Source organism: Armigeres subalbatus, chromosome 1, assembly GCF_024139115.2.
Source record: "Armigeres subalbatus isolate Guangzhou_Male chromosome 1, GZ_Asu_2, whole genome shotgun sequence".
In the NCBI taxonomy this organism is placed as follows: Eukaryota; Metazoa; Arthropoda; class Insecta; order Diptera; family Culicidae; genus Armigeres; species Armigeres subalbatus.
In genome coordinates, this window is record NC_085139.1 from 33,164,941 (window position 1) to 33,369,456 (window position 204,516).

General features: G+C 39.9%; 3 protein-coding genes and 2 long non-coding RNA genes across 7 annotated transcripts; 2 read left to right on the plus strand and 3 right to left on the minus strand.

Moving 5' to 3' along the window:
* The first annotated feature begins 957 nt into the window (after positions 1-957).
* Positions 958-165,341, plus strand: LOC134223652 (equilibrative nucleoside transporter 1). Of its 3 annotated transcripts, none has more exons than XM_062702849.1 (8): positions 958-1,311; positions 73,815-74,430; positions 108,055-108,165; positions 135,941-136,071; positions 136,148-136,287; positions 162,779-162,924; positions 162,989-163,221; positions 163,285-165,341. In XM_062702849.1, exons 2-8 carry the CDS (start codon positions 74,358-74,360, stop codon positions 163,927-163,929), a joined length of 1,479 nt encoding a protein of 492 aa, XP_062558833.1. In that variant the 5' UTR covers positions 958-1,311; positions 73,815-74,357; the 3' UTR covers positions 163,930-165,341. The 3 variants fall into 3 exon arrangements, with proteins under 3 accessions (XP_062558833.1, XP_062558827.1, XP_062558837.1); XM_062702843.1 differs by lacking the exon at positions 958-1,311 and adding an exon at positions 30,138-30,484; XM_062702853.1 differs by lacking the exon at positions 958-1,311 and adding an exon at positions 30,139-30,484 and having other exon boundaries at positions 108,058-108,165.
* LOC134206084 (uncharacterized protein K02A2.6-like) lies at positions 3,262-5,035 on the plus strand. Its single transcript, XM_062681780.1, has one exon. It carries the CDS (start codon positions 3,262-3,264, stop codon positions 4,999-5,001), a length of 1,740 nt encoding a protein of 579 aa, XP_062537764.1. The 3' UTR covers positions 5,002-5,035.
* LOC134208256 (uncharacterized) lies at positions 16,291-22,652 on the minus strand. Its single transcript, XR_009978578.1, has 4 exons — positions 22,211-22,652; positions 21,753-21,985; positions 21,497-21,693; positions 16,291-16,723 (listed from the first exon to the last, which is right to left on the minus strand). It is a non-coding gene; the product is annotated as an uncharacterized LOC134208256 (long non-coding RNA).
* On the minus strand, positions 47,142-51,202 carry LOC134206086 (uncharacterized). The gene is made up of 5 exons (XM_062681781.1): positions 50,221-51,202; positions 49,572-50,112; positions 49,328-49,452; positions 47,756-48,598; positions 47,142-47,686 (listed from the first exon to the last, which is right to left on the minus strand). Exons 1-5 carry the CDS (start codon positions 51,200-51,202, stop codon positions 47,142-47,144), a joined length of 3,036 nt encoding a protein of 1,011 aa, XP_062537765.1.
* Positions 165,342-189,772: 24,431 nt separating the features above from the next.
* On the minus strand, positions 189,773-191,423 carry LOC134208257 (uncharacterized). Its single transcript, XR_009978579.1, has 3 exons — positions 190,866-191,423; positions 190,508-190,802; positions 189,773-190,438 (listed from the first exon to the last, which is right to left on the minus strand). It is a non-coding gene; the product is annotated as an uncharacterized LOC134208257 (long non-coding RNA).
* Positions 191,424-204,516: the final 13,093 nt, after the last annotated feature.

Genomic DNA, 204,516 nt, shown 5'->3' on the forward strand with positions numbered 1-204,516 from the left:
GATAAGAAATACACTTATATCGCCTCCACTTTTGTACGTAAAAAGTGTTTTCGCGACTGGTAAGCGATGAAATTTGTGCGCATAGGCATCGCATAACAGAAAAACAATTCTATTATGCATGCATTCTGGTTGTCTGGGACGTTCTTGGGTTCCTTGCTGCATCCTCATCTAGAATTTGTCTGCACTCTCGAACCAATCTTATGTCGACTTCGTCCCACATATTCCAAACACTGCTCTCCACTTTTTTCGCTAATGGTTGCTTCAACTGCAGCCCTTAAGAGGGGCCTCAATGAGTTCACCCTCTTCCGGCAACGTTGTATGGATTGACGGCATCAGCACAGACAAACAGACATAACACATTGAACATTCACTCATCAAATTCATCGTCATTCAAACACTAACGACATCTGTTGATTTCAGTTAGTTGGGCAAATCACGAACCAGGTGGCGGTAGTGAGCAAACGTCAGACTCGAGCAAATCCGATGGGAGCGCCACGAGTGATCGATTGGCCAACTAATGATTATTTGAATCGACCAGTAAATCATTGAACGATGGAAAATTGTCGAGTGTTATGTCTGTTTGTCTGTGGCATCAGGTTACTTCCGCCGTTCTAGGTAGTATTGGAGCGGCCGTCGGTCCGAACATTGTTGATAACGGATTGTTTTATACGTAGTTCAACCATCAGCAGAAAGTGGTCACTGTCGATGTTAGCGTCTCGATAAAATAATGCCGGGGAGTGCCCTCCATAAATCAGGACGTGGTCGTTTTGTGATTCTGTCTGCAATGGGGGTCTCTAGTTTCCTCTATCATTTGTATGATTCTCTTCCACTGTGCAATGTATTACGAACGAATATCACGTCGCATGCACAATGTCGCACTACACTCATCAATTTTGCCGGCATTTGTATATACGTATCTTAGAGCGCATGTGCGCTCATTACGAGCACATTTTTAGTCTTGATGTTTTAGGTTTTTGCTCGGAGCACATTTTCGCATTGATACTACATACATTTTAAGAAAAAAAAGCCCAAAGCAATAATCTGGTCCATATTGTAAGAATTCGGTACTTCGCAGTAGCGTTTCGAGTGCGGTTACTTTGTGATTAATATCATGGTGAAACGATGATGTTGTTATATCTTCGGTGACGTTAGCAATAATAGTTGTGAATGTGATGTTCTTATCAGTGTCTGGCAAAAAGTGCCCGTTGGTTGTCTCGTGTCTCTTCCGTCTCTTCTCTTCAACGATCAAGCGGCTCATCGTTGCGTTGCCTGCGTAAATGCCCAGCAGATTATGCGGTCTACAATAAAGAGGTATGTGTGATGTACTGACGAGGGAGCCAGTATAAAATGCACCTTTCAATGGATTTTCGATAAGCGCAGAAATAAGATTCGATAATGCTGAGGGGAACATTTTGGCAGGTATTTACATGAACATTCATATAAATTTACAATGTTCTGAAAACTGGAAGATTTTGATTAAAAAATGTATTGGAGGTAACCTCTTTCCCTTCGATGGGACTCGAACCCACGACCCTCAGTACGCTAGACTGGTGCTTTAACCAACTAAGCAACGAAGGAACTCCGTCAGCCTTTTCGCACCTTAGCGGCTCGTCAAGCCCTTGGACGTAATCTCTGCTGTCCTTATACAATCGAGGCCTCTACACGTAAAAAAATTTAATGTTGTTTATTATTAATATTTCTAATACTTTTTGGCCAAAGCAGGCGCTTAATGACATGTATAAGAAAAAACTTATACATCGCATTAGTCACATACATTTGGAAACTTATACTTTTCATTAACTTATGAATGTTATTAGCTTTTTGATATGGGATCATTCATTAGGTGGCGTAATGAAGAGTATAAGTATTTTTGAATGTTTTTTTTTGCCATAACATATAAGGTTATTTTTTACGTGTACAAATCTTCCAATCCCACATATTTAATTCATCTTTGTCCTACCCTACTACCTGTTTCTTAAGTGATTGCTGAGTTGGCTACTCATGGATAAGAACGATAAGAACGAAATCATAATAATCATATTATCAAACTCTCTATTTTCCGTAAGGAGTGCATTTTACATCATTCTTTCCTTAGTATAAAAAACTAAGTCATCGTCAACAAGTTCATTCAGAAAGAAGAGCATTTAGCAGTGGGATTGGAATGGTGAATCACTATGACAGGCGTAATAACAACCAACCATGTGCCGAGATTTTCGCGCTCTCTGCTTCTATTAGGGGAATTGGGGGTAAGACGCCCACGTTAAGGAAAATGCCGTTTTTATCCATGAAAACCACCAACAAATCTTGTGTGGAGTTCGAGTTGTCCAAACTAACAGAGGAGCAGTTCAAATGTCTGAAGGAGCAGTTCAAATGAACTGAATGAAGCGCTGCAACCTCACCAGTACCCATTACCTCTTCCGCAAGATATTTTCGCCAATCTAGCAAATTGCACCGTTTTCAGCCAGATTGATCTGACGGATGCTTTTCTTCAAGTGGAGGTAGACGAAGACTCCCGTGATCTTTTGACCATCAACACGCATCGTGGTCTGTATCGCTACAACCGTCTTCCGCCAGGCGTAAAGGCAGCGCCTGGAGCATTTCAACAGCTGATTGACACAATGTTGGTCGGGTTGAAGGGAGTGAGTGGATACCTGGACGACATAGTTATTGGTGGCATAGACGAAGAGGATCACAATAAAAATCTCCGGGCTGTACTGCAGAGGATACAGGAGTTCGGGTTCACTATTCGAGCAGACAAGTGTTCTTTTGGGAAGACCCAAATTCGCTATTTGGGACATCTGTGTGATCAACACGGATTACGGCCTGATCCAGCAAAAATCGAGGCCATTAAGAAGCTGCCTGCACCGACAGACGTTACTGGTGTCCGTTCTTTCCTGGGAGCCATTAATTATTACGGCAAGTTTGTACCAAACATGCGTACGCTACGCTTTCCGCTTGACGAGCTGCTAAAGAACAAGGGAGAGTTTCGTTGGACAGCTGAATGTCAGCATTCTTTCGATTGTTTCAAGAAGATTCTTGGCTCTGACCTTCTGTTGACGCATTACGATCCGCGACGCGAAATCATCGTTTCGGCGGATGCTTCATCGATCGGTGTCGGCGCTACTATAAGCCATAGGTTCCCTGATGGTTCAGTAAAGGTGATTCAACATGCAGCGCGAGCACTTACGAAGACAGATGGGTTACAGTCAGCCGGATCGAGAAGGATTGGCAATTGTATTCGCCGTGACGAAATTTCATAAAATGATATTCGGCAGGAAGTTTCGTTTGCAGACCGACCACGCACCTCTGGTTCGGATCTTTGGATCTCGGAAAGGTATTCCGGTTTATACGGCGAGTCGTTTACAGCGGTATGCACTGACTCTTCTGTTGTACGACTTTATAATCGAGCATGTGCCAACCGATAAATTTGGAAATGCAGACGTTCTATCAAGACTGATCAATAATCACGCCAAACCAGAGGAGGATTATGTGATTGCGAGCGTGATTTTGGAAGAAGATATGCGGTTCGTAGCGGACGAAGCAATTAGAGGCCTTCCCCTCAGTTTCAAGATAGTGGAACAGGCGACACAAGTCGATAAGCAGCTACGCAGAGTCTATCGGTATCTTCGAGAAGGCTGGCCGGAAGAGGCCAAGATCGACGATTCAGAGATACGGCGATTCTTTGGTCGGAAAGATTCTTTGTGTACCATTGGAGAGTGCATTATGTTCGGGGAACGATTAGTGATTCCAGAAAAGTATAGGCAGCAATGTTTACGCCAGTTGCATCGTGGACACCCTGGCATACTGCGAATGAAGGCGCTAGCTAGGAGTTATGTGTATTGGCCGTCGATTGATGACGAGATCGCCCAGTACGTCAAGGCCTGTAAGCATTGTGCTTCCGTAGCAAAATGTCCACCAAAAGCAGCACCGGTTCCGTGGCCAAGACCGATGGGTCCATGGAAGCGTGTTCACGTGGATTTTGCTGGTCCAATCGACGGAGTTTATTATTTGTTAGCCGTGGACGCACACTCGAAGTGGCCTGAAGTTGTGGCAACGCAACGAATAACATCGACTGCCACCATCAACATCCTGCGTAGCATCTTTGCCCGGCTGGGAATGCCTGAAACTCTCGTCAGTGATAATGGCACACAGTTCACGAGCAGCGAGTTCAAGAAGTTCTGCAGTGATAATGGCATAGATCACGTAACCACGGCTCCTTTCCACCCACAGTCAAATGGTCAAGCAGAAAGGTTCGTGGACACGTTCAAGCGTGCTCTGAAGAAAATACAGGAGGGGGAAGGCAGAGTTGGTGAAGCATTGGATGTTTTTCTTCTAACATACCGTACAACGCCAAATAGGCAGGTCGAAGAAGGGAAATCACCGTCCGAAGCAATGTTTGGCCGGCAAATTAGAACGAGTTTAGACCTGCTCCGCCCTCCACCAGTGCTCCCACAGAGTGAAGACGACAACGGTAATCAGAATCGAAGGACCTTTTCTGCGCACGATTTAGTCTACGTGAAAGTGTATAGTAACAACAAGTGGCGTTGGGCACCTGGTACCGTTTGTGAGAGAATTGGCAACGTGATGTACACCATTTGGGTCGAAGGTCAACGGATGATACGATCGCACGTTAATCAGCTGCGCACTCGTGGCGGTACACAACAAGGCAGCCGTTCGCTACAATCTTCTGCGTTGCCTCTTAACGTTCTTTTGGATGCGTGGAACATCCCAAGACCCACACCGACAGTTTCAGCACAACCATCGTCTCTGTTGGCCTCCGATGACTTTTCCAACCAACTGGAGTCCTCTGTTGATTTTCAACCGTTGCTACCAACTTCTTCTTCGTCCTCGTCAACGTCTCAATCATCGTCTTCAATATCTGCATCATCAGCAGAGTTCGTATCAGCAGATAGCGAACCAATTACACCGGTACAGCTTCCACGTCGCTCTTCGCGAAATCGAAGACCGCCGCAGTGGTTTGATCCGTACCACCTCTATTGAGAAGGGGGGATGTTGGGGACAACTGGAATGCGAATAGTCCTATTTATTTCGCCGCCGCTGGACTCGCAGGCGACTGTTTTGTATTGGTCACCCTATGATGTCGACACAGCGCATAAATGTGAATGAATGTTGTCTATGTAGTTAATGTAAATAAAGTCAGTTGTTATTGTTTGTTTTAAAAAGTACAACGCGTTTGAATTCGGGGTCCGAGTTTTATTAGCTAAATTGTTTTCTCGCGCTAATGATCGCGGCATGCGAGTTCGGTCACCACCTACGGGCGCGGGATACAAAAGAGAGCATTATCAATATCACTTTTGGTATCGAGAGGAATATCAACATCAAAATTCCTATCGATATACGTTTTATATAAATCCCAATCAGCTCTATGATATTTAAAAGTAAAGCTGATGGGATTGTTAATGGCTTCTTGTGAGATTTCAAACGTCACAGGAAGATGATCAGAGTCAAAGTCAGCATGAGTTACCAATTGGCCACACAGCTGACTTGAATCCGTTAAAACCAAATCGATTGTCGAAGGATTTCGAGTGGATGAAAAACAAGTTGGGCCATTGGGATATTGAATAGTATAATATCCCGCAGAACAATCTTCAAATAAAATTTTGCCGTTGGAATTGCTTTGAGCATTATTCCATGAACGGTGTTTGGCATTGAAGTCACCAATTATGAAAAATTTAGATTTGTTGCGAGTTAGAATTTGAAGATCAGCTTTCAACAAATTCTTTTGCTGCCCATTGCATTGAAAAGGCAAGTAGGCTGCAATGAAGGAAAATTGTCCAAAATTTGTTTCAACAGAAACTCCCAAGGTTTCAAAAACTTTGGTTTCGAACGAAGAAAATAATTTATGTTTGATACGTCTATTAATGACAATGGCGACCCCACCACAGGCGCTGTCAAGACGATCATTTCTGTAGATAAAATATTTTGGATCTCTTTTAATGGAGAGTCCTGGTTTTAAATACGTTTCAGTTGGCAATCCAATTTCTGGGAATGCCCTTCACGCAAAAAAGTTTTGACTTCCCGTGCAAAATTGATGACGGGAAATTCCAATAGAATCCCAGATTCGCCGGGTAAAGATATTTCAAACGCTCAAAATCCGCAATCATTTGCCGGTCGAGCAATTCATACCCACCACAATCAACGAACAAATTTTGCTCTTACACCGGGTAACGAGCAGTTCGTCGAATTCAAATTTTTCAAACATGTGCATATTGCCATTATAACAGAGACTTATTTAAAGCCCGGACTCTCCATTAAAAGAGATCCAAATTATTTTATCTACAGAAATGATCGTCTTGACAGCGCCTGTGGTGGGGTCGCCATTGTCATTAATAGACGTATCAAACATAAATTATTTTCTTCGTTTGAAACCAAAGTTTTTGAAACCTTGGGAGTTTCTATTGAAATAAATTTTGGTCAATTTTCCTTCATTGCAGCCTATTTGCCTTTTCAATGCAATGGGCAGCAAAAGAATTTGTTGAAAGCTGATCTTCAAATTCTGACTCGCAACAAATCAAAATTCTTCGTAATTGGTGACTTCAATGCCAAACACCGTTCATGGAATAATGCTCAAAGCAATTCCAATGGCAACATTTTATTTGAAGATTGTTCTGCGGGATATTATACTATTCAATATCCCAATGGCCCTACTTGTTTTTCTTCCAGTCGAAATCCTTCTACAATTGATTTAGTTTTAACGGATTCAAGTCAGCTGTGTGGCCAATTGGTAACTCATGCTGACTTTGACTCTGATCACCTTCCTGTGACATTTGAAATCTCACAAGAAGCCATTTATAATCCAATCAGCTCTACTTTAAATTATCATAGGGCTGATTGGGATTTATATAAAACGTATATCGATAGGAATTTTGATGTTGATATTCCTCTCGATACCAAAAGTGATATTGATAATGCTCTCGTATCTTTGACAAATTTAATTGTCGAGGCCAGAGGCATTGCAATTCCTAAATGTGAAATTGAATTCAACTCCATTATTATTGACGACGATCTTCAGCTTCTGATCCGTCTTAAAAATGTGAGGCGAAGGCAATACCAAAGAACTCACGATCCCACATTGAAAGTTATTTGGCGAGATTTGCAAAATGAAATTAAAAAACGTTTCGCTATTCTGAGAAATACCAACTTTGAGAATAATGTCTCGAAGTTGGATCCCAGTTCGAAACCCTTTTGGAAATTAACGAAAATTCTTAAAAAACCTCAAAAGCCAATTCCAGCGCTTAAAGAGGGAAATAAAATTTTATTAACAAATTGCGAAAAGGCTCAAAAACTTGCTCAGCAGTTCGAGAGTGCCCATAATTTTAGTCTAGGTCTCACTAGTCCAATTGAGGATCAGGTTACACGAAGCTTCGAAGACATTCTCAACCAAGATAATGTTTTTGACCCTTCGTTGGGAACTAATTTGGATGAAGTGAGATCTATTACTAGAAAATTTAAAAATACGAAAGCCCCGGGTGATGATGGTATTTTCTACATACTCATCAAAAAACTTCCTGAGAGCTCTTTATTAGGGTGGTTCAAAAAATCGATTTTGCTCCACAGTGCTCATCTGATTCTTTACCATGTTCTGAGTGTCCTCTGAAAATTTGAGCTCATTTGGATTAAAACTGATTTAGCACAAGCCGTTTCAAGTTTGCATGCAAATTAGTATGGGGACATTTATCTTTTCATTATACTGTTAATGGCGCTTCCCCATCAAGCGCAGGTAAAAAGAAAACCTACATAGCTAAAAGGAATACTCAACAGCTTTCACTCAGTGAAAACCGCATCTCAATTAATCGTTCCAATAATTAGTAATCGAATTTAATCTATACCGTGGTTCTCTGGAGCTAATTGCATAACTCATCAACAGGCAACATTGCTGCTCGTGGCGCGAAAGATAGCACACACAAATTCAGGCTACTATGTTGCCCTGCACATTTCAGTGATGCCCTCAAAGAAGTTTAACGATCATGACTAAAGATTCGCAACCTGTCTTAAAATCGATTACTAATTATTGGGGCGGTTAATCAACATGCCATTTTCGTTGGGTGAAAGCTGTTGAGTATCCCTTTTAGCTATGTAGGTTTTCTTTTAACCTCCGCTTAATAGAAAAACGTCATTAACAGTATAATGAAAAAATAAATTTCCCCATACTAATTTGCATGCAAACTTGAAACGGCTTGTGCTAAATCAGTCTAAATCCAAATGAGCTCAAATTTTCAAAGGACACTCAGAACATGGTAAAGAAACAGATGAGCACTGTGGAGCAAAATCGATTTTTTGAACCACCCTACTCTTTATCCTTCTTGGTTTATTTATTTAACAAATGTTTTCAATTGGCATACTTCCCAGATAAATGGAAAAATGCCAAAGTTGTTCCAATTTTGAAGCCGGACAAAAATCCAGCTGAGGCTTCTAGTTATCGCCCAATCAGTTTGCTTTCTTCAATAAGCAAACTGTTTGAAAAGATTATTTTAAATAGAATGATGGTTCATATTAATGACAATTCTATTTTTGCTGATGAGCAATTTGGTTTTCGCCATGGGCATTCAACCACTCATCAGTTATTAAGAGTTACGAACTTAATTCGGCTCAACAAATCTGAAGGATGTTCGACTGGAGTTGCTCTTCTTGATATAGAGAAAGCATTTGACAGTGTTTGGCATGAAGGTTTGATTGTAAAATTGATGAATTTTAATTTTCCTCTGTACATCATTAAACTGATCCAAAATTATTTATCAGATCGCTCACTGCAGGTAAACTATCAGAATTCTAAATCTGATAGATTACCTGTATGAGCTGGTGTTCCCCAAGGCAGCATACTGGGGCCCATTTTGTATAACATTTTTACTTCTGACTTACCTGATTTACCACCAGGGTGTCAAAAATCTTTGTTTGCAGATGACACTGGTCTCTCTGCCAAAGGGCGAAGCCTTCGTGTCATTTGTACTAGATTGCAAAAAAGTTTGGATATTTTCTCCACTTACTTGCAAAAATGGAAAATTTCTCCGAATGCTTCCAAAACTCAGCTTATAATTTTCCCACATAAGTCGAGAGCTTCTTATTTGAAACCTTCTAGCAAACATATTGTTACTATGAACGGGGTTCCAATTAATTGGTCTAGCGAAGCCAAATATTTAGGACTTCTGGTAGGCCATAAATTAACTTTTAAAAATCAAATTGAAGGCCTTCAAGCCAAATGTAACAAATATATTAAGTGGATATCCACTTATAAACAGAAAATCAAAACTTTGTCTTAAGAACAAACTTTTGATTTACAAACAAATTTTCAGACCTGAACCCCTGAACCCCCCCCCCTCCCCCCTCCGGTGGGGTAAGAGTGCGCATCGGGTGGGGTAAGAGTACGCATTTATCCAATCATGTGCTTTAAGTATATATTAACACAAATAAGAGTTAATAACATTTAATTGATTTAATTGATGTTTCATACGAAAAACCATTGTTTTTTTATATACAAAAAAATACAGAGGTAAAAATATATCAGGTTTCGCGTGGCGTGTAAACAAAGGAATTTTATTAAAAGAAAGTTCACCAATCACGTAGTGTAAAATTTGGTTATTTCATCCCCCCTCCCTCTTATCTTATACTTTTTGTATGAATCCTCTAAAAATTATATGGTTCGTCAATCGTCATACATCTTGCAACCCCTGCCAGCTAAGCGTTGCGTAATTTATTGATGTTTCTTTTGATTAAATGAAATTATCATTTAGATGCAATTGTGTGTTCGAACTATGTTTAGGTGTACCACAAGTCCTAATACAATTTCATTATTTCGCTTCAGTGCTCTGTTCGCTAAGTCCTTTCCAACACTAAATTACTTCAACTCATCCTCAAAACTTGTGATAATTTTCGGTCCCTTTTTCTTAGTTGTGGATCTTTACGCTTTGGAAGTAGTCTTATTTCGGCCGGGGATACGAGTTTGACACCAGAACTTGAAGATTCACATGCGTACTCTTGCCCCACCCGTTCCTGCGTACTTTTACCCCACAGTCCCAAAATTTATTCAAGTAATGTTTTTGACTTTTTCAAAAACCAATTGGATTGGTGTTCTGCACTTTTTTTTTACTAGTTTTATTTGCTAATTATCTAATACACGCATTCATCTCTTAGACTAGGTGTTCCGTGTTTTCTTAACACTATCATCCTTATTTGCTATGTTACAGTTTTAGTTATTTATACATTTCAATTGCTTCTGACAGTTAGAATTTTTCCTCTGGTTTGATTGAACCATGTAGGAATTACAATGTTTTCTACTTAAACTAAACTCAACCTAATGTATACTACGGGTACAAGGAGCCAATCGTTGCAATAGAAGATTGCAACGATTTTTGTCTAAAATTGGAAATTATTTTGTTGGACATTTGTTGCAATGTCTCAATATTAGAATTTCTATGAAGTTCATTGGTACTATACCACGGAGGCAACTTCAGAATCATTTTCAAAATTTTATTTTGAATTCTCTGAAGTGCCTTCTTTCTGGTATTGCAGCAACTAGTCCATATTGGCACAGCATACAACGCCATGTTCAGGTCTGAAAATTTGTTTGTAAATCAAAAGTTTGTTCTTAAGACAAAGTTTTGATTTTCTGTTTATAAGTGGATATCCACTTAATATATTTGTTACATTTGGCTTGAAGGCCTTCAATGTGATTTTTAAAAGTTAATTTTTGATCTAGCAGAAGTCCTAAATATTTAGCTTCGCTAGACCAATTAATTGGAACCCCATTCATAGTGACAATATGTCTGCTAGAAGGTTTCAAATAAGAAGCTCTCGGCTTACGTGGGAAAATTATAAGCTGAGTTTTGGAAGCATTCGGAGAAATTTTCCATTTTTGCAAGTAAGTGGAGAAAATATCCAAACTTTTTTGCAATCTACTACAAATGACACGAAGGCTTCGCCCTTTGGCTGAGAGGCCCGTGTCATCTGCAAACAAAGATTTTTGACACCCTGGTGGTAAATCAGGTAAGTCAGAAGTAAAAATGTTATACAAAATGGGCCCCAGTATGCTGCCTTGGGGAACACCAGCTTTTACAGGTAATCTATCAGATTTAGAATTCTGATAGTTTACCTGCAGTGAGCGATCTGATAAATAATTTTGGATCAGTTTAATGATGTACAGAGGAAAATTAAAATTCATCAATTTTACAATCAAACCTTCATGCCAAACACTGTCAAATGCTTTCTCTATATCAAGAAGAGCAACTCCAGTCGAATATCCTTCAGATTTGTTGACGAGTTGACGAATCAAACTCGTAACTCTTAATAACTGATTGGTGGTTGAATGCCCATGGCGAAAACCAAATTGCTCATCAGCAAAAATAGAATTGTCATTAATATGAACCATCATTCTATTTAAAATAATCTTTTCAAACAGTTTGCTTATTGAAGAAAGCAAACTGATTGGGCGATAACTAGAAGCCTCAGCAGGATTTTTGTCCGGCTTCAAAATAGGAACAACTTTGGCGTTTTTCCATTTATCGGGAAAGTATGCCAATTGAAAACATTTGTTAAATAAATTAACCAAAAATGACGAAGAGCTCTCAGGAAGTTTGTTGATAAGTATGTAGAAAATACCATCATCACCCGGGGCTTTCATATTTTTAAATTTTCTAGTAATAGATCTCACTTCATCCAAATTAGTTCCCAACGAAGGGTCAAAAACATTCTCTTGATTGAGAATGTCTTCGAAGCTCCGTGTAACCTGATCCTCAATTGGACTAGTGAGACCTAGACTAAAATTATGGGCACTCTCGAACTGCTGAGCAAGTTTTTGAGCCTTTTCGCCATTTGTTAATAAAATTGTATTTCCCTCTTTAAGCGCTGGAATTGGCTTTTGAGGTTTTTTTAAAAGAATTTTCGTTAATTTCCAAAAGGTTAATTTCTCAAAGTTGGTATTTCTCAGAATAGCGAAACGTTTTTTAATTTCATTTTGCAAATCCCGCCAAATAACTTTCAACGCGGGATCGCGAGTTCTTTGGTATTACCTTCGCCTCACATTTTTAAGACGGATCAGTAGCTGAAGATCATCGTCAATAATAATGGAGTTGAATTTAATTTTACATTTAGGAATTGCAATGCCTCTGGCTTCGACAATTAAATTTGTCAAAGATACGAGAGCATTATCAATATCACTTTTGGTATCGAGAGGAATATCAACATCAAAATTCCTATCGATATACGTTTTATATAAATCCCAATCAGCTCTATGATATTTAAAAGTAGAGCTGATGGGATTGTTAATGGCTTCTTGTGAGATTTCAAACGTCACAGGAAGATGATCAGAGTCAAAGTCAGCATGAGTTACCAATTGGCCACACAGCTGACTTGAATCCGTTAAAACCAAATCGATTGTCGAAGGATTTCGAGTGGATGAAAAACAAGTTGGGCCATTGGGATATTGAATAGTATAATATCCCGCAGAACAATCTTCAAATAGAATTTTGCCGTTGGAATTGCTTTGAGCATAATTCCATGAACGGTGTTTGGCATTGAAGTCACCAATTATGAAAAATTTAGATTTGTTGCGAGTTAGAATTTGAAGATCAGCTTTCAACAAATTATTTTGCTGCCCATTGCATTGAAAAGGCAAGTAGGCTGCAATGAAGGAAAATTGTCCAAAATTTGTTTCAACAGAAACTCCCAAAGTTTCAAAAACTTTGGTTTCGAACGAAGAAAATAATTTATGTTTGATACGTCTATTAATGACAATGGCGACCCCACCACAGGCGCTGTCAAGACGATCATTTCTGTAGATAAAATATTTTGGATCTCTTTTAATGGAGAGTCCTGGTTTTAAATACGTTTCAGTTGGCAATCCAATTTCTGGGAATGCCCTTCACGCAAAAAAGTTTTGACTTCCCGTGCAAAATTGATGACGGGAAATTCCAATAGGATCCCAGATTCGCCGGGTAAAGATATTTCAAACGCTCAAAATCCGCAATCATTTGCCGGTCGAGCAATTCATACCCACCACAATCAACGAACAAATTTTGCTCTTACACCGGGTAACGAGCAGTTCGTCGAATTCAAATTTTTCAAACATACTTACCTATGCAAGCATCGCTGCAGGCTGGCTAAATTATCGTTTCTGAAAATTTACCGACGATGAATGATTTTCATACTCATTCTTCAATGGAAAATAACGGTCGTTCTGACGATTCAGGTAGCATGTCTGCTTCCAATTTTGATTTTCCAACTGAACAATTGCATCGCATGATTGATGAAATGTTCAAAACAAATACCAAAACTGAAGCTGTTCAGGTTGGTTTCAAATTTACTCAAAGAATTGTTATTGGACTTCGTTTTAATGGATCCAAATAATTCTTTGAAAACTTGTCCTTGCCCGCTTGGAATGCCCGCTCTCTAAAGGGTAAGGAAGATGAATTATTCAACTTCCTTTCAGTTCATAATGTGCATATTGCCATTATAACTGAAACCTATTTAAAACCTGGACTCTTCATCAAAAGAGATTCAAATTATTTTATTTACAAAAATGATCGTCTTGACAGCGCCTGTGGTGGGGTCGCCATTGTCATTTATAAACGTAGCAAACATAAATTATATTCTTCGTTTGAAACCAAAGTTTTCGAAACCTTGGGAGTTTCTGTTGAAACAAATTTTAGACAATTTATTCTCTTTTATGGCTGCCTACTTGCCTTTCCAGTGCAATGGGCAGTAAAGGACTTTGTTGAGAGCTGATCTTCAAATTCTAACTCGCAACAAATCCAAATTTTTCATAATTGGTGCCTTCAATGCCAAACACCGTTCATGGAATAATGCTCAAAGCAATTCCAATGGTAAAATTCTATTTGAAGATTGTTCTGCGGGATGTTATACTATTCAATATCCCAATAGACCAACCAGTTTTTCTTCCAGTCGAAATCCTTCAACAGTTGATTTAGTTTCAACGGATTCAACGGATTGGTAACTCACGATGACTTTGACTCTGATCATCTTCCTGTGACGTTTTAAATCTCACAAGAAGCCTTTAATAATCCAATCAGCTCTACTTTTAATTATCATAGAGCTGATTGGGATTTATATAAAACTAGCAGAAAATACCCAGCTTCGCCCGGGTTGCAATACATACTAAACTATTTCAGGTACCGCACTATAAATTAATTTCCTTGCGGTTGTTTTGTTTTCCTCACCAGCAGACTAAAAATATTCTATACTAATAATTTTTAGAATTATCCCCATTAAATTCACCAACTTTTTGTATATATACAAACCTTGCGGATCCCAAAACGAATCATTTTAGCAGAAAACGAAAAAAAAATTAGCGGAAAATCTTGTGGGCGTCGTGGCCGTGCGGTTAGCGATGTCAATCGTCTAGACGCATGTGCTGTGGAGTGTGGGTTCGATTCCCGCCCCGGTAAGGAGAAAACTTTTCGTAAAGCGAAAAGTTCTCCACTAGTCCACTGGGTGTTGTGTAAATGTCCTCTCCGTTGTCTCATTATTTATTTTTTTATTTATGGATCCTGTACACCTCCGGTGGTGCAAAGGGCCAACTTGAAAGATCTCCAGCCTGAGCGATGCCCGGCTATCGCTTCAACCTGTTGCCAGGTTAGATTTCGGTCGACTTCTTTTATTTCTTTATTGAGGCTTCGCCGCCATGAGCCTCTGGGTCTGCCTCTGCTGCGATGTCCCGCTGGGTTCCAGTCTAATGCTTGCTTACAGATTTCGTTTCCGCCCCTACGTAGAGTGTGGCCGACCCAGCCCCACTTCCGGTCCCGAATTTCTGTTGCTATCGGCCTCTGGTGACAACGACGATGGAGCTCATTGTTTGAGATCCAGTTGTGAGGCCACCAGGCCCGAATTATATACCGCAGGCATCTGTTAATGAACACCTGCAGCCGTTGAGTGTTCTCCACTGTGTAACCGTTCGGCTACAAAATCCTTGCATTTATTTAAAATTAGGTGTGTGTTGAAATGTTTCCAAACTGTTGTGTTCTTTTTATTATAATTGTGTTGGGTTAGTAGGATTAGGGAAAGACGAATTGTATTATTAGTAATAAAATCCAGTTCGAAAATGTATGCAAAATTTATAAATGGGTGAGGTTGATCAACTGTGGTAGAAAGTGGGAGAAGGATTCGTGTTGGATGGGTGGAAACAGTCGACATGGAAGACATGTGGAAGGAAAATGGAAGGAGGAAAAATTGCGCGGGAAACTGTATGAAAAGGGGAGCTAGCATACCTTTGGGGAGTAGTTGGCTCACTAGTAAATCGGCGTTCGTGCGACACATTTGTGAGTGCGTGATTATCCAAAGTGCTTTAGTAGTACGAAAGTGAAATTGGCTTTAGTGAACGACCTCTTCTGTTCCCAAAAACTCGTTCAGGACCTTTTTTTCCGTTTGTTAAACCAACAGATCGGTAACCGCACAGTGCACGATCGGTCAATTCAACAATCTAAGTTGAGTTGGCCTAACAGTAAAGGAGCGAAACTCCAGACACCACTTCCGCCGGAGCAACCCTTCTCGGCGTGACCAATACGATCTCGTCCGTGGTCCGTCGATAGCGTCAAAGAAGGGAACGCCGTTGACCCCCAGCTACGAAGCTAGCGTCTCTGGCGCGCCGCCATCGCGCCAGGCCCAGAAAACGTTCGATTCCGCCATTGGATCGTGCTGATCAAGCCAGTAACCCGCCATCCCAACGGACCCAGTCGTCAAACCTCCTCTCCGCAACAAATACGAGCGCTCGTCAACGTCGTCGAACATCACCAACGGTACGTACCTACAACGGATGCCACCTACCCAGATTGACCCCATTTTGCAATAGTATAATAAAACTAAACTCCCAATCCATAATTGTTTCTAATAAACCCATAGACCCACACATAGAGTACAGTTCATCCCCATTTAAAGAATTCCACAGTTTGCGTACCCGTTGTTCCGCGAAGCCCCTCCAGATTACCCAGTAGCATGCCGGCCCTGCGACACAGTTCAGGGGTCTCATGCTACTGAGCTAGTTATCCGGGAGTCGTTGTCGTCGTGAGGCTTGAGAGCACGCCGTATAAGTCTAAGATAGTCTCAATTGGCGACCAACGTTAAAGTCGTGAACGGTAATCGGAGGATCGATTAGTATTTTTAAAAAAAATCAGGGATTTTTTTTATCCGGACAGCAGGTGAGTGCGCAATCAATTAGTAATAACTTGATTGTGCAGTTCGACACTTGATAACCGCTAATCATAATTTGCGAGTTGATGAACTGAAGCGTGAATACATTGGCTACAATCGGTTCGTGAAAATTGAAGAAAGCAGTGCAGGTTGGTTGGTTTCTGGAACGTACACAAGTTTGAAATTGGTGCGGGTGACTAACCTAAGTTGAATTAAATCTATAAATATTTGCATTGAAATAAATTTTCGAAGGTCCTGAATGAGCGAAACAAAGACAGCAAAATATAGCACGGTTTATTGAATTATTTCCTTATTTTGCATTTTTTTAAGTACTTGAACTAAATTTTATTATTATTATTACTTACAGTCAATTTTTTTTTTTATTACATACATTGAATTTTTGAACTTTATTTTACTTTATTGAATTTCTTAACCTAGTATTTAGACTTATTTATAATGGATTCGGAGTATGTGCGAATGTATCGTTCGATGAATGTAAACCATCTGCTCGATGATGAGTTAGAATACGAGATCGCGTTACGCAAAGTTGCATTTTCTAGTGGTGAATCTAGGGATATAAAACGAAGAAAGTTACGTGCAACGTTAAAAGAGGAGAGAGAATCTAACAGCTTTGTGTCGCGAAGAATAGCAGAAGAAGCCCGAGAACCGGAAGCACGACAGGTAGAAGAGAAACTGACATTAATAAGGGATTCTTTGGAGAATCGGAAGGTAAAGAAAGCAGATTTTCCGCAGTTGGGAACGCGCTTAGTCCATTTGTACTTTCGATTACTAAGGTTGAAACAAGTTTTCAACACAAATGGTGTGGAAGAAATAGCGCTGAGACTTTTGAACGAATACTTTTCCGTAAATAGTAGGGACCCAGAGATAGTAGGAGAGTGCTCTAAGAGGTTAAATGAGAAGCCAGGTCATTTGAGTACCCAAGATTCAGATTCAGATGAAAATGAAGAAGTGGAGAAAGAATCGGAACAGCAAAATGAAGATGAAAGTGAGGAAGAATACGAGTTTACCATGAAAAACACGCGCAGTAGGCGATCTAGTACTCCGATTAAGAAGAGTGACAAATTAATTGATACTGATGAATTAGTTGAGAAGATCATGTCTCGAGTAGATAAGGCCATCACAGCTAAGCTGGAGGCTTTGAACATTGCAGTTAGAGAAGAGGAGCCACATAAAGGCGCAAAGAAAAAGAGTAATCCACTGAATAAGTTAAATACAGGGGAGATTAAGGAACAGACGAGATCGAAATTAAGAGGAAAGCAGCAGTTTATTATTAAGGGTGAAGGAAGAAATCAAAAAGAGAAGTTAAATACAAGAAAAAGGACGGGTGTTGAGTCATCTGAATATAACAGTGATTCAGACATCGAAAGTGAGAGGGCTAGTGTACCGTCCGACACAGATAGTGAAACTGAGCAGGATAGGACCAGAAAAACATTCAAGCGAAGGCCTAGGCCAGTCTGCGACTGGAAGTTGAAGTATGATGGAAGAGATGAAGGGAGAGGTTTAAATAAATTTGTGTCAGAGGTAGAAAATATCAGTAAGCGTAGCTTGTTCAACGAAGCAATTCACTTGTTTTCCGGTGACGCCAGGGCATGGTACATAGAAGGTCGGAAGAACAGGGAGTTTCGTAATTGGAATGAGCTGGTAGTTGAATTAAAATTGGAATATCAACCCCCAGATCTTGACTACCATTACGAGCAGCAAGCATCATCACGGAGACAGAAAAGAGGAGAAAAATTCCAGGATTATTATCATGCGATTAAGGAAATTTTCGAGCAGATGGCTGTTCCTCCTACGGAGCAGCGAAAGTTCGATATTATTTTCCGAAATCTCCGTTCGGATTATAAAAATTCGCTTTTGGTGAAGGGAGTTCGAACGTTGAGAATGTTGAAGGTGTGGGGTAGAAAGTTGGATTCGGCAAATTGGTTTTTGTATCGTAAACAGGAGGGAGATCAAATGTCTAGATCAGCGCAGGTGCATGAACTTAACACAAGTCCAGCTCAAAAGGGACAAAGGTTTGTACGGAGAGACTGGAAGGATTCGAACTATAACAACCGAACAGAATGGAAAAATAGAAATTCTATCGGTTTCCAGGGACCCAGGTCTGATAATACAGGCTACAAGAAACCTACACAACTACCATTCAAAACGGATCAGTTAAAATCAAAACCGATGACGACAACCCCAGAACCTATGGAAGGAAATAGCAGGGAACTTTTACAGAGAAGAGTAGATACTTATCGCATTCCGGAGAGAACCATTTGCTTCAATTGTCGAGGTAATTACCATCATTCTAGTGCCTGTTTAAAACCTAAGGAAATTTTTTGTACGACCTGTGGATTTCAAGGATTTTCTCGGCTGAATTGCCCATTCTGCGAAAAAAACATGAAACGGTCGATGTGAGAGGTCGTCGACGCAGATATAAAAAGCCTCTAACAAAATTTGTCACTGCCACCCGTGAAATAGGGGAGTTTATTGTTCAGGTAGAAGGGGACAACCGACCTTTCGCAAGAGTTGATATTATGGGCATACAAGTAACTGGTTTGTTGGATTGCGGAGCGCAGATGGCAGTATTAGGAATTGGTGGGAGAAAACTAATTCATGATTTGAAGTTGAAGCTACAACCAACAAGTTTAAAGCTGACTACTGCTGGGGGTAGCAAATTAGTGGTAGAGGGATATGTCAATATGCCCATGACATTTAACGGAAAAACAAAGCTAGTCACTACCATCGTGGCACCAAATCTCAAGCGTCGTCTCATATTGGGAATGAATTTTTGGAAACTCTTTGATATAGAACCTAAAGTAAACCAATCAATTGGTATTATAGAGGAATTAGAAACCACACCAGAAGAGGATCTCGCTTTGACAGTTGGAGAGAAAAAGGCTTTGGAGGTGGTTAAAAAGGACTTCAAGGTATTCAAGGAGGGAGATCAATTGGAAGCAACCCACCTAATTTCTCATAAAATTACATTCGAGGACCAGTTTAAGAATGATAGCCCAATCCGTTTGAACCCGTATCCCTGGTCCCCAGAAATTCAGAAGTGCGTCAACGTAGAACTAGATAAATGGATTGCATCCGGAGTAGTAGAAAGATCTAATAGTGATTGGGCATTATTGATAGTACCAGTAACGAAAAAGGCAGATTCCGGAGAACAGGGGCGCATAAAAGTTAGGATGTGCTTGGACGCACGTAAGCTCAACGAAAGGACCCGAAGAGATGCCTACCCCTTCCACATCAGGACCGTATACTTGGAAGATTGGGAGCCTCTAAATATTTGTCAACAATCGACTTATCCAAAGCTTTTTGGCAAATTCCTTTGGATCCCGAATCTCGTAAATATACGGCCTTTCAGGTGTTCGGAAGAGGATTGTTCCAGTTCACCAGACTACCATTTGGGTTGGTCAATAGCCCAGCAACATTATCGCGATTAATGGACCAAGTGCTGGGGTACGGTGAACTGGAACCAAACGTGTTTGTGTATCTTGACGATATAGTTATTGTCAGCAACTCGTTCGAAGAACATCTTCGGAGTTTGCAAGAAGTAGCCAAGCGTCTGAAAATGGCAAATTTATCAATCAACATGGAAAAATCTAAGTTTTGCGTGTCAGAACTTCCATATCTAGGATTTATCTTATCGCAGTATGGTATTCGACCGAACCCAGACAAAATAGAGGCGATAGTTAACTTTAATCGGCCCACGTCAATAAGATCGTTGCGACGTTTTTTGGGCATGGTTAACTATTACCGGCGCTTTATAAAGGATTTCAGTAAGCTGACGGCTCCCTTAACAAATTTACTAAAGGGGAAGCCTAAAATAGTTCAGTGGGATGATGAAGCCGAAAATTCATTCATAGCACTGAAAGAAAAACTGATAACAGCGCCAATCCTATCTTGTCCAGATTTTAGTGAGCCGTTTACCATCCAAACTGATGCAAGTGACATCGCCATAGCAGGAATTCTTACACAGGATATTCAAGGGGAAGAGCACGTAATTGCTTATTTTTCAAGAAAGCTAACAGTGTCTCAACGTTCCTGGAAAGCTGCAGAAAAGGAAGGCGTAGCAGCACTAGAAGCTATTGAGAAATTTAGACCTTATGTTGAGGGAGCACGATTTACCTTAATTACAGATTCATCGGCTCTCTCTTTTATCATGAATTCCAAATGGAAACCCTCTTCCAAATTAAGCCGATGGAGCATGCTTCTCCAGCAGTATGATATGGTGGTCAAACATCGAAAGGGTGCCGAAAACGTCGTCCCGGATGCACTTTCGCGAGCTATTGAGGTGGTAGAATTGGAAAAGAATGAATGGTATTCCATTACGTACAAAAAGGTTTTGAAGGATCCTGATAACTTTCCTGACTTCAAAATTGAACAGGAAAAGTTGTATAAGTTAGTTTCATCGCCCACCGACGCGATGGATTACTGCTTTGAATGGAAACTGTGTTTGCCGGAGGATTTAAGACCTGAGGTGTTGAAACAGGAACATAATGAATCTTTACACCCAGGATACGAAAAAACCATTCATCGGTTGAAATTAAGATATTATTGGCCGAAAATGGCCGAACACACAAGAAAATACGTTCAGTCCTGTAGCGTGTGTAAACAGTGCAAGCCGTCTACATTACCAACAGCTCCAGTTATGGGAGCCCAACGCTTGAGTAACAAGCCCTTCCAGATATTGGCGCTGGACTTCATTCAAAATCTTCCGCGAAGCAGAAACGGAAAGTGCCATTTGCTAGTTCTTATGGACGTATTCTCCAAATGGGTTCTGCTTATGCCGGTAAGAAAAATCGAAAGCAAGGAGGTGTGCCGACTAGTGGAGGATTGCTGGATTAGACGTTTTGGAACGCCAGAAGTCATTATTTCCGACAATGCAACCACTTTTGTTGGGAAGGAGTTCCAGGCACTACTGACTCGAAGAATGATCCAACATTGGCCGAGCGCACGGCATCATAGTCAGGCAAATCCGGTCGAAAGAATCAACCGGACTATCAATGCGTGCCTGCGGACCTACATGGATAAAGATCAGCGCTTATGGGATTCTAAAATATCTGAGGTTGAGGAAATGGTTAACACAACCATCCATTCATCAACTGGTTTGACACCTTACCGTATACTTTATGGACATGAAAAAATAATAAGAGGAGATGAGCATAGACTAGAGCGAGAAGATAAAGAAATCTCAACAGAAGCAAGGGACGACTTGCGTCGACAATTGAATGGAATAATTTTCAAAATCGTGACAGATAATTTGAGAAAGAGTCATGAAAAGAGCCGAAAGGCTTATAATCTTAGACATAGAAAATTTTGTCCGACTTACCGAGTAGGACAGAAGGTTTATAAACGCAATTTTAAGCATTCCTCCGCCGCCGAGCGCTACAATGCAAAATACGGGCCGGTGTATTTGCCATGCGTTATTGTTGCAAAGCGTGGTACCAGCTCGTATGAAGTAGCTGACAGCTCTGGAAAAGTGTTAGGTATATTTTCTGCGGCAGATCTTCGTCCGGGAGAGGAGTCCTAAAAGAGATTATATAGTCATTAAAGGGATCGAAGCATAGATGTTAACATGATTGTACAACGCATTTTATTATCCACGTTTAATGGTTGTAAACAAAACGAAGTCATCGTCCAACCAAGGGTGTGCACCCCTCTCATAGAGAAGACGGCGCTCTTGAAGTGCAGTGCTCACGAGGCGTTGAGACGTCGGAGAAGTGTAGAGAGCATGAGAGCAGCGTCGCTCGCCAGGAAGAGGAATGGTCTCAGTTGAACTCATTCCTGAGTATCATCAATGGACGAATATGATCGTAAGCTATACATAGGGAAAATAATATAGGCTTATATAGTACACTGAAGGTACAATGCTTTAATGTTAGGAAGTAATTAGTTTTAGAAGGTAGTATAAGAAGAAAAAGTAATGTTCTTTTGTATAGGCGCCTTACAAAAGAACCGAGCTAGCACGAAGAGGTTTCAGGAAGTATAAACAAAAAAACAGTAGAAATCTAAACGATCGCAGGCAGGTAGACAGAGCACTTACCCTGTACCATAGAATCGGCTTTTCATACTTCATTATATGTTATAGGCTCGTTCCGAGCATTGTTTGTTCCAAATCGGGTGGCCAACCGATTGAATAATGCTAGGAATAACCCTCATAATTTTGTTAGGAGCTGCACCATACAGGTGCAGGATATTCAATTGATTCACCACTATTTTAATTCGTTTTGTGTTCCGTTTGATATTTTTAACTTGTCTGGCAGAAAACGTTTTATCCATCTTCAACGTAACAACGTACAATATACAAGATTACTATTTAGTCTTCTCTTTTTCATTCGTTATCGTTGGTAGCATTGGATGAGAGAGAGTAATGACATATTGATCGTTTCACCATAAAGTGGTCGTGCTTAGTTTCATGTATACCTACAGGATAAATCACATGTGAGTGATTATGGCAAGTTCCTTAGGGGAATTTGGCCGTTAGTTGCCAGCTGGTTTTGAATTGTTGTGTAATGCCCCATGTAAATTTTAACTATTCTTATACTGCTTCGCGATTCGTTGGAAAGAAAAAAAAAATAATTAAAAAAATAATTAAAAAAAAAAAAAAAAAAAACAGGAAAATTTAGCCGATGTCTTCATGTTTTAGTTTGTTGATGAGTATTTTGTGTAGGTAAAAAAAAAAAAAATAAAAAAAAATAAAAAAAAAATAAAAATAAATAATTGAAGATCTTCAATTATTTACCGTGGCGGGAGGATAGTGTAACCGTTCGGCTACAAAATCCTTGCATTTATTTAAAATTAGGTGTGTGTTGAAATGTTTCCAAACTGTTGTGTTCTTTTTATTATAATTGTGTTGGGTTAGTAGGATTAGGGAAAGACGAATTGTATTATTAGTAATAAAATCCAGTTCGAAAATGTATGCAAAATTTATAAATGGGTGAGGTTGATCAACTGTGGTAGAAAGTGGGAGAAGGATTCGTGTTGGATGGGTGGAAACAGTCGACATGGAAGACATGTGGAAGGAAAATGGAAGGAGGAAAAATTGCGCGGGAAACTGTATGAAAAGGGGAGCTAGCATACCTTTGGGGAGTAGTTGGCTCACTAGTAAATCGGCGTTCGTGCGACACATTTGTGAGTGCGTGATTATCCAAAGTGCTTTAGTAGTACGAAAGTGAAATTGGCTTTAGTGAACGACCTCTTCTGTTCCCAAAAACTCGTTCAGGACCTTTTTTTCCGTTTGTTAAACCAACAGATCGGTAACCGCACAGTGCACGATCGGTCAATTCAACAATCTAAGTTGAGTTGGCCTAACAGTAAAGGAGCGAAACTCCAGACACCACTTCCGCCGGAGCAACCCTTCTCGGCGTGACCAATACGATCTCGTCCGTGGTCCGTCGATAGCGTCAAAGAAGGGAACGCCGTTGACCCCAGCTACGAAGCTAGCGTCTCTGGCGCGCCGCCATCGCGCCAGGCCCAGAAAACGTTCGATTCCGCCATTGGATCGTGCTGATCAAGCCAGTAACCCGCCATCCCAACGGACCCAGTCGTCAAACCTCCTCTCCGCAACAAATACGAGCGCTCGTCAACGTCGTCGAACATCACCAACGGTACGTACCTACAACGGATGCCACCTACCCAGATTGACCCCATTTTGCAATAGTATAATAAAACTAAACTCCCAATCCATAATTGTTTCTAATAAACCCATAGACCCACACATAGAGTACAGTTCATCCCCATTTAAAGAATTCCACAGTTTGCGTACCCGTTGTTCCGCGAAGCCCCTCCGAATTACCCAGTAGCATGCCGGCCCTGCGACACAGTTCAGGGGTCTCATGCTACTGAGCTAGTTATCCGGGAGTCGTTGTCGTCGTGAGGCTTGAGAGCACGCCGTATAAGTCTAAGATAGTCTCAACTGATACACACCATGTTTCGCTAGCATATAACAGCACAGATTTCACGTTAGAGTTGAAAATTCGTATTTTGGTGCGTTCACTTATCTGCCTGTTTTTCCAGATGTTTCTTAAACTCGCAAAGGCAGCTTTCTTGATCCGTGCGCCTATGTCGATCTTGGTACCGCCGTCCGACGCCATTTGGCTACCAAGATATTGGAAGCTTTCAACATTCTCCACTGGTTGCCCGGCTACTGTGAAACTGGAAGGAGTCACCGTGTTTACATTCAACGATTTGGTTTTGTTGACGTTGATGACTAAACCTGCCGAAGAGGAGCGCTCGGCAAGGTCGTTGAGCTTACTCTGCATATCAGAGCGCCGTTGCGCGAGGAGTGCAACGTCATCAGCCAATTCGAAGTCGTTTAGGTGCTCCATGGTTATAGGCTGCCATAACAGCCCGCGGTTTGGTTCACGGTCAATCGCACCTACCAGAATCTCATCGATTACGATGAGGAACAGTAACAGTGATAGGATACATCCTTGCCTCACACCAGCTACGACCCGGATAGGGTCGGACAGGACCCCATTGTGCAGCACTCTACACGAAAAGGCCTCGTACTGTGCTTCGATGAGGCCGATGATTTTCTCAGGAACTCCCTTGCGTCTTAGGGCGCCCCACATATTCTCGTGATTGAGACGGTCGAAAGCTTTTTCGTAGTCAATGAATACCAAGTAAAGGGACTCTTGGAATTCGTTGACCTGCTCCGTTGTCTCATGCTAGATGTTAAGTGTTCAGTCTGTGCGACCTCTGGTCGAAGACGGTGGCCCTGTCTTTTTTTTAGAATCGGTCAACCTGTTCGCGAGTCAAATCTTCAGAAAGGATATCTCAACTAATTTTTATTTAAATAGAAGATGTATTCGATAGGAATTTTCATGTTGATATTCCTCTCGATACCAAAAGTGATATTGATAATGCTCTCGTATCTTTGACAAATTTAATTGTCGAAGCCAGAGGCATTGCATTTCCTAAATGAAAAATTAAATTTAATTCCATTATTATTGCCGATGATCGCTTCATGAGCATTTTCTTCGTTTCGACCGGCTCGTCAGAGAGTATCGAGGAACTGGAGCTGAGATGGAGGAGCTCGACATTATCTGCCACCTGCTGCTCACACTGGGGCCAGCATTTTCTACAGTGGTAACGGCTATAGAAACCATGCCGGAGGAGAACTTGAGCATGGAGTTTGTTAAATGTAGATTGCTGGATGAAGAAGTCAAGCGGAAGGGAATGGATATCGAGAAAGTGGGCACGTCAAAAAGCAATTCGGCGGCGTTTTCAAGCAGTAAGCAAGAAAAGAAGAAACGGGTTTTCAAGTGTTTTGGCTGCAAGCAAGACGGGCACAAGCTGGTTGATTGTCCGATGAAAAAGGAAAGTGGAAGGAATCAGAAACAAAAATCTAAAGCATACCTGGCTGAGGACGGTGGTGTTTGTTTTGTTGGTGTGGGTGGTAATGTCGAACCCTCTGATGATCTAAATCGGTTACAATGGTTCATCGATTCCGGATGTTCGGACCATCTCGTGAACGACAAGGAGCTTTTCGAAAAGCTGAGAAAGCTAGAATCCCCAGTAGAGATTGCCGTTGCCAAGAACGGAGAGACGATTTTGGTAAAGCATTCCGGAACGGTGAAGGTGAAAGCTTTAGTGAATGGTAAATACGTTGATTGTTTCGTGCACGATGTTCTCTATGTACCTGTTTTGCGGTGCAATCTTTTTTCTGTTATGAGAGTGGATCAGATCGGAATGCAAGTAACGTACAGTACCGGAAAAGTGTGGATCCATCGTGGATCGAAGCTTGTCGCGTGTGGCTCGCGTTATGGTAAACTTTATCGTATGGATTTTTTTTACGGAAAAGCGAGGCGTGAGTAAATCTCTGTTATCTTGTGGACGTATTACAAAAGATCTCGAACTATGGCACCGTCGGTTTGGCCATCTCAATATGAACAGTATCGTTAGATTGATTCGAGAGCATATGGTGGTCGGTTTGAAAGCGAATATTGATAACGTGAAAACAGAAACCATCGTGTGTGAACCTTGTGTAACAAGTAAACAAACACGAAAACCGTTCGTGGTGCGAAACGCGAGACGATCGTCGCGAATTCTAGAGCTCATACACTCCGATGTATGTGGGCCGGTATCGCCAGTGGGTCTAGGAGGCGTATTTTGTTACTTTTATTGACGATTTAAGTCATTTCACCATGACATTCCTGATCGAGGCGAAAGAAGAAGTTTTCGAATGTTTTCGCCAGTACGAAGCCCATGTTACAGCAAAGTTCGGTCAGAAGGTGTGTCGTCTCCGCTGCGATAACGGCGGTGAATATAGGAGCAAGGTTTTCGAGCGTTTCTGTACGGATAAAGGTATCCAGGTGGAATGGACGGTTCCTTACACCCCGGAACAAAATGGGGTAAGCGAGCGGATGAACCGTACATTGGTCGAGAAGGCAAGGTCTATGCTAGAGGATTCGCAGATAGACAGGCGGTTCTGGGGACAAGCAGTTCAGACAGCAGCTTTCTTGGTGAACCGTAGTCCTTCGAATGCTTTGGATTCCACCGTAACACCTTTTGAGCTCTGGGAGAGGCGAAAGCCTGATGTTAGCAAGCTACGCGTATTTGGTTGTTCCATGTTTGTGCATATTCCGAAAGAGCAACGCAAAAAGCTCGACGCTAAAGCCTGGAAGGGGATCTTTGTGGGATACACGCACAATGGTTACCGTGTTTGGAATCCTGTAGCGAAGAAGATTGTTCATGCTCGTGACGTTGATTGCGTTGAAGTTGATTTCGTATCGGACAAGCAGAAGCATCGTAGTAGTGGCGGTTTTATCGATATTCCAAAAGTTTGTGATTCGGAATCGGTAGTTGAGGAGCTGGAGGAAATTGAAGATATCGTGTATGACGATGCTAGTGATGAGTTCGGAAGTGCTGAAGAGGATGAGTTAGTTGATACGGTAGCAGAAGTACAATGTGAAATTTCATCTGAGAACAACACGGAGGCGAGACCAAGACGACAACGATCTACTCCGGCGTGGCATGAGGCTTTTGAATTCGAATATGCTGGCTATGCTTTAAACGCGATGGATTATATTGATAATTTTCCAAGGACTGTTGCAGAGGCAATGAAACGGGATGACTGGAGTAAATGGGAAACAGCAATGCAAGATGAGATGAATTCCCTGGCGCAAAACAAAACGTGGCTTTTGACGAAGCTGCCGGAAGGACGTACTGCTGTGAGCAGCAAATGGATTTTCCGGATAAAGCGTGGACTGAACGGTCAGCCGGATCGCTATAAGGCTCGACTTGTGGCGAGGGGTTTCAGTCAGAGATTCGGTTTTGATTATTCTGAAACATACTCGCCTGTGGCTAAACTCGATACCTTGCGGACAGTATTGGCCCTGGCCAACCACAGCAAGATGGTGGTTCACCAGATGGACGTGGCGACGGCTTTCCTCAACGGAAAGCTCAACGAGGAAATTTACATGCTACAACCTGAAGGTTTCCAGCGAGGAAAAGACCTAGTATGTCGACTGAAGAGGTCCCTCTACGGGCTCAAACAGGCATCCAAGTCTTGGAATGACCGATTTGACAGCTTTATAGTGCAGCAGCTTGGATTTAAGGACACTCCTGACGGAATCCAAGTTTAAAAGTGCTCGCGTTTTCGGGGGCACACCATTCGATTCAGAGGCGGCGCTCAACTGTCATTTTTGTTGATTTAGCTTTGCTGCGTCTCAGCATGCGTGAAATAATAAAAATGACAGTTGTGCGTTGCTTCTGTATCGAGTGGTGTGCCCCCGAAAACGCGAGCACTTTTAAACTTGGATTCCGTCAGGAGTGACCTTAAGAGGAGTGCAAACGATCAATGTTTATACTGGAAGAAGACTGAACGAGGTACCGTGTATTTAGTGATATATGTGGACGATGTGGTAATCGCTGGTTCAACGCTAAAACTAGCACAAACTGTAAAACAATGTTTGGCAGCGGAGTTCCAGATGACTGACGGAGGTGACATACAGTGCTTTCTTGGAATGTGTATTGAACGTGATGTGGAAAGAAGAGTAATGAAGATCAGCCAGAAGCGGTTTTTAGAGGATTTGCTCCGGAGGTTCGGGATGGACGAATGCAAAGCTGTATCGACTCCCATGGAAGTTCGACTTAAGTTGGAGAAAGGCACCGAAGAGAAACTCACGAAACAACCGTACAGAGAGCTGATTGGTTGTCTTACATACGTGTCGTTGACAACTAGACCAGATATTGCAGCAGCTGTCAACTATTTTAGTCAGTATCAAAGCTGCCCTACTGATGATCATTGGGTACACCTAAAGAGGATCTTACGGTATATAAAAGGGACTCTTGACTTGTGTCTTGTGTATGAAGCAGACGATGCGGCATCATCTATTGAAGTATATACCGATGCAGATTGGGCGAACGACATTCTCGGACCGTCGTTCAATAAGCGGTTGTGTTTTCAAGGTGCTGGGGTGTACTGTTGGATGGATTACGCGAAAACAAAAGACAGTTTCACTGTCGTCCACTGAAGCAGAGCTTAACGCTCTTTGCAATGCTGCTTGCCATCAAATGTGGATGTCTCGACTTCTGAAGGATTTGGGATTTAAATTGCTAGAAGGAACTGTTTTCTTCGAGGACAACCAGTCAACAATTCGAATCGTGGAGAACATGAAGGAGTTCGGACGTTTGAAGCATGTAGATGTAAAGCTACATTTCCTGAAGGACCTGGTGCGTGAAGGACGAATTCGACTGGAGTATCTATGCTCGGAAAATCAAACAGCAGATATTATGACAAAGAGTTTACCGGTTCAAGCATTTCAACGTCATCGCAGGAATATAGGTCTAATAGACAGCAGCGCTTGAAGGAGGGTGTTAAGTGTACAACACTGCTGACCATTCCGCCAGTCTATGAGTGGCGATATCATTATAATGTTTCCTTTTCTTTGACATTTCATTCGACACTGTGAAGTTACAGAATAAACACGCTTTTGTTATTCTCGCATAAAAACGTTTCTCGAGTTTTACTTCTGCGGCAATTCCATAACTCTGTTAAAGGCAAACTCGCGATCCCGCGTTGAAAATTATTTGGCGAGATTTGCAAAAGAAATTAAAAAAAAACTTTTCGCTATTCTAAAAAATACCAACTTTCAGAATAATGTCTCAAATTTGGAAAAAAGTTTGAAATTAACGAAAATTCTTAAAAACCTCAAAAGCCAATTTCAGCGCTTAAAGAGGGAAATAAAATTTTATTATCGACATTCATACAAGATATTCTCAATCCAGAGAATGTTTTTGACCCTTCGTTGGGAACTAATTTGGATGAAGTGAGATTATTTTTTAATTTTCAAAACTTCACAAAAATGGAGAAACTACCCAAAATGCATGGTTTTAGAGATCAATCTAAACCATTCAAAGCTGAGAAAATAAATATTCTAAATAGCAGTTCAGCTCAATTTCCTCACCTCAAATACCAATGTGCGATGAGCAGTTGTGTTGTAAACACATGATCTGTATTTATGCAGACGAAGTCCATGCAAGCAATATCTCATCGTCTGTTTATGGTTGTTGCATGCGTATTTACAACGCTCTCTTCTTATGTCGTGAGAAATTCACAAGCGACATCACATCCTTTATAGCACATACACAGCGTGGATAGATCGCATCCGACTTGTATTCCTGCGATGATGTTCTCTCACATTGGCGGTTTTTTGGTCTCTGCAGCCGTTCGCTGATGCAGCAATAACGAGAACCAATGCTGTCTATTTTACAAAGGTTCGAACGAGAGTGCACACACGTGTTCGTGAAATGGCGAAATTCCCAGTTGTGCTTGTGACATAGGCAGTGGCTGGTTTGCTCTAGTTTCACGTCGCCAATCAGCTGATCGGACTGAGTTTCCAACACGAACAAGCATCACGCCCAACCAGACCTATGAACAAATTTAAAGCATTGATAAACAACCCCCATCGGAGCTAGACCAACAAACAATCATAATATGAGCAGTTTCTGTTTGTCGCTGCTGTCGCCGCTGTAGTCTTCGATCAAACAAGACTCGCTCGCTCGCTGCTGCTTGTTCTCATATTATAGTCCTATACCGCACGCAGAACAGTATAGGTCAAGTGAGCCGTACGGTCGTATGACATCGTCTCCGTCGGGTGTGCGACTGCGGCAGCTCAGTTAATTTTCCTCAGCGGGGAAAAGCGGTGAAACTTTTCCAAGCCAGTCTGTCGGCAAATCACGTGCTCATCGCCCATCATCGCGAAAGACATTTCCGAGCGCCGCGTGCTATTGTTTTCGGATTTGTGGAGTGCTCGACGGTTGTGCTGCAGTTTTGATGTGCCTACTGCGATTGGTGTTGCATTCAAACAAGGTATCATAATTTGTTGTAATGGAGTTAAAGTTGTGTTCACCAAATTAGGCGATAAGTTCGGTTCCGCTCTGCGTCCGCTTGCAATGAGGGAATTTGGGTTTCCCGATGTTACACAACTAGTTTCACAGATCGAACACCCCAAAAGTGCGATAGTTCTATATTTAAACCGGTGCTCAGAATGGGTGATAATGAACGAACTTCGGTGGCTTTCAGTGTCGCACAGTGAGAAGCAAAAAACTGGTTCAAAACAAAACTAAAAGAATATGGGTACTGAAACCATCGTAGAGGAACGCAGCGTTGATTACCTTTCAAAACAAAACCGCACTCTGAGTCTGACGTTGTTTATAGTGGGATGAGGTTTTGAATAAATTTCATCGGAGGAGTGCACAGAATGTGGCACAGTGCCTTATAGGAGGTATCCGCCTGTCGTCTTATTTCAACCCGGTTGCACATTTTGTCAGCATTTGCATTCTGGCTTGAGTGTGGAGTCAACCCTCCGCACATGTATTTATATGGCAGGTAGTTGCACTCCATTTTCGACGGGTTGTCTTGGCCATTAGTGTTGAGCATAGAATGAAGTGTGTATGGAAACAACGAATTGGGGAAAATAGGTATGAGCATAAGATTGGAAAAGTTATGAGCGGTTTTCTGTTTGAAGGTTGATTATTTTTTGTATTTTCGTATCTGAAATTTTACATGCTAGGAAACATAATTTACATAATTTATTTGCCATTTTGATTCGAAGCTATCCTTAGCTTAGCTTTAGCTTTGACTGACTACACATATCTATGGTTGCTACTCCGTGATTGACCAGAATCAGTGAAATTGCACAAAGAATCAAAGAATCAATCAATTTTGATTCAAAGCTATCCTCTAAAAAAAGGGCTTAAGCTAAGATGTTCAGAAAGTCATAACTTAAAAACGGTAAGTCCGATCGTTTCGGTGTTTTAGACAATGTTTTAGGTAATAACAAATATATTATATTAACAATATAGGTCACTTCGCTCTTCCCCATACATCGAATTAGAGACAGCCTTACTAGTGAATACAGCACCATCTGTTATCTGAAATGGTCAATAAACTTGTTTTGGCCATTATATTTTAAGCGTGTAGATATGACGTTTCTCCTGAAAATGTTTGTTGACACTGGTACAGGCTATTCTCATTCTACCCATTTTTGAGTAAAAAGTCACCCAGTCCAAAAAAACAGTCATCTATTTTATGGTAAACATGCTTCTACGGATCTTTAAGTCAGACTTAGGTAAAGTTTATAGATAGTCTTATATATAATGCTTTTCTCACCGAATAATAGACTACCGTGCAAATTTGTCGAAACACCAAAACAAATGCTCACACGTCCAATTGTATAGAAATTAGCGAAAGCTCACTCCAAAATATCATTCTTTGCATCTTTTTTCACACCCCAAAAAGCTCTTTTCTGTAGTGGGGACGTCATCCATATATGAAGAAACTGGTGGGAGAATATTTTGGTAGGTCAATATTTTTTGCATGGGAGTCGAATACGGCGCAAAATTTCCAATAGATGAACGAAGATAAATCCTCTGTCTCTAAACGAACTGTCAACCATGTTTCCAAACTAGCATAACGTCACGATTTCAATGATTATATAAAGCGGTGTGATGTCATATGCGTTTGGTACACGGTTAAAAAACGAACCCAACCATGCTTTCGCTCATCTATAGATTCTACTATCTATAGTAAAAGTTGTTGGCGTTGTAAAATGGTTAGAAATTGAAAAATAAATCCATTTTTTCTGATGGCATTTTATCCATTGAACGCAGTAGGCTTCCATGAAGTATTTCACTATTTTTAACTTACTTATGCTTTCGTGAAGCATGTTGTTAAATCCGAAAATGATGAAGTTCAATTTACCCAGATTTGGGTTCAAATGGCACAGATTCATTTTGACGTATACCCAGATTTCGACAACTTTCTAGTGGTCGCAGAAATGGGATAAATCTACCCTGTCACTGGGAATCTCAGAATAGCGTGTACTGTGTAGGCACGAATCTACTTAGCCCAGGTAAAATAATCAAATTTCAAGCTCACTAATTCCTAGAATAATTTAATTTATACAATTGCTTGACATGGTGTATTGTTATGATTCGCAATGAACCCCGCGCCAGGAGGAACTGGTCGCAGTGGTACACCTCAACAGAAATAAAAAAGACCATCTGCTGGATGGAAGTGTCCAAACTCCAGAAATCGATGGGCCATGTTTATGGTAAGCTAACTCGCCGAAAAATGATCGATAAAAATCTCAAACAAGATAAACTAGCTAGTAAAAATTTGTATCGATTCCACAGTTTTGCCATTGCGTCCTTTTCATGAAGGACTCTTGCTATTTAGATTTGACACCACTTGCGTCAATTAGCGTTGCGCGAAATTTTAGTGTGTAGTAGTTGCATTTCTGCCACGGGTGGCGCCACATACGCTAAAGCATGGGTCGCCAGTATTTCATGAGAGTGAGCTATATTGTTAATATAATATATTTGGTAATAAATAGAGCTTTAAAAAAACTACAATTTAAAAAAATCGGTTTTTATAGTTAACTTATAAATAAAACTTAACAATCAATTTCCTAAAATAAAAAGAATTTTTTGATATTGCATATCAACGCTGTAACGGACATCATATGTATATTTTGCATGAATCAAGATACATAAATGACAAATAATGGACAAAATAGTTATATTTTAAAAATAAGATGATTTTCTAGATCGTTTTCGATTTTTTTCAAGTTTATAACACTTTCGACTTTTTAAGGAATAAATGCATAAATTGGTGGTTTGCTTATCGCAAACAATAAAGTTGTTCCAGAAGCTATCGTTTCATTCCAAAAACCAACTTTTTATAGAAAGCTTATATACCGTGTTCTTGTGTAGCTAGTAAAAAACATTAGCCAAATTTTCCGTTAGTAACACCATTTATACTATGTATCGACTCTATTTTTTACGGAATGTTCGTTTTAGTCTACTTTCCCATTAGAAAAGCCGCAGCGAACGCACACCAGTTCCGTTTTAGAACCACGCACGTTTCTTACCTTTCATGAATGGCTCCGAACGAATACAAGAACAATCGTAAATCAAGAATATCAATGTTTTTTACCTGACCACTTATTAGCTATGAGGCTGCATGTTACTTTCTCTGTGTTCAACGAACTCAGGAAGTAGAAGCAAAAATCAAGACTTACCAACCTAGCAGTGACGGTGCCTTTCTTGAGGACAAAGATAAAAATAGCCCTTTAAGGTTCCATTATTTCAATTTGTTTATTTTTATCTCATATCACCACTTTTACTTGAACTAAAAAAATAATATATTCTTTATTTTTTTCTTGAGTAGTTACACTATCAAAAGTTTGAATTTACATTGATTCCATAGCCTTTTGGTACACTTAATGAACGAGAAAGGCAAAACACCTGAATGTCGTCACAGAAAGAATTTGCACAACAGGCTGCGTATGACTTATGCATATCGTGATGTCGCATACAGACGTTCCTCAGGAATGTTCAGATCCCCGCGAAAGTTGAGGAGTTATAGTTGAGCAGCTGTTAAGTGTGATCGATTCGAACGGTTGACGAGTCGTGATCAAACAAGTAAATTTGAATTACGGTCGAGTTTGCGGGAGGACGTATTCAGTCTGCAAAGCCTGTCCAGGATGTCGACAGTTGATGGCTTCGGTGGTGATTGATTGCCCATATTCTCAGAACTGTTGCTGTAACCTGATGCTAATCATTACTAGCGGAAGATAGGCTAAACTCCATTAGTTATGTTTTCAATACTATTCCAAGAATGACTACATACACCATCTCTATCAGCAGCAGTTTTAGCCATTTTCTAATCTTTACGGTGCTTAATGTTTTACAACCACCGTACTGCCGCGATTCGCATAAGAGTCCCATGTCGATTTTGACGATTTTGATTTTCTTTCAGGAATAAGCTTAAAATAACCTCATATTTAAGAAAAACTGATAAAATAAAAGACTTTGTTCTAGAAATTTGAAAATCAAAACCCACTTGTGTTGTCCCATCTTGCTATTTATTCGCATAACAGTCACATTCCAGACATTGATACACTTTTGCACAAAAAATAAATACGATTATGGTCCATTTAATAGTTCCATAGCAATTTATACAGATAAAGAATATTATGCAAAATTTGCAGGAAGATTGCAGGTTTTATCAATTTACTAGATTTTTTGTAAAACGAGTTTGTAAAATTCAACGGCATATTACTCAAGTTGAACGGGGGTTGCTAAATGAATTTGAGCCATCTTTTATTGGCCCAGATATAAGCAGATGTGGGGCCCTCCTTAGCCGTGCGGTAAGACGCGTGGCTACAAAGCAAGACCATGCTGAGGGTGGCTGGGTTCGATTCCCGGTGCCGGTCTAGGCAATTTTCGGTTTGGAAATTGTCTCGACTTCCCTGGGCATAAAAGTATCATCGTGTTAGCCTCATGATATACGAATGCAAAAATGGTAACCTGGCTTAGAAACCTCGCAGTTAATAACTGTGGAAGTGCTTAATGAACACTAAGCTGCGAGGCGGCTCTGTCCCAGTGTGGGAATGTAATGCCAATAAGAAGAAGAAGATAAGCAGATATATCGTACAATATAATTATTTAATTCTGCAACATATTACTTCAAAACAAAATTTCATTCCGATTTATGAAATTCACTAATTTTACGGTTGGCTTACGGTTGACTTTTGAAAAATCAAGTTATCAAGCAAATAATGGCTTGATAACTTGATATTTCAAAAGTCAGAATTATCATCTGCCCTATTTATTATGGATTGAATGAGCTTGAACTGACTGTACATAGTTGATTCGAACTGTTTTACATTGCACTTCTACACCCAACCGGCGATTGTTTGATTTTCTAACATTTCTGTATAAGAATCAACCAAAACCTGTATAAGAACTGGGCATATGCGAAATTGTTAGATTCTTATACAAAAAATGTAAGAAAAGCTTACAAAATTGTTTGTATAAAAATCAAGCAATTTCGCATATGCCCAGTTCTTATACAGGTTTTGGTAGATTCTTATACACAATTGTTAGAAAATCTAACAACCGCCGGTTGGGTGTATCCAGTTTTCCGCGAGCGGTAATGGCCGCCAGCTTGCCTACGGGTTGGTCTCTGATTTAACATTTGTGGAGGTCAACTGCACCCACCGCTCCGAGCATTCTGACCAATGTCGCATATAAGAAGGTGCTGATTCAGTGAATTCAAGCCTTCTTATATACAACATTGATCAAAATGCTCGAATGGTGGGTGCAGTTGACCTCCAGAAACGTCAAATCAGAGACTAACCCGCAGGCAGGCTGGCGGCCATTACCGCTCGCGGAAAACTGGATACAAAAGAAAGAGCGTTAAAATTCAATTATCGAAAAGCACGTTTCAATAGCTCTTAAGTGTTGATCAAGATGTTCACAGCTTAGCGTTTTTAGCTGTTTCTCAACAGATCTGATTCATTTTAGCTCTTGCTTTTAAATGCATCATAATAATCATTAGGCGATAACAATACTTTCGCCTTACCAACAAACATTTGTTTACTTTGCTCGATAGGCAGACGTGTTGACAGTTCAATAGGTGGATTTGGCTTCACTCTTTGTGCAACTTTATGTAACACACTCTGCTGCGCAGTAGTAACCATCGATATCAAAAATGCATTTAACAGTGCACAAAATGTGGGTCCCTGGCTACTTGTGTAGAATCCTCAAGAGCTACTTCCAGAACCGGATTCTGGATAACAAAACGAATTCGGGGCAGACGTCGATTGGGATTATGGCGGGCACTCCGCATGGCTCCATAAACGGCCCAACGCTGTGGAACGCTATGCACATACAACAGGCTGCTAACGCTGAAGGTCCCCAAAGGTGTGAAGATCTTCGGATTCGCGGATGACGTCGTCCTAACGATAACCAGAGAGCCAGTGGAAGAAGTAGAAATGCTAGTGGCGAAAACGACCGACTCTGTTGAAAACTGGATGAATGGAGTCATGCTGCAGCTGGCTCACCACAAAACAGAAGTGATGCTGGTCAGACTTCCGAATCATCCAGCAAATGCTCAGACCGCATCGTGCTTTCGTGCTGTGCGGTTCTTTCTCTCTTTGCGGAAGGAAGTTTTAATACTACCCGAAGCTATTTTAATTTCAACAGTGCTTCTCAACGCTATTTGCACCCACTGATCCCATTACGATCTTTGCAAGGACCCGTGCCTTCGTTTTACGTTGGACCCGTTTGCGGAAGTAAAATTCCGACAAGCGGTGGTAATCCTGCAGGGACACCGTTCTGGGAAAAAACCTCTTAGAAGGTCACGTCTCCACGCTCAGCAATGAGTATTAATAAAAACAAGAGGAAGGGGGAGTCTCTGAATTCTCCACTTCCTTCAAAGAAACAAGGTTCCAAGACCGTCCTGCCCAAGCGCGGAAAAAATAGAAGGAAGCTGGAGACTTCAGATATTCCTTCTAAATCTAATGTTGACATTGTTTCTTCTCCTATCGAACTGAGCAATCAGTTCGATTTGATTAATGGTGAAATTGAGCAAATCGAATCTACCTTTAGCCCAGGTGATTCGATTCATGCGAAGAAACAAAGGATTCCGCCAATTGTGGTATCTGTTACCGGGTTTTCTGGCTTTCGGAATGAAATCTTGAGTAACCTTCAGGGGATCAAGGTTTCATTTCAGATTGCAAGGAAGGGTGACTGCCGCGTTTTGCCAGGATCCTTTGACGATCGCAAACGTCTTCTAGAGTATTTAACTGAGAAGCGCCATAAATTCTTCACATACGACGACAAAACTGAGCGATTGTTCAAAGTCGTCTTGAAAGGTCTCCCCAGTGATGATAAATCACTGGATGAGATTAAAATTGAAATTTCTCAATTACTTGGATTTTCACCAGTCCAAGTAATTAAGATGAAAAAGAAATCCCACTCTGGTACTTCCCAGAGGGGCATTTCTCAAGAATTTTATTTAGTTCATTTTAACAAAAGTGAACTAAATAATATGAAAAGTTTGGAAAAGGCCTGTATTATGTCCCATGTCCGTGTTACATGGGAACATTTCCGCAGGCCTGGGGTAAATTTCCAAAACCCCACCCAGTGCCGTAAGTGTCAAAAGTGGGGTCATGGAACCAAACATTGTCACATGAATGCTAAATGCATGATTTGTGGTGGAACCTCTCACGCCAAGGACGCATGTCCTGTGAGAGAAGATTCCAATAAATTTAAATGTGCAAATTGTGGGGGCAATCATAAATCCAATTTCTGGGAATGCCCTTCACGCAAAAAAGTTGTGAATTCCCGTGCAAAATTGATGACGGGAAATTCCAATCGGATCCCAGATTCGACGGGTAGAAATTTTTCAAACGCTCAAATTTCGAAACCAGTTACCGGTCGAGCAATTCATACCCACCACAATTCACAAACAAATTTTGCCGCTCGTCAACGGGTAGCAAGCACTTCAGTAAATTCCAATTTTTCGAATGTACCCACGTATGCAAACATCGCTGCTGGTAGACAAAATTTCTCTTCTCAAAATGAGGTTTATACCCATGTCCCAACGGAAAATAACGGTCATGTTGCCGATTCAGGTAGCATGACTGCTTCCGATTTTGATTTTCTAACTGAACAATTGCATCACATGATTGATGCAATGTTCAAAGCAAATACCGTTCCTGAAGCTGTTCAGGTTGGTATAAAGTACACACAAAAAATTGTTATCGGACTCCGTTTCAATGGATCCAAATAATTGTGTGAAAGTTCTAAATTGGAATGCCCGCTCTCTAAAGGGTAAGGAAGATGAATTATTCAACTTCCTTTCAGTTCATAATGTGCATATTGCCATTATAACTGAAACGTATTTAAAACCAGGACTCTCCATCAGGCTTGTAAAATGTCGTCTACATGTCATTTGATTAATTTGTTAATAACTTTCTTCAGAAGTTAAATTCACATCATAATTTTAGATGTACTCATAACGCCTGAGTAGGCCTATATTTTTGTTCAAGGGTACATTGCTCTAAATATAACATCTAAGGCTGGAGAGTGAAAACTCTTCAAAATGTCACGTGTCATTTAACATAATGTCATTTGAATGACATTTGGCCTCCCACGCCCCAGATTACATATTTGCAGCAATGTCTTGTTAGACAAAGTTGTAGGTACATTTAAGCGCTATAAGTTCGTCATTCATCAAGAATCAATTGCAGAGATCTGAAAAAAGTTCCGGGAAAGTTATGCAAACGAATGCAAATGACATTTTACAACACTGCTCTCCATTAAAAGAAATCCAAACTATTTTATCTACAGAAATGATCGTCTTGACAGCGCCTGTGGTGGGGTCGCCATTGTCATTAATAGACGTATCAAACATAAATTATTTTCTTCGTTTGAAACCAAAGTTTTTGAAACCTTGGGAGTTTCTGTTGAAACAAATTTTGGACAATTTTCCTTCATTGCAGCCTACTTGCCTTTTCAATGCAATGGGCAGCAAAAGAATTTGTTGAAAGCTGATCTTCAAATTCTGACTCGCAACAAATCAAAATTCTTCGTAATTGGTGACTTCAATGCCAAACACCGTTCATGGAATAATGCTCAAAGCAATTCCAACGGCAAAATTTTATTTGAAGATTGTTCTGCGGGATATTATACTATTCAATATCCCAATGGCCCTACTTGTTTTTCTTCCAGTCGAAATCCTTCTACAATTGATTTAGTTTTAACGGATTCAAGTCAGCTGTGTGGCCAATTGGTAACTCATGCTGACTTTGATCATCTTCCTGTGACATTTGAAATCTCACAAGAAGCCATTTATAATCCAATCAGCTCTACTTTTAATTATCATAGAGCTGATTGGGATTTATATAAAACGTATATCGATAGGAATTTTGATGTTGATATTCCTCTCGATACCAAAAGTGATATTGATAATGCTCTCGTATCTTTGACAAATTTAATTGTCGAAGCCAGAGGCATTGCAATTCCTAAATGTGAAATTAAATTCAACTCCATTATTATTGACGACGATCTTCAGCTACTGATCCGTCTTAAAAATGTGAGAAGAAGGCAATACCAAAGAACTCGCGATCCCGCGTTGAAAGTTATTTGGCGAGATTTGCAAAATGATATTAAAAAACGTTTCGCTATTCTGAGAAATATCAACTTTGAGAATAATGTCTCGAAGTTGGATCCCAGTTCGAAACCCTTTTGGAAATTAACAAAAATTCTTTTAAAAAAACTCAAAAGCCAATTCCAGCGCTTAAAGAGGGAAATAAAATTTTATTAACAAATGGCGAAAAGGCTCAAAAACTTGCTCAGCAGTTCGAGAGTGCCCATAATTTTAGTCTAGGTCTCACTAGTCCAATTGAGGATCAGGTTACACGGAGCTTCGAAGACATTCTCAATCAAGAGAATGTTTTTGACCCTTCGTTGGGAACTAATTTGGATGAAGTGAGATCTATTACTAGAAAATTTAAAAATATGAAAGCCCCGGGTGATGATGGTATTTTCTACATACTTATCAAAAAACTTCCTGAGAGCTCTTTATCCTTTTTGGTTAATTTATTTAACAAATGTTTTCAATTGGCATACTTTCCAGATAAATGGAAAAACGCCAAAGTTGTTCCAATTTTGAAGCCGGACAAAAATCCAGCTGAGGCTTCTAGTTATCGCCCAATCAGTTTGCTTTCTTCATTAAGGAAACTGTTTGAAAAGATTATTTTAAATAGAATGATGGTTCATATTAATGACAATTCTATTTTTGCTGATGAGCAATTTGGTTTTCGCCATGGGCATTCAACCACCCATCAGTTATTAAGAGTTACGAACTTAATTCGGCTCAACAAATCTGAAGGATATTCGACTGGAGTTGCTCTTCTTGATATAGAGAAAGCATTTGACAGTGTTTGGCATGAAGGTTTGATTGTAAAATTGATGAATTTTAATTTTCCTCTGTACATCATTAAACTGATCCAAAATTATTTATCAGATCGCTCACTGCAGGTAAACTATCAGAATTCTAAATCTGATAGATTACCTGTAAGGGCTAGTGTCCCCAAGGCAGCATACTGGGGCCCATATTGTATAACATTTTACTTCTGACTTACCTGATTTACCACCAGGGTGTCAAAAATCTTTGTTTGCAGATGACACGGGCCTTTCAGCCAAAGGGCGAAGCCTTCGTGTCATTTGTAGTAGACTGCAAAAAAGTTTGGATATTTTCTCCACTTACTTGCAAAAATGGAAAATTTCCTGAATGCTTCCAAAACTCAGCTTATAATTTTCCCACATAAGCCGAGAGCTTCTTATTTGAAACCTTCTAGCAGACATATTGTCACTATGAATGGGGTTCCAATTAATTGGTCTAGCGAAGCTAAATATTTAGGACTTCTGCTAGATCAAAAATTAACTTTTAAAAATCACATTGAAGGCCTTCAAGCCAAATGTAACAAATATATTAAGTGTCCACTTATAAACAGAAAATCAAAACTTTGTCTTAAGAACAAACTTTTGATTTACAAACAAATTTTTAGACCTGCCATGTTGTATGCTGTGCCAATATGGACTAGTTGCTGCAATACCAGAAAGAAGGCACTCCAGAGGATTCAAAATAAAATTTTGAAAATGATTCTGAAGTTGCCTCCGTGGTATAGTACCAATGAACTTCATAGAATTTCTAATATTGAGACATTGCAACAAATGTCCAACAAAATAATTTCCAATTTTAGACAAAAATCGTTGCAATCTTCTATTGCAACGATTAACTTCTTGTACCCTTAGTATAAATTAGGTTAAGTTTAGTTTAAGTTGAAAACATTGTAATTCCTACATGGTTCAATTCAACCAGAGGAAAAATTCTAACTGCCAGAGGCAATTGAAATGTAGTAATAATAACTAAAAAGTAACATAGCAAATAAGGATGATAGTGTTAAGAAAACACGGAACACCTAGTCTAAGAGATGAATGCATGTATTAGATAATTAGCAAATAAAATTAGTAAAAAAAAAAAAAAAAAAAAAAATCGCGCTCGGCCCAAAACCTATTCTCACAGCCTCAGTTCTCAGCCTAAGCACACAGTCTGAGCACACAGCATGCTGGATGAGCACACAGCCCACGTTTTGAACTTGAGCTCGAGCCTAAGCTGAGCCGCACCGCGTTCATTTTTCGCACCCATGTTCGATGCTGATGGTGAACACGAGCTTGAAGGAGAACGCGCGCTCGGGATGAACATGAACTTGCAAAAACTGCACTCAAGCTCAGCGCCGCTCATGTTTTCGTGAAGACTGATCTACACGAATCGTAATTCCAGTTATTCACAGTTTACTCAACTAGTTTTTTGCATGGGGAAATATCATACAAGCCCGTCGGAAAGTATATCGAACATATCTGCTGAAGGAATGAATAAAGTCCATCTAGCCGTTTTCGAGTTATGCAAATACGATCACAGACCATTTCATTTTTATATATACAGACAGATGGGTCAAAAGCAGGGGGAGAAGGTGGAGCACTAAATCCCTACCCCAACATGTGCGACATCTGGATTTGGTTCTAAACTGTAAACAACAGTGTTAATTCTCTACCACCTTTTTGTTATGGCGAGGCAATTTTTATGCACACTTTTGTTTTCGATATTTAATCAAAATTAAACACTCAATCATGCAGCAATATAACGATGTGGTATGCTTGAGATACCTACTTGATTATAGGGACTCGAAATGAATTTAGTTGCAGTAACTAACCGAATATAAAAATGTTCACAATTCACATTAACGATTGCGCCCTAACACCGGTTCTAAGCTTCGATGCAGAGTACACGAGCTTTGTTCGCCAGTGACAGGCGTATGAGGCCCTTGGTCAAAAGTTCGTTTTTTACGCTTAGCACTCTGAAAAAAATGTAATTGTTATGTTATTAATTGGTTATTGAGTTCTTCTGGGAACGATCATACTGTGAAGACCCTCCTCATTTCTGTTGATCATGTAGATAAAGTGGCGGTTTTTCGATAAGAATAATGAATAAGTTTTTGATAAGAACGATGTTTGTTTTTCAGCACATGTGTTTTCGAATGAGTAATACTGAGGTAGTAAGTTGCGGTGTATATTTACTACTGCGTATGTACATGACAAATATTTACTGAGAGTATCAATAGCAAAACTATTTGTTTCTGCTTTTCCTAGAATTTTCAAAGTACTTGTCGCTATCAGATTTACTATGCTAGAAAGGTTTGAGTTTGTGCGACATTTAGAAAACGTGTCAGTACAGTTGCTATTTGACCCTTATCTCGAATAACTTCAAATCGTTCGCAGAAGGGAATCTGTTATGTTACCATGTGCGTGGTTGTAGGGGAGATATGTATAAAATGCGCCGGTAGGGTAAAATGCGCAACCACATTTTCTTGGTTTATATCCCAAATTTTGTCTCAAAATCATAAACGAAAAAACGGAAAATATTTTTTATTAGGGAGACTTTCAGCCCAAGGCTGGTTCGTCTCGTAATAAAATATTATTTTGGCTGATTCCAACGCAATTTTGGCGTTTCTGTCCTCAAAGCTTTTTCTTCAGATACAAAACATATTTTCTCCGTATTACCATCAGTCTGAGACAATGACTAACTGAAAGAATAGAGTTGACACTAATCTTGTACAGAATAGTTTGAAAATTTTGGTGTTAAATATTGGAATATTTTGATTATCATTTTTGGGTGGGCATTTCTGCAGAGGATAAAGACAATTTTGCGTTCCATTTTATTTGCAACAAACATGGAGAGATTATTGTTTTCAAACTGCGATAACTTGTATATTTCAGAAGTAAAGTACAAATCATGTTAACAGATGGTTAAGTTTATGTCTAAACATTGATAACTGATACTTATTTAGCCAAAAATATCATCGAAAGCCGATTATTTCTCGAAATGCGCGGCAGGTGATCATTCTTCTATTCTGTTGCAATTTGGGACAAACGCTTATTGCGAATTGAGTTTGTCCCAACATTTACAAGTGAGGACAATGTTGTTGTCATTGGCAATGTTGTTGTTTTACATTCCCTGCTCATCATATGTAGGACATCGTTGAAGTCTTTTCTCCCAAGCTATAACGATAATGATCGATTTCGATGGGGGTGGTCACATGGGTTATGCTCCAGGATAAATTCTTTTTAAGTTTTAATTTGATTTGGGGGGTTCTCCGGTGGAGATGATATATTTTAACTTGTTTTATACAACTGTTCAAAAACATCGTGGTCCCCAGCATTAAATGAGCGACAACGAATCGTTTTACCATAGCTTGACGCTGGTGTATTATGTTTCGATAAACTTGTTTTCGTGGTTTGTAATGATTGGGAGATGTTTATGCCTCTCGTTTGTCGTCGTTCGTTATTAATTGGGTTCGACGTTCGCTATCCAAGGGAGCGAATTCTGGAATTCCTGCTGTAGTAACATTTGTCTTGTCTTGTTTTGTCTTGGCACATGCACAACGATTATTGAAAAGCTTGGTAGGGTTTGGGTCACCGTGAACTTTTATATCGTTAATTTGTTGATATTTTTCGGTGAAAACTAAACACACACTTTGCATAATTTTGCATAACGTTTCGGCCTACTGCTTTTCAGCCATCATCAGATTTGCAATTAATCAAACGTTCACCACCAGTGTGGTTTTCACCGAAAAATATCAACAAATTAACGATATGATTATTGAAAAGGATCTTGGAAATGTTGGTTGTATTTCTAAACATTATCTTGTGAGCATCAATATTTGCAGCGTATCACAAATATGACTCACCAGCCCATCGCGTGCAAGCTTGAAATTGGGAGATAATTCATAACTACTCGATCATCAGATTATACAGTAATGAGAAACATGATCAACGACGAATTTTGTATTCACGAAAGGAAGAAACGGGGCCAGCCGTATCAACCGTTCCACATTCAGATGGTATATAAAAAGATGACGTTGGGGGTAATAATGCTAAGAAGATTAGAGTCTTTTCTTGCTGATCGAACTTCCAGGGAAGGGACATAGGTATTTCTCCCATATGGTCGGGGTTCAGCCAAACCGCACCAAGCGGCCTTTCGACTGACTTGTGATATTTTGTTCGTACAAGGACAACGGAAATAGTTTCATATCAATTTAAGCATACATTTGCAGTAGGATATCCTCAGTTATTGTTGGGGGATATGCGATGCGATTTGCGATCAATAAAATCTGCTAAACGAAAGTTTGGGCAGAAAAATCGGTAATTTTTCGATGGCGCTTGGTGTGATTTGGCAGAACCCCGACCATATGACCTGTTAAAACGCCATCACTCGCTATCTGAATGGAGATAAAATAAAATAAAAAGTAGAAGGTTGTATCCGAGACACGACCGCCAATTGGACGTAGGATTACGTGAAGTGTAGAAGATTTTATTTTGAAATTCTGAATATATTCCTTGGTGCTGATTTTCGAAGATGGGGCTGTAAATTCAATCTGGGTTGGAATATCTTCGGCATGTCTTATATCCTGGAAATCCAATGTCAGCCACTCGATAAGTTAGCGCTAAAACGCGATAGACACCATCCATGCGAATCAATTTTCGCAGCATCCCCCTCCGAAGAGCGCTTGCGCTGCTGCCGACGCCAAGCGATAATAATTTAGTAAATAGTAGTAAAATTCTTCTTTATTGTTTCATTTTCTGATCTACAATTATTTTTTTTTTTTACATGTACAGTGCTCGGCCGGCTTGGCCCTCCAACTTCAATTTGATTTTTTTTTCTGTTTATATTGTTATTCAAGTTTTAAGATATGATATATCATGACGGCCTTTAGGAGGCGCTAGTGTGTTTTTATAATTTGATAACCTAACTACTATGTACACTAATATTTACAATAAAAATTTGTTATCCTAGATTGAAACTAGCGCCCTAATTGGAGCCTGATCCGAATGCAAGCAACGGACCCTAAACTTTTCTTTACACTCACCAAAGCGTTCATGTAAGGTTTTTATTCCGGCCAGACGGTGGACCTCGGATGTTCTTGTCCTGGGAGGGGTGTTGAGGATCATCCTCAGGAATTTGTTTTGAACCCGTTGAAGTTTGAGGTGGTGGGTTTTAGCGCAGCTCTCCAAGACCGGCATGCCATATTCGATCACAGGGAGGATGATTTGCTTGTAGACAGCAAGCTTATTTTTCAGGGACAATGACGACCGGCGGTTGATCAAAGGGTACAGTAGTTTCAACAAGACGTTACACTTTGTCACCGTTTTGTCAACCTGTTGCCTGAAAATAAGCTTGCTGTCGAGGTCAAGCCAAGGTAGCCGGCCTCATTGGCCCATTCCACAGTCGTGCCATTGAGGATGATTTTACAGTTCCCAGGCGGAACAAGTTTAGGGGATTTGGAGTGGGAAAAATGATGACCTGGGTCTTCGCCGCGTTGATACAGATCTTCCAGCTGGTGAGGTACTCTGTCAGGGCATCCAGGCCTCGTTGGAGTTTTGCCACTAGCGCTCTGATCACTCTACCGTTGTAGACGATGGATGTGTCATCTGCGAACAGAGACAGAATGCCGCCTTCTGGAGGTTCTGGCATGTCGGAGGTGAACAGATTGAAAAGTAGGGGCCCGAGGATACTGCCCTGGGGGACGCCTGCGATGATGTTGTGTACATTGGATCTCGCTCCGCTGATTGAGACCCGGAATGTCCTTGCCGACAGGTAATTTTTGATGATTTTTGCCAGGTAGCTGGGAAGATTGTAGCGTTGTGGTTTGTACACCAGGCCATCATGACATACATTGTTGATTGCCTTCTCGACATCGAGTAAGGCCATGGCGGGTGTTATAGAGATAGACTTGTTCCGTCTGAGGACGTTGGTAACTCGGGTCAGTTGGTGTACGATTGATCGACCGCGTCGAAAACCAAACTGTTCCTCGAGCAAGATGTTGAGATTCCCGGCAGACTCCAGGAACCGGTGATGAATAGCTTTTCGAATAGCTTGGATAACCCTGAGAGAAGGCTGATGGGTCGATAACTTTTGGGGAGGAAGGATCCTTCCCAGGCTTCCGGATGGGGATGACTTTCGCTGACTTCCAGGACGATGGGAAGTAGCTAAGCCGGAGACACTGATTAAAGATCAGCGAGAGGTGCTCAAAGAACGGAGCACTCATGTGTTTGAGCTCGAGATTCAGGATGCTGTCGAAGCCTGGGGCCTTCATGTTCTTCGACGATTTGATATAGGCCGTCAATTCGTCAGCTGAGATCTCCAACTCCTCCGAGAAGTCGTTGGGAATCAAATGGATGTTGTTAGCATGCTCGTTGACGGCTGCTTCGTGTGGACTGACGATGTTCTGCCCAAGATTGTGTGAGCTGACGAAGTGACGACCTATTTCAGCGACCTTCTCTGCAGGAGTTATCAAGCGATCCTTAGAGCCATTATTGTCTAGTGGGATCTGTCGGATCATCAATAAAAACAATAACTCAGAAATAGTCGTACACTTTCTAAAGACATTTATTTTCCGACCGTCGAACTTGACACCATCTTTTATTCTAACCTTTTTGCATCTCGATCTCACTCTCGTCGTCTCTCGGTGTTTCCACGTTCATTCGCTAGGGTTACCAGTGCTGATCTACTTTAGCATTTGGCCTATCCCCGACATCCCCCCTTTACTTTAAACGTCGTATACTGTGTCAGTGTGGTAATCCTTCAGATATCCTGGTCTCCGTAACATCCGCAAACCTCGATTCGATCTCATATCCTTTCGTATTCCACTAAATTCGGCTCCCGCTTCATTTCTGTTATTTTGTTTCGAAGAAAGGAACTCAGTTGGTACATTGCCAGATAAATCATTGTTTGATGAATTTTCCGGTACAGGGAGTGGCTTCAGATGCGCCACATTTCTTTGCAGCACTCGTCCCGAAGTATTAGATTTAACCGTTGCTTCTGATCCTACTAGTTTTGTCACTGTATACTCTTCGGGTGCAAATGTTGTCGAGAGTTTATTCTCTTTCACAACTCGTTTCACCACAACAGTATCCCCCTCTGAAATATCTGAGGTCTTTGCATGACGTTTGCCATCCGCATAATCAGCATCTTTCTGTTTCCTTTCCCTGTCTCTATCTAATATCTCCTCCTCCTCCCCATTGGGTTGTTCACTGTAGCTGGGTAGCTTATCTCGGAACAATCGCTTGAACATCAACATTGAAGGTGCCACCCCTGTTGTTGCGTGTGGAGTTGAGTTATACATTAATAAAAATGATCTTAGGTCCCACATCCAATCCGAACTTGCTGTCTGTTGACTTATCTTAAGGTGTTTCAATATTGTTTTGTTCGCCCGTTCCACTTCACCGTTAGCTTGTGGCCAGTACGGCGTTGTTTTCCTCAGTGTTATACCATATTCATTACAATATAAACGCATTTCCTCGCTCACAAACTGTGGTCCATTATCCGACCTAATAGTTTCAGGCACTCCAAATCTGCTAAAAGTCTCATGCAGAGCCTGTACTGTGCGTTTCGCCGTTATTTGTTTCATAACAATTGTTTCTGTGAATCTACTGTAGTAGTCCACTAGCACGAACAGTGTATGGCCCGAAGGGAGTGGTCCCATGAAATCAACCGCTATATCAACCCATGGTTTCTCAGGCATTTTAGTACTCTTTAAAGGCTCCGGTGGCCCAAGAGAAGAAACAAGTATACACTGCTTACATTTCTTCACAATTTGCTCAACCTGCTTGTCGATGCACGGCCACCAAACTTTTTGACGCAGGCGACGCTTCATAGCCGCAATCCCCGGATGCGCCTCGTGAGCCACACTTAAAACTTCTTCGCGTAGTTTAAAAGGAACCACCAGTCGACTACCTCTTAGCAAAACACCATCGAAACTACAAAGCTCATCTGCATACGGTTTGTATTCTTTTTGCAGTCCTTCTATTGACCCTGATTGAAGACACCTTAGTACCTGTTGAAGCTCCTCATCACTAGCCGTTTCTTCCTTAACTTTTTGTAATGTGACTGCGATGGGGACTGATTGTGCCACCACATTCCGAATGTACTCCTCTCCTTTTTCATCAAAAGGCTCGGGAGATTGTTCGCACAGTCTCGAAAAAACGTCAGCAAGGTTGGCAGACCCTGGAATGTGCTCAACATCATACGAATAGTTTTGTAGTTTTAGAACCCATCTCTCTATTCGAGCACAAGGCCGAGATTTTGGACTAAATAGGAACTTGAGAGCCTTGCAATCGGTTAACAGTGTGAATTTTACTCCCAGCAGGTACAAGCGAAACTTCTCTACGCCCCAAGCAAGAGATAATGCTTCTCGCTCTGTTTGGAAATACTTCTTCTCCAGGTCAGTCAAAGCTTTGCTGGCGTATGAAATCACACGACTTGACCCTTTAGAATCTTCTTGAAGAAGTACAGCTCCTAGTCCTGTTGCGCTAGCGTCCGTCATAAGCTTGGTTCGGTCTTTAGGATTGAAAAACCCGAGATGATGTATTTGTGATATAGCTGTTTTGATTGAGTCAAACGCTAGGCTTTCTTTTTGTGTCCATCTGTACGGAACTCCTGACCGGAGCAGGTGCCTCAATGGTTCAGTTTTCGATGCGAGATTTGGAATGAATCGGCCAACATAACAAATCATCCCCAGGAAACTACGAAGCTCTGATATATTCTGTGGTTCCCGAAAATTTTGAATTACGGAAAGTCTATCTTCAGTCGGTCGAACTCCGGAGATTGATAATTCGTGACCAAGAAATTCTAAGCATTCTACACCGTATATGCATTTTCCCTCGTTGAGTAGAATGTCATATTCCGAGAACCGCTTTAACACCGCTGCCAATCGTTTATCATGTTCCTCTTTACTAGAGCCGAACACGATAGTGTCGTCCAGGTATACGATAACTCCTTCGAGGCCAGCTGTAATTGTCTCCATTGTTTTCTGAAATATTTCAGGGGCACAGCTGACCCCGAACATCAAGCGTTTATACCTAAATGTGCAAATAATAAACATTTTTTTATGCATACAAATTCAACTTTATTGGAAATCAATAAAAAACGAGAAAAACGGGTGTTTTAAAATACGCATGTCTACCTGTATAGTCCATACTTGGTGATAAATGTTGTAATCGGTCTTGACCTTTCGGACAGCTCCACCTGATAATAGGCATCCTTGATATCAAGTCTGGAAAACAGTACTGCCCCCGATACTGACGACAACAACTCATCTACAAGCGGTAAAGGGTGTGTTTCCCGGAGGACCGCTTGATTAGCCCGTCGCATGTCGACACAGAGGCGAACTTCTCCGGAATCTTTAAGCACGGGCACCACAGGTGACACCCATGGTGATGGCCCTGGAGCAGGCTCGATGATGTTGAGCTCTAGCAGTGTTCGAAGTTTCTCCTCAATCTTTTCTTCCATCGCAATTGGTGGACGTCGATACGGCTGTTGCACTGGCTGTACTTGGTCGTTGATCGGTATTTCTACCTCCACACCTCGCAGTTTTGGAAACGGGCTGCAGCGTTGTGTGTCGATTGCTTCAATGTCATATCCAACTTTAAGAACTTGTAGGTCCTTGGCTGTTTGGTCACCGAACAAGCAACGTAGGCCATCCTCAAGAACATAAAATTTCGCTCCTACTTTGTAGTTGCCTGCTTGGATGTCGGAGGTGAATGAATGAATGATCCAGCAACCTTTAACGACTACTTGGCCCCGTATGCCATAAGTGATCTGTCAATCTTAGCAGTAGCATCGCTAACATTCTCCCGCTTCCTTCATTTGCTCCCAAACACTCCTTTTGATAATGTTAGCATCTGCGCCGGAGTCAATCGTCATGGGAATATAGACTCCGCCTACATAAAAATTGAAAACAATTCGTCCCATCGCATAAAACACAAAGTCTTTCGGTTGACCGTCTTCAATTTCCTCCTGGACCGCACGAATACGTTTGGCTTGTGGTTCTGAGGAATTGTCATTGGCACGGCGCTTAAACCCTTGCCTTGCAGCATAGCATCTCTTTGCCCAGTGACCGAGTTTGCCACATGCCGCACATTTAGTCTGCTTTGCCGGACACTCGATGCTTCCTTGAACATGACCTCGCCGACCGCAACCGTAGCAATTGAAATTGTTCTGTTGGCGATCAGACTGCTTCCGATATTGAAAACCAGGTGAGTTGGTTGCTCTTCGATGAGTAAACGAACGGAAAGGCGGTTTTGCTACAGAATGAACTTCGAATTCAGGTCTTGTTTGTGTATTGGGTTTTACCAGCTTCTTTGACTGATCCCACGATTCAGCCATACTGGTTCCTAACGCAACGATCTCCTCAAGCGATCGATCTCTCTGAAGAAGTTTTGTCCGAAGTTCCTGCGACTTGCATCCTTGCGTGATGCGATCAGCAATTAGTTCGTCCACAACGCACGCATTGTAATTGCACCTCGAAATTTGCTTTCGCAAACGCATAACGAAATCCGTAAATCTTTCTTCAGGGTTTTGTACAATCTGATGAAAGATGTGCCGCTCATACGTCTTGCGACGGAACGGTTCAAAATAATCATTCAGGCTTTTAATTGCAACGTCGTAATATGGTGGATCATTCGATACATGTGGGACTTGATTAACCCCGGGCAAATGGCGTAACAATTCCTGAAGTCCTGGCCCACCAAGATACGCTAATTGCGCACGCTTATCGCGCTGTGTTTCGACATTTTGAGCAAGGAAGAACGACTCCAAATCATTTTCCATAATTCCCATTCACCAGGAAGACTGCTAGCTTCGAAGAGACATCGAAAGGCTTAATGCGGCTGTATGATGACATCCTGTGAAACATGTTTTTTTTTGCAATCAAAGTGGAATACGCCATTTAGAAAAATATAATTCTAAAAATTGTGAGTCAATATGGTCCCAATGTTTTTCATCACATGTATATATATATATATATAAATAACAATACTACCAAGTAAAAAGGGTAATAAAACCCAAGGTTTTTTTTTATTTGTTTATTTGTACGTCCTTTATATAAATATTAGCAGCAGAAGCTATTTTATTGACCGCGAATTTATTCCTTTTCACATGGAAAACCCATCAGTTTTATTAATATAATACGCTTCCTGTATTTCATTATTCCATATGCTCTACTGACCATCTTTCGGTACACAACCAGCAATATATCACATGGTACACAACCAACTTTCATGTGGTACACAACCATAACGTGGTACATAACCATGACGAGGTACACAACCATCTCAAAGGTATATCACAATTCAGATACCAAATCGCTAGGTACACAACCTCTATTTAGGTACACAACCTTTCAAATTTCGTTTATCCTTCCAACGTCAAAGCAACATTTAGGTACATAACCATCGACGCGAAAACAACATTACACCATTTTATGTGATAGACAATTTTCAGCTAATTCGACGGTTACTTCCGTTTTCCGTTCCGGTACACAACCTTCCACCAGTTCTTTCTCAGTAAAATAAAAATTCTTTAGTGAACTACAAGTATAGTTACTCACCTGCACTGCCGTTCAAATACTGGTTTAAAACTGTGATCAATATTATTATATCATCCTGCTAAAATACTCATTTCACCGTGCCAGATTACACCCAACAATAATACAATTTTATATATGTATTTGATGTTTGGCAATGAAAAAAACATTGGGAACCACCACTCACTGTATTCTTTCGTTCATTTCTATTCTTCTATTCATGTACTCACATTGCTTCCAAGGCAAACCTAACCTCTCTGGGCCTCCGCCCTTTGATGATTTCTGAACGTCGAAACTCGATTATCTCTTGTAGCACAGAATAAAAACTGAGCTGCCGAAGCAATTATAACCTCACTTTATTTTTATGGGCTTGGGTGTTCCGCCCTTCCAAAACCGACGCGAGTGAATTTACGAATCGTTTTCCTTTTTTCGTCCTACTAATGCACTTTTCACAGGTGAAACAATTTTCTCACTGCACTCCTTTTTCTTCCTCGTCGCCAATTATGTCGGATCATCAATAAAAACAATAACTCAGAAATAGTCGTACACTTTCTAAAGACATTTATTTTCCGACCGTCGAACTTGACACCATCTTTTATTCTAACCTTTTTGCATCTCGATCTCACTCTCGTCGTCTCTCGGTGTTTCCACGTTCATTCGCTAGGGTTACCAGTGCTGATCTACTTTAGCATTTGGCCTATCCCCGACAGGATCAAAGGTGGAATGGGCCGAGGCTTGGATTTTAGAATTTTGGTCATTTTCCAGAACGGTAATAATGCGATAATAATTTACATTTTGAAGAAGTAAAAGAAGAAGAAGAGCCGGCATCGAACGAACGAAAGGCGGAGCAAGCAAGCCGATGCCAAGCGATTCTAATTTGCACTTTGAAGAAGTAAATGAAGAAGAAGAAGAAGAAGAAGAATGAGAAGAAGAGGCCCTGGTTATGTACGAAAGCACTAGCATCGAACGAAAGAAAGGCGGGGCAAGCAAGCCGATGCCAAGCGATTATAATTTGCACTTTGAAGAAGTAAAAGAAGAAGAAGAAGAGGCCCTGGTTATGTACAAAAGCACTGGCATCGAACGAAACAAAGGCGGAGCAAGCAAGCCGATGCCAATGATACGGCTCCCAAAGGGGCGGAGCCTCGGACTCCATGCAAACGTATTCTGACCAGCCGTAGTCTGGTTTCTCGGAAAATCGGCAAGACAATTGCATCGCAGTACCAACCAGACATCACCGGCGGTGGAAAGGCTGCGGAGAAGGCAATGATGGTTGCTACGGGCGATGGCAGCGACGATAGTTGCTACGAGCGGCGGCAGCAAGGCTCAGAGAAACATCATCAAGGGCATCTCATCGTAGGCGTCGAGCATTATAAACAACCTCGTAAACGACATCTTCGTGCGTGTCGAGCTGGCCAAGCCCGCCGTTTCGGAGTCACTAGTAAGTCAGCTCCTAGTGACTGAACGAGGAAGTAGCTTCACATAAAACGGCCCTTTTCAGGGCCACAGTCCCACTCAAAGAGGAGAGGAATTTTCGTACCGCGCACGGCGGAAATCAAAATTTTGAAATGAATTTGCACTACTTGCACTACTTTAATAATCTTGCGCGTGCAAGAGCGCACGGAAATGATAGGATTTAATCCTATCATTTCCGTGCGCTCTTGCACGCGCAAGATTATTAAACGTCAGATAGACTTATACCGAAGTCAGAATCTTGGGAAATCTCATTTGACTGCTAACGCAACTCAATGATGTGAGACATCATCATTGTTTACTTCCCGCACTTTTACTGCTACCTATTCCAACTTTCTACCGTCACCAAGCGGTTATGATGTGCACTTTGAAGAAAATATTTCGGCTCTACCTTCTCTTGTGTACAATGGTAGATTTGACATAAATCGACTTTGATCCACAATGCGCCTTTCTAATCATTCATAGCAAACAAACGATAGTCCGTACCTTGCGTAAAAATTTGACTGCTAAATAGCCACTATTAAGAAAACATTTTCTGTGGCGCCACTGGTATCCAGGGACCGTAATCAATGCCATTTTTGCAATCAACTCTTTCTTCTCATAAAATTTTGGTCCTGAGAAGAACCGATTTTCTTTCCACAATGCGCCACTAACAGTAACTAAACGATAGTCCGAAGATTGTTGCTTTTGGCGATGGCCTCTCCTTGTTCCACTTTCTGCTGAGACTGCTGCAACGAGCGTCATCGTTGTGCCCGATCTCCGAGAAAATTTAATTGAACTGAGGATTGGAGTCGAGCCTGTAAGCACGATTTTGATGTCTGTGCTTGCGATGCACATACGCGATTGGTTGGCTTACCGATTTTTCAGTGCCTAGTAAAATTCAATTTTTCAATAGTTTAGCACCTTGAATGCATTTTTCGATAGTTGAGCAAAATCTTAAAGAGTTCGTCAATCGATTAACACCAAAATCTTAAAAAAAAGGTTGAAAGACGGCTGAGTTATTAGCCCATACTTCCTGACCACTTTTCGTGACGGTCTCAGATTTGGAACTGCAGAATGCCCTATGTTCCGGAAAGACGTAATCCTACGTCAAAACAAAAACAATCTTACAACTCTAGGACAGCGGTGACTATGTCCAAGGGCTTGACGATTCCTCCCAGGCCACTGTGAGTTGTGCCTTGGATGTGGCGGGGTTTAACAGTGGGCTCTGTTCTTCTAGCTGTATGTATCCGCAAGCACGCTTCGTCAAAGCCAAGTGCTGGTGTTTAATGGGACACAAAACATATTTGACACGACGGCCCTCCGGCGGCTACATTGAACAATAGACTGACCCAGGAAAGAAAATGTTGTCGAATTCCACGGGGCACCCCCCAGAATTGTGTCTTTGGGTGAGAAAATCAATCTCTGAAAATTTCAGCTCAATCGCTTGTTGCATAAGCTGCGCATTTGATTTGAAGTTTGTATGGGGATTTCGGCCAAAATGTATAGGAAAATACACCTCCGTCACTTATTCGATCTGGAAATTGGTTCTGATTGCTCGATTGACCTCAGAATTGCAAAAACGGCAGTTGGTATGCTACAGAACAATTCCACAGAACATTGTATGATGATTAAATGAACTTTTATATAGGTTTCGGCTGATGCGATTCGATCAAAAAACCCAAAAATACACAAATCAGCTCCTAATAAATCAGCCGAAAATCATATAAAAGTTCATTTAATCATCATGCAATGTTCTGTGAAATTGTTCTGTAGCATACCAACTGCCGTTTTTGCAATTCTGAGGTCAATTGAGCAAACAGAACGAATTTCCAGATCGAATGAGTGACGGAGGTGTATTTTTCTATACATTTTGGCTGAAATCCCCATACAAACTTCAAATCAAATGCGCCAACTTATGCAACAAGCGATTGAGCTGAAATTTTCAGAGATTGATTTTCTCACCCAAAGACACAATTCTGGGAGGTGCCCCGTGGAATTCGACAACATTTTTTTTTCCCCATAGTAATCTGGGCCAGTCTATTGAACAAGTTCAAACAACATTCACGACCTATGAGTGTTACTATATATAAATTTACATTTCTTTTGAAAAACTATAACTCGGTGTTCTCTCTAATCTATTCGTCTTGTCAATTGGCTCGGCTGTGTTTATATAATATTATTCGATTACTAATTATTAGAACGATTATTTAAGATGCGGTTTTCGCTGAGTGAAAGCTCTTGAGTATTCCTTTTAGCTATTTAGGTTTTCTTTTAACCTGCGCTTAATGACGAAGCGTCATTATCAGTATAATGAAAAAAAAAAATTCCCCATACTAATTTGCATTCAAACCTGAAACGGCTTGTGCTAAATCAGTTCTCATCCAAATGAGCTCAAATTTTCAGAGGACACTCAGAACATGATACAGAATCAGATGAGCGCTGTGGAGCAAAATCGATTGTTTGAACCACCCTATTATATATAAAGAAAGACAGATAGTTCCCCATGCCATGGGGCCCAGGGATATTTCGAACGAACACCACGAAAATGCGTAAAAGTTGATTAGGCTGTGAGGAAATATTTATATAAACCGATCTAGGGTGCGGCGTTGCAAAAAGTTGAAAAGCAAATGTTCCGAACCCAATTGTTTTTCCAAAACAATCCAAAACTAAATGAACCGTTTGTTTGAGAAACTGCATATGTAACATTTTTGGCCAAAATGAGATTTTTATATATTCTGAATCCTCGTCCAAAAATACGTATTCTGGCAAAAAATACGAAAAAAAAATTTTTGTTCAGGAATATATGAAAAAAATTTCGTTTGTTTGAGAAACTACATATGTCCACGTACTTTGAAGAGCAATTGTGGAGTACTGCTTACATTTTTTTGCACCGAAAGTGCCCCAGGGTGTTGAGTTTTGCCAAAAACTATTGATCTGTATCGAAGAAATCGAAAGATTCGTTGCAAATTTGTTCAAAAACAGTTTTTTGTTGTTTTCTCGAAAAAGTGTAAAATGGACTTATGCAGTTTCTCAAACAAATGATTCAAATGTACTCGCGTTTTGAAGAGCACTCCATTCAAAACGGAAGCCACGCACAACTGCCATATGTATTATTCCAACTTTGCTGCATCGTAGCATGCATGGATTAATAAAAATCACAGTTGTGTGTGGCTTCCGTTTGAATGGAGTGCTCTTGAAAACGCGAGTTTGGATTCCGAAAGGCTTGTCCTTAACACCTAGCATTACATCGACAACGGACAGGACATTCAGACAACAAACACCCAGTAGACCAGTGGAGAATTTCCCGCTTTGCGAAAAGTTACCGGGGAGGGAATCGAACCCACACTCCTTCTTATTCTTATCTTCTTCTTCTTATCGGCATTACATCCCCACACTGGGACAGAGCCGCCTCGCAGCTTAGTGTTCATTAAGCACTTCCACAGTTATTAACTGCGAGGTTTCTAAGCCAGGTTACCATTTTTGCATTCGTATATCATGAGGCTAGCATGATGATACTTTTATGCCCAGGAAAGTCGAGACAATTTCCAATCCGAAAATGGCCTAGACTGGCACCGAACCCACACTCCACGGCACGCAAATACGCTTAGACGACTAACGCCGCTAACCGCACAGCCAAGAAGCCCACAATTTGTTGATAATTGATGAGACTGAATTTGGAGATTACATTTGAAGATTGAACTGAGACATTTTATTTGGGAATTGGCTTTTCATACTAATTATGGTGTTTGCAATTCAATAGTTGAAGATTGAATTTCTTTATTCCGAAAAAAACTAGATTTAAAGATTAAAAATTAGATATAAAAATCGGGTTTAGGAATCGGATTCAATTTATACATTGAATTCGGATATGGTTTGGAGATTGTGGAATAGTATCTTCCAAAGCTATTATGATCGAAATAAATAAATAACAATAGTAATAATAAATACATAAATGATGTCAAAACTATATATTGTTCCCTTTCATTTCCCAAGTAACAATTTCCATGCTTCTTGGATTTATTTAATTCTTATAGCGGATTTATAATAGCAATCACCATAGCTAATTGCTCAGTTTTATTGTCGATCTTATTGCTATCAATAAACCTCTCATAAATATGCTGAAAAGGCTTCAAATGTCACAAGCTTATTGACCTTATGAGCGACTCTACAGTTGTGATGGAGAGCGTGATAAATCCTATTTCCACAGCTCGATCAAAACCAAAATTTTTGGTCGTAATGTGGTGAAATGAGTAACTCCAATAAGAATATTTGCATTGCAAAGAGTTTATAAAGGTGTTTAATAAGAGCAACTTTTTTCTAATCGAAATTTATGATAGCCATATTGAAAATGGAGAAGCATTTTTAAGTCGATAAAATTTATCGCTGACATGCATGATTAGGTAATGTTTGCACCGCGTAAAACCCTTTTTTGATCATTGATTTTCATAAGAAATATATTGGGGAGAAATATCAATATATTCAAGGGAAATTGTTACTCCTCCTGCTGTTACAATTGTTACTCCTGAAAATGATACTTCTTCACAGAACGTGCCCCAGCTAAAAATAATATAATAAAATATATGTTCTGTTAACGCACTCAAAGTTGTGTAGAAATCTGGAAATAGTTCGTTCAAGAACGAGATGAAAGAGACTATGATCCACTCGAAAATCCTCGGCTGTTTGGAGAGTTTGGAAAAATTCGATAGCGAGGACAAAAATCAAATCAGTCTTACAAGCACAGCTGGTAGCAACGGACGCATCATGGAGTTCAATCCAAGCGATTCCGCCGGTGGAGTTTCCGCCGAAATAGTCGGTCATGATTCGGCCGATGCTCTTGAGCATTCGGCTGATCATGGGCCCACACTGGGAATTGTATATTCCGCTGGTAACGATTCATCCGGAGCGCTTCTGCTCTCGGATGAACATATAGAGGAAGAATTTGATGAAGGAGAAGAACTGCACAGTTCTCCATCCGTTTACGACAGAGATGAGCTTGGATATAAGTTTTGAAAAAAATGGTGATAAAATTTAAATAAATTGAAATTGTAGTTGAAATAAAGTAATTGAAAAGATTTGATATGGACAGCGCCGCAGCGTGTGGTTGGCCAGGTTGGCCCCCGCCAAGGGCGCCAGCTCTCAGGGGGGCGCCGAAATCAAGAATTGACCTTTCTCGTCAATAATTTTTATTCGCTCAATCGATTCTTTATTTTATTTCAGATGAACTTTCCCAAAGAACCCATGTTTTTGACGCCTCTAAGTATTTTTAAAAATTAAAGCAAGATTGGCCTATCATTTGCCCGATTTTGAAAGAATATTGGGAGAATTTTCCAGGCCGGTTCACACGAGCAGCACTTTTTCGGTTTTTGTTTTCGATTTTTCAAAAAGTTAGATGCTTTAAAAAATATGAGTTCTTCGGGAAAGTTGACATTAAAAAGTCAAAGAATCAACTGAGACAAAAAAAATCGTTTTCAAAACAAAAACCAAAAAAAGGGCTGCGCGTCTGAACCAGCCTGAAAAATTCATCATTCGTTGAAAGTCGGGCAAATGTTAGGCCAAACTTAAAAAACAGCATCTTTCCAATTTTTTGTTTTAAATTTTAAAAATACATAGAGGCGTCAAAACTATGGGGTCTTCGAGAAAGTTCACCTTAAATAAAATAAAGAATTGATCGAGCGAATAAAAATTTTCGACAGGAAAGGTCAATTACGGCTTGTCATTAAGGTCACTCCTGACGGAGTCCAAGTTCCAAAGTACTCGCGTTTTCGTGGGCACATCACTCGATTCAGAGGCGGCACACGACTGTTATTTTTGTTGATTTAGCTTTGCTGCGTCGCAGCATGCGTGAAATAATAAAAATGACAGTTGTGCGTTGCTTCCGAATCGAGTGGTGTGCCCTCGAAAACGCGAGCACTTTTAAACTTGGATTCCGTCAGGAGTGACCTTAAACGAGTTTGTACTACTCCATTTACTTCCACCACTTCAAATGGAATAGTACAAACTCGTCTTATGACAAGTGACAAAATTCCTCTAGAAGCACAAAATAATTATTTATCAAGAATTACGGCATGAAACAAAGAACAGTTTTATTAGTTACAAGGCCAATTAATAACAAACCGGCTACAAAATCTGAAGATTTATGGTACGAAGACTTCTAAAACCGTTTTTAAGGGACCAAGAAAAAAATTAAAAATTTCATATCCAAAAAGTTATTTGGAAGTTATGGATTGGATTATTTCCACTTTTGAATACTTTTACTGTCACCAGTGGAGAAAAATGCGAAACTGTCTAATATGCGCCAGGCAGTGATAATGTACTTTGCCAAAATAACTAGTTCGGTTATTTTTTCTCAAAGTTTTTATAGATTGTGATTGGCAATACATATAAGCAGCACGTGCAATCAAAGCATTCGCCACCTCACTTTACCACGAAGCTTTTCTTGCTTCCAATGGTGAATCCGACCAGTTCATAGTTGGATTTTATTGACCTAACGAAGTACAACCGTACCTCCAAACTACCGACAAACCCATTCAAAAGTTGTATTTTTCTTGATCCGAATAGATCCAATAGTGATTTGCACCTTCCACCGGTCCATTCAGAGTTCAGAGAGTGGGATCTCAATAGATTATTTAATTTATTTAAGCACAACTTCCTCAGCTAATTCATATGAGTGAATTATAACTATTTTGAAAATTTAGAAAAGGAATTAAAAAGGCTCTGTTTTTCAAGCTTAGCTCAACATTCTTTCGATTTTTAACCAAAGCCAATCCTTTTGGCCAATTCACACATGCAGCACTTTTTCAGATTTTGTTTTCGATTTTCTAAACAGTTTTTATTTATCATCAGACTAAGGCCGGAGTGGCCTGTGCTGCACATAAAAGACTTCTCCATTCAGCTCGGTTCATGGCTGCACTTCGCCAACCACGCAGTCTGCGGAGGGTCCGCAAGTCATCCTCCACCTGATCGATCCACCTTGCCCGCTGTGCACCTCGCCTTCTTGTTCCCGTCGGATCGTTGTCGAGAACCATTTTCACCGGATTACTGTCCGACATTCTGGCTACGTGCCCGGCCCACCGCAGTCTTCCGATTTTCGCGGTGTGAACGATGGGTGGTTCTCCCAACAGCTGATGCAACTCGTGGTTCATTCGCCTCCTCCACGTACCGTCCGCCATCTGCAACCCACCATTGATGGTACGCAACACTTTCCTTTCGAAAACTCCCAGTGCGCGTTGGTCCTCCACGAGCATCGTCCAGGTCTCGTGTCCGTAGAGAACTACCGGTCTTATAAGCGTTTTGTAGATAGTCAGTTTGGTACGGCGGCGAACTCTATTTGATCGAAGCGTCTTGCGGAGTCCAAAGTACGTACGATTTCCAGCCACTATGCGTCTCCGAATTTCTCTGCTGGTATCGTTATCGGCGGTCACCAGTGAGCCCAAATACACGAATTCTTCAACCACCTCGATTTTGTCACCATCGATAGAAACTCGTGGTGGGTGGCTCACATTGACCTCTCTTGAGCCTCTTCTAAACAGTTAGAGACTTCAAAAATATGTCTTATTTGGGAAAGTTGACCTTGAACGAATGAAAGAATTGACTGAGGCAATAAAATGAGATACAATTTTTGACGGGGAAGGTCAATTGAATACAAGAAATAGTCGCTGTGGACAGTATGAGCTGAAAGGAATCATAGACAAAAAACTTTCAGCAATTTAAATGATCTTTCAGTCCGTTCTGGACATTTTTAAGATTCCGTACTTCCGTTTTGCAAATACTAAAACAATGACACAAAATTTCAAAACTTGTTTAAGGCATACAACCGAGCACTGCTCGCTATCGGAAGCATCTTAAATCCACCAAATTTTTTAATCTTTCTTTTCGATGAGATTCAAAATGTTGATTGAATGTAGAATATTGCTTTTTTTTCCCTCAGTAAAAGAGGGGCGCCCTAAAAATATTTCGCCAAGGGCGCCGGGTATCCACGCTACGTCTCTGGATATGGATTTGAAGTTTGATTTTAGTATTTGGATTTGATCAAAATATTAGAATCGGGGATTAGACTCAGACACTTGATGCAGAATTTGTATTTCAATATTTAGTATGGCGTCAAACTGAATATTTCGTAAACCAATCAGTCCAATTTGCAAATTAGAGATATTGAGATTGAGATTGATTGACTGCCCATAGTTGTTACTCCATTATGACCAGATCAGCAGGCTGTTCTTGCACAGAGAACCAACAGATGTTTGCTTGGGACTAGCACTCATCTTCAATGTATAAGTACTGGTGATCTCATTTGTTAGGTCTTACTGGCGCCTGCCACGTCAGAATGCAAGTCAATGTAGAGAAGGAGGAGGAAATGATGATGTAATCACTCGCCCACTGCAAGCCGAATATACATCTGCACTTGCCACGAATTCATATGGAATTTTATAGGAATTTTTGGGTTAGGTTCAAGAGGCAGAGGTTCGTCTTGGTTAACGAGCTGCCAATGTTATACATAGAAGAAAGCAACTGATGGAATTTTATAATTGGATGTAGGAAACGAACATTTTGCCTTTCTCGTATACAAAGTATACGTAAAGGCTATAGGACCACTCCAAAACCGAAATTTTGATAGAAGGCTCGGAGACCCATAGTGTTATATATCAATCGACTCAGCTCGACGAATTGAGGTGATGTCTGTATGTGTGTGTGTGTGTACAAAAATGTGAGACACACTTTTTGGTACTTAGCATTATTCGATTTGCTCGCAACAAGTTGAAGTCGACGCGGATTGCGGTCTAGTTGTTTCCTATTGAAAAATGGCCCGATCGGTCATTGCGTTCCAAAGTTATTGAAAAAACGCTGTTTTTCTGCCAAGGGTCCCCCCTTGGGAAAAAAAATTTCAAGAACGAAAAACAAATTTTTTTTTCAAGGATTGCAGCAATGCATTCAAATGACCGCAAATGCATATGAGTTGATGGAAAAAGCAAAATCTATCTCCCCAAAGTGCTATTTCGACCTCTCTTATGTGATTTCTTATTTTTTTTAATGCGCGAGAAAGGCACCACCACCGCTAGGTGGATTGATCTGGGTTTTTTAGTTTATTTCCAATTCTAGCAACTCAATAGAATAGTCAAGTTGAAGGTGTAGGATAGAAATGGAAACGGTATGGAAGCGATTGCTAGAACATGAGAAATAAAGAGATAGATACAAAGTAGGAGCATGGAACGGACATGGGATTGAATCCATGACCTCCTGCGTATGAGGCAGAAGCTGTAGCCATATGACTACCAAGCCCGTTTTCAGCCAGTCCAATTTGCGAATTAGATTAGATGAAGTTGAAAAATTTGGAAATGGAGATTCGGTTTGGAGATTGAAAATAGGGTTAGATTGTGGATATAGATAAAACATTTGGAAATTCTAAATTAATGATTTTGTGTGTGTTACTTCTACGTGAAGTTAAACGATTTACAATGATATGGAAATGCTAATATCATCTTGCAAACTTAGACGTACATGTTCATGATAGAATTAGAGGCGAAAGTATAGAATTGATAGTTCCGTTACGATACGGCAGGCATGAAGAATGTTAAATATCTTGGCTGTGCATATGCACAGCATGTGTTTCAAAACGGACAAATTGATATGAAATTTGCGAAAAAGAATCCACGTGTATTGGAGGGACTCGAACCCTCAACCTCCTACTCTCTAGATAGGCGTGATAACCCCTACACAACAAGACCACTTAAAGGTCACTTTTGCGGAAAAACCATCAGAATCCGAGTACCAACCTCCTCCGCGGTTAGCTTTTTTTTGCAAATTGTATATCTTTCGGATGCTTGATTTGTCAATCTTCACATGTGCTTTACTGTTGTATATCCACAATCAACCGCTAACCGCGGTGGAGGTTGGTACTCGGATTCTGATGGTTTTTCCGCAAACGTGACCTTTAAGTGGTCTTGTTGTGTAGGGGTTATCACGCCTATCTAGAGAGAAGGAGGTTGAGGGTTCGAGTCCCTCCAAGACACGTGGATTCTTTTTCGCAAATTTCATATCAATTTGTCCATTTCGAAACATATGGTGTGCATATGCACAGCCAAGATATTTAACAAAAAAATGGTTTTCGTACGGCCGAGTTGCCGAATAATATGCAATTATTTATGAAGAATGTTTTTATAGAAGTCGATTTGAAAGCGAGCGGAGGGCAATATTTGTGATGGCACATATCGCACGACCTTCCTTCTGCCAAGCTCCCGTATAAAGGGGGAGGAAAGAATATTTAGATATTTAGAAATGTAAATTGAAATTGAAAATTGGATTTGATAATTAAACTGATTGGATGTAGACCGTTTGTTTCGACAGTGCGAAATATAAAATCAATGCAATGTGGAAAATGCTTCCTTCTTTTTCAATGGCCGATTTGCAACTAGACCTAGATCGCATTTTCAACACAGTGTTCTATAAGCATTTCTACAGTTGGACGGAATTTTGCCAAATCGCACCACGCGGCTTTTTGATTCACTTGTGATATTTTGTTCATAAAGGGAAAACGGAAATCATTTCATTTATATTCATACCTACATTTTAAGCAGGATATCTTAAGTTAAGGGATAAGAGATAGTTGATACGATTTTTGATCAATAAAATCTGCTAAATGCCCCGGCCAGTTATTGATTGAAAGCTTTTTTATGCCTGCCTGCTATGTAGTCTCATCATCTGACCAAAGGCTTACTTCAAAACATGCAAAATCTGATATTTGCTACCACTTCTTCCATCGCTTCGAGGGACCTGGGAACGGTGGCTTCTAAATCGAATATTGGCGATCATGTGCGTTTGTCCATCCCCCGTAGCGTTTCCTTATCAACAGCTGACATATGGGTCATATGTTGTGTGATTGGCAGTTTTAAACTAAACTTAAACTCCGTTACCATGTAGTTCTGCTAAAGACCAATCAAAAGCAATTTCTGTAATGAACAATGCAATCGATCTATCTTCATTCAGATTAAGCGGCGCGGTGATAACATTTGACTTCGCCTTGGCTTCGCTCAACAATAGACGCTGATAAGGCGGTTATTACAGCAATAAAAGCGGTAATATAAGTACCAGTAGTTGAATACGTAATGTTTACTCTGGACTGTTCGCGTATTATGACATATTCGAATCAGGTTGTACGACCGTGAGAATATGCTTTTCTTGTAAATTGTGAATACATCCTTCGACATGGACTCTAACCTACACGCAGCACTTGGGGAGATTTTTCTGATCAGGGATGATCACCTTAGTGATATTTAGAAAACAAAAATTATAGTTTCCGCAAAATAGACGAGAGAAGCTACTGGACAAATGTTATGTTCCTACAGATGTACACATGACGCATTTAATAAATACCAACCGATAAGACATGCATCAAGATGAAGTAATCAGACGCCGCCGACCTCAACCTTGGTTGATTTCCAGCATAAACAAAACCTCACCATTAACAGATGGCCTTCGCATCGCACACTTCACATTTGATGGTTTTCCTCAGAGATAACCGAACCATAGCATTTTTGATTTTTTCATTACCATTCACATTTTTTTTTCTTGAACTTCGCTGTAGAAGAATGTTTCCCAAGTACTAGGGACACGGCAGGTATTCCCGTCCATCGTCGTAGGAACTAAAACCAACGAAAGCAACGTTCATTTGCTTGAACTCCACTACAGCAGAACGTTTCGATTTGGTACGGATTAGTCTTGTCAAAAAGTGTCTCATTTATTGGTTTTCAAACTATGCCGAAAAGACGAAAATGCCTGCCCTAACCCTACCTCGACTTATTTGTGACTCGCTTTCGCTTTCGTTATGAAAGAGAAGAGGTTATATGGGTTCAGAAGCTGATAGCCAATTTGATTGCCCGGAGCCAACCGACGGGAGTCCATCATAATCGGTCCAGCCGTTTTTCCTCGAATTCCTAACCTAACACTGCTGGACTGGCTGAATGCGAAGAAGCCACAGGAATTTGGATGTGATTGATTGGATTGATCGCAGCGGTCGTTTTCGGTTCGTTAATGGATACTTGGGTACAAAAGGAATGCAATGCGGGTTGATTTGATTCAATTAGTAATAAATAGTTCATCATTCCTGGTGATGGTATTAGTTATGTGGGCAAATGGTGGGAAATAGAATAGGCTAGCTTAAGCTTGATTAAGATAACAACGTTTTGAGTATAAACCTTTCTCTTCGTCACTGGCGGAGTTCAACTGGGGAATACACTCGTGAAAATTGTTCTAAAGCAAAAACTGAATTTCCGCCAATTTAGCAGAGATTTTTTTTATTTGCTTAGTGATATCATTTCAGACCAAACATCAATTACTCATCACTCGAATGGAACATAATACAACTTTCCAATAGCTCGCTCTCATTTTAAATTCCATGTGCATTTTGTATTTTTAAAAGCATTTGGAATTCCAAGTTAGAACGCGACATTACGTATTTATTTTAGGGACAAGCTATTACAATAAAATTATTTTACAAACATACTTATATTCCTGTCATAAGACGAGTTTATACAATCCCATTGAATTCCACCACTTAATTGTATCTTGACAGATACGTATTTCGACCTCAAAAGTAAGGCCGTCTTCAGTGTCTCGTACTTGACTCGACTTGTACTCGACAGGTGAAAACATTCCACTAAAAAAGCTCAACATAATTTTCTTATCAAAATACTTATATAAACAGTTTACACACATTTAACAAATAAAATGACTGACGACCTATCTGTGCCCAGAGAGAAACGTTCAATGTGTCAATTGCGAGATCAGATATGACGAGGTTTCCTTATAAGATTTTGGTGCATCAGTCAAATCCCGCAAATGTGTTTTATTGCGTTTTGTATTTTGTCTACAGCAGCCCGTTGTATACATAACTCTATTTTGTGTAGGATTCCGATCCTATTTGGGCACCTTAATTAATCTGTGCCATGTGACACCAGCAATATAAAGTTTGTGTCTGGGAATTTTGTCTATTTATAATTTTCATTGCCTACCTTCAGCACCAAACACAGAACATTAAGAAATGGTACGAGCACAATTCAATTCAAACATTTGCCACTTACAGGCAGTGGTGGAAATCTGTGAAGCTTACTCACAAAACGAGAAGTAGGCAATGCAAAATACTCGCGAACATTTGTTTTGCCTTTTTCTTGCCTACCTACTACTCGCAGAGAAAACAAAAAACGAACCCCGAAAAATGTTCGTGAAGCTTCGCGAGTCATTCGGGTTAATTTGCAAAAAGTCATAAAACAACCTCGGAACATGTTTATCACGGATGTTCGAGCAAGAACACGGTTATTTATTGTTATTGTGTTTATGTCGAATCAAATTTATCCATTGTATTCGAAGTAACCACAAATACTCGCGACCGTGATTTTTACTCCCGAACAAAATACTGCCCTGCTTCTTGTCTTTGCTCTGCCCGTACTCGCGAACAAAGCAAGCGCCAGAAAAATGCAGGCAGTTGGTTCGCGCGAGTGTGGCAATTTTGGTAGGCCCAATTACACTCTTTTCTTACTCGTGAAGCGAGTATTTCCACCACTGCTTACAGGTAAGATAAAACAAACCGTAACAAAGCCTTCCGGAATCCAATACAAATTTCACGCATGCTGCGTCGCAGCAAAACTGGAATAATAAAAATGACAGTTTTGCGTTGCTTCAGTATTGAATGGGGTGCCCTTGAAAACGCGAGTGAAATTTGTTTTGGATTCCGTGAGGCTTGTCCTTAAAATTGTTCAATATCTAGGAGTCAATTCTGTGGAACATACTGCCTAGTGGCCCTAGCCGAGAAAATGATATTTAGGAATTGAGTTTAGAGATTAGTTTTGATAAATTGTTTTGGAGATTAGATTTTGTTATGATTTAAAACGGATTTTTGGAGATATGAGCTGGAAAATAGTTTTACCGGCTAAATTGATGGGAGGCCCGGAGACCCAAACGGAAGAAAAAAGTACCTAGCGTTGAATATTTTTAAACTTACTTTGTAGTTTATTGCCGAAATAGAGTGAATTAAACATCTAGTTGAGCAAATAGCACCACTGGCGGCGCCAGAGCTCGGATAATGGTGGGATATCAGCATTTTTGGCGTAATTGATTCATTCATAGTTTGGCTTCAGTAGTAAGAACTATATTTGAACCGTTTGTTTGAGAAAATGCATACGTAACCATTTTGGCCAAAATAAGATTTTTATATATTCTGAATCCTCGTCCAAAAATAGTAGTCTGGCAAAAAATATGAAAAAAAAAATAGAAAGTCAAGTGAGAAGTGGAAAAGTGGAAAGAGAAAGGAGAACTGAGAACTGAGAATAGAGTACTACTTCTCCCTACTCTCTTCTTCCTCCTCCCTTCTTCCTTCCGCATGCTTTCTTCTTTCTTCTTTCTTTATTCCTAATCCCTTCTTCCTCCATCCTTCTTTATTCTTCATTATTTCTTCTTCCTTCTTCATTCTTCCTTCTTCCTTCACGCAGAAGAATCCTGTACGATTGAAACAACAAGGGGAACGGTTCGCACTTCATCCCATAGCTCCTATTTCCACCCCATCAAAAACAAAGCAATGGAAAGGAATTTGGTTGGTTTCTTATTTTCGCGACAAGATTGGTGCTGTATTTCTTTGTTTTGCGATGAGATGAATATATGTTCAGTGGAGATGGAAAATGGAACAGTTTCCCTATTTCGATTGTTGCATCAAACAACGTGGATATATTTGTTTCAATCTTCAAAATTGTTGCTTCAACGCTGATTCACTGCTTAGTTCCATGGAACATTATTGTTGCTTCCTTTGTTTCCTGCGATGCAGGATTGAAACAAAAATAAAATCGTTCTTTTGACAACCATTACGACAACCTGTATAAACTGATCAACATAAATCATCCTATCTACAAAAAGTAAGCATGGAGCAGAGGTAAGGTGAATGACTCTCACGCCCCATGCAAATAGTTCGATTCTATTTCTGTCACAATTTTTCTCTTTTGTTGATGTCATCGTAGTGTCGATAAAGTAGTCTCGCAGCATTTTCGAATGTAACAACAACCATGAATATTTTTGTTTTCTGATGTATTATTTGACAGCGATAGCTGAATAGCATGGTTGAAACAAATATATACGAGAGTTGAATCATCTATCGCGTATGGTTGATTCAAACCCCATTTGTGGTTGTATCAACCAAAAATTTTGTTATTCATAAATCAATGCAAAAATATTGTTGATTTGAAGCCGAATCTGGTTGATTCTATTACATTTTTTCTCCGTGTTCTTCCTGCTTCTTTTTTTCGACTTCCTTCTTCTTTCTTCCTTTTTTCTTCTTCCTTCTTTTTTTCTTCCTTCTTCCCTCTTTTTTCTTCCTTCTTCCTTCTCCCTTATCTTTCTTCCTTCTTTCTTATTCTTTCTTCCTTTTCTCTCTTCTTTCTTCCTTCTTCATGCTTTTTTCTTCCTTGATCCTTCTTCCCTCCTCATGCTTCTTTCTTCCTTTTTCCTTCATCCTTCTCCTTTCTACCTCTTCTACCTCCTTTTTTCCACCCTCTTCCTGCTTCCTTCTTCCCTCTTCCCTCTTCCATCTTCCTCCTTCTTTCTTCTTTCTTCTTTCTTCCTTCTTCTTTCTTCTTTCTTCTTTCTTCTTTCTTCCTTCTTCATTCTTCCTTCTTCCTTCTTTTCTGTTTATTCTTCATTCAGATATGATTTTGCTTCGTATTACTTGCTACTCACTATCTCATTTCACACCCTTAATAAGGAAACGTATTTCAACTATTCGGCCAAACGGCATTCGGCCAAATGACCCTTTCGGACAATTGTTTTTTTTTTCAAAACTTTGTCTTTGACATGGCGATTAATAAATCAAAGCCTATTGAATTCTGGCCTCCAAAACCAGCACAGTGTATGAAGGGCTGTGCGACATAAGATCAAAAGGACAAAACGAAGGTTTTTTTTTTTTTGAAAAGCTCAGTTGCTTCGTTGCAAGAGAATTGGAAACATTCTTCTACGCTACTCGGAACCCTCCATCCAAGTAGCTCGAAGCCTCCTTTCAAAAGGCTCGGAAGCCTCTTTTCAAGAGACGTGGAATCCTACTTTAAAGAGGCGTGGAATCCTACTCTCAAGAAGCTCGGAAGCCTCCTTTCAAGAGGCTCGGAACTCGGAAGCCTCCTTTCAAGAGGCTCGGAAGCCTCCTTTCAAGAGGCTCGGAACTCGGAAGCCTCCTTTCAAGAGGCTCGGAAGCCTCCTTTCAAGAGGCTCGGAACTCGGAAGCCTCCTTTCAAGAGGCTCGGAAGCCTCCTTTCAAGAGGCTCGGAAGCCTCCTTTCAAGAGGCTCGGAAGCCTCCTTTCAAGAGGCTCGGAAGCCTCCTTTCAAGAGGCTCGGAGCCTCCTTTCAAGAGGCTCAGGCCTCCCTTTCAAGAGGCTCAGGAAGCCTCCTTTCAAGAGGCTCAGAGCCTCCTTTCAAGAGGCTCAGGAAGCCTCCTTTCAAGAGGCTCAGAAGCCTCCTTTCAAAAGGCTCAGAAGCCTCCTTTCAAGAGGCTCAGAGCCTCCTTTCAAGAGGCTCAGGCCTCCTTTCAAGAGGCTCAGAAGCCTCCTTTCAAGAGGCTCAGGAAGCCTCCTTTCAAGAGGCTCAGAAGCCTCCTTTCAAGAGGCTCAGAAGCCTCCTTTCAGAGGCTCAGAGCCTCCTTTCAAGAGGCTCAGAAGCCTCCTTTCAAGAGGCTCAAGCCTCCTTTCAAGAGCTCAGAAGCCTCCTTTCAAGAGGCTCAGAAGCCTCCTTTCAAGAGGCTCAGAGCCTCCTTTCAAGAGCTGGAAGCCTCCTTTCAAGAGGCTCAGGAAGCCTCCTTTCAAGAGGCTCAGAAGCCTCCTTTCAAGAGGCTCAGAAGCCTCCTTTCAAGAGCTCAGAAGCCTCCTTTCAAGAGGCTCAGGAAGCCTCCTTTCAAGAGGCTCAGAAGCCTCCTTTCAAGAAGCTCAGAAGCCTCCTTTCAAGAGGCTCAGGAAGCCTCCTTTCAAGAGGCTCAGGAAGCCTCCTTTCAAGAGGCTCAGAAGCCTCCTTTCAAGAGGCTCAGGAAGCCTCCTTTCAAGAGGCTCAGAAGCCTCATTTCAAGAGGCTCAGAAGCCTCCTTTCAAGAGCTCAGAAGCCTCCTTTCAAGAGGCTCGAAGCCTCCTTTCAAGAGGCTCAAGCCTCCTTTCAAGAGCTCGGAAGCCTCCTTTCAAGAGGCTCGGAAGCCTCCTTCCAAGAGGCTCGGAAGCCTCCTTTCAAGAGGATCGAAAACCTTTTTTAAGAGGCTCGGAAACCTCCTTTCAATAGGCTGAGAAACCTCCTTTCAATAGGCTGAGAAACCTCCTTTCAAGAGGCTCGGAAGCCTCCTTTCAAGAGGCTCGGAAGCCTCCTTTTAAGAGGCTCGGAAGCCTCATTTCAAGAGGCTCAGGAAGCCTCCTTTCAAGAGGCTCAGGCCTCCTTTCAAGAGGCTCAGAAGCCTCCTTTCAAGAGGCTCAGAAGCCTCCTTTCAAGAGGCTCAGAGCCTCCTTTCAAGAGGTTCAGGAAGACTCCTTTCAAGAGGCTCAGGAAGCCTCCTTTCAAGAGGCTCAGGAAGCCTCCTTTCAAGAGCTCAGAGCCTCCTTTCAAGAGGCTCGGAGGCCTCCTTTCAAGAGGCTCGGAGGCCTCCTTTCAAGAGGCTCGGAAGCCTCCTTTCAAGAGGCTCGGAAGCCTCCTTTCAAGAGGCTCGGAGACCTCCTTTCAAGAGGCTCGGAGGCCTCCTTTCAAGAGGCTCGGACGCCTCCTTTCAAGAGGCTCAGAAGCCTCCTTTCAAGAGGCTCGGAAGCCTCCTTTCAAGAGGCCCGGAAGCCTCCTTTCAAGAGGCTCGGAAGCCTCCTTTCAAGAGGCTCGGAAGCCTCCTTTCAAGAGGCTCGGAAGCCTCCTTTCAAGAGGCTCGGAAGCCTCCTTTCAAGTTGCTCGGAGGCCTCCTTTCAAGAGGCTCGGAAGCCTCCTTTCAAGAGGCTAGGAAGCCTCCTTTCAAGAGGCTCGGAAGCCTCATCTCAAGAGGCTTGGAAGCCTCCTTTCAAGAGGCTCGGTAGACTCCTTTCAAGAGGCTCGGAAGCCTCCTTTCAAGTTTTCTCAGCTTCTTGAGCTTGATCCGTAGTTGCTACTCCATTATAGCAAGGCCAAAAGATGTTTGCTTGGAACCAACAGAACAAGCTTTTTCCGTTCATTCCCAATTCTAGCAGTTATCGCTAGAATGGTCTTGTAGAAGTCATAGATGATGGAAGCCGTATGGAAGAACATATGCGATTGATAGAACATGAGAAATATAGGAAAAGATACAAATTAAAATAATGGAATGGACCTGGGATTGAACACACAACCTCCTGCGTAGCCATATGACTACCAAGCCCATTTTATAAGTTTTCTCAGCTTATTTCTAGAAAGTAAAATAACACGCCATAGACCGTGTTTCATTTTTCACTAATATGTACCTATTTAAAGTTCAGCAAATACACTTGTTCGAACCGATATCAATCATCGCTGTTTCATTAAAATGCCATATAAAATTAAAAATAAATAATTTAATATACTCTCCTTTTGTTTTGAAGAATGGGACATTGTTTTTATTGTTGTACATATTAAATTATTTATTTAAGGAATTGCAATTACCCATTTTTGAAATGTTTTGCAAGGAATCAAACAATATGTCATAAATTCTTTTGATTTCATCGATTTTACCCACCACTGTTTAAAAATATTTGAAACATGAAAGTAAAGGTAAAACCAAAGTTCAGCAGGCCAATTTCCAGTTGGAATGTAGAGCCATAGAAGAAAAATAAGAAGTAGAAGTAGAAAAAGAAGAAGAAGAAAAATAAGGTTGATGAAACAAGACTTTTATCGGGTTTTCAGGGTGAATGCGTGCGTTGAAAGATCGCTTCTGAAAATGCTAATTTTCTATTCATTTTCTTCTTCATTGGCATTACATCCTCCACTGGGATCTAGTGGCTACCGCTACTGCCTTATAAGCAGGAGGTCGTGAGTTGAGTTTCAGGCTCGTCCCTTTCCTACTTTGTATTTCTATCATAGTTCTTTCCGAGATATAGAGAGAGAGATGTAATGGTGATTAGTCCCAAATCAATATCTGTGGTAACGGATGGAAGTGATGCTACACTCATACAATTGTCCAGGCTTGTACCACCTACGAATTTGTGCGAATTGTTCAATGCTAATGCTAATGCCAAGGAAAATCGAGACAATTTCCAAACCGATAGTTGCCTAGACCGGCACCGGGAATCGAACCCAACCACCCTCAGCATGGTCTTGCTGTGTAGCCGCGCATCTTACCGAGCGGTTAAGGAGGGCTCCTAATTTTCTATTCATATTGTAATGTATTTGAAATGGCGATAAACCTAAGAAACCTAGAAATATATTTTTTGTTCAGGAGTTTGATATTTTCGGGCAAGCGCGCTTTCGTATTTTGTACAACACAACACAACGTGGAAAACACGTTGTTTGCACTAACAGAATGAACGAGGCTGCCTGCCACGCGTGTTAAGTGTTCTATGACATATAGATGAATCATTGATTTTTGCGATAAATCTCTATCCAAAATACTCTGTTTACTAACATTGGTTTTCACAAGATCTAGTGAAAAATAAATCTTATTTAGGTATTAGTCATGCATGGTTTGGTCCCTGTTTGTACTATTCGTTCAAATATATTCCAATCGATAAATCGTTTATGTGATGCAATTGAAAAATATGTTGAACGGAGACTTCCTGCGCGCATTCTCGAAGATATGAGATTGTATTTAGTACACAAAAGTTTTGCTCTCGCATCCCCATTGTCGAATCGCATTTTGACGTCACGTCCGAATACAATCAGTTCACGCGCTGTTTGCCTTGACGACACAAAAGCACAACGTGGTCGTCGGGTCGGGCGGCAACATTTCAATCAATAACATCTTTACCAAAGCAACCATGCTTTCCTAATGGAATGACACGCGACTCGTGAAACGTACAGTGAGACACGCTTCCTGAGTTGTTTTTTTTGCGCGCGCTCCTCGCGTCGCCCAATATATCGTTGCCATGTGAGTTAGTTCAGCGCATGACACGGTATGCCGTCACTTACATGTAGCTAGGATGAATGGCCTATCGTGGACCCAGTAGAAGCAAAATGTTTGTTTAAAATTTCGTATTCTAGGATGAAATACTAATATACGAGAATAAAGAAATATCTGAGTACGGCTAGGCATTCTGATTAACTCTCAGAGTGAGATAAATAAAGTGCATTTACAAATATATAATCGCATTCATCCCTGATCCTCTTATATCGTACGGCATTTTCCTTACCCTGAATGCGCTAATTTCACTTGTCATATTTTCTGAAATCTACACACTTGTATGACCCATATCTTTCTTTTTCTCCAATGTCTCACTTATTTTTAGATCTGACGCTCCCCCAGCGCTCCCAGAGTAACGGCCGCACCGCGTGCCTTGAGTATGTACAACATTAAATTCGGTGGATCATCCAAAAGGACAACGCCGCAGTCGCACAGTGTGTCTCGAGATGCATAGTGTTATCCCGCGCGAAATATCAACGCGACGAAGAAGTTAATAAACCGCGAAGCCAATTGTACCGAAGCAGAGCGTCATCCGAAAATCTAATAATCGCGCGTGCGTTCGAGTGCCGAAATTGGAACATGTGTGCTGGTGCCTAGAATCAATAATCGGAAGTTTTATTGCTGCAACCGAACGTTTTGAACGTTCGTCACATTGGCCACGTGCGTGATCGGTTTACGTTATAGAGAGAGGCTCTGCCGATGGTGAACGAATCGTCCAAACCTTCTGCTACCAAAGTGTGTACGGTTGAATGTGAATAAAAGTGTGTGGCTTTTAGGTGGTTTTTTGACCCAAGAAAATAGGAAGTTAGTGTTTTGTTTTCGTTGTTGATGATTGGCTTGTTGGACGCGTACATCTCTATCAGGAAACATGGCTGCAAACGATAATCAGAATCTGTTGGATTCCAAAAAGAACGGTTCCATTAGCATTGTTGGAGGAAGAGGTGAGTAGCATTCTAACTACTAGTATGAACCATGTGTAGATTGTCTACTTTGACATAAAATATCAGCTAAAAATCTACGACTGAATATACCATCGGACTATTTTTTTGTCGGAAACTTGTATTCTTCGAACAAGAATATCTTCAAACTATGTAGTTTATAATTGCTCAATATCCGGAATAAGAGCATTTTAAATTCAGATGACTGCACGATGCATGGTTGATGCACATTTCTATCTCCATATAATTCAGCGTCTGTGCTGATACCGCCCGTTCCACACCGTAGACGGCGGGAAGTGCTCAAATGATAGCAATTTCCCGTGCCATGCTGTAATAGTTGGTAGACCCCGTTAGGCCCCACCACCATTGCACGTTTATATCCATACACACTATCATCAGGTATTTGATGGAAGAGAGTTTTGCGTTACTATAACGAACGAACGTGATATCGGCTGACACTTCAACATTTATGGTTTACAGCGATTCACCTGGGCAAGATTAATGAAGTGCTATGATTATAAAATCAATATTATCCACTTCGTAGTTTTACAACGTTTGAAATGGTTACTGATATGAAAATATGTGTTTGCAGGTCTAGGAACAACGTATCATCAAATTGCGAAAAAATGATAATCTATATTTGATGGTGGTCTATAAGAGTAAATGTTACTATAATTTAGAACAAATCTTCAACTGATTTGATTTTTGAACTGTTCACCATGTAATAGTCTTAAAATTATTTATCATTTTTTGTAATTGATTAAAAAAATCCCCCTCGAAGTACCAACCTGGTATACATACTTCACTCTGTTCTAGCGGTCTTCGTGGTCATTGACCTGTATGTATATTTTTGTTACGCGTAAAAATAAACGTCTAATGGATTTGAAATGGGTTTTCAATGTGAACCTAAATATAGGAAGTACAGCCTAACGACGAGTGCTAGAGTAAAATATTTCTGTATAAAAAATGTTGGCAAAGAGTGGCATTCGCAGTCATTTTCGGCGGACTTGTGGAGAATCGTTCAAGAAATTCAGAGATTTCTTCAAGAATTTCTCCGAAACTTCCACAGAAAGTCCAGCAGAAGCTTCTCCAGGCATTCTTTGGGAAAGTTTATTGAGAAACGACTTTAGGTATTTATTCAGGACATTGTTCAGGAACTTCTTTCAGAATATCTCCAGAAGGGGGCTTGATTTGGAACTAGAATCATCATGATATACGAATACAAAATAATAACTTGCTTTAGAAATCTCGCAGGAAGTGTTTAATGAACACAAAGTTACGATTCGACAGCATTCCAGAGTGAAATGTCAATCAACAAAAGGAGAAAATAAAATCTCTGCAGTGCATCCTGCTAGGATTTTGCAGAACTTATCAGTGAATTTTTCAAAATTCCTTTCAAGAGATCTAGGAAATTGCTTCAGGATTTCCGAGGAATTTATCCAAAAAAAAATTGGTGAATTTTCCATCCAGAATTCTGGAACATTTTATTACCGAGAAATCATTGCGGAATTTTCCAGAACTTCTGTTGGAGGAATTTTCAAGAATCTTTTGAGAAGGAATTCTTCAGAATTCTTTGAGGAGGATTCTAAAATTTTTGAAGACAGAATTTGGAATTTTTGGATAAACAGGCTTGGTGATCATATGGCTACTATTTATGCACAGTGGTTAAAATCCCGAAAAACGTGATCGTCAGCTTTTTCGGTATGAAATCGTGTTTTAAATGGCATAGTATGTTCAGCAAGTATGTTGCATACATCAAGGGGTATCATTTGATAAATTTTTATTTTTTATTAAGTCACTTAAAAGTAAGAAAGAAATTTTATTTTTTTCAAATTTTGAAGGAACAAAATGACGTCTTTGGGAAAGTTGACAGAAATAATGTACAGACAAACTTAGTCACAGACACTAGGGGTCTATCTATTGAAAAGAACAAAATATGACTCAATTTTAGATAATAGGTCATTTAACCCTATAAAAACTGGTATTCAATTCATAATTTTGCATGGTCGAATTTTTGAGTTTTACAATGTTCTAGAAGCTTATTCAGCACATAAAAATACAGCATTCAGCTACTTAATCATAACAATATTTTCTATTGTTAGAAGGAAATTCGAGATTTACGAACAAAATTACACATTTTTCACACCAAAATATCTCGCATGGTTGCAAAAAGTGGCAGCCAAATTAATGCACATTCATAAGATAAGCTTCAAAGCTCTCTATTACAAGTGGTTTTATTTGTATCTCGTTGTATCATCGTCAGATATTTGTTATTGAAAAATAACAATTATTCTACATGTTCGAGTAATTCTTTTATATGAGATAAATATTTATGGTTAAAACATCAACTGGTCTTAATTACTAAGTCTGAAACTTGATTCCTGCTTATGCACAACATGTGATAGATTTCTCGCTTAATTTTCCAAAAGAGCCTAAGTAACATTTTTCATGAATTAATTTGAGTACTGCAACCAAAAGCCTCCATATTGAACTGTTGATTGCACTATTCAAATCAATTCTTTAAAAAAATTGCTTAGGTCTTTTTAAAAAGTTAAGCGAGATTTAGTTCGAAAAATGTATTGAAGGGTCCTTCGGTGGGGTGTCATCCCACGAAACCAGTACGCTAGACAGGTGCTTTCCCTACTAAGGTACGAAGAGTTATTTCTGAAAAATAGATTGCGATTCGGCTATACGTACCTGATGCTGAACATTTTGGTTACATTAGTAGGGTAAAACGTCCTATCGTTGTGGTATGCCCTAATGTTGCGGTAGTGTTTAAATCCAGCTTTTTACGCTAGCCATAAATTATCGAGGGGTGAATTAAATTTGACGTATGCCGTGAAATGATTTTGAAGAATGGTATCTTGGTAGCCATGAATTAGAGTCTAAAAATCTGTCATGTTTGCCTCCATCAAAAAATGTTATGAAAATCGCGTTCAGATTTGTATTTCATATATGTTTCAAAATATGAAACTAATTTCTAGGGCTTTGACTGTGCAATTGCAGAGCTGAAATTAGAACACAAAGGTTGCAACCTGAAAACTGCATTAGGAGTACGAGGAAATCGGAGAAAGGAAGACGGAAACATTGTATCTATTCGACCAGCTCGTATTGAATGACCAATTCAACAGATGAAAACCGTAAACCACCACTTTTTACGATGGTGAATTGAATTTAGATTATTTTGTGGGTAATATATGATCAATAGGGGAGCAACCCCGTGAAACAAGCACTAGTTCTTGAAGCCACCGTTTGTTGGTGTGGCGCTAGTGCTGTTCTTGAAATTTAAAGCTCCGTTCATATTGTACCGTACATTTCGCGCGGGTATTTAATTATGTATCGCAAAATGATTTTCGATCCTGGAAATTTTAAATTTCAATAACTTAAGTTATATTGTTCTGTTTTCGTCATTTACCCAGCATTTTACGTGCGGTAATAGCTGCCACAATATAATTATCATCAAAATCAGCCGAAATTATCACCGAAAAAAAAAATAATTTCGATAGCCGCCACAATTTAACATGTTCTGGAAAGGTGAAATCTATTTGACATTTGTCTTGTGTCATTTGCCATCGCAGCGATCATCATCATCCTCATGAATTTATCATTTTTGGCGAATAAAGGTTGCATGAAGAAGAAGAAGAAGTCGAAGGATAATATTTGAAAAAAATTGCACGGGGAAACATACGGGAAGTTTTTTAAAACTCTTCTCAAACGTTTTAGGAGCAATTTAATTAAAAACGGTTGGCAGTACGGGGCTAGACTTTCCTTCTACTGCATAATAAACGCAATTTTTAGATTTCAAATTTTATTTTGTGATATCACACTTGATACATAGTATGAGAAAAGTCCAAACCAGTACTGCTTTCCGTTTTTAATCAAATTACTTCTAGACATTCCACTAACAGAGCTAAGGTCCTTCGAGAAATAAGTTTATCAGAATCCGAGTCAAAGTCCATCTCATTTACCGAAAAATTAGGGTCGACATTTTCTTGATATCTGAACTAAAATTAATGCCGCTGCTGAATCCCGCATGGTCTTTATGCAAATAAGATTGCTGCGAATGTGTTTTGAAAATTGGATGAAATGTTAATGAAATGTCAATGAAATCAAGAAGGCAAGCGTTACAATGCGTTACGCTTCAAATTGCATACATCATTGAATATCTCAGAACGAACACAATTAGTTAATGTTGAAATTGCAAATTTAAATCGCTGCAATCTTCTCATTGATGCATGTCAATCGAATGATAAGACTTTACTTTAGCTCAAATGACCTGTGCATACTGAAAATTCATTTTTGAACAGACTAAAAGGGGGTGTCCAAAATGTGTACATTTGGGGGTCCAAAGATGTTGCACTGTCCAGAACGAAGAATATTTTCATTTCAGATACAGTAGCCGTTCGATAACTGCAAAATGTTTACTTTGCAGTTAACGAATATCGTTCGATAACTGCAACGCATTCTAGACGTCAAACTGTTGTCAATCGACGTCAGATGCAATAAAAGTGCATCTAAATGTGCAGCGCAATGCAGCTGTCATTGAGTCTGACATCAGTTTGAAGTTTAGCGGTCCGATAACTGCAAAACTGTTGCAACTATCGAATTGCAGGTCAAAAGCATTGTACAAGTACTTTGCAATTGCACTGCATTTCTGAGCAGCAAAATAAATAAATTCAAACATGAACAGAAAACAGCTGGAGATACCAGCGTTTTTGTTTTACTTTGCTTTAGATTCCAACGAAAATAGTGTTCTAAAATTTGGAGGAAAAATAAATCACTGCTGATCAATCAGTTAATTGGTTTGCCGTCTATTTTTTTCTACTTGAAAAAAATTGTTTTTTTTACAGAACAGTACATTTACAGAACGATGCATTAGAAATTAAAGGCTCACTCTTTATCACAATGCCAAATATTTGCCAAATTCCTTCAGACATCTATCACAACTGTTCAGATATCGACATGGGTATCAGGCAAACTTGACAAATTTGTTATTATTAATAATTTGGTATTTTTTATTGTAACAAATACAGTGCTGATAACTTTTGCGCTATAGCGAAACATGTGTATCTGAAATGAACGATTCAGCTATCCAGCTTTCCACGCTCACCATAATGGCGGATGCTATAATAAGTTTGACAAGAACTGCTTCCCGACACTGAACTGAAATTTTCGTCTCAGCAAACCCTGATTTTTCCGATTTTCCCGTTACCAACGATACACAATAATTTGTTTATTATTCCATCAACAAAAGCATTTGCGCAAGGCTCCAAATCTTATAATTTTTTATTTACTATATTTTCTAACTCTCCTATTATTTCAGGTATTATCGGATAATTAAGTATGCGAGGAAATATGCATACAATTAAGATTCCATTGGCTTTAATTTATCTTCAATTCTAACATGGCCGTGCAGCGTGCAGTTTGAGAAGCATGTGATCAACAGCAGTGTACCTACATATTATGTATACATAATTGTCGTGGCCGAGCGAGTTGGGCATATAATGTGTAGGTATACAGCACAGCTTCATAAAGTCTGATAAAAGCGATTTAGGGTCTTTGAAACCAACATTCTGAAACAATCGATCATCGTTGCATGCATTTGTGTTGACTTGTAGTTGCGTTGGGTAGAAATTATTTGGGCTAGATCTAGAATATCGTGTTGTGATGTTATTCGAATGAGGAGAAAATTATCGAATGTTTCAGTTTGAATTGTCGGTATCAGGAATTTATGTGAGAGTTGTCCTGAATTGATGACTTTCATGGTTCTTTACTCATACTGTACGACCAAAGGAAAAAAGTACATAAAGGACATATCTGACAATTTAGCAAGGTGATACGATCCTACGATGCGCAGCTCAACTCCCCGCGATCATATTGCGGAAGCGTGGAGCATTGTTAGCTAGAGTTTTCGCGGTTTACATATGTCTTATATCATATCTTGATACAAATGTTTTAGACACGAGTTCTACGTTCCTAAGCTATGGCAGATAACATCCAGATCCAGACGGTTTTTCGTGAAACCGGCGTTTGAGCATTTTGAAAACACCGGATTACATTCCAAAAACTGTAAATCTCTGGCAAAGTGTTCGATAATACGAAAATTTTAAATAAACGCTATTTCAAATTGATATTGATGAGGATGTTCAATATCTCATTGTTTTCAGAGAGACCGATAAGGCTTCTTTACACCTTCTAGCAACAGATTGCGCTACCCTTAGGCATATTTTATGACAATTGAGGGAACCGTTAAATTACAAAACTCTTCATTTATGACTGTTTACTCCGGGATCATTTTATCATATCTGAAATAAGAAAAACATTAGAAAATGTTCGCATAATTAATAATTAGAAATTTAGAAATCTTGCATGGATTTTCTTGTTGATAGAAAAATAAACAATTCGATAGGTGTCATTGGTAACGGGAACAATCAGCGTTTGCTTAGATAGGAATTTCAGTTCAGTGTCGGGAAACAGTTCTTGTCAAACTTTTTATAGCATCCGCCATTATGGTGAGCGTGGAAAGCTGGATAGAGATAATTGCAATAAATTTATGAAACATATGTTAGACGGTGCGCTTTTTCTTTTAACAACAGCCTAAAATCGAGCCTAAAATATTTACTGTTTATTTATTTTTTATTCGAATTAAATCTTTCCTCGAGCGATATTGTCGCATGCGTCACTGTGTTCCGTGCTTAAAGCCGAAGCTTGACAGCTAGCACCAAGTTTAGCACCAAGTTTTCGGCTTCAATCATATTGTATGCAGATGACAGCCGTTTCAGGGGGCTGTAGGGGAGGAGAAGACCACCAGCTGTCATCGAGAGAAAAAGTAGAATCATTGAAATTTTGATGATGGTGTGGTATAGGAAATGAAGTATATTTTTGTTATAAAACAAAAATTAAGAACGTTTCTCTAAAAATTCCTGGTTTATGGGGTTAGAATTTCAAAAACACACTAAATAAAGCCTGTCTACGTTAAATTTCGGACACTGAGACAATGTCCAATTGATTTGTAGCCATTTCATCACTTTGACAAGAATGAAAATATGCTCAAAGAATCACATAAAGCGGAGGGATTCAGCTGTCATGTAAATTAATCTTCTCAGTGGTTTGTAAAAATTTAAAAAAATACCATTGGATGGGTGTCCGAAATTTAACGTGGACAGGCTTTAGACATGATATCTCGATTTTTATATTTTTTTCGAATAAGCAGTTGATGCTTAAGATTGTTGAATTTCTAACCCCACAAACTAAAAATTGATCGACAAAAAAATTTCTTTAACGTTCTAGAGACATTTTAATTCTCATTTTCTATATCATGCCATGTCAAATTTCCATGGTTCTACTTTTTCTCTAAACTTTTCCAGGTGGCAGCACTGATGAAGGAACCTCCCCCATACTCGCAAGCACTAGACAAATGAAGGTCCAAATGCTTCGCATTGGCCAATACACTATATATGAGAGCACAGAAATTTCCCTGTTTGAAATGCGGAGTAGCGATGTAGTCGTTTCTGCGTTAGTTCTTAGAATCACGGATCAGGTGATGAGCCATGCCTCAAGAAATATGCCCCAACAATCTGCTCTGGGTGGATGACTAGTATCCCCATGTGACGTTATCCTTGGTAATCCTTTTTTAATATTGGCATTAATTAATACCTAACAATAATTATTTCTTGTGGGTAATTGTTGCCGCATTAATGGTCGTAAATAAACATCGAACCGCATTCGAACGAGTTTTGGTCGTCGGTAAACTTGAATAAAGGTGAATTTCAGACGGTTTTGTTTTCCCTAAGCCCTTTCGCGATCAGTGCATATTGTGCTTCACTTAAGAATTCAACAGATGGGGCATTTGCACTAGTTCAACCAATTATATCCCGGTAATAGAAAGATCTTTGCAATTTGTTGCTATTTGTATCGATGACCAGTCGATAATCAACAAAGGCAAATGATAGATATTTGTGGTGATTGTCTCCCAGTACATGATTGAATAGATAAAGGAAATTGAAGGCTGTGTAAATGTACATAAATGTTTATCAGTAATACCACTTTGAAAATCAGTTACACGTCTGTTAAATTAGCATTATTTTCCCCTTACGATTTAGGTGAGAACATCATGTGGTCATACAATAGAAAACAGCATTGGTTTTGCATTACAATCACTAGGTTAGTGAAAACGCCATGCTGTACCCTGAAAAACTTGGAATTAAATTGCTACAAGATTTGCAGTCATCGTAGAATTACACAATGAAAGAAAAAAACATATTAAATACGTTGCGCAAATGATATTGCAGCAATAGAATGTCATGGTGTTGTATTATTGGATTTGCCGAGATGATAAATAATTGAAAAACGTGGAAAACATCATGATTCGTATCCCATAAGCGTGCCTAGCTGTTTTATGGACACCTAAAACGAGTAGAGCCCTCCTTAGCCGTGCGGTAAGATGCGCGGCTACAAAGCAAGACCATGCTGAGGGTGGCTGGGTTCGATTCCCGGTGCCGGTCTAGATAATTTTCGGCTTGGAAATTGTCTCGACTTCCCTGGGCATAAAAGTATCATCGTGCTAGCCTCATGATATACGTATGCAGAAATGGTAACTTGGCTTAGAAACCTCGCGGTTAATAACTGTGGAAGTGCTTAATGAACACTAAGCTGCGAGGCGGCAATGTCCCAGTGGGGGATGTAATGCCAACGAAGAAGAAGAAGTAAAACGAGTAGAAGAAATGAAAATATTATGTTTTAGTGGAACACTTGATTGAAATAATAAACCATTGCTCCATTTAAAGCGCCATGCTAGAATTTTGAACAAAATTATGACAGTTGAATATTTTCATTAAAAACATCACTAGTCACAGATTGCTAAGATCCATTTATAAAAATTATAGTGGACACAGCCATGGTATACAGAAAACAAGGTAGGCTCGTTAGAAAAATGACACTGCAAATGTGACGCCAATTTTATCGCCATATGTTGGAGTACAAAAGTAAGCATGCTGCGACCGTACACGGAAGCCTCCATTTACCCATTAATGGGTACTTTCGTACCCATTTCGAAGAAAAGCGGCATAACTCATTTAATGGGTAAACCGCATTTACTCATTAATGGGTACTTCCATTGAACTTCAAAAAATGGGGAAATTTTACACCTTGTTTCGCTGCAGAAAATGTATGAAATTTACCCATTTTTTTCAAAACAATCCTTCTGAAATTTCAATTTATTGTTAATTGAAGGAGGGAATTTGAAGAAATACGAAACATTAAAATTTGTCGGAATATGGCTGTTTATTTAACAAAAATATTATTGATTTATTACCGCGGCATCCGGATCAAAATCCTTCCACTATTCTTCATAGAATGTTGGATTTATTTTGCTTCCAAGTAACTGAAACCTAGCTGAAAGCGGTGTACCAAACACTATGGATAGTTCATCTCTCCGGTTGACCGCTCCTAACATGTTTGCAGCAGGGGAGCTAGAGCAAGGGAGATTAGAACAATCCGCCACCGCCATCCGTATACTGAATGTCTGTAATAGAAACATATGCCAATCTTTTTCAGTAGCCACTTCCCAGTAATCACCACTTACCTTGTCCTGATAGTCCAGCGTTGCAGCTGCATCATAATTTTGCATGAAATTAGTTTTTTCATGCGATTTTTTTTAAATTTTTTCCTTCTGGTGCAGAAGACAGGTAAAATGACTGCTTTTCTTTTCAAACTTCTGGGAGGGTACGATTTACCCATTATTTTTTACCAGAAGTCATTCTCTATAATGGGGTGAAAATACTCTTTTTGTGTTGATAAAAATTTACCCATTATTTGACATATCGGTATTGATGCCAAAAATGGGTACATAAAATCCATTAAATGGGTATTTGCCAGCTTCCGTGTAGAGCATCGTCTCGGTCCAGCTTGTGCGAAGATAGCAGTGACGTCACATGTTTACATTCAAACTGAGTGTTTACATACGTGATGAGCCTGCCTTGTTTTTTGTATGCCGTGGGACACAGCATGTGTCAAAAGAGGTGATTCAGAGCATTATGGCACTTTCGCGTAAAAAGCTGGATAGTCCATTATGGATATAATTGCATACAAAACAATTGTGAATCCGCTAAAACTCTTCGAATCTACCGCTAGAACACTTTTTTTTTGACAAAATTCCGTTCAAAATGATGTAAAATCAACATTTTTCATTAAAAAATGCTTCCTTTGAGCCTTTTTTTGCGGTAGTGCTAAGGTCCTATTGTTGTGGTATCGTTCTCCATAAAAAATACAAGCAATACAGCAACAATAGGAATGACCTTCAAAAAATATCGCAACGATAGGCAACTACGTCCTATTATTGCGGTTTTTATTGTGATAAAAACAAAACAACATAAGTTTAGCACAATCGACGTAATATACACTGGCCAGTGGAGTGGAGATATATCAGCTTCCCCACTGATATTCTTCCCTCCCCCTTCATACGGGAGCTTGGCAGAAGGAAGGTCGTGTGATATGTGCCATCACAAATATTGCCCTCCGCTCGCTTTCAAATCGACTTCTATAAAAGCATTCTTCATGCCTGCCGTATCCTAACGGAACTATCAATTCTATACTTTCGCCTCTAATTCTATCATGAACATGTGCGTCTAAATTTGGAAGATGATATTAGCATTTCCATATCATTGAGATAGGGGGAATGTCGGCTTTGGCAGGTTTTGTTCTATTATTGGCAGGGGGGTTTTTTATGACTGACTAGGCTCAAATTTGGCCTGAATATTCTTTGCATATCAAAGAATATTGTGGCCAAATTTCATAAAATTTGGTCGACAAAAACCCCCCTGCCAATAATAGAACAAAACCTGCCAAAGCCGTCTTTCCCCCTACATTCATTCCGTTGCGTTCTGTTCCGAAAGAGAATGAGAGATTAAATGAAATATTGCATATGCCAAGAATTGTGAAGTGTGTCGGAAAAGCAATTGCTGGAACTGAAATAGTACTGCACCTCGGTAGCTTAAATTATTGAAAATCTTTTTCTAACATTATTGTGCGAAGACAGTTTTTTCGAAGCAGAAATAAACTTTTTTTTTAATCTTTATTATTGAGGTTTTTAGCCCTAGGTTAGTTCACCTCAGAACAAAAATAAACTTCTTCTAAACATTATACGGCCTACAAAATTCAGGGAAAGATGCTTCCTGTAATTAAAATCAACTAATTATGCAGTTGTAAGCATGGTATGCCGGGAATGAGGTAAATAACCCTTATTATAACAATTCCGTATTATTTTGTTGATTCAAGCAACAGGGCGTGTGACGTCAAACACAAACTCTTTCGTCGGTAATTTATTCGAAATATCTTCGGAATTTGCTCGGGAATTTTTTTAGATTTCTTCAGGAAATTATTCGCAATATCCTCGAAACATTCTTCGGTGTTCACTAAAAAAAAAATCTTCAGAATTTCTTCGGGAATTGCTCGGCAATTTCTACGGGATCTCCTCGACGAATTCTTCAAAATTACGTCGGCAAATGCTTCGAAATTTTGATCGTAATTTTTCCGAGAAATTCTTCGGAAGTTTCTCGGAATTTTTTCGGTAATTTTTTTGGGAAGCTAAAATATTCTCGGCAATTTATTCGGTAAATTCTTCGAAAATTCGTTAGGATATTCTTCAAAAGTTTCCTTGGGAGGTTTTTTAAAATCCATTTGGCATTTTTTTCCGAATGGGAATATAAATTTTAATGGAAAATTCTTCCGAACTTCCTCGAAAAATTCTTCGAAACTTCACCAGGAAATTTCTCGAGATATCCTCGGGAAATCATTCGAAATGTCCTTTAGAAAATTTTCAAAATTTGATCGGAAAATTCTCCGGAATGTTCTCGGCTAATTTTTCAAAATTTCCTCGAAAACTCTCTGTAATTTACTCGTCAGGAAAATATTAGAAATTACTTCGGTAAATTCTAGAAAAATTACTCTGGACATTGTTCGAAAGTTCGGCGGGAGTTTTATTTAACTTCTTTTTCGGGTAATTATCCGGAAATTTTGCGGTAGAATATTCATTGGAATCTCTTTCTTGGAATATTCACGCGAGATTCTTTGGAGGTTTTCACGGAAGATTAATCGAAATTTCCTCGAAATTTTTACAAGGTTAACCGGCGTGAGAAATTTTAGATTAGCGGCGTGACCGATTTTGAATAGCGGCGAGCCGATGCAAAAATGACGGCGGCAGTGGCGCACATCTCTGGAAATTATTTCTGTCGCAAAAGTCCTCCATAGCCGTTGTAAAACGGATAATTTTTGGAGGTGGTGGGGCATAGTTTTATTAGAAACAGGAAGAAATGGCTAAGATAGAGATAAAACGTTAAGACAATCTGTTGAAAAGCCACAGCAAATGTACCACTGATCAAGCTCCAACGAATTTTATCAACAATCATGACAATTTATGATTGGATTTTTACTTCATTCGATGGTCGCATGGAATATTAGTTTATATTCTCCTAAAATGGGGAGGTATTGTAAGTTTTCTACTCAAAAGTGAAAATTAATCAAAACACGAGAATCAAAGCCAATATGTAACTCACTATCTAAGCTTATTTGTGACAGTACCACTTAGTCAAAATCAACAAGGTACTAGAAGCGACTTATTGATAAATTATATCAATGTAAGCTTACTGTGCTGAATGACATCCTCTTAACTTGAACCTCTCAATGCCATCAACCACCAACGGTGTGCTATACGGTCTTCACGTTCGTAAAGACGATGGTGGTGGAGACGACAGCCACTTATAGTTCACGCGGATCGGAAGTTCGAGCTATTTATGAGCCTGTAGCCTCTATATAGATGTGGCTAAATAAGTGGGCTCATGATGGTATAGTGATACTCACCGTAAGTACCGTGTCATCAGTGCAACACAACCTTCAATATAGGCATTTAGGGCCCGGTTCGAAACCACGTGATGATTGTAGATGTGGGTGAGCCACCACCTCCCCGATTTTGGCGTGTGGTCCTGCTCGATGTAAATGAATAAAAGAAAATGGAAATCACGTAGTTTATGGATGACTCTCTAAACAACATTGATTATTTTAAAAGTGTGAGGTGGCTCTTCAACTACCACCTCTTACAATGACGTATGTACATTGTACAGTTAGGTTACCATTTATTGCAAATAACACCTCATTTGGTATAAATCTCAGAGCTTATAAGATTACAACTTATTGTAGGATTCTTCGTTCATTTAGATATTTTAAGGCATTGGACGAACCGTCAGTTGTAGGGATCATGTGATATTAGGTGTGTAATACGAGACTCGACTGTATCTTGATACCAATGCCCTCACTTTATCATGTCGAAAGGGGATGAATCGATGCAAAGAATTGAATTAAAAATAGAAAATTTTCATCGTACATCTTTAACACGGTCTATCACTCATTCTCATTCCATCCATTTGCGGCTGGCATGTTGGGAGGATAGATGGATAGCCGATGTAAGACGTCTGAGTTATTTTATAGCTTTTCACTTGATAGCACGCGACATCGCCGCTGCTTTAAACCCGGTCCACGCTCGGTACCCAAGTTGTGATCGTTTAACGACAACAGACATGTTGACTGGCCTTCTTGGCCGGGTTAATGATTTAATTGTACTTGAAATTGAAATTGAATTTTATTCTCTTCAACACTACACGTTTCTCTCAAAAGCGACAGTATAAAATTGCAAAAATTAAACGATTCTATGCACTTAACAAATATTATTTACATCTTCATTGGATTGCGCAGATGGTTCACCAGTAATATCCTCGCCGGTAGTATCTGGGCCTGTAGTAATAACCGGGATAGTAATACTTCTTGTAGTAATACGGCTTGTAATAGCCGTACGGTTTGTAGTGGTAGTATCCAACGCCCGCTTCCGTTTGCCTTGGGCCGGCAACCAGGGCCATCAGCGCAGCCACAAGCGTGAGGAAAATTACCGAAATGTTCATTTCCGCTTCTAATATGCAAACAAAAGTATTCTACGCCAACTGTTGATATTGTGGGCACGATCCGCAAATGTTTGCTTAGTCCCTCTCGCTTTCCACCAGATCGGAACGGTTCCCTCGAACGGTGCACTGAAACTGGTCCGCTATCGATCCAGCGCACCCGTAGTAATAGCCAACGATTCTGGCAATTTCCGTTGGGCACAATTCGCATCATTATACTATTGCGTCATTTATTGTGCATATTGCAGTTCGGAATGCCGCGCAAATGTGAATCGTGATAAATATCGCCGGCTTACAAAATATGCATGCACTACATTTAGGATGGGATGCCGGTACGGCTATGAGGCCAATATTTACGGAAGCTGGGTGGTGGGAAATTCAGGAGAACTGTTTATGATTTCACACACTCGATAAGTGTGGGCGTCGGATACATGAGTATTTATTGTTTTGCGAGCGTAATAAACTGAATGAAGACATGGTTTGCAATTGCTCGACGGAAAAATATATGTGGGAATGTAATAAATTTGTAATAAATACACTATGAAGGTTGACTAAGGATGTTTGGAATTGGAGCTCTGCACTACTTAATACTATCAGAAGTTTATTTATAGAACAGAAAGAATTAAAAAAATCCCTAGTGCAACATTCCGTACCGTTGGTTCAACTCAATTGTTTCAGCCTGGCCACATCATATTTTATTCCAATGGTAAGACAAGACAATTCTCCAACCGAACATTTCCTTGGCTAGACTCCATATATTGTGATAAGCTTTATATTGGTTTGAACAAAATTGTAGAAGTTCAGTCGATATCGCCCAAGTCAAATTTGAAAAGAAGATCGTTTCATGAGAAATGCTTTCTTTTTCTAGAATGTGGCGTTTGGCGCCTTTTCGCCAAAAGAGCTCAAAATAGATATTCATGATCCCAAAAACTTAAAAGCAGTAGTAGCAACCAATCTGTCAAAACCATCCAATTACACGAATATCGTGTAAAATTACGAGCAATGTGTAAAATATTTCTGCCATTTAAAATAAAAATTTACAAAATAAGCTGAAAGTTAATTCAACTTTGGAGGAAAACTTTATGAGCGCAATTTTAAGTTTAAATTTTCGCAAGAAATTTACAACTAATTTTATTCCATTGTCTATTATCTTTTGTTAATATCACTAATTTTCTTCTGTGTATACTATACAAGATTTCTGACTTTAGAACTATGCAATGAGTGTTTCTAAATGGTTGATATGAAAATGATAATACCTAACCAATTTGTGTTTTATATCGGTATTGACCTTTCCCGTCAAAAATTTTTAATCGCTTTATCGATTCTTTGGCTTATTTAAGGTCAACTATCCCAAAGAACCCATATTTTTACGGGCATCGAAGTATTTTTAAAATTGAAAACAAAAATCGAAAAAGTGCTGTTTTTTTAGATTGACTCGATTTTGAACGAACATCGGGTGAATTTTTCAGGCCGGTTCACACGTGCAGCACTTTTTCGGTTTTTGTTTTCGATTTTAAAAATAGTTAGAGGCTTCAAAAAATATGGGTTCTTTGGGAAAGTTGACCTTAAATAAGCCAAAGAATTGACTGAGACAATAAAACGAGATACAATTTTTTTTTAACCAAGAGGCCAAATTTCTATGAACTCCCAAATTTAGGTCTTAAATATGTAAAATTTGATATCTATGAAAAGAATCATATTTTCACCATTACTCTGAAATTAAAATTTAGTTGTATGGGTTGGGTGGTTTCAATTATTTTATATACAGACTGACAAAGGCTTAGTTTAGGATTTTGTTTAAATTTCTAAAATTTTCATCAAAACCTAATCTTGTTAAAGTTTTATTAGGAAAACAATTATGAAACACATTATTGAAACTAAGTAATATCAAATGTTGCTATAAATACCCGCGGGAGTGGGAGGTGACAAAATTGGGCTCCGTGTAATACGTGTAATACTAATACGTGATAAAATCGGGGACAGAAAACAACGGGACCTGATAAAATCCGGTCATTACTGTATTTAATTGAACAGATTATCAATGAACATGTTCCGAAGCGCATCGGAAATCTGAAATGAGTTAACAATAGAATGATGCAATTAACAAACATAGTTGAATAAGCTCCGTTTACAATCAGTTTGCGATAGTAGTAACGTTTTTTTTAAATATTCGAACAAGAGGATGAACATTGAAGGAATGTGTAGCGAAATGTTTGAAATCAATTAGGATACAACACGGCATTGGCAGTATGCGATTATTGGTAGCAGCCCTGACAATATTTGCGTTATCCAACAAAAATATACCTCTTCTGCACATAATTTATATTAAAACACAATATTTAAAGTTTGGGCATCCATTTGAATATGTTTTAGCGTAAAAGTAGAAGTTCAGACCCCATTCGATATTGGCAACACGTTCGGAGTATTTATGTTGCCAAAATCGCATGTTTTTGTCTTTCACGTACACAAAGTCCAAAAACGAACTTTTTATAGGAAGCCCGGAGACCCATAGTGTTATATACCGATCGATTCAGCTCGACGAATTGAGGTGATGTCTGTGTGTGTATACAAAAATTCTCACTCATTTTTCAGGCACTCTTCCCTAATCGATTTGTTCGCAACAAGTTGTATTCGACGTGGAATCCTGTCCCATTGTTCCTATTGAAAATTGGCCATATCGGACTATTGGCTCAGATGTTATGGCCAAAATACACAAGCGCGTAAAAATTTCTCACTCATTTTTAGGCACTTATCTTTAACCGATTTGCTCTAAACAAGTTGCATTCGACGCGGAATCCTGTCCCATTGTTCCTATTGAAAATTGGCCATATCAGACTATGGGCTCATTTTTCAGGCACTTATCCTCACGAGAAACTCACGAGAAAGGCTCCATCGCCCCTAGGTGGATTAATCTAGTTTTTTTCATGATACTTTACATTTTTTCACTTTTTGTAACACATTGAAATCTAGGCATTTTTCCTGGAATTTTTACACGCGATTTTTTTTTACGGGGGTCTAACCATTTTTTACGCCAATTTTAAAATCTAAACGTTTTTCCTGGAAAAAATTTTCACGCGATATTTCATACGATGTTTTACGGCAGTTTAAGGGTCTACCCAGCTCTTTTGCGCTGATTTTGAGTTTCACGCGGTTTACAAGCCATTTCAAAAATTAAAAAGGATTAAATGTTTGTGTTGGCAAAATCGAACGTTGTCTAAATTGAATGGTCTGTATTCAGGGCCGGATTTATGGGGGGGCCGGGGAGGCCGTGGCCCCGGGCCCCCACAAATCTTATGTATCAAAACCAACCTTTTTTGTACATTTTGGGGCCCCCACATACCGTCGGCCCCGGGGCCCCCTTCCGGCTAAATCCGGCCCTGTCTGTATTTGAAAAAATATTAGCCGGAACAAATGTGCACCTGCGAGTACCTTGATCTTATTCTTCTTCTTCTCCTTCTTCTTCTTCTTCTTCTTCTTCTTCTTCTTCTTCTTCTTCTAATTGGCATTACATCCCCACACTGGGACAGAGCCGCCTCGCAGCTTACCCGGGCAGAAGCCATAAACAGAATAACAAAACATGATATAGATTTGATTGATATAAGAGATGAAATAACAGACAACAATATCAAAAATTTGCACCGAAATATCTATTAAATATCAATATATGCTATGGATATTAGACCTCTTCATGTTTTCAAAAAGTATCAAAAATTCAACCGGTCAACCCAGCATCACAATTCTTATGCTAAAATAAGTCTCCTGTCAAATTTTCAGCTAATTCGGCTAAAATTTCGAGGTGGCTCAAGTCGATTTAGTATTTTTGGGCTATTTTTAATTTTGGAAAAAATCTAACAAGAGATATAAACGTCGAAAACTATCGCAACAACCTCTATACGGAAGCTTTTGGTGTGCTCTACAAGTCTTGTGAATATTGCGATTCGTTCCGTTCACGTTTTGTCCATGTTAAAGTGATTTTCAAGCTTTTAAGTGCATAAAAATACTGTTTCCCCCAAAAGTCGTTGTTCTACAAAATTCTTGAGTTTATGACAAATGATTGTTAATTTATTATATTATAGTTCCTCTTTTTTCCCTGGAAATTTGAGTAATATAAATGCCCATGTGCGATTTACCGTTAAATTCTTAAAAATCAGAAGCTGAATATTTATCATAAATTTGCACGCTGAGATTTCTTCAAACAAGTTGTTCAAACAAAGAAGCTTCGATTTCACTTGTTACTACAATGCACTCAATGTTAAAAGCATGCAGACATATAATGGATTAAACAAAATTTGGAAATCGATTGTTATAAGCATCAAATATCATATGATTTAATTTATGTTTTGTTCGAACAACTTGCTTGAAGAAATCCTAACGTGCAAATTTATTACAAATGTTCAGCTTCTGATTTTTAAGAATTTAACGGTAAATCGTACATAGGCATTCATATTACTCAAATTTCCAGGAAAAAAAGAGGAATAATAATATAATAAATTAACAATCATTTATCATAAACTCAAGAAATTTGTAGAACAACGACTTTTGGGGGAAACAATATTTGTGTGCACTTAAAAGCTTGAAAATCACTTTAACATGGACAAAACGTGAACGGAACGAATCGCAATGTTCACAAGACTTGTAGAGCACACCAAAAGCTTCCGTATAGAGGTTGTTGCGATAGTTTTCGGCTTTTATATCTCTTGTTAGATTTTTTCCAAAATTAAAAATAGCCCAAAAACACTAAATCGACTTGAGCCACCTCGAAATATTATCCGAATTAGCTGAAAATTTGACAGGAGACTTATTTTAGCATAAGAATTGTGATGCTGGGTTGACCGATTTAATTTTTGATACTTTTTGAAAACATGAAGAGGTCTAATGGATATGAACAAACTAATGGCACATGATATTGATCACTTCTTACAAATAGCATAACTTCATCTTCTCATGATATTTTAGTGCAAATTATTGATATTGTCGTCTGATCTTTTATCTCTTATATCAATCATGTCCATATCTTATTTTGCTATCTTATCAACATTTGATATCATAGCGCTATTTTCGTCTACTCGGGTAGTGTTCATTCAGCACTTCCACAGTTATTAACTGCGAGGTTTCTAAGCCAGGTTACCATTTTTGCATTCGTATGATGATACTTTTATGCCCAGGGAAGTCGAGACAATTTCCAATCCGAAAATTGCCTAGACCGGCACCGGGAATCGAACCCAGCCACCCTCAGTATGGTCTTGCTTTGTAGCCGCGCGTCTTACCGCACGGCTAAGGAGGGCCCCATCGGCGAGATCCTTGATGTTTTTGCTCAAATCGTGTTTTCCTTTTCATTATATATGACGCGACAAATATCAAATATTGCCTACTCTATACACTTGTTTATTGCTTGATTATCTCTAAAAAGAACAGCTATTTGAAATGGAGAACGGTCGTTTAGCTGAAACCCATTTTGCCGAATTTCCTTAGGCCAAACAAACCATAAGGCCGAATAGGTCATCTGGCCAAATGGGTCCTCTGGCCGAATAGGTTATTTGGTCGAATAGGTCATTTGGTCGAACAAGTCTTTCGGCCGAAAAGGGTAAATCCGGGTGAGATGCCACACCTTTTTAAAAATCGATATTTCTCCAAAACAATACGTTAAATTGAAACTCTTCTTATTGTTTTTGATAGTTTAGGGATCCTACTACATTGTGTAGAAGTCATTTGCAAAACAAATAAAATCGGACTGTACTATTTATATTTTAATAAAAAATGACAAATCCGGGGGAGACGCCACACCTCCGGGGAATATCCCGCACGTGGGAAATGTTGGAGAGATGAGATTACAATTTGTTTTTGTCGTTGAACGTACTTTTTCAGAAAAGCATAATGATTTATATTTATATTTCAATCCTAAAATAAATAAAAACAAGAATATAACATACGATTTAGACATATCTAGATCGTAAATCAAGCGCATGCCCTCTAACGGCCTGTATGAACACCATGGGTTGCTATTGGCTTTGTATTGAGCCCGGTTGACATGGTAGATCAGTAGGTCTGTACTTCAGAATGATTTGTAAAACTTAGAATATCCGGTTTGGACATATCTAGATCGTAATTTATACGCATGACCCTAAAGAGCGTGTATGGACTCTATGGGTTGCTATTGGCTTTGTATTGAGCCCAGTTGACGTGGTAAACCAAATAGTCTGTGCTCCAGAATGATTTGGAGAACTTAGAACATCCGAGTTGAAAATATGTGGATCGTGAATCATGCCTGTATGAACCGCATGAGTTGCTATTGGATTTGTATCGAACCCAGTTGTCGTGGTAGATTAATATGCCATTCTGGAGTTGATTTGGAGAACTTAGAACATCCGATTTGGACATATCTAAATCGTAAATTATGCGCATGGCCTCTAAGGGCCTATATGGGCACCATGGGTTGCTTTTGGATTCGTATCAAGCGTAATTGACTTGGTAGACCAAGGCTATTGTCTGCATTCACGATTCATCATCACTGAAATAGTATTAAATTCATTTCTGAGGAAAAACAGCAATAAAATCGTTCATTCGCGATATTAGTGTGCAATTTTCGTCCATATAAAAGTGGCAAACTGACGATCCTTCTTCCGACGATTACAGGATGTAGGTGTGGTCGATCAACAATCTGGTCAGTTTCGGAAAATATATGAGCTGACAATTATTTCGGTATATGAACATGTGAATTTGGCTGAGAAATGCCTGAAATATTGTTAAGTCAAATCCGGGTCAATATGACCCGAACACCGTAAGTGTGAGTTTTTTTATAAGTGTAGGAAGGTTTATAAAGAAACAATAGGATGCTCCTCCCGATCTTTTGCAATATCTTGGTCTTCGTATTTTACATGATTTTCCCACTTAATAATATTATCTCATTAGAGTGCTGATCACCCCGATTTTTTCGCGGGATTTTTTCGATTGTAAGGGATAGATGCCACATCACTATAATTTTTACTCAAAACGTATATTGCTTACAAACATAATCTACAAGATTTTTAGCGGATTCAAATAATGAAATAAACATGTGGATTCGTAAGAATTTTCGCCAAACCGTACAAAAAATGTTTACTTATTATTTTATATATTAAATAGCATAGAAATGTAACGGCCTCCGCGGCATAAGTAAAAATGTTTAACTGTCCTATTACTTTTTTGGCTGATTCTACTTACGTTTTTGTTTTTGCTACAAAAGAGACCCTTTCACATACATTTCCGCCAATAAATCAAGTCTGTTCTACCAGATCTCTAAAGCGCGGCATCTATACCGATGCGGCATCTCACCCGGATTTACCCTATGTCATTTGGCCAAATAGGTTATTTGACGTCTCACTTCTCAATCATCATTTCTTACTTCTCAGTGAAAAACCTCGTTTTGTATACTTTTGTTACATACGTCCTTATGAAACATTATGCTTGAAATGATTTGTTTGTATGATATTACAGGTTTGTTCTATTTCTGAATGTACGATGCCTGCTATGATCTGTCAAGTGACTGAGGTACAGAGCAAAGTGTATATAATTAAGAGTGGCGACATGTGCCGCATTTGACAGGTCTCCTGCACGTTTGGAACACGATTTTGTTTGGGAATGTCAGGTGAATTTTGTTCCAATTCTGACAGTTTCGCCACTCTTAATTACATATATGTACTCTGGTACAGAGGTATGTTAGGCTTGTTCATGTTTATAGTTCAATACCACATATCTCTCCTCTTCTGTAAAAAAAGGCTGACACGACACCTTATACTTAATAAGAAAATATAAAAATTCCTTCATTTGTCATAAGACGAGTTGGTACAATCCCATTTAACTCCACTACTTAATTGTACCTTGACAGATACGTATTTTGACCTCAACAGTAAGTTCGCCTTCAATGTCTCGTACTTGACTGAGTTTCCACGGAGAAGAGACTTGATGTTGCTGAGAGCTTGGAATCTACCGACAGGTACAAACTCGGTTGTTGAATAAAGATCAAAGAAATGGTAGCTCCTGGCTCTTCAAGTTTATACCTAAGCATTCAGCGCAACAAGCGAGTAGTAAATGTACCTAGCTAAATTATTATATCTACGCATAATATAAATAGTGTAAGCTGCGATCATTTTCTTCAAGTCGAGTCAAGTACGAGACACCGAAGACGACCTTACTGTTGAGGTCGAAATACGTATCTGTCAAAGTACAATTAACTGGTGGAATTAAATGGGATTGTACAAACTCGTCTTATGACAAGTGAAGACATTCCACTAAAAAGCTCAACATATTTTTTTTAACTTCCTTCATATTATCTATAATAGCATTACTCTCGTACTATGATGCAAGGGCATCTTGCCAACAAACAATCACTTCAGGCACATCATTGTACTGCGAACGTATTTCGTAATTAAAGAACATTTTGGATACATCATTGTGGAAGCCAAACCTAAATATGGAGAATTATTTTCAATAACATTTTAGCTTGTAATACTGTGTGACTGTGACATTTAGTCAAACAAACAGCAACCAAAACTAGAAACCATATCCGGAATATTGTCGATAAACAGATTATAATCATGGATACTGTCACCGAAATAAAATATTCAGAGCACTTGTGACCTTTGAGATCCACGATAACACCATATTTATTGTGGGCGTTCTACTATCGTGGAGGAATAAAAATCTTTCATGCCAACGTTCCATAACCCATAATTTTGATCATTACGAACCACAATTACACCTTTCTTCTTTCGAGCGTCTCACCAACGCAGAGGAAGAATCTATTGAGTGCAAGCGTCCCACCACGCATAATGGTGATCATTACGATCCAAAATAAATAATTTCTTCTTTCGAGCGTCCCACAAACGCAGAGGAAGAAATTCTCGAATGCAGGCGTCTCACCACGCAGAATTGTGATCATTCCGATCCACAATAACACTGTTCTTCTTGCGGGCGTTCCACCAACCCAAAGGAAGAAACTCTTGAATGTGGGCCACCATGCAGAATTGTGAATATTCCGATCCACATTTACACCATTCTTCTTGCTGCCGTCCCACCAACGCAGAGGAAGAATCTATTGAGAGCGGGCTTCGTCTTATCCATAAAATTTCCAAATTATAGATCAAAAACATTCAAAAAGTACTCAATTTTTTACCAAGTTTAGCAACACTAGCGATCATAAGAACTCACCTAATCGACTTATTGCATTTTAATTACAATTCACCTAATCCACGCGGTGTTGTAGAAAATTTTCTGTCATTCCATTTCACTACACTTAGAGAGAGAGAAATTATAACACATAGTTTTGAATATGAGTCTTGCAAATTATCAATCAACAACAATTTTCATTGGTAAATTCTAGAGTTTCATACTGCTTACTGAATACCACTCCTATATTCTTTAATGATTCTCTCGATTTTACCAAATATTTCACTTTGTGTATATTGGTTATTGCACTTTTATTTAAAAATATTTACTCAAGCTGAATGTTATCATCTTTAATTAAGCATAAATTAGTTTTAGCCAAAAAAAATCAAAAAAAGCACTGGAGTTTTTAGCTAAATGCCAATTTTGCAAACCAACGAAGCAGACTTGGTAGTCATATGGCTACTGCTTCAGCCTCATACGCAGGAGGTCGTGGGTTCATTCCCAGGTCCGTTCCATTCTCCTACTTTATATCTTTCTCTTTATTTCTCATGTTCTAGCAATCGCTAGAACTGGAAATGGACTTCCATACCGTTTCCATTACTATTCCTATACCTTCAACTTGAGTATTCTAACAGTAATCTGATAGAATTGGAAATGAACTATAGAGCTCGTTTCCTACATCCAATTAGAAATTCCATCAGTTACCTTCTCCTATCTATCACATTGGCAGCTCGTTAACCAAGACGGACCTCTGCCTCTCCAACCTTACCCAGAAAATCCAACAAATTCCGCATGAACTCGTGGCAAGTGCAGAGGTATATTCGGCTTGCAGTGGGCGAGTGATTGCATCATCATTTCCTCCCCATTCCCTACATTGACTTGCATTCTGACGTGGCAGGCGCCAGTATGACCTAACAAATGAGATCACCAGTGCTTGTACATTGAAGATGTGTGCTAGTCCCAAGCAAACATCTGTTGGTTCCCTGTGCAAGAACAGCTGATCTGGTCATAATGGAGTAGCAACTACGAGCAGTCAATCAAGCTCAAGCTCAAGCTCAAATGCCAATTTTGCAAACCAACAACACGACCATACTAACAACAGTTTTGATGACTAATTGGCACCCTAGCGTTTAACCAACGAGGCTTACCGAGTTCAATTAATGCTATGAATGCAGAAAAAATGTAGGTTTGCAACGAGTTGCAGACACTGGTTTTGTAATTACGAAAAATGAGCTTTTATATCATAAGTCGCCACCAAAATAGTCCAATGTACTTCACATGATCGTTCTTCTTCTTCTTCTTTTTGGCATTACATCCCCACACTGGGACAGAGCCGCCTCGCAGCTTAGTGTTCATTAAGCACTTCCACAGCTATTAACTGCAAGGTTTCTAAGCCAAGTTACCATTTTGGCATTCGTAAATCATGAGGCTAACACGATGATACTTTTATGCCCACGAAAGTCGAGACAATTTCCAATCCGAAAATAGCCTAGACCGGCACCGGGAATCGAACCCAGGTCTTGCTTTGTAGTCGCGCGTCTTACCGCACAGCTAAGAAGGGCCCCAAAATCACATGATCGTTATTGCCATTAAATCATGTGAATGCCCAACAAACATTAGAAGTTGAAAAAGGGCTTATTTTGCCAAAAATTGACTTCTTCAGCTTGAATACTAGCTTACTCAGCTTAAATTGTTTGTTGGGTGCAGAAAACAATAAGTTTCTTTGTCATAGTTCCCTCGTGAGTGTCAACAATTGCAACTGAATGCCCGAGCCCATAAATCCAATGTGCGTTCCTGAGCGCTAATGTCTCCTCGTAAGGGCCAATCAGTGTCAATAGCTGCCAATAAGTGTGCGTGCGTTCTCCAGAGTATCAGTGAAGGCAACTCATTAGCATTTGCGTAGCATTTGCGGACACTAAGAGGAACTTAGTAAAACTCATTGGCACTCACAAGAACGCAAGAGCCACAAAGGCTCTTGGACAGCCATGTGCACCAAATAAAAAACAAATCACACCGTCGAGTCAAGTAAGAGACACTGAAGACGGCCTTACTGTTGAGGTCGAAATACGTATCTGCCAAAGATACAATAAAGTAGTGGAAATAAATGGAATAGTACAAACTCGTCTTATGACAAGTAAATCTAACAGTCCTGCATAAAATCTTTGTTATAAAGATTCTGCAAAATTTTAATACATAAAGAGTAAACATTTTATACAGATATTATATTAAACTAATACAGAATTGTAAGATTTTTTAACAATTGTATTAACATCTTCCAAATTTATATTTGTATACAGATTTTACAAGTTTCCAATACAGAACATATTAAAATCTGCTATTTGATGGTTGGGTGTGCAAATACGGAAACTAATTAGGTTCCTTATTCACACTCACCGTCAGTTATTTGCACTTACGAGGAAACCAACTAAATCTAACAAGCACTCATTGGGATCCCGAGAACATTTCCAATCAGGATTCTCAAATGTATTAAAATAAATTCACGAGAACTCATTCACACTAATTTTAACTCACTCTCGCGTGGACTCGTGGGCCCTTCTTTGCTCTCACGGATACCCATCATAAGAACTCATGAGCGTACGTACGATGGTAATCACAGAACTTGGGTCCATTACTTACGGGAACTCGTTGGTGCTTATTAACGTTTACGGGAATCAATAAAAGTGTCACAAGCAATGTTGTAACATGTGATCTGAAAGTCATTTGTGATATTAGTGCGTAGTTCGGAAATTTAGACAAGTATTATAATGACATTTTATAACACTGGTCAAAAGCAAGCAAAGAAAATACTGAGCGTATTAGTTTTGGTTAACGATATTTTCATGATTTGAGCGTACAAATTTGTTTGTTATGAAACACAAACAATTCAGGTTAATAAAAGTTGAAAAATAACTAACACACTAATCGATACTAATTATTCCAAAACAACAATCGACACATAACATGATCGTTACTTTGCAATAATTATCGCATAGTTCGAGCTAATGAACTCGAAGCATTCAATGATTAAGGCTTTGCGACTTGAAGTTAACTTCGCTATCATTATACGGATCGCGTAGCAAAACATGTGAATGAAAACAACAGCGCCCGTGCCAGTGCTTGTACTCACAGTAATGAGGTGCTCACATGCTACATGACAATTAAAAATCTATAGTTCCCATCAAGCTGCTATTAGAATCCGAAAGTTTTAAGGACATTTAGTTTTTTTTTTCTATATGAAAACTTTGAAGAACGACTAAATTTTAAACAGAATATTAAAATTTTCACATAAAAAACTATTATGATGAAAACAAATGAAGTCGATCTTGCAAGCAAATGAAACCTGAATCTAGCTTTGTGAAACCGTAGGTTCATAAATTGCCCGGAAACAACGTTGAAAGTTTGGATGTAAAGTACGTGTTGTTTGTACAACTTTCATAAAAAAATAAATGCTCACCACCCATATTGCTTTTATATGCATGTATCATCTATCTTGGTTGTGCAGTGCATTTTACCAGAATCAGAAAGCAACAACACTGCACACACAACATCAAACAGAAATGTGCACTTGGGTTGGGTATTTATTATCGTACGGTTTTCAATTTCACAAACTTGTTTGGCGCACGGGTGGCTTTTTTCCAAGAACTTTTCACCAATTCTGTTTTATACTCTTCATATTTGATTGATAAACGGATTACATTACCCCTGTAGTAAGCAGAACACTGACCTACAACAGTTGTCAAAACTTTGTAATGTTATATATGCGTTTCATCGATATTTTTTTGTTTTGAACGAATTAAATTTATCAATTGAATACTAATTCACTTTATTACTTCTACTAGAATTTCTATTCTAAACTAGAAGGAAGTACTTTTCGAGGTATCTTTCAGATCACATCAACCAACAACTAGTCGGATCTATTTCCCTGCACGGTATATCAGCGGATCGCAATGAAAAATCGCCTGCCTTCTGTTCCGTAACGTAAATTATCCGTTGCTTATTTCGAAGGATGTGTCAGTAGTAATTATGGCGATGATTCTGATTCGTGCCAAAACGAGCCGGAGCGATTCGCTCAACACGACGGCAATGCTAAACATTTCAAATTTAATTAGTCCAATTCATCATAGAGCCAATTTTCATCTTTTCGATTCGAGCGGATGCGAAACTACAGTTTGTTCTGTTTTCATTGAGTGGAACGTCCAATGCTCCCCGAAGTTGCTTGAGTACCCGAGCAGGAGAAAATAACTCAATGATAACTAATTCTGTTATTGATACCTTACTCTGTTGTGAATTTGCCTTGCATTAGAGGTAAAATATCGAACAATAATACCTAAAATTTATATGTAAAATACTTTAGGTTTAGGCATAACTATAGATAGTCGAATATATAGATGAGCGAAGATTAGAAATACTACAATAAGAGATCGGCGAAGACGCCATCTTGTTTCCAATCGAACCGTCAAAAGCGGTTCCAATTCGACTTGTTTACTTTTTGCATCCATAAGAAGCAAGCAAAAAGTTCAAGTGATGCCAGTATTATTTTCACGATTTCATGCATTTTCATACGTTGCCATTTCGCCAGTTTTTCACTCCGCCGGTCTCTGGTTATAGGGTGGCTAGCGAAGATAAATCCTCTGTCTCCAAACGAACTGTCAAACGTGTCTCCAAACGAGCATGACGTCACGATTTCAATGGAAACGTTATAAGGGCTGTGACGTCATATGCACGTGTTCACGGGCAAAAAAATCGACTCAGCCATACTTTCGCTCATCTATAGATTCTACTTTCTATAGGCATAACATGCTTCGATATTTCAATACCAAACGCATCCCAAATTATTATTCGTTTGGTTTTAAAATACCTAAGCATGTTATGCCTAGTAGAGTATTTTACATATTATTTTTTGGTATTATTTTTTCTTGGCATTTTACCTTTTATGCAAGGCAAGTTCATATCAACTTCTGTTATCGAGGTTGACGCTCCTGCTCGGGTCGCTATAAAAAGTGGGGTGGAGCGTGGGACAAAACTGTATGCGAATGCTGGCTGGTTGGGAAATGGATTACAAATTCGAGCTCAATTGGATGGAAATCAACACTCGAGTTTGATGGTCGCCTTTGTATGCTTTATATTTGTGATTTATTGGATTTATTTGGCAGCCGGTGCGGTGTATTTTTGGCAAACGATGAATCAAAACATGAGACGTGCGTTTTGAAAAGTTGTTCAAATAAATTTATGATTGTTTTTCTTTTCGACGTCGATTTTCTTCTAAGTTCTGAGTCGCTGCTTCGCTAGAGGAAATCTCACAACAAATTGTCACTACGAAGGTTTGTAATGTGAGTTGAAGATACATATTATGAATTTGCCTAAATGCCTCGCATTGCAATATCATCTGAGCACAGGATATTATCTGTGCTTGAGCAAAGATATTATCGATATTATCATATTATTGCTAACCAAAAAGCACTCTGAAAAGATATTATCGTTTTTAACGCGCAGTTCGGCGTTCGTTCACGTTACGAAGGCATTGCTACCAGGGGGAGAATCCCTGAACCCCTACCCCGACATGTGCGACATCTGGATTTGGTTCTAAAATGTAAACAACAGTGTTAATTCTCTACCACCTTTTTGTTATGGCGAGGCAATTTTTATGCACACTTTTGTTTTAGATATTTTATCAAAATTAAACACTTAATCATGCAGCAATATAACGATGTGGTATGCTTGAGATACCTGCTTGGTTATAGGGACTCGAAAAAGAATTTATTTGCAGTAAGTAACCGAATAGAAAAATGTTCGCATTAACGATTGCGCCCTAACACCGGTTCTAAGCTTCGACGCAGACTACACGAGCTTTGTTCGCCAGTGACAGGCGTATGAGGCCCTTGGTTGCTACAACAAAAGCAGTTAAAATCTGAGAGTGGAAATGTTTCTCCATACCGAATATTGCAGTTTGTTTACGGAGCAGATGAATAACTATATAAGATCGATATCCCTTAACGTCACTCCTCACGGAATCCAAGTTTCAAAGTGCTCGCGTTTTCAGGGGCACACCACTCGCTACGGAAGCAACTGTCATTTTTATTATTTCACGCATGCTGCGACGAAAACGCGAGCACTTTAAAACTTGGATTCCGTGAGGAGTGACCTTAAATGTCCATTTCCTGAAAAAAAAAATCGTCTGACATATCGTTGATCTAGTTGGCTTTGCAATCACAGATGGAAAGAATGGGAACACCATTTTTTCGGCCTTTGGATTTGTTTTAAATTACCTTCAAAGGATTAGTTATTTGAATCTTCTCATGATGATCAGCTTTTTAAACTTCAAAATATATTGTAAAAGATCTTTTCTCGAGTATTCTGTTATTATTCTTGACTCGTTGTCAATGGATCTTTTTTAACGAATGCGTCCTGAAAAACTTTACCTAATTTTTCAACAATGCTTTCGCCGCAGGACTCTCAATGCAGATATTAAACAAATGATAATTTTCAATTAACTTTGTGGAACATGAAGCCATCTACCTTCCCCTCGCACTCATACAACAGCGATGGTCAATGATCATAACTTCGTATGAATTGATTACCCCTAGATGTAAATTAAAATAATTCGATTTGCAACCACTATTCAATTACTTCGTCATTTATACCCCATCATGAACAACTGCAATAGGTTCTAGTGGTCCTGATGCGAAATACAATTCAATTACACTTCATTGCCCGCATATAGGGGTACGTAAGCCACCCAACGAAAATCGCACATTGCACTTACGAGCAGCACGATTCACATTGGTACGATAAATGTTTGCTCATTGGAACTCGTTTGTTTGCTTGAACTGCATTTGGTCACCGTTAGTTGCACTTGTATAGGCGCTGTGGCAGCCTTTGTAAGGTGCGGATCAGTGTTGAGAAATGTCATTTCGATATTATATATTATAACACTAGTTTCTCCAAAATGTATTTACAATTTCTGATTTTTGATGAACTTAAAACGTTTGAATGATCTTAAAACATTCTAAATACAAAGTATTGAACATGAGAGTGATTTCCCAACACGGTACTTACTTAACAAGAGGCTACCGACTTAGCGACACCCTCATAAGTACCATGGAGTTAGATATTGAGGAGGGTATTCACTGGTTCATGATTTGCCTAAAACTGGCAGTGTGACCATGACCATGGTAAATTTTACGACGTAACAACACGTGAAGGTGTTTACCCGAGTGATGTAGGGGAAGATATTTTCGTTTGGTCAATGGCGTTGTGCTTACTGTCTCATGACGATCACAATCTTCAATACGACATTAATGCCATTTAAAAAAAAATTGGCTCTCAAACTGTCAAAATTACATTTTTCAATACTGACTAGTGCGGATACATTTATTGGAAGTGTTTGCAATTTTGCAGTGCGCGCTAAGGAGAACAAAATATATATGTGGCATACAGAATAAGTTATGTTTAATATAAATAATCAAATACACTTATTAGGTTTGACTTAGTCAACGTGTTGACTTTTTAGTAGAGTTCGGTACCTTGCTGTTAAAATTACGTATCTGTTAAAATTACAATCAAGTGGTTGAATTAAATGGGATAGTACGAACTCGTCTTTTATGGCAAGTCTCTGTTGTGTTTAGTGTCTGTTGGGATTACCTGAGGAACAACCAGCAGGAATTCGTAATATTGGTGTTTTTCTCAAGACGCATAATAACATTCTGGCCCTTATAACCGTTTCGACCATATGGAATTTGGCGTGTTATTCAGTCAAGTGGCCCTCGAACAAATGGCTCTCCGCCGAAAGACTTTCGGCCAATCGACGAAGAGCGCCGTTTGGTCGAAAACCATTTCCCGAAGGCCGCATAGCCGTTTATGTCATTCAGCCGAAGATGCCGTTCGAAAGAAGTGGGCCATTTGGCAGAAAATTTGATTTGACCGAAAGGGACATACGACCGCAAATGTAGTTTGGCCGAATGAGTAATTTCACAGAAAATGATGAAAAGTGGGAGATAAAGCTCACCAATTCCGCTGATTGCTACTAGTTGCGATAACCAAAGCTTTAGCAAATGGAGTTTTGCATACAGTGCAGCCAATATCAAATTTCGACGGGGTGCAGAATCCAATAAACAAAGGACTTTTCCGCAGGTTTCCGTGAGGCCCGATCCACGACGGATCATATGTTTACCCTGAGATAAATCCTTGATAAATTCCGGGAGTACAACTGGCAGACAATCTGTTTATTGATTTCAGGGCGGCGTGCGGTTGAGTTAAACGGAATGAATTATGGCAAATTATGCTAGAACATGGTTTTCCGGCGAAACTGATATGTACGCCTAATTCGTACAACGTTGGACGGATCGAAATCAAGTGTAAGCGTTGTGGATAAAATATCGACATCAATTGTTACCTTAGATGACTTGAAGCAGGGTGATGCACTCTCGAATCTACTGTCCAAAATAGCGCTCGAGGAAGCGATTAGCTGGTGTGCAAAGAAGCGGTACCATTATCACATGATCGGGATTGATCGCCGTGGCGTGGAAGAGAATTGGACTAACGTCCCGTAGTCTACAAACGAAAACAAAACTCGCGCTGTATACTACTCTGATTCTTCCGGTGGCTTTATACAGCCATGAAACATGGACGTTAAAGGAAGCTGATCGGAGGGCTTTCGGAGTGTTTGAGCGTAAGGTGCTGCGAATAATATGCGAACAGGTATATGAATTGCTGGATATTATTAAGCTTATACAACGCGTTAGACTACGGTGGGATGGACACGTTGTTCGTATGCCGGAAGAACGTCAAGCGAAGATAATATTTAGTAGAGAACCCGGAAGAGGCCGCAGGCTTCGTGGAAAGCCGCGTACGCGATGGCTTTTTGCAGATGAAGAGGACCTGAGGGCGCTCAATGTTCAGGGCGACTGGAAGCGATTGGCCCTGGATCGAGTCCGGTGAAGAAGGATACTCTATTCGGCGAAGGTTCATCGAAGAGCTGTACTCCATCAAGTATCAAGTATATTATAAGGCTAACACGATTATAATTTTATGCCCAGGGAAATCGAGACAATTTCCAATTCGACCGGCATCGAACCCTACCACTCTCAGCATGGTCTTGCTTTGTAGCCGCGCGTTTTACCGCTAGGCTAAGGAGGAACTCAACGTATATTTTAGGTAAATTACCAAAAAATTGTCTTACCTCATATCTCCGCTGCTGATTATTCGAATATTTTACCTTTACACATGACAATAGTTGGTCAGAATTAGCAACCCTATAACTGGAGACCGACGGAGTGAAAAACTGTCGAAATGGCAACATCTGAAAATGCATGAAATCAAGAAAATAATACTGGCAGCACTTGAAATTTTTGCTTCTTATGGATGCAAAATGCAAACAAGTCAAATTGGAACCGCTTTTGACGGTTCGATTAGAAACAAGATGGCGTCTTCGCCGATCTTATTCTAGTATTTCTATTCAGAATAGCTGTCAAACTAATGCAGTGCTGCTAGTTTATCTTTTGTTATCACTCGAAAACGCACTCTTGCCCTACTCTAAGCTACTGTAAATGGGATTTTATTCCGAAACTTATCCCCTAATTGATGATTATTTTTGTACGTTTGTGCAGCCGCCTCACCGATGAGAGGGCGCGAGAATTTCATTCGGTTCAGCATTATAAATCATAACTGAATTTATGGAATCTAATTTAATAATTGAACTTGAACCTTGCGATACCGGCCATTCCATTCCAACCGGCGGTGCGCCGGCATTTTTTGGTTTGAGCAAAGAATGCATTAGCTAGCCCCATAATATAGATCAGCTTGCACAATGGGTCAGCGGCAGAGTGGGAAACAGTCAGCGATGTTTGTTGTTGGGTGTCGAGCAATCTGATAAAGTTTTTAAAAAGCGAAAGGTCTGAGCACTTTTGTTATATTTGAAAGGAAGAGTCAAGCTGAATATGATATGTAGATTAGTCGAAGCAAATAGCTGTATCATGTCGCGTCATAGCTATTGTTGATTGATTCAATGAGCTGTCTCACGTGTCTTTGAGACGCTGGGAATATTTACTTTCAGCCTGAATAACTGTGCGATGTGGGAATGTGTTAATCGCGGATAATTATGAACTGGCACAGATCGGATATGGGGTCTTACGTAGCACAGCGGTAAGATGCGCGGCCACAATGAGGACCATGCTGAAGATGATCGAGTTCGAATTCCGATGCAGTTTAAAAAGTTTTATTGATTTCTCTTGAGTATGAAGAATTTGTCATACAGTCCGCATGTTGTACGATCAAATGATAACTTGGCTTAGAAAACTCACAGTTCATTACTGTGGAAGTGCCTAATTAATACGAAATAGCAAGGCTGCAGTTATGGGATGTGGTGCAGTCATCTTGGATGAAACGTAAATGCAAACCGCATTGGAAACTTCTACGAAATATAACCACAGCCTTTAAAAACAGCTGAAATACGATTACGGGTTTCAATCCAACAAATGATATTATTTATTCCAATAAACACAACTAATTCATCTTTTATTTTTCTCAATTTCTGTTTCCCCACCAGGCCCGAATAATGACACAGAAAAATCACCGTTCCTCCCCACGCAGCCGGTTCGGCTTACACCGGCGTGGGAGGAGAACAATCTGCCCAACGATGAGCTCAACTTCAAAGGTAAGTGTAATCCGAGTGCTGATTGATGAGCTCTCCCTATCACACATTTTCACATATACCCGTCTATCATGGGGATGGTGAGGTAGATATCAGTGAAGATGGGAATTTTATTGATTGACTATTTAAGATAAATGAGTTATGATATTTCAAATAGGTTATGGAATTTGATATAGGAAAAATGATGGCTTCTATTATTCTCATATCTGTTTATATTAGTGATGAACTTAATTATTTATATATAATTTATAAAATCACTTTAAAAAGAATAAAAAAATATATAAAAATGAAATGGCCTGTGTTCGTATATTAGATACGTTTTCGACGAGTTTATATGATATTTTCCAATGCGAAAATCACGAATAAAGTGGAGTAAATCACTAAAACCTGAAATTTTGCATAGGCAGTTCACAACGCGCATTTTCGCCTATTGTGCAGACATCATCTGCTGGGTCAACTAGTTGAATATTAGTTATTATTGTCGGCGTAGCACCAACTTAGAATTCGGAAGTCCGGACTTCCGAACCGAACTTTCTTCCGAAGTTTTATCTGTCAAACTAATGGATGCGTTGTTTAGCGCATCTTTAGGGGAATCCAGCGCACTACTTCCGAAGTTGGGAAAGTTGCCTATATCTGGAGAAAAATCCAACTTCGGTATAAAAAGCGGTATAGATTTATTCCGGATACACAATATTCCCGTAAGGAGCTGACTCAGTTTTGTTATTGAATTATTACTGGATTATTTATCAAAACATTTTTGTTTTGATGTGAGTAATTCATGAAATCTTCCGTGTGGTTTGTCCAGTGTAGCATTGCTAGTACTTGTATTACAAGCAAAATCGCTTTGTTCTATAGCTTTGATATTTGATTTAAATTTGTTTTAGAATGAATTTGTAGCAGACTTGGATTTGAATTTAATTCGGATCAAAATTGCATTGATTTATATCGAATTTCGTACGGAATCGAATTGTATTAAGTTTGGAATGCGATTAAATATGGGTTATATTATTTATATTTTGAATCAATTCGAATTGGAGTTGAAATTAATTGGATTGAATCCAAACATAGATTAGATTTAATATTATTTTGCTTATGATTTCCTTTCTGGATAAGATTTAAATTGAATTTGTATCAGCTTAAATTCAATCTGGGTAAGTTTTCAAGGGGATTTTTATTGACACTAGGCTTAGAATAAATGTATACCGAATTTTGAATGGTTTTGGGTTTGATTGGATAAGATTTTGGTTCGATTGGATTTCGATTGAATTTAATTTAAATTGCTGTTTGACACGGTTTGGATTCAAACTGTATTTGTATTGGAAATGAGATTGATTAGAATTAGGTTTGGATTGGATTCGGATAAAATTATAAATTGTATTGAATTGGACATAGATTAAATATACTTTGGCTTTGAATAATATTTGAATGAATTGGTATCATATTTGAATTACGATTCTATTTGGATCGGTTTTTGATTGGAGTTGGCTTGATCTCTTATAGAGTTCGGACTGAATTGAATATGGATTGGATTAGGTTTGAGTTGGATTGAGTTAGAATTGGATATGTTTTGGGTTCGGATTAATTTTAATTTTTTATTATATTTTGTATAGTACATCACTAAACGGATTTGCACTGGATTTGACTTGGACTCAAATAGTATTTGGATTTGTTTCGTATTGGATTTGTTGGATTGGTTTTAGATTGCACAAAGATGAAATTGGGAATGGATTTGAATTGGATTTTTATTGAATTTGTATTGGATATGGATTAATTTTGGATTGGATTGTTTTGGATTTGCATTGGATTTGGCTTGGACTAGAATTGGGTTCGGATTGATTTGAATTTGGATTTGATTCAGATTAGATTTCAATTTAAATTGGGCTTGGAATTGGAATCAATCTGAAATCGATTAGGATTTAATTTTGATGGAACTGGATTTGGATTCCATTTGAATTAATTTAGCATTGGATTAGAGTTGGATTAGTTTTTGTTTGGATTTTGGATTCGATTCTAACTGAATGTGAGTTATATTGGATTTGATAAACAATTTAAATTCACAAACAGAAGCATTAATCTCAAACCTAGACGTAACGAATATGTTTTTGGCGTGACATCAAATGAACCGTTTGTTTGAGAAACTGCATATGTAACATTTTTGGCCAAAATGAGATTTTTATATATTCTGAATCGTCGTCCAAAAATACGTATTGTGGCAAAAAATACGAAAAAAAAAAATTTTGTTCAGGAATGTATGAATTTTTTTTTCGTTTGTTTGAGAAACTACATATGTCCATGTACTTTGAAGAGCAATTGTGGAGTACTACTTACATTTTTTGCACTGAAAGTGCGCCAGGGTGTTGAGTTTTGCCAAAAACTATTGATCTGTATCGAAGAAATCGAAAGATTCGGTGCCAATTTGTTCAAAAACAGGGGTGGCATTGCGCATCTCGATTCGAACGAAATTCTATCGAGTCGAACATGTTTGGCATTACGGCTTTCGATTCGATCTCGAAAACGACTCATCGTTCGAGTATGCTCGAGAAGGTACAAGAATAACGAGATGTTTTGGCATTATCGATGCTCGATAGCACACTGGAAAACGACTCAAGTCGAATGAAAAACACTCGTCACCTTTATAGCTTTCGAATGTTGTTCGAAAGTCATTTTTTGCTGAAAGTTTTTTAATTATATTTAATATTGTTTCTCTACGGGAAGAGAATAAATGTTTCATTATTGAATTTTAAAGGAAAGAATGTCATTAGTAGACCTACTTTTATAGTTTCCAGACAATATACAATCTCTAATTATCCCGAAATCCGCGTAAAAAAGACCTCAACTCAACAAAAACGATTTTTTTTACCATTATCACGTATTTCTTGACGCTTTCGATAAACTGCGTGAAAAAGCTATGGGGAAAATTTACGTAAAAATAGTTGCGTTAAATAAATAAAACGTGCAAGAGATGACTCAAGTGCATTTAAGAAAAACACATGGAAACATCAAAGCAATTTATCATCGAATCCTTCTTTAGCATTAAATTATTTAGCTCAAAATTGGATGTGTGGCATAAACTCGAATAAACATAAAACTTATAGTTTGTGTCGAAACAATATCTCAAAAACATATCGTGTCGGCATAATGTTTAAATCGGTTGCAACTGCTCAATAAATAATCTTGCTCTTTATAGTCATTGAGTCATTAGTCATTACTTATTGATAAATTAACTGCCAATTCATGCCCTGAAAGATGCCTTTCCAACAGGCAACATGCTACACAGAGATGTAATTATCTCTTATTCTCTCTGATTACTCACATTCGCCATGCGCTAGAGGTTGTCTCTCCAGCGGGCGGCATACTAAACACGGAGACAGCTATCTCTTATTCTCTCTGTTTACATTTCGTTTGACAGAACATACTCGATTGAGCTAGTACACCACCATTCGAAATCTTGTACTGCGACTGAATGAAGTCGAACGAAATACATAATGCCGCAATTTTTTCGAAACGAATGCAAAAACGTACGAATCGAGTGATTCGATTCGAGATGCGCAATGCCACCCAAGTTTTTTGTTGTTTTCTCGAAATAGTGTAAAATGGACTTATGCAGTTTCTCAAACAAATGATTCAAATATACCTCTATTACCAAAATAGTCCACTCTATGGGTGTTTTGAAGAGACAACGCAGTAGTGCCGCGGTGTCACAAGAGGCAAGCAATGTATAGTAGGGTACACACTTAAAATAGATTTCGCTGTTCGGTATTTTTTTCGACGAAAAACTACGGTAAACCAATAAAATTACAGTAAGTTCGGTTAACAAGATTAATTTTACCGAATATCAGTAAAATTTTACCGAACGAATTGTAATTCCAAAATGATTTGACAGAGTTCGGTAGTTGAAATTGCAGTTTGTTCTGTAAAATCGTATTTTCGCCGTACATTGTAGAATAATTACCGAACAAACTGCAAAACAAATTATGTATTACAAATCTACGGTAAAGCGATAAACTGTCAAAGCCATTTTTTTTTTGACACTTTGTTGTTTCGAATTTTCCAACAGTTTCAGTAGGATTTCTAAAAAACTTGTTAATATGTTAAGAGGCAAATAATAACAGGTATGTTTACTACCGCTAACCGCAAGTCGAGCACATCTGTATAAGGACGCCATATACAGATGTGCTCGACTTGCGGTTAGCGGCAGTTTAGTTCTTCGACACTTCACTTTTTTTCAGCTTTCTGCGTCTTTTATTTCAGTTCGATGCGGTATCTTCTGATGCGTAGATTCCTCTAAATTTCGATGATGGAGGATTGATAAAAGTTTAAAAACAGCCTAAAAAGATGGCACATTCCGCAATGAAACGACAAAACACACGATTAGCCGTGTTTTCCGGATCTTTCGGTTCGGAAAAACTTGTGTCTATCCACCCTATTGATGGAAGAAAACAAATAAATAAAAATCATGTTTTAAATCCGTATTCTCAAATTTTTTGTTATGATTACTACTGAAAGCATTAAGCATTAATATTTTCATTTAAAACGGAAAAGGTACCGTGCGTTCGGTAATTTTGATTTTCAAATTACTGAACGGTACGGTAGATTTTGACAGATCATCACAAAATAAAACTACCGAACGTTCAGTATTTTTTTTCGTTTACCGAACTGATTACCGTACGTTCAGCTGTTGAAAGTTCGGTAAAAAATTACCGTATACTGTAAAATATTCTAAGTGTGTAGTGAGCTAATTCCCGTCGTAGTATGCACTGCATGGTTTTCAAATCCAATGTAAACGCTAACCTAACTACTGACTCAAATTAATTTACATGTAAAATGTATTTTAGAGTTCCTGTTCACGTCCATGATAGTTTTTATTCGTCCAAACCAATATTCGGTGGATTGCTGTCAAATGAATCTGATGAATCTGTTGGTATTGGTGTGTGATTTCAACAAGTACACCTAGAACTATTTTTTATGCGGTGCATATGCACCGTGTTAAATCAAAATGACATAAATGTATTTAATATTGGCATGTACTGAGTATGTTTTGTGTCCATTGTGAAAAACAGAATAGAATATGTGAATGGACGATGTTCTTGGTTATCCAAGAAATCCCTGAAGTGAGGGCTACAGATCTACATGCGTAACCAATCATCTACAGGCCTGCTTTGAATATGTAATATGCCCATTGTGGTACATATGATAGAATATGCGTAAGGAAGATGTTCGCGGTTACCAAAAAAAACCCTGAAGATACGCGTGTAGGTTGGAAGGCCATACTCCAGGAATTTTCTTGAATGACCAAGATCATATGCCTTACTCCAAGATCGAAAGGCCTTACTCCATGGATTCCTAGGATGACTAGAACTTATACTGTCTACAATATATTTTCTCTGTACCACAAGAAGCGGGTACCATATTTAAATCAGCACTACAGATCTTTGTTCACGAGTGTAGTACTCAAGCATTTTATTCCAGAAAATTCTTGAATAACTGGACGAACTATTTGCGACCTCTTGCATAATAACTATCATGTCCGTCAATTTCTAAAGTCGTAAACAAGTTTGCTTTTTGTTCCAGTTCAAAAAATTTCCCAGTACAATCCCATTAAATTCGCATAAAAAAGGTTTGGTTGTACTTCTTCTAAAAAATAAAATCTCCAAAGTTTGGAAAAAAAAAGTTTCTTTAAACGTCTTTCGGGAGTTTGTTTTCGAATAATCTTACCATTCAGTGAAAGATATTCCTTTAATTTAGTGCATAGCGGAGGGTGAGAAAGTGTTGTGAAAGTTTTTGAAATACATCGATTTTGATAACGATGTTACGCGGGCTTGCTTGGAGTGGAAGCGGTTGGATTTTCCTTCGTCGCACGGAAAAGGTAGGTAATGTTGCAAATATACTGAATCGTGAAGTTTGTTTGAAGAGTTTTTCAATGAAAGTAACACCGGAATGTGGCTGGAATGATAGTGTACACTTCTTTCTATCTCACCAGGTGATAATTTCGTAGATTTAAATGATCAATCGCGAATATTCAGTGAATTAGAATTTAATATGACGGGAATTAGCGCCATGGACGAATTAGCGCATGACCTTAAAGAGACATTTTGAGGGGTGCTTAAACGTATGATTCATTATGCATGGTCGGGGTTCTGTCATACCGCACCAAGCGGCTTTTTGACTGTTATTATTTATTCAGACTAAGGCCGAAGTGGCCTGTGCGGTATATAAGAGTCTTCTCCATTCGGCTCGGTCCATGGCTACACGTCGCCAACCACGCAGTCTACGGAGGGTCCGCAAGTCATCTTCCACCTGATCGATCCACCTTGCCCACTGTGCACTTCGCCTTCTTGTGCCCGTCGGATCGTTGTCGTGAACCATTTTCACCGGGTTACTGTCCGACATTCTGGCTACGTGCCCGGCCCACCGCAGTCGTCCGATTTTCGCGGTGTGAACGATGGATGGTTCTCCCAACAGCTGATGCAATTCGTGGTTCATTCGCCTCCTCCACGTACCGTCCGCCATCTGCACTCCACCATAGATGGTACGCAGCACTTTCCTTTCGAAAACTCCAAGTGCGCGTTGGTCCTCCACGAGCATCGTCCAGGTCTCGTGTCCGTAGAGGACTACCGGTCTAATTAGCGTTTTGTAGATTGTCAGTTTGGTACGGCGGCGAACTCTATTCGATCGGAGCGTCTTGCGGAGTCCAAAGTACGTACGATTTCCAGCCACTATGCGTCTCCGAATTTCTCTGCTGGTGTCATTTTCGGCAGTCACCAGTGAGCCCAAGTACACAAATTCTTCTACCACCTCGATTTCGTCACCACCTCGCGGTGGGTGGCTCACATTGTCTTCTCTTGAACCTCTGCCTATCATGTACTTCGTCTTCGACGTGTTGATGACTAGTCCGATCCGCTTAGCTTCCCTCTTCAGTCTGATGTAGGCTTCCTCCATCTTCTCAAAGTTACGTGCCATAATATCTATGTCGTCGGCGAAACCAAATAGCTGGACGGACTTATTGAAAATTGTACCACTCGTGTTAATCCCTGCTCTTCGTATTACCCCTTCCAAAGCGATGTTGAATAGCAAACACGAAAGACCAGCACCTTGCCGTAACCCTCTGCGGGTTTCGAAGGGACTCCATCGTCGCTTTGATCAACCGTGTCAGTTTACCCGGAAAACCGTGTTCGTGCATTAGCTGCCATAGCTGGTCCCGATCGATTGTATCATATGCGGCTTTGAAGTCGATGAATAGATGATGTGTGGGCACGTTGTATTCGCGGCATTTCTGCAGTACTTGGCGAATGGCGAACACCTGGTCCGTGGTGGAGCGTTCGCCCATAAAACCCGCCTGGTACTGCCCCACGAACTCCCTTGCAGTTGGTGCTAGTCGACGGCATAAAATTTGGGAGAGTACCTTGTAGGCAGCGTTCAGCAATGTGATTGCGCGGTAGTTGCTACAATCCAGCTTATCGCCCTTTTTGTAGATGGGACACACGACACCTTCCATCCACTCCTGCGGCAAAACTTCCTCCTCCCAAATCTTGGTAATGACCCAGTGCAGCGCTCTAGCCAGTGCCTCACCACCGTGTTAAAATAGCTCTCCTGGTAGTTGGTCAACCCCAGGGGCTTTGTTGTTCTTCAGCCGGCCAATCTCCTCCTGGATTTCCTGGAGATCCGGAGCCGGTAGAATTATGTCCTGCGCGCGTTCTCCCAGGTCCATCACCATACCGCCATCTTCGTCTGCCACATCGCCATTCAGGTGTTCTTCGTAGTGCTGCCGCCACCTTTGGATCACCTCACGCTCGTTCGTAAGAAGGTTCCCGTTTATGCCCTTACACATATCAGGCTGTGGCACGTGGCCCTTACGTGAACGGTTTAACTTCTCATAGAACTTTCGTGTGTTATTAGCGCGGTACAGTTGCTCCGTTTCTTCACGGTCTCGATCTTCCTGCTGGCGCTTTTTCCTCCGGAAAATCGAGTTTTGTCTGTTCCGCGCCTGTTTATATCGTGCCTCGTTCGCCCTCGTGCGGTGTTGCAGCAATCTCGCCCATGCTGCATTCTTCTCTTCCACTAACTGCTCACATTCGCCGTCATACCAGTCGTTTCTCTGATCCGGGGCACCGTGCCAAGTGCAGCGGTTGCGGTGCTACCAATGGCGGATCGAATATCTCTCCAGCCATCTTCAAGAGACGCTGCGCCTAGCTGCTCTTCCGTTGGAAGTGCCACTTCCAGCTGCTGCGCGTATTCTTGGGCTAGTCTACCGTCTTGTAGCCGCCCAATGTTAAGCCGCGGCGTCCGACTTCGACGCGTGTTGTACACCGTCGAGAGTTTTGAGCGCAGGCATACTGCAACGAGGTAGTGGTCGGATGCAATATTCGCACTGCGGTAAGTGCGGACATTCGTGATGTCGGAGAAGAATTTACCGTCGGTTAGAACGTGATCGATTTGGTTTTCCGTTTCTTGGTTAGGTGATCTCCATGTGGCCTTGTGGATATTTTTGCGGGGAAAGAAGGTGCTTCGGACTACCATTCCGCGGGAGGCTGCAAAGTTTATGCATCGTTGGCCGTTGTCATTCGATACGGTGTGCAGACTATGCGGTCCGATGACCGGTCTATACATTTCCTCCCTTCCTACCTGAGCGTTCATGTCACCGATGACGATTTTAACGTCCCGCAGTGGGCATCCATCGTATGTCTGCTCCAGTTGTGCGTAGAACGCTTCTTTCTCGTCGTCGGGTCTCCCTTCGTGTGGGCAGTGCACGTTGATGATGCTATAGTTGAAGAAACGGCCTTTAATCCTCAGCTTGCACATCCTTGCGTTGATTGGCTGCCACCCAATCACGCGTTGGCGCATCTTACCCAGCACTATGAAGCCGGTTCCCAGCTCGTTGGTGGTGCCACAGCTTTGGTAGAAGGTAGCCGCTCGATGCCCGCTTTTCCACACTTTCTGTCCTGTCCAGCAAATCTCCTGCAGCGCCACGACGTCGAAGTTGCGGGGATGTAATTCATCGTAGATCATCCTGTCGCAACCTGCGAAACCTAGCGACTTGCAATTCCATGTTCCAAGCTTCCAATCGTGATCCTGTATTCGTCGCCTAGGTCTTTGCCGATTATATCGAGTCGTATTATCTCTTATATTGTTCGTAATGATTGGTTTTCTAGGCGGCTTATTGGGCCTGCGCAAACCTCCTGTCTCGTCGGAGGGCCGTCGTGTCAGGGCTGTTTAGCGTCCCACCTAACACCAGGACTTGGGCTTGTGCGCTTTGAGCGGCACACGGTCGCTTTGGTGGGGCCTACTTGCAGATACATGCAGCTTTTTATAGAGGTTTAACAGGGCCCACTGTCAAACCCCAACACATTCTAGGCAAGCCCCACAACTCGCAGATGGCCTGGGGAGGGATCGTCAAGCCCTTGGACATAGTCCCTGCTGCCCGAGGCTTTTTGACTGACTTGTGCCATTTTGTTCGTAAAAGTAATACGAAAATCATTTCATATCAATTGAAACGTACATTGATTGAAGGATATTCTCAGTTATGGAGTCGAGGGATATATCCGATTCGATTTCATTTGTGATCAATTAAATAATCTACTAAACAAAAGATTGTGCTGAAAAATGAATGAAAAAATGGAAACATGGCCACATGTCGAAATAATATGCTAGAAATCATTCCATGATCCCATTTTGGTATCTGAGCATGAGCATGATTAACCACACACGGTTGCTACTCCGTTATTACCAGGTCAACTGGTATTACACAGAGAACCAACAGATGAAGTTTGGGACCAACATCATCTTCAATGTGTAAGAACTAGTGACCCAAAAATAAGCAATACCAGTGCCGGCCGTGTCCGAATGCATGTCAATTAAGGAATAGGTAGAAAATTGTTGACGTGATACTCGCTTTGAAAGAAGCCGACGAGTCTTCTGCACTTTCACGAGAAATCACTGGGATGTTGGACATATGGGATAGCGTGTGACAGGGTTCGTTTTGGTAAACGGTCTGTCGTGTATAGCATGCAGTTTGATTTAAAACAAAAACAATCGAACGAACATTAATTATTTTAATTATCGACCGCACTACACAACTGGATGCGAGTTAAATTTTCACTTTCTGATTAATTTACTCACCCGCAAAATGCAGAACAAAATTTCGGTAACTGGCCGATCGTTTTGCTTTCCGAACAAAGCAGAACTAAATTTCGATTCTGATTAATTTACTCACCCGCAAAATTCAGAACAAAATTTCGGTGACCGGCTTTCCGAACAAAGCAGAACTCGGAACTATTTGCTTACTGAGCAGAAACACGACAAAACAAGCACTGATTGATTTTCATTTCGACCGCACAGAAACACGACAAAATAGGTACTCCATAACCACATTTTGGTATCTGAGTATAAATATAAAATTTTGTAAAATGTAATATATTTTCAAAAATTAAAAAAATAGTGTAATTTATGCAATTAGCGCACTTGGCTATCGTTTTCAGACATTAGCCACCTCTTGCGACGCAATATGGTGTCTACTAGGGATCTTATAACGAGAGATAAGCGAAAGCGGCCATTTTGAGCCAATCGAGTATTGAGAGAGAACTGTCAAAATGTGAGCCAAATGAACATTGTTATTGTTGCAGATTAGGAGGTGTGAAATAGATTTTGAGATATTTCACCGAATACAAAATTTGTTTTACTTACGCGATCGTTTTTCTTTCATTTGTATAGTACTTTTATTCTAAACAATTTCGTTCAAATCAGTTGAATGAAAAGAAAGTTGAACATGTTTAACTTTTTGGCAAGGCAATTGAATTCAACTGAGTTGTTCAATTCACTTGCCCTGTCAAAACGTAGCATTAGTGGATAGACAAACATATTCCAGATTGTCTTCAAATGCAAGGTCATATACAAGCTTCAACATTTTGCGGCAAGTGCAAAAGTAGCAGCGTTGCTAAATCGTCTGGAAAAGTATTTGCATATCTTGTCTACGAAGTCTACAAAGGAAAGCCTTATTGTTTATTGTTAATATACTATATTTGGTGACATTAAATATAAGGTTTGCTAACTAAACACAGTGTTTAACACAAAATGTTTAATACAAAATAAACACAATGTTTAACACAACATAATAAGTTTGATGCATTTTTTGGATGCATTTTTAAGGTTGTATTCTGCTCGTACCACTAGTTGAAGCAGGTTGGTGGTACACCCTATCCCACATTCTAATTATTTGCATAACATTGCATAAAAACATTCATCATAACTGCACACGAAAAAGCACATTTGGAACCTAAGACCTTGGCGAGCCCGCTGGTGCCCGTCCGTACCTTTGCCAACGAACGGCCACCTTAGTGGCAAACTCACTCGGAAACGTGTTCGACTCTATCACGCGTCGCGTCCATAATTCGTCGCCGGGCGCGAATCCGTTCCTTGACCGACTCTCAGCGGGGGCTTGGAATTTGGCCGCCGTTGCATTTCCAAGAATTTTCTGCTTTATTGAGAACGAGGAACGAGAAATTGAACACGTGCGGGGCTGCGGTAAGGTGAGGCGTGCGTCTGATCAGATGGTGCGAAGGGGTGGATCGCGGATGCACCAATCAAAAAAATGGAATTACAACGGAACAGGAAAGTGAAGTAAAATCCACAGATGTATCCATCTAGTTGGTATTGTGTCCTGCTGGTAAACAGCAAATTGTTATCTTAATCAATAAGTCGCACAAAAACTAAACCAAGATTATGATTCATTTGGGTAAGAAACCCTAATTTTCCTCATTTTTTGTATCACTGCATATTATGTGCTGCTATTTGATACCTAAGAAATTTTTTTGCTTTGACTAGGTGCTTGATAGTATAGATAAAGAGGAAAACATAATACTTGTCATCGCGTGTTGATGCAAACGCTCTATACACACAGTACAATTGAAAATGTAAACCAAAGGCAATCAATCGATTTTCGAACATCAATAAAAACGCAACGACATTTCCTTCGGTTTCTATCGGCATTCGGCATTCATCTATGCGGAACGTTGAAGATAAAAAAGAAACGAAATAGGAAGGCTCAGGCTCATAAATCGAAATAACTACACTTTTTTCGGAATCAATTTCTTCTGGTCTGGCGTTGTGATAAAACAGGATCAGGTCCACAAAGCTTCCACTTGGAAAGGTACATGCTCAGTCAAACATACTCATATTATAATACAAACATGTGATCAAATTTAATTAGAAAATAACAGTCTAAATCGAGGATTGAGACAAAATCTTATTTAGTTGAATTCTTATCATTCCAAAAACTTGTTGTTCTCCAACATTTTGAGTGTAATTCCCATTTGTATCTTCTTCCGTGAAAACATGCCATCGTACACATAATTGGAGGTTCCAATCCTCTGCCCCTTTCGCGACTCGCTCTGCAAGCGGTGCTGCTGCGTTCAAAGAAGCTAGTAGTCCAACGGCGTTGATGATGATGTTGATAATGGTGCTGGTTGCAACGCACAATAGCCCAGTGGTTTCCAATGTGTGGATCGACGTTTGTCTAATTCATCTACATATTCGCTAGTACAAGACGAACACAAGCGCCGACCTCTATCCGGTGCTCTGTTGAACATTGTTTTCGTAATTATTTCTTCCGACATACGCTCAAGTGATCAGCCCACTGAAGCCTGGCGTATTTTATATTAGATATTATCATTTGAGCATATAATGATGATCTGGATAGACTTAACAGTTCTAGGTTTGCACACGTTGCTAAGAAGTTGCTACAACTATGTCTGTGTAAAAAAAGAGTTTCTCCATGACGAACATTGCACTTTGTTTACTGATTTTATTAGTATCTTTACTCAACAAATCGTTTGCAATGTTCAGACATCAGCTGCCAATCAATGAACAGAAGATATTTTTGGTAATTGTAATTCCAGTAGAGCTTTTTTTAACTTTTAGCTAGCCGAAGCCTCTTGAGTCTAGAAGCATCTTTTGCCATTGATAGTTCAATACATGTGACCGATGACACATTTTACGATTGCTTTTATTGCTAATAATGTGACTGTCAGGTTCGACCTAATCACTTCGATGGTTTTTACGCGATTGAACATTTGCTTTTTCACAGCCATACATTTCTCCTCTTTGTATTTTGGTCACTGCAATCGGTTTTTCATAAATAAAAAAAACTTCAAAAAAAAAACTTCGTTGTTCTAACTACTTTTGGTACCATACCATACTCGCTTAACTATAATGAGACGAAGTTGAATTCAACTTGCCAAAATATAAATCCTCTTGACTTAACACACATACCAATCAAAATGATTATTTTTTAATCCGGCGTGGATGACTCTTCGCTATATTTTTAAAAACGATTATGCTCTAATCTCTTATCAGTTAGTAGCTGATTCTAAGTTCTGAGATCTACAAATGCAATGCTTCCACTGACTAGATACCACAAATATGTGAAACATAAGCCAAACAGCAGTTTTTCTACATCTCCATTCTCACCTCTACCTGTTTGTTTTAATTTTCTTCAAGAATGTTCTCTTCCTAAAGTTTAGAATAGGCGCATTGATTGCCCTAGTAACATTTTCGTTTTATACTGGTTGCATGACACTCTTGTAGAGTAAATTATGATCTTCAGGAGCGTTATAAAACTTAAAATGTTAACTACTGTATTGTAAAGGTCCCAAGTGGCGTCTTTACTAGATTGCAACTGACTGTGCTAAATGACTGTACTGACTGTACTAAATGTAATTGTATACTTAATGTTAAATTGCACTGAGCACTTTATGCGAGCACTCGCACTCTACGTAAAATTAGCTACACTAGTTACATTGAATACTTAGGAGCTTGTCTGAAAGGAATCTACATATGGAAATATGCTACCAGAAAGAATTGAGTTAGTCGGTCGGATATCTGCTAATCCGCACCAAGCCTCAATTTTGTGTAGGAGTTCTAATTATTAACAAACCGTATCAAACATATCTCGACTCACTAATCGAGGATATATCTGAGGTCGTCTGTCAATTTGAAAGCCATTAGAACTATAAAGGCGTGCGTAGACGTCCACGCAAGCTACCCAGCATCAAATAAAGTAATGTACACGTGTGCTACCGTAATCTGAAAAAGTGACGTATGTGCCAAATTACAACATATAGGTTTTCAATTTTTCTGTTAAAAAGTCCGTTAACACTGAAGCCTTAGTGATTCGCAAATTAAAATAAATAAAACTTAAAAGTGACAGTTAGAAAATTATGAAATCCCCGGTGATAAGGCTGGGGCTATCCAGCAAGACCAACAAAACATTTATCAAAAATGATCCAATATCTGTCAAAAGTAATCTTGCTCTGCGGACAGAATTATTTGAAAATGATTAAGGGGCGAATCAAATATGACGTCCACTATTTTTTAAAATTTCTAGACCCCCCTTCCCACTCTGTCACGCTTTTTTGTATACCTAGTATATGTACTGTAATAAAATCTTAGATCCCTCCTGCCTCAAACATGTGGCATCATTTTTGAACGACCCCCTATCTGTTATTTTTAAGTTCAATTTGATTTTAACGATTTTAATTCGCGAATCAAACCAAAGCCTAATATTGCAAAATGGCTTTTACTCCACTTTGTCAGATTTCGGCAGTGTGGTTCGCATTAGGCTTACTTCGATGGTTTTGAAGCAATTTGCTTTATATTGTAAACAACAAGGGCCACACAATTCCGGAGTTCATCAATAATCCTCCACAGGCTGAACACCAGATCCGCTAAGGATCGCTGCCATAGAAACCTGCCTGGCATTCGCCTATGAAGGACTCCAGAAGCGGTCTTAGTCAGTTTTAGAGGGATGGTGGCAGATCTGCAAACATAAACCTGAAATTATCACTCAGGGAATAAGGTTGACGTAAGGTCGACCCACCCAAGTAACGGAAGGTTACATGAGTTATCCTCCCTTCTGATGGCCTGATCTTCCCGGAACTACCTTCTAGTATTACTTCTGGAGGATAGGCAGTACTAAACGCACGCTATGTTTAAAGGCAACTATTATGCAAAGTGAATGCACCTCGAATGTTAGGCTGTTAGATCATAGTTTTTGACCTCTAGTTTAAGGATCTGTGTCGATTAAAATATTTCATCGGTGAAATTTTGACTTTTTTACTATTTAAGGTAATATTTTTAACCTAAAAACCATCACGCAGAAAAATTTATTGTAGAAACAACAATATTCTGGGTTGATTTCAACAATAAATATTGTTAGCTCAGGGCTAATAATATTTTCCGTTTGAATCAATCCATAATATTGTTGTTTTTACAATGAAGATCTCAGTTGCTTTATTGTAGAAACGACAATATTATTGTCGAAGTAATTGTGATTATATTGTTGATTTAATGCGTGAATACGATCAATTCAACAATATAATATTGTTGAACTCATTGCATATTGTATTTACATTATTTCTTTTTTTTTCTCGAATGTAATCAAAAACAAATTTATGCTCAGGAAATGTTTATTTTTTTCATTTTATTTGAATATATGTATATTATTATTTATGTTGGTCAATCAGCTGGTTGTTTATGATGGTGCATAAGAGGCTGCAGATGTCTACAGAAAATCCTGAAAATAAATTATATACTTTTTTACTTTTTCAAACTCTAGTTCAGATTTTATAATCACATTTAAATTTGGGTTGCAATCGAAAATAAAAATATATCACTTTATACCTGGTCTTTCCAAGATCTGTTTGGCCGGGAATACATGGAGACGGACACGGTAGTCCTTTTTCTGGTTTTATTTTGAAAATGTGACAAAAATGTGTACAGTTATTCGGTAATTATTTGTATATTTTGAACTTACCTATGCATATGTATGCACCACTACGTTGCTGATTTCTCCTCACAGCGAGTTTTCTATAAATCTCTCTTTTATTTAATTTAGGAAAACTATAGAGCAAACAAAAACGCAAACTCGGTTCAAAAATAAAAACTGTTGAAATAAAAATAATATTGTTGTTTTCAACATACAATATTGTTAAATCAACAATTAAATATTTTTGGTTCAATAATAGATCGATTGTTGGAATCAACAATATTCTTTTTTGCAATTCCTGATCATAATACCTGGTTTACAGTTCGTCTTTGAGTGATAAAACGGCCTACTTTTCCATACAACGAAATGGGTGCTTTAATGAACATTATGCAACTCAAATGGGTTGCATAATATTCATTAAAGCACTCATTTGGGTGCTATAATGAAAAACCAACATCAGAACAGTAGTGACATGACTACATTTTACTGAATCAGCTTGGGTAAGTGTTCAAATAGTGTATTCTCACCATTGCGTAATTAATGAAATAGTTTGATGGACATGATATCAACAATGTCCATAGGCGAGTACATCTATCGCTTCACGGCTTATCGAACTATGCAATGTGGCACGGTAACATGGAATCTGATTGTTCTCTGAAGCAATATAATTTATTGGCAATAATGATTATGTGGAGTAAAGTAGATTGTACAATTTTGGTACAGATCTATCAAATTTAAGTCCATTTCTCGTCATTGCAAAAAATAGCGTGTGCAACTCGTTGCAAAACTCGATTTTTTTCAGCACTCGTAGTATTTATCCAACTCGGCAAGCCTCGTTGGATAAACGTACAACTCGTGCTGAAAAAATCATCTTTTTGCAACTTGTTGCACAAACTACTATTTTAGTTTAACCGTATGAAATTTAGCTGCGTGTTCCCTGATTTTTTTTAAATTTTTTGAGCCTCCCGCCACGGTCGCGATCGGGAACGACTCGGATAGTCCCCGACGGCAGATCTAACCTACCCCGACGAGGAGTTCTCTGAGCTCAGCACGGGATCTATCTGTTAGCAAATTTCGTATGCCATGTTCTTCTGACTGTCATCCCTGTAGCAGCAGCAAAGATCACTAGTCCTAGACTATTATCTTTTGTAGCGTAATGAAGGCTTTTTGTACCAATGAATGACTTTTCACGCTTCAAGCCTTTTTCACGATCTTTTTTTCGCCTTCAATTACAATCTTTACAACAATCTTTACATTGTAGGTTGGTTCTGTACTTCGCACGAAAATTAAGGCTCTCATAGAACGTATTTTTGGCGTCATCGGGCTTACTGTTTGTTGGGGCATAAATGCTGACCAGGCTGTAGTTGAAGAATTTTTCCTATATTCTCTACATGCAGATGTGAACCCATGATTTCCTCTGTCACATTCACTGTAGTAGGGGAAACCACCATCTGTCGAACGGCTAATTTCTTCGCCTATTGTTGAACGCACGTGTATATCTTTAGAGGAGTTCAACAATAGGCGACAAAATTAGCCGTTCAACATTTGGCGGTTTCCCCTAGTTGAACTATTTGCCACGGTGCCCCGGTAGACCGTTATTATAAAATAAAAATGTCCATCAAAACCAAGTACAGAGCTCGATTTCTGTGGTAATTCTGCACCTCCGGACCAATTTTTAAAAAAATCCCTAGGAGGAATCTCGAGAAATCTTGATTTGAAGTTTTTAGTTAAGAAATTTCAAAAGAATCCATATAAGAATCCAAAAATATCACCAAAAATCCTGATTAATCCACCTAGATAGATGTCTTTCAATTCTTCTTGAACCTGCCAGTCGGAAGTAACCACCAGCTTTGCAGGGTTGCTGTCCAGCATTCCTGAAATATGCCCTGCCCATCGTACCCTTCCAGCTTTAGCTAAATTCTGGGTTCGCCGTAGAGCTGGGCGAGCTCTTGTTTCAACCTTCGCCGCCACACACCATTCTCTTGCCCAACGCCAAAGATGGCCCTAAGCACGCCTTGCCGTTATTAGAACTATAAATATTTACAACTGACTTATCTTACCAAACTGACTTAAGTATGTTTTTGTATGGCTAACTTGCTCGGGTTTAGTATAAGTGTTGCTTTCAATGTTTAATAGAATGAAAGGTAAAAATTAATTTTAATTTAGTGTTTATGATCATAATGGAGAGAAGTAAGACCAGAGCTCGTGTAGAATAATAGTAGTTAGAAGCTGTTATACTCGATCACAGCACTTATTAACCGATCTTTGCTGCCAAATCTCGTCAAAGTTCTAATCAACGGACTAGAAAAAGCATGTTTGATATGTAAGCCAAAACCTATTCCGGTACCTCTACAGAACTCAGAAACATGATAATTCAAGATATGGTACTTTGTCGTGAATGGAAGCTGCGGCTTTTTCCAGCTGCTAGCAAAGCCATCAATTGCTTCCTCAAAACCATGCTCGTATTTCGACTGCAGATTAAAATATTAATTAGAAAATTGTTAATGTTTAAGCAGAGTATTGCCGTTATCCGAAAGATCGGGATTCTAGTGAACTCTATGCAATTTGTTGATACCTCATCTGTACTTGGTTCATCCATAAATTTACTCAACATGGCGCTTCTCGAGCAACTTTAAAATCGTATTAACAATTCCGAACTAGATGTGTAGTGACGGAGATAAGCAAAGTATGTTTCATTTTGATTCTTTTTTAAAGTGTTTTTAAAAGTTCAAAAATTGAATATTTCTTCGTCGTAACCGAAAACCCAAAAGAATATGCACAAAGCTTGTAATTTTTTTTTCTTTCTCTTGTGCATTTTTCCTGATGTTTTCCTTGGTTCTCGAGATCTCATTCTATATGCCGAGCTCACTCGTAGCTTTTCCTTACCACCATCTTTGGAGTCATTACCAGTCCGATGATCCTTTTGCGGGGAAATCTCAGAATATGATAAAGCTCCGTCAATTCAATTGTTACAGCATCTGCCGAAGATCTAACCTGTTATATAATGCTAAACAACTACACTACTTTAAACAAATATTTAAGCTGTTGGTTTTTTCATCAATTTTTTCCATACTCCAATCTTTACTTCTGATGCTCGAATACATTTGTGAATACAATAAAAAAAACCTTAAATCTGAATGGCATTCAACAAAGAATCTGCAGCCTGCACGTGAATTCATGAATGGTTTTGAACAGAGCATTCTTGAAGATAGACGGCTTCAAACCATACAAAAAACATACCTAAGTCAGTTTGGTGAGCTTAATCAGTTGTAAAAATTTATAACAAGTTAAAAACAACATGGACCACTTTTTGGACGGCTTTGAAGGTATTTTGGGGATATTATTGAACTAAAATATAGATTCTTTTGAAATATCTCAATTAAAAACTTCAAATCAAGATTTCTCGAGATTCCTCCTAGGGATTTTTTTTTATTTGTCCAGAGGTGCAGAATTAGCACAGGAATCGAGCCCTGTACTTGGTTTTGATGGACATTTTTATTTTATAATAACGGTCTACCGGGGCACCGTGTATATTTGAAAAGTGTTTCGCGATGAAATACTCCGCTCTGGGTTCAAGATTTTCGGTTTTAAACCAGCGTATTTCCTGCCGGGGGTGGAAGGTCATTTAGCAGGAAGTCGTTTGGCATAACCTAGTGTATATACAAATAAAGGTTCGAAGGTACATTAGTAGTTTCCATAAAATTGTTGTTATATAGCTGCCTTTCCACAACCATCCGTTTGGTTCTGGGTCAGAAACAAGATCGCTCTTGACATGACATGAATCCTTCTTTCAAATGGTAGAAGGCAGAAAGCCAAAGATGGTATGACTCCTTTTTTCAATTCAGGTATTCGCTCGTTTTGAGGAAAGGGAATACATAATCTTTTCTGTCGATTGCACGACAATTCCCCAAATGCAATTTCTCCAAGCGTAACAATTACCCGAAAATAAAGTACATCTTGCAAACGCATCTTCGCGATCTACTGTATGCGTCCGAAAAGAGCAGCGTTCAAAGATACGTTCAAGAGTTTCTAAATGCAGATTATCAGCTCAATATCCTTCGATTGTATTCTAATGTTCTTGATTCTCCAAGACGTGTTGTTAAATTGTTAAATTGTTCTAAAATAGATAAACAACGGCCACATTTTTGCCTTTTTCGTATATAAAGTATACGTAAAGACTATAGCATCACTTCAAAACCGAACTTTTGATAGAAGGCACGGAGACCCATAGTGTTATATACCAATCGAATCAGCTCGACGAATTGAGGTGATGTCTGTATGTGTGTGTTGTACAAAAATGTGAGACACACTTTTGGTACTTAGCATTATTAAATTTACTCGCAACAAGTTGCAATCGACGCGGATTGCGGTTTAGTTGTTTCCTATTGAAAATTGGTTCGATCGGCTATTTCGTTCCAGAGTTATTCAAAAAACGTTGTTTTTTGTCAAATGATCGCAAATAGACATAAACTGAAGGAAATAGTATAATCTATCCCCCTAAAGTGCAAATTCGACCACTCTTATATCTTTTTCTCATTTTTATAATGCGCGAGAAAGGTATCATAAACGCTAGGTGGATTAATTTGGGTTTTATCTTAAGTAGAATCGCGAAAAGCAATTCCGTTTGAAAGCGTTCTCCAAGAAGTGGTCATTTGAATGTTTCCCAAGATAATGAATGTTATTATTCTTTCTTTAATGTGATCCATTCTTTAAAAGAAGGCATTTTCACGAAGTAAGGAAATGGTATATGTAGTCCCTTAATATTCAGAAATAGACATTAGCTCGAAATCAGGCAAAGGTGAATGAATAGAAAATGAGAATTATGATTAATGTGAGCTCTTACTTTGAGGCAGGCAGTTTTCAGCATTTTTCCAGCAATTCCTCAGTAGTTTTTAGTTTAGATAAAAATTAATATCAAAATGCAATGAATATGCAATGATGGAGGTAAGACGGTAAATAGCTCTAAAAAAATGAATTTAGTTCAAAACTGTATTAGAATTCGTGTGGATTACAATTTATAGAGCCTTAAGTCAAATGACTGCTATGCCAATCGACCATTATGTCAAATAGCCGTTATGCCAAACGACTTTATGTCTGGCATTATGCCAACGATTTTATGCCATACGGGGTGCAATCAGTGCGAGAATTTGTGGCTTGAATTCGAAATTGAGGGAATTACTGAGTAGATAGAACTTGACGGGAGGTGCCTTTTCAAAATGTGTGCTTCGTGGGCGAGTAATTAGTGTCGAAAGGCATTCAGACGTATTGTGCTACGGAGTGTGGCTTCGATTTCTACCTCAGCTCTGTTGCAAAACTTTTCGTGGCAAAAAAGTATTTGGAACTTGGCAGAGCCAAAGGACATTGCATGTTGCTGAGTTGTATAGCGTGGTGCTTCCATCATAGGACGGCATGCTTACTGAAAGTATTGAACAGTGTAGTGTAGTGGGTAGTTAATTTCTTCCGTGTGGATTGCTACCACGATCTTTTTGCAAACTGAAATATCTTCTGTAAACAGGCTACGCATAGGTACATCATGTTGAAGGATCTTCCATCTCGATTCTTACACACTGCAACACAGTGTGCACAGTTTTGCTCAGAGTTCCTCGCTGGTACACGAACGATTATCAGGCGCTCCGGAGAAGAGCAAACTCTCCCCACTAGGGTATCCAATCATGGTTTGAACCAAATGGCGGGTTTCAGATGAGCCGTCAAAACAAAGTTAATTTATTCCATTAAAGGGACATGTCTCAATTGCAATTTCTAGTTTATATGTAAGCATAGTTCATTATCTTTCTAAAAACATCCTGGGTGCACATATTTATGCTTAGTTTAATTGAAAAAACTTAATAATTACATAACTTTGATTCGTACCATGGTTTGAACTACACTGTTCATGGTTTGAACTAAATTCGTACCATGGTTTGAACTAGTGCAGCAGCTCCTAAATATAATACTTATCACATGCATGAAACGCTGAGGAAATCTATAGAAAAGCAAATTTGCTTTACTATTCATCTTCTCGCATTGGATTAGTAACTCGAAACGTGTGAAAATCGTCTAAATTAACGAAATGAAAATTTCGATTTTTTCATATTTGAAATGTAAACAAAATGCTCCAGCTAGGCGCATGCAGCGCTCCTAGCAGACAACAGCAGAACATGACTGCATTTAGACCATCATTATCGGTCGCGAGCATTTTAATCACTCGCGCAGCGCTTTCATTTTAGTTTTGTCACTCGTTTCCGTATCGGTCACTATTTTCGGCTCTCAATTTGGTTGCTGTATTCCGTACCGGCGACGTTTGACAGTTGACAGTTCATCAAATAGCAGCGCTCTTATCGCGCTACCAAATTTGGTCACCTGTCAGTCGCGCTACTGTTATAGCAGCGCGTTTAGTAGCGACCGGTAAAGTGTCAAGTAATGATACTGCGCTGCCAAACGGCTTAAACTCACCACCGGTAATCTTGCTCTTACAAGTTCAAACCATGATACGAATTTAGTTCAAACCATGATCAGTTTTTACCTTGTATAAATGTTACTATTTTAACTATTTATAACTGTTTCTCATTTGTATGATGATGTCAATCGATTACAGATAAAAATAGCGTTCTTTTGATATATTGATCTCACTCCTGTGTCATAAAATGCGTCCTTTACGAACTTTTTGAAATTATGCCACTGGTGGGGGGGGGGATTTAGCGCAAATAAGGGACCGACTGTTTACTTCGATGACATTTACTTCCAGGGTGCAGCAGCCGTAAAAAGTGCACTGAGAAAAATTCCATGGTAACGGTTACTATTTTGTAGACTACGCCATGTTTTTAAAACAACCACAAATTTTCAGTTAAATTAACTACGCATTCGGACAAATTCACCATTGATTCAGTTCATGCAACAACATTCCACCAGGACCACAGTTGATTTTTACTGCCCGCATGGTAAAATCAAACGGGTTTGTTGTCTGCTGAAAATCGTCGGTGCGTATTCTTAAATTAACCCTCGGAATGGTAGTTTCGACCGCAACATTTTTTTTGCGTGTGTAGACAACAACCTTCCGTGCACCATGTTTACGGTACTCGTCACTGAGTGGCGATACCGGTGTTTCTATCTGTGTTGTTAAGCCTGCTACTCTATGTTCTGAGATTTTCACATTTTCCACCATGAGCTCATGGAAGAATGGTAGTTGGAAATCGATAAAATGTATGGAAAAATCAAGTATTTTGCAAATTTATGGAAAATGGAAGTGTTTTAGAAGAAAGTAGTGATAAGGAAAGAAGCATGAGGTGAAAAGATTATCTCATGCACTTAGTTTGCACTGATTAGTAGTTTTATAGTGATGAAATTTCGATTTTACTACCACTGAAAAAACGCCATCTCTGGCATTAATCCATCTCTGGCTCCATTTTATTACTTAAACTATATGTACGAATGTTTAAATAAACTCTATCACTTCCAGTATACCTAATTATGCCTTTCATGCTGTTTAAGGTTCATTTCCTGCCAATGAGATGATAAGTTCTACTGATTTCAAAATGGTTCAAACCATGATACGCTTTTCACTAGTTCAAACCATGATTGGATACCCTAGTTCCAGTTGGGTTTGGTTAACCGATCTTCCTAAGTTTGCTCGTATCACGGCTGAAAACCAGGGGGATGGGGGTAGGACTTCCTGAGAAAGGTGATAAATAGCCTCGCTGTCTGTTTTACGTTTCCTTCAACCTTCGGAGACGTACTAGCTAGTTTTTAGCACCCCTTCGGGCCTGAAGGGTATCTCAAACTGGTAACTGAAGGTATCATTCTCTGTGCAGCGCCAAACTATGTGATTGATGCCATCGTAACTGACTTTGCACACAGATTGATATCGACATTTTTTTAAGATATGCGTTAGGTGCAACATCTACTTTAGGACACGCCTTCAAACCACCCTCAGGTAACTAAATATTTGCTTCGTTAACATTGTTAATAGGGCGTTAATTGATTGGAGAAGAAAAACCTTCTTGACTATAAGTGTTCATTGCGAATTTTTCTGGTTTTCTTCTAATAATAATCACATCCAGATGCTGGCACGCCTGTGAGGAGAGAAGCTTTTTTACAGATGAGTCAAAATCCACTGGTTTCGGTGTTTTCAACGTTTTTCATAGCGCCTACATTGAGCTAAAAGATTCTTGCTCCGAGTATATGTACACTCAGCGTATCTTCTGAATGGGATACGGAAAGCTTTGAGTGAATTATCACAACGGTCTTACACAATCACCATGGCTTGGGTCCCGTCTCATTGCTCGATTTCGGGAAATGAGAAAGCGAATTCTCTAGGACTCTGGTGGACGCTATGGAAGGTGATATTTACGATCAGCAAATAACCTTCGATGATTTTTTTTTTCAGTTGTTCGTCAGGAAACCTTGATCAGCTGGCAACAAAAATGGACAAATGGACATGGGTAGATCTCTGATTCCATTTGCCAACAGGTGTCGAAGCGGCCATGGTTCAAAAAAATGAATTTGGGGCGAGACTTCATTCGAACCATGTGTCGTCGTGCGAGGAGCATCGTGGCCCCATATTTGCGCTAACTGAATATCTCTGGGTTTGAAAAAGCACCCAAAGGAAGTGTTTGCGGGTCTTGATCTCGAATACATCTAGTAACTTTTTTCAAATAAGTGTAATTGTATTTGACCTAGATATTAGAAACGACTCCCACTATTTCTATTCAGCATTGGGTACATTAATTGACCAAAATAGTTGTAATTAAGAGCGCAGTCGCCTTTACCAAAATCAAGGTCGAAATCAATTACGCCCATTTGAAAAAAGTTCCTAGACATGTCCCTTGTCCACCAATTTTTGAAAGTTGCTGATATTAGACTGTAATCGTCGTCCACCTACCCCTTTTGATGTCGTAATCCCTTAAGAATGTCTTCTTCTTTTTGTCTACCGTTAAACCCCATACGTATGTCTTCCTCCCGTTGTTGTCTCCCAAAAATGTTTGTCCCATTTCCAAGTCCCATGTGTGAATCATCGCCAAGGATGTTAACCATGTGAACATAAGCACCCTAATATACCTTCCTTTCCTACTGTATAATTGTATTCCGCAAGTCTTTCGGTTCCCCAAAACTAACATTTCGGAACCGATTTGCGATTTGGGCTTAACGATTGGGCGTAGAATGGAAGCGTTTTCCTCCAAAACTAATTCTCTTACCTGCTAGAGGAAAACCTATTCTTTCGGATACATACCGTGGTTTTCTCAGGAAATGCTTGCTTCAGCAGAAATTCACCTTCTAATGTTTTTTTACAAAATAAGTTACGCCCAAATTGCAAATTAGTCCCGATTTGTGTGTTAGAATTATGAAAAACTGTATTGAAAAACATGATTCCGGCTCCGTAACACTTCACGGCAAATGAGCCTTTCAAATAAATGATAGTTAAAAGAAATCAAATTGGATCTGAGCATTTTTTTTTTCTTAACCATACTGTTTCTGATCTGATTAATTTTATTTGCTCAACTATATGCAGATGTGCCTACAAACCGGCACAACCACCTTAGAGTTGGATTTTCTATGATCCGGGTAGATATTCGATGGTGATTTCGTCCACCAATCAACCCATTTGATCTTACAAGGCCTAATAACGATTCCGACCAATCACACCAATTTTAGGTTGTATTGACCTAACTAAGTTCATCAATTCCTTCGAAGAGACTAGGGTCGAATAGTAATTCCGAAAAAAGATCAACCCACTTCAGTGCTAGTTTTCATTGGCCGAACTAGGTTCTGTGGTGTATTCAAACCTTTGAAAGACTCACTCCGGTGTTGAATTTTCTTGGTACTAACCGTCGACTATCTCACCCCAGATTAAGATTTTATTAACCCAACTAGGTCCAGTAGGCAGTAGGCGTTCCAAACCACATTCCGACTGACTTTTTTTTTTCCTGTTCGGGTGTGCCACTGCGACCAATTATTAGATCTATTGTAGCGTTACCCGTATCCTTAGTGTTTAAGTGCATGTCGAATTACTCCAGTGCTATTGAGAAGCAATGCAGTATCGGTTTCGATACAGTAGTTGTTTTGTTTTCTCAAGACCACCATGACAAGGTCCCGCTATTTAGACCCTTCATAGAGAGCAATCCCATTGAAGGCGCGCCCCTTATCAATGGGAAATCAATCCTTTCTTGAGAAAACAGAACAGTAATACTGTTTTTGGCCATGCATCGGAGCCCTAGCCACATCCTTGTCTTGCTTCTAGAATATCACCAGTAAACAATGAAAACCCGGGATTTAGCTCTGTCTACAAGACCATTTCAAGCAAGAGAATTTGTTCAGTAATAAGAACTTCCGTGTGTTCCTCTCACTACCATCGTTCACCAGTTCAAGAAGAGTTAGTACGTATTTAAACCCCTAACTCGATTTTTCCAGCAGTCAGTTCAGCCTAGGACCGGGTACCGAGGTTTTTTAACTAATTGCTTGAAAAGTTGTTTCCGCTGCATACAGTTTAGCCTCAAACAAGAGGAATTCGAGTCTTTCGACTGTCTGCAAGGTAACATTGATTATGTTTTATTTCTGAGACTGCTGTTGGTAGCGAGGACTAAATACGATGAAACCTTAATTACCACAACTTATTGCCCTAGCTAGAAAAATGGATTAGGCTAGGGCTCTGTTTGGTAGATCTTACACCGCAACACACTACGTCAAAGTGATCTACCGTGTTACGGGAAGTTTAATGACTTTGTGACTTTAGAGTTTAATTTTACTTGATTTGAAAAGGCCTGATAACGATTCCGAGCACCGACAGACCCATTTCATAATCAGATTTTATTAACCCAACTGGGGGTGTTGCAGAGTATGTGTATTTTTTTCATTTTTTCAGGTATTTTATGTACTTCTTTCATCATGTTTAAACAGGGACAGGTCATAAACGAAATATTTGTTTACTGCATCAGGGAAAAAAATGTGATTTTGAACGGTGTCTGGCCATTAGGCCGAAGACCATTTGGCCGAAGGGTCATTAGGCGGCCATTAACCGAATGAACAGAAAGAAGCAAAAAGTGATAAATGGGAAGTCTTTCTTTCGTCTTACCCCTTCTTCCTTCTCCTTTCTTACTTCACTCTTCTTCTACCCATCTTCTTTTTTCTTTCTTTTTCTTTTTTCCTCATTCTTCTTCACTACTTATTTCTTCTTCCTTCTTTTTTCTTCCTTTTCCCTTCTTCTGTATTTCTTCTTTCGTTTTTCTTTTCCCTTCCTTCTTATTTCTTCCTTCTTTATTTTCTTCTTTCTCCATTCCGCTTGTTGGGAGATATGCGTTTCCGCATGTTGCGGGAGGTTTCGCGCAGTAGTCCACGTTGTTGCTAGTTGGTAAGTTTTAGCCTTAAGAGGATTTTTGTGATTTTCTGACCTTCTGAGTTTACGGAAAGCCATGATGAAAGCATCAGATTTTTTAGAATACCACACTAAGTACATTCATCATGCCATCTATAAGTGTCTGCCAATGGATGATGTCCAACTGAAGCTATATGCATAGATCATTATTTTTACATTTACATGACAAGCACCGAATGAGTTTGAAACAATCAATTGTATGGGTAACTGTTCTATTATTAATAACATAGTCCTATATCAATAAATTCGCAAAAAAGTCAACTTAGGCTCAATTTGTGTCGTGTTTTGTTGTTTTTGATGGTATGTTATGTTGGTAATGTGATCCACTAACGGAACCCATCTGAGAACTACTGCTCAAGAGTCCCTTCTGGCACAAGGGCGGACAGCACCGCACGGCAGCCCATCTTATTTCTTCCTCACCACGCACGCCCCCTGTATCCCTCCGATCAGACGGATGCCCGTTTTCCTTTTGCGTGTGATGTTCAATTCCTCATTCCGAAAAGTGCACTCCTCGCGACAGGATCGCCATATTAGAAAATTTTGCGGCAGTGTGACCTCTAATCTCCTCGCGTCCCATCCCGTGCATCATCGCCCAGAATCGGCGAAAATGTTATTCACCCTGTACTATCTGCTAATTCGGGTCGGTTTCCTTCCAGGGATGACCATGGAGCGGGCCAACATGGAGCTGAATCCACCGGGCGACAAACTGCTGCTCGTTTTCCTTACGCTTATGATCCACGGCGTGGGTACGCTGATGCCCTGGAACATGTTCATCACTGCCAAATCGGTGAGTTTTCCTTCTGTTTAAATTTATTATTTGGTAGTTATGACTTTCAATTAATTTGTTTACGATTTCTTTACAGTACTTTGTAGATTACAAACTAAGTCAAAACTATACCGGAGTGGAATCTGAGTATGGAACGTATTTTCTCTCGTACGTTGGATTTGCGTCACAGATTCCTAATCTGTTATTCAATTGGTTGAATATCTTCATGAATCTTGGGTAAGTTACTTGTCCTATAATGAAGTAATGAAGGTTTTTCTTTTGTTGGACTTGGAAACTTCTGTTATCGCCAGAAGCTAAAATTATTTTGCAGATGCATATTACTGTTCAATTTTTTTTAGTCGATAGAAATTGGTACTTATATAACGCTTTTAAATTACATAAAGATAAAAGGCATTCAGTTATTGTCAATTGTAATTAATGTTTTGTTTTATGAACATTCAGTTTGGTAGTTAAAGCTCAACATAAAAGTGCGTCCCAATTGACATTCAAGTTGCTCTTATAATACAACAAAGATGATATCAGAAAACAAGAAGAAGAAAAAAACTCAAAAACTCACAAAACGGGCAATCTGAGAAATTGCCGTGATATGGTTTACAGCTTACAAAATTCAGAAAACTTTCGAATAGAAATTCAAAGGAATTTTCTGTGGAAAATAATTAAAAAAAATTCTACGGTACGGCCGAACCGAGTGGTTATCACTAATGAAAGCTCCTAAGTCAGATTTTTCTCATAAGACTAGAACTATTGAGTAGTTCTTGATGGTGATTACAGAGGCAAATTATTTTTGGTGAGTTTCGTGGACGTGGGATTAGCGACTTCGATCGTCTAGACGCATGTGCTAGGAAGTGTGGGTTCGATTCCCGCCCCGGTAGGGAGGAAAACTTTTCGTGTACGAAAAATTCTCTACTGGTCCATTGGGTATTATGTGTCCTGTCCGTTGTCTCATGTTGCTGTTGTTAGTGATTTGAAATGTGAATTGAAAAGAAGCCGGTCCTTAATCCGAAACGAACTTTTTCAAAGGACAAAACATCATGACGACGGTAGAAAGTAAAAATTAAGAACGCGTGCGATCGTTTTTCTTTTAGCACGCAGAACGATCGCGGGACCATCTAAATATTTTGTTCTGCTTTGTGCGGATGAGTCAATTATTTGGCAAGTAAATTTTCAACATATGGCATAGCGAATCACTGCAAAAGTTTGAAGACAAAAGTGTTATCTCCCATATCCACCCTATCATAATGAAATGAGTGGAAGACAAATGAGCTTGTTTCTCTCTTCTGAGAAATATTCCTATGTGGCAGTTAAATTGCACTTGGTGTTAATTATGAAAAGGCAATGTCTAATCAATTTGAAAGCATCAAAGTAAGCTTGATATGAACAACAGCGGAGAATCACCAAAATATCAATCAAAGCAATCGTGGTACTTCGCCAGCAGTCAAAGGCATATGGTCATCCATTACGGACTGGAGTGACAGTTTTCCAGCAGAATTCTGCTTGCCCAGCAGCATAATAATCTCCACAATTCCCTTCAGCATCAGAAAGAGATTCTCATCAGAATCCAAGAAGAATTCTCTCTGAAGATCTCTGAAGAATTTCTTCCAGAATCATTGAAGTATTCCAACCGGATTCCGAAAGAATTCACACTGGATTCTTTTCAGTATCGCTGAGGGATGCCCTTGGGAATCTGTGGGGCATACTCTTTATAAACCATGGAGGTTTTGCTTCGGAATCGTTCAAAGATTTGTTTCGGAATCGTTCGGAGATTTGCTTCGGAACTCCTTGACGATTTGCTTCAGCATCCCTGGAGGATTCTCTTCGGAATCGCTGGAAGATTCATTTCGGAATCCCTAGAGGATTAATTCGAAGTCCCTCGACGATTGACTTCGGGATCCCTCGACAGATTGCTTTGTATCCTTTTACGATTTGCTTCTATATCCCTGGAACATTGCCTACAAAATACCTGGAACATTCACGTTGGAATTCCTGGAGGATTCCCAACAGAATCTCTGAAACATTCTCGTTGGAGCTCCTGGAACATTCCCGTCGGAATTCCTGAAATATTCCAGTCGGAATTCCTGGAGGATTCCATTCGGAATCTTTCGTAACAACAGAAAGCACGTGCTTGAGAAAAGGGAATATGGATGAGTGTGGTTGATCCCCAATTGGCTAAGGTGTTTGAACCGATATTAAGTATCACATTACCACTAACAATGAGGAGCTCAAAATAGATGAAGGGGCTATAGCCACCCCCCAGGCATCGGGGCTAGTTACGCCAATGGTCCTCACGCCCCAAACGAGTTCACCTCTAAATCTCAGGGTCGACGCTTAACCGGCTCAAGAGGACACTCACTCTGGAAATCATCAGGTCTGCTTCAAGTGGTTCGATAACAGACATGTCATATGACTGCTAAGGTCCTGATCGGAGTGGAGCTGCACCGAGGTGTTTGATCGGTGATCCTGGCACAGACAACAAACACCCATTTAATGGGCAGGCATGTACGTCCTCTAGACGGGCTCGGTCATGCAAGTAGCTCAGCTAAATCTCAACCACTGCGAGAAAGCGCAAGCGCTACTACAACAGTCAGTGCACGAGAAGAAGACTGATGTTGCCTTGCTGTCCGACCCGTACCCCATCCCTGCTAAACATACCAGTTGGATTGAGGATACGTTCGGAATAGTGACCATCTGGACTTGCGGGAGGTTACCCATCCAGGAAATAGTGTCATCTCCTGATTATGAGGGTTTTGTTATAGCAAAGGTAAACGGAGTTTACTTTTTATATTATCTTCATTAAGGAGACTTTCAGACCTAGGCTGCCTCGTCTCCGACACGGAGTTTACTTTTTCTTTCTAGATGGAGCATAGCCCTAGTAACATTTTGGTTTTATGGTAGTTTTATTGAACTCTAGAAGAGTAAATTATAGTCTTCAAGAGCGTTATAAAACTTTAAATGTTACTTGGGTAGAGCAGTGTACTAGGGTGTAGGATAATTTTGTAGCGAGTCCTAATTAACTGGTCTTAAACCATCAGTTGTAGCAACTGCGCGGGATGAACGGTGGAGCCTGAATGGAGGATTCGCGAAGGTTATACTGCTAGTGACCATCCGGAAATACGTTTTATGGTCAGCAATACCCCAAACAGAACCACAAGACAGGTCAGTAAAGCAGAGCTAGGATGGCGTACCTCGCAGTTCGACCCAGAACTGCTGGAAGAATCACTACGGTGGGGAAATCGAACTCTAGGCCTTAGTGGTGATGAGTTGCCCAGGAGGACTAAGCCAACCGGCATTCGCAAACCGGTGCACTAGTGGACGAGCACGATAGCTGATCTTCGCAGAACCTGATCCTTAAGTACGCGATTCTTGCCGCTCCATATATGTTCAGGAGCTGCATCCAACGTTTCCTGGACGAACTAAACTTCCCAGATCGTTGGAAACGGCAGAAGTTGGTGCCTAAACCTGGGAAATCCCCGGGAGAGCCTTTCGGCATACAGACCAATTTGACTACTCGACACATTGACGATAGATTTACGGACTATACGGAGTGTGCTGGTCGCTTATCAAGCAACCAGTATGTGTTCCCCAAATGCCGTTCTACCATCGAAGCAATTCTGTTGGTAGCGGAAACGGCTAAGATAGCGCGTGATTTAAGTAGGAGAGGTATTAGGTACTGTGCATTGATTACACTAGACGTAAAGAATGCATTTAATAACGCTAGCTGGGCAGCTATAGCTGATTCCTTGCATCGTTTGAGAGTCCCGGATTATCTGTGCGGGATTCTGAAAAGCTATCTTCAGAACAGAATATTGTTAGTCGACACCGACGCTGGTCAGCAGTCGATTGAAGTGTTAGCAGGTGTTCCACAAAGATCGATCCTTGGACAGGATCTGTGAAATATCATGTATGACGGAGTATTACGCTTAAATCTCCCGGTCGGTGTGAAAATAGAAAGCTTTGCGAATGATATAACACCGACTTCGGCTTATAGCGGGCGTAGCATTGTCTATTATCCGATACGGCGTACCAGCATAGTCCAAAGCACTAGAGGCCGGGTGCAATGTTAAGAAATTAATCAAGGTACACTGGCTGATGTGTCTGCGGGTTGCAAGCGCATACCGCACCAAATCTTATGAGGCGATGTGCGTCATTGCTGGGATGATGCCGATAGACAGACTTCTGGAGGAAGATGTGGAGTGCTTCAACGACAAGGACTCGGTGCAAGTGCAACGTGTCAAAAAGCAGCTTCGTTACTCAAATGGCAAAGAGCATGGGACATTGCAGTCAAAGGTCGTTGGACTCACAGACTGATTCCGGAGGTGTCAAACTGGGTGAATAGAAAACATGGTCAGGTAAATTTCCACCTAACACAGGTGTTATCTGAACATGGCTGCTGTAAGAAGTTTTTGCAAAGATTCGGATTCGCAGATTCTGCGGATTGTCCGGAATGCATGGGCGTGGAAAAGTCGGCAGAGCATGTGATGTTCGCATGCCTGCGATACGATGTTGAACGACGTGACATGTTGCTTGTCAGCGGCATGGATACAACCTCATTAAGAGGATGTACCGGGATGAGGTTATTTGGAATGGGGTGAACATGGCAGCCCTCCTTAGCCTGCGGTAAGACGCGCGGCTACAAAAGGCATAAAAGTATCATCGTGTTAGCCTCATGATATACGCATGCAAAAATGGTAACCTGGCTTAGAAACCACGCAGTTAATAACTGTGGAAGTGCTTAATGAACACTAAGCTGCGAGGCGGTTCTGTCTCAGTGTGGGGATGTAATGCCAATAAGAAGAAGAAGAACATGGCAGCCAAACAAATTATGTCGAAGCTGTAGAGTGGTGGCGTCTCGAACAAAACCAACGTCTACAGTAGAGACTACTTTGTTGCCGTGAGCACCTCACTCACCCCGGCAGCATACATGTCGCGGATGGGCTGCGGGGACCACTGTATGTAAATACGGAGGTCATTGCGGTTCATGCGCGGTTGTTGTTGCCGGGGCGCTCTTCTCCAAGCGTGAGTTAGTGAAAGAGCCCGTTAGGACTCTAAGTAGTAAACTAGCTTAAAAGTTACTACTTAACAGTGTACGAACAGTATACTATAAAGAACATTCTTCTGAATTGGTTGATTGCATTTAAAATTCCTTTCGCTGAACCCTGCTTCAATGAAGTTGAAGTAGGACATAACAAAGTCTACGTTTTTCAGGAAATTCAGGTATGTACTTACAGGGGTTAGGCAAAATGATTGAGATAGGCAAAATTTGGCCCAAATTCAAATCCTTATAACTTTTTGAAATTGATGAAATTGGACAAAACCGGAAGCATTCGACGGCAAATTTAGTCAAGATTTAGGAACATTTGCGGTCACGAATACTGGCCACCGGACACCGGAGATGTTCCGGATTTTCGGAGGCCATGTCAAAAACACATTTTTTCTGCCGCTCGTATTTTTGTGTGGTTTGAAGTTACATCGATAAACATTATTTTCCTAGAAACTAGATCTTATTGAAAATTGAATGCGGGCTGTTGCGCTAAGATCCGTTGAAAAACATCCGAGATATGGCCATTTCAGTAAACCTGGTTCCGGATACTATGGTCATCACGTATATATTATCCGGTACCATATCAATATTGGTATCAAACTTCAAGATTTTTCATGGAGATGCTACAGGAAGCATGTGCAGGACGATCAGTTGCCCTGACCACTCTGTAGTAGGTTCCAGGTGCCCCGGGGGAAGTGGCCAATTTGAAAAACGTTCAGAACCCTATCAATATGGGTATCAAACTTCAAGATTTTTCATGAAGATGCTTTAGGAAGCATATTCAGGATGGTCAGTTCCTCTGACCACTCTGTAGTAGGTTCCAGGTGCCCTGACCACTCTGTGGTAGGTTTCAGGTGCCCCGGGGGAAGTGGTCAATTTGAAAAACGTTCAGAACCCTATCAATATTGGTATCAAACTTCAAGATTTTTCGAGGTGATATTTTTAAATGCATTTTAGAACCAGCAGCTGTCATGACCACTCTGTAGTAGGTTCCAGGTGTCCTGGGGAAGTGGCCAATTTGCAAAATGTTCGAAACCATATCAAAATGAGCATCAAAGTTCAAGGTTTTTCACGATCAGTTTCCCTAGCCACTCTGTATGTAGTAGGTTCCAGGTGCCCCGGGGGAAGTGGTCAATTTGAAAAACGTTCAGAACCCTATCAATATGGGTACCAAACTTCAAGATTTTTCGAGGTGATACCTTTAAATGCATTTTAGAACCAGCAGCTGTCATGACCACTCTGTAGTAGGTTCCAGGTGTCCTGGGGATGTGGCCAATTTGCAAAATGTTCGAAACCATATCAAAATGAGCATCAAAGTTCAAGGTTTTTCATGGAGATGCTTTTGGACTCTCCTGTCGAATAGAGTTCGCCGCAGCACGAAGTTGACCATCTACAAAACGCTCATTAGACTGGTCTGCCTCTATGGCCACGACAGTTGGATGTTGCTGGCGGTCGACCAACGCGCCCTTGGAGTTTCCGAATGGAAGGTATTGCGGAAGCAAATGGAGTTGGTGGTGGAGGCCAATGAACAACGAGTTGTAACTGTTAGGAGAACTACCACATGGTACAATTTTGGCGGTTACGGTGGGCCGGGCATGTAGCGAGAATGTCAGACAACAACCCGATTGAGATGGTGCTCGATTATGATCCGACCGGTACAAGAATAAGAGGCGCGATGCGGTCACGGTGGATCGACCAAGTGGAACGCGACCTGCGGATCTTTCGCAAAAATGAAAAACAGACGTCATATTCAGGAAATCATCACAGAAAAATCTTGAAGTTTGATACCAATATTGATATGGTACCGGATAATATATACGTGATTGGAAGGATACACATAATTGACCATAGTATCCGGAACCAGGTTTACTGAAATGGCCTTATCTCGGATGTTTTTCAACGGATCTTAGCGCAACAGCCCGCATTCAATTTTCAATAAGATCTAGTTTCTAGGAAAATAATGTTCATCGATGTAACTTCAAACCACACAAAAATACGAGCGGCAGAAAAAATATGTATTTGACATGGCCTCCGAAAATCCGGAACATCTCCGGTGTCCGGTGGCCAGTATTCGTGACCGCACATGTTCCTAAATCTTGACTAAATTTGCCGTCGAATGCTTCCGGTTTTGTCCAATTTCATCATTTTTTTTTTCAAAAAATTATAAGGATTTGTATTTGGGCCAAATTTTGCCAATCTCAATCATTTTGCCTAACCCCTGTATGTCTCACTGGTATATTCATTGGGTATTAGTGTCAGGTTTGAAATGTGCTCGTTAACTTGTTAATTTGCTCCTTGAGCAGTCTAATTTTATTCTGTAAAGTTATGCAGTGTTTGCACGTTTGAAAAACACATTTCTTACATACCTGCATGCGTTATTCAAATCATGATCAATTCTTCTAATATCTGTTTGAATACTTTAGTGTTGATCGTGTCTCAATCGAACTGCCGCTTAGGCAAAAGTTCTGAATGACCTTCGGGTGCCCCAAAGCTCTCATAAGAGATTTTTGCAGATTAAATCTGCTTATTCAAAGGCTGAGATTTCGGCATTTTGCATGAAATTCCACTAAATTAATGATTTCGTGTGTGTTACTTCTACGTGAAGTTAAACGATTTACAATGATATGGAAATGCTAATATCATCTTCCAAACTTGGACGTACATTTTCATGATAGCATTAGAGGCGAAAGTATAGAATTGATAGTTCCGTTAGGATACGGCAGGAATGAAGAATGTTTTTATAGAAGTCGATTTGAAAGCGAGCGGAGGGCAATATTTGTGATGGCACATATCGCACGACCTTCCTTCTGCCAAGCTCCCGTATGAAGGGGGAGGGAAGAATATCAGTGTGGAAGCTGATATATCTCTGTCGTATCGGACTATTATTGAAGTTGCTACCCTAGAGAAATGTGTAGAAATAGAGTGTAGAGAAACTACGAAGCGAATCGCAAAGGGAGTTGAACTACAGCCAGGGACGAGTAAAGGTGTGCCCTCGCGGTGCGGTACGGTTTATAAATTACCCGTGGTGTACTTAGTTTATCTATACGAAATCCGAATACCCCGTTAGCACATTTGGCGACGACGGTAAAATGTAAGTAATCGGTTGAACTTTGTGAAATTGCAATGTAATTCTTGTTTGAAATGTTATATAATTCGGCACATCATTCAAAAAAAAAAATGGTGGTTCTGGAACGCGCTTGGGAAGATTTATGTGTTGGTGGAAAGAAGAGAAAGAGTGAAGTACAGGAAAAGAAAAGCTCTGAGAAAAATTACTAAAAACGAAACCGTAAATGATGCTGAATGAAAAAAAGGCGGTCGTATGTTGAATATGGTAAACTAGTGATACCATTAACAGATTGGCATATCGAAGTCAAGTACCGCAGACATACCGAAGTCAAGTATCGCCGGCTCAAACGAGGCAAGTGTATTCCAAGAAACCTTTTCAATGGTCGAATAACCGTTTTCCCCCGAGTCAGAGTAGTAATAACTTCACTCGATCTGAGCCTGTCTGTTTTGCCTGTGGAAAGAAGGGACACGTAAAAGGTGCAGATGTTTGCCCGGCTATCAAAGCGCAATGTTTGAAATGCCGAGGATATGGACATTTTGCACGTCAGTGTCTGAAGAGACCTAATAGTGACCAACGTGGTCCAGTCCCGGTCAAACGTGTCAGATCAGTTGTAGAGAAGGAAGAACAAGATAAAGGCGAAGATGGATACATTTTCTACGCCATGGGCAAGAACACATTCTTGTTTCAGATCGGCGGTGTGGAGGTACCAATGATCATCGATTCAGGAGCAGCAGCGAACATAATCAGTATGTCGACGTGGGAGGAAATGAAACGTTTGAAAGTTGGAGTATCGGAAATGACTACTGCGGTGAGTAAAGACTTTACCAGCTACGCTTCGAGCAGACCGATGGAAATCATGGGTAGTTTCGCAGCAACCATATACGGTGGGGCAAAGCATACTGAAGCAACGTTCTATGTAGCCAAGGAGGGTAAACAATGCTTATTGGGAGATCAAACCGCAAAATAGCTTGGCGTCTTGAAGGTTGGCTTCGACATTGGAAACATCGAGCAAGAACAGGAGTTCACGAAATTCAAAGGTGTAGTGGTTGAAATTCCAATTGATGAGAGCATTCAACCAGTACAGAAACCCTACAGGCGGGTACCATTTGCTTTGGAAGAAAAGGTAGAGGAAAAACTGAGGATGATGTTAGCGCGTGGGATCATTGAAAGAGTTCGCGGGCCATCGCGGTGGGTTTCACCAATGGTGCCGGTGCTTAAGGATTCAGGAGAAGTCAGATTATGTATCGACATGCGCCGTGCGAATCAGGCGATTGTTCGAGAAACACACCCTCTACCCACGGTAGAGCAACTATTTGGTTCCGTCAGTGGAGCAACGGTATTTTCTAAGCTGGATGTAAAGGACGCTTATCACCAGCTAGAAATTTCAGAGAAATCGCGAACCATTACAACGTTTATTACCAAGAACGGATTGTTCAGGTAAATCACTTTTATATAGCTCTTGTTTCACTTCATTTGAAGGAATAAATAAATGCACTGAGATTGAATTTGGAATAAAATAATAAAATGAAATCCGTTATGGTACACTATTTTTCTTCTCGTAAATTTTTCTCATTTAAATAGATTTAAAAGGCTGATGTTCGGGATTAGTTGCGCTCCGGAAATTTTCCAAAAAACCATGGAGTCGATTTTAGCAGGTTTGGACGGGATTGTGGTATACCTGGATGACGTAATGGTGTATGGAGCCAATAGAAAAGAGCATGATATGAGACTAAATTTATTGAAGGAGCGTCTGAAGGAGTATAACATCCTTTTGAATGGACAAAAATGTGTCTACGGTGTTGAACAGTTAGATTTTCTGGGGCATATTCTGGATAAAAATGGAATACGACCGACAGAACATCGGCTAACGGCGATCAAAAACTTCAGAGAACCAGGAAACTTATCTGAACTAAGGAGTTTCTTGGGGTTAATCACCTACATAGGTCGTTTCATACCAAACTTAGCGACTAAGACGGATACACTCAGACAACTCCTAAAACAGGGCACCTGTTTCCAGTGGAATGAAACCCACCGGCAAGCTTTCAACGATATCAAGGAAGCAGGTTGCCAAGTAGGGTACTTAGGATATTTTGCCAGGGAAGATAAGACGAAACTCATTGCCGACGCAAGTCCAGAGGGTTTAGGAGCAGTCCTATTACAACAGAATAAAGCAGGAGCCACCCGAATTATTGCGTTTGCTAGCAAAGCGCTAACGGATCTAGAAAAGAAATATTTTCAGACTGAGCGTGAGGCACTGGCATTAGTATGGGCAGTTGAGAAATTTCAACTGTATCTGTTGGGCACAAAATTTCAACTAATCACAGATTGCAAAGCCTTAAAATTTCTGTTTAGCCCCCGCTCCAAACCATGTCCAAGGATAGAACGTTGGGTAATGCGTCTTCAATCATATAATTACGAAATAATCCATGAACCAGGGGCAACTAATCTAGCCGATGCCTTGTCGCGATTATCACTCTCGGAAGCGAAAGCTTTTGATGATCGAGCGGACATGTATATTCATCAGTTAGTGGAGGCTGCTATTCCAGAGGCTGTTACGTTACAAAAGGTGGTCGAAGAAACCCAGAAGGATACGATACTCCAAGAGCTAATCAAAGTTTTGGAAACCGGATTATGGACAGATAACGTAAAGTTGTATAAGCCGTTCAAGTCAGAGTTGCATGTAGCAGAAGGGGTGATTATGAGAGGTGACCGACTGTTGATTCCCGAGCTATTACAAAAACAGGTCCTTGAATGTGCACACGATGGACATCCAGGGATGAGCACTATGAAGCGACGACTAAGGCAGAAGACATGGTGGCCTAAAATGGATGATCAATGCGAAAAGTATGTAAAACAGTGTAACCCATGCACCTTAGTATCATCACTTGGACCACCGGAGCCGATGCTTAGAACTAAGATGCCGGATAAAGCCTGGACAGACGTGGCAGTGGACTTTCTGGGACCGCTCCCAAGCGGTCACTGTTTGCTGGTCATTGTTGACTACTTCAGTAGGTTTGTAGAAGTGGTGGTGATGAAGAAGACGACTGCTGAGCTAACGATTGAAGCACTTTTTGAGACCTTCACTCGTTTCGGAATCCCGGAGATACTACGTTCCGACAATGGGCCCCAATTCGTTAGTGATAGTTTCAAATCATTTTGTAAGGAGTTCGACTGCGCCGTGTGATGGGTTGTCATCAGTAGTCAGAACAACCTTCACTGTTGATTGTTGAATCTTGAATGTTTCGATTTATTTCCAAATAAGTTTTATTCTTAATTAAGTCTACATAAGTCTACAGAAAATAACAGAGATAGAAGAGTGGGAAACAGAGTAAGAGATAGACGCCTGGACTGCGTTTGACTATTGGTGATTGATATATGCTTGTACTGTAAAAAATGAAATGCAACGTATGCGTTAAGGGTTGCGTTCCTATTAGCAGGATACGTTGCCGTCAAGGAGGTCTGTAATTTGACCTTCTTGCTGGCAACGACTTGCCGGACGATGCACTCAGCATGGTGTCATCGTTTTATAAAATAATGTCACTAAAATTGCATGGCAACCAGATGTTGGTTTAGTTGGTTCGTGAGAATTGAACCACTTGAAAATAGAGATGTTACTGAGATAATTCAGATGTGAAATGATGATGCGTTTATATTACGACACCTCCCCTTTTTAGATGAATGACGTAATATAATGGAGTCATTCTATTCGGTGTGCAGTCCAAACGCCCTTTCCTATTTTTATAGATATTATAATTGTTATTATCATTATACATTTAGTTATATTTGTTCATAGTTATTTTGCTTTCATTTTATGTACTTATTTTATTACCCTATTTTTATGTACTTTTTGTGTTTCGTTATGGATTTTATTTCTAATTATTACGTTTGGGTCGTCTATAGCAATAACTTCAAATGGCCCTAAATAAACTTTATCCAATTTTCTCCTATTTTCATTTTTCAACCAAACTGTTTCTCCTTTAGATATATGAATCGGGTTTATTTCTGTAATTTGCTTATGTACTCTGTCAACTTTTGATTTTTCAAGTAATTTTCTTGCTTTAGCTATGGTAGATTGAATTTTAAATTTAAGCTCTGTGTAGTAGGAATCGTAGTTGTATATTGGGTCTAGATTCAAGGATTTCTGAATTGATTGTGGAATATTCACGTGTCTTCCGAAGAGTAGTTCAAATGGTGAGTATTGAAGTGTAGAATGTGGAGTTGTATTGTAGCTAAAAACGTAATATGGTAACCAGGTGTCCCAATCATCTTTCTGTTCATTTATGAAGTGGCGTAGAAATTCATTTAAACAGCGGTGGTTTCTTTCTAAACTGCCAATAGTTTCGGGATGGTAAGCAGTTGAAAATTTTTGCTCTACATCTAAAAGTTACAAATATTTTGAAATATTTCATTCTTGTACTCGGTTCCCATGTCCGATTTGATTTCTATTGGGCAACCATGCACAAGAATGCAATTTTCAACGAAAGCTTTGCAAGTGTTTTGGCTTGCTTATCAATAATTGGTGCAACTATTATAAATTTGGTTAGTTCGCATTGAGCTGTCAATGCATAGCGATTTCCACTTGTGGATTTCGTAAATGGTCCAATCGTGTCAATGGACACGACGTCAAATGGTCTAACTGGGGTTGTAGTTTCAACAAACGCTTCTTTGGTGTTAAGCTTGTGTTTGTTTTGTATACATTTTGTGCATCTTTTAACGAAGTTGTTAATAGTGCCTTTCATATTGGTCCAATAGTATGACCTTCTTAGTTTTCTAAGTAATCTCGATGTACCAACGTGGCCTCCCAAAAGAGTATCGTGGTTTTCCGAAATAATTTTGTTGATTTTGTTTTCGCATGTAATAATTTGTGCTGGATTGTAAAATATTATGTCGACATATTCAAGTACTTCATTACAAATTGCTTTGAACAATTGTTTTTCTACCAGCGAAAATATTATGTTATCGTTTGCAATTGCTAATTGTTTGATGTTTAAGTTTGTGGCCATTTCAATAATCGTGCGAATATATTCTTTAAAATCAAACCGTTTCAATGCATAAGGAAAATGCGCTTGAGCAAGGACCTTTTTCACATTCTTGGTCATAATTTTTATGTATAAGTCATTATTTTGGGTTTCGAACATCAATTTTGGCATATTAAATGCATCAATGTTATTGGTTGAGTCAAATGCTTTGAGGTGATCAGTCTCGACAGCTGTTGACTTTTTGGTTTCTATTGCCGTTTGTGGCTTCGTCATAGACCTCGTTTGAACGGGTAAAGCGAGAATGTTTGAAAGCCTTTCTGAATCGATAACAATACGCGAAAGAGCGTCAGGCCCGACATTTTCTTTTCCTTTCACGTATTCTATATCAAATTGAAATTCTTCCAGATCAATTCTCATCCTTGTTAGTTTTGACGATGGGTCCTTCATGGAAAATAAATATACTAGTGGACGATGATCTGTTCTAACAGTAAATCGTCTACCATATAAGTAGGGTCTAAAGTAAGTAATAGCCCAGTGTATTGCTGTTAGTTCTTGTTCAATTGTGGACTTATTTTGCTCTCCTTTGGTAAGTGTCCTACTCGCATACGAAATCGGTAAATCAATATTTCCATATGGTTGCGATAGAACTGCTCCACACGCAACCTTTGATGCGTCTGTGCATAATATAAATTTTTTGTTGAAGTTAGCAAACTTTAGTATTTGTGGAGATATCAATTTATCTTTGAGTGTTGAAAATGCGTTTTTGCATTCATCACTCCAAATGAATTTGGCATTTTTCTTTAATAGAGCATTTAAGGGTGCTGCAATTTCTGAAAAATACGGGATGAATCTTCGGTAATAGTTGCAAAAGGCAACGAACCTTCTGACGTCGTCGACATTGTTAGGTGTAGGATAATTAATTATAGTTTCATGTTTGGATTTATCAGGTAAAATACCATGTCTAGATACGTGATGTCCTAAAAAGGTAACATCGGCGCAGAAAAAAATACACTTATCAAGATTCGGTGTTAAAATGTTGAAGTTTCAGACGTTTTCCAAATATTGCAGATGATGTTTTACGGAGCATCCGATGACGATAATGTCATCGATGTAAAGAAAAGTACACTCAGGTGGCAATCCACTGAGTGCAATGGTCATCATTCGTTGGAAACTGTTCGGAGAAATGTTTAATCCAAACGGTAGCCGGTTGAATTCATAGTGACCATTTGCTGTGGAGAAGGCGGTGTATTTCTTAGATTCTTCTTCAATCTCGATCTGGTGGAATCCAGACATCAGATCGAGAGTTGAAAAATATTTAGCTCTACCCAATTGATCTAATATGTCATCAATCATGGGTAAAGGAAATTTGGCGGCAATTACTTTCTTATTAAGTTGCCTGAAATCGATTACTAGGCGCCATTTTTTATCTTCAGTGCAACTTTTTTTAGGGACTAATAAAAGTGGTGAGTTATATGGTGAGACTGAAGGTCTAATAATTTCATTGTTCAGCATGTTTTCTACTTGGCTACAAATTTCATTTCTGTGAACTTCTGGGGTCCTGTAGTTCTTGATGTAAACTGGATTACGATCATTCAAATTAATGGATTGTTTATAAAAATTATTACAGGTTAAAATGTCACCTTTTAAAGCAAACACGTCATTATATTTTAAACAGAGATCCGTAAGTTTCTGTTTATAATCAGGTGGTATGTGCTCGGTTTTCAGTTCAGAAAGCAATTTTGTCGTTCGTTCATCGACGGTAACTGTATCAAAAGAATAACAATCGTAATTTTTCAAGGGTATCACTGTTTTAGAAAAATGTTTGCCAATCTTAACAAAATTTTCAGTTGTATTTATAAATTTTGCCAATTTGTTATTTTTATTTATCAAGGTATTGGCACAAAAAACTCCAGGACTTATTTCATTCGAAATTAATACCTGGTCTTCTGATAATTCGTCAAGATGAATTTGTTTCAACACCTCACATCGGGGTGGTAGAACGAATTCACCATTCAAATTGTCTTCAATTGGGATATGAATTTCTGTGGAATTGAAAACTCCTGATAAAAGCCATGTGTCATAATTTATTACACAGCGAAATTTTGTCAAAAAATCTCGCCCCAAAATACCATCTGTTGGGATCGGGAAGGAAGAGTCAACCAATTGAAAGGTATGGTCGACTGCCACATTGCTCAGGAGAGAAATTTTGTTGAAGTGGAACCCAGTGTTTCTACGGGTAGATTATTTATTCCCGTTATAGTGCATTTTCCGTAAGAATTAATAAGTGAGTTTCCAAGATCTATGTTATTTATTTTAAGAATTGAAAGTTCAGCTCCAGAGTCTACCAGTAGAGTACACTCAGAGCTTGAAAATTCATGTTTAATTTTAATGAAATTTGAACAATTAGTGTTGATACTGTAACACTCTTTGTTCATCTTCTGTGTACTTGTGGGTGATTCTGTTGCTGTTGTGGGGTTTGTGATTGGTTTGAAGCGATCCCCCCAACTACTATTTGCTGGGGGACCGGGCAGTTTTCCGTTTGAGCGTAAAATACATTATGCCCAGGTCTCAATCTGTGTTGGTCTGAGGAAGTTGACGAATAATAAGTACTCCTCCCTCTGTTTTGGTAATTTCCCCGGAAAGTACCACGATAGTTATTTCTTCTTCCGTTGCCTCGTCTGCTATGATTCTGGCTATAATTCCCATAATGACGATTGGAATCGTTATTTGAAACAAATCTATTTCGTGAAAAGTTGGATGGTTGGCTATTGTTCCCAAAGCTCGCTCGACCATGACCTCTCGAGTGAAAACTTAATATCCGAGGTGGTTCAGGCTGAGATTCGTGAATTTTCTGAATAGCCGTTTGTATGGAATCAAATTCGCTTGCCCTTAAAATAATTTTTAATTCTGTGTTGGGTACACCATTAATCAATGTCTCTACTCCGGCTTTTGTGGCCATTTTATTAGCTACGGTTGCCGGAATTTGATTGTTAATATACAATGTTGATAGTTTTTGCGAAAGTGTTTCAACCTCGTCGCAAAATTTTGTTGATCCCCTTTATTTTTGATTGCTTTCATTTTGGCCAATATTGACTCCGGTGTTTCTAGACTTTTACATGCCTGTTTAATGGCATTTGTTAATTCTACTAATGTTTGAGGATTGGGTGGTAAAGCAGATCGTGCTTTACCGCTCAGTCTGGTTTTCAAATTTAATGGCTGTGGCTATGTGTTCCTGTGGAGTTAAGTCCGAAAGTAAACTAACAGAGTCGATAAATGTATCAAGGCCAGTAAATGAGCCATCGTAATTTTGAACCAACGCAGTTGCTGTTCTTATATCAAATGAATTCAGTGCCGGGTTAACTTGGGGTAAGGGTGCTACGGGGGCTGCCGGGGGCTCCATGGTTACTGTATTACGTTTCGATTCAACTAGTAGATTTTCCCGCAATTTTTGTTTAATGATTTGTTGTATATCGTAAAATGATTCGCGAGACGCCTTTATTAAAAAGTTTAGTTTATTTTCAGAAATCAATGATTCTTTTTCAATTAATTCGGTCTCAATATCGTGGAAAAGAGCTACTGCGTATTGATGTTTTGCTTCTAACGTTTCAGTTTTGTATTTTTTGTTTATAGATTTTTTCAAATTATTCTGGAGTTTTAGCAATGTTTGAACTTCTCTCTCTATTGACTCTAGCATTTAAATGAATAAAATCCCACTAATAGTAGTTCGAAACAGACCATGTAAACTTATGTGTATTTTTTTTTCACTTACATATATACGGCAGTTATAATAAGCGGCGTCACGGCCTTGGGTGCGTTGTACCTCGTTTCCAGCTGGTTCAAAAAATCCCGCTTGCCGGTCCTCCGACAAGGGTCTCTCCTGCAGTTGATTTTTGATTTGTGTTTTTTTTTTCACTGTAATTGTTCACTTCAACACTGTACTGATTCACTAGTCTATTTTTCATATTTTTGCGATCCACTTTTGGTAACAGCTCACTATATGCTAGTTAAATCAGCGACTGTTTTCGCTGCTTTCAGCGCTTGTTTCCTATTATGCTCTTTATGGAGCTTGTAGAGTGTGATTAATAACTGAATACACACAATCACTAAAATAATATCAAGCTTCAGGTCGTGCTGATTGTGAAGCTCTTCATGTATGTCCAATTGATTTAAAATCTGGACCTGAGGGTCCCCAGAGACTTGCACTTTTTTCGACTGTGTTTTCCCCATTTTCCTGGGTCTTGTCTCTTATTACTTCACTGTTCGAGGATCCGAGAAGAATTTTCACTATCACTGTTAACTATTACTTCTCACTTGAAGGTCCGACTGTACGCGGTCAGCCATGTAACTGCGCCGTGTGATGGGTTGTCATCAGTAGTCAGAACAACCTTCACTGTTGATTGTTGAATCTTGAATGTTTCGATTTATTTCCAAATAAGTTTTATTCTTAATTAAGTCTACATAAGTCTACAGAAAATAACAGAGATAGAAGAGTGGGAAACAGAGTAAGAGATAGACGCCTGGACTGCGTTTGACTATTGGTGATTGATATATGCTTGTACTGTAAAATGAAATGCAACGTATGCGTTAAGGGTTGCGTTCCCATTAGCAGGATACGTTGCCGTCAAGGAGGTCTGTAATTTGACCTTCTTGCTGGCAACGACTTGCCGGACGATGCACTCAGCATGGTGTCATCGTTTTATAAAATAATGTCACTAAAATTGCATGGCAACCAGATGTTGGTTTAGTTGGTTCGTGAGAATTGAACCACTTGAAAATAGAGATGTTACTGAGATAATTCAGATGTGAAATGATGATGCGTTTATATTACGACACTAAGGCAGAAGACATGGTGGCCTAAAATGGATGATCAATGCGAAAAGTATGTAAAACAGTGTAACCCATGCACCTTAGTATCATCACTTGGACCACCGGAGCCGATGCTTAGAACTAAGATGCCGGATAAAGCCTGGACAGACGTGGCAGTGGACTTTCTGGGACCGCTCCCAAGCGGTCACTGTTTGCTGGTCATTGTTGACTACTTCAGTAGGTTTGTAGAAGTGGTGGTGATGAAGAAGACGACTGCTGAGCTAACGATTGAAGCACTTTTTGAGACCTTCACTCGTTTCGGAATCCCGGAGATACTACGTTCCGACAATGGGCCCCAATTCGTTAGTGATAGTTTCAAATCATTTTGTAAGGAGTTCGGTATCAAGCAACAGAAAACCACTCCATATTGGCCCCAGGCCAATGGTGAAGTGGAGAGAATGAACAGTACGATACTGAAACGGCTGCGTATAAGTCAGGAAACTAACCCGTCTGGTTGGAAATGGGATCTCAGGAGTTTCCTTCTAATGTACAACTCTACCCCACACAGTATTACTGGAATGCCCCGTCAGCCCTTATGTTTGGCAGAGTGTTGAGAGATAAGCTACCATCAGTTCAACAATCAAGCGGACAACTGTTGGAAAGTATCCGTGACAAAGATTGGGAAAAAAAGCTTCAACAAGCGGATCAAACAGATAAGCGCAGGAAGGCCACTCGTAACGTTTTGGATGTCGGCGATATAGTGGTTGCCAAACGTATGGCAAAGGACCATAAACTTTCGAGTAACTTCGGGCCTGAACAGTTTGAGGTGATGGGTCGTGATGGTACAGATGTGAAATTACGATCATTGGAGACGGACAAAATATACCATCGGAATGTTTCGCACCTCAAACAAATCAATAAGACAGAATCATCAGTGGAATCACCAATGAACGAAACCGGTCAGTATCAGACGAATCGACCACAAAGGACATCAAGACTACCAGCATACCTCCATGACTATGTCGGAATAGTTGAGTCAGATGTTAAGTAAAGGGGGGGTGTCGTATCGGACTATTATTGAAGTTGCTACCCTAGAGAAATGTGTAGAAATAGAGTGTAGAGAAACTACGAAGCGAATCGCAAAGGGAGTTGAACTACAGCCAGGGACGAGTAAAGGTGTGCCCTCGCGGTGCGGTACGGTTTATAAATTACCCGTGGTGTACTTAGTTTATCTATACGAAATCCGAATACCCCGTTAGCACAATCTCCACTGGCAAAAGGAAGGTGGTTTGACTTGCTCATATGCCATCGCGTGCGGAAGGATTTGCTATCGACGAGTACTGTCCCCAAATTTCTAATATGACATCAGCATTTAGTCGAATAGGATTTTTATTGCACAGTTCTGTTTTATCTTTTCTCAGGAAGGTCGTGCGATATGTGCCATCACAAATATTGCCCTCCGCTCGCTTTCAAATCGACTTCTATAAAAACATTCTTCATGCCTGCCGTATCCTAACGGAACTATCAATTCTATACTTTCGCCTCTAATGCTATCATGAAAATGTACGTCCAAGTTTGGAAGATGATATTAGCATTTCCATATCATTGTAAATCGTTTAACTTCACGTAGAAGTAACACACACGAAATCATTAATTTAGTGTACTACCCTTGGTGGGGGCATCCATCAATTAAGCTGTTATTGGTCGACGGTACAGCAGCAGTGCCTTTCTCTGCTTTGTTCTCTCCGAGGCAGCCAAGTTGGTTGCGACGAGACGGACGCAATGAGAAAACAGAACTGTGCAATAAAATCCTATTCGACTAAATGCTGATGTCATATTAGAAATTTGGGGACAGTACTCGTCGATAGCAAATCCTTCCGCACGCGATGGCATATGAGCAAGTCAAACCACCTTCCTTTTGCCAGTGGAAATATATCAGCTTCCACACTGATATTCTTCCCTCCCCCTTCATACGGGAGCTTGGCAGAAGGAAGGTCGTGCGATATGTGCCATCACAAATATTGCCCTCCGCTCGCTTTCAAATCGACTTCTATAAAAAAATTCTTCATGCCTGCCGTATCCTAACGGAACTATCAATTCTATACTTTCGCCTCTAATGCTATCATGAAAATGTACGTCCAAGTTTGGAAGATGATATTAGCATTTCCATATCAATGAAATTCCAGCTTCTGAGGGGGAGGGTTCCTTTTTTAACATTTTCCATCATCCCTCTCCTATTTCCATGTCCTTTCCTACCATCCTTCCCTTCTTTCCTATCCGTCAGGTAATTGATGAGAAAGGCAATGAAGGGGCAAGGAACAAATCTTCCAATTGGAGGAGAACGCTATTATTTGGAACGGCAGGCTCGAAGTGGTCAGTGCAAGCCCAAAGTAAATTCGGTGATTTCTTCCGAGGAGTAAAGGAAATCACGAATATTTACAATAAACATTCCGCACGTTTCGTTTAGTTGCGGCTTCTATTTATATTCGTGTTTGCTTTATACACACTACAGCTCCACTTCTTCATCCACTTTGGAGCAATCCTGTGTTGCGTGTGTTTCTGCGCACTTTCCACAACGAGCTTCAATATGGCAGAATGCTATGCGATAAAACGCGAAGTAGTTGGTAAACTGCTTCACACTGCGCTTCTTTTGGCGGCATCGCTCTCACTCGACAATGGTCTCGAAGAGGGATCTCACGAGTCATGTTACGCAGGACCGCCTTCGGGTCCGCCATTGCGCGTCTTACCGCACGGCTAAGGAGGCCCCCCACGAGTTTCTATCGGTGGTGACGAAATCGAGGTGGTTGAAGAATTCGTGTACTTGGGCTCACTGGCGACCGCCGATAACGATACCAGCAGATAATTCGGAGACGCATAGTGGCTGGAAATCGTACGTACTTTGGACTCCGCAAGACGCTCCGATCGAATAGAGTTCGCCGCCGTACCAAACTGACTATCTACAAAACGCTTATAAGACCGGTAGTTCTCTACGGACACGAGACCTGGACGATGCTCGTGGAGGACCAACGCGCACTGGGAGTTCTCGAAAGGAAAGTGTTGCATACCATCTATGGTGGGGTGCAGATGGCGGACGGTACGTGGAGGAGGTGAATGAACCACGAGTTGCATCAGCTGTTGGGAGAACCATCCATCGTTCACACCGCGGAAATCGGAAGACTGCGGTGGGCCGGGCACGTAGCCAGAATGTCAGACAGTAATCCGGTGAAAATGGTTCTCGACAACGATCCGACGGGAACAAGAAGGCGAGGTGCACAGCGGGCAAGGTGGATCGATCAGGTGGAGGACGACTTGCGGACCCTCCGCAGACTGCGTGGTTGGCGAAGTGCAGCCATGGACCGAGTTGAATGGAGAAGTCTTTTATGTGCAGCACAGGCCACTCCGGCCTTAGTCTGATGATAAATAAATAAATAAGGAGGGCCCCCAATGTTTTTTTTTTCGAGAGTTGACCAGTTGTAGTCTTAATAGACTGGTATCTCGGCTGGGCTCTCCATGTGATACACAATACTAGCAGACGACTCAAGCTATGTTGCTCACTAGGTCACTGCGGTCTGGGTTCGTATTGTGATCATACCGATACATTTTCCTTCCCGCAGTCTGTCAGTTTAAAAACAAATAATAATAATAATGAAAACTCATCACGCGCATGAATGTTTTCCGAGTAATTAACATGTAAAGTTGATTTAATGTTTTCTTGGAGCCGACATTCAATACCGAATAGTAGTCTATGTTGACAACGGGTGGTACTGATGCCATCTCCAAGTAAAGGCCGTTCTACAGCGATTAACGCAACGGCGCATCTTGACAGTAATTCTGTATTCTCTGTCAAAACGCGTCACCGCGCCCACCACCGCAGCCGAGCCATAATGCAACGTACACACCAGTCAAGCAGTTTGACGAACATTGACTCCGCCCCCAAGAAAACGCTTCGGTTGCTGCTTTGTTTGAACGTGTGTGAAGTTGTTCGAACAACCATTTGACAGTTGGCGGCTCGGTTGGAAAAAATTAAAACTGTTTGATTTTGGTTTGAGTTGTCGGAGGTGGAGTCAAGGTTCGCCGAACATGTTTGAGCATTTGTAGTGAAGTTGCACAAACCCCCATATATTTTTTGATGGTTGGTGCTGAAGTTGGCGCTTTGGTCGTTCGTGTGTGATATTGTTGGTCGAATAAATTGATTGTTCGTGCCGCTGTTGGTAAAACTTGATGGATGTTTGAATAAACGAGAGGTGGAGTCAATGTTGGTCAAACTGCTTGACCGTGTGTACGTTCCATAACACTTTGATGTAATGTGATGGGATCATACTAGTGGACTTTGTTTCAACATGGAATAATTTAAATGGTGTCGTAAATATACAATAAATTAATTTAAGTACTATTGCAATAAATCGACATATTAATCTGAGAGCTTCCATTATTTTGGCGGTTGATCAAGATTATGGCGTCATATCCTTTACAGTACTGTCTGATATCATAAATTTCAGTAGTCAAATGGTCATGTTCTATTCCGCTCTTCAAAATTCAAGTCTTTAAAGTCTGGTCCAAGATTCAGTTATCAATGGTATGGTAATGCTTCATTGCCTCTATTTCCTAGCTAAATGAATGAATTTTACGATTATGAAGCATTGATTTATATGAATAACATCATTAAAAATATGTACTACTCGTTGGATAGTCATTTCTATTATTGTGAGTTGTATAATTAATGTAAAACACTACTTGTCTTCTACATTTTAGATCTGTTATTTGTCGTATTCCAGCCGAAAACGGCTAAATGGAATCCGCTTTTGAATAGCGGTGCGACACTTTGTCTCTAAATTCGACAACAAAGGGTCTGTTCAAATATTACGTAACGCGAAAAACGTTGTTTTTGAGAACCCCCCACCCCCTCGTAACAATCTGTAACCATTTTTAAAACTACCCCCACCCCTATGCGTAACGCGTAACAAATAGTTTTTTGAAAAAAATAACTTGATTTTGCTAGGATTTGAAACACGTTACAATACATAATTATGCATTGTATATATTATGCTATTTTGAAGATAATAAGAGTAAAATGAGCAGTGATTTCAATTGTTCGGGGCTGTCAGTTTTATTATGAATCTGAATCATGCACTTTCCCAGCAGTGGCTCAAGATTCATTTTTTATAACAGTCGAGATTCAAAAGCTTAAAACTGTTATACCGCTCAGTTCTATTTTCTGCAGATTTGAACCACGAAATCACGAGATTCAAATATTTTTCAATTGTTTTGGTGCATGAATGCGCCATTTTATGTACGGGTCAATCCACTTTGCATTTACCGCGCCTTCCTCAGCAGCAACATAATCATTTTATTTAATGGAAAAACAATCAAACATGAATAGAACATTGCTGGGGAAGCCTGTGAGTTTGTTCTATTTTGGCTCATATTCAAACTAGAATAGTATTCGAAAATTTGCAACCAAACTGAATCACTGCTGATTTCACTCTAAACATTTTTTAACACTTTTAAATATTTTTTTTCTATGCAATAAATTTGTTACGCGTAACAATATTTCGAAGGACACCCACCCCCCAAATTTTGCGTAACAAATCTTAACAAAAATCAAACAACCCCCCACCCCCTATTGCGTTACGTAATATTTGAACAGACCCAAACTGACGGTGCAGTCCTTGCCGTCGCTACTCAATCTCATGACCACACCACTGACACCACTACCATCACGTCCAGCGTCGGCATCGATGCGCTAGCATAGACCAGTGCATGATGACGTAGGTTGACAGTTCACAGAGCTTTTTCTCCGGGACTTAGCCTCCGGCGCAGCGTCCGATAAAATTGTTTCGTCATATTATTCGCATGTAGATGTCCTTTGCGATTGATTTCATGCTGAATGCAAAGAATAATACATAAATATTCGGATCACAGCAAATTCAAACTAAAAATATGAATTTTAATTTTTCCTTCATAGGTTTTTCTTCTAACACCTTGTAAACAAGCTCTGTGAACTGTCAAAATAAGTGAGGTTAAGTTAGAGTTTGCATTGGTCTATTGCAGTTCCCTGCCGCGCAACCTCTCGCAGCCTCTCATAAGCTAACGATTCATTTTCTCTCGCATAAACGAAGGAGAGCTCGGATTATTGGTTATTTTGAACGGTAAATTGGGGCTCATGGAACATAGCTTCATTAAATTGGAATGACTGCTTCCTAATATTTTATATGCTATCCGCAATCACAGAATCACATTATATGATTGAATCTAAAAATAGTGATTATAAATTAAAATCGTTCGCCATCAACTATGAATACTACATTATTGTCATTGTGTTGTTGTCGGTTGTCTGTCTATTATGTTTCAACATAAAGGTCTTTTATAACTTTGTCATATTAGTGTTTTAGTCATTGTTAGATACAGTATGTATAAAACTACAAAAGAATTGTTGAGTATTGCCTTACAAATCCTATGTCCTTCTTCTATCTATCAATATCTGATTTCTCCTTTTATCAATCTCCTTTTCTCTTTTATAATCTCAACCTCCACTTTTTTCTTCTGTCTCTCTTCTATCTCAGATTTTCAATTTAATATTTTTCTATCCAATAGTACAGTAAACTTCAACCTTGGCTGCTCTAAACCATTTCTGAAACAAAAATTAAAAAAAAAATTCTGTTTAATTACTGAATCTAAAATGTTCAATATTATTATTTCATTTTGTGATCAATCTATTTTTTTTAATCCTACGTTTTTTCTTGGCTGATTTCTGGTTTGTTATGACATTACTATTTTGAATTTTTCAACCTGATGTAAATCCTGATAAGTCTAAATAGTTCTCCACTCCCAATTGAAAACATTATGAAAATTTAATGTCTCTAAAATACAAAGTAGACTTCTCAATTTCAATCTATATTACAACCTATCCTATCCTACCTATGGCCACGCGTTGGCTTCGCTACTTCCAGTTGACGAGAAATTGATTAATTTCCCGACCCCTTGGAGAGTGCTAATGAGCCCTAGCGGATCCTCATAGGCGTAACTAGAGTCTCGGTCTAGGGGTGGCCATGGCACCAGCTGGTGGGATGGAATTTTCAAAGGCGATTTAAAGCACTGTGCGCATGGATTGCAATGAAATTGTTTGACTAAGTTTATCGCTCATTCGTCCTAGAACTAACATAAAAAAATCGCGAATAATACAATTGATTTCCAATGATGCTGTGATTGCTTCAAAACGCTGTGTCTGTGTCAACTTGTTTTCTACATGTTACTAAATGTGGATAAGTGTGTAATCTAAGATTCAAGAATCTTCTTCGAATTATCTATAAATGAAATTCGATATGAGTATATTTCTGAAAGTTTTCAAGCATTTCCATGATTACTTAATGCATAAAGATCTCGATTTTTTTTGAAACTCTTTAGATGTGGAATAAATTCCACGAAATTTTGTCATAATCAATATAAGTATTCATGCAATTCCAAAATGTATGCTATGTGCTGAAATAGTTAAGTACCGATGAACACAAATTTGGAATCCTAAAGTGTTTTTTATGAGTCATAAATTCCATGAGTCATAAAATTATGAGTCATAAATCAAATTCCAGAATAACATAGGGTTTTTGTAATTACTGACGTTAGGAAGAGGCTTTATTATGGTTTTCTGAATAGGTGAGAGATTTCTCTGCAAAAATCAAAGAGACTTGAGAAGCAACCAAATCGATCTGAATTGTGCTGCAAAAGAAATGTTTTCTGATACGAACTGGTTTCTAAATCATTTTTTTTTATCCTAAAAAACAAATTCTAACTAAAGCAGGCACAAAAGAGTTTTCCGATGAAATCGCCAAAAAATTAAATGGAACAAGATCTTTTGAGGATTATAAAAATATTTCTTTAATGCAATCTCTGTTGTGAGTGCGAAGGTTGCCTAAGTTTTGTCCTAATACTTTCAATGGAATGCGTTGTTGATTTTTCTGTCATTGTAACAAAGATTCTTAAGTTTTATAATTTTATATCTTTCTGTGCCAGAATTATATAGCGAGAGCAAAAAGCTCCATAGGAATTTGATCAACTGTTTTGCGGCATACCTTGCGATTAAATCGAAGATTTTCGAAAGAATGGTCGTTCGAAATTTCATTGACCGGATTTGTGTACATGTGCTCATTTTGATGTAGTTGCTTCAGTCTTTTTTGAAGCGGATGGTAGTTTAATAGAACAGAAATATTTATATCTTAATACAATTATGTTTTTGTTTCTGCGACCAGGATACTAGTCAAACAAATGCAGAACAAATTTATTATTTTAAGCTAGCAACTGAATTAGAAGCGGCATTGATTTTAGCTTAAAAATCGAGAAAATGTTCCCGGGGGTCCAACTTGAATATTTCGATGCTTTGCTGAACAAATGGTCATAGATGTGATAACGCAACAAAAAATATGTTTATAGAATTCATAATCAAAATTAAGAAATATGTAGGAAATATGTAAATGAAATAAAAACTGACTAAGTTGGAATGACTTTTCAAAATTTTCTGGGGGGGGGGCACAAGTAGGTCTGGAGGGGGCCAGCCCCCCCCCCCCTTATTTACGCCAATGCGGATCCTCCATGTAAAGAGCTATACCTGATAAGTATGCCGGGACATACGATCAGGGGCTCAGTCTGCAAAGCAGCCGATCCACTGTGAATCGTTAGAGGCGCACTGAAGAGCTCCAAATGTGATATGATACACAGATGAATATTATCTTCAGTACCGTCAACTCCCGTGACCTTGGCTAGGGAATAAGGAGGGCCCCCAATGCATTGTTATACTTATAATTCTAATTCAATTCCATCTTCCAGTGGTAACCTGACCAAGCGCATAGTGTACAGCATCCTTATCGAGGTGATCGTATTCGTCGTGACGGTGGTATTGGCCATGATCGATTCCTCTGAGTGGCCGGGAGCCTTCTTCTGGATCACGATGATCACCGTAGTAATCCTCAACAGTAAGATCGATACGATTTACGACCTTCTAATTAAATTGAATAACCTTTTTACGCACTATTTTAGTGGCTGGTGGAATATACCAGAACACGGTGTATGGCATGGTCGCAAAGCTACCATTCAAATACACAGGGGCGGTAGTGCTAGGATCCAACATCAGCGGTACCTTCGCGTCGATCATTGCCATCCTGAGTTCACAGTTTGCATCCTCTGTTCGGACGGCAGCCATCTACTACTTCATCACGGCGATGTTCGTCTTGCTGTTATGCTTCGATACTTACTTCGCTTTGCCTTTGAACGTGAGTATAGTCCTTATTTGTAGGTTTCCAGTTCAAATAACTCAAATATCCATCTATTTTCAGAAATTCTATCGATATCACGAGATGCTGAAGGAGAAGGAAGCCGAAACGCAAAAACGGGCCGGTATCAACGTTGATGGACGGCCACCGTATTGGAAAATCTTCAAGCAGGCGTTCCCTCAGCTTTTTAACGTGTTTTTCGTGTTCTTCGTCACGCTGTCGGTGTTTCCGGCGGTCCATTCGGACATCAAGCGATCCGCTGGCGATTTCATCGTTGGAGACGACCTTTACGTGAGCGTTACGTGCTTCCTGACGTTCAACGTGTTCGCCATGTTGGGCAGTTTAACTACCTCCTGGGTGACCTGGCCCAAGCCGAAGCATCTGGTCTGGCCGGTGATCCTGCGGGCGGCATTTTTGCCGCTGTTCCTGTTCTGCAACTATCGACCGCTGGGAATCGAGCGGGTGCTTCCCATCTACATCGACAACGATTACGTTTACTGGGGCATTGCGGTCGTGATGGCATACAGTTCCGGCTATTTGAGTTCGCTGGGAATGATGTACACGCCGCAGACGGTGGAGTCTCAGCACGCGGTGACGGCGGGAATGTTTGCCGCCGCCATGCTTATCACCGGTATCTTCAGCGGTATTCTGTTCTCGATGGTGTTTCCTATGGTCGTGCAGTACAACTTCCTCGAGTGGTTGCACTAGGGTTGGCGCCGGAGTATAGAGATGCTGGCTCTCGATAGCTAGATCGTTCTTGGGGACGATCCATTAAGTACGTCACGCTGAAATTGGTCTCCCCATTCGCGCTTTGTAAAGCTTAATGTATTCAATCTTAATTTTTTGTGTGGATCGCGACGTACTTTTAGGACGGTCCCTTGTCTTTATTTACTTTTCGTTTTTTTCTTTAAACTGGACTCCGGGCGCCAACCGTTTTTAGAGTTCTACTCGAGTACTTTAGTTTGGCGTTTGGTGGAACTTTCAATCACACATAAGCTCAATTTCATCATTTTAAATTATTTGTTTTAAGTTTCAGTAGGTTAAATTTGATTAGGGTTTTCATCTAATATTAGAATATATAAAAGAATATTTGCCTTGTCTTCTTCTTCTTCTTTCTGCTTCGGATCTGACATTTGTAGATCCTAATGTTGAGGGCTAGCTGCTATGGCTATATGCCTATTTGCCTTGTCTCGCAGATCACATCTCTTTTAATCAAAGTTTTGATAGGATGCATCGGTAGGCTGATTGTTACAAACGATACACCATGACGAATTGAATTGACGTCTGTGTGTGCGTGCATGTATGAATGACTGAGTGTGTGTATTGATAGGGATTTCAGTCCCATTTCTCACTACAAAATGTTTCAACAATTTTGTTAAAATACCAAAAAAAGGCTTGGCGGTCACCAATGAAATCCAAAAAATGTTTTTTTTGCGACTAACATAGATTGTTAGATATTGATGTTTATTGGAAAAATCAACTCCAATGAGATAATTTAACGAAAGATAAAGCCTGACCCACTGTTAAAAAATAGCACCATGTGCATGTCCGCACATCACCCCATGGGATACAATAACGTTTGCATTTTTTTTTAAATACGAAGTACGTCGGGTCAGATTGCCTCGGATGGGAAGGCTGAGTTGCCTCCTCAGGTGTTGAGATTCTGGTTGAGGATTTTTTCTTATAGGCTCCTTGCAAGCTTATTGCTTATGGCAATCAGCTTTTATTTTATTTCATTTCAGCTGACAAAGGTACCTTTCAAAAGTTGCCTAATGCATAATAGTACTAAAAAGTTGATTGTATGAAAAGCGACAATAAATTTCAATGAATATAATTGAATTTGAATGATGGGAGCTATTTGCATATGGCCTTGAACAATTTTTAAATCCTTTTTGATTTTGTTATGCACGAAGAAAGCAAGAGGGATTAATCTTTTTTTTTCTTTTGTGCAGGTTCTAAAAATAGGATTAAAAACAGGAACACATAGACTATTAGTGTTAATTGTTTAATTTACTTTCAATGAAACAGTGTGAAAACTCGTTTAGAGTTAGATAAGAATTATTTAAGATTTCATTACATTAATTTAAGTTGTGTTAGAAAGTATATTTTTATGAAACAAACTATTTCTTTTTTGATTGGCATTGTAAAGAAACACCTTTTTATTTTACTTCTCCCTCAATCGTTCTATGCAGTAAATATTCGTTTTGTTACGTCTCAAACTCGAGTTTGCATTGAAAAAAAAAAAGTTGTCATCCAACGTCTACAAGGTGTGATGGGTGTGGTACCTATATCAAATGTTCTGAGAAGGTGTTGGTCACGTTTATTGGATTATAATAGTCTTTGTAAAAAAAATCATATTCACTTGAATATAAATTTGACTCTTTCGAAGTAGGTAAATAATTTTGCGGTGATATGCCAAATCGTGGTGTATGTTGTGCCTTGCAACAAAATGACAACTTTCAAGATCTATTTCCAAGGCTCTCCTCTCATAGATGTGGGAAATTTATCCGCCGTACGAATAGCCAAATAGCACGTGCTATTAGCGGGCTTGGTAGTGATATGGCTACTGCTTCTGCCTCATACGCAGGAGGTTGTGGGCTCAATCCCAGGTCCGTTCCATTCTCTTACTTTGCATCTTTCTCTATATTCCTCATGTTCTAGCAATCGCTAGAACTGGAAGGAAATGGACTTCCATACCGTTTCCATCTCAATTCCTATGCCTTCAACTTGAATATTCTAACAGTAATCTGCTAGAATTTGGAAATGAACTATAAAGCGCGTTTCCAAACATCCAGTTAGAAATTCCATCAGTTGCTTTCTCCTATCTATCACATTGGCAGCTCGTTAACCAAAACGGACCTCTGCCTCTCGAACCTAACCCAAAAATTCCAACAAATTCCGCATGAACTCGTGGCAAGTGCAGAGGTATATTCGGCTTGCAGTGGGCGAGTGATTATTTCCTTCCCCTTCCCTACTTTGACTTGCATTCTGACGTGGCAGGCGCCAATATGACCTAACAAATGAGATCCACCAGTACTTGTACATTGAAGATGTGAGCTAGTCCCAAGCAAACATCTGTTGGTTCCCTGTGCAAGAACAGCTGATCTGGTCATAATGGAGTAGCAACTACGAGCAGTCAATCAAGCTCAAGCTCAAGCTCGTACGATTAGCCAAATAGCACGTGCTATTAAAACATTGATCGCCTTTATCCACCTCGTGACGGTCGAATTTTCAAAAATATCAAAGTAGCTTTTTTTCTGAAGGTAGGGTACCGGGAGCTCATCACGAAAAATAATCAATAATTCAGCGATAAAACATCGTTTTGTAGAAAGATATTTATCACTGCTTCTTTAAAAAAGTGTATCAAGTTTATTTCAGTTACATTACGCTAGATTCATGCACTTATCAACTCATAAATATTAATTTCCGAATCTCTTGAAAGAGAGCTTTCACGTCTCTTTATAAGATTCCTTTGAGCCTCTTGAAGAGAGGCTTTTAAGCCTCTCAAATGGCGGCTTTCTAGGTAAATTAAAACCGGCTTCTTAGTATCTCGAAAGGATGCTTCTGTGCTTCTTGAAAATACGCTTCCAAGCCTCTTGATAGGAGAATTCCTAGCTTATTGAAAGGAGGCTTCTGAACGTCATTTGAAAAGAGGTTTCCGAGCTTCTTGAAAGGCGGTTTACAAGCCACTTAAAAGAAGACTTTCGGGTATCTTGAAAGTAGGCTTCCAAGCATACTGAAACGTGTTTAAACAGCTCTCCTGGTAGTTGGTCAACTCCAGGGACTTTGTTGTTTTTCAGCCGGCCGATCTCCTCCTGGATTTCCTGGAGATTCGGAGCCGGAAGTCGCATGTCCTGCACGCGTGCTCCTAGGTTCATTATCATACCGCCACCGCTGTCTGCCACATCGCCATTCAGGTGCTCTTCGTAGTGCTGCCGTCACCTTTGGATCACCTCACGCTCGTTTGTAAGAAGGTTCCCTTTCCTTACACATATCGGGCTGTGGCACGTGGCCCTTACGTGCACGGTTTAACTTCTCATAGAACTTTCGTGCGTTATTAGTGCGGTACGGTTGCTCCGCCTTTTCACGGTCCGATCTTCCTGCTGGCGGTTTTTCCTCCGAAAAGTCGATTTTTGTCTGTTTTGCGCCCGTTTGTATCGTGCCTCGTTCGCCCTCGTGTGGTGCTGCAGCAATCTCGTCCATGCTGCAATCTTCTCCTCAACTAGCTGCAAGTGTTACTTCCAGCTGCTGCGCGTAGTCTTGGGCTTGGCCATCTTGTAGCCGCCCAATGTTTAGCCGCGGCGAACGACTCCGACCCGTGTTGTACACCGTCGAGAGTTTTGAGCGCAGACATACTGCAACGAGGTAGATTTACCGTCGATTAGAACGTGGTTGATTTGGTTTCCCGGTTCTTGATTGGGGGATTTCCATGTGGCCTCAGTGTTGGTAAAATCATTCATAAATCTCAATCATTGAGCGTTCCCGCGCGAACTAACTCGTTTGCGAGTTTAAAGGAATGCATCAGTTTTTCATGCTAAAACGGGTCATTCCACTCATTTTTCAAAAAATCATTTCGTTCCAAAAAGTGTTTAATACCAATTTGGGGGAAATTTATTGTTGTCATTTGATGCGGTATGCAGGTCTATACATTTCCACCCTTCCTACCTACCTTCCTACCTGAGCGTTCATGTCGCCGATTACGATTTTGACGTCCCGTAGTGGGCATCCATCGTATGTCTGCTCCAGCTGTGCGTAGAACGCTTCTTTCTCGTCGTCGGGTCTCCCTTCGTGTGAGCAGTGCACGTTTATGATGCTATAGTTGAAGAAACGGCCTTTTATCCTCAGCTTACACATCCTTGCGTTGATTGGCTGCCACCCATTCACGCGTTGGCGCATCTTGCCCAGCACTATGAAGCCAATTCCCAGCTCGTTGGTGGTGTCACAGATTTGGTAGAAAGGAGCCGCTCGATGAACGCTTTCCTACACTTTCTGTCCTGTCTAGCAGATTTCCTGCAGCGCTCCTGCAGCAGATTTCCTGGAAGGGGTCCGACCAGCGACAGGCCAATTGATCATTTCACAATGGCGATCGGGTGGTGGGTTCTACGATGCCGGTGCCTAGACGATGGGGTTCACAATGGCGGCGATTAGATAATGGTGTGCTTTCGTCTCCTTTTCATTTCATTTATTTAGTTAACATCTAAACAGATAACACTGAATCAACAATTTGACGCCACAATACACGGTTCGAGGCCGCATCTCTCCATCCTCGGATACGCCGCACGCTCGCCAAGTCGTTCTGCACCTGGTCTGCCCATCTCGCTCGCTGCGCTCCACGCCGTCTCGTACCTGCCGGATCGGAAGCGAACACCATCTTTGCAGGGTTGCTGTCCGGCATTCTTGCAACATGTCCTGCCCATCGTGCCCTTCCGGCTTTAGCTACCTTCTGGATACTGGGTTCGCCGTAGAGTTGGGCGAGCTCATGGTTCATTCTTCGCCGCCACACACCGTCTTCTTGTACACCGCCAAAGATGGTCCTAAGCACCCGTCTCTCGAATACTCCGAGTGCTTGCAAGTCCTCTTCGAGCATTGTCCATTAGACCTCTTCATGTTTTCAAAAAGTATCAAAAATTCAACCGGTCAGCCCAGAATCACAATTCTTATGCTAGAATAAGTCTCCTGCCAAATTTTCAGCTAATTCCGATAAAATTTCGAGGTGGCTCAGGTCAATTTAGTGTTTTTGGGCTATTTTCAATTTTGGAAAAAAATCTTACAAGAGATATAAACGTCGAAAACTATCACAACAACCTCTATACGGAAGCTTTGGGAGTGCTCTACAAGTTTTGTGGACATTGCTATTCGTTCCGTTCACGTTTTGTCCATGTAAAAGTGATTTTCAAGCTTTTAAGTGCATAAAAAACTGTTTCCCCCAAAAGTCGTTGTTCTACAAAATTCTTGAGTTTATGACAAATCATTGCATTGCTACAACTTGTTTGAAGAAATCCTAACGTGCAAATTTATGACAAATGTTCAGCTTCTGATTTTTAAGAGTTTAACGATAAATCGCACAGTGACAATTATATTACTCAATTTTTCAGGGAAAAAAGAGGAATAATAATATAATAAATTAGCAATCATTTGTCATAAACTCAAGAATTTTGTAGAACAGCGACTTTTGGGGTAAACAGTTTTTTTATGCACTTAAAAGCTTGAAAATCACTTTAACATGGTCAAAACATGAACGGAACGAATCGCAATGTTCATAAGACTTGTAGAGCACACCCAAAGCTTCCGTATAGAGGTTGTTGCGATAGTTTTTGACGTTTATATCTCTTGTTAGATTTTTTTCAAAATTGGAAATAGCCCAAAAACACTAAATCGACTTGAGCCACCTCGAAATTTTATCCGAATTAGCTGAAAATTTGACAGGAGACTTATTTTAGCATGTGAATTGTGATTCTGGGCTGACCGGTTGAATTTTTGATACTTTTTGAAAACATGAAGAGGTCTATTGTCCATGTTTCATGTCCGTAGAGGACAACCGGTCTTATTAGCGTCTTGTACATGACACATTTGGTGCGGTGGCGAATCTTTTTCGACCGCAGTTTCTTCTGGAGCCCGTAGTAGGCCCGACTTCCACAGATGACGCGCCTTCGTATTTCACGACTAACATTGTTATCAGCCGTTAGCAAGGATCCAAGGTAGACGAATTCCTCGACCACCTCGAAGGTATCCCCGTCTATTGTAACACTGCTTCCCAGGCGGGCCCTGTCGCGCTCGGTTCCGCCCACAAGCATGTACTTTGTCTTTGACGCATTCACCACCAGTCCAACTTTTGTTGCTTCACGTTTCAGGCGGGTGTACAGTTCTGCCACCTTTGCAAATGTTCGGCCGACAATGTCCATGTCACCCGCGAAGCAAATAAATTGACTGGATCTGTTGAAAATCGTACCCCGGCTGTTACACCCGGCTCTCCGCATGACACCTTCTAGCGCAATGTTGAACAACAGGGACGAAAGTCCATCACCTTGTCTTAGTCCCCGGCGCGATTCGAACGAACTGGAGTGTTCGCCCGAAATCTTCACACAGTTTTGCACACCATCCACCGTTGCTTTGATCAGTCTGGTAAGCTTCGCAGGGAAGCTGTTCTCGTCCATAATTTTCCATAGCTCTACGCGGTCTATACTGTCGTATGCCGCCTTGAAATCAACGAACAGATGGTACGTTGGGACCTGGTATTCACGGCATTTTTGAAGGATTTGCCGTACAGTAAAGATCTGGTCCGTTGTCGAGCGGCCGTCAACGAAGCCGGCTTGATAACTTCTCACGAACTCGTTCACTAATAAGGACAGACGAAGGAAGATGATCTGGGATATCACTTTGTAGGCGGCATTAAGGATGGTGATCGCTCGAAAGTTCTCACACTCCAGTTTGTCGCCTTTCTTGTAGATGGGGCATATAACCCCTTCCTTCCACTCCTCCGGTAGCTGTTCGGTTTCCCAGATTCTGACTATCAGTTTGTGCAGGCAAGTGGCCAGCTTTTCCGGGCCCATCTTGATGAGCTCAGCTCCGATCAGGGGCGTCTCGTGGACTTTTGCTACACCTGTTCTACCATGCTGATAAAAAAATATTCATCAAGCTGAGTGGTTTCGAATGAAAGTTGTGCATTTAATCTAATATTACAACCTTTTGTTGTACAGCTTAATCAAATATTAGAAAAAAAACTATTTAAATAGAAAGGATTTACAAAACATTAAATAGCTTATTAATCTCTTTTGTTACAAAAATGCTTTAAATTTAGATGCACTTAAAATTTTAAACTCTCGCAAATCGTCTGAAATCTAACTTGATAACAGTTGGCAATAACTGGATATTGCTCAGAATAGAGATCTTTCAAATCGGCTCATTCCACCATTCGGGGTACACGGGTCCCATCGCCGCTAATATTTAAACTCTCACATATTTTGTTGCTATGAAAGAAATGTTATTAACCATTATTAGTACAATAATAATACAATTATTCAGTTCAATCAAAGTTAATTGCCTATTTCCGGGGATTAAACCACCCGACTTGGACATTAATTTACAATGTTGTGAAAAATCATATGTGAATAGTCTAGCGTACTGTAGGGTCATGGGTTCGAGTCCCATCCAAAGGAAAGTGGTTACCTCCAATACATTTTCCATGTTAATATCTTCCACATAACGTACATATTCACATATGAGTTTTCACGACATTGTAAATTATACAATTATTGTTTGATGCGACCCCAGATTGTTACGACCAATGAGTCACATTTAGAAGTTGAAATGTGTTCCAGTTATTTAATTCTTCAAATTTAGTGAAAACTATACCTTTTTCTCTATGCTGATTGATTTTTAGTATTCGTAAAAAGCATTATTTAATGTCTTTTTTGAAAACGCAAACATTATATTTTAATATTGTTCTTGATGCATTGCATTCATGAGGAGAAAAAAGAAAAACAAACTGTTTCCAATCATCGAAGTATGAACGAAAGCGTGCGCGCGCCTTTCGGCAAAGCACAGCCCGACACTACGATCGAGTCTAACCGAAGGTGCATCGCGTCGTTGATTGTTCTCGCAGCGCGTCGAACGGGTTTGACTCCTGCTGCGCGCATAGCAGAACTTGCATCTAAACGTGCTTGCTTCGCATGCGAAAGAGGATGATATGAGGAAACGGAGAAAGCTGGCAACGCTCACGCTGGTTCTCTGCGCGCGGAGAACGAGTGAGCATACCAAGGAGGAAATTATTTCAAATAATTTGTCATGGCGCAAAATTTTAAATTTGACTTTAAATTTGACTTTTTAAATTTAAATCTGACGACTGGCAAAAGCTTTCTATGTGAAGGGGTGTGGTGTGTCGGGGAAACACACATTTAGCTGCAATTTGACTGTACGCCAAGCATGTGGCGTTAACTTGATCTGCCTACGAAATATTTTGTTTCTTTAGATGTTAAAATCATTGGAAATATTACGCGAAACTTCGTTAAAAATATTTACTGAGTAAATTATTTGCCCTAATAATTAATTGCCAAGACATTAATTTCCTACTTCTGACCTTAAAATGGTTACCTGTTCCATGAACAGGTAGAACGTATGGACGAGTCGTCTCTGGCTACGATGCCATCCTTACCAGCTGCTTTATTGGTCTTTAGCTGTTGAATGGCATCCTTAACTTCCCTCAAGGTGGGGGCTGGTTGGCTTCCATCGTCCGCTGAACTGACGTTGTCATCTCCTCCGCTGCCTTGACTTTCACTGCCTGTACTCTCAGCGCCATTCAGATGTTCCTCGTAGTGCTGCTTCCACCTTTCGATCACCACACGATCGTCAGTCAAGATGCTCCCATCATTATCCCGACACATTTTGGCTCGCGGCACGAAGCCTTTGCAGGATGCGTTGAGCTTCTGATAGAACTTGCGTGAATCTTGAGAACGGCACAGCTGTTCCATCTCCTCGCACTCCGCTTCTTCCAGGCGGCGTTTCTTCTCCTGAAAAAGACGGGTCTGCTGTCTCCGCTTCCGTCTATAACGTTCCACGTTCTGCCGGGTACCTTGCTGCAGCGCGACCGCCCGCGCTGCTTCCTTCTCCTCCAGAATCTGTCTGCACTCTTCGTCGAACCAATCGTTCCGTCGACTTCGACCCATATACCCGACGTTGTTCTCCGCTGCGTCGTTAATGGCTGCTTTGACTGTATTCCAGCAGTCCTCAAGAGGGGCCCCATCGAGCTCACCCTATTCCGGCAACGCTGCCTCGAGATGCTGCGCGTATGCAGTGGCGACATCAGGTTGCTTCAGTCGCTCTAGGTCGTACCGCGGCGGTCGTCGGTACCGAACATTGTTGATGACGGATAGTTTTGGACGCAGTTTAACCATCACCAGATAGTGGTCAGAGTCGATGTTAGCGCCACGATATGTCCTGACGTCGATAATGTCGGAGAAGTGCCGTCCATCAATCAGAACGTGGTCGATTTGTGATTCTGTCTGCAGTGGTGATCTCCAGGTGTACCGATACGGGAGGCTGTGTTGGAAGTAGGTGCTTCGAATGGCCATATTCTTGGAGGCGGCGAAATCAATTAGTCGTAGGCCGTTTTCGTTCGTCAGCCGGTGAGCGCTGAACTTTCCAATAGTCGGTCTAAACTCCTCCTCTTGGCCAACCTGAGCGTTCAAATCTCCTATGATGATTTTGACGTCGTGGCTTGGGCAGCTGTCGTACTCACGTTCCAGCTGCACGTAGAATGCGTCCTTATCATCATCAGTGCTTCCGGAGTGTGGGCTATGGACGTTGATTATGCTGAAGTTGAAGAACCGGCCTTTGATCCTCAACTTGCACATTCTTTCATTGATCGGCCACCACCCGATCACGCGCCTTTGCATATCGCCCATCACTATGGAAGCTGTTCCCAGCTCGTGTGTGTTGCCGCAGCTCTGGTAGATGGTATGATTACCTCTAAACGTGCGCACCATTTTTTTGAAATCGTGAAAGATGGACGATGCATTTCAGCACACGATTCATAACTGAAAAGTCCTTCGTAGACTGTTGCGAAATCTACTGTTTATACACGTTCGAATGATGTGGTCTGTCTATTAGTTGAATTCTACAACTATTCCACGTGAATATGTCGTGTTATTCTTGCAGATATCGAATGCGTGAAGAGGTTTGCAATTTCAATGTAATTTACAGTGAAATAAGCATGTGGCATATATAGAAACTTCGCGTATCTAATTAAATTACTACAATACACAAAAATATGATTTGACCGTGTTCCAAGTTTATGTATGAACGTGTGGACTATTTTTAGTGTGGCTTTCTAGCCACTTGAAAGAAGGCTTCTGAGCATTTTGAAAGGACGCCTCTGAGCCTCTTAAAAGTAGGCTTCCAAGCCTCTTCAAAAAATAATTCCGAGTCCAGAGAGGCATCCAAGCTTAGCTTGTTTTAGCTTAGCAAGTTTAGCTTGATTGACTGTACATATCGTAGTTGCCTGGTAGTTGCTAGTCGTGATTGGCAGAGAAACAACAAGCACAGGGCTAGTAGCGATCAATGCCGCTAAAAATAGTGACTTTAGTGTCCAACGCTGACGAAAAAAGATACCAAAACAAATAGTGACTTTGAATTGCAGAAAAAGTGACCAAAAAGTGACTTTTAGTTCACGAAAAAATGACACAAAACTACACTCAACCCTCTTTTTACGGCACTTATTGGGGGGGCGTAAACCAAATGTGACGTAAAAAGAATTTTTGCTAAAATTTCTAGTATTTCGCTTAAGTTATTGATCGTTGGGTACTTTTAAATACATTCATTAGCGTTTTACCTGAGGTATTGTAAGATCTCTCCAAATCCAGGCATAAGAGATGTTATAAGATCTCCATATTGTAAGTTAGTGTTTAGCTTACGTAGGAATGTAGAAAATGCGACTCACCTTTTGGACTCATCCCAGGGACAATCTAGCTTCCCTAGCCGAGTGGAAATTTCTACGTTGGGAGAAGGGCTTCTCCTTTCTGCCGTCTGCCGTTGTAACCGTGTCACTCCGCACTACCGATCGAACTCGACCCGTTCACGTGTTACTTCCTTGGACGGGGAGGTATTCCGACTACGAGGGATCACGAAATTTCACAATTTCACGACAGTTTTGCATTACGGGAGATGTATTGAGGGAATCTTCACTCGCGATTGTAATAGAGGTTTTTGGCACTGCCTCGTGGATCTTCAACCGTTAGTAGCGTTAGTCGCTACACTCGTCTGATGAAACCCCTGGTTTTGGACAATTCGCGAATAAGAGGGCTCTTCACTTGTAGGGAACGCCGCGTCGGTCACGAAACGGAACGATCTCACCAGTAACTTTGGAGGATACTCGACCACTTTTCCGAGATTTTTAAAAGTTACACGTCTTATCGCACTGACGACTCGAACAGAAGAGACTGGACTTCGTTCGCTTGATCCACCAGAACCCCCCTTGTAGACCGAGTTTCATTCGTTCGGGCGGAAGACACCTCCCGAACATTTTTGGCATTGCGTTTTTCGGCAATTTCGTACTGTCGGAGTGGGATGTCGGTGGCGGTGATACCAAATAACAATTTTTTAACAATAATAACAGTTTCCTAGCTCCTAACGAATAAATTTTATAATAGGTTTTAGATAATTTTAAGTTTGTTATTATGGGACATTTGTTGAAATGTAACAATATTGTCCAGGAGTTTGAATCAAATGGTCTACCAAATCATTTGTTTATTTATTACCAGATTAAGGTCGGAGTGGCCTGTGCTATACATAAAAGTCTTCTCCATTCAGCTCGGTCCAAGGCTGCACGTCCTCAACCATGCAATCTGCGGAGGGTCCACAAATCGTCCTCCCTCCACCACGTTGATTCACCTTGCCCGCTGTGCACCTCGCCTTCTTGTTCCCGTCGGATCGTTATCGAGAACCATTTTACCGGATTACTGTCCGACATTCTGGCTATGTGCCTGGCCCACCGCAATCTTCCGATTTTCACGGTGTGAACGTTGGATGGTACTCCCAACAGCTGATGCAACTCGTGGTTCATTCGCCTCCTCCACGTACCGTCCGCCATCTGCACCTCACCATAGATGGTGCGCAGCACATTCCTTTCAAAAACTCCCAGTGCGCGGTTCCTCCACGAGCATCGTCCAGGTCTTACGTCCGTAGAGGACTACAGGTCTAATAAGCATTTTGTAGATGGTCAGTTTGGTACGGCGGCGAACTCTATTCGATCGGAGCGTTTTGCGGAGTCCGAAGTACGTACGATTTCCTGCAATGATGCGTCTCCGAATTCCTCTGCTGGTATCGTTATCGTTCGAGTCCCATCGAAGGGAAAGTGTTTACCTCCAATACAATTTTCAAATCAATATCTTCCGCATAATGTACATATTCACATATGAGTTTTCACAACATTGTAAATTAATGTCCAAGTCAGGTGGTTTATTCCCCGGAATATAGGCAATTAGCTTTGATTGAACTGAATTATCATGTGATTTTTCTTTAATTTATTCCGTTTTTTTTTGAAACATGTTGCAAAGATTTTGGTGGTGAATTGAAGTCACAAGATCAAAAATACATGCGAAAAAAAATCGTGTAAAAACAGAATCCTGTGTACTTGATTTGCTCCTAAATTACTTGTCGAGCTGATGATCCTGTGAGGAATTTCTCGCTATTTTCAGGCATCGGTTTCGTCAATTGATTACCGATTCTTTCGCGCCGAAAAGGCACTTGAGTTTGGTTGCTGTCTGCGCGAAGGTAAATTCCTTCGGAAGTTCAAGTAAAATGTAACCATTCGTATTCCGCTAACCCCAATTTTTGCATTGACATGCGAATGTTCGCTTCGTCGTCTAGTCTAAAGTCTAACAGCACCCTTCTCGAAAAGATCGGCGAGCCACTCAGAGAAAGTTACGGTGCTTTCGGGTTCGTTATTCACTCCCCTGAAATGTTGATCGGATGCCGATCAATTTTTACTTTTTGAAATCAGTCACTGCCAACCTACTATTTTTCCCCGAAAAAAAAAATACTATTTGTTGTTGAAACAATTCGATAAAGTACTATATCTGAAACTCGATTATGCATATGTACAACATGTGATAAATTTAGTTCGGAAAAGGTATTGGAGGGTAACCGCCCCTTCGGTGGGCTTTGATCCCACGACTCCAGTACGCTAGACAGGTGCTTTCCCTACCAAGCTACGAAGGACCTCCGTCGTCCTCCGCAGCTTAGAGCAAGATTACCGGTGGTGAGTTTAAGCCGTTTGGCAGCGCAGTATCATTACTTGACACTTTACCGGTCGTTACTAAACGCGCTGCTATAACAGTAGCGCGACTGACAGGTGACCAAATTTGGTAGCGCGATAAGAGCGCTGCTATTTCATGAACTGTCAACTGTCAAATACAATACAGCAACCAAATTGAGAGCCGAAAATAGTGACCGATACAGAAACGAGTGACGAAACAAAAATGAAAGCGCAGCGCGGGTGATTAAAATGCTCGCGACCGATAATGATGCTCTTAGCGGGTACTGATGAAACCAAATTCCCAGCACCAGGTACCAGCCGAACTTTCTTAATCCATGTTCAGAACTAACTCTTTCATATGTATTATTGTACACATGCCAATCAACTAGGATGAGTATTTAGTATTGTCCGGCTCCTACACACTTGCGTCATCAGCAACGGCGCTCAATAAAGTAGGGTTGTGTGAGGTTGTGCCAGTCCTTCGTAGCTTAGTAGGGAGAGCACATGTCTAGCGTACTGGGTTTCGTGGCATCAAATCCCACCGAAGGGGCGGTTACCTTCCAATACCTTTTCCGATCTAAATCTATCACATGTTGTACATATGCATAATCGGGTTTCAGACATAGTGAATTTAATTATTTTCCACTCCGGGTGGCTTAATACCCAGCATATAGGCAATTAACTTTGAATGTACTGAATTCGATAAAGGTTAGAAGGTGCAAAATTATATGATGCTATACAGACACCATGGGCGGGCGCGGGAGAAGGTGAAGGGAATATCCGTCAATAACGTATCGTTGAGACTGAGAGAGAGGGTGGTTCGGCTGAAGATTGACGTTCCATACAAAACTTCCAGATGCTTCTTACAAAAAAGTGTGACATAGGGAGACAGGTTATAAAATGCAAAGTATAATTAATGGATCTTTCCTAAGGTGCGGTGTTCAATGAAGACTCTGGAATGTGTCTCTCAGGTAAGTTCTGTAAGTTCTCTTTTCGTCAGTGCTTTCCCATACTAGTTTTCATACAAACTTGAAATGGTTTGTGCTTAGTCAGTTTTTGTTTAAATGGGCTCAGGTTTTCGGAGGACACGCGGAGCAAGGGACAGAATCGAGTGGGCGTGGTGGAGCTGAGATGTTTTTTTATTTTATTTTTATTTTATTTTATTTTTTCGTCAACCAACGTAGACTAGTACATATACATATACATGTTTGTTTTTGTAATGCTATAGTATAATTAAATAATAGGTTTTTTTTAGTAAAGTGATGTATAATTTTGATTTTGAATTTATATTGCTGAATTTGTAATGTTTGTTCTTTGGAAATACTGTCTAATGTTATGCCGAGACATTGTTAAGTCAATAGTTTCGCAGTGTTGATTGTAAACGGCCATCATTCGGTTGAGAGGCCCAAATTTGGCGTAATTTGTTCGGTAGTGGTTGGTTAAAAATAATGTTCTATGTCGAAGTAGCCGAGAAGGTATGTAAAAGTTAAATTTCGATAAAATTTCAGTTGAATCAACACGTTGAGAAACTATATCGTTAACAAATGAAACCGTTGCACATTCTCGACGCTCTTTCAAAGTTTGTATATTTATAAGCATGCAACGTGCTTCATAAGATGGAAGAGGAAATGACGTCCAACCTAATTTACGAAGAGCGGATGATAGAAAGTGGTTTGTTACTGACTCTATTCTTTCTTCATGTGTGGTTGTATAAGGCGACCATACAATGCTACAATATTCCAGTATAGATCGTACATATGAAATATATAGTGTTTTGATTGTGTAGGGATCCTGAAAGTTGAAGCAAAAACGCTTGATAAAGCCTAGCATATTATTAGCTTTGTGGATGATTGTATTATAGTGATCAACAAGAGTTAGTTTCGAATCTAAAATCACTCCTAAATCCCTAACTCTTTCGTGTCTTTCTACAGTATTGTTCCCTAATACAATTTGTGTATTTGGTGTTATTCTTTTTCTGCTGAATGATATTATGTTGCATTTCTTAACATTCAGTTGCAATAGGCTTTTTCTGCACCATGTATAGAACATGTGTATTTCATTCTGGAATATGATTATGTCGTCTTCATTTTTTATTTCCATAAATAGCTTTATGTCATCGGCATAAATTAAAATCTTTATATTTTTGAGAATGAAGGTAATGTCATTTACATATAATATAAATAAAAGAGGGCCAAGATGAGAGCCTTGTGGAACTCCTGAAGTGACTTGAATGGGATTGGATTTCTTTCCGTTAAATTTTATTATTTGTTGCCGGTCTGTGAGATAAGATTCAAGCCATCTAAGGAGTCCTGGCTCAATTCCAATTTTTTGTAATTTGAAGAGTAACATTGGAATGTCAATACGATCAAACGCCTTGCTAAAGTCAGTGTATAGAGCTTCCACGTAGTTACCATTATCCATTGCATTAAGAGAATAGTCAATGAATTCTATTAAATTTGTAGCGGTAGAGCGACCTTTGAAAAATCCATGCTGCTTATTCGTAATTCTGTTTTTAAGTTGTGAAAATAATTTTTCATTGATAATGGATTCAAAAAGTTTGGGAATGCAAGAGATAGAGTAGAGTGGGGCAAGAGTACGCACTTAGTTTTCAATCGATCATGTGGCCCTTATGAAGCAAGCTTCTGCATATCAAATCAGTGTCGATGATTCATATACTCTTCCTTTATGTTACCCAGTGGAAAAATATTGAAATTATTGAGATTCGTTTTAGTAGAACCCTTATTGCAAGACAAGTGAAAAACGCACTCTTACCCCACCGGTGGGGTAAAAGTGCGCATCGGGTGGGGTAAGAGTACGCATTTATCCAATCATGTGCTTTAAGTATATATTAAAACAAATAAAAGTTAATAACATTTAATTGATGTTTAATGAGCATATATTAGGGAATGTTTAAAGATTACGTAACTCTTAAAGGGGGAGGGGGTCCTAAAAATGTGCACTTTCATACGAAAAACCATTGTTTTTTTTATAAATACAAAAAAAAATACAGAGGTAAAAATATATATCACGTTTCGCGTGGCGTATACAAAGGCATTTTCCTTAAAGAAAGTCCAATCACGTTACGTAAAATTTGACTATTTCATCACCCCTTCCCCCCTATCTTACACTATTTGTATGAATCCTCTAAAAATTATATGGATCGTCACACATCTCACAACCCCTCTCAGCTAAACGTTGCGTAATTTATGAATGTTTCTTTTTATTAAATGACATTATCATTTGAATGAAATTGTGTTTTCGTACTATGTTTAGGTGTACAACAAGTCCTAATACAATTTCATTATTTCGCTTCAGTGCTTTGTTCGCTAAGTCCTTTCTAACACCGAATTACTTCAACTTAGCCTAAAAACTTGGGATAATTTCAAATTCTGTCCCTTTTTCTTAGTTGTGGATCTTTACGCTTTGGAAGAAGTCTTATTTCGGCCGGAGATACGGGTTTGACATCATAACTTGAAGATTCATACACCCAAAACAATTCTGTGTGACATTCTTTGTATTAATCATTTTGTATCAAATCTCGCATTCAAACCGATCAGAGAATGTCATACTTGTTAATACAGCTCATTGTATTAAGCCGGTTTATTTGGTTTCAATCAATACATCCAAACGAATCTTGTTGGCTCCTCCTAGAACAAGTATATGAATTCCGTACAGCAGTATAACTTTAACCCACACAATCTTCCCGATTCCATTTAGCTTGATAACGGAAAAGGACGCAAATATGCTTGGTGCTTATTCCTCTCGTATCACTCATTGCTATCCCTGTTACCCTTCCACTTGTCACATCCGCATAGCATGAAACGTAGATTATGATTGCCTTTGGTCGCGTCGTTCCTCATCTGGTAAATAGTCCAGATGGTTAGCGCGTCAGTCTAGATGTGCTAAGGGTGGATGGTTCGGGTTCAATTCCTGTATTTGACCGATTTTTTTTGTAGGGTGAGGTTGTCGAAGTATACAGCATTTCTCTTCTCGATGGGGGAGTGTAAAATTAGATTCAATGTGAGACACTAACACACAACCAGTTCTTATTTTCTCGTGACCGGAGACCTAATACAAGGGCCTGCCGTTTACTTAATACAATCTGTGCATATGTCGCAAATTATGGCAATCTGTACACGAAACTAATGCGAGATTGCAATAAAATGTTGCAATCTCTGGTTGGGTGTATGCGTACTCTTGCCCCACCGGTTCCTGCGTACTTTTACCCCACAGTCCCAAAAATGATTCAAGTAATGGTTTTGACTTCTTGGAAAACCAACCGGATTGGTGTTCTGTGCCATGAAGTACTCTATACAGTAGGTTATCGAAATGGTATAATGTTCACCTGATTGAACGTATATATGGTAATGAAATACTAGTTGCGGAAATCCAAATATTTTTAGCAAAATGACCAAAAAGTTATCTAACTCCATATCTCCCTTGTTGTTTATTCAAATCGTTTACAATTACACATGATAATAGTTGGCCAGAACACCTGTCAAACTGATGCAGTGCTGCTAGTTTATCTTTTTTTATTACTTCAAAAAATCGAAAACGTACTCTTACCCCACGCGCACTCTTGCCCCACTCTACTCTAATGGCTATTCCACGGTAATTACGAATGTCAGATTTTTTGCCTGATTTGAAGATAGGCACAAGATAGGAGCTTTTCCATACCCTGGGAATATTTCCGGATTCCAATGACAATCTGAAGAGCCAAAACAAAGGTGCAGTCAGCTCTTTAGCCAGACTCTTCATAAATATCGGTGGAATACCGTCAGGACCAGGGCCTTTAGATGCATCTAAGTTTTTCAAAGCGTTTAGAATATCGTTCACCATGATCTGATTAACACCGATATCCCTAATGAATTTCGAGATAGGTGCAAAAAATCTAGGTCGCGATCTTGTTCCGAAAAGGTGGTGTATATTTCTTGGAAGAAATCTCCAAAAAGATTACAGATATCTTCCGAGCAATTACCGACGCGTTCGTCTAAATACATGGTTGACGGAAAATTGTCTGATTTTAATTTTGATTTTACGTAATTGAAGAAGTTCTTTGGACATGACTTTATTTCGTTTTCTGTTTTCGTGTTGTGTTCTTCAGATGCTACATCAATTGCTAATTTTAATTGATCGCAGATGTTCAAATATTTTTCCAAATTTTCATTCGTCTTGTCTAGCTTGTAAGTTTTATGTAATTTTGTTTGCGATTCTTTAAATTTTTTATTTGCCTATTGTACCAAATTGGATATTTTGAATTTCCGCTCCGTCGTTTTCTTCTTTTTGGGACCTCGTCAATAATAATATCAAAAATAATGTTATAAAAGACATCAACGGAAGATTCAATATTACCTTCATTCTCTAAAATTTGCTTCCAGTTAAATCTACTTAGCTTATGTCTTATGGTGTCATAGTTTGCTTTGTTGTATTCAAGGACAACGAACACAGAGTATTCGATTGCCGTGTGGAATGTTTCGTTTTTCCATAAGGAATTCAATGATTTAGTCACACAGAAATCTTCTTGAATATTGGTTAGTAGGAGATCAAGGTAACAGTTCTGTTGATTTTTAATGTGATTGATTTGGTTAAGTCCTAGGCTAGCAGTTCTGTCAAATATAAACATGAGTGTTTCATTTTCCCCAGCGACTGGAAGTAGAATTTGTTCGTTCTCTGAATCCGAAATAAAGTCAACGGTGCGTTGGTTAAAGTCTCCGTAAATATGTACTTTGACTTCAGGTGGAAGTCCCGATAAAATTTCTTCTGCAGTTTTTAAAAAACTTTCATAAGATGTTGTTTGCGCATGTTCCGGTGGGAAGTACACAGAGGAGAAAACATGGGTTTCTCCTGCAATGTTAGATTTCACCCAAACATGCTCAAAGTTCTTATATTTTTTGTAGTTATTATTTCTGAATCAAAATTGCTAGAGATTGCGATTAGAACTCCACCGCCAGACTTTTTTTGATTCTAAGAAATCGCGATCGTCCCTGAATACGTTAAAGCTGCTTCCAAAAGTTCTTCACTCTTCACGCTTTCATCCCAGCTGGTTTCAGTTGCCAAAATAACCGAGAAGGACGAGCTTAAGATGTTATTATGAATTTCCTTCATTTTAGCTGGGCTTTTCATGCGATTGAAATTTTGACAGTAAATCAAAACTTCAGTGGCATTCTGTTTTGATGAAGAACTTATTGGAAGCACGTTGGTTGTTAAAATATTTACCCCGTTGGTCGATAAGATAGTGCTATTTTCTTCAGCCGAAGAAGGCGTCCTTACTTGCGAAAATTTCCGGGGGAAGGAGAGTGGTATCTCGTTGTGCTCTCCCGTAGTTGCTGCAGGCGATGTGTCCGCTCGCTGGACAGGTATTGTCGGTATGACTGTAGATCAGCTGCAGCTTCTGCTGGCCCAATTCCGTATTCCTGATGTACTTGGATGAATATTTGATGTAGATGTTCTGGTGCAGTCGGCAGTCCTTCAGATGCAAGGAGCATCCTGATGCTCGTTGGAGTCATTCCCTCGACGCATACATTAGCAGACTGGTCCTTCATGTATGCCAAAAACAACCGGACAACCTTCATAATCCTTGGGTCACGTAGTCTGGCTTTAAGGAAACGGCCGTCTCCTTCGGTGGATTGCTGAGTCAGACGGACGATGGGTGGTCTCATCGGATCTAACTCAAATTGGCTGTCAGGATTCGGTAGTTGTGTTTCCTGTTGTTGTTGTTGTTGCTGATATATTTGGTGTTGTTGATGATTTTGTTCTTGTTGATGTCGTAGATGCTGTTGTTGTTGTTGCTGGTGCTGTTGCTGAAGGCTTTGCAGATTTCCGATATTTGGTTCACTCTGTTGGTTGAGGATTGGTGGAGGTGTGGGTTTTGTTTTTTTGGCCGGGTTTATCGTTTCACCTTTTTTGAAATTGATGAACGATTTTGCAGCAGGAGCAGAGAGAGCTGCAATTGGGTGGTCTGTAGATGCTGGGGGTCCGGAAAATTGATGCTTTGCCATTACGAGCAGCTGTTTGTCTGTAGATTTGTTGTTATTGTTGTTGTTTTTGCTGGTGTAGGAAGTTGTAACGTTGTTTTTGCTTCTTATTGGTGGAGCTTTTTAAACACCCTAATAATAATCTTTGTTTTTATAAATAGGAAACCAATACTACTACAGTATATGAATTTTTTATTGCACCAATACATTCAAATTTTTGTTTTGGGCACTCAATCCACCTTCACCTTGAGCAACTTTTAGTTCTGTTAGTTAAGAAACCACTCCACTTAGATGAGAATATATGTTCCACTGAACGGCAAATAAAGTAAAGAAGATACCATTGTTTCTATTCTCACTGCCCGACCATAGTTACAGTAAGATACTCCTTTCCTATACATGATGGAATGGCTTACAAACGAAAACCATGGCGGGCATTCTTGTTTGCCCTAGTGAAGTCAAAATTAGATAATATCCAGAGTGTATGTAATTAACATTATTAATTAACATACACTCTGATAATATCTAATTCGTTTGAAAGCGTCATTCGTCGTAACCTAGAATAAGATGATAAGTAAATCATGTGTGTAAATGCTCATCAATTTCATCGAATGGTCCAATGATACAAATGTGATAACGCGTTCTTTGGCCATTCAAAGAAATGATTGTCTACTCCTAGAAAAGATTTTTTGTTTAGTTTGATTTAGGAACATATCTTATTGAGAACATTATCAAACCAAAAGTAGATACTAAAAATGGCATTGCCATGTATATAAGGCTGTAAATCATATAAACTGTGTAACCCTGTAACCCGAATGAAAGCTATTGTTAATATATATTTTTCTTGCCATAGGATGAGTTAGGATTAAGGCACTTGAAATTTGTACGGCCCCCTTCGTGTTTAAAAGTTTTCAGTACATCACGATTAATAATATTTTGAAGGCATTTTTAAATCTGCTTCCAATACTTCACCATTTTAAAATACAGTGATTTCACACACACGTCCGTCTCCACCAGTTGGCAGCAGCGCGGCTTCGTCAAGGCGAACAATACTACTGACTAATAATAGTACTGACTCATCGTATGACATTATACTAAACATGCCATCAACTAATTAAAAAAAATGGTTATATTCTCAATATGAAATAAGATTAATAGACATCATAACCTTCAAGAAAATTATAAAAGATTATAAAGAAGGTTAAAAATGTACATTCCAAATTTAAATTTAGATTTATTTGTTTTGAGGTTGTATAGAACGTGATTAAGTCAAGTGGACTATTATGAAATAAGGGTAAAACCTGAAATGCTACTAGGGATCTGTAGACATGATGATCAATACATGGAAAATGTACGATAGAATATCATAATTATGTTTAATTTTTCCAGAAATTTTTTATAAACTAACCATTTAAAGATAATGGAAGTAGCCTTACACGACATTTGCAAATCTTACAAAAAGCTATACACATCTATAAGACAGTTGACCCACTTAGATAGAGAATACATATCCGTTGCAATACAGATGATATCTAAAATGTTTTGCATAAACTGTTACACAAATAATCATTGGAGTACCAACCAATAAGAAGATTCAATATTGAAAATAAATTAATCACAGAACTTCTTTCATCAATAAAATGTCTTTTCTACTTAAACTTTTTCATAAACTCTCATGCATAAACTTCGTACTTTGTATTTTAAACTTTTTCCAACATACGTCTACGGATGAAGGTAAACGAGGAACCACAATACGACAATAAGCAATTTTCGAACCCAGTTTTCCGAAAAAAAGGTAACAATAAAATACATAACGCAAATAATAAAAATTGACATTGTTTTTAATGGCTAGTATTTTTTTGATACATTTTATGTCACACAATAAGAAAGGAAATAATAAAATCATGAGTCCCGACATTCTTCCTTCGCATTGCATTTTGAAGCAAGGACAAATATAAGAACTTTGCATAACAAACGTTTATAAAAAAATATTACATCGCGAAGATAGTGAAAACAGTCTGAACATTTGAAGAAATGAGAAATAAATAAATCTTGATAATACGGAATATGTTTGGAAGTTTTAATTATTTGGGGTCAATTTCATATGTATTTATTTGTCTTTGAATGCCGTGACTGTCCAAGTATGGGTTAATAACGTTCTTAGTGATTTATTCCTCCAAGTATGCAATGAAACTACGTTAAATCCGTCGATGGATTGAGAACGCTTTAACACTTCAGTGAGTTTTGACGTATTTGCGATTCCCTAAAGAATAACAGGAAAATAAAATTCATCAAATTTCCTGAGTTAAAAACTTTCAAAATGCCAACATCAGCTGGACAATTGAATTCAAAATGACCAGTACAAACTTTTACACAAGCACGCGAATGAAGATGAACGTCTGTTCTCTGTGGTAGCGCATCTCTTGTCAAGTGGTAGCCAAATACTGATGCCATCCTATCAGAGATGCCAGATTTGAAGACATGTTTTCAATTTGAAGACATTTGAATCTCTGTGAAGACATTTATTTCGTGAAGACATTTTGAAGACTTTTCAAAATATTTGAAGACTTATCTACTTATTTGAAGACCCTTGAAGACAATCAATAAGCCAGCGAATAGAAAATACAATTTCATTACTTACCTCTATGTAAACTAGGTATATAAATATTACAAAAGTTACAATAGTCTTTGTCTCGAGCTTAGAATTTCAAACATAAAATACATTCACTCTACCCGGTTGATAACTGCAACGCATTTTAGACCTCATACACACTTAAATTTGAGCTGTGCGCTGGTGAAAAAAAACCCCGATGGTAACATTCGTTTGAATTTTTCTTGGCGGCGTCTTTAAAAAGTATTTCGATCATTTCAGAACGCAATGACCTATCTAATTTGCGGCAAACATAGACTAAATTCTTCTATGACTAGATTTAATCTATTCAACTGTTGAGCTAGAACCAGTTTTTTTCTAAATTCATTGTGAATGGCATATGCATACCATCATTCCACATTCCTCTAAATATCTGCCGGGAAACTCTGAATTTCCTGTAGATTTTGAAAAGACTTCTTAGTGAAAATTTAAAAGAATTTTTTTTCCGATGGGGAATTTCTTTTCTAAATTTAAGAGAATTGAAATTGAAAATTAATTTGAAATTATCGTGGAAATTTATAATAATTTCCGTTAAGAAGGAATAATGGAGTATTAAATATTAAACGGGAAATTCTTAATTTCCTCAAGTTTTACTGAGCTCCCACAGAAAAATCCCTTTTGATTTCCACAAGAAATTTGCCTCAATTAATTCCCATAGAAAATTCTTACGAATGTTTTGGTGTTAAATATATATTTCTCAGATCTTCCATGGTAAATTACTACAGGAAAATGTTCTTAAAAGAAATCCGGAGGAATCTTATTACACACCTTCGCTAAATTCTTCTTTGAATTCCTTTGGAAAATCTTCAAGAAATATCTTTGGACATTCTTCCAGTATTTTATCTGAGAATTCCTTTATGAATTTCTCCAAAAAATCGTTCTAGTATTGTATCTGAAATTTCCTACACGATTTGTCCGGAAGTTTCAGGAATTTCTCCGAAAAATCCTCCAGGAATACCTTTGGAATAGCTACTCCGTAAGGTCGTCGTCGTCGAGAATTCTAGCGAAAGAACATCCAAGAATTCCTTCGGAAGATCCTCCTTTACTACTCCGGTAGTTCCTCCACGAATTCCTCCAACAGTTCTTTCAGGAATTCCTCCGGAAGTTCTTCCAGAAATTCTTCCGAAAGTACCCCAGAATTTTCAAAAATTCCCGCTTAAGCTCCTCCAGTGATCCCTCCAGAAGTTTCCCCAGAAATTCCCTTGGAAGTTTCTCCAGGGATTCGTCTGGAAGATTCTCCAAGAGTGTTACCGAAAGATTCTCCGAGAATGCCTCCAGAAGTATACTACGGAATTTCTCTGGTATTTCCTCCAGGGTTTCTTTCTCAAGAACTCCAGAACTACTTCCAAGAATTCCTCCGGAAGTTTCTCTAGAAATTCCTTCAGGAATTCCACCGGATATTTCTTCAGTAATTCCTCAGAAATATCGTTCAGAAATTTCTCCAGAAAATCCCTCCGGAATTCATAGGAATTCCTTCTGAAGTCTCTCCAAGAATTCCTTCTGAAAACCCTCCAGCAATTCCTCCGGAAGTTCCTTCAGAAATTTCTCCAGAAGTTTCTTCAGTAAATCTTCTGGGTGTTCCAACAGGAATTCTTCGGGAAATTTCGTCTGCATGTTTTTCAAGTATTTTACGGTAAATTTTGAAACCTTACAGAGTATTCTTTAACAATAAATTTGCAAGAATTCCACATGGAAATTCAGTTAAAAAATCCGGTGGAATTTTAACCAGACTCAGTATAAAACCCAGGAGAAAATCGTTATGCACTATCTCGTGAAAATTTTATAGAATATTCTCTTGAATTCTATCAATTTGAATGTTTAAAAAGATAAACATTATTGCACATCTATAAAACAAGGACATGATTGAATTTACAAACCTATTGGATTTAGAAATTTCTCGCTAATAATCATAATTTTTATATTGAAGACATTTGAAGACATATTTAAACGACTGTGAAGACATTTGAAAATATTCTCTGGCATCCCTGCATCCTATTGTCACAGAATGTCTGGACAATCGATCTTTCCTTCTATAATATCAGCGACGGTCAGTGCTCTGCTTAAGTCCCTACGAATACGCAACGGAAGAAGGTCGATCAACTGGAAGGACTGGCAGCGGTACTCGTAACTAGGGAGGCGAAATAGATCTCTCCATAGTAGTTTGCGTTTGCGCAATGCAAAACGAACAAAGCGGCGTTGTATTGATTCGATGCACTCTGATCCGTTGTACAACACCAGACACCAGACCGCCGAGCAGTATTCCAACGTTGATCGGACGAGAGAGCAGTAGAGTGCCATCAAGCAATGTACGTTGGTGAAATTTTTCGCCACCCTGAACACAAAGCTAAGCGTTCTGGCCGCTTTATCGACGACAAAGGATATGTGCTGGGTAAATGTAAGTTGAGAATACAGAATAACTCCCAAATCTTTCACGCAATGCGCTCGGTTGATGGTCGTGTCAAGAAGAGAGTAACAAAACTGGATCGGGTCCTTCTTTCATTCAAAAGTAATTATCGAACCTTTCGTCGGGTTGACCACAAGTCGGTTCAGAGTACACCAGTTGGCAAACACAGTGATCTGGTTTTGGAGGGATTGGCAATCGGCTATTGATCAGATGCCAATAAATACCTTCAGGCGCTGGTATGCTCTTGCATGCATAACGACACTAGCGCACAGTGGCATTTTTTAATGACGCTAGCGCTGATTATGCACGGGATAACGGCGACATTCCAAACTTATTTAAAATGAACAGTAAAAAGTTATCACAACACGGCGAGTGCAGCTTCAACGTCTGTTCTCTGTGCCCTAATACATATATACACACATACACGCACACATCATATTAGTTCGTCGAGCTGAATCCATTTATATCTGATATATAACTCTATGAGTGCCTTGGTAATGGCTGGGTAATGACCCCATTTCGCGGTCCTCAGCCTCTTATCCAGCAACTCCTATTTCTATCTCTTCGTGGCGCTAGCCGGAATACGAGCAACCTTAAGGAAGATCGTGTAACCAACCCCGGTGGTAGCTACACACAAAAAAAAATCGTTGGTAAAATTAAGTAAATCGTTGGTAAATCTGAGAAAAAGCGTTAGTGATTTTCAGTAGAAAGTATAGCACTGTCAAATTAACAAGCACAAAACCTTCGTTTTAGAAATGTCGACTTTATTGTTATTTTGACTACTACCAATCTCATATTAAACACTATGTTTTCAAAATGAAAGTTTATTTTATTTTTGCGTTGAATAATCTTTCTTGTCAACATCAATAATGTATTTTTATTGTTTTTTACATTCGTTTCATCAATAATAAAAACAAAATAATAATAATATTCAGTTTATTGACACAATTGGTTAATTGAAAATTGATTTTCCTTTCATGTTGTCGGTTGCGTTCAGCAACTCGACGATCGCGGGAATCTTTCGACAAACGATTTGACGTATTCTTCCATTCTCTTCCAGTAATTTACACATTCGAAATTCCCTATATTGGTGGCACATTTTGAGTGATAACAATCACTGTTCCAGTGGAAGAAACTAATCTTGAACTGCAAGAGCCAGGCATGGATCCGATCGCTATCTCGTTCTGGTTCCCGTTTACGATTGCTGCATGAGGCAGTTGAACGACTGGATCTGGAGGAAGAGGAATGCTTCACGACAAACTCCGGTTTGAAACGCTTCGATGTAGTTTTGAAGCGTGTCCCCAAAAGAACAGAACAGACAGATTCGTATCTAGTTTTACACCATTGGATTTTCGATAGATCTAGCACACCTTTAAGTACTTTTTACTCACTTGTCTTGTTGATCGTTCCAGTTAGCTGGGATGGTCCCTTTGTACGATAAGCTGAAGAATGTAATTATAGAAAATATATGTAATATTTACTAAAAAACAGAATTTCTAAGCCATAATTACCAGTAATTTACAATCGTAGGTGAGACCCTCCATTTGCCTTGATTATATCGCGAGTTATACTGCCTCGTTTATCAACTTGTCGTGCTCGACGTTGGGTCTGGGTTGTTGTACATACACTGTTGGTCTGGGTTGTTATACATAAAATGCCATCGCCGCGCCATCACTGCCACCGATGTCCTGGTCTTGTACCCGGTAATCACGGGGTCGTAACCATAGACGATTAGTACGCTAGTAGCATCGGTTGTCCAAATGATAAAGGGTGCTTTAGGACGCTCGCTGTTAATGTTTCTGTAAGCTATTGAAGCGATTAGGTTTGGAAAACACAAAATATAATAAGTGATTGAATGCATTTCCTTACCGGTATGTACGTAATCAAAGTAAACTGTTGCTTTCCTTTCGTTTGCCCAGAAATTCGTAGACATCGGTGAGTTCCTTGACTCTGTCCTCGTCAACAAGCTCTCGCGCGGTTGTTCCCAATTGTTGTGAGTTTCATTTGACCAACGAGTGTTTGACTTCCCGGAAGCTGGTGACTCATCTCACGCACGGGATACAGTGGTTGCAACGGCTGATTTTACGATTCGCATAAGTTAAGGAAACTCCGCGGATATGCCAAATAAAACCGGACCCGAGTTTAAAAATTTCCTTAGAAACAAACAGTTTCACATCCGATTTCACTATTTACATTATTTTTTTTCAACTGTCATTGACAGATAGTTGTGGGATGCCATTTTTCCATTTTTTTTCTGTCAGTGTTGCCAAAAATGTGAAATGTAGAAGTTCGTTTGATTATTTTGAAAATCTTGTTCTGAAATATTTCATTGTGAAAATTACAATTTTAAACTGGAAAAAAACTTTCAAATCAATCAATTTTGCATTTGACTGAAAAGTTTTAGCACTTGAAAATACCAAATTTTCCATCTTCTTAAATTAAAATTAGAAAATGTTGGAATCCCAACTTTTTTTTTCTCTGTGTATGGTCGTATGCTGACAGGGAAGGGGGGATTTGCTCCTCTCTGGAGGTGCAAATCTGATCGAGCGTTTGTTCTCTATGTTGAGCGGCTCACAACTGTGTCTGTTCCCCATGTTAGGGGCGGCTGATCAGCGTCCGAGTGCCAGCAAGGGACTCTAAGTAAAACTGTGCATACCATGCTGCATCGTGTCAGCATCGAGAAGGCAGCCCCTTCAACGCGATGTAGGTAGCGCTACCCTGGTAAGGTAGTCTACCGAAGATTCTACATGACCCACATGACATGCCATGACCCGGCAACGAATAAAAGACAACGATTAGAAAGTCGATCTTGGAAGTGAGAACTTTGAATGAACCCGCACGTATTGGGCTCCTAGCTCGTGAGCTGCAGAAAGTCGGCGTTAGTGTGGCAGCAATCCAGGAAATACGGTCACTCAGAACTGAAGAACGTGAATTCCGGGCGGTGGATCCCATTGCTAACACTTCATTCAAGTACCACATCTACTATAGCGGCGGTAACAGAGCAGAACGCGGAGTTGGCTTCGTGGTGATTGGGAAGCAGATGAAATGTGTTATTTGGTGGAAGCTGATAAGCGACCGAATTTGCGTGTTGAGAATGAAGGGCAAATTCTTCAACTATAATAGCCTGATCAGAATCCAACGAACAATAAACCTGATGACGTGTAGGATGAGTTCTATAAGAGCCTTGATAAGGCCTACGGAGAGTGCCTAACACACGATGTAAAGATTGTCATCGGGGATGCAAAAGCGCAGATTGGAAGTTTCTTTCGCCCTGTCATTGGTACGGAAAGCTATCGATAATGGTGTCGCGGACGAAAGGACTAATGTACTTCTAATTTGGACACCACCGATGTAGCGTCCAAAAGAGTAATTGATGGTTAAGACACGACTAACGTCGCGTTAAAACTTATTCGCGAAGGATGACCTTACGTACCGGGACTTTATAAAAAAATGGAATTCGCGTAGAGAATTAGCGCCTTTACAAGCGACAAAATCCTTTCCTCTTAAGTTTTAGAAGCAAGTCTAAAACTTAATGAGATTATCTAATAAACAATAAACACTGGGAAGGGCCTGAGTACCGTCTATGGAGCGGTGTCAATATCCTCTTCCGAGAGTGTTTGTAATTTATCAGATTTACTTGGATAGTGTAGTCAATCCTGCGTTTGACATAAGTACTGGAAAGGGCCTGTTTACTGACTATAGAGCGGTGCCAATATCACCTTTCAAAGTATTATGTCAAAGGCTAAGGAAGTGAGACTTGAAGAAATGAGACACGTTTAGATCCAACGCACTACAAAGTCTGGTAAAGTCTGTTTTATTCAACGAAATGATTTTCCTTATATACTAGATTGAGCCCTACTGGGCTCCTCTTAACTCTAAGGCTAGAAAGAGATGTCATTTCTGACGTCTCAATTCCTAAAACTATCTCCCTGGAATAGCTACCAGAATAGAACACGCGTTCCAATTTTATTACTTTCTTAAATCACGGAGTCTAATCGAACCTGAGAAATGCATACGCGGTACTTCATTTAAATTCTCAGTTGCACCCAACAGCAGTAAGGCATATTCTAGCTGCATTAGGAACGGCAGCGCTATCATTGTTCGATTATTTTTGGGAATTTTATTACCCTGCCGGGTGATCGTCCCTTGGACTGACGGTGCATTTTCTCGGGCCCCGTTACATGGAACGGTAGCACACAAGATCAGTTTGTCCCTTTATAATAAACTTGCGGTGGCAGTTGTTTACTTTCCACCAAAACGAGACGTACCATCACCTCCGACGCAAGAGTAATTATGGTCGAAAATTTATGACCTTTTTTCCTTTCTCATCTTCTTATGCGCTAGCCGCCTAAGCAAAGCAGGTCCAATGCCTTGTATGCACTTATCAGCTGGGCGCAACCGCTCACGCCTAAGCTTGTGCGTGCTTGTTTGTTGTATTGCAAGCGCATTGCATTTCTCCTACGATCTCTCCCTATCGTATTCCACTCAAAGTGGTTTAAATGCCTTCACCCGGTAGTTATTTCGGGGAAGGATGAAATTGAACCTTTTTCCTTAGCAAATTCTAGCGCACTTGTTGCGCTCGTGTGAGATATGTCCCTTTTTTCGGGATGTGGAGATTTGGGTTGATGACCTTTTCGTTTGTAATAAATTAACCCATAGAATTTGCGAAAAGGAACGCTGTGTCGATAACATTCCCTCAGTCATAAAATCTGTAAGAGTTTTATATAATTCTAATTAGGACACAGCGTTTACCTAACCTAAGATCCATTTACAAGTTTGTTTATATCGTGCTGTATTGTTTGAATGTTCCGTAATGTCCTCTCTTTAATAATTTTTATGGATCTTCCTATTAATCGGTTTTGTTATTAATCTTTTTATAAGTGGTTCAATTTCAGTATAAATGTTATAATAGCATATGAGATTTAAAATGGCACACATACAGGGTGTTTGTTTCCTGAGTGTGCATATTTTAAGGGCAGCTTGGGGACCCCAAAACATGAAAAAGTGCCCATGGAACATAGGGTCGGAAATCACTGCTAAGTGAGTTATTCAAAATTCTATGTTTTAATTTTTGGTCAACTTTACCAACCTCTATCTCATTAACCATTGATCGTATAATCTCAGTCAGCACACAGAACGAAAGCTTAAAGTCTAAGCTTTTTTAGCTTCGTTGACCTTATGTTGATAAAAGTGGTTTTAAGTACAGTAATTATGCAAACTTTCGAAAAAGTGTCAAAAATAACGTGCTTTTTTCTTAAAATTTAGTGATTTTTTCATCAATACATTCGATATTATGAAAAAATTTCTTCTACAAAACATTCTTATGCTTCTTTGCTTCCAAAATGTCCTTTGGTGGAACATTGTATGGTTTGTAGTTTACCCGTAATTTTCAATTTAAAATAATTAAGAAAAATCATCGAACAGCAATTTTCATCGCGATGTTTGCTTCAAAATGTTGGTTGGCAACCCTACCTGTTCGGGCGTTCGTTGCTTGCACGTGGTGCGATCGTTTGTAAACACCATGCATGCCACTAATGCCGTGCAGAAGTGAGGTTCAAAAACAATGGATCAGCTGATAGAAAAATTGGTTATTTTTAACCAGGGCGTAAATTGTTTAAATAAATCGCACGTTTGTGTGATTAACTTTGAAGAGCATAAGTGTTAAATTTGCAAACTATCCACGCTGTCTGATGTAAGGCTTATCTGTTAGAAGCGGCCATAATTTATTTACAGATAATGCTTTTTCATCAGTAATTAACTATCATTTTATTTTGTTTTCGCCCAAATCGGATGATACCTTGATAATAAAATCCGACGCATGTAGGCAAACGATTGACGAATGACTTCGTATTTGACTTGGTTGCTTCTGGTAGGGGTGGAAAATTTTCATTCAGTTGTAGTCGTCCTGCGGTGACGATATGGCATGATTTGTTTATGCGGGTGCTTTACTTCTTTGGAATTATTTTAATTTCAGTGATTCCAGGTCATGAACATTTTAGTGTATTCTTAAACTAAACAAAATGGTATTTATGGGAATCCGATTAAGAGTCGTCCGTGGGTACTTTCGGGAGGAGTGATGCATGAGAATTCGACTAATCAATTTACTTTTAAAATTTCTATGAATTTGTGGGGTTTTTTGGGCTCTGGTAAATTTCTGTGAATTCGGTTGTTCTAATGAAACTACAATCCGCTTTTTAGAAATACGATTGAATCTCCTGAGAGTCTTTGTGGGTTTTGGGAATCCGGGTGCATGTGGATAGATTTATAAGGCTCTGGATGGATTCTGGAGAAACCTGCGTGGATTCGTAAAAATCCGGAAACAATGAGTTTTTGGTGAGTTTTTGGTGACAAGTTTCCGCGTTCAAAAATCCCGGAGGATTCTAAGGAATCCCGGAGGATTCTAAGGAATCCCGGAGGATTCTAAGGAATCCCGGAGGATTCTAAGGAATCCCGGAGGATTCTAAGGAATCCCGGAGGATTCTAAGGAATCCCGGAGGATTCTAAGGAATCCCGGAGGATTCTAAGGAATCCCGGAGGATTCTAAGGAATCCCGGAGGATTCTAAGGAATCCCGGAGGATTCTAAGGAATCCCGGAGGATTCTAAGGAATCCCGGAGGATTCTATGAATCCCGGAGGATTCTAAGGAATCCCGGAGGATTCTATGAATCCCGGAGGATTCTAAGGAATCCTGGAGGATTCTAAGGAATCCCGGAGGATTCTAAGGAATCCCGGAGGATTCTAAGGAACCCGGAGGATTCTAAGGAATCCCGGAGGATTCTAAGGAATCCCGGAGGATTCTAAGGAATCCCGGAGGATTCTAAGGAATCCCGGAGGATTCTATGAATCCCGGAGGATTCTAAGGAATCCCGGAGGATTCTAAGGAACCGGAGGATTCTAAGGAATCCCGGAGGATTCTAAGGAATCCCGGAGGATTCTAAGGAATCCCGGAGGATTCTAAGGAAATCCCGGAGGATTCTAAGGAATCCCGGAGGATTCTAAGGAACCCGGAGGATTCTAAGGAACCGGAGGATTCTAAGGAATCCTGGAGGATTCTAAGGAATCCCGGAGGATTCTAAGGAATCCCGGAGGATTCTAAGAATCCCGGAGGATTCTATGAACCTGGAGGATTCTAAGGAATCCCGGAGGATTCTAAGGAACCCGGAGGATTCTATGAACCCGGAGGATTCTAAGGAATCCTGGAGGATTCTAAGGAATCCTGGAGGATTCTAAGGAATCCTGGAGGATTCTAAGGAATCCCGGAGGATTCTAAGGAATCCCGGAGGATTCTAAGGAATCCCGGAGGATTCTATGAATCCCGGAGGATTCTAAGGAACCCGGAGGATTCTAAGGAATCCCGGAGGATTCTAAGGAATCCCGGAGGATTCTAAGGAACCTGGAGGATTCTAAGGAACTCGGAGGATTCTAAGGAACCCGGAGGATTCTAAGGAATCCCGGAGGATTCTAAGGAATCCCGGAGGATTCTAAGGAATCCCGGAGGATTCTAAGGAATCCCGGAGGATTCTAAGGAACCCGGAGGATTCTAAGGAATCCCGGAGGATTCTAAGGAACCGGAGGATTCTAAGGAATCCCGGAGGATTCTAAGGAACCCGGAGGATTCTAAGGAATCCCGGAGGATTCTAAGGAACCCGGAGGATTCTAAGGAATCCCGGAGGATTCTATGAATCCCGGAGGATTCTAAGGAATCCCGGAGGATTCTAAGGAACCGGAGGATTCTAAGGAATCCCGGAGGATTCTAAGAATCCCGGAGGATTCTAAGGAATCCCGGAGGATTCTAAGGAACCCGGAGGATTCTATGGAATCCCGGAGGATTCTAAGGAATCCCGGAGGATTCTAAGGCATCCCGGAGGATTCTAAGGAATCCCGGAGGATTCTAAGGAAACCCGGAGGCTTCTAAGGAATCCTGGAGGATTCTAAGGAATCCCGGAGGATTCTAAGGAATCCCGGAGGATTCTAAGGAACCCGGAGGATTCTAAGGAATCCCGGAGGATTCTATGAATCCCGAGGATTCTAAGGAATCCCGGAGGATTCTAAGGAAACCCGGAGGATTCTAAGGAATCCCGGAGGATACAAGGGAATATCGGAGGATTCTATGAATGCCCGGAGGATACTAGTGAATCCCGGGGGATTCTAAGGAATCCCGGGGGATTCTAAGGAATCCCGGGGGATTCTAAGAATCCCGGAGGATTCTAAGGAATCCCGGAGGATTCTAAGGAATCCCGGAGGATTCTAGGTCATCCCGGAGGATTCTAAGGAATCCCGGAGGATTCTAAGGAATCCCGGAGGATTCTAAGGAATCCCGGAGGATTCTAAGGAATCGGAGGATTCTAAGGAATCCCGGAGGATTCTAAGGAATCCCGGAGGATTCTATGAACCTGGAGGATTCTAAGGAATCCCGGAGGATTCTAAGGAATCCCGGAGGATTCTAAGGAATCCCGGAGGATTCTAAGGAATCCCGGAGGATTCTAAGGAATCCCGGAGGATTCTAAGGAATCCCGGAGGATTCTAAGGAATCCCGGAGGATTCTAAGGAATCCCGGAGGATTCTAAGGAATCCCGGAGGATTCTAAGGAATCCCGGAGGATTCTAAGGAACCCGGAGGATTCTAAGGAATCCCGGAGGATTCTAAGGAATCCCGGAGGATTCTAAGGAATCCCGGAGGATTCTAAGGAATCCCGGAGGATTCTAAGGAATCCCGGAGGATTCTAAGGAATCCCGGAGGATTCTAAGGAATCCCGGAGGATTCTAAGGAATCCCGGAGGATTCTAAGGAATCCCGGAGGATTCTAAGGAGTCCCGGAGGATTCTAAGGAATCCCGGAGGATTCTAAGGAATCCCGGAGGATTCTAAGGAATCCCGGAGGATTCTAAGGAATCCCGGAGGATTCTAAGGAATCCCGGAGGATTCTAAGGAATCCCGGAGGATTCTAAGGAATCCCGGAGGATTCTAAGGAATCCCGGCGGATCGAACCCGGAGGATTCTAAGGAATCCCGGAGGATTCTAAGGAATCCCGGAGGATTCTAAGGAATCCCGGAGGATTCTAAGGAATCCCGGAGGATTCTAAGGAATCCCGGAGGATTCTACGGAATCCCGGAGGATTCTAAGGAATCCCGGAGGATTCTAAGGAATCCCGGAGGATTCTAAGGAATCCCGGAGGATTCTAAGGAATCCCGGAGGATTCTAAGGAATCCCGGAGGATTCTAAGGAATCCCGGAGGATTCTAAGGAATCCCGGAGGATTCTAAGGAATCCCGGAGGATTCTAAGAATCCCGGAGGATTCTAAGGAATCCCGGAGGATTCTGAATCCTGAGGATTCTTAGGAATCCCGGAGGATTCTTAGGAATCCCGGAGGATTCTTAGGAATCCCGGAGGATTCTTAGGAATCCCGGAGGATTCTTAGGAATCCCGGAGGATTCTTAGGAATCCCGGAGGATTCTTAGGAATCCCGGAGGATTCCTTAGAATCCTCCGGGATTCCTTAGAATCCTCCGGGATTCCTTAGAATCCTCCGGGATTCCTTAGAATCCTCCGGGATTCCTTAGAATCCTCCGGGATTCCTTAGAATCCTCCGGGATTCCTTAGAATCCTCCGGGATTCCTTAGAATCCTCCGGGATTCCTTAGAATACTCCGGGATTCCTTAGAATACTCCGGGATTCCTTAGAATACTCCGGGATTCCTTAGAATACTCCGGGATTCCTTAGAATCCTCCGGGATTCCTTAGAATCCTCCGGGATTCCTTAGAATCCTCCGGGATTCCTTAGAATCCTCCGGGATTCCTTAGAATCCTCCGGGATTCCTTAGAACCCTCCGGGATTCCTTAGAATCCTCCGGGATTCCTTAGAATCCTCCGGGATTCCTTAGAATCCTCCGGGATTCCTTAGAATCCTCCGGGATTCCTTAGAATCCTCCGGGATTCCTTAGAATCCTCCGGGATTCCTTAGAATCCTCCGGGATTCCTTAGAATCCTCCGGGATTCCTTAGAATCCTCCGGGATTCCTTAGAAGCCTCCGCGATTCCTTAGAATCCTCCGGGATTCCTTAGAATCCTCCGGGATTCCTTAGAATCCTCCGGGATTCCTTAGAATCCTCCGGGATTCCTTAGAATCCTCCGGGATTCCTTAGAATCCTCCGAATTCCTTAGAATCCTCCGGGATTCCTTAGAATCCTCCGATTCCTTAGAATCCTCCGATTCCTTAGAATCCTCCGGGATTCCTTAGAACTCCGGGATTCCTTAGAATCCTCCGATTCCTTAGAATCCTCCGGGATTCCTTAGAATCCTCCGGGATTCCTTAGAATCCTCCGGATTTTTGAACGCGGAAACTTGTCACCAAAACTCACCAAAACTCATTGTTTCCGGATTTTTACGAATCCACGAAGGTTTCTCCAGGATCCATCCAGAGCCTTATAAATCTATCCACATGCACCCGGATTCCCAAAACCCACAAAGACTCTCAGGAGATTCAATCGTATTTCTAAAAAGCGGATTGTAGTTTCATTAGAACAACCGAATTCACAGAAATTTACCAGAGCCCAAAAAACCCCACAAATTCATAGAAATTTTAAAAGTAAATTGATTAGTCGAATTCTCATGCATCGCTCCTCCCGAAAGTACCCACGGACGACTCTTAATCGGATTCCCATAAATACCATTTTGTTTAGTTTAAGAATACACTAAAATGTTCATGACCTGGAATCACTGAAATTAAAATAATTCCAAAAAAGTAAAGCACCCGCATAAACAAATCATGCCATATCGTCACCGCAGGACGACTACAACTGAATGAAAATTTTCCACCCCCCTACCAGAAGCAACCAAGTCAAATACGAAGTCATTCGTCAATCGTTTGCCTACATGCGTCGGATTTTATTATCAAGGTATCATCCGATTTGGGCGAAAACAACATAAAAATGATAGTTAATTACTGATGAAAATGCATTATCTGTAAATAAATTATGTCCGCTTCTAACAGATAAGTTTTACATCAGACAGCGTGGATAGTTTGCAAATTTAACACTTATGTTCTTCAAAGTTAATCACACAAACGTGCGATTTATTTAAACAATTTACGCCCTGGTTAAAAATAACCAATTTTTCTATCAGCTGATCCATTGTTTTTGAACCTCACTTCTGCACGGCATTAGTGGCATGCATGGTGTTTACAAACGATCGCACCACGTGCAAGCAACGAACGCCCGAACAGGTAGGGTTGCCAACCAACATTTTGAAGCAAACATCGCGATGAAAATTGCTGTTCGATGATTTTTCTTAATTATTTTAAATTGAAAATTACGGGTAAACTACAAACCATACAATGTTCCACCAAAGGACATTTTGGAAGCAAAGAAGCATAAGAATGTTTTGTAGAAGAAATTTTTCATAATATCGAATGTATTGATGAAAAATCACTAAATTTTAAGAAAAAGCACGTTATTTTGACACTTTTTCGAAAGTTTGCATAATTACTGTACTTAAAACCACTTTTATCAACATAAGGTCAACGAAGCTAAAAAAGCTTAGACTTTAAGCTTTCGTTCTGTGTGCTGACTGAGATTATACGATCAATGGTTAATGAGATAGAGGTTGGTAAAGTTGACCAAAAATTAAAACATAGAATTTTGAATAACTCACTTAGCAGTGATTTCCGACCCTATGTTCCATGGGCACTTTTTCATGTTTTGGGGTCCCCAAGCTGCCCCCAAAATATGCACACTCAGGAAACAAACACCCTGTATATGAATATATATTTTTTCTTTTCTTCTCTTTTTTTTTTTTTGAATGTATGCTTCTTTATGTTCGTATTACTTTTCACTTTGATTAAAAAAAATTCTCGCTTTTACTAAAATTATCACTACTTAATGTATGGTAATTAGAATTAAGATTCACTTTGATGAATAACGAGGTCGGGTTGACCCTTGATCGTAGATGCTAGACGCCGAGGTCGGGATGACCTTCGGTAGCTTCTCGAAGATTAACGCCGAGGTCGGTTTGACCCCCAGCCGTTTGGTGTACATGTGCCGAAGTCGGATTGACCTTCGACTGTTGTTTCTTTGATGATGATTGCTAAGGTCGGAATGACCCTCAGCCATATAGTGAACAGGTTCCGAAGTTGAATTGATCTTCGGTCGTATGATGATACATATATGCTGAAGTCGGAATGACCATCAGCTTGCTTCTTGTTGATAGGAGACGAGGTTGGATTGACCCTCAGCCGTTGACCAATGGCGAGATCGGATTGACCCTCAGCCGTAACTTATATTGATGAGTGGCGAGATCTGATTGACTCCCAGCCTTATTTATCGGATATGGTTTTGATTGCGCTTGGTTCCTCATTGACAGGGTGTTGATCGCGTCTTGTATTTGGCTTATACATCCGGATTGGTGCACGAGGTTCCGGTGGCATTTGCCCGCTTGCTTCCAAGAGGTGTACCTTAACTTCGCTTGGACCGTGGTTGATATCCTCCGTCTTTGACCTGTTAATGTTTCTTAGAGCATTTCTGTGTGATAGAAAAGACGTCATTGAATCCCAAAACGAGGCAATTAATTGCCATCCAAACCCATAAATATCGTAAAGTATACGACCATGCATAATTGTATCTATTACAAATTTAACAAACCTACCTATCATGTATAATCCGATTATGGTTGAAGTTAAATTACCTAACCATGTTGATAAAGTTATTAATTTGTTCCAGTATTTATTGATTACGTTGTCAATAAGCTTTTCTGATACAAGTGCTTCAAAAAATCCTTGTCGATTAGGATTTTGTCCAGTTAACATCTTGTGGACTACGTTAGACGCTATCCTACGATCTCCTTGATCGTATATCATTGTGCGCATCTTTTGTACACTTTCCTTGTCATATACTCCGCTATCCATTAGATTTGGCAGTGGAGTATAGTGCCATTTTGTTACGATTTCCGTAGCTAGTTTCATAGGTGATGTGGTTTCTCTAATTTTGCCATCAAACGTGTACCATCTCCTCCAAATTGAAATTTTGCCGGTAACAAGGGTGTACATTCGATTTCGGTTCCTCTAAGTTGTAATGTTCTAGTAACTGGTGTCAGGAACATCGTGTCATTTCCATATTTAACTGGTAATTCCTGATAGCATCTCTCTAACGCTACAGGTTGTACGTAAACTGGTTTGCATTGTAGGACATGCAATACTTCTCCAGCGACTACTGCTGAGAATCCGGAGCGTCGCATTATACTGGTGACAAACTCCGTTGGATTTATTCTGGCTAAAGTTAGCTTTGTTTCTAATAAAGCTTTATCGAGTTTACACATCTCCGTCATCACCGTCCTGTAAACTTCGTCTAATTTTGACCTATATAATTTTCAACTAATGTAATTTTCGAGTTGAAATAGGTGAATAAATCATGATTTCTTATGTTGGCGGGCTTTCGAGTAAAAGGTGATTTAAACGATGATGATTCTAGGATAAATATCCTAGGATGATCCGTCGTATAGCCCTTTATAACCACATATTTGTGATGTCTCCTTTGTGCGGATCGAAAATAAATGTGAGTCAGATATAGCGGTGTAAACTGCGTGCTTACTTTCTTGTCCATCGGCTGTGTTCGTTGTTTTGTTAACGTTTCCTTCGTATATTACTTCGAATTCAGTTTCCTCACAGCGCTGACTCAAGTTTACATTCCACGTTGAATAACCATCTTCGGAATCCAAACATTTTCCGTGAGAATATGGACATACTAAACCATGTCTCAACATAATTTGGTCATTCTCGTGATCTACTGCAGCAACGTAATTATATAGTGATACCTCATACTCATAGTAAACTAATGCGTTGATCCAGGTGTATTCTGGAGTTTTATACACACCTCCACTGCAAGAGCTTGACCAAACACTTCCAGTAACTAAAGTCTCTCCTCTAGTAGTATGGTTTCGCTTTAGTTCATTAATTCCTGCATTCCGAGTTAATGGATATATTCCCAATTGATGTACACGAAGGCATTCTTCTGATGTAAATTCCCTAACTATATATGCGTATCTTCTTTCATAGTCCGAGGTATGTGAATGCATTCCGCAATGTTTTATGATACGCTTTATAATAACCTTACATTGATATACCATTACTGCACTCTTTGCATTTCTTTGAAGGACTTGTATAGGCACTTCCTTCGTTGTGAGATTCTTTTCAGTTGGCAAGCAAGAAGTTACATCCAGCAGCGAGTAGCTGGTCATGTTAATATCTGGATTCGCACAATCGTAAGCTATAAGACCTGATGGTTCCGATGAAAATACTGTTCCAATACAGAAAAGCATCATTAAAGCCTTGAGTGCTCCGCCAGAGGGTATCCTTGTTCTCGCATTCACTCGAGATTGGTTCGTGGTATTCTGTTCCTCTGGGTTTCCAAGTTTTCGTATTTTTGTCTTCTTTACTGGCCTTTCGATTGCGTTCTTTTGCTGCCAACGATCTCGCAATTCTTTGATTTTATCAACATCAACCTTGAGACGTTTTCCCCACGAGTCAAAATTAGCCTTAGCGATAGCTGAATTGGAACTATCTGGTAAAGAAAGTTCTTCCTTCATCCCTATTTTTTCCTTTGGCGTTGATTTCAGCCAATCCTTTTCCAGAATTCTTTTTCTGGATCCTTTTTTAGAAGATACTCCTCTAGAGGTTATGGATATCTCCTCTAAATCCACTGCTCGATGGTGATTTACGAAACATGTATTTCGCAACGTCCCTCTCAGTTGATCTGAGATTCTACCGGTGAGTTGTTTTCCTGGTTGGAGTTTTGGTAACTCCTTAAATTTTATTTGTTTTGTTCCGGAAGGCTTTTCTTTTAGGTCTTCTCCGGATTGAACATTAGTTTGAGCATCATTAGTTTCCTCTACTAGCGTATCAGTCCTAGATTCTCCTTCGTTTGGTTTTCTAACATTCAACACGGCTATTTTGGCTGCAGGTCTTGTGTATTCACCTTGAATGGTTTTTATTAAAGCTGATCGTACTTGACCATCAGCGGCTGTACGTACTTCTAATACGCGGCCTTTTAGCCATTTTCCGTGATATTCCTTGTCGGTTATTAAGACGATATCATTTACCTTTATAGGTTCCACTTTTTGAGTCCATTTGTTCCGTTTGAGCAGAGTTGGAAGGTATTCCTTTTGCCATCTGTCCCAAAAATAACGCATGTAATGCTGCACGCGTTCGTATTGCTTCTTGGACAAATTGTCCCCGTGTATAGAGTATGGTGAAGAATACTCTCCAGCTCTTCCTATCAAAAAGTGAAACGGTGTCAAAGGATCATCGTCTGAACTTTCTAGAGGAATGTGTGTGAGAGGTCTAGAATTCAGAATAAATTCTGCTTGTATTAAAGCGGCTCTCAGCTCCTCTACTGTGGGTTTGTGCCCCTGTCGGCAAGCTGGAATTTCTTTAAGACATTTCTTAATTATTTGAATCAGACGTTCCCAAGCTCCTCCGAAGTGTGGAGCAGCAGGAGGGTTGAATGTCCATTCAATTTCTAAAGAAGCAGCCGTACC

Bases quoted from the DNA above. Each gene is read 5' to 3' on its own strand.
- LOC134206084 (XM_062681780.1), top strand. From the start codon at position 3,262: ATGATATTCGGCAGGAAGTTTCGTTTGCAGACCGACCACGCACCTCTG.
- LOC134206086 (XM_062681781.1), bottom strand. From the start codon at position 51,202: ATGGAAAATGATTTGGAGTCGTTCTTCCTTGCTCAAAATGTCGAAACA. The intron at 50,113-50,220 runs GTTAGCGATGCT...ACATCCAAGCAG, and splicing joins AATGAAGGAAGCGGGAGAAT to GCAACTACAAAGTAGGAGCG. The intron at 48,599-49,327 runs GTAAAGAGGAAC...AGCACATTCCAG, and splicing joins CACTATCGTGTTCGGCTCTA to GGTCTGCCAACCTTGCTGAC.
- LOC134223652 (XM_062702849.1), top strand. From the start codon at position 74,358: ATGGCTGCAAACGATAATCAGAATCTGTTGGATTCCAAAAAGAACGGT. The intron at 136,072-136,147 runs GTGAGTTTTCCT...ATTTCTTTACAG, and splicing joins TGTTCATCACTGCCAAATCG to TACTTTGTAGATTACAAACT. The intron at 162,925-162,988 runs GTAAGATCGATA...GCACTATTTTAG, and splicing joins CACCGTAGTAATCCTCAACA to TGGCTGGTGGAATATACCAG.